Source organism: Oncorhynchus nerka, linkage group LG28, assembly GCF_034236695.1.
Source record: "Oncorhynchus nerka isolate Pitt River linkage group LG28, Oner_Uvic_2.0, whole genome shotgun sequence".
In the NCBI taxonomy this organism is placed as follows: Eukaryota; Metazoa; Chordata; class Actinopteri; order Salmoniformes; family Salmonidae; genus Oncorhynchus; species Oncorhynchus nerka.
Window position 1 is genome coordinate 44,111,332 of NC_088423.1, and position 288,358 is coordinate 44,399,689.

At 42.7% G+C, this 288,358-nt stretch overlaps 3 protein-coding genes across 8 annotated transcripts; 1 reads left to right on the forward strand and 2 right to left on the reverse strand.

Annotated features, from left to right (window-relative positions):
- Positions 1-3,645: 3,645 nt before the first annotated feature.
- On the reverse strand, positions 3,646-21,289 carry LOC115113262 (pituitary homeobox 3). The gene is made up of 4 exons (XM_029640733.2): positions 20,869-21,289; positions 11,766-11,892; positions 7,176-7,381; positions 3,646-5,326 (listed from the first exon to the last, which is right to left on the reverse strand). The coding sequence occupies exons 2-4, from the start codon at positions 11,872-11,874 to the stop codon at positions 4,760-4,762; spliced, it is 882 nt and encodes a 293-aa protein (XP_029496593.1). The 5' UTR covers positions 11,875-11,892; positions 20,869-21,289; the 3' UTR covers positions 3,646-4,759.
- Positions 21,290-31,577: 10,288 nt separating this feature from the next.
- Positions 31,578-160,095, forward strand: LOC115113263 (Golgi-specific brefeldin A-resistance guanine nucleotide exchange factor 1-like). Of its 5 annotated transcripts, none has more exons than XM_029640734.2 (41): positions 31,578-31,859; positions 55,631-55,733; positions 56,180-56,246; positions 107,220-107,351; positions 113,079-113,197; positions 113,647-113,755; positions 114,204-114,264; positions 120,458-120,512; positions 124,181-124,328; positions 129,915-129,953; positions 130,295-130,485; positions 130,594-130,774; positions 130,989-131,200; positions 131,298-131,396; positions 131,551-131,745; positions 131,998-132,193; positions 132,342-132,479; positions 132,594-132,682; positions 132,892-133,094; positions 133,376-133,499; positions 135,624-135,749; positions 137,161-137,243; positions 137,449-137,685; positions 141,567-141,660; positions 141,753-141,929; positions 142,263-142,327; positions 142,524-142,647; positions 142,796-142,867; positions 142,984-143,078; positions 143,235-143,388; positions 149,900-150,125; positions 150,327-150,484; positions 150,685-150,931; positions 151,703-151,905; positions 153,818-153,968; positions 154,362-154,492; positions 155,682-155,783; positions 156,066-156,179; positions 156,428-156,611; positions 157,148-157,321; positions 157,445-160,095. In XM_029640734.2, the coding sequence occupies exons 1-41, from the start codon at positions 31,780-31,782 to the stop codon at positions 157,777-157,779; spliced, it is 5,793 nt and encodes a 1,930-aa protein (XP_029496594.2). In that variant the 5' UTR covers positions 31,578-31,779; the 3' UTR covers positions 157,780-160,095. The 5 variants fall into 5 exon arrangements, with proteins under 5 accessions (XP_029496594.2, XP_029496596.2, XP_029496595.2 ...); XM_029640736.2 differs by having other exon boundaries at positions 151,703-151,893; XM_029640735.2 differs by having other exon boundaries at positions 130,594-130,765.
- A 63-nt stretch (positions 160,096-160,158) lies between these two features.
- LOC115113265 (core histone macro-H2A.2-like) lies at positions 160,159-167,608 on the reverse strand. 2 transcript variants are annotated; one of them, XM_029640742.2, is made up of 9 exons: positions 167,485-167,608; positions 165,872-166,063; positions 165,297-165,403; positions 164,303-164,497; positions 164,040-164,147; positions 162,758-162,857; positions 162,568-162,657; positions 162,141-162,315; positions 160,159-160,761 (listed from the first exon to the last, which is right to left on the reverse strand). In XM_029640742.2, exons 2-9 carry the CDS (start codon positions 166,041-166,043, stop codon positions 160,596-160,598), a joined length of 1,113 nt encoding a protein of 370 aa, XP_029496602.1. In that variant the 5' UTR covers positions 166,044-166,063; positions 167,485-167,608; the 3' UTR covers positions 160,159-160,595. The 2 variants fall into 2 exon arrangements, with proteins under 2 accessions (XP_029496602.1, XP_029496601.1); XM_029640741.2 differs by having other exon boundaries at positions 164,040-164,150; positions 167,485-167,607.
- Positions 167,609-288,358: the final 120,750 nt, after the last annotated feature.

Here is a 288,358-nt window from a genome sequence, read left to right on the forward strand (position 1 = left end):
GGCATGCTCTACGTCCTGTATACAGTGTCATCCTTCATGAGGTTGGAAGTTGCAGCAGACAAAACGTGCAGTCTCCTCATGTAGTTGTATAATCAATGTCTTGTGATGATTAGTAAAATGACAAACTATAGCAATTTAAACACTTAAGGGCACGAATTTGGGCAGAACACCATCCCTAGCCATATTATAAAAGATACACTGAACAAAAGTATAAACACAACAAAGTGTTGGTCCCATGTTTCATGAGCTGAAATAACAATCCCAGAAATGTTCCATACGCACAAGAAGCTTTTTTTTCTCTGAAATTGTGCGCACACATTTGTTTACATCCATGTTAGTGAGCATTTCTCCTTTGCCAAGATAATCCATCCACCTGATAAGTGTGGCATATCAAGAAGCTGAACAGCATGCTCATTACATAGGTGCACCTTGTATAATTAGGACAGTTAAAGGCCAATCTTAATATGCAGTTTTGTCACACACCACTACGCCACAGATGTCTCAAGTTTTGAGGGAGTGTGCAGTTGGCATGCTAACTTCAGGAATGTCCACCAGAGCTGTTGCCAGAGAATTGAATGTTAATTTCTCTACCATAAGCCTCCAATGTTGTTTTAGAGAATTTTGAAGTACCAACCGGCCTCACAACCGCAAATCATGTTTAACCATTTCAACCCAGGACCTCCACATCTGACTTCTTCACCTGCAGGATTGTCTGAGACTAGCCTCCCGGACACCTAATAAAATTGTGGGTTTCCACAACCGAAGAATTTCTGCACAAACTGTCAGAAATTGTGTCAGGGAAGCTCATCTGCGTGCTCTTCGTCCTCACCAGGGTCTTGACCTGACTGCAGTTCGGCGTCATTACCGACTTCAGTGGGCAAATGCTCACCTTCAATGGCCACTGGCACGTTGGAGCAGCGTGCTCTTCACAGTTGAATCCCGGGTTCAACTGTACTGGGCAGATGCCAGACAGTATTTTTGACATCATGTGGGCAAGCGGGTGGCTGATGTCAACATTGTGGCAGTGGAGTTGTGGTATGGTCAGGCATAAGCTACGGACAATGAAGACAATTGCATTTTAACTATGGGTAATTTGAATGCACAGAGATACCGTGACTAGATCCTGAGGCCTATTGTTGTACCACTCATCCGCCGCCATCACCTCATGTTTCAACATGATAATGCACAGCCCCATGTCACAAGGATCTGTACACAATTGCTGGAAGCTGAGAATTTCCCAGATCTTTCATGGCCTGCATACTCACCAGATACGTCATCCATTGAGAATGTTTGGGATGCTCTGGATCAACGTGGACGACAGCGTGTTGCAGTTCATGGCAATATCCAGAAACTTTGTACTGCCATTGAAGAGGAGCGGGACAACATTCCACAGGCCACAATCAACAGCCTGATCAATAATATGCCATTAATCAACTCTATGCGAAGGAGATGTGTCACGCTGCATGAGGCAAATGGTCAGACTGGTTATCTGATCCACGCACCTACCTTTTTTTTAAGGTATCTATGACCAACAGATGCATATCTGTATTCCCAGTCATGTGAAATCCATACTGATTTCCTTCTATGAACTGTAACTCAGTAAAATCTTTGAAATTGTTGCATGTTGCTTTTATATTTTTGTTCAGTGTACATATACATCTTAATTCAAAACCTATTTCCAAAATAAACTCTCCACAATTAACTAACCTAAAACTTATTCAGTGTTGTACAGGTTGAGCAAACAGCTCATAAAGGAGAATCATTAAAACACCACCGGGAGCTTTCCTCCCATCTTCATCAGTTTGTATTGTTAATAAGTTTGAAAAGCCAACTCAGCAGACTTTAATTTCCTTAATCCTCTTTGGGAACATACTGTAAAAAGAGCTGAGATTCCTACCTCCTTCTGTTTGTGTTTTTAACACTAATTACTAGGATGGCACTTTCTGCTCAAGTCCAAATTACATTTATGATATTCTCCTTCTTAATTTAGTCACTCTGCCCCATGCCGTTGATTCACCATATCAAAGACAAAAGTGGAATAATGATATGTAATTAAACCATAGTTCCCAATGATGTATGCAATTAACAAATTAGTTAACCCAGGGCAACCTGAATGGATCCTTATATTACATTCTACTAGTCAAAGTATATGAGATGTAATAGCTGGCTTTTTAATTATTTCTCATTATTGTACTCTAATTACAGAAATTATGTGTGAGTTATGTTAAAAAACAATGCCTCTCTATTTCATGAAGAAAAAAAACTAGTTTGAAATACTTTTGGATATGTTCCTTAGCGATTTTTGACACAGGCAGTCTGTCATAAGGACCTAGAGCCCCCATTAGAGCTGATCATCATCATAGAATGTGATGATTGATTCTTCATCAGGAGTAAATTAAAATATTATTTCATCATCTTTAATATTCTTGCCACTACCACAGTGTTCCGAAAGGCGGTTGGCTGGAGCAGAGAGACTGTAAGGGGGTAAAGGGAGATGTGGATGCTTGTCTTAATGCTAAGCTGTTGTTGACTGTAATTCTAGTGATATTGGTCCCAAGGAAGTTGAAGTGACAGATCAATTATAACCTACTGATGTTGCTTGACTTTTTGGCGCTGAAATGCATGCGTGAACTAAATGTTTTCATGATGTGCGGGACCTTCAAACATTTTTTTTATGAACCATAGAATACTGTCCGAAAACTAAAAAAGTGATTCTATTCCTTCCCTCTGTATTCTCAAAGGTAATCGTTAACACTTCTAGAAGTTGTTTGGATTTTTCCAGACAAAGGTTTTGGACCATTTTGAATGCATTCTCCTTGTGCTGGGCAGTGTGAACACAGTGGAATGGTGGGCCGTTTCCCCTCCAGTGGAATATTGATTCTATGTGTTATGTGGAGGGGGAAACCAAACACTGTGACTGCTCTACCTCGCTCCACAGACTACTGTGGTCCCATGGACAGGCTCTTTGGACTGCTGGGAGAAGAGACTCTTCTCTACAGAGTTGTGTTGTTGAAAAAAGTAGCGTTTAATAAGAACTACGCCATGTTCAAATAATTGTTTCTTTGTCTGCCTTGTTGTTCTAAAATGTGATAACTCAGTTGCTTTAGGCCTGCAATTTTGAGAGACTGATGTCTCACATTGTAGATGTTAACTAGTATGTAATACACAGAAAGGCAAAAAGTTGTAGTAAAAGGCTGTTCTGTTACAAGCTGGACGGCCCAGGCTCAGCTGTCAGTCCGTTTGGTTGTACATGTAAGTCCATAGGGACACCTACTGAAGGCTTATGTAATGTTGGCACCGGCCTCTGTGGCACAGCCCAAGAATTCCCCCTGTTATGGGATAGCCTGGAGAGTGCGCTGTGGCTGTCGATTCAAAGAGTGTAGGTCAAACGTATCAGTGACCAGGCAGCAGGAACATCTTTATCTCACCATCTTTCTCCAGTCCTCAGGTCCCCCGTTGCATTACGTTGCCAAGGATGTTAGACAACGTTTCCATGGCATTGATGCTTGTTCAAGGGGAACATTGTGTGTAGGACCTGTGTGTCAGTCACTCAGTCTAATGTCATAGAACATAGATGAATACATGCAGTACCTGTAAGGACAAAACTGTTGACTTTCTTTCAATGGTACTCACTTTTAGCCCATGTGTTGTTCATAAAAACAGATCATTTTTATTATGTTAATGAGACAAAGCAGGCTACACCAGAAAAAAGCTTGTTTTATAACTGCACTCTTACATACATTTTTACAGTCATGGACTCCCTTTTTATAACACCACACAAACTTTTATATTCAATGGCTTTTTTAGGCTTTTCTTTAAAACGTTTCTAATATTGGTTCTCTGACAGATGTGTAAATTGTTGTTTTGTCTCCGCTCCCGGTTATTTTTACTCTCTGAGGCTACATTCTGCTAGCTCCTCTCTCGTTTCTGATTTGACCTTTGACACCTGACCTTCTGAGGTGAGTGGAATTCATAACAAAGATTAAAATTCCTAAAGGAGGTACTCATAGTACATCAATCTAGGGTCTGCTCATGAAGAACATGCTTTTCTCATCTCCAAAGTTCTACGTTTCATAGATAGTTTTGTCACATACAAAACAAAACAAGTCCATTATATACATCCTCTATCCCATATTGCAACCACAGGTCCCTTTCCCGTGATGGTGGCAAGCGTCACAATGATTTCATGTTTGACCACCAGTGCAGTTGGAGCATCCAGGTTTTCTTCATTTCAAATCCACTCTAGTCATGCAGTCCCAAAAAATTATCTCAGATTCAATTTAGAAATCCTTTTTAACAGTTGGTCGGTTCAGCAACAAAGTCTCACCATATTTGAGAGAGTTCTTTGAAGCGTGGTGGTCCATCAGGGGATTTGTTCTAACTGTTGAAGATTATTCCTGTTGTGTACCATCAGTTAGACAAACATGGAACCTAAAAGGGTTCTTTGGTTGTCCCCATAGTAGAACCCTTTGAAGAACCCTTTTTATTTCCAAGTAGAACCCTATTGGGTCCCATGTAAAACCCTTTCCGCAGAGGGTTCTACATGGGACCCAATAGGGTTCTACCTGGAACAGAAAACGGTTCTCCTATGGGGACAGCCGAAGAACCATTTTGGAACCATAATGGTGTAGTGGTGATGTGTGCCGTTCACTCTGATTTACTGATGGAGCATGGCAGGGACCAGGAGGAAGATGGGGGTCAGTGGGTCTGAGAGGGGGGTTGGGGGCTACAGGGCAGGCTGGGTGGGTGTGGGTGTCATTCATACCGGCCGGTCCACTGCGTACTGGCAAGGGCTTAGGTTAGACACGGTGTTTTGCACGGTCGGGTAGGCAAAGTTGGCATGCTGCTTGGCCTTGAGCCGGAGGCTGGCCAGGCTGGAGTTGCAGGTGTCTCTGTACATGTAAGGGCTGGCGGTGGTGGCGTAGGGGCAGGTGCTGGCGGTGACTGCGACCGAGTTCAGCGTGGGGCTATTGAGATTGTTGAGGTTGCCCAGGTTGTTGAGGCCCGAGCCAGCCACCCCGGCCACCGCCGAGGGAACCATGGAGGAGGCCATGTTCATGGAGGGGATGGAGCTGGAGGGGGAGAACATGGGCTGGGATGACAGGGGGCTTACATTCATGGAGTTGAAGAAGGGGAAGCTCTTGGCTGACAGTGGACTGCTGGCCAGACTCTTGGTGGCCCAGTTGTTGTAAGTGTAGCCAGAGTACATGTCGTCATAGGGCTGCATTAGTCCATTGAACTGGGCACCAAAGCCGTTTTTACACAGCTCAGCCTGCTGGTTCCTCTCCCTCTTCCTCCACTTGGCACGGCGATTTTTAAACCATACCTGAGAGAGAAGAACAGAGAAGGAGAAAAAGGCAAGTAAATATGGGCTTTTCTTTTCAACATAATTTGAGGTGATAAAAATTGTTCTGAAACACAATAACATCTTGGTATGCAATGACTGAAAATGTATATCTTTCAAATAGTTTTGGCAAGATTCCGTATGTTGTTGCTCTGTAGACTCTTTGAAAGATAGAACAATCCAGAAAACTAAGTTTATCATCAAACAGTCATATTAGCCATGGTTTATTAAAACGAATGATTCACTTATTTGAATTATAAGCTCCCAGTGAAAGAAATGTCAAGCTAGAGCTGTCTTCACATTTTGTCATTTTAAGGTCCTATTTTTAGAGGGTATCAAATGGATTAACGTTTTAATGGCAAATCTAAAATGAAGGTACTTAATTCAGTTCCCAATTGGGGAAGTATTAATTTCTCTCCGTGCGTTCATTTTTGTGCTAGAACCTTCTCTTTATTCTCAAAAACACAAGACTTCAAAACTCCCCATTGTGTAGCAATATACCTATTATAGGAATTCAATACAGAAATGACATAAATGGACTGTCATGTACAGTTAAAATCTAATTGTACTAATCAAATGCATATTATTCCCATGTAAATTATTCTAATTTAAATGTAAAAAGGCCACCAACACTGCTGGGGCTAACTAATCTCCCTCCCTCCCTTCATCATCTAGAACCGCTGTGCCAGGCATACAGTATCTCATCCAAACCCCCAATCTGTGTGTCTGCCAGCCAGCAGCCCAGGCATCTGTTGTGATAGTAATAGAATGCTCTGGACTATTAAATGTGTGGGTACAGTGCACATAGCAGTGAGTTTTCCATGGTACCCATTGACAGAAGGGGAAACCCCACTATTGAGGAAGACATCTTGCCTTTTAACATGACTCTTGGGCTATGTTGTTTAGGTATCATGGAAACATCTGAATGTCAAATGGTTAGTGAATGAGGTGTTTGTGGCAAACCTTACCTCACTTTCCTAAAACTGTCAAATGACTGATACAAGACACTCGCTGTGACCTAAAGTACCCAAGTCCATTGCTCACGACTCCATTTCTCTCTGAGCGTTAATTTTGTGCTGGAACTTTCTCTTTCTTCTCATATAGACAAGATTTCAAACTCGTCATTAAATTGCATAAATCAAGATGACAGGAGTAGTATTTGGGATATGCAGGGGGCATCTGCGTCCATGTGGATTTAGCAGGGAACAAGTGAGGCTCAAAAGGTCACTGCTAGACATTAGGACCAGGCCGTGTGTGGTCTGTTGTTCTTTCAAAATAACAACCACGACTGTGTGCTATGTGACCTTTTATCTGGCCAACATGAATTTGATCCATTACTTGTCAGGCAGGCAGTGATTTTATTGTCATCCGTTGGAATGTGAGCCCACCTGCTCTACACTGGGGGGGTGACCAAACCACTGGGCGTGGGTCATTTTAGGGTCAGGAGCAGAGCACACTTCTGACCTTTGTGTGACATGTGAAGCCTAGTTTTAGGTTGTTATACCTAATCCCTGGTTAGGTACACTCTTTTACATTTGTACCTTCAATTGCCTTTTTACCTTCAGAATTATGTTGAAATAATATGCTTGACTCCCGCAAACGTTTTGGTGAATGACATAGCTAGAGTACAAAACATCCCATGTTTCAAAACAATGACTATTAGGTAACCCAAGAGGTAAAAGAAAAAACGTTAAATCCTAAAGAAAGTGGGTTTGGATTGCATTCAGACTGATTGGAACCTTTTCCAAATGTTTTATGTCATGGGGAAGTAACAACAAAACTCAACCACTGGTTCAGTATTGGCTCTGTAGTGGTTATGTGCGGGACTCACTCTAACCCGTGCCTCTGTGAGGTTGGTCCACACGGCGATCTCCTCCCGTGTGCTCATGTCGGGGTAGCGGTTCCTCTGAAAGGTGGCCTCCAGCTCCTGGAGCTGCTGGCTGGTGAAGTGGGTCCTCTGCCTGCGCTGCTTCTTCTTCAGAGAGCCGTCCTCTGCGTTCGACTCATCTGTTTGGTTCTGGTGGGACTTCTCTGTGTCTGGGAGGCAACAACAGGGATGGAGAGTTACAAGCCCAATCCATTACATTTTCTACTAAGCTATAATATGAAATTGTTTTAAGATAGCCATACCAAGGATCATTTAGCTATATGATTTTTAATTTTAGGATCCCTTTAGGTGTAAACAAATACATTAACAAAATATTTAATGAAACATTGAATTTGGCCATACTGCTATTATCCCATAGAAACCCATTGAATAACAGGTTGATACATGTAGAAAACAGATAGTCAAAAAATATCTCAAAAGAAAGTTTGTTTTAAAGTGTCTGTCCTATATCTGAGAGATAAAAAAAAAATATCCATGTTTAAAAAAAAATTGGGGCACTAAACTACTTCCATCTATACCGACAGTACAAGCAAGTCTTGTGAGGTTTGTGGTTGTCCTAGAGCAAAACATGTATGTGTTCGTGAGAGTCTCACCTTTCCATAGAGGGGTCATACAGTATTTGTGTGTAGCCCAAACTGTTCGGACACTACAGACAGAAGTTGGCACATTGGCGGTACCAACTTCAGACGAGTCCCGTGACGCTTGTGGGGGCAGTAGCAAAACGGAGAACACCATCGCGTTCGTGAGAGTTTCATCTTTTCATAGAGTGGTCATATTAGTTTTGTAGGCCAAACCGTTCTTACGCACAGACGTTTTCGCGAGAAGACCGATTATCGCAATGTCTCATGGTCTGACAAACACCGTGGTGGGGGATTGAGATGCAGCCCATGCAACAACAAAAAAACAGATACCTCTATCTTAAACAGACTCCGATTCTGATGGGGATTTCTTTATTACACTAATTGTATTTCAGCAGGGGGCACGAACATCGACTGTAGTGGGATAAATGATTAAAGCATGGGATAAATGTTGCGAAAGCACTTACAACTTTAACTCAATCTAAATGACAGGCATATTTCAATTCCCATTCAATTGTCAAGTATTTTGCACAAGAGCAGCAATCATCTCTACAGAGTGAAGTGTCTTTCCATTGAAAAGTGATCACACTTCTCACAGTTTTCTCCAAAGCATATTGGCAATAGTCTGTGACTAATGTAGACTGTCATGTTACCAGGTGTGCTCTTTTATTTTAAATTAATTAACTTAATGGACATACTTTCCCATGCTATTTGAAAAAAGTTTTTATTTATATTGTCTTCTAATAATATGCCAAATTGTTAACAGTTTCCACCTCAGACTTTTGCAGTTCTGTTTGCAATATTACAAGATTCATGGACTGCTTTATGTATCCTCTTTTCAGCGTTGTCAAAAATGAATCAATAATTGAAATTGTCCGTGAAACGCGCTTGGCACTAACACCAGAACCAATCAGACATGTTATGTCTGCCCAAGATCCTTTTTCTCTTCATCTGAGTTCCGCAATTGGAGGACCCCACAGAAAGAGTGAAATTAGTTGGCTACCTAATCCCAGGGATCAGGCTTTTGTTACCGGGCAGGTTTCGGACTGTTTGGCAAGGGCTTACCTCTCTGGGAGCAGTTAGAAATAGTCAGCAGGGTTTAAAAGACTCCACAGGGCCACTGGAAAAACCAATAGGACCAGGCCTTTGCTGTTATCTACTAGTAAACTGACACTGGTTTAGCCATCATTTGGCCAAAAAACATTTCCCCTCCAATGTCACAATACAGAGGGCAGACCTTGAAAACCTACTATAAATCAATCTAAGTGATGAAAGTAAATAAAGTCAATTTATTTAGCCTTTTCTGATTACGGATTACGTTGTTCTTGATCTCCAAATAGAATATACAGCTTCGTAGAAAAGTGTTTCTTTACTCACTGACATAATCCAAATACAATTAATATGAATAGCTGTTTTGTTTTTCATATGTAATACATTGTCACAGGTATATCAATCAATTGGCTACACTACACACACCTACAGTGCATGGGCTAATATATATTCATGGTGTACAAATGTATAGAAGAAGGCATATGTCTGGCAAATACTGTACACCCTTGCAGCTTTTGTAACAGCAACTTATTTGGTCAAACTGCCAGTCAATCAGCCAGCAAACAAACAAACCAACCAAATAATAGTCAGTCCCCACCACCACTTGCACAACTGATGAGATTTCTGAGAGTCAGTTGGAGAAGCAATGTCCTGTATCCACTAACCACTGGAACAACATGTCAGTCTAACACTGACTCAATGTTAAAGCGACCCTAAACATGATGATGAAAACGAATAGAGAGTATTAGAGCAACAAGATGATAAATGCATGGGTTAAGGGCTTTACAGTAAATTAGCATTATTGAGGAGCATATATAGAAGCCCCCTTTCCACTCATCACATTTCTATGAAAGTTGTTTCAGGCTGAGATATTCTCAGCACTAGAATGGCTGAAGCCCTGTTGGATGTGGATTTATGAGTGCCAACCACACAGCAGACTTAGTTGTTTGGCAATTCAATCTGAATGTATATGCTTGACCCCTTGGACAGGCAGAAAAGCACCAATGTAGCAGCATACTGTGTCTATATATCCAAATGCATGCACACATGCTTTGAAATACATGCATAGATATCCACAAATGCTCATGTATAATATAGCCTCTCTAGCCTGCTCATAATGCACCAAGGACCCTGCAATCTGACGCACGTTCTAATCACTAGGGGTGTCCTCGTTTTGTGAAAGAAATGATACATTCCCAGGTTGTATATTATCAAAAGGGGGCTGAATAAAAGAAGCCTACTGTAGCCACACCTCTGTATCTACACAGCATGTGTGTCATTTATTGACGTTTCGCTCATTTTGAAACTTCAGAGATGCCACTTGAGTGTGCTATTGCCCATGTGAGATTTGTCATTTAATAAGGCCTAATTCGAAGTATGTGTAACATTTCTGGGGTGGCAGGTAGCCTAGTGGTTAGAGCGTTGGGCCAGTAACAGAAAGGTTTCTAGATTGAATCCCTGAGCTGACAAGGTAAAAATCTGTCATTCTGCCCCTGAACAAGGCAGTTAACCCACTGTTCCCCTGTAGGCCATCATTGTAAATAAGACGTTGTAAGATAAGACTTGCCTAGTTAAATAAAGGTTAAAGAATGAAATGAAGTGGATATAATATTTCAGAGGTGATGCCCAGGTGTCTGCCATCATGGGGATACAGTTTATTTAATAAATAAATATACACTGAACAAATAACCATTTAAGTGGACATTGAAAAACAAACTAATTGGTTGACATTTCTAACAATATCCAATATCACACGAAAGAACAATGAATGAACTGCTTGTTTATTTTTCTATATATAATTTTCACTAGCTAAACCTTTTCTAGAATAAACATTCCGTAGTCAGTGAGCAGAACAAGTAGGCTACACTGGAAATATTGCCACTTGATATTTTGGCCTCTATGCCTCATTATGTTGATGCTAGGTTATAGTGCGTAATCCATGGTTCACATTTAGGCCTTCTCCTAAATCCCTGCACTCACTCAGGGCCGTCCATTTCGGAGTAAGTTTACATTAGTCACACTTTATGGGGTCTGTTGCAGACGCTGGATCCACAGAGATGTCATCTATTAGACCGCACCGGTATCACACATATTTGCTTTTTCTCTGGCATAGTTTGTTATAAAGTGACATGCAGACTGTTGAAATGCAGAGGCAGACATTTAGCTTTCAAGCCTGAGCAATAGTTGCTCAGGATATTCTTGTATGTCTATGACTTTAGGCTTATTTCCGTTCATTATGTGTTTTAGCTTTTAGGTTTTAATTGAGAGTGATTAAAATATCAGTGTGCAAAGACACGCACAATCCAAAATGCCAAAAAAAGCTGCTTCTCCGCCAACGCGCAAGGGGTTCGTGACAGATGTTTACAGTAGCTTCCATTAAAGTCTCGCAGTTAATAACCCTTGCTTTATAAAAGACAAGCGTGAAGAATGAACTTGCAATTTGAGTTCATGAAGGAAAATGACAAGTATCTAATGTGAATCATATAGGTTGCTATGCGCTGTACAAAATAACACATTTGGATTTGAATAATATTGGCATTCAAGTTAAGAAATGACAAATGTGGCAACAGTAGTCTAAGAAGCAAGCCAATTAATATGATTACATTGATATCCACATGTAATTACGCACGCTATTCGCCACAATAATAATATGGTATTGCATGCTATAAACAACTTTTGAAAAACATCGTTATGTTGTTTTTATGATTATGATTAATCTTATTTATCGTATTATTATTATTATATTAGACTATTATTATTATTAGGCCTATTATTATACAATTGTTTGATTGGTCGGCCTACATGCATGAACATATAGCCTAAACCTATTCATCCGTAATTTCAGTCTGAGGACATCGGTCAAACACTCCTTTAATGTATATTCATGGTATACGTGGAAACTGACCGCTGTTGTCTTGGCCTTTACATCCCTGATCATGTTGTGGGGTCCCGGAGTCCGAGAGCGATAGCGCCGGGCTACGGGCTTCACTGTCCGTCAGAAGGTTAAAATCCATAACCCCGGCCTCCCGGCTCTGCAACAGCAAGGCAATACAATTCAGCATAAATAAATATGGCAACATAATACAAGCATCCTCACCTCAGTTTTGGCCTCCAACCTAATTGGCAATACAAAATAAACAACTAGAAAAATAAACAACTAGAGAGAACAAGAAATGACAACAATAATTATGTTTATAATCATTTTTATAATACGCCTGAATTGTAATATAACACATGCTTGGACAGTTAAAATGTTCTAGGCCTGCGCATGTTTTACATTTCAATATCAACACAGATTAACTAGGGAATAACTATGAATATCACACTTCATAAACGTGGTAAAATCTTGACAAACTGCTAGTGCTAATCATATAGGCTACAGTATGAGCCGGATTTAGAATATTCTCACATTTTGATAACATTCACGTTGGTGATGGACTTTATTCATTATACAAAACGGTCCATCTCTGAAATAGCCTACCTATTCGAATAAGGGTGTGTTCGTAAATTCACTCTGGAGTGCCAGAGTGCCCTCATAGTGCGCTCTGGGCGTCCGTATATTCAGAGCGATGTCAGATTGTCCGTTCGTAAATTCAGATCATTTCACTATAGGAGCGTAGGGTTGATCCGAGCGTTCTGGCCTCACAACCGCAGTCAAGCACCCAAGCTAACTGGCTAAAATTGGCTAGCTTGCTAGCTACATCCAGACACAAATGAGAGAACACCTCACTGAACATTTTACTCGTCCTAGCAGAGCTGGTTAGGCTGTTTTAATGTTACCTAGAGCGCTGGTGACTGTAACTGTGCTGCTGGCAACTGTTTAAATGCGTTTTTTGTCGACGTTTACTGACATGGGTCAGATTCCACGGGTGTTGCCTGTTCGTAAATTGTCAGTTATTCTGCGCTCTGGCACAATCAGGTGCTCTGAAAACGGAGTAGATAGCCAGAGTGAATTTACGAACGCACGCTAAATGTAGGCCTATATTACGTTGTAATAACTACGAATGTGTTCTGTTACTGTTAGTTCTATTTTTGTTCATTTGGAGTTATAGTGGTAAAATATATGACCCGAAGAGCATCCTCGTGAGGGAGGCTGATACGCAATGAAGCCTAAAATAACAGGTCGTTTATTTATACAAGCGCAGTTAACACCTTGAAGATATGGGGGGACACAATCGCCCCCTCAAAGCTTCTTGATATTTATGATGTCGTGTTACGTTTAACGACGGGGGTAGGTTCCAATCCACTTAGCCGCCTCTCAACCCCTTTACAGGCGCTCTCAAAATGGGAGCTAATTGGTCTTTGCCTTGTACAAAAAATATTGTAGTAACACTGCCTCAACCATGTGCCATTAGTGACTACGTATGTGTGTTTGTGTGTGTGTGTGTGTGTGTGTGTATTAATACTGTGGTTCAGCAAAATGAAGGCAGTTATATACAGTACAATTAACAACATTAAATTACATTTCACAACAGATTTCACAACACATTAAGTGTGTACACTCAGGCCACTAATCTACTACCACACATCGACAACACAAAGTACATGTGTTGTATGTATAGTGCTTATGTTATCGTGTGTGTATGCGTGTGTATGTGACTGTGTGTGTGTCTCATCATAGTTCCCGCTGATACATAAGGTGTATTTTTATCAATTTAAAACATCTGATTCGACTGTTTATGTCTGTGTGTGTGTGTGTGTGTGTGTGTGTGTGTGTGTGTGTGTGTGTGTGTGTGTGTGTGTGTGTGTGTGTGTGCGTGTGTGCGTGTGTGTGTGTGCATGCGTGTATTTAAAATCAGCCTTCTTCATGCCGGTCTCTGTCACTCTATAAGCCCCTCTTTAGCGGTGCACCCTTTGACTCCTCTGGTGTGTCTCTGTGAACTATGATGTGAACGAATCACATGGTGGCCCATAGTGGCATAACATCAAACCGCACTCTCTTGAGCTGGATACTCACTGGAGAAACATGCAATTAAATTGAGCTTCAAGTTCCTTGGCGTCCACATCACTAAAGACCTATCATGGTCCAAACACACCAAGACAGTCGGGAAGAGGACACAACAATGCCTATTCCCCCTCAGGAGGCTGAAAAGATTTGTCACGGGACCTCAGAACTTCAAAAAGATCCCCAGCCACCCAAGTCATAGACTGTTCTCTCCAATACCGCACAGCAAGCGGTACCAGAGTGCCAAGTCTGGACCAAAATGCTCCTTAACAGCTTCTACCCCCAAGCTATAAGACTGCTGAACAATTATTCAAATGGACACCCAGAATATTTGCTTTGACCCCCTTATTTTATTCGGATGTATTATTATTTTTTGCACTGACTCTCTTGCACAGGCTCGATGTACACTCACTGGGCTATAACCACACACTCACACATACTACACTGACACTCCCAAACACACACACACAGACACACAGATAAAACACACACGCACATGCATATTGACGCCACACACACACACGCACGCGCGCACACACACACACACACACACACATTTGCATTTACATTCCTTCACACTCTTCACATACGCTGCTACTACTCTCTGTTTATTATCTAAGCCTACAGTAGTCATGTTACACCTACCTACATGTACATATTACCACAATTACCTTGACTAACCCCTGCACATTGACTCAATACTGTACCCCTTGTATATAGCCTTGTTATTGTTATTTTATTTTGTTACTATATTTCCTTTAATAAAAAATGTTTCCTACCTACTTTTTTAAAACTCTGCATTTTTGGTTAAGGGCTCGTAAGTAAGTATTTCACAGTGCATGTGACAAATAACATTTGATTTTATATGATTTGAACACACATTTCCCAGTCATTTTCATTCAAGTACGGTACTGAGTGAGGGCTCTGATCTGATCAACCAACTTGCTGACCATCAGAATTTGCAGACTAACTTAATGGACAGCTTGTTCTCATTTTGAATGGTAAACACAATACATCCTCAAACTGATTAATCATATCAAGCAAATGCTAGCTGTATTTCCGTTTCCCCGAATTCTTTCCATTTCTACAGAATATCCCTGACAGCAATCTGCTCATCTATGTGAGTGTCTCTGCCCTAGAGATCTTAGACGAAGCCCTACACTCAGATAAACGTGCTCTCTAGAACCTAAAAGGGTTATTCTGCTGTTCCCATAGGAGAACCCTTTTTGGTTCCACATAGGACCCTTTCCACAGAGGGTTCTACATGGAACCCAAAAGGGTTCTACGTGAAACCAAAAAGGGTTCTCCCAGGAACCAAAAAGGGTTCTCCTATGGGGAAAGCCGAAGAACCCCTTTGGAACCCTTTTTTCTAAGTGTACATGATGAAGCCTCGTGCTGTGTTCTTTATGCACATCTCCATACATGTACGCCTATCAAAATTTTTGTATTCCACTTCAAAGAGTTGAAGAACTGCATGAATAAAACAAGTGTTTATGATATGTCATGTTGGTCGACACTTTAAGATTAGCATTCACCATGACAGAAAAAGCAACAGAAGACAGAGTCCAACTAAAAATATACACTTATGTTCAAACATTTTTTTTTACATTTAATTGAATCAAGTTTTTAGCAGTTATAAATTAGTATCTCATTATGAAATATAAAATGTTATGCTGTTTGGTACAAGTAGAAAAATATCAATACATTCTTATGCCAATGTAGTTCTCTCCTCAATGTTTTAGAATCCTTACTATTTATTATAAATCACAGTACACCTATTGTTGCACCGTCACCCTTAGTTTATGACATTATATATATCATCCATGACTTATAAATGTAACAATCCATCAATGCTTTTGAAGAGTAAAGACCTTGTAAGCCCATAACCAATCACAACCGCATGGGAGACACAGGGGGCAGTGTTGTGATCATGTGCTTATCGCACGAATACATGTTTAATTTCACATGTGAAAAGAGCCATGCCAAAGCTAGCCTTCACAAAATATAAAGCATGTTTGAATTATTCTATGGTGTTAGTTTCTTTCCCAAAAGGCTTTGTTCTGGCCCATAGGTGAGAAGTGAGATTGAGGATAAGATCAAATCTCACAGAGAGATTGCTTTACAAAATATACTTATTTTGCGTTGAGGCGATAGTACTAAACAAGGTTCTGGTTTTGTGGGTTATAGTTGACTTGCAGGTCAAATGGTATTTCAGTTGATTGTTTCAACACTGACATAAAATATTTATCTGAAGTCAATACAAAAGTAACATTGCTTATCATTAAGTACATTTAAGTCATCAAATATAATTACTGCGTATGATTCTCTATTGTGCAAGCTTGTTTAAATTCAATGTAAGGTTGTTGAAATCAAAAATCTGGTATGTGCCATATAGGCTGAAAGATATATCCGTTTGGTCTACAACCAAGACCTAAACTGAAAAACAACGCATCCAATCTCATTGCAAAAGCAACCCACAGAAAAACTCAGAGGCTACTTGCCTGAAAGAGAGCAACAGCTGCTGTCCTTTGTGTATAGGCTATGCCACCAGAGAAGTCCAGTATTTTGGTCAGATATATGAATATGACACTGTCAGATACATATCCTTTGACAGTGATGTATGGGACCGTGTCATAGCAGTGCTGAGAGAGGCTGGGCAGTTTGGCAGAGAGTGCGGATGACGCACACCCGCATTTAGTCTAGAACAAGGTGTCAGTGCCTCCTTCCGAGGCACGATATGACATATTTTGTATTCCAAATGAAGTCCCTTCGCTAGAATTAGATAAGGCCAACAACCCATCATTGTGATGGGCCTAACAAAGACACATGGATATAACTGAAAATAAGCTTCTATGAATTTCAAGAGACACTGTATGGGATGTCCCCAGTTCACCAATAATGTTGTGTTATTTAGTTGCAAGTGCATACGTTTTTTAAAGGTGCCTTGGTTAATTATACCAATAATGTCCGTTCATATTTGACAATATCTGTCATAATGTCGATGAATTACTTCACCTAACGTCTATATAAATATGACAATTTCACCATGGTGGCTCCGTTAATTTATTATAGAAATGTGTATAAATATGTAGGCCTAGAGTTGAGGATGACTGGTTATTGTTTCTCGTAATTGAGACATACTGTACATAGCCTTGTTCACCCATTGAAATGAGTGAAGTCAATCCAGTGCGTAATATATTATCATTGGAATCCTTACAGCAAATTATGATACTATTCATAGTCAGGTTAGATCATTATTTTGTTATTGTTCAATGGTCTACAAATCAAGTACAGTTGTAAATGACATTTGACAATATTTGACATTTATAGGCCTACTATGTTGATAGAGCTGTAACAGATTCTTGATCATAACCTGATATGCTGAAATGTTACAAGCAAATTGCTCGTCTGACAAACATAACCCATAGCAATTCACTGAGTGAACTTGGTACTTTATTTGAATTACTCTGATATTTTCTAAAGGCTTGCGCTCGTGCTCGTGCACCATGCGATGTTCATTTTGGAATCACCACCACTTTTGCATCCAAATTCCATCTCTGCGTTCCTCTGTTTTCTGTCTCAGCGATGGCTTTAATTCAGCGTAAAACATTGATGTGACCACAGATGGAAGTGTATGTTTACTCATAGTCTTATGAACTGAATGAAGTATACTCGTGTTCAACTGAGCAAATCAACATTAGTAGGAGTCGATGCGAGATGGGGTGTGTAGTTTGCATAAGTAGAGTGCTTTAAGCAGTACAACATCGGGCTCATTAAAATATATATCTAATAATAAAAAATAATGGAAGCAGAAATCCTCTCATTTTTCAGAAGATTGGTGAGTCCATCTGTTGGGAAGGCAGAGGCTCACTGCTTACATTTCCACGACTTGTGCATGCCTTGGAATTATTCATAAAAACGCGTTGAGAATTAATTCCCTGGATTAAGACTTGATTAAGATGTATGTCACTTTGCTGTCTGAGAATTTATTAAAGGCCTCCTCGAGGAGGCGGCAGATGGAATTTCGGCCCAATGTTTGTAGATGTTAATTTCTCCCCTCCTAACAACATTTGCATATGACATGGGAGGGTCAAAGCGAAGTTTCTCTACATGCGCACAACAAACTCCGATTTCTCAATCTCCAAGTTAGCCAATGGATAGTAATGCATGTTAAATCGATGTTATAATGTCCATATAATAATAATAATGATGCGTTTTATTATAAACTATTATTATCATTAATATAAATGTTTTATTACAGATTATTTGGCAGTAATAAATGACAGCTGATTGGTCTGATAGACCTTTGTGAAAAACGTTATAGCTTAGCATTCATATTCACAATAAAACATTTTCAAATAAGAAACAGAAAGCAATCTGAAAGAGAAGCAATTCAAAATATCAGTTATAGCCTACAATATCTATCGCTCATAGAATCGAATCAAAATTATATATATTTTGAGTGAAATGTATAGGCCTAATGTAAAATCCGGCAATTTAAAAAAAAAAGTTTTATTCCATGTTTATTTCACCTTTATTTAACCAAGTAGGCCAGTTGAGAACAAGTTCTCATTTACAACTGCGACCTGGCCGAGATAAAGAAAAGCAGTGCGATCAAGTCAGTTAACAAGTAATCTACTACGTAGGGACAATTAAACAATTTCAACAATGAATATATAGAAACTACTTTTAGGATAACTAAACATGGCTGAGGCCCATAGCATGATCCCATTTTACAAGTGAAAATGATAATTACCGGGAATAATAGGTTATTTGGAAGGCATGATTGCACTTGCACCCTAAATTATAGGCCTATCCATTGTCGCAGTTTAATTCAACAGTATTCCATGTTTTGTCGCTGAATTAACAGAATAGTCTACGCCAAAATCTTTCGTTCAAACAGCTCAGTGGTTTTAATTTCAAAACCGGATGATTCCGTAATAGAAATGTATTATTTATAATACAGTCAAATGATCTCATCTGATATGCCCTTGATCTTTAACTTCAGTTGTGAGGTGGTACATGTCAGACTGAAAACCACATAACATGCAATTAAAAAATTGCACGGCCTAAATAATACAATCTTGGTGCCATATCACTTGTTAAATCAATTATAATGGTTGACCATATGACCTTGTGTAAAATCGAATTAATGGAATGACACTTGTTGCAGATGTGCAAATCGGTTCAATGTTGTAGGCTATTTTTTTCTTATTCCCACTCAATAAATATCTGTATATATATGTTTATATCTGTATATATCTGTATATATATATATACCATATATAGGCCAAGATGTTTAAGACACGTTGTTAGCAAAGGCTAAATTCATTTTAATTGTCAAGTCAATTTATTCAAATTTCTGTATGGCATCTCTCTAAATAATATATGAATTATTGTAAACATCTATATACTTAGAATGTAGACTAAATGTAGGCTAAATAAGTAGGCTAAATAAAGTTGAATTCGTCAGGTATATCCTCTTTAGACATAGGCCTATGTGTTTTCCATTTTGTTACGCAGATAGGCAAATTGGCCACACACGTGGATAGACCCAACAAAGGATTGTTAGCCTACATGAAACAATAGCAGTGCGTTCTTTATAGGCCTGTTTTCTTACTTTAATATAATGTTTAATTTGCTATAAGTTCGTCATAACAAAGGCAATAAACTGAATACGTTTATGTTCAGGGGAGAGTGAGAGCACGCATGTTTGTACGGAGAGAGTTCCGAGGCCTAGACCGGAGGGGGCAGAGGGTAGAAACTCTGTTTTTCTTTCTTGTGGATCGGGAGCACCTGCCACCTATCAATTTCGGATATACCCTCAAATATTTTTGACCTAAGAAATATTCTCACAGAGAGCGCTCTTCCATGAAAGTCAAAACTTAACTCTGTGTTTTTACATTGTGGTGATTTAGTGGTTAGACCGTTAGGCCAGTAACCGAAAAGTTGTTGGATCGAATCCCTGAGCTGTAAACATGTAAAACATGTCTTTCTGCCCCTGAACAAGGGGCAGGGGCCGATAGGCTGTCATTGTAAATAAGAATTTGTTCTTGACTGACATGTCTAGTTAAATTAAAAAACATTTTCAGCAGAAGCACGTATCAATAATTTACAGTAGCGAGCACATACATTTTCACACGTACTTGTACCGGTCCATCGTGGGTATCGAACCCCCAACCCTGGCGTGGCAAGCGCCAAGATCTACCGCCGGAGCCACACCGGAATAAATGCATAGCATTTCGAAAGCACTTATAATTTGGACAAACAATGAGCAAAATGTGTTAACCTATATATTCCGATCAATGCTGACATAGGCCTACTAACTCTACAGGGTATTTGTTCCAGAAAACTATTTTATCTAGATTTATAAGGATGGAAACTGTGACTTATGTTTTAACTTAATTAAAGCAAATGAACAATTCACAAGAGGAGCAGATGCAAGGTTTAGAAAGTGTATCCCCTAAAATCTGCTGAAGACATGAATCAATGCCAAAATTACACTCTACTGTTAGATAAATTGTGGTCTACATTTCCAGTTTTATTGTAAAAGTAAACAGGCTAGGCCTAATAGATGTTTGTTTCATTCAGCTAGGACCTGCACATTTGGCTATAGTAACATAGTAGCCAAAGTAGCCACTCTTATCACACAACTTTGAGTTTGTGAGTGCTGGACAGATGTGATGTGACAGGTCATCATCATCTGCATCTTCATCATCAGGAATAATGAGCTAAAGTAAACTGTAAACATTAATCTATTTATTTACCCTGCTCTGCTCAATACGTTTAACCACCTAAATCATGGTAAAGGTGTCCATCGTACCAGAGTAACTTGCTAGTAAAGTTTGAGTTCGTGAGGTAGCCTGGCTATGTTTAAGACTAGTAACCCACTATGTGATGTAGCTATAGGCTTCGTTATGGATTTACATGATGGTTCAAACAATGGTGATGTAGTCTAGTCTAATTTGCTTGCCTAATGCACATGCTGACATAACATTCAGTCAGACACAACCATGACGTTTGAAGTTTACTGGGAGAATGAAACTATCATACGCGCACTTACATGAAATCCTGGTCTGGTTTGGTTAAATTAATCCCCCGAAAAGACAAGCTTGATGTTTAGGTTAATGATTGTCCGAATGAGATGCTGCTGACATGAAGAAAGTTCCTCCGGCTGTAAAGTAAATAAGTGACAGTTTCCTTCTTTCAATGTTGTCAGACATGAAGGCAGTCGAAGAGTGAAAGCCTGAACCCCATACAGCGGGGGGACTGACTTTATGCTAAATATCTTGTGCGACAAGTCCACTACAGAAAGGACTGCCCACTTCACTTCACAGCTTTTACTTGTCACCCACAACCCACACAGTGCACGCTCGTGCGCAAGGAACCCACAAGCACAAAAGCACGCACGCACACACACGAACTCTCTCCCTCTCGCGCTCTACATCGCTTTATCTTGCAGCCATGCATGCACTCTCACACGAATGCGCCCTCTACCCAACACATTTCTCTGTAGCCTCGGTTTGCATTGCGTTTCGACTAGTCCAGCTGATACCCATCTGAGTCAAAGTAGCCAATTCACACTGGACACAAACGTCAATTCAACGATTCAACGTCTATTCCACGTTGGTTCAACGCAATTTCAGTGTGCTCAGGGTATTTTTTTTTGTGTTTTATTTTTATCGTTACAAAAAACGCATCATCACACTAGAATATTTACGTGTTTTGTTTGGATGTCTCTTCCTAGAGCTGGCCACCCCGGCAAACTCAGCAATCGGGGAGAAGGGCCTTGGTCAAGGAGGTGACCAAGAACTCAATGGTCACTCTGACAGAGCTCCAGAGTTCCTGTGGAGATGGGAGAACTTTCCAGAAGGACACCAATCTCTGCAGCACTTGAACCCGATTGAACATCTCTGGAGAGACCTGAAAATAGCTGTACCACGACTCTCCCCATCCAACCTGACAGGTCTTGAGAGGATCTGCAGAGAAGAATGGGAGAAATTCCCCAAATACAGGTGTGCCAAGCTTGTAGCATCATATTAAAGAAGCCTCGAGGCTGTAATCACTGCCAAAGTTGCTTAAACAAAGTACTGAGTAAAGGGTCTGAATACTTATGTAAATGTGATCTTTTATTTTTAATAAATGTGCAAACATTTCTAAAAACAGTTTTTTGCTTTGTCATTAAGGAGAATTGTCTGTATATTGTGTAGATTCACTTTTAAAATAAGGCTGTAACAAAAATGAAGGGGTCTTAATACTTAATGAATGCGTTGTATGTGTATAGCATGTAGCCTATAAAGTGACAGTTTTAGGTTTGGCTAATCAAGTATTGAGGGTTGTCAACAGGGCCAGCTGTAGCCTTTTGGGGGCCCTAAGCAAGATATGGTTGTGGCCCATCTCCCACCTAGCGGACAAAACATTTGAGTGGTCCTCACTCTTGACAGTGTAGAGAAATGTACTTTTGAATGCAAATTTCCTGCAATTCTACACATTTTGCCATGACTGACGCCTTGTAAAGGAAATCTGAGGGAGAGTGACTAACTAAATCAATGGGGGCCCCCTGGAGGTTAGGGCCCCTCAGCATGTGCCCTGCGTGACCGGTCAGTATTCGGCCATGATTAACACAAGTTTGGATAGCTGGCTAGACTAATTTACCAATCTGACATGGCTAATTCAGTGACTGTCAGTGACTGACATAACAGAACTTGTTGATGCACAACCCAATTTTGAACTTGCACATTGTGTATTCTATTATTCTAACTGTCAACAGTAACTTGAGACTCCGACTGAGTTCCAAAAAATAAAGAATTATATATAAACTCAGCAAAAAAAGAAACGTCCCTTTTTCAGGACCCTGTCTTTCAAAGATAATTCGTAAAAATCAAACTTATAACTTTGCAGATCTTCATTGTAAAGGGTTCAAACACTGTTTCCCATTCTTGTGAACCATAAACATGCAATTGGGGAATGGTCGTTAAGACACTAACAGTTTACAGATGGTAGGCAATTAAGGTCACAGTTATGAAAACTTAGGACACTAAAGAGGTGTGTCTACTGACTCTAAAAAACACTAAAAGAAAGATGCCCAGGGTCCCTGCTCATCTGCGTGAACGTGCCTTAGGCATGCTGCAAGGAGGCATGAGGACTGCAGATGTGGCCAGGGCAATAAATTGCAATGTCTGTACTGTGAGATGCCTAAGACAGCGCTACAGGGAGACAGGACGGACAGCTGATCGTCTTTGCAGTGGCAGACCACATGTAACAACACCTGCACAGGATCGGTACATCCGAACATCACCTGTTGAAAGGCAGGTCCTCACCAGACATCCACGGAAACAACGTCGCCTATAGGCACAAACCCACCGTCGCTGGACCAGACAGGACTGGCAAAAAGTGCTCTTCACTGACGAGTCACGGTTTTGTCTCACCAGGGTGATGGTCGGACTCGCGTTATCGTCGAAGGAATGAGCGTTACACTGAGTGAGGCCTGTACTCTGGAGCGTGCTTTGGTGGGAGAGTGGGGTAACATCTCACAGCAAGATCTGGAAAATCTGTATATATATATATATATATATATCAACTGAACAAAAATATAAACGCAACATGTAAAGTGTTGGTCCCATGTTTCATGAGCTGAAATAATTCTCTCAAGTTTTGTGCACACATTTGTTTACATCCCTGAGAGTGACCATTTCTCCTTTGCCAAGATATTTAATCCACCTGATGACGGCATGATCATTACACAGGTGCACCTTGTACAGGGGACAAAAGGCCACACTAAAATGTGCAGTTTTGTCACACAACACTATACCACAGATGTCTCAAGTTGAGGGAGCTTGCAATTGACATGCTGACTGCAGGAATTTCCACTAGAGCTATTGCCAGAGAATTTAATGTTAATTTCTCTACCATAAGTCTCCTCCAATGTTGTTTTAGAGAATTTGGTAGTACGCCCAACCGGCCTCACAACCGCAGACCAGGTGTAACCATGCCAGCTCAGGACCTCCACATCCGTCTTCTTCACCTGTGGGATCGTCTGAGACCAGCCACCCGGACAGCTGATGAAACAGGAGTATTTCTGTCTGTAAGAAAGCCCTTTTGTGGTGAAAAACCCATTCTGATTGGTTAGACCTGGCTCCCAAGTGGGTGGGCCTATGCCCTCCCAGGCCAACACATGGCTGCACCCCAGTACCATGATATTAAATCCAAAGAGTAAGGTTCTAATACATTTATTTAAATTGACTGATTTCCTTATATGAACTGGAACTCAATAAAATTGTTGAAATTGTTGCATGTTGTGTTTATATATTTTTTCAGTATATTATCATTTTTTGGAGGGTTGGGGTCCCTTAGCGGCCTGAGGCCCTAAACGACCAATCATGTCACTTATGCCTGGTGCTGGCCCTGGTTGTCAACCTTCACACAGTGGGAGTGTGTATAAGGACGCTGAGTGCCAGAGGGAGGGGTGATAAAAATGGACTAAGAGTATTTGGTACCCCTGTGCATTATAGGCCTATCAGCTACTCATATTTAATTACACAAAATCCAGATGGGCAGCTTTCCCTAATGTGTCTGTGATTAAGTCATTGATTGATGATGTAAATGTAAAGTTTTCCAATGCATTTTATACAAAATGCAGGATATTTGTTGCCGAATAAGATGATCAGCTTAACAACAACCATGCTCTCTCACTGTTGCTAAACAGAATAACAATAACGTAGGCTAACCCAAATGGGTTTATACATGATGGGGACTGGGGAACAGAAACATCACGTTGCAGACGACACCCACTTGCGAAACGGCCTCCAACAGGTAGATAGCGAGCTACAGTACCAGTAGCTTGCAGCCCACCTATGAGTAGCTAGGCAAGCAATTCTGAAAAAAAAATGCATTTATTTAATGTGTTCCATCACAAACTGTCATAAACATAAAGCTCCCGGCTAATATCCAATCAAAGCCACATTGCATTTATCCCACTCCTGGTTAGCCACTATTGGCAAAAAAGTCAAACGTAACACAATATCTGCCAATTATTTCCAGCAATATTGCCCGTCCGTCTGTTTGGTGCACACATTTGTCCATCACTCCGTATGTAGTCAGTTAGTGATGCTAATGATAACCGTCTTGTGGGTAAACAGAAAGACTTTCCCCAAAACCTTCTCAATTAAATGTTAACTGCAAAGTAGGCTTACCTGACAAAGTTTTCATGATTATTTGTACCAAATGTGTGACCATGGTTTTGCACACTCTGCCATGACATTTTTACTGGCCCTTCCAAAAAAACTCCTACTGGAATCCTGCACAAAAAATTCACACAGGATTTTCGGGGCCACTTTCCTCTAGGTCAATTCTTAAAGGAATTATGCAGATAGTCCACCAATAACATTTCATGTAGGACAATCCACATTCTTACTCAGAAAAAAGATTCTGCAAACACAACACAGAAAAAAATAACTATGCTACCCTATAACATGTTCATATTTGTTATAGTTTTAGTATGTTTCTCTGACTCATTACCTGTAAAAAAAAATAATAATAAGAATTAATATTAGCAGTACTTTAAAACTGTCTTCCAGCCATCCTGCAGGATTTTTATTTGATTTCTGCAGGAATGTACTTGGTCATGCAGGAATTGCCATATCCTGCAGGATTTTGATATTCATCGGGCCACAATTCTGCAGGTTTCCTGCAGGAATTGTCATGGTCGTACAGGAATTGCCATATCTTGCAGGAAAATCCTGGAGGAATACTCTGCAGAAATTGTCATATTTGTGGAGTATTTTCATAATTTCTGTCAAATTTCTGCAGGTGTCCTGTAGGAGCATCAGGGACTTTTCCTGCAGGAGTTTGTCAATCCTACAGGATTCGTGCAGGACAACTGCACAATTCCTTCACAAAGGTTTGAATTCCTGCAGGATTACTGTATAACTTTTTTGTAAGGAGCAGCAGTAAGCCTAACAGCAAAAACATCGCTAGACCAACACATTCCTCTCTCGCTTAATGCACAATTAAAGGGGAATTACACTTAAATATAAATTATTTCGTTTTTTTTAAGCATGACATGGACTCAGAACATCCATTTTCATTGTTCTCTATGAATCATTCTAATATTGAGACACTTAAAAAAACTGAAACCAGGAAAAATAAAACAGAGAAGAATTCTGGAAAATACAAAAGCTAATTTTATGTGGCCCCTTTAGAGTTGTTTATTAACCATTATTTTACTAGGTATATGTACAGACAACACATCTCTTGTACACCAAGGACCCAGGGAACAGTTGCAAGGTAGAGGACAAGAGAAGAATGTGCCTATGTAACAGTATAACTTTAGACCGTCCCCTCGCCCATACCCGGGCGCGAACCAGGGATGGACCCTCTGCACACATCAACAACTGACACCCACGAAGCATCGTTACCCATCACTCCACAAAAGCCGCAGCCCTTGCAGAGCAAGGGGAACCACTACTTCAAGGCCTCAGAGCAAGTGAATGCTATTTAGCACGCACCGCTAACTAAGCTAGCCGTTTCACATCCGTTACACTCACCCCCCTTTTGACCTCCTCCTTTTCCGCAGCAAACAGTGATCCGGGTCAACAGCATCAATGTAACAGTATAACTTTAGACCGTTCCCCTGCCCATACCCGGGCCCGAACCAGGGCCCCTCTGCACACATCAACAACAGTCACCCACGAAGCATCGTTACCCATCGCTCCACAAAAGCCGCGGCCCTTGCAGAGCAAGGGGAACCACTACTTCAAGGTCTCAGAGCAAGTGACGTCACCGATTGAAACGCTATTTAGCGCGCACCGCTAACTAAGCCAGCCGTTTCACATCCATTACACTTATTTGAAATCTAAATTGTAGCTTGCGATATGTTCTTTTTTTTTAACCCACACTGCTGAACAATTATTCCTTGTGTACTTTACCATTTTTCCAATGACATTCAAAGCTATATAGAAGGCCTATGTACCTTATACATATTCATCATTTTAGGTAAATTTGCCAACATTCATGAATCAATGCATCTCATCATATAGGATTTACCCGCTGCCGAAACCCACTGGGCATAGATGTAATTTCAACGTCTAGTTTTGATTTACATTTGGTTGAGTTGTCAACTAACGTGGAATCAACTTGAAATCAACAAAAAAATGTCACTATGTTATTGGATTTAGGTTAAACAAGACCAAATTCCCTTATGTTGATGACTTTTTGCAAATCCAATCAGTTTTCCACTTTGATTCAATGTCATCACATAGATTTTTTGTTGTTGAAATGACGTGGAAACATCGTTGTTTGATTTGAAGGTCTGTCATCATTTTACTTTCAATTAGTATTTTTTTCCAGATGATCAAAAATCCAAATGTCTCTAAAGCTTGTAGCCACAAATGCCTTGATAATAGCCTAAGCTATCTATCTTATTACAGCCCCAATCATAGCTGCGGGAAGTATGGGTGCTGAGGGTGCTGCAGCACCCTCTGAAAAATCTGAATTTAGAAAAATAATCTTCTCACAAAAGTAGTGCAGTGGGCCTTTACTAGTCTTGCATTAAGGACCGATTTAGCCTTCTGTAGCTCATTGCACCCCCCAAAAATCTGCAACTAACTGAAAACTAGCTGTATTTGGCAGAGGTTTGGAGCTCTCTTTCTTATTGGTCTATTAACCAATTTACCGCCTGTTGATGTCACCAGGCAGGCCAAAACTTTTATCCCACAAAACAGTCTGAAATTTCAGGCAGTCGTTTCAAAAAGCTCATACATTAAAAGGGAATTATCATCATTTTCACAATTTTACAGTATTATTCCAACCATCTAGTGTGGAAATATTTATAAAAGACAGGTATATCACGTTTTTGAATGCACTAGGCCTTTAAACCTGATTTGGTCTAATTTCTTACAACTGCCTGGCAAACTATGTTACTGTATGCTGAACTCCATCAAATGACGCCACAAGCACACCAGTGCCTTGAAATTAAGACTTATAAATGAATTAGATTCAATTGCCTGAGAAATAGGACATCAAAGGAATTCTTATATCAAATCAAATCAAATTTTATTTGTCACATACACATGGTTAGCAGATGTTAGTGCGAGTGTAGCGAAATGCTTGTGCTTCTAGTTCCGATAATGCAGTAATAACCAACAAGTAATCTAGCTAACAATTCCAAAACTACTACCTTATAGACACAAGTGTAAGGGGATAAAGAATATGTACATAAAGATATATGAATGAGTGATGGTACAGAGCGGCATAGGCAAGATACAGTAGATGGTATTGAGTGCAGTATACACATATGAGATGAGTATGTAAACAAAGTGGCACAGTTAAAGTGGCTAGTGATACATGTATTACATAAGGATGCAGTAGATGATATAGAGTACAGTATATACGTATACATATGAGATGAATAATGTAGGGTATGTAAACATTATATTAGGTAGCATTGTTTAAAGTGGCTAGTGATATATTTTACATCAAACTCCGCAATGGTTTCATCGCCAACTGATTCCAAAATCTGGCATCAGTTTTATCAGTCTCTAATTGGGTAACTATGAATAAAGATTATAATTACTTCACAGATATCTTGAGTAAATATTTTCAGTTTTGATGAAGTCAAATAAAACAAATAAAACATTTATTTGTCACATGCCCGAATACAACAGATGTAGATACTTACTTACAAGCCCTTAACCAACAATGCAGGTCAAGAAATAGTTAATAAAATATTTACTAAAGTAAAAAAGGAAATAAAAAGTAACACAATAAAATAAAAATAACGAGGCTATATACAAGGGGTACTGGTACCCACTGTACGTGGGTACAGGTTAGTCGAGGTAATTTGTACATGTAGGTAGGGTAAAGTGACTATACATAGATAATAAATAGCGAGTAGCAGCAGTGTAAAAACATGGAAGGGGTGGGGGGGCGGAGTGTCAATGTAACTAGTCCTGTTGGCCATTTTATTAATTGTTCAGCAGTATTATGGCTTGAGGGTAGAAGCGGTTAAGGAGCCTTTTGGACCTAGACTTGGTGCTCTGGTACCACTTGCTGTGCGGTAGCAGAGAGATCAGTCTATGACTTGGACAATATTTTGAGCCTTCCTCTGACACCGCCTAGTATATACAGTACCAGTCAAACGTTTAGAGACATACTCATTCCAGGGTTTTCTTTTTGCTATTTTCTCATTCCAGGGTTTTCTTTATTTTTACTATACTCTGTAAGTCCTGGATGGCAGGAACGTTGGCCCCAGTGATGTACTGGACCTTACGCACTACCCTCTGTAGCGCGTTACAGTTGGATGCCGAGCAGTTGCCATACCAGGCGGTGATGCAGCTGATCAGGATGCTCTCGATAGAGCAGCTGTAGAACTTTATGAGGATCTGGGGACCCATGACAAATCTTTTCAGTCTCCTGAGGTGGAAAAGGTGTTGTCGTGCCCTCTTCACGACTGTCTTGGAGTGTTTAGACCATGATAGTTTGTTGGTGATGTGTACACCAAGGAACTTACAACTATCAGCTGTAGTCAATGAAAAGCATTCTCACATAGGTGTTCCTTTTGTCCAGGTAGGAAAGGGCAGTGTGGAGTGCGATTGAGATTGCGTCAGCTGTGGATCTGTTGGGACGGTATGCAAATTGAGTGGGTCTAGGATTTCCGGGATGCTGGTGTTGATATGAGCCATGACTAGCCTTTCAAAGCACTTCATGTCTACTGACGTGAGTGCTACAGGGCGGTAGTCATTTAGGCAGGTTAGCTTTGCTTTCTTGAGCATAGGGACTATGTTGGTCTGCTTGAAACATGCAGGTATTACAGACTCGGTCAGGGAGAGATTGAAAATGTCAGTGATGACACTTGCCAGTTGGTCCGCGCATGCTCTGAGTACACGGCCTTGTGAATGTTAAAAGGTTTTGCTCACATCGGCTACGGAGAGCGTGATCACGCAGTTGTCCAGAACAGCTGGCACTCTCATGCATGCTTCAATGTTGCTTGCCTCGAAGCAAGCATAAAAGGCATTTATCTCGTCTGGTAGGCTTGCGTCACTGGGCAGCTCGCAGCTGGGTTTCCCTTTGTAGTCCGTAATAGTTTACAAGCTCTACCTCGACGAGCGTCAGAGATGGTGTAGTAGGATTCAATCTTAGTCTTGTATTGACGCTTTGCCTGTTTGATGGTTTGTCGGAGGGCATAGCGGGATTTCTTATAAGCGTCCGGATTAGTGTCCCACTCCTTGAAAGTGACAGCTCTAGCCTTTAGCTCAGTGCGGATGTTGCCTGTAATCCATGGCTTCTGATTGTACGTACGGTCACTGTGGGGACGACGTCGTCGATGCACTTATTGATGAAGCTGGTGACTAAGGTGGTATATTCCTCAATGCCATTGGATGAACCCCGTAACATATTCCAGTCTGTGTAATCAAAAGAAATCCAGATGTTTCATATAGTGGAGAAGAAGCCTACTTTTTTCACATCATCGTCTATAATTATGTAATAATGATTGTGCTGTTTGATGAATAAATTAACACATTGTTTCAATGTGCAAACTGTTGAACAATTTTAGTTTTGTAGATTAAATATTATCATCAAGGTTCCAGGTGTTTATTTGTACTATTTTGACAGATGTTCACAACAATTTGTACAAAATATAACCTGTTGGTTGAGCATACAACAAATGTCATGTATGTACAGGTGTATGACTGACATCCATAAAGATATCTGTCTTGTTATTGCCTCAGTAGGGTTGGTGTGTCTATGACGTTCCTTTATTTGCAGGTGAAATGTTGTAATTACAAACCCCACAGGTGATCAAACACTTTGCAAATGGGCAAATAAAGGGCTTTGATTGTAAGGAGGTACCGCTGCATGTTTTAAACACAAAGCAATACAAATTTCAGGTTATATGTTGAATAAATAGGCCACTGATATCACACAGAGCGATAAGGGCTTTGATATACTGTACATTCCATTTTGCTAAGTTATAGAAAACCCCACAAGATCTTTACATGACACGTAGAAACATAAATGCTTTTATTTTCTACAAAAATTAAAGTTTATGCTGGAATATAGGCTACATTTTAATTGAGATATTTCACATAAAGTTTTCCCTCCATATACCTTCAATAGGTCTATCTATTGATTCATCAGCCATTATGGAAATCACTATTCCAACAACAGTGCCTTAATGGTTATAATGCTAAAGAATAGCACACCCATAAATGCATAAGGAAACATTGGCTCCCGAAATAATTTTTACAATTTTTATGATGATTTCATCATACCAGCCCACAAACAGGGCCGGTATTTTGTATGAAACAAAATTCAACGAAAACCTTCATACATGTGTATTAACAGGTGAAGCAAACATGTACTGGAAACATAGACTACAATGAACAGCTTGTAATGTTGTTTACATCAGGTTGCAGAGATGTAGCCTAGTCTGCAGTCAAAGATTTAAAAAACTGACCAGTGCTGCAGTCTTTTGCAATGCCATGGATGCTGACCATCATGCTTTCGTTATCGCGAACACTCAATCAATCGTGCTGCTTACTGTTAGACCTGCCCATTTTGATTAATCGATTTCAGTTCTGTTGTGACTGGGATTCGTTGAAAAAATTAGCTTATGGATCAACATAAATTTATGTAACTAATTATGGTAAACGTAAAAAAAAATCTCCCATATCTTCAAGTGAATCAATATTGTTTTGCTAAAATAATTATATTTAATCGAGATGGATTGGTTTACCGAGCAGTCAAACCCGATTGGCCTAGAGAGCTGTCAAACCATTCCAGTGGCAGTGCAGCATGTTCGGTTGTGAAGACCCAGCTTTTCCACGTAGTGTGTTTACTAAGTACAGATTGTCGGCCGGTTTATGTGTTTAATTTGTGTATATTAGGAAGCTACCTTTTGAATTAATAGTTTTTGGTTTGAATGTGTCTCACGTACTGGAATGTCAAAATATAGTAGTTTTCCTATGTCTTGTAAATGATTATTGGTCATCACTGTTGGGCAGTTAGCTTATCAATTGAAATTGCACAAGGACTCCATCTTGGAACTCCTAACAGGTAGAGTATTTTCGCAATTCTGTTTGATCCAAAAAGTTGTGTGCAATGTTAGTTTGCTAGCTGATGCTTCAAAAACCCAGTAACGGCTAATTTCACACCGACGCTATGTGTTGTCAACGATGTAAACTAGGGCATAACTAGCTAGCCGACCTGTCAAATGTATGACTGAGCCTAACTACGTTAGCGTGATAAAGTAGCTAAGTTACTAACGTTATCTGTCTCACCAAGAAAAACGAGTTAATGCTAGCTAAATCGTTGGCCATGACAGTTAGCTAGCTATTGAATTATACAGCAAGCCACTTATGTAGCTAACGTTAGCTGTCTTATGTAGATGGCTAGCTACTTCAACTAGCTAGCTACATTGTAACGTCATTGGTGTCAATCCAATGAACGTTACTTTATCTACTTTGCCAACCTGTATGATTCATCACATGATTGGGGTTAATTTAATTCACCTGCAGTATTAGGAATATTCTTGGTTGACATTCTGCTGTCTGTTCATGTTGAAAACCAAGTGATAATCCCAACATGCAGGCCTTAACTAGCTGGCTAAGTAATTATCTGGACTATCCTTGCTAATCATCAGATGCCAGGCCTGTACCTGACTAGCTGAGTAGCTAATTTAGCTAGTTTGCAATATTGCTGCTCGGTTATCAATTGGGCCATAGATGTGTTAAAGAGTTAGTTCACCTAAATTATTAACTGACACATTGGTTTCCTTACCCTGTAATAGTCTTTGAACAAGGTATGACGGCAAATAAGTATGAATTGCCCTTGCATTGTTTCCACATGTTGACGTTTTAGCATTTGTGGCACAAATCCCATTCAATTCATGGGACCAGGGTGGAAAAAGTAACACTCACCAAATGCGGGTGGATTTTGGCATTGGCAGGTAAAGACTGTCTTTCTTATGGCTGACATTTTTTTTTTTACAAAGCACATATGTGCCTTAGTTGAAAAATGTAGGTGCACACAGAAATTTAGCAACATAATTAAAACTAGAATCCTTAATTTTGTAGGTGCACTGTTGCTCCTAAATAGAAATTCCATGTCGCACAGCAAAACATTTAGGTGTGTATGTGAGTAAAATAGTCGCACTGTAGAGCCCTGTTTCACCAGCCACTTTGGCAGGTGGTCAGTCACAAAGAGCATTTGGAAAGCCCAAATGTAGAAGTTGGTTGAATTATCCCGAAAGGCTACTAGAGTCGTTCCATGTCATTTCAGCAAGCCATGGCACCCACCGTCTCAGATTGTTCTGGAATCCTCTGTTCTGAAATGGTTAAGATTGGTATTCCTGAAACTTTTTATTTAGTTGAAATCTAGTTTTATCTCAGAGATGAAGCTAATTGATTGCACTCAAATTGGCCATTTTAAGTTATAGGATTTCAGATAATATTCAATAAATATTGTACCCAACATCCGATTTGGAGCAAACGTCTTCCTACTAATGAGTAAGACATGGGGTAATCCCCAAAAATGGGCAAAAGCAACCCACGGACCCCCACAACCCATGCCAATCCCACCCTAACGACCAGTATACAGAATCAGTTCTCTTTTAGAAAATGTGTATGAAGTAGAGGTCGACCGATTAGGATTTTTCAACGCCGATACCGATTGGACAACTTTTTAAAATGTATTTGTAATAATGACAATTACAACAATACTGAATGAACACTTATTTTAACTTAATACATCAATAAAATCAATTTAGCCTCAAATAAATATTGAAACATGTTCAATTTGGTTTAAATAATGCAAAAACAAAGTGTTTGAGAAGAAAGTAAAAGTGCAATATGTGCCATGTAAGAAAGCTAAAGTTTAAGTTCCTTGCTCAGAACATGAGAACATATGAAAGCTGGTCGTTCCTTTTAACATGAGTTTTCAATATTCCCAGGTAAGAAGTTTTAGTTTGTAGTTTATTATAGGAATTATAGGACTATTTCTCTCTATACGATTTGTATTTCATTTACCTTTGACTATTGGATGTTCTTATAGGTACTTTAGTATTGCCAGTGTAACAGTATAGCTTCCATCCCACTCCTCGCCGCTACCTGGCCTCGAACCAGGAACACATCGACAACAGCCACCCTCGAAGCAGTGTTACCCATGCAGAACAAGGGGAACAACTACTCCAAGTCTCAGGGCGAGTGACGTTTGAAACGCTATTAGCGCTCACCCCGCTAACTAGCTAGCCATTTCACATCGGTTACACCAGCCTAATCTCGGGAGTTGATAGGCTTGAAGTCATAAACAGCGCAATGCTTGAAGCATTGCGAAGAGCTGCTTGCAAAACGCACTAAAGTGCTGTTTGAACGAATGCTTATGAGCCTGCTGGTGCCTACCATCGCTCAGACTGCTCTATCAAATCATTTACATTTACATTTAAGTCATTTAGCAGACGCTCTTATCCAGAGCGACTTACAAATTGGACTTAATTGTAACATAATAATACACAGAAATACGAGCCTTATGTCATTAATATGGTCAAATCCGGAAACTATCATTTCAAAAACAAAACGTTTATTCTTTCAGTGAAATACGGAACCATTCCGTATTTTATCTAACTGATGGCATCCCTAAGTCTAAATTGCTGTTACATTGCACAACCTTCAATGTTATGTCATAATTACGTAAAATTCTGGCAAATTAGTTTGCAATGAGCCAGGCGGCCCAAACTGTTGCATATACCCTGACTCTGTGTGCAATGAACGCAAGAGAAGTGACACAATTTCACCTGGTTAATATTGCCTGCTAACCTTTCTTTTAGCTAAATATGCAGGTTTAAAAATATATACTTCTGTGTATTGATTTTAAGAAAGGCATTGATGTTTATGGTTAGGTCCACGTTGGAGCAATGACAGTCCTTTTTCGCGAATGCGCACCGCATCGATTATATGCAACGCAGGACAAGCTATATAAACTAGTAATATCATCAACCATGTGTAGTTATAACTAGTGATTATGATTGATTGATTGTTTTTTATAAGATTAGTTTAATGCTAGCTAGCAACTTACCTTGGCTTACTGCATTCGCATAACAGGCAGGCTCCTTGTGAGGCAGGTGGTTAGAGCGTTGGACTAGTTAACCGTAAGTTTGCAAAATTGAATCCCTGAGCTGACAAGGTAAAAATCTGTTGTTCTTCCCCTGAACAAGGCAGTTAACCCACCGTTCCTAGGCCGTCATTGAAAATAAGAATGTGTTCTTAACTGACTTGCCTCGTTAAATAAAGTTGTAAAAAAAAAAATAGGCTAAATCGGGGTCCAAAAATACAGATTTCCGATTGTTATGAAAACTTGAAATCGGCCCTAATTAATCGGCCATTCCGATTAATCGGTCGACCTCTAGTATGAAGTATTGTTAAAATGCTTAAAAGACTGATTGGAATTGGGTTTGGGGAAATAAAGATAGACAGTAACAAGGTTTCCATGCAACCTTTTTCTGTGAGTAAAGTACATGTTGGATAAAGAAATGTCACAACAGGCCTGATGGAAACAGCAAATTTGTTGGTAGACTTTCAACAGAACAAAATACGCTAGACAAATCAAATACATTTTTATTTATCACATGCGGAAAATAAAACAACCTTACAGTGAAATGCTTACTTACAAGCTCTTAACCAACAATGCAGTTTAACAAAAATAAAATAGAAATATAACACAAAATTAAGGAGCAACAATAAAATAACAGTATAGCTGTAAGCTATACAAAGCTTAAATTATTGTTAATCTAACTGCACTGTCCAATTTAGAGTAGCTATTACAGTGAAAGAATACCATGCTATTTTTTGAGGAAAGTGCACATTTATGAACTTAAAATGTATTAATAGATCAATTAGGCACATTTGGACAGTCTTGATACAACATTTTGAACAGAAATACAATGGTTCATTGGACCAGTCTAAAACTTTGCACATACACTGCTGCCACCTAGTCGCCAAAATCTAAATTGTGCCTAAACTGGAATAATAGGGTGACCATAATCTTGCATTTCGAAGATGATGAAAAAACAAACACAAGAAAACACACAGAAAAATCTTATCTTTTACCAGATCTAATGTTATATTCTCCTACATTAATTTCACATTTCCACAAGCTTCAGTGTGTTTCCTTTGAAATGGCATCAAGAATATGCATATCCTTGCTTCAGGTCCTGAGCTACAGGCAGTTAGATTTGGGTTTCATTTTAGACAAAAATGAAAAAAAGTGTCCGATCCTTATTAAGAAGCCCTTTTGATCTAAACTTAGCGCTCCGGTACCGCTTGCCATGTGGTAGCAGAGAGAACAGTCTATGACTAGGGTGGTTGGAGTCCTTGGCAATTGTTTGGGGGCATTGGTAAGTTTTGGGGCCTTCCTCCGACACCGCCTGGTATAGAGGTCCTGGATGGCAGGAAGTTTGGCCCCAGTGATGTACTGGGCCGTACGCACTACCCTCTGTAGTGCCTTGCGGTCAGAGGCTGAGCAGTTGCCATACCAGGCTGTGATGCCACCCGTCAGGATGCTCTCGAAGGTGCAGCTGTATAATTTTGAGGATCTGGGGATCCATACCAAATCTTTTCAGTCTCCCGAGAGGGAATAGGCATTGTTGTGCCCTCTTCATGACTGTCTTGGTGTGTTTGGACCATGATAGTTTGTTGGTGATGTGGACACCAAGGAACTTGAAGCTCTCAACCTGCTCCATTACAGCCTCATCGATGAGAATGGGGGCGTGCTCGGTCCTCCTTTTTCTGTAGTCCACAATCATCTCCTTTGTCTTGCTCACGCTGAGGGAGAGGTTGTTACCCTGGCACCACACTTCCAGCTCTCTGACCTCCCCATAGGCTGTCTCATCGTTGTCAGTGATCAGTTGTGTCATCGGAAAACTTGATGGTGTTGGAGTCGTACTTGGCTATGCAGTCGTGGGTGAACAGGGAGTACAGGAGGTTGACTGGGCACGCACCTGAGGGGCCCCTGTGTTGAGGATCAGAATGGCAGATGTTTTTACCTACCCTTACCAACTGGGGGCGGCCCGTCAGGAAGTCCAGGATCCAGTTGCAGAGGGAGGTGTTTAGCTCCAGGGTCCTTAGCTTAGTGATGATGTTTTGGTGTTGAACGCTGAGCTTTAGTCAATGAATAGCATTCTCATGAAGGTGTTCCTTTTGTCCAGGTGTGAAAGGGCAGTGTGGAGTGCAATAGAGCTTGGATCATCTGTGGCTCTGTTGGGGTGGTATGCAAATTGGAGTGGGTCTAGGGTTTCTGTGATAAGGGTGTTGTGAGCCATGACCAGACTTTCAAAGCACTAAATGGCTACGGATGTGATTGCTATGAGTCTAGTCATTTAGGCAGGTTACCTTGGTGTTCTTGGGCACAGGGTCTATGGTGGTCTGCTTGAAACATGTTGGTATTACAGACTCGGTCAGGGACAGGTTGAAAATGTCAGTGAAGACACTTGCCAGTTGGTCAGCGCATGCTCGGAGTACACGTCCTGGTAATCCGTCTGGCCTTGTGAATGTTAGCCTGTTTAAAGGTCTTACTCACATTGGCTATGGAGCGCGTGATCACACAGTTTTCTGGAACAGCTGATGCTCTCATGCATGCTTCGGTGTTGCTGGCATTGAAGCGAGTATAGAAGTTATTTAGCTCGTATGGTAGACTTGCATCACTGGGCAGCTCGCGGCAGTGCTTCCCTTTGTAGTCCTTAATAGTTTGCAAGCCCTGCCACATCTGAAGAGCGTCAGAGCCGGTGTAGTAGGATTCAATCTTAGTCTTGTATTGACGCTTTGCCTGTTTGATGGTTCGTCGGAGGGCATAGCGGGATTTCTTAAAAGCTTCCGGGTTAGCGTCCCACTCCTTGAAAGCGGCAGCTCTACCCTTTAGCTCAGTGTGGATGTTGCCTGTAATCCATGGCTTCTGGTTGGGGTATGTACGTATGGTCACTGTGGGGACGACGTCATCAATGCACTTATTGATGAAGGCAGGGACTGATGTATTGTACTCCTCAATGCCATAGGAAGTATCCTGGAACATATTCCAGTCGGTGCTAACAAAACAGTCCTGTAGCTTAGGGCGAGGGAGAGCTTTGTACGTGTCTCTGTGTGTGGAGTAAAGGTGGTCTAGACTTTTTCCCCCTCTGGTTGAACATTTAACATGCTGGTTGATATTAGGTACAACTGATTTAAATTTCCCTGCATTAAAGTGCCAAGACACTAGGAGCGCCGCCTCTAGATGATTGTTTTCCTGTTTGCTTATGCTTATACAGTCGTGGCCAAAAGTTGAGAATGACAAATATTAATTTCCACAAAGTTTGCTGCTTCAGGATCTTTAGATATTATTGTCAGATGTTACTATGGAATACTGAAGTATAATTACAAGAATTTCATAAGTGTCAAAGGCTTTTATTGACAATTACATGTTGATGAAAAGAGTCAATATTTGCAATGTTGACCCTTCTTTTTCAAGACTTCTGCAATCTGCCCTGGCATGCTGTCAATTAACTTCTGGGCCACATCCTGACTGATGGCAGCCCATTCTTGCATAATCAATTCTTGGAGTTTGTCAGAATTCTCTTGAGGATTGACCACAAGTTGTCAATGGGATTAAGGTCTGTGGAGTTTCCTTGCCATGGACCCAAAATAATGTTTTGTTCCCTAAGCCACTTAGTTATCACTTTTGTCTTATTGCAAGGTGCTCCATCATGCTGGAAAAGGCATTGTTCGTCACCAAACTGTTCCTGGATTGTTGGGAGAAGTTGTCTCGGAGGATGTGTTGGTACCATTCTTTATTCATGGCTTTGTTCTTAGGAGTGAGCCCACTCCCTTGTCTGAGAAGCAACCCCACACATGAATGGTCTCAGGATGCTTTACTGTTGGCATGACACAGGACTGATGGTAGCGCCCACCTTGTCTTCTCTGGACAAGCTTTTTCCCGGATGCTGCAAACAATCGGAAAGGGGATTCATCAGAGAAAATTACTTTACCCCAGTCCTCAGCAGTCCTCCAAAGGTCTACGCCTCACTGCGTGTAGCTGCACTCACAGCTGTATGCTGCTATTCCTGAGCAAGCTCTATACTGTGGTGCCCCGATCCCACAGCTGAATCAACGTTAGGAGACTGTCCTGGTGCTTGCTGGACATTCTTGGGCTCCCTGAAGCCTTTTTCACAACAATTGAACCGCTCTCCTTAAAGTTCTTGATGATCCAATAAATGGTTGATTTAGGTGCAATCTTACTGGCAGCAATATCCTTGCCTGTGAAGCCCTTTTTGTGCAAAGCAATGATGACGGCTCATAACCATGATTGACAGAGGAAGAACGATGATTCCAAGCACCACCCTCCTTTTGAAGCTTCCAGTCAGCATGACAGAGTGATCTCCAGCCTTGTCCTCGTCAACACTCGCACCTGTGTAACGAGAGAATCACTGACATGATGTCAGCTGGTCCTTTTGTGGCAGGGCTGAAATGCAGTGGACATTTTTTATTGGGATGCAGTTAATTTGCATGGCAAAGAGGGACTTTGCAATTAATTGCAATTCATCTGATCACTCTTCATAACATTCTGCAGTATATGCAAATTGCCATTATACAAACTGAGGCAGCAGACTTTATGAAAATGTATATTTGTGTCATTCTTAAAACTTTTGGCTGTTGATTGATTGTGGTCTTAGTGCCAGCATCGGTTTGTGATGGTATGTAGACCTCTATGAAGAATATAGATGAAAACTCTTGGTAAATAGTGTGGTCCACAGCTTATCATGAGAGACTCTACCTCAGGCGAGCAAAACCTTTAGACTTAATATTAGATGTCACCCCTCGTCTTACTGGAGGCAACTGTTCTATCTTGCAGATGGACCGAGTACCCCACCAGTGGTATGTTATCCATGTCGTTCAGCCACGACTCGATGAAACGTAAGGTATTACAGTTTTTAATGTCTCGTTTATAGGATATCCTTGATCGGCGCTCATCCATTTTGTTATCCAATGATTGCACGTTGGCTAATAGGACTTATGGTAGAGGAGGTTTACTCACTCGTCTATGAATTTTCAAAGGCAGCCTGACCTCCAGAACCCTGTTCTCCGTCTTTGCAAATGATGGGGATTTGGCCCCGTTCCCGAGAAAGCCGTATATCCTTCGTCGGGACTCGTTAAAGAAAAAAATCTTTGTCCATTTTGAGTTGAATAATTGCTGTCCAGATGTCCAGAAGTGATTTTCAGTCATAAGTAGGGTTGACCATTTTGGGGAATATTCAGAGGTGGAAACTTTCCGAAGGAATTACCGGGATTAAAAACAAATGAATATTAATACAATGTAGATGTTTTTTGCATTGGATATATTTACCTTATCATAAGTAGACATAATTGCAAATTATTAAATCCTTCCAAAAGAAAGAAAAAAATAATATTTAGTTACGAATTTAACTTTATTAAATGAGTTGACTCTTCACATGGGATGATTTCGCTGATCAACAAAATGGAATATTGATTGATCCCCAATGTTCCATCGCATCTCCCAAAAATGTTTTCAACATAAAATGACAGTCCAGAAACTAAATCTTTGGTTGTCTTCCTCTCAGGCTTCCATGTCTTCTCCCTGGACCTCCTCATTGTCCACTTCTTGAACATATTGAACATCAGACTCTGATGCCTCATCTACACTGTCACTTTCCAACCTTGTTGAGGATGGCTCGTTGTCATGCTCAAAAATCCTCATTTGCCCTATTGGCCAACTATTTTTCAACCCTTGTATTGGTCAGCCTGTTGTGCACTTTGGTGTGTGTGTTCCCAAACAAGGACCAGTTGCACTCTGAGGCGTCTGATGTTGGTGGGATTTGGAGGATGATGTAAGCAGCAGGGGGAAGAGCCTCAGATCCACCAAGTCCCTTCCACCAGGTGGCTGATGAGATGCTAAATGAGTTAAATGTAAATGTAAATGTTGGCGCGACTGCCATATTGCATCTCCATCCCAAAGCCCTTGCTTGGAAATGTACTTCGCCAGACTGCCAAGAACCATGCCCTTATCCAGGCCAAGGTGGTGAGACACGGTAGTGATGACACCATAGGCCTTGTTGATATCTGCACCAGACAGGATGCTCTTGCCAGCATACTTGGGGTCCAACATGTACGCTGCCGTGTGTATGGCCTTCAGGCAGAAGTCTTCATGCTTTTTGATGCATTTCAGAACTGCAATTTCCTCTGCTTGGAGCAACAGTGATGTGGGCAGGGCAGTACCTACTTCTTTTACGTCTGCAAGCAGAGTGAACATCAGACAGGATGGCATTGTCTCCCTCAATCCATGCAATGGCTACTGCTATAGGTTTCAGGCTGCTTACCACTCGCTCCCAAAATACTTGATCCAGGAGGATCCTCTTGATGGGGTTGTCCATATCGGCAGACTGTGATATGGCCATTTTTTGGACTCCTTCCCCTCCAGGAGAGTGTCAAACAGGATGTCAACCCTCCCCCAACGGGTGTTGCTGGGCAGCTTCAATGCGGTGCTCTTATTCTTCTTACTTTGCCTGGTGAGGTAGATTACTGCTATAACTTGATGACTCTTCACATACTTAACCATTTCCTTGGCTCTCTTGTAGAGTGTATCCATTGTTTTCAGTGCCATGATATCCTTGAGGAGCAGATTCAATGCATGAGCAGCACAGCCAATGGATGTGATGTGAGAGTAGGGCTCCTCCACTTTAGACCAAGCAGCCTTCATGTTCGCAGCATTGTCTGTCACCAGTGCAAATACCTTCTGTGGTCCAAGGTCATTGATGACTGCCTTCAGCTCATCTGCAGTGTGTAGACTAGTATGTACATTTACATTTAACATTTAAGTCATTTCGCAGACGCTCTTATCCAGAGCGACTTACAAATTGGTGCGTTCACCTTAAGACATCCAGTGGAACAGCCACTTTACAATAGTGCATCTAAATCTTTTAAGGGGGGGGGGGGGGTGAGAAGGATTACTTTATCCTATCCTAGGTATTCCTGAAAGAGGTGGGGTTTCAGGTGTCTCCGGAAGGTGGTGATTGACTCCGCTGTCCTGGCGTCGTGAGGGAGTTTGTTCCACCATTGGGGGGCCAGAGCAGCGAACAGTTTTGACTGGGCTGCGCGGGAACTGTACTTCCTCAGTGGTAGGGAGGCGAGCAGGCCAGAGGTGGATGAACGCAGTGCCCTTGTTTGGGTGTAGGGCCTGATCATGTCTGTCCCTTCTGTGCTCTTGTAGAATACTGGTTGAGGGGTGGAGATGATGTAGGTAATTATTCCTTGCCCACGAACATTCGACCACCCATCAGAGATGACTGCATTATTGTCTGCTTTCTCTATGATTTGCTTGACCTTCACTTGAACTATGTTGAACTCTGCATCCAGCAAATGAGTAGATAAAGCATGTTTGGTTGGAGGGGTGTATGCTGGGCGAAGAACATTCAGAAATCTCTTCCAAAACACATTGCCTGTGAGCATCAGAGGTGAACCAGTTGCATTCACAGTTCAAACAAGACATTCATCAGCATATCTGTCTATGTTCCTCCATTGTCCATTGAGTCAAAAAGACCTTTTGATTCCAGGAGGACCTTGAGCTTTTGCTATCGATAAGGTGTCTGATTCATTATTTTCACCTCAAATAGAAGTAGAGGAACTTTTGTCAGAGGTTGCTTGTTGTGAGCGCTGAGGGATCTTTATGCACTTGGCCAGATGATTCTGCATCTTTGTTGCCTAGCCAAACTCGGTTATGCGAACGGAATGAGTGTGCTTGCATACTTCGACCTTTGCTTGAAAAACGAGAAAAAAGTGATAGTACTGAGATGCGAAAGCCTTTATACACTTCCCCAAAATAGTCAGAATGAATATAAAATAACTCAAGAAATCTGTCATTAATTTGGACTATTTTGCCAAGGAAATCTTAGTCATTCAATTTTACATCTAACTAGAATGTTTGGTGCAGAATTTCTCAAGTGAACACAATTTGCATAAAAACAAGTAGTTTATCGTTGAATGACAACAAAACTTGATTGAAGAATCTCTGCAGTTGACTCTTTCACGGATGAAGGACTGTAGCTACCGTACATGGCTTTCCTCAACAACTAAAAAGTTGTGCCGAATAAACCCTTGCCCAAGGCCAAAACAAACAAAAAGTGTTAATGTCATAATATATGCACAAACTGTTTTGAACTGTTTAATGCGCATGTGCCAATACTAGAGTGGGCACATAAGCTATATAATGCATTTTTTTGTTACAACCATCAGTAGAGGGATGTAAAACCACTTAACTTGTATGTTTTATCTGGTACAAGAGAATTTAACTGCAGAAGTTTTATGTGCACTATGTCATCACACACAGACTTCTATCCGCAACAAGTCAATTGGATGGCAAAATGCATTAAAAAAAATATTCCAATGAAAATCTGTTGCCAATTGTATGGAAACCTAGCTAGTGTTTTAAAAAGGTAGAGGTACTATTTAGTTCAGTATAGACATCTGTAGGCGGCTTAACTTATCCTGTCCCGCCACTCAACTAAATTGTGCCAAGAGACCACTTTTTTCGGACAAACTATGTTTTCAAAATTAATGTTTTATATTCTGTTTATTTCCAGGGATACACTACATCGGTGGACACCAACCTTTTTTGAGTCAAAATGCAAGCGGAGATCTACCGCTCAGATCTTTTTTAAACATGACTTAAAAAAACGTAAGACTATGCAACATAAATCCTGCCAATGTTTTTCTTAGACCCATTTTGAAATAATATTTATACATTTTTTGTAATAATTTGTTAGGCAACGCTGAGTGAGCATATTTTTTTTTACTGCACTGATGGCCTGCATCTGATGGTCAGGCTGAGGGGAGGGAGCAGTGGTGAGGCTGCCTCTCATCCGACTCGCCTTCCCTCCATTCTTCCTCCCTCCGCTAAGAAAAGGGGACCCAGTCTTCCAGCTGATGGAGAAATTTAAGTCGCACGGCATTATTACTGCCTCATGCACCAAATCATGTTGTTACTCTTATGACCAGAGACAGTGAAATATTCCTCATTATCAACAACACAAGCTTATCGACACTTTGCTGTACTCATTCTTTGCTGCTGCTTGTAGCGTAAGTGGAAGTAAGGAGTGTGCATTTTATGGCTTCTAAAACTGTTGAACAAAAGTGTTGACAGTGCTGATTATCAACTTAAACATGAACTTAGTCATAAAAACAGCTGGTCTTTGCTGTATTCGTTGAGTCTCTCCCGTCATGATTTTGAACTCTCACATTATCAACTTTGTCTATGGCGCCAGGAAACTGCAGAGAGGGTGATCTGAGCTATCTGATTGGCCAGTGGTGGGCTTATAGGTGCGCTTGACTTGCTCTCTGGGCCTGCCGGTTAGGCGGGGTTCTAACTTCAGACACATGAAATGGTTCAAAATGGGAACACTGCCTTCCCAGCGCTAGAGATGCTGAATCAAGTGCACCTACCGCCAACAGCGCAAAAAAATAAAAATAATAGGAATGCAGGGCTTTACCATTTACAGAAATGTTTGGTGATCGACAAGTTAATCGCTTTCAACGGGTTGGTGCCCACTCCACTACATCCTGAAATATATGTAGATATCTTTGTTAGAAAAAATGCTATATTTCCCTTGAAGGAGTGATGCTGAATATAAAATAAAATGGCTCATCTTACCCCACTCTTCCCTATAGTGTTTTGCAATTGTAGTAATATTGGGTTTTTAATGGTAAATGGGTTGTTCTACCTCATTAAGCACAAGATTATTTTGACACCACCATCTCTGATTGTTCTGAAATCGATTGTTAGAAACAGATACAATTTGCATTCCTGCAACATTATTTAGTGCCAGGCCCACCCAAAAGGGCTTTATTCCAGACTTTTGTAATGATCATGCTGTTTAATCAGCTTCTTGATATGCCTCACCTGGCATGAGTTAGACATGAGGAATCCAAAGATATGGTCAAAGCCACCCACGGACCCCCCCCCCCCCCCAACAACGAGTTTATAGTATCAGATCTCTGTGTCTGACAAGTAGTATGGAGCTGCGGCTTGGGGTGTTGTTTTTTCATCCTATGTATTGCATTCTCAGTGAATTTGGTAAATGTTTTTTCTATTCATAGAAATTAGTAATTGAAGTTGTTACTTCCAAATATTACCTGGTTCAGACCACTAGATGATGCTGTTCCAGGTGTTTTTCTTTCTTTTTAAAATCACCTGGAACAATGTTTAAGGGATAGTTTACCAAAATTACAAAATTACATTGGTTTCTTTACCTTCTAAGCAGTCTATGGACAGGGTATGATGGCAATCCATGCTTTGGTTTGTCTACTGTTTCAAATGCTAACTTTTTAGCATTTGTGGCACAAATCCAATGCAAGTCATTGGTACCAAAAGTTGAAGTCGGAAGTTTACATTCACAGTAGCCAAATACATTTAAACTCAGTTTTTCACAATTCCTGAAATGTAATCCTAGTAAAAATTCCCTGTCTTAGGTCAGATAGGATCACCGCTTTATTTTAAGCATGTGAAATGTCAGAATAATAGTAGTAATTTATTTCAGCTTTTTTCTTTCACCACATTCCCAGTGGGTCAGAAGTTTACATACACTCAATTAGTATTTTGTAGCATTGCATTTAAAATGTTTAACTTGGGTCAAACGTTTTGGGTAGCCTTCCACAAGCTTCCCACAATAAGTTGGGTGAATTTTGGACCATTCCTCCTGACAGAGCTGGTGTAACTGAGTCAGGTTTGTAGACCTCTTTGCTCTCACATGCTTCTTCAGTTCTGCCCACAGCTTTTCTATGGGATTGAGGTCAGGGCTTTGTGATGGCCACTCCAATACCTTGACTTTGTTGTCCTTAAGCCAACTTTGGAAGTATGCTTGGGGTAATTGTCCTTTTGGAAGACTCATTTGCGACCTAGCTTTAACTTCCTGACTGATGTCTTGAGATGTTGCTTCAATATATCCACATAATTTTATTTCCTCATGCAGTCATCTATTTTGTGAAGTGCACCAGTCCCTCCTGCAGCAGAGCACCACCACAACATGATGCTTCCACCCCCGTGCTTCATGGTTGGGATGGTGTTCTTCGGCTTGCAAGCTTAATGGTCATTATGGCCAAATAGTTATTTTTTTGTTTCATCAGACCAGAGGATGTTTCTCCAAAAAGTACGATCTTTGTCTCCATGTGCAGTTGCAAACCGTAGTCTGGCTTTTTTATTGCGATTTTGGAGCAGTGGCTTCTTCCTTGTTGTGCGGCCTTTCAGGTTATGTTGATATAGGACTCGTTTTCCTCTGGATATAGATACTTTTGTACCTGCTTCCTCCAGCATCTTCACAAGGTCCTTTGCTGTTCTTGGATTGATTTGTACTTTTCGCACCAAAGTACGTTCATCTCTAGGAGACAGAACGCGTCTCCTTCCTGAGCTGTATGACTGCTGCGTGGTCCCATGGTGTTTATACTTGCATACTATTGTTTGTTCAGATGAACGTGTTACCTTCAGGCATTTTGATTTGCTCCCAAGGATGAACCAGACTTAAGAGGTCTACAATGTCTTTTCTGAGGTCTTGGCTCATTTTCTTTTGATTTGTCCATGATGTCCAGCAACGAGGCACAGAGTTTGAAGGTAGGCCTTGAAATACATCCACAGGTATGTCTCCAATAGGCTAATTGACATAATTTGAGTCTATCAGAAGCTTCTAAAGACATGACATCATTTTCTGAAAAATGACTTGTCATGCACAAAGAAGATGTCCTAATCGACTTGCTAAAACTATAGTTTGTTAACCTCTTCAGTCGACCCTCTACTTTTTTGAACATTTCAGCGCCCTGCTACTCATGCCAGGAATATAGTACGTTCATATGGTTAGAATGTGTGGATAGGAAACCCTCGGACGTTTTTAAAACTGGTTAAATCACGACTGTGGCTATTACATAACGTGCGTTACATCGGAAAGCGCAGCAAAACCTGATCACAGAAAATGGAAATAAATATCCTTGCGCCACTTCCAGCAATTGTTAACAGTGAGCCGAATTAGATAAGACCGAGCATTCAACTCCCACAGCATCCCCATGTTGTCTAGAGTCTTGTGAATTGAATCATCTTTGATTCTTGGTTGAACCGAAACAGGGGCACCACTTACCTCCGGTCTCCACCCAGATCATTCCGGAAGAGCTCTCTCCTGAAATTTTCCAAGACGACAGCTAATGATATTTACATCGCCTACGTATGATTTTTATCGCTTATTAACGTTTACTAATACCTAAAGTAGCATTACAAACGTATTTCGAAGTGTTTTGTGAAAGTTTATCGTCTACTTTTTGAATTTAAAAAAATGACGTTACGTTGTGAAATCGCTGTTTTTTTCGTTTATCACACAGTCTACATATAACGATATCTTGGCTTTATATGGCCCGATTTAATCGAAATAAAGACCCAATAGTGTTTATGGGACATCTAGGAGTGCCAACAAAGAAGATGGTGAAAGGTAATGACTGTTTTCTATTTTATTGTGCGGTTTGTGTAACGCCGAAATGCTAATTATTTTGTTTACGTCCCCTGCTGTGCTTTTCTGTTGTAGTGTATTGGTGCATGCTATCAGATAATAGCTTCTCATGCTGTCGCCGAAAAGCATTTTAAAAATCGGACTTGTTGCCTGGATTCACAACGAGTGTAGCTTTAATTTGATACCCTGCATGTGTATTTTAATGAACTTTTGAGTTTTAACTAATACTATTAGCATTTAGCGTAGCGCATTTGCATTTCCAGAGCTCTAGTTGGGACGCAAGCGTCCCAAGTAGAGGCAAGAGGTTAACAAGCATTTTGTGGAGTGGTTGAAAAACGAGTTTTAATGACACCAACCTAAGTGTATGTAAACTTCCGACTTCAACTGTATGTTAGCATTTTAAAGCTTCATGTCAAAATCATCCTAATGTATCTAAAAATGGATTGTGTACCTCAATGGTTACTTAGATGATTTTGGACATATTTCAACTAAATGTTGCAGGAATGCTAATCTGGTGTTTCTAACATCAAACTATTTCAGAACAACCGGAGATGGTGGGTGTGATGGCTTGCTGAAATGACATGGAACGGCCCAAATGTCACTTATCACACAACATATAAAGCTGTTTCATGATCATTTTATTGAAAAATTTGACTGCCATGCAATTAATTATTTTGTTAGGCTTGTCATATTTTAGTCCCTAGCCCATTTCTCCTAGATTTCGGGTTTGTAGGACAAGTCTTCATAGGAGAATTGCGTAGGGATAGCCCCCTGAGAGCAGCCACGTATTGTCAGGGTTCGCATTTAACGCAGGATTTTGCGTTTTTCACTCAGAAAATGAAAGAGAATGCAGAAAAATATCTTGCTGCGTTTTGTAACAGATATAAAATGCTTCTTATTGTAAATTCTGCTTGGTTTCAGTCAGGATTCTGTCTCTGACTGGGCTGTCTCTAACAAAAATTGCTCTGAGACTCGAAATTGAGCTCGGGTGCATCCTGTTTCCATTGTTTCTACAACTTAATTGCACCTGTGGGTAAATTCATTTGATTGGACATGATTTGGTAGGGCACACACCTGTATATAAGGTCCCACATTTGACAGTGCATCCCAGAGCAATAACCAAACCATGTGGTCGAAGAAATTGTCTGTAGAGCTCCGAGACAGGATCTGGGGAAGGTTTCCAAAAAATGTCTGCAGGATTGAAGATCCCCAAGTAAACAGTGGCCTCCATTCTTGACCATTTTTAAAAATGTAACCTTTATTTAACTTGGCCTGTTGGGGCTAGGGGGCACAATGAGTTCCCTAAGGGGAACACCCCCTCCCATTCAGCTGAAAAAAATATTCTTTAGAAATATTTAACTTTCACACATTAACAAGTCCAATACAGCAAATGAAAGATAAACATCTTGTTAATCTACCCATCGTATCCGATTTTTAAAATGTTTTACAGCGAAAACACATTTATTTTAGATGACCACCAAATTCAAAAACACACACAGCGATTTTTCACAGTCACAAAAGCATAAATATAGATAAAATGAATCACTAACCTCTTATCTCCATCAGATGACACTCATAGGACATCATGTTATACATGTATTGTTTGTTTTGTTCGATAATGTGTGTATATATATATATATATAATATATAACATCTCAGTTTATATTGGCGCGTTACGTGCAGTAATGATTTGATTCCAAAACATCCGGTGATTTTGCAGAAATACTCACAATAAACATTGATAAAAGATGCAAGTGTTATTCACAGAATTAAAGATAAACGTATCCTCTATGCAACCGCTGTCAGATTAAAAAATAAAATAAAAACTTTATGGAAAAAGAATAATCTGAGAACGGCGCTCAGAAGCCAAAGAAATAGCCGCCGTTTTGGCATCAAAAGAAGCTACAAAAAACACTAAATATTCACTTACCTTTGAATATCTTCATCAGAAGGCAGTTCCAGGAATCCCAGTTCGACAATAAATGACTGATTTGTTCCATAAAGTTTCAAAAAGCCCATCATTTAGCCACTTGTTGTTAGCATGTTCAGCCCAGCATTCAAGCCTCAAAAACCACGAGCAATTTCTCCAGACAAAAACTCAAAGTTCCGTTACAGGTCGTAGAAACAAGTCAAATGATGTATGCATTTAAACATGAACCTGTTACTCCTACCCCCTACTTTTTCGAACATTCTGTTAAAAATCGCGCAACATTTCAGCGCCCGGTATGTGTGGATAGAAAACACTCAGACGTTTATAAAACTGGTTAAATCACAGCTGTGACTATAACAGAACGTGCATTTCATCGAAAAGTGCAGGAAAATCTGATCACTGAAAATGGAAAATATATCCATGCGCCACTTCAACCCATTGATAAAGGTGAACCACATTTAATGGGGCCGAGGTTGCAATACCTACAGCTTCCACACGATGTCTAGAGTCTTGTCATTTGCCTACTATTTGTTTCTTGGTCAAACAGACGCAAGGCAGCGCAGTTCTTCCGGTCTCCGACCGGATATTTTGGTTGAGATTTACCCGGACATTATTTCCAGACGGACAGCTATAGAATATACATCGCCTCGTGATCAATTTGATCGCTTATTAACGTTTACTAATACCTAAAGTTGCATTACAAAAGTATTTCGAAGTGTTTTGTGAAAGTTTATCGTCGACTTTTTTAATTAAAAAAAATGACGTTACGTTATAAAACGCTATTTTTTTTCCTTGATCACAGTCTTCATAGATCGATATCTAGGCTATATATGGACCGATTTAATCGAAAAAAAGACCCAATAGTGATGTTTATGGGACATCTAGGAGTGCCAACAAAGAAGATGGTCAAAGGTAATGAATGTTTTATATTTTATTTGTGCGTTTTGTGTAGCGCCGACTATGCTAATTATTTTGTTTACGTCTCCTGCGGGTTTTTTGGGGTGTTACATGCTATCAGATAATAGCTTCTCATGCTTTCGCCGAAAAACATTTTAAAAATCTGTCTTGTTGCCTGGATTCACAACGAGTGTAGCTTTAATTCACTACCCTGCATGTGTATTTTAATGAACGTTTGAGTTTTAACTAGTACTATTAGCATTTAGCGTAGCGCATTTGCATTTCCAGATGTCTAGATGGGACGCCTGCGTGTCAGGTAGGAGCAAGAGGTTAATCAGCAATAAGGTTCCAACCGGAGAATTCCATTGTCTGAAGAAACGCATTGGAACGCAAGAACTCTCTCTCGTGACCGCGCGCAATGAGACGGGGGCTTTCTGCCAGACCACCCACTCAAAGAGCTATTATGAGCCCATCCTTTATAGCAGAATCATACAACCAGAATCTAAAGACGGTGACATCTTGTGGAAGCCCCAGGAAGTGCATGCTCATCCATATCTAAGATGGACATCAAATGGCACTGTTTTCAAAATTGAGTTCTCACTTCTTGTTTGGATTTCTTCTCAGGTTTTTGTCTGCCATATGAGTTCTGTTATACTCACAGACATAAATCAAACAGTTTTAGAAACTTCAGAGTTTTCTATCCACCAGTAATAATATGCATATATTCCCATCTGGGAAAGAGTAGGAGGCAGTTTACTCTGGGCACGCCTTTCATCCAAAAGTGAAAATGCTGCCCCCTAGCCCCAACAGGTTTTAAGAACAAATTCTTATTTCAGTGACAGCCTACCAGGGAACAGTGGGTTAACTGCTTTGTTCAGGCAGAACGACAGATTTTTACCTTGTCAGCTCGGGGATTCGATCCAGCAACCTTTCAGTTACTGGCCCAACGGTTACTGGCCTATCCACTAGGCTAGCTGCCGCCCCATTCTTAAATGGATGAAGTTTGAGCTTGCCGCCCGGCCAAACTGAGCAATCGGGGGCCTTGGTCAGGGAGGTGTTCAAGAACCCGATGGTCACAGAGCTCCAGAGTTCCTCTGTGGAGATGGGAGAACCTTCCGGAATACAACCTTCTCTGCAGCTTTTTTTCAGGCCTTCGTGGTAGAGTTGCCAGATGGAAGCCGCTCCTCAGTGAAAGGCACATGACAATCCGCTTTGAGTTTGCCAAAAGGCACCTAAATGACTTTGACCTTGAGAAACAAGATTCTCTGGTCTGATGAAACCAAGATTGAACTCTTTGGTCTGAATGCCAAGTGTCACATCTGGAGGAAACCTGGCACCGTCCCTGCGGTGAAGCATAGTGGTGGCAGCATGATGCTGCTGGCATTTTTGTCAGCGGCAGGTCCTGGGAGACTAGTCAGGATCAGGGAAAGATGAACAGAGCAAAGTACAGAGATCCTTGATGAAAACCTGCTCCAGAGTGCTCAGCTCCTCAGACTTGGGCGAAGGTTCACCTCCTCACAGGACAACAACCCTAAGCACACAGCCAAGACAACACAGGAGTGGCTTCGGGACACGTCTCAATGTCCTTGAGTAGCCCAGCCAGAGCCCGGACTTGAACCCAATCGAACATCTCTGGAGAGACCTGAAAATAGCTCCATCCAACCTGACAGAGCTTAAGAGGATCTGCAGAGAAGAATGGGAGAAACTCCCCAAATACAGGTGTGCCAAGCTTGTAGCGTCATACCCAAGAAGACTCGACTGTAATTGCTGCCATGAATAGTTCAACAAAGTACTGAGTAATGGGTCTGAATAGTTTTGTTAATGTGATATTTCAGTTTTCTATTTGCTAAAAATTCTAAAAACCTCTTTGCTTTGTCATTATGGGGTATTTTTTTTAAACAACTATTTGATCAATTTTAGAATAAGGCTGTAACGTAAATGTCAAGGAGTCTGAATACTTTCCAAATGCACTGTTATAGACACCCTATGTCTTAATAAAATCAACTATATATGCATTGAGCTTGTTTGATGCGTTAAGCTCACTGTTTGATGAAATAAGACACAAATGACTCTAGGGAGCCAGAGATAATAGATTACCAGAAGAAGAAAAAAAATGAAACTTTCCTGACCATCTTCCTACCACTCGCTCAGATTCTTCCATTACTCTCCTGAAGTGGCCCGTAATAGGCTACACGAGGAGTCGGCAAACTTTCTCATGTGGAATGCCAATTTACCGATCTGCATGCCAGTTATGGTTTTCAAAAGCACATTTTTGTGGAACAGTTTCACTTATTTTATATAGTCTTTATCGCAAAATCATTGTCATATGGTTAATCAAAATTCTATCTAAATGAAAATGATAGAAACGTAAAATAATATTGCCTACAAAGCCAACAAATGATAACATTGCAGCCTACAGGTAGAAAATAACCCGATTTAAAAAAAAAAAAAAAAAATATGTCCTTTGGCCATGTAGCCAAACTTTAAACATTGTATCAACTATTATCTTGGGTCCAGCCCGAAGCTCCTTGCTACATTGTACAACATATTATGGGCCCTCAGTTTCCCTTGCCAGTGAGCTCGGGACAGACACCGCTTTAGTCTATTTGCGCAAGGGATAAGAAGTAATCAGGTAGGCCTATTGTATTCCACTGGATTTTTCCTTTTCACACTAAGTGGTTATCGAAAAAGCAACAGTTGGAAAGATTGACAATAATTCCTCAACGTATTTGAACATTCTCAATGGATGTAAAAATAGACTTCGTGCTTCAGTTGCACTTCTCCACTCAGATGAAATATCTTTGCCTTCCTCATTAGATCATGAAGACAGCCTCTGACTGATGTGTGGGCTACTTTTCTCTTTTACTTTCCTCGGGTGTAGTTTTTCCAAAGTTTTTTCAAAAAATACCTTTCTCATTGTAAGCTAATTTACTTACGCCAAATAGCTTTGCTCTTCTGTTATCTGATGAAAACAATTTTTCTGACGAATGTGTTGCACTGATGCAGGACTCTCCAACCCTCTTCCTGGAGAGCTACTGTCCTGTAAATTTTCACTTCAACCCAAATCTATCACACCTGATTCTAATAATTAGCTGTTGATAAGCTGATTCAGGTTAGTTACAACTCGAGTTGGAGCAAAAACCTACAATACAGGATGGTATCTCTCCAGGAACAGGGCAGGAGAGCCCTGCACTAATGTATTTTGCGTGAAGAAAAATGATGGTTGCACACCCCATATCACTCTATTGAAGCAAAAACCGCTGACTTTCAATATAAAACGCAGGTGAAAGAAATGGTTTAAAACTAGGCTTGGGCAGTATACTGTTTATACTGTATACCGGGATATTTGGAAATTGCCACTAGATGGGTTTTCCATACCGTTGAAATTATTTATTTGAAGTTTTTCAACACATTTGAATATTTGTAGCTACCCTTTTAAGTAAATACCTGCAGTCAACTTGTGCAATACGTTAGGAGATTAAGCAGATTGTGTTCTTCAATTCACCTATCACATTATGAAGCTTACCGTAGTTCCCCAGAACAGTTGAGCTAATCACGTGCTTGTTTGTAAAAAGCACAACGGGAGAAAGCAGGAGCAGGTGAGTCCTGCTGTATATTGATGGGGGTTGCATTTTTATATTGAAAGGCAAGTGTTTTTTTGCTTCAATGGAGTGAACAGGGAAGTGTAACTATAGTTTTCCATAACAGAAAATACATAAGTACAACACATTGATTTAAGTCAACTACAACTAGTCCATCAGGAACATTCAATGTGTTCATTCAACAGTTTATATTTGGCCTTGTATTTTAGGTGATTTTGTCTCCCAGTGTCTGTTGGAAAGCAGACTAAACCAGGTTTTCTTCAAGGTTTTTGCCTGTGCTTAGCTTTATTCAGTTTATTTTTATCCTTTAAATGTTGATGACAAGCATACCAATAACATGACAAAGCCACCACCAAACTTGAAAATATAAAGTGGTACTCAGTGATGATGGATTTGCCCCAAACATAAAGTGAATTTCTATGCCACAAATTTTGCTGTTTTACTTTAGTGCCTTATTTGAAGCAGGATGCATGTTAAGGAAACTTTGTATTATGTACAGGCTTACTTCTTTTCACTCTGTCGTTTAGGTTAGTATTGTGGAGTAACTACAATGTTGTTGGATCAATCCTCTGTTATCTCACAGCAATATAACTCTAACTGTTTTAAAGTCACCAATTTCCTCATGGTGAAATTCCTGAGCATTTTCCTTCCTCTCTGTCAACTGAGTTGGAAGGGCGCTTGTATATTTCTAGTGACTAGGTGTATTGATACACCATCCAAAGTGTAATTAGTAACTTCACTACGCTCAGGGATATTCAATGTCTGCTTTTATATTTTTACCCAGGTGCCCTTTGTGAGGCATTGGAATACCTTGCTGGTCTTTGTGGTTGATTCTGTGTTTGAAATTCACTGCTCGACTGAGGGACCTTAAAGGTAGTTGTATGTGAAGGAAGAGGAAGTCATTCAATAATCATGTTAAATGCCATTATTGCACACACTGAGTCCATGCAACTTATTAGGCTTGCGATAACAATTACATAATACATTTCAGCATTTCATTTTTAAACATCTCTAAAAACATCATTCCACTTTGACATTATGGGATATTTTGTGTAGGTCAGTGACACAAAATATTAATTTACATTTTAAAGTCTGGCAGAAGCACATCACAATGTGGAAATGACCTAAGCCACAGGTGATGGCCTAAGCCACATATCAATAGCAACTGTACGCTGTATGGTCTATTTTACATTTAAATTAAATAATCTAGCTACCTACATACTTACAACTTCAGGCCCATATTTGGATTCAAGCAATGGCTCTATGTGTGAAGTCAGACCTTGGAGGACCAAAGCAAATCTTATGTTCTTCTACTGAGCCACACAATCTGCTATATCCTCACTAAATGTGTTGTGACAGAGAGTTAACACTTTTGAAACAAGTGATAATACATTTCTGTTTGCATTTAAGTCACCTGAGTCTAAGCCTATCAATGCTTGCATTTCAGCACTCCAACCACCCTGTACCATTCATCTCTTATTATTTTGAATCTGCTTATCATGAATTTGAACAGAATATGCTGCCTCCGTATGACCTCCTCTGTCTCAATAGTCAAATAACATTTCCCTACAGACACACAATATTATCTTTCTACAGTACCTTTCTCTGGCCTGCTTAACGGTTAATCCAACCATTTTAAGGTACATGGAGAAACTGCTATTCAAATATTACCAATGTTCGGCTTGCCCGATTTGTCTGAGGCGGTGTCCAGAGAACAGCTGCTTTATGATGATTTTAGCTGTAGGATAAAATATTTCAGTTAAGACAGTTCCATTGACTGGCTGGTCCTTGACTACCAAGCAATTTGACATGAATTAATTTACTTGCTTTAGTAAGAAGTAAGCCTACTGAAAATGTATATCCATTTTTTTTTTGTCTTTTCAAGTATCAGGATGGTGGACAAGAATATATACATTGTCCAAGGGGAGATCTGTACTGTTGTAGGTGCCATCAAGAGGAATTCAAGGTGGAATACCCATACTCCTTTGGTAAGTTGTTTTGTCTTGTTAAAGACCATTTTTGTAACACAATAGTATTTCTCAATCAAGGCTTAGGTTCATATAAGACAACAGTTTAGTTGAGCTTTTTTAATTGTCGAACTACCTGCTCAAGGAATGAGTGTTTCAGACTTGGTACAAGAGGAAGGAAGATTAAAAAGAAGAGATATGCAGAAATAGTTTTCCTAGTGCTGCCATTAATGTTTTTTTGTGTGTGTAGTGTTAAGGCCTAATCATCATAAATACTTTAATACCTTAAGTCTACATCGGCAGCTACTCTGAGTAGAAAAAAAAGTAATTGCGTTAAAATTGTAGGCAATGTGTTAATTTGGTAAAATCTACAGCATTTGAATGGAGTAGTTTCACTTTGAGCTTCAATGTTCTCGCATGCTTGAGTTTTTGTTGATGCCAGTACTGTTTGTTTTATTGTTGTACAGGATGAGGAACAAGATCCATTGCTTAACGGTTTCAGCCACCTGAAAGAGATTCTCAACCATATGAAAGGTAATAACCTAATAATGGCAAGCACAGTACATGGTGCAGTGTATATTTGGCCTTTTTTTCTATAGAACTACAGAATATTAGTGGATATCTAAGGTAAGTCCCTATCTCTAAATTGTCATCTCACACGCAAATAGATACTTGCAGCAGTCTCCTTTACTAATTCCTGACTAGCCCTCTTTGCAAATCTTCTCTCTCTTATTTCCTCCCCAACAGCATTTCATACTTACATTATTATGCAGATACAGAGGAGATGATAACACATGAAAGTATTTTAAGTTTATAGCAATTGTTTGTTATACTAGAACTACTATCATTGCTATTGTCCATGGAAGAAGACCAGCTTAAAATGAAAGCCATATTTTCAATTTTCCCTCCGCCAATACATTACATGAATAAACCTCAGTCAGTCGGGACCATGAGGCTAAACACATTCAGATTATCACAAAGTGCCTTCTCCTGCCTGAAGAGTAAGAACATATTTAATCAGGTGTGCAGCAGATTTCCACAGAGAAATGGGCTGGCCTTTCAAGTTTGTCAATATTATCTCTCCCAATGTCTTACTGCTCAGCTTAATCATTTTTAAAGTCCCATTTGAAACGATATCACTGTTTGTTCGTCTTTTATCCAAGTGCCTCATTATGAACAAGACGGCGAAGGTAAATGTTACGCTAAGTTGTGCAAGTGTTCTTCTCTGCTCAAGGAGGGGAAGATGCTCAACACTTCAAGACACTGGTACCTCCTGAGTTCTTCTCACAACACTCAATTCAGTAAAAAATTGAATATACTCTGTGTTGGATTTCCTTGAATTTAAGAAGAGCATTCATCCCTTCACATTAGTTATGTTTCTTTGATGGGTTTTGGCTGTGACCATACTTAATATGTACTATTACTATCAAATATATTTCCTCTACAGGGCAATTTTCTCCTTGTACTCAGACATAAAAATGTTTTATACTTTAATTCTTAGTCCTCTTTATTCCGGGTTGGACATAATGCCACAACAATCTTCAACTGGAGTCTTAGGCCGCAGTTGGTGCCCTGTCCCATGTGACTCCTCTCTTCCAGCTCAGCCACCACTGTCCATTGTCACGTTCTTTGGCCTGCATCGCTTGTGCTTTCCCGTAGGTGTTCATCTGAGAGCAACTTTCTTTAGGCATCCTCAGCACGCGTTCGCTCCGTCCGATCCTGCTCATCTTGATATACTATGCTGGTGGAATAAACCTTGTCCAGAGGTATAGGCCTATGGAGTTTGGCAAACTATCCTTCGTGTTGGCAACAAACATTTCATGATGCCATTTTGCTTTGTCGCCAACATGATGCATATGAAAATGTTTAATCTCATACACTTTGCTGAGTAAAGGAGGTTGTTTCACATTACTAGGTTGGTTAGTCTAGTCCACTGCCTATTCTACTACAGTGACATCTGAGGTTTCTTGGCAGAATTAGAGGACATGACCTTCATTTTTTTTTTTTTCTAAGTCTTTACATTTTACTTTTCTCTTGTCTACTAAGTTATCCTAATGTAAATTCAAGTCTTGGCATCCTGAATCTTAATGGAGCAATGTTTTTTTTTGTGTATTTTAATTTAAACCCCTGTTTTACCAGGTCAATTGAGTAAGAACATGTTTACACTTTCAACAATCTGTTTTTTTACAAATATGTTGAGCGATGGATAAGACACAAAATGTTGTATGACGTCCTCTGTTCAAGGTGCTCTAGAAGGCCTACCAAGTATTGTATCTTCACAGGTGTGTTTGTAATTGAGTCTCATGGATAAGGTCAGCAGGTGGCAGCCATGCAAGTCTGTTCATGCACTGTGAGTGGTGTATGTGTGGCTTTACTCATCTCTCTTCATTAATTCATAAACGCAGCAAAAAAAGAAACACCCTTTTTTCAGGACCCTGTCTTTCAAAGATAATTCATAAAATCCAAATAACTTCACCAAACTTTATTGTAAAGGGTTTAAACACTGTTTCCCATGCTTGTTCCATGAGCCATAAATAATTAATGAACATTCACATGTGGAACGGTCGTTAAGACACTAACAGCTTACAGACGGTAGGCAATTAAAGTCAGTTATGAACTTAGGACACTAAAGAGGCCTTTCTACTGACTCTGAAAAACACAAAAAGAAAGATGCCCAGGGTCCCTGCTCATCTGCATGAACGTGTCTTAGGCATGCTGTAAGGAGGCATGAGGACTGCAGATGTGGCCAGGGCAATACATTGCAATATCTGTACTGTGAGATGCCTAAGACAGCGCTACAGGGAGACAGGACGGACAGCTGATCGTCCTCGGAGTGGCAGACCACATGTAACAACACCTGCACAGGATCGGTACATCCGAACATCACACCTGCGGGACAGGCACAGGATGGCAACAACAACTGCCCGAGTTACACCAGGAATACACAATCCCTCAGTGCTCAGACTGTCCGCTGAGAGAGGCTGGACTGAGGGCTTGTAGGCCTGTTGTATGGCAGGTCCTCACCAGACATCACTGGCAACAACGTCGCTTACGGGCACAAACCCACCGTCGCTGGACCAGACAGGACTGACAAAAAGTGCTCTTCACTGACGAGTTGCGGTTTTGTCTCACATGAGGTGATGGTCGGATTCGCGTTTATCATCGAAGGAATGAGCATTAAACCAAGGCCTGTACTCTGGAGCGGGATCAATTTGGAGGTGGAGGGCCCGCCATGGTCTGGGGTGGTGTGTCACAGCATCATCGGACTGAGCTTGTTGTCATTGCAAGCAATCTCAACGCTGTGCGTTACAGGGAAGACGACATCCTCTCATGTGGTACTCTTCCTGCAAGCTCATCCTAACATGACCCTCCAGCATGACAATGCCACCAGCCATACTGCTCGTTCTGTGCATGATTTCCTGCAAGACAGGAATGTCAGTGTTCTGCCATGGCCAGCGAAGAACCCGGATTTCAATCTCATTGAGCATGTTTGGGACGTGTTGGATGGGAGGGTGAGGGCTAGGGCCATTCCCCCCCAGAAATGTCAGAGAACCTGCAGGTGCCTTGGTGGAAGAGTGGGGTAACTGCTAAATGACTTAAATGTAATGTAAATGTAACATCTCAAATCTGATGCAGTCCATGAGGAGGAGATGCACTGCAGTACTTAATGCAGCTGGGGACCACACCAGATACTGACTGTTACTTTTGAACCCCCCCTTTGTTCAGGAACACATTATTCAATTTCTGTTAGTCACATGTCTGTGGAACTTGTTCAGTTTGTCTCAGTTGTTGAATCTTATGTTCATACAAATATTTACACATGTTAAGTTTGCTGAAAATAAACGCAGTTGACAGTGAGAGGACATTTCTTTTTTTGCTGAGTTTAGTTAGGAAAGTCACATCTTTGGTTCATAGTTTGGAAATACTTGACATAGAAAATACTTGGAATCTGGTTATTCTGGCTGTCCTGAGATCACTTGTCTAGAAGTGATTTAGTTTTCCCTACTCTAATTGACTTTTTAAGGCATGGGATGGCAAGTTGCGTTTAAAGTTATAAAAAAATGAACGTCAGCCAATTTGTATCTCTAGTAAACGTTTATGGTATCTCTAATGCCATATAGGGTTCGCATGCAACAACCCCACTAGATCCCCTGACCTCCACCCCCCCTGGCCCTCTATCACCGTCTGTTGTGATTGATCATTTGGAGTGGCTCTGTTGTGCGTTTTAATGGAGGGGTGCTAGCTGATGGTCACCGGGTGAGCTAACTCTGCGGTCAAGCCTTTGTGCTGTCATGCTTGTGCAATGGGATTCCTGGCAGCCCCATCCCCAGCCACAGTAGCAGCTAGTGGAGAGATGGAACACATGGACCCTGCAGCCATGGTCTCAGCCCCCTCCAGGCCTAGCGCATCCTCCAGGGAATGCCACTGCCTCGAGATGGACAGGCACGGCTGCGCCAGGGGCCTGGGAGGAATCTGCCACGCTTTTTCATCCCCCCCCAACCTCTCTCAGAACACCAAAGGCCTTGTTAGTAGTCCACAGCTAGCATTGGGGGAACAAGTGTTATATTATGTTTATCTACTTTGATTCTGAAGAGGTAACTGATGTATTCTCTTGGTTGCCAGTTAGTTTACAGAAGTAGTTTAGCTCAAGTTGCCTTTCTGGAATATTCTAATGGACACTTTTTTTGGTTATCCCATGTTGTGACTTCCATTTGAGTTTGAGTTTGAGCAGACTGACTTGATTATAGTTCTTTTTTTTTGGTACTCATGAGGTTTGATATGAAATTTGCAATGGGCAAACATTAGGGGGGTTAAAAGCTGTTATTGCCTCCCTTAACCCCCAATCTTGTGCATATTTGGCTCTCTGACATGGTATGTCCATGTCCTGGTGAGCGATGAAAGCCTAAATAAAAGCAGATCACATAACCAGGCCAAAGCCCAACTCTGTATTTGACAGACTGATCAATGTGTTTTTGTTTTGCGGCAACACAAACACAAGCGAAGTCCCCTGCCACCACACCCGCCCAACCAATATTTCTGTATGAATTCTTCCGGGTGGGCTGTAGTGGCCCAGCTGTCTGCTTAATGAAAGCCCAGTAATTCCATTCACACTGTGTATCTTAGCTCCTCTAACAACAAAAGCAACCAGTGAACAAAATGTGGATTAGTACTGAAAGGTTTCTCAGCCACTTTCTCCCCGTTGTTAAAGGTTCTGTTCTCCTAGCGTGATTGACAGGGCCATGTGCCATGGCACAATGCAGCTGGAAGTATATCATCTGCAATTTTAAGTTTGGTAAATATAGCAGGGAGTCTTGTCAAGCAGAGCTATAAATTGTTCTGGGAAAGGAAGTGTTGTCTCTCTTTCTGAAATTTCCCCCCCTACAACTTCTGGAAAGAGGGTTTCTCTTTATTTCAAACAGAGGACACTGTTATGGAGCCTGGACCAGTGGTTAAGCATATGCCATGCAAATCCCCTCTGCCACCCCACCTTACCACGTCACACTCTTCTCTTTTCCCCAGAGGAAGTAGGCCTTGTATCTCCTTGAGAAGGGATGTTTTTGATGCTTAATCTTCTATCACTAAGCTCATTAGACCCATATAATTGAGTGCTTTCTACAGATTTGCAATCTGCATCTACGGCTTTTAGATTTTAACTGCTTGTTTGCAAACAATGAAAGGGTAGACTTTCCCCCTTTTTGTTTAATATATATCATACAAACACTAATAAATCACACCATGACTTTTATGAGATATGGCTTTTTCTTTGCAACTCTACCTAGAAGGCCAGCATCCCAGAGTCGCCGCTTCACTGTTGACGTTGAGATTGGTGTTTTGCGGGTACTCTTTAATGAAGCTGCCAGTTGAGGCCTTGTGAGGCATCTGTTTCTCAAACTAGACACTCTAATGTACTTGTCCTCTTGCTCAGTTGTGCACCGGGGCCTCCCACTCTTTCTATTCTGGTTAGTTCCATTTTGCTCTGTTCTGTGACTGGAGAAGACCACAGCGTTGCACAAGATCTTACGTTTCTTGCCAATTTCTCGCATGGAATAGCCTTCATTTCTCAGAACAACAATAGACTGACGAGTTTCAGAAGAAAGGTCTTTGTTTCTGGTCATTTTGAGCCTGTAATCAAACCCACAAATGCTGATGCTCCAGTTACTCAACTAGTCTAAAGAAGACCAGTTTTATTGCTTCTTTAATGAGCACAGCAGTTTTCAGCTATGCTAACATAATTGCAAAATGGTTTTCTAATGCTCAATTACCCTTTTAAAATTATAAACTTGGATTAGTTAACACAACGTGCCATTGGAACACAGGAGTGATGGTTGCTGATAATGGACCTCTGTATGTAGATATTCCTTTAAAAAATCAGCTGTTTCCAGCTACAATAGTAATTTACAACATTAACAATGTCTACGCTGTATTTCTGATCAATTTGTTATTTTAATGGACAAAAAAATGTGCTTTTCTTTCAAAACAAGGACTTTTCTAAGTGACCTCAAACTTTTTAACGGTAGTGTATAAAAACGCAAATATTGCAGTTAGTCTACCAAAGGTCATTAGTACTACTGTAACAAAAATACAATTTTGTTGCTATTGGCTGTTTTTGGGTATGACATTTTCTAAGTTTCTTCAGCTGTCATTGTAGATCATATTTGCATGTTAAATTTGAATGTTCTATATTCACTCCAAAGCCTGGTTCGAAACCTTGTCTGCCTTATTGCCTCATGGTTTTCGAGTTATGGTTTGCCAGTGCTGTCCACTAGTCATTGAACATCTGGGTCAGTAAGTAGACCAGTGATGACAGGGATAACCATGTGGATATGTGTTGGGTAATCCCCGCACTACACTGGAATTACAAACAAGTAACTAATAGTGACAAATTGGCCCTGTGACAAATTTGGTAATGCCTATTACGTTGAGCTGTCCATATCTGCTCATTGAAGCCATAGGCAGTGGATGTTTTACAACATCCAAAAATGCAAAGCATTGTTTTGATGTGTAAATTCAATCAGAGCTCTCCCCTGACATTGGATGAGAAGTGATGTATTCTATAAATGATCTATGTTTAACATCAAACAGAGATCTGTCTCAATCCCCTGTTGAATAATTCTGTGGATTTTTATTAACGGTGATACATTGGTCGACTATACCTCTGAGAAGTAGGAAAGAAAAGAGCAGGGTGAACACAATTCATTCAGATATGTATTTTTTTGGTCTATCTTTTCTACCTTTTGTAATGCACAAGTCAGTCTCAGACACAGCTTTTTAAATCTTTAAATCTTTTTTTTCTCTTCCTCCCCTTTCCTTTACTGCGAAGGTCAGATTTGACAGGTCTGCAGAGAAAGCAGTCAGTCTAAATCCCCTCATTTTTATTCCTACAAATACAGGTTCTGAGATTCCAACACCCACAAGATTTAAAGCCAGAGCGGCCTTTGACTGACAGCTCTTTCTCTTTTTTCCAAACACTAACGAAATTCACAAGCACACCTCTAATTGACTGGAATCACCAGAAAGGCACCAGTGGTTGATATTAGGGGGCATGGCAGTGAAAGCGTAGAGTGAATGCCGTAGCCATGATTTGATCACTTGCAGACTGACCTTTTCAATAATTACCTCCTTGTCCCCTGAGCAAAGGACAATGCAGAGACAATTTTGGCAGGAGTGGCAAAATTAGGCAAGGGAGCACGTTTGAATCATGTTATTTTTGTCTAAAACACTTCATGTTCATGATGATTTCATCCCTTTAATGGTAATTGGGAAGTGGATGCTGAAGAAATTACATTTTTTGCGACAAAATTATTTTATAAAGTGTCTTAACAAGCTAAAATCAGTGTCTGCTTGTTATTTAAATTTTTTAAATAAAAATGTTCTTCCTAGTTTCTTTATTAAAGGATTAACGTTATTTATGTGTTACTTTATCTATGAAATGCCTACCACCCCATACGTGTACATCATTGTACAGTCTCGTCCATCAATAAGTAGAAACACACACACACTCGTAGTTCAAGGTCAAGTGTGTGTGCCGTCTTAGCTGCACAGCTGTGTTCAGGCAGCTGTGGCCGGGCCTCTGAGGGCTGTAGTCTGTGCACGTGGGAACTGACTGTGCCCTTTAGGCCCCCTGCGCTCCTCTGCCACCTGATATTCGCACATATATCATACCCAATTGAACCGCCAGAATGCAGTCGGCAAATGCCAAGTAAGAGCCATAATTCATATCGCTCAGTCACGTATACAAATATGTTTACTCATGAAGACATTTTACCCTGTGGAATAGCCACTGTGAGAACTTCATTACATGTCCCTGGTGTTTCCCCAGTACGCTGTGGGCTTGCCACTGAGATTATGATAAGCGAGGGTTACTACTCTTCTTGAGTATTGAAGACAACCATAATGCAATGCGATAAGATTGTGTGCTATTGAAATTCATTCTGTGAAGTTGCCTATATATTTGCTTATCCCCATCCCTTTAAAGCATGTGGATTCTCATTCACCACTGTGCTATAACGGGGACTTGTAGGTAGGGGGGACTTTTTACTCTTTGACTGTGAATGTCACAGAGAAACATTGTGTGGGCCCAGACCTGAAGGACAGCAGGTGTTTGACCCTGTCAGGAATTTACAACTGCTGTCCCTTAAGGAACAAGACTTATTTTCCATTGCGCCAAAAACTTGAGACCTGGGGGTTTCCGTTAGAGAGATGGTGTCCTGTCTGCTACTTCTCCCAACCTTTTCATTTATTCCTGTCCATGGGAAAGGTGGAACGCTTAGCACCCTCGTAGGATTAATGCCCCAGTCCGAATGGGGAAAGGGTTCAAACTTTTTTCTAGGAACAGTACTCAAGCTTTCATTATTGGGCGCTTGGGGAAGTTTAACAAGTTAACTGTCAAGCCAAAGGAATGGCAAAATGTTGGACACCTTTCACAATATGAATCTTCAGTACAGTACAAAAGTCATATGGGACATTTTATGTTTGGACACTGTATGCAAGGTAACTTTTTGACCAGCAGAGCAGTGGGTTTCGGTATGTGGGCCATTGTTGGTGCAGTAGGCCTTTGGTTCGTCGTTGTAAAAGCACCTATCAAATGCGCATGATTAATCGGGGTCCTATACCAAGACAGGCTGTCACCTAGTGCTGGTTAGTAGCTGTAAATCTGTCCAGTTAACTGTGCTTTAACCGGGAACTGACAGGCAGGGCTTAGGCCCGGTGTGAAGAGGCGATGCAACTGTTGTCCTGTTTCAGAGCCTCTCAACAATGTGCTGAGTGGATGGAGAGTCCCGGCAGAGGGCCATTAATCATATTGGCCTGGGACTGTGGGGGCAGGTAGCTTGGAGGATCCGGATGTTCTGGCAGGAACAGAGGGCAAAACGGGCTCAAAACAGCCCCTGTGAGCCCCAAAAGAGAGGGGGACAGGGGTACACAGTTTGGTTGAGCAAAAGAAGAGGATAGGCGTAGAGCATTGCTTCCTGAAAGTTTGCCTCGGAGCACTTGTTGATGACTTGTCCTGCCAAGTTCTCCAATGGTTCTTCAAAATAAGTCTCTAGGGATGTGAATAACAAATATTATAGTCACCGAATAGTCGACATCAATCGATAACTACCAATTTACTGTCAAACCTGTTTGGTGCGACTATTCAGATCCTATGTAGGTCATTGAAGGGCAAAGACAAGGAAATGTACTTCGATGCTCAGCTTTTATTTTGAGAGGTGCTGTGCAGAGTATGATAAGCAAACATGGCCGGCTAATTCCTTTTTGCCGTCTGCATTAATGATGGCCTGACACACACGTGCTCCGGTTAGAAATACATTTTTAACAAGATATATGATATTCACCCTCTGCTGTTTCTAACCACTACAGGCATTATGTCTGAGAGACAAATAGAATGACATAACAGTCGATGATACTCCGGTAAAGATAACAACATTGATATGTTTCGGGGGGGGGTATAGGCTACAGACAAAGTCTAAGCAAACCTACAGGGTCCTCTATCCTCCAGGTTTACCGATGGCCCACAGAGTCTATAGGGGATCAGTTGAGTTCAGGTCTAGGCCCGCCTAATGTACGTTGTCAGTTGTGAACCAATGCTGAGGATTTAGTATTTTCCAGTCTGCTGCCTGGATTGTGCTTTAATGTTCTGTTAAGCATAATCTTATGAGGTGGTAATTGGCCCGTTGTGGGGCAGATCTCGAGCAGCACCTCCCCTCTGCCTCTGTTCAGCCTGGAGTTGATAGGCTTTATGTTCAATTATGCTTTAAGGACTCCACACTGGGAACTGAGAATATGAATAAAGCAGTGGGTATTAAGCTGGGGTTTGGGACATTTTCAACACCTGCTTCCTGCGCCCGTCCCCACTGGAGGTCTGGTCTAAAAACAACCTGGGTCCGCATGTGGTGCCACTTTGATGAGGCGAACAATATTTAGCAGATTGACTATGACCCGGTATTGAAAATGGAGGTGCCAAGTATTTGCTTTCAATGTTTATGTGAACGCGTCGCTATTTATAGCCTGACACGAGGCTGAAACCGTTTTAGAGGAGGCCCCGAATTGTGTTTGCGTGGCAGCGGTTTATGTTCTGTGTATTGTTGGCACCTCACAGACAGCATTTTTTTCACCTTTTAATTAGTCATTCTGTAGCAGATCACTTTCCAGCTTGATGTGATTTGCATTTCTGTTCTGTGTCTGGAATGTCCTTTTAGTTCATCACAGTCCCAATAGATCTCGGGTGCCTTGGTAAAACAGGGGATCTGGGCTCTAGTGTTGACTGTTTCTGATGTATAGATTCAAATGATATAGGGCTATATAGTACATCTATTCAATCTTCCAGGTGAATATTTACCCCCATGCAAATGCTTTGGATTATACCAGCTAGATCTTTAGGTCATTTGGTTTAGCCTCCAGCTTTCTCCAGCAAAAATAACATTGATAGAAGTTGAGTATCTCTTGTCTGCTTTCTTTTCCTCCAAAATGGCCTTCGATTGAACCACGTCTCTCTAAGTTGTGTACATTGTTAACACGTAGGGAGAACAACAGAAAAGTACCTTGTGGTTATCAGGTCATGCCAAAATGGTTAACCGTCTGAAAAAACATAAGGCTAAGCATGTTGATGCCAGGGGCTGTAGTTAGGGGCTGGCTGGTCTTTTATCAGGGATTCTGTTATGTGGACAGTACATATTTCATAGTCCCTATTAGTGTTTCCTTCTGATGGAGTTGGTCTGCTATAGGGCATGCCTGTTTTGTAAAACCTTTGTCACAGTCTCAGCATGGAAAAATATTGTAGGGGCTCAACCCCGAACACCTTCGACAGACTATCATTTCATGTAGGAAGATATGTTGAGTATAATATGTGAAATATTTCATTCAATTGATGACTGGTGGACACCAAAGTTGCTTACAGGAAGGGTAGGGTACGTTGGAAAGTCAGAAATAAAGCAGTGGACCACTGATTCACTGTCTGTAACATTAGTGGCCAGGATAATCTCCGCAGCAGGGGAGCAAAGCTGGAGAACTCAAACTGCACACCTGACTAGCTGTGGAAGTTGCCCTGCTATTGTGGGTTGGTGGAATGGGATTTTTTATATATTTTTTTGGAAAAATAAGGGCCGATATTAGTATTGTGAGGAGGCACTGTCTTGCTTGTGTGGCGCTCACTTCTTAAGCCATGGGCGTCCCAGTACGAGTACCATACTACCTTGATGGACTGTGTTAATAAACCTCCCTACAGACCCACACACACATTCACGCGCACACACACATGCAGTCTCACCACACACAGCTGCTTGTTATTTCATGCCCCATAAGGGCCCTGTGACCAAGAACATTCTAAAACGCATATCCAATTAGGTAAGCATTGCTGTGTGCATCAGCTTCCAACTGTGATTCTCACACACACATTGATACATAGAATTCCCCACAAAATGTCTACATTTCTTCCCAATCCCTGAATTCTATTGTAATAATTTAAAGTACAATTTTTATTGAAAAGAATGGGAACACTCGGTAAGTTCCTGTATTGATGCTTTTGGAACACCTAGTACAGTTCCCAGAAGAGACAACAATTTTATGATTATTTTTGTAATTTTCCCCCACCCATTTTCTCCCCAACTTCGTGATTACGAACTTGTCTCATCGCTACAACTCCCCAACGGGCTCGGGAGAGGCGTAGGTCAAGTCATGCGTCCTACGAAATATGACCCGCCAAACCGCGCTTCTTAACACCTGCCCGCTTAATCCGGAAGCCAGCCACACCAATGTGTCAGAGGAAACACTGTTCAACTAGCGACCTGAAGTCAGGCGCCCGTCCCGCCACTAGGAGTTGCTAGAGCGCGATGAGCAAAGTAAAGCCCCTTAGACTGCTGCACCACTCGAGAGACCCCTGATGACTATTTTTCTGTATCTTGCTGCTGAGTTTTTTTGGCTCAGAACAGGGCAGCACGTCTGCCCTTAAATGTATATGGAGAGCTATCATTAATAATATGCATGTTCATCTCTCATGGCTCAAAGTGGGAGTGAGATTGACTTCATCACTACTTCTTTTTGTAAGAAGTGTTGACATGCTGAATGCACCGATGTGTTTGTTTAAACTACTAGCATACAACTCAGACACCCATGTATACCCCACAAGACATGTCATCAGAGGTCTCTTCACAATCCCCAAGTCAAGAGCAGACTATGGGAGGCGCACAGTAGTACATAGTCAAGGCTACATGGGACTCTATTCCACATCCGGTAACTAATGCAAGCAGTAGAATCCGATAAATACACCTTATCGAACAGCGGGAACTGTGAAGAGACCACACACACAGGCTCAGATACACATAAGACAAGAACCTTACATACATGTAGACATGGATTTTGTATTGTAGATACAGTACCTTCGTAAGGATTCAGACCCCTTAACTCTTTCCACATTTTGTTACGTTACAGCCTTATTCTAAAATGGATTTTTTTAAATGTCCTCAATCCACACACAATACCCCATAATGACAAAGCAAAAACAGGTTTTTAGAAATGTTTGCTAATTTATTAAAATAAAAAACTGAAGGGGCCTCCCTGAGTGGCGGAGCGGTCTAAGGCACTGCAGCGCAGTGTTTTAGGTGTCACTACAGACCTGGGTTCGATCCAAGGCTGTGTCGCAACCGGCCATGACCGAGAGTCCCATAGGGGGGCGCACAATTGCCCCAGCATTGTTCAGGTTAAGGGAGGATTTGGCTGGGAGAGCAACGAATGCTCATTGCATTCTAGTGACTCCTTGTGGTGGGCCGGGCGCCTGCGGGTGTTTCCTCCGACAAGTTGGTGTAGCTGGCTTCCTGGTTAAGCGGGCGGGTGTTAAGAAGAGCGGTTAGGCAGGTCATGTTTCGGAAGACGCATGACTCGAACTTCACCTCTCCCGAGCCCCCGATTGCTCAGTTTGGCCGTGCGGCAAGCTCTAGGAAGAATATTGGTGGTTCCAAACTGCCTCCATTTAATAAAAATGGAGGCCTCTATGTTCTTGGGGACCTTCAATGCTGCAGAAATGTTTTGGTACCCTTCCCCAAATCTGTGCCTCAACATAATCTTGTCTCAGAGCTCTACAGACAATTACTTGGACCTCATGGCTTGGTTTTTTGCTCTGACGTGCACTGTCAACTGTGGGACCTTATACAGACAGATGTGTACCTTTCCAAATCATGTCCAGTCAATTGAAATTACCACAGGTGGACTCCAATCAAGTTGTAGAAACATCTCAAGGATGATCAATGGAAACAGGATGCACCTGAGCTCAATTTTGAGTACTGTAAGTACTGACTACTTACAGTACAAGTGAAACATTTGGACACACCTACTCATTTATTTATTTATTTATTTAACCTTTATTTAACTAGGCAAGTCAGTTAATATCAAATTCTTATTTACAATGACGGCCTACCCCGGATGATGCTGGGCCAATTGTGCGCCGCCTTCATTGTTTATTTCTTAACATTTTGTATGTTGTAGAATAATAGTGAAGAAATCAAAACTATGAAATAACACATGGAATCATATAGTAACTGAAAAAGTGTTAAACAAATCATAATATATTTGATATTTTTGAAAGTAGCCACCCTTTGCCTTGATGACAGCTTTGCACACTCTTGGCATTCTCTCAAACAACTTTACCTGGAATGCTTTTCCAACAGTCTTGAAGGAGTTCCCACATATGCTGAGCACTTGTTGGCTGCTTTTCCTTCACATTGCGGTTCAACTCATCCCAAACCATTTCAATTGGGTTGAGTTTGGGGGATTGTGGAGGCCAGGTCATCTGATGCAGCACTCCATCATTCTCCTTCTTGGAAAAAAATAGACACAGCCTGGAGGTGTATTTTGGGTCATTGTCCTGATGATAGTCCCACTAAGTGCAAACCAGATGGAATGGTGTATCGCTGCGGTAGCCATGCTGGTTAAGTGTGTCTTGAATTCCAAATAAATCACAATGTCACCAGCAAAGCACCATCACACCACCTCCCATGCTTCATGGTGGGAACCACACATGCAGAGATCATCTGTTCACCTACTCTGCAACTCAAAAGACACGGCGATTGGAACCAAAAATCTCAAATTTGAGAAAGGACAGATTTCCACCAGTCTAATGTCCATTGCTCGTGTTTCTTGGCCCAAGCAAGTCTTCTCCTTAGTGGTGTCCTTTTAGTGGTGGTTTCCTTGCAGCAATTCGACCATGAAGGCCTGATTCACGCAGTCTCCTCTGAACAGTGGATGTTGAGATGTCTTACTTGAACTCTGTGAAGCATTTATTTGGGCTGCAATCTGAGGTGCAGTTAACTCTAATGAACTTGTCCTCTGCAGCAGAGGTAACTCTGGGTCTTCCTTTCCTGTGGTGGTCCTCATTAGAGCCAGTTTCATCATAGTGCTTGATGGTTTTTGCTACTGCACCTGAAGAAACTTTTCCGGATTGACTGACCTTCATGTCTTAAAGTAATGGATTGTCGTTTCTCTTTGCTTATTTGCAGTTCTTGCCATAATATGGACTTGGTCTTTTACGAAATAGAGCTATTTTCTGTATACCACCCCTACGTTGTCACATCTTATTGGCTTAAATGTATTAAGAAGGAAATCAATTCCACAAATTAACTTTTTATAAGGCACACCTGTTAATTGAAATTAATTCCAGGTGACTACCTCATGAAGCTGGTTGAGAGAATGCGACTATTGTGCAAAGCTGTCAAGGCTAAGGGTGGCTATGTTGATGTCTTCTCTGTTATTCTACAGTGTAGAACATAGTCAAAATGAAGAATCCCTGGAATGATTAGTGTCAACTTTTGACTGGTACTCTATACTAAGGCATTTGTGAAAATTTGATTGCAATATAGAGTGGGAAAGCGGCTGTGCGTTTCGACAATTAATAGTCACTGCCGTAAATAAAACATCTGTTTTGTCCAGGTCTAGAGTCTACACAGACCATTGCACTATAGCCAATCAGCGCAACAGCAGACCTTTATACAAACAAGCCATTTGCCACACGGGCCTGGCATCTTTCACTTTGAACTGGACTGTGTGTTTACAGGCAGTAGCAACAGCGTGACTTAAGATCATTAGAACGCATTTGCCAAAAGCCACAAAATACACCTGAATGGATTTCTGCTAATATGTAAATACCACGTGAGTCCTCTTACATTCGGGAGCCGTACAGTCCTATTAACCAAACAACCATGAGAAGGTTGACTCTCTCTCTGTTATGCACATAAACAACAACAAGATCAACAACTAATGCTAGCCAGAGCAAGATGAGCTAAAATCTCATGAAGGAACATTAGATAAACACACTAACTTTTTCAGCTAGTTTGTTCAAATTGCACTGATAAATGATGGGGAATTGTAGCCGCCTCATCCTTCTTCTGCTTGCCTGCCAATTCATGCTTGTCCCAACCTAGCCAATGCATGCTTGTCCCAAACCTAGCACCCAAGCTAACTGTCTAAAGTTGGCTAGCTTGCTAGCTAACTACCTCCAGACACAAATGAGAACACTTCACTCTGAAAATGTTACTTGCTGTAGCAGAGCTTTTTAGTCTGTTAACATGTCTAACATATACATATATGTATGAATATATTTATTTGTATTTGGCCTGGTGAAGCGGTTTAATGCGCTGATTGAGTAGAAGCTGATCATTTATTTATTTTTTACTCTGCTGGTCTCGGGAAGAAATTACCAGTCCTCACTGTCCGAGACCTAGTCAAGACTGAGTACCAATGTATCAAAGACCGAGACACTCAATATGTGGTCTCGAGTACCACGACACTGATGAGTACAAATACAAACATTTTGACAACGTGTGTGTTTGTGATGGGGGAGGTTAAAATCATCACCTTGTTCATTGAACATGCTAAGCAGATTCTCGATTACAACTTTCTTTTGTTCATCCATAGTTGTCATCCCCCTTCCTGTTTTGTCACTGGCAAAATGCAATACTTTCCAATTGCACACCCGGAATTTTAAAAAGACAGCCTATTTTGGGGTCACAGCTGGGTTTTGAGGAGTGTGCGCAGTAAAGGTCACATGGGTCAAGATAGTCTTGTCGTGGGATGACTGGGGGAATGGCTGAGAGGTGGTGGGGAGGGGTGGAACAGGCGTGGGACGATTAAACAACTGCCAGTGTTTCAGGGATCATAAATATTGAATTGAAAAGAGGTGACGTGCGGTGAGCGTTTAAAAAAAAAAAACCTGTTGACGCATCCTTCTTAAATAGAATGGGGATCAGTGCCTCCGATTACAAAAGCCGTCCTGCAGACGGGAGGGAGCCGGCCGGGCCGAGCGGCCCACACAGCTGACAAGGAGACCTGCTAAGAACCTGGGATAACAAGGAGGTGTTGATTGGTCTGAAAGCAAAATAGACCTGCCGAAATACTGCCAGTCTACCCCTCCCTCTCTCTGGCTCCCTTTTTTATCGACATGGCTCTTCTCTGGCTGACGGATGTGACTGTGACATGGACATAAGGGACAAGGTGGTCCTGGTTCTTTCATGTCTTGGACAAAGCTTCACCTTGATGACAGAGCCCCCCCCTTCACTGCTCATCTCCTTCATAAATGGCTTTTGAACTGCGGTGAAGTTTGAGACATTTTAAAGTTACCGATGAGGCGAGTTTTGCTTAGGAAACTGGACTTCCCCGATTTTGTAAAATGTTTATCGTTTTGCCTCTTAAAACACTCACGAAGGTGTTGATGCTGTAGTGAAAAGAAGCGTGAGGTAAATATATCCAGATTTGTCAGTTGTAGTCTAATCCCTGTGTGAGAGGGGTGGGTGGCTCCAGCTCTCTGTAGCCCCTCTTCAGTCAGAGTAGGACCTCTATGTACAAGGCAGACTTCAGCCATCTCAGCTATGCACATAAGCCCATGTTGGTTTTAAATTTGAAAAATTCCTGATAAACTGGCAGTAGTGCAGTAGGTTATGAGTGGTGAAATGCCGTCCCTGAATTAACGACCTGGGAACACTTGCAGAGTAGTGTTGTCTTTTTTTGGAGAAGGGGTGTGGGTGAGAAGAGACGGGGGGGTTGGTGGTGCTCTGTATCTCAGACAACGAGGTCAGGGGGAACTGAACTTGTGAACCAGTGGGGAGCACTGTTAATGTTGAGTCAAGTATTGGTCAAACTTATCCAGGGCTCAATGCACAGATTCCTCTGAACCAATATTTTAGGAAGGTGTTCCTAATGTTTGGTATACCCAGTGTATATGGTACATATAAGGAGAGATCTTGAAATATAGGGTTTGTTTTCTCAAGGCTCTCGGATCACCCATAAGTTTGTCTGCCCCCCATGTCTGTATATTTCACATTTTCTCTTCATTGCATTATTTTATATGGTCATATGGTTAAGCGGCTTGGGCAATCATATAGTAGTTTTACAGATTTTGGGATAAATAGACATTTGTTTGTGACAATGTTATGTGGTCATTCAAACAGTCTTTACTCTGGTGGGGTACTTGAATTAATTTCAAGAACAGTGTTGATGTATTTTTATTGGCATTATCATCAGCCGTTTTTATGTCAAACATTTACGCCATTGTTCATCCTTGAGCACTAATGTACAGCTGCATAGTAGATGATTCAACCGGTTCAGTGGTCTCAATATGCTGGGCCGGCGAAGGGGGATCATCTCTAGGGACAATGACGTTGTGACCGGCACTTTCATAGTTCGTTTTGATAACTAAATTATTCTTAACCAGTCCTTTATCAAGAGAGTTGGGAGTGACTCATCGGGCGAATGTTGTATCAGGCGCTGTCAGGGCAGGAGAGTAGAAATGGATGTAGGGCACCTCTAGCCAATGACCCATTGCAGTTGTGTACACAGAGATGCCCCACCTCTTGTCAACCTGTCAGACCGTCTGACACACACGACACACGCATCCATTTTCTTTAAAGGTGACAAAAGGGATTGCCAATTGTTTTTCTGTTTATCAGAGGTGACATGGCCAATGGCGCAAGGGGGCGAGGAGGCCCTGTGTTGCCATAGCTAAATATACATCCCTGACAGCTCCATAATGGGTTCCAGGAAGTTCAGTCGAAAATAAAAACAAAGCAACATTTCTAGCTGATTGGTTTTGAAAGGCCGTTTTTCCTTGTTGAATGGGAAAAATGTGGACTTCAGCATTCCATAGCAGTGATGCCAGTCTGATCGGATAGGCGCAGCCTTGCGTGTGCAGAACGACCAGGGTGCGTTTCTGCACTGCAGAAAACGCACTTCATGGGAAAGACAATTTGGCCGTTGTGAAAATAGATGATATTGTTCAACACCAAGCTTTATTTTGTCCCAGACTATTTATTCGCCAAATATTGGTCGGGGTTTAAATGCTTTTAACCTGATATAGCCTACTTTGGAAAATGTTGATGTAAAAGAACTCGCAATTTCTCACTTATTTCTACAGTTGGACAAGTGGAAGAGTGTAAAAGATTGTGGGGAGCTGCATTTAGTGGTTTGGAGCTAATCCCTGTAAAGCTTGTAATGTAAGCAACATTGTCTGTGTTTGCACTGTGATCCAAATGATGAGTTAAACTATGTTTCCAACTCAATCTGCAAGAAGATACTCTTAAAAACCTGTTTTTTTCCCTTGCCTAGTAGAAAACAACCAACAATTATGTTTTTGACTAAAGCATGTTTTCCAGATCAAGGCATTTTGTGGTATAAAACATATGGAGAGAAAAAAATAAATACTTGAAACTATTTTCATAAACTTGAAGGCTTGGTCGATTCCATTTGACCATGTTGAATGTTTTGATACACTAGGCTCTGACTTGGTCAGTATTTAGAGTATTATGGATGAAAGCAAGTGCCTTGTAATGAATTCACTCAAGCGGTACTGAGGCTGACAAGGCAGAAGGTAAGCGAGGCAAGAAGAGACCACAAGTCGTATGGATGGAAGTAGTTCTCCGTTAGATCTACATAAAAATATTTGCTCCTCAACTTTCTCATGTGAGAGCAGCCTCAATTGTTTACAAACACCTAGCCCGCCGTCGCTTACAGAGCAGAATTTTGTCATGAATTCATAAAGATAATGCACTAGCTGGATCCTATCCCATTTGCTCAGCTGTTCGATATTACCCCACAGTATCTTGGAGGAGCCACTTAACACGGCATGGTTTAAAATTACTGCTCTCCTGGCAAACGGCCTCTGTATTAAACTCAAACACCACTTTTGTAAGTTGTTTGTATTCCTTTTTTTCCTTTGCCTCTCCGGTTTGGGTAAATGATGTGCTGAGAGATGTTTTATGACAAACAGCAAGCCCCAGGGAAGTGCACTTTATACATCACTAGAAGGGCCTGCCATGTGAACTGCGATAGTGGCTCAGTTTTTTTTGCTCTACAGCCCCACTGCACAAATGCTGAGGGAAACTTGAAGGATTGCATTTCCTGGTATCTGTAGAGAAGACTGGAGAGTTAAGTTTCTCTATCCTGCTGACACCCCACCTACAGAGGAAGGAGGAGCATAGATCCTAGAACCATGCCAATAGCCTCGCTGCAGGATGGTGTCCATAAAGCTTGCCCTCTCGGGCCTTGGCCCAGCCCCTGGCCTCTCCGTTTACCGAAAGCTGGTTACAGTATCGTAGACATTTGGACCCATGGGGGAGTCATTTATGACAGTTGTCGCCTTTAGTCCGCTAAGCCAGCCAGGGCATCTCCAGTCACTGAGCGGGGTATTTCAGAGCCCCAGTGGGGATAAACCCGATAGGCTTTGTTTCCCCCCGCTATGGAGCCCATGTGGCATCACTGGACAGAAATGTCCCTCCGCCCCCAAGCCTCTGTTGTATAAAGTCACCATGCGTTGCCATGGAGAGGACTGCCGCACGTGGAGGCTACGTTACACTTTGGACGGGACGCAACGTACATGCATTTTGTTATGAAATCGAATGTGAACATTCTTGGTTTGATGTACGTTATGGTGTAAGAAAAACTCCTTGTCATATTGTTGGATTATATTAATTAAGTCAACACTGTTTAAAACAAATCTGTTTTAGTACACACTTTTGGGAGTTTTTTCCAGCTGTACATTGTTAACTCCACCCTTGGAGTAATCTGCTCTACTTATTAATGTGCGCCGCAGACTGGTTAAACTGTATACTAGCCGAGTGAGAGTGTATTGGCTAGGCTGCTAACTGCAGATGGAAAGAGGCAGCATGTGGAAGCTCTCATTAATGTGCTTTTGCTGTGTTTTGGAGCTGACTGGCTGGGGCGCGGTGGTTCGTTGTCCCCTCGACCCACCCACCTCCAGCCCACGGTAAACTAAAAGTGCCAAGATTAGTATTAATCCCTCTTAATGCTGCGGCTCATAATATAGTTACTAGGTGACTTGAGACTAATCCGTTCCAACCTAACTGCTACGATTTATTGAACACATGGAGGATTTGCTGTCAATGCTGGGCGGGTATCAAGAACGCATCATGTCTAAATACAGTGGTATCAGATGGTTAATACTGATGAAGCCGGGGCTGATTGGTACATTCAAATGAGGGCCTTGCTCAGAGTAGGAGGCAGGGATGAGAGGATGACTGGCCTTTCCACTGAATGTTTTTCCTGGCGGTTGTCTATTACTCCTCGATCACACAGCGTTTTGGTACACCAGAACTACATTCATTTCCAATTGAACGCTGTGTTTGTCTTGCAGTATTGTTTTGCAGAGGCAGTTTCAGTGAGTCCTGTGTGGTGCATGCGTTGGATTTATCCAACATACAAAATCAAATTGTATGTGTAGAATGCTTAATGGGAATGGTAGCAGATGGTGAATGTTTTTCTGCCCACATATCCAGATGATGCTGCATAACATATTGCGCAACGGTGCAATCAAGGCATTATTCCGCACAGTCTTACCTGCCGCTCAAACTGGTCATTGATTTATAATAGAGGTGAAACCATTTGAATCTTTGGTCAGACTGGTAGATGTTTCATTGATAAATCAATGCCCACACTAGAGCCTTTTCAAAAGTTTTAATTTAAAAAAATGAACTATTTCTCTGTGCGCAACACCTTGCATATATTTTCCTGGAGAGAGGTGACATCTTTAAACGAACTGAAGTGAATGAGAATCAACAGCACTAGATCCTTTACCTTCTAAAATGATGACCATGTAGCCTAACAGTCATTACTTTAGGCATTGACACGCAACACCTCTTGTAGATTGTGTATTTAACTTTCTTCTTTGCAGTGATTTATCCAGCCATTCATTCATGGTTTACCCAACACTCCATTATGTGAGCACAGCAGCAGAAGCACAGCTGGTCCTTACAGTAATGTCAAGGTGGCTGAGGAAGCGTCCGTGCTCTGGAGGGAATTCAGCAGTAGCCCTTGGGGGAATTCTATCTGGAGAGCAGCCATAACTCTGACTGTGTAATGCACCTTGGCGGGCTCATGCTAGCAGACATGAGGTTTTGTTGTCATTTCGTGACTCCTCTACAGTGGACTTGTGTGTCCTAAACATCCGACGGGCCACTAGTTCGTTCACTTGGAGTGTTGGATAGATTTATTCCCATGCCCTAATATCTCTAGTTATGGACTGAGGAGGTGGAGGAGTGAGAAAAAGAGTATGAGACGTTTGTTAGCGGCTGCAATGCTTGTGTTGATCACTGGCCCATTTCCTCTAATCAGTTCATCTTGCTCAGATTTTCTTTGAACAGCTGGTAAATAATTAGTTTCCTCCAGGAGAGCTAACCGGATAAATGTAAGTAATGCATTCTAAAAAGCAATAAATATTTTGAGGACAGACCAAAAAGATTGACACAATGTCTTTCGGGTTTGTGTTGTCATTGATGGGTTTATAATTTTTTAAATATCTGTTTTTGACACAGTACAGGATATTTATTAAGATAATCAAACTCTGCCTGTGTGAAATGGAAAAGAAACATACAATACTGATTCTAGAATAGAAGCATGTTCAAATATCATTTGTAAGAAGCTGTTCAACAGCACTCCTCACATAAAAAGCATTGGTCTCTGTGAGTCCACACCGCTCGGCTTAAACCGGTGTAATCTGATTTTAGTATGCTCCTGTTTGCCAGAGGGTATTGTGTCTTGCTAACACAATAGCTGAGGCCTGTTGTATATCTACAGTGTGTGGTTGCAGGATTCCTTCAGACCCCAGGGAATGCCATTAGATGGAAGCTGAAGGAATGCAGCAGGTGAAACAAATAGGAGGGAGTCCCCCCCCCCCCGCTCTCTGTCTCGCCCACCCCTCATTCTTTCCATGCAGTTGTGGATGGTAGTACTCATGAGGAGGGGTGTGAAATCTAGTGCGATCCGGAGCATGTGTGCCGATTTATCCTGCCGAATCGACCGCCATCTACAGCTTAACCTCTTACTGTACCAAACGGAGAGCCCCGCTCCAACCCCCTCCTGACTCCCACCCCCATTCCTTCCCCCCACTTCTTTCCCAAGATGCACACCAGGATCGGCAAGGGTACATGGTCAAAGGATCAGATGGAAATTCTGTATCTTGCGCTCTGTTTAATTTCTGGAAATAGATGTGATAATACCAGGCCACCTCATCTGAAGGGCAGCGTATGACAGCGAACTTACTTTGAAATAAAATGATGGAATTGGATTAGATAATGGGGGGCCGTATTTACCGTGAGGTATGTAATTGGGAGAAAAAGGTTTATAGAGCAACTTGGTTGTGAAAAGCACATTTAAGATCATCCATTTGAAATGTCGTGAGAACTTATTGTCGAAAATAAGGAATAATTTAATGTGTTTTGGTGCACAATGCATTCCCCCCAAATATGGTAAAATGTTATCTTTAATTGTTCTAACCAGGGGGGGTGGCACAATCACAGTATTCCACGTGTGCGCTTCTGCATCTTTTGGGAGGCATCAAAACAATTAAAGGGATAGTGCGAGATTTTGTCAATTTAAAAATGGTTTTCTACTTTCTGGGAGTCATGGATACTATTTTTGTCTGTGTGCAGTTTGAAGGAAGTTGAAGGTAGTTTCGAGAGTGAATGCTAACTAGTGTTACTTGACATAGGAATGCAAACTAGTCACCTTTCGTCGAAATTTGCTGTTTTGAATCCAAAATAGGTGACCTACGTGATTTGTGTAGATCTGATGAGAAAAGTTTGGGGGGGGTTGTAAGCGAACGAGTGATGCGCATTTGGAGCAATACTGGCTGTATCCAAGGCCTCAGCCAATCGTTCACATACCAACAGAATGCAGTATGCGACTGAAGAAAGAGACAACCAATTTGCTAGTTACAGCATCAGCGGGCGCTCTGGAAAGACAGAGAGTGGAAAGGCAGTTTGCCAGTTACAGCAGCGCGTCTCCTGAACGATAACGAAGAGGTAGGTGAGAAGCCTGACCACAGAGACTGGGTTGAGGTGAAGAAAGCATACTTCATGAGCTGTAACCGAAAAACAACTGGCATGTGGAAAGTTTGAGGCGAGGGAGAAAGTGTGGTGGAACAAGTATTGTTTGCATTAAGTGTCTTGCTAGCTGGATCAAATTATCCGTTAGCTAGCCAGAGAAATGTTGAGCAACATTAGCCAACTTAACTAATCAAATAATTGAGTTTATGGTGTGAGAATTGGCTAGCTAATAAAGTCAGACAGCTAACGTTAGCTGGCTAACGTTACAACATTCGATGAGCTAACGTTAGTAACCTAACCAATTCGCCATAGTATTAACTTTTATACAACTCCTTGCTGTTCCTTAAGTTATAACACGTTAGTTGCTTACTGGACCATGTCAATCTGTGTGAAATGTTAACTAGCTAACAAACTGTTTTCCCTCTACAGTATGTGGTTCATTTTCAGAATGAGAGAATTAGGTGAAAATGGGGTGTAGCTTGTTAAACACGTGGATTCGGGGATCAAGTGTAGCTGGAGCTGGGCCTGGCTTAAGATGGATGCCACTATAGAGGTGAAAGGAACACCACACACGTTCCCTCTTTCTCCCTTTGCCAACAAAGGGTATCATGCTCTGCTGGCACATTGTAGAACTGATGTCCACAGGCAGAAAGTGTACAATGTAATATTGTGCAGTGTAGCCCAAAGATATTGCTTTTGTTGTGTTGAATTGGACAGTAACACGTGTGTGTGTTAGGGGGGATTACATATTTTTTTACTCAGTGAACGTTATTTTTGCACACATGTAGCCTTGTGCACTTGATCGATGTCTACTTTAGTGGCCACTATAATAGAGCAAAAATAGAATGCCAGTTTGTTTAATTCTATTCCTACTTTAAGATGTTTTTTCCCCCAAGTGAAATATTTAGATGTGTATGGTCACAAGCGGTCTATTATAAAGGCTGTTATGGCTATCTGCAATATTCGTGTATTGTTTATTCTCAAGACTTGAATATGCAGCAGTAAAGTCTAGGCAACAAATAACATTGGATTGCTTTCTTTAAATGCTTTCATTAACCACTTTTATTTTACACACAGAGACTGATCATGTAGATCATATTCTTTGTTTAATTAGTTCAAACCTGCATTTCCCTCTAGCAGGGATTTCTTTTGCATGTTTCAGTGCAACAAAAAAAAGTGTTACCTTTTTGGGCCCTCGCCAGTTTGCATCCCTGTTGACAACCTTGCACAATCCCTTTTAACACACAGACACACACACACACACAGAGAACGGAACTGAACTCCATGTGTTTCACCCCCCTTCCCCTCTCGTTCTCTCTCTCTCAAATGTTTTAATTCAGCATGATAAAACATCCGTTATTTATAAGTTGATTGAGCGTAAAGTGTGTCCATCCATCATAGTGGCGACTGCAGGCTGTGAAACACATTAACTGTACGCCAGGGCCTGGCCAACCCTCGGCTGGAATAATATGGCTTCTGTGCAAAGTATGCAGCATAGAAAATACATTTTATGTACAGGATAACAGGTGCAAGGCAGCATAGCGCAGCACCGGTTCCCCTGGACGGGAAGGTTTACTAAGGAAGTCATGCTTTTTGAATGCGCTGGTTATGCTTTTTATCAACTTGCTTCCATTTTTATGTTAGGACATAAGAAGAGCTGAGTTGATCTTTTTAAGAGTGTTTTAGCTACAGGTCGTCTGAGAACATGGACATTTTAGTTGTTTAGCCTAGATGAAAGGCAATACAACTATTGATTTGAGTAAAAATATGAGGTTAGGGCTTGATTGAGATTGACAATGGAAGAGTGTGGTTGAATTTGTCGCCCACATTCCTCAAGCCTTTGTCGACTGCCTGGCTATTACCATGGCTGTATGCCCCTCCAATATTAAACGTTTAGCATGCTCGCTCTCTCTTTCTCGGTCTGTCCGGCTGTCTCGCTTTTTCTTTTTCTCATAAACAGGGGAATTTCTCCCGAGTGAGGTCCTCTCCTGTTTGTAGTCAATATAAGTCCAAAGAGCAGTTTGAACAGAGCCCCCTGGGTCAGAGGTGCTGGCCAGGCTGTGTGTGTTTGTTTGGTCTTTAGCACTGCCTTTTTTAATATCTGGTCCAAGGTGTGGCAAACAAAGCCTTGGTGGCCAGGGGCCTCCGTTTGGTTGACCTGCTGAAAGACTGATGGAGCGATTATGAAGAGAAGGCATGAAAGACTGGATTAGGAGACCAAACAGGCCTCTTGTTTATCTGTGATTTAAAGTTTATGCTGTGCTGTCACTTTCACAGCTCCCTACGCATGCATGGATGTGCACAGTGCACATGAACACACTCACACTGCGTGCCTCCACCTCTGTCCCCAGCCAGCAGTGGGGGGGGACAAGTACCCCTACTTTTTTGAGAAAAAAACCCTCTAAGTAATTGTAATAGTATAAAATCTGATGTTTTCCCAATTTGTCTAAGCATACAATATAGCTCAGTATTTGAATTATTTTATACAGTAATATTTGCTCATCTTTATCAAGGGTGTCGATAGTTTTGGACAACTGTAAATACAAATGCAAACTATATTCCATTCCCCACTGGAAAACACTCCTGCGGTAGCCCTGCAAAAGCTACATAGTTACTTCTGAAGCACTTGGAAAAGTTTTAATTTCTCTGGGGCTTTTAAATTGCCTGTTTAGGTTGTGTCGAGGCATTGTTCAAAGCATCTATAAAATACCACTGTGGGTTGGACGAAACGACCATATGGAGTTCCATAACATTGTTACATCCTAATTGCCCCCTTCGACAAGTGCCAATTTCCTTCAAGAGAAGGCGGGAGAGAGGGGGAAAAAAGAGGAGGGGGGGGGGGGCTCGTCGAGTTGACATGCATCAAGCTTCTCCCAACAGATGGATAAGACTGTAGTCCAGGACTTGCCAGCGAGATGAAAATTCTCCCTGGATTTCATTTTAGGCTTGCTGGCCTTGTTAAAACGTCCCCTTTCCCCCAGCATTAGGAGCCGGCTGCTGGAAGGGCCCCAACTCTAATTCCAGGAGCGGGGCTCCAGATCAATAACCATCAGTATTTGGTTTTGGGCTGCTGCACTGGTCAACCCCCACACCCCCTTACCCCTGCTCCCCATTCATGCACCCAGGGTGAGGGTGTCATTTTGAGGTAATTTTCACTGTGAGCTCATGGACCGTCTCAATTGGAGTTTGTGTGTGTGGTGTAGTAGAGCCTCGTAGATAAAGGGATTTGACAGGTCTGCTGTTGCACATTTATTTTGGTTATTGTGATGGCACATTAGCATCAGGTTGTGTGCAGTGCATGTACTACAGTGAGTGTGCTCATACTAGAGCTGTCCCTGACACAAAAAAAGAGTAGTCTTTCGACCAAGCGATTTGTTTGACATTTTATAAACGTGCATTTTTCCATATTGACACGTCCTATGTGTTTTAATCGGGTGATTGTGGAGGCCAGGACATTTGATGCAGCACTCCATCACTCTCCTTTTTGGTCAAATATCCCTTACACAGCCTGGAGGTGTGTATTGGGTCATTGTCCTGTTGAAAAACAAATGATGGTCCCCTAAGTGCAAACCAGATGGGATGGCTTATCACTGCAGAATGCTGTGGTAGACATGCTGGTTAAGTGTGCCTTGAATTCTAAATAAATCAGACAATGTCATCAGCAAAGCACCATCACACCACCTCCGTCATGCTTCATGGTGGGACAGCGGAGTCAATCACCACCTTCCGGAGACACCTGAAACCCCACCTCTTTAAGGAATACCTAGGATAGGATAAAGTAATCCTTCTCACCCCCTCCCCCCCTTAAAAGATTTAGATGCACTATTGTAAAGTGGCAGTTCCACTGGATGTCATAAGGTGAACGCACCAATTTGTAAGTCGCTCTGGATAAGAGCGTCTGCTAAATGACTTAAATGTAATGTAAATGTAAATGGAACCACACATGCAGAGATCATCTGTTCACCTACTCTGCGTCTCAGAAAGACACAGTGGTTGGATCCAAACATTTCAAATTTGGACTTTCCACCAGTCTAATCTCCATTGCTCGTGTTTCTTGGCCAGAGCAAGTCTCTTCTTATTATTGGTGTCTTTTACTAGTGGTTTCTTCGCAAGAAATTCGACCATGAAGGCCTGATTTAATGCAGTCTCATCTGAACAGTTGATGTTGAGATGTCTGTTACTTGAACTCTGTGAAGAGTTGTGTAGGCCGTCATTGTAAATAAGAATTTAACTGTCTTGCCTAATTGAATAAAAATAGATATTTGGGCTGCAATTTATGAGGCTGGTAACTAATGAACTTATCCTATGCAGCTGAGGTCATTCTAGGTCTTCCTTTCCTGTGGCAGTCCTCATGCGAGCCAGTTTCATCATTGCGCTTGATGGTTTTTGCGACTGCACTTGAAGAAACTTTCAAAGTATTTGAAAATTTCCGGATTGACTGAACATGTCTTAAAGTAATGTTGGACTGTCGTTTCTCTTTGCTTATTTGAGCTGTTCTTGCCATAATTGGACTTGGTCTTTAACCAAATAGGGCTATCTTCTGTACACCCAACCCTACCTTGTCACAACACAACTGATTGGCTCAAACGCATTAAGAAGGAAAGAATTTCCACAAATTAACTTTTAACAAGGCACACCAATCTGGTTTCCGCTTGAGTTATGGATGTGTCACTGCAACCTTAAAGGTCCTCAATGATGTCACCATTGCCCTTGATTCTAAGCAATATTGTGCTGATATTTTTATTGACTTGTCCAAAGCTTTTGATACAGTAGACCATTCCATTCTTGTGGGCCGTCTAAGCAGTATTGGTCTTTGGGCTTGTTTCCTAACTACCTCAAAGAGTGCAGTGCATAAAGTCATAATCTGCTGTTTCAGCCACTACCTGTCACCAAGGGAGTACCCCAACGCTCAATCCTAGGCCCCACGCTCTTCTCAATTAACATCAACAACATAGCTCAGGCTGTAGGAAGCTCTCTCATCCATTTATATGCAGATGATAGTCTTATACTCAGCTGGCCCCTCCCCGGATTTTGTGTTAAATGCTCTACAACCTAGCTTTCTTAGTGTCCAACAAGCTTTCTTTACCCTGAACCTTGTTCTGAACACCTCCAAAACAAAGGTCATGTGGTTTTATAAGAAGAATGCCCCTCTTCCTACAAGGTGTTATTACTACCTCTGAGGGTTTAGAGCTTGAGGTAGTTACCTCATACAAGTACTTGGGAGTATGGCTAGATGGTGCACTGTCCTTCTCTCAGCACAAATCAAAGCTACAGGCTAAAGTTAAATCTAGAATTTGTTTCCTCTATCGTAAACCCTCTTTCACCCCAGCTGCCAAACTAACCCTGATTCAGATGACTATCCTACTCATGCTAGTTTACGGAGACATCATTTATAGATCGGCAGGTAAGGGTGCTCTCAAGCGGCCATATTTTCTTTACCATTCGGCCATCAGATTTGCCACCAATTCTTCTTATAGGACACATCATTGCACTCTATACTGCTCTGTAAACTGGTCATCTATGAGGCTTTTTGGTAGTCCGTCATTGTAAATAAGAATTTGTTCTTAACTGACTTGCCTAGTTAAATAAAGGTTAAATAAAAAAATTAAACATTTGAAATGCATTCTAGGTGACTACCTCATGAAGCTGGTTGAGATAATTCTAAGAGTTTGCAAAGCTGTCAATGCAAAGTGTGGCTACTTTGAATTATCTCAAATGTTAAATCAATTTTGTTACTACATTATTCGATATGTGTTATTTCATAGTTTTGGTGTCTTCACTATTATTCTTCAATGTAGAAAATAGTAAAAATAAAGAAAAACCCTTGAATGAGCATGTGTCTCCAAACTTTTGACTGGTACTGTATATACTCCATTTCTGACTGAAAAGTTCTGTTACCGAAATACCTCATTTGTTTAGGAAAAGCATTCCCTATTCTCTCCATCCTTGCTCTTTTTATGTGTCACATGTTTGTTTCGCATGCACGTGACCAAAGACCTATTCGCACGGGACTACTATTACCAGAGAACGTTGGTTACGTAATTATTACTCCAGAAAGTCCATTATTCCAGAGGACAATTCACAATTTCTTTCCAAACTGTCCTGTGTAATGCTTTCTTTTCCCCCAATAAATTGACAGTTATGACGCAAGCCTGGAGGCTTTTATTCTAGGTGTGAAGATACAGTATTTCATCATGTCCAGGTGATGGGGCCACACTGATAACTCAAGCTTGGTTCCCAAGTTTCTAAACCATACCAAACCATCTTTCCTATAGTGTCGCCATAATATTTTAATTGCGGAAGTGTGATCATAATCATTAGGATTTTGAAGGGATCCGCAGTACCTACTAAATTACCCCCGAGCCTTCCGATGTGTGTTAAATAGTGCAATTGCACTTGAGATCCATTTTAAGGCTATGGATGAGAAAGTAAATTTAGGTCAGTTGTATGCTGTTGCTTTGCTATCTGTTAACAGTAAGGGTTGCATTAAATAGGCAAAACATTTTTCTGAAGCATTAGGTAATATTCAGTTCATGCACACATTCACTGTGAAAGTTGATAGGCTACATGTAGGCCATTCAAATATAGCTTATGTGCAGCCCTCAGTTAAATTTATCAAATTAGTTACTTGCGCAAACCGCGAGCAACACTTGTCAAACTCAGACTTCAGAATTCTCTCAAAACACAGGAATGTCGATTCGCACTGGACTAGTATTATAAGAGGACTTTGGAGTTTGACAAACTTTAGGTTATTCTGGTTGGAATTGTTACACTCCGGCCATGAAAGGTACTGACATGGCAGATCCAGACGGGACAAAAATGACAGATGTAGTGTTTTGTGCTCGTGCACATAATTACATTACCCAACCTCCACAAGTAAAACTAATCCCATCCAAATAGGGCAAAATAGGGACCAAAAACTCTGTCCGTGGACGTTGAAATCAAGGCCAGTCTGGACCCCATCAAACCTGAACCAAACCTAGACGTCCATGATTGGTTAAGATTTTGTCCGGCCCGGACCAGAAACCAATGTCCGTGGATGGGAAAGTTATGGCCGGTCAGGAACTGCAGCAAAAAAAAAGACATCCAAAAGGTGTAGGCGTCGGTGCATGCTTACTGAGGTGTAACCTACAGTGTTGCCTGGAATTGAATTTTATGAATGCCCATCTATGTGAGAAGCCTGTTTGTAAAACAACAACGAACGATTTCCGGACAGGACCAAAAAAAGACTGCTCGTGCTTACTAGGGTGTAGCCTACCAGGGTGGGGTGCAATGGCATTTTTCACCGTTTGTAAAATAGGCCATTGCATTGGCTTTATTAGTCCTTATTCCCGTGGCTAATCAATTTAGCAATATAAGCACTGAATAGAAGCTAACTCCTGATGAAGTTCGATATTGCGAGCCTATTTGCAATGTGTTTACACAGCGGGAAATGCAGAAGTATTTTCTTTTTCGCTATGATCAGCCTGTCAAAAAAAATGTACGGACACAAACTTGAAACCAGTGATCATGACATTGAGATGGAACTCCTTCAGTTGTGATTGTTCATTCCATAATGTCCATTTTACTTTGACCTGTCCTGTTTTTAGAATATGTTGCTTTGTTAACATGACAACTCCTTATTTTTTTTGATTGAGCGCCATTTACTTTAGGCTATTTGATCGGAGAAACCTGTGATTTAAATAGTGTCCGTCTCATTACATTGTCATACATTTTATGTCCAGCCTGTAGGCTTCAGAAAAGGCTGCATACTCGTTCTACCATATCCTATATCTGCTTTATGATTTAGGTTGGATAATTTTTTGGACTGAACGTTGGTGGATGCGTCTCCAACAGCACCCTGGAGATGCACGCTGGGAATGGACATGAAAAATATTTTGCGTCTCTGCCTTTGACTAAGTGGGCACTACTTATCAAAGGGCGGCATCAGTGCTCTCCTAAAAAGCCCTTATGCCACTGGTTGAGGGAGATTGTCATTTTTTGGGGGAAGAATTATGTGATGTTTTCACGTGTCGTTGGTGTGTCTAGGTCAGTTTAGCTCAGAAAATGCTGCCCTCGTCAGTCTTTCGCCATAGGTGGCCCCTTAATCCTGCCTAATGAGCGGGCAGGCCGTGCCTATAGCATATCATAATCACGTCAATAAATTGGTTCTAACAAACTCTGAACACCGTAACACATGTGACCAGAAAAATGGATGCAGAGGACGTGAAACTCAAAATACTTTGCTCAGGAGGTATAGGGAAAGTCAGATGTGTGGAATAAATGTGACTAGTTGTGGAAAATACTGGTGAAAAACGTAAGGAGCAAGCTCTGTGTGCATATTATGATTACAATATAATTTTCCTGACCGTTTTGAACATTGCAAACACTAAATAAAGTATAAGCCTAAAGTTTTTTTGACCTTTTACAGCATTCCGTCGTGAATGCAATTTCCGAAATGTAACGGTTTATATAATGTTTAAGCTAAATATTCAAAGCTCGTTTTTATTTTAAAACCCAAAATGCTTGATTGCATTTCAAATCAGGAATGACTCATATGCTGTGTGATGACATGAACAAATTAATGATTGATTGATACAGTAGCCTCTAGAAATGTAGGCCTAAGTAAGTTACGGTATTTAGACTAAATAGGATGTGCTCTTAGGCCTACAGCTGGATGGTGGTTATACAAGGCTGCTACTTTTGTGATACAGCCTGGAATCAAACCATGGTCTATAGTGAAGCCTCTAGCACTGAGATGCAGTGCCTTAGACCGCTGGGCCACTTGGGAGCCTACTAATGATAAACACATTGTTATTACTATTATAATAGTAATAAGGAGATCAAGAAAAAATTGTTATTATAAATATAATTTCCCTGACAATTTGGAACAGTGTAAACACTAAATATATTACAAATAATACCAGAGGCTGTTCGAATGACAAAAATAAGGGTAAAGCCTTTATTACAGCAAAGCAAAGATTAAAAACGACGCATTTTGTAAAATTGTTTACTTTACATGTCCTTGCTTGAGGCTTGGTGCGCACGGAATCAGTAGGCTATTAAACAAACACTCAAACAGGCAACAGAAGCAGGATCTGTCATATTTCTGTAGATAAATTTATTTATAAAGCCAGGCACATTTAATACATATGCTATTGATTTTAGACCTAGGTGTGTTGTACACCATGATATACAGTTGAAGTCAGAAGTTTACATACACTTAGGTTGTAGTCATTAAAACTAATTTTTCAACCACTCCACAAATTTATTGTTAACAAACTATAGTTTGGGCAAGTCGGTTAAGACATCTACTTTGTGCATGACAAAAGTAATTTTTGTCTCCTAGAGATGAACGTACTTTGGTGTGAAAAGTGCAAATCAATCCCAGAACAACAACAAAGGACCCTGTGAAGACGCTGTAGAAAACAGGTACAAAAGTATCTATATCCACAGTAAAACAAGTCCTATATCGACAACCTGAAAGGCTGCTCAGCAAGGAAGAAGCCACTGCTCTAAAACCGCCATAAAAACAGACTGCAATTGCACATGGGGACGAAGATCGTACTTTTTGGAGAAATGTCCTCTGGTCTGATGAAACAAAAATAGAACTGTTTGGCCACAATGACCATCCTTATGTTTGGAGGAAAATGGGGTAAGCTTGCAAGTCGAAGAACACCATCCCAACCGTGAAGCACGGGGGTGGCAGCATCATGTTGTGGGGATGCTTTGCTGCAGGAGGGACTGGTGCGCTTCACAAAATAGATGGTGTCATGAGGAAGGAAAATTATGTGGATATATTGCAGGAACATCTCAAGACATCAGTCAGGAAGTTAAAGCTTGGTCACAAATGGGTCTTCCAAATGGACAATGACCCCAAGCATACTTCCAAAGTTGTGTCAAAATGGTTTAAGGACAACAAGGTCAAGGTATTGGAGTGGCCATATCAAAGCACCAACCTTAATCCCATAGTTTGTGGGCAGAACTGAAAATGCGGGTGCAAGCAAGGAGGCCTACAAACCTGACTCAGTTACACCAGCTCTGTCAGGAGGAATGGACCAAAATGCACCCGACTTATTGTGGGAAGCATGTGGAAGGCTACCCAAAACATTTGACCCAAGTTAATCAATTGAAAGGCAATGCTACCAAATACTAATTGAGCGTATGTAAACTTCTGACCCACTGGGATTGTGATGAAAATCACATTAAAATCTGAAAGATCATTCTCTCTACTATTATTCTGACATAAAATAAAGTGGTGATCCTAACTGACCTAGGACAGGGAATTTTTACTAGGATTAAATGTATTTGGCTAAGGTGCATCTAAACTTCCGACTTCAACGATATATATATATATATATATTTTTTTTTTTTTTCTCTACTGCTGGACTAAAGAAATCTCCATCGACCAACAGCCTATCAACCAAACAATTGGCCAGTCGGCTAAATGGGGTCAGCCCTAGCTCATACACATTCACAACGGTTCTGCTAGCTCATGAAAGGCGTTACGTTAAATTAAAATTTTTAGCAGTGGAGACCAGTCTTAAAATGTCAGAACATGGAGAACTGGCAAATCTAGTAGAACAGAACCAGCAGACTCCAGACCTCGTAGGGTAAGAATTGATTACCCCTGGTCTAGACTCTAGAGAGCCTACCCTTCTTACCCCTTCAAAGTAGGAGGATTCATATGCCCGACTGTTCATTGGTCAGAATAATCAGATCAGATTGATGTCATGCTGTTGTCCAAAAACTCATCACACCTGAACAAGCTGAGGTTCCAGGCGTCTTTTCCCCCCCAAAAGCTTTTCCGCTAAAAGGGCATTATCATAATTTTCACAATTTCAGTATTATTTCGACATCATAGTGTGGGAAGATTTTTTTTTTTTTTTTTTTTTTACAAATCTTGTTCTTGAAAGCACTGCACCTTTAAATAAATAAAAAATGCTTTTTAATTGTGGAGTTGTCAGTGACTGACTAACAGGGTCTTAATGGAGGAGGTGTAGAGGGACCTGTGTTAGACTGGGCAGAGGGCACCAGGACTGTATGACTGTGTAAAATGTGACACAGCAGTCTGACAAATTAAGTTATTCATCCTTTTGTGATTAAATTAAGCAAATACAAAGGGGCCGCCAGCCCGAGTGTCGAGAGTCAAGCAGTGTTTGTATTTCTGGTGTTGTAATCGTGCTGCTCTGAATAGCTGTCCCCCTGCCCACTCCATCTCCCTCACACACATGCATACACATACACCTTTTGGAAAATTGGCTTTGTGTTTGTACAGCGTAATGCATAGTTCTCATGGAATTCAGATTTCTCTCTGTTGGTTCAGTTGAATGCACAACAAGGGGGACATTTATCACAATTTAATGAAACGGGATATGATGGCCATTGGAGCTCTTAGTTGATGTTTTATACATGGAAGTTTGACGTTAAAATCACAAAGTTATTCCCAAAGTTTGCTGTGCTGTGTAGGCGTATACTGTGTAAAGCATATGTTTTATGTTATTTTCTTTTGAGTCTGTGGCTAAATCTAACTTTTAGTCTAAGTATGATATATTCGGGCTTGACGAGACAAAACCGAACTGCCCACTTCGTACAAATTCGTGCTGATGTCTTTTCCTATAAAATTACTTTCAAATAATTTTTTATTCTAGATTTAGTTTCAGGCCTGGGTATTATTTCTGGAGCGAAATACCTGCCAAAAGGTTGAACGTACATATCGTTAGGATCGTAAGACAATCCATACGTAAATTGTTAGGATTGTAAGGAAAGCCATGTGTGAAACATGAAATGTAAACATGAAATTTAATCTGTGAACATGTTACGATTTCAGACTAACATTTTTAGCTCGAACAAATCTTGCAATTCTGACGTACAATATTACCTTTCCGAGTTTTGGCAGTTTTGGTACTTACCCACGTACACTAAATGGCCTGTGAGGATTGCTACGAGAACAAGCATAACGCAGTATAAAAAACGGAAGTCAGGGAAACCGGAAAGAAGTATCCTGCATGTTTTCAAGTTAAGTCTCCATTCTCTATTACTCCTCAGTTTACTTCACGTTTAGGTAGCTAATGTCATGGATTTGTTTGCCAGCTCAAGTCTAGATACCACTAGCTATATTATGCCTACAACAGCATAGGCATCCCCATGCATGCATCTTATCAAAATATGACTCATTCAGTATTGCACCATCACATTCCCTGTGCTCTGTCTGCAATCATAACCCGTCGTATCTACCAGAAATAATTAAACAATAATAGATGTTTGCTAAATCTATGTATTATTTATGACCACCTGAGTGGCCATTTCAAATATTTTGATATTTATTTCATCACTGAAAATCTTGCCAAAGCATATTCTGTAGGAGGTTATAATATAAATGTAAAATAATTAGAAAATATTTATATGAATCTGGTCATGAACAAATGGACTTTGAAATGAACAAGGGAGAGATTAAACGTAGGCTGTCTGGCATAAATTTAATCCCACACTTTAGAATAACTGTTGCAGTGGCCTGAGGTTGTCTCTGGCTATTCTCTCCATTGCGACACTGCTGCCCAGTTGATCTCCATGCACCACCACAGCACCATGCACCTTCTGAAAAACTCTTCTGGAGGCATGCATGCTCTGCATAGTCATTATACCCTAATGTAGGCCTATTTTCATACTAGCCAAATAAAGTGCAGAGCGTACAACTCCAACATATTTGAACATTTAATTCATCCTTCATTCAGTTCAGTCAGTCAGTATGTCATCCATTCAGTATTTGCAATAAGAACTATCTCAAAGAGAATAGAACAGTTGTATCCATTAGTTTATTGAAATCCATGTATGTTCAATATGAGAAATTCTCAAGTTCTGTTAGCCTATCACTTTAATAATTCAATGTTTTAATTTAGGCCTATTAAAATAAAAAATAAGCCTTCAATTTGTAGGCATTGCAATGTAGGCTATCATTTTGGGTGCTGGTGTAATATTTGTTTTATAACAGTTTTTATTATAGGGTTCCCCTTAAAAAGGAGACCCTAGCTCACAGGCCTAAATATAGCCTCTAATTAAATGTTTAACAAAATAGTTGAAGAAACACGTGCAGTGGCTGATAGGGAAAACAGATCTGTCAATAAGAACATATAGTCTTGGCCATTTGGGACCCCTTGGCTATTTCACTCAGGACAGGTTATAGCCAAGACTTAATCAATATTTTGTTTTGTCTCGTGTATTGATATGGATATAGCCTCTGCGTGGTGGGGTTGTGCTTCACAAATGGTTATAACAAGGCTACCTACAGAGTGGAATTCACTAATAAAACAGTCAAAATGTCTAATATAAGGCCGACAGTCCGTGCTCCCAAATACTGGAAAAAGTGTGATTCATTATGTTACATGATCACCACAGTAGCCCCACACAGCTATAACAATATATTATATGGACTTTAAGTAACACACAACAGCATTTCATATTTAGATAGCGGAATAGGCTGCCTAGCCTATATCATATTTACTTTCTATTTTACAGCTTAGGCGTGTATTCTAGATAAGGCTCTTCTGTGTCATTAGCATTATTTCACAAGTAATTTACTGAAGGCCCAAGCCTATACTACGCCTTCTGTTGGTATAACGTCGTTATTGATTACAGTTCTAAAACAAGCTCTAGACTTATTTTGGAAATGAAACCGGAAGCTGGAAAGTAACTCTAAAGTCTGGGCTAGAGTCGCTTGATTGACTAGCTAGCTTCGACTAGCTACATTCGGTTCTTGTCCTTTGCTGATGCCACATTACTGACAAAAGTTTGTATGTATAAAAATATATTTAAGATCAGTCCTTAGCCATGGTATATTCGCCATATACCATACCCCCTTGTGCTTTATTCAATCAAATGAGTTAAATCGACATCCATTGATTGAAAATGATCTGGTGAGTTTAATAGGGGTGAATTATATTTTCTCTTGTGACATATTCAAATTCCTTCATTACGTAATGTCATAGCTTGCAATAATTCTTATTTTGAGAAAAAACATCATTAATGTCATTACAAGTTACTACGATATTGCTTAATTGGCTCAATAGCATTATGGAAAAAGGGTTTATTGTATAAATATGATAACTCCTCTCTTGCTGTGAAAAAAAATGTGGCCTAAATATAGTCAACAAAAATATAAACGCAACAAGTAAAGTGTTGGTCCCCAGTTTCATGAGCTGAAATCAAAGAACCCAGAAATTGTCCATAGGCTTATTTCTTTCACATTTTTGGAACTAAGTTTTGGGTACATCCCTGTTAGTGTGCATTTCTCCTTTGCCAAGATAATCCATCCACCTGACAGGTGTGACATATCAAGAAGCTGATTTAACAGCATGAACTTTATACAGGTTCACCTTGTGCTGGGCACAATAAAAGGCCACTCTAAAATGTGTAGTTTTATGTCTTGAAATTTTGTGGGAGCGTGCAATTGGCATGCTGATTGCAGGAATGGCAACCAGAGCTGTTGACAGATAATTTAATGTTCTCTGCCATAAGCCGCCTCCAACGTTGTTTTAGAGAATTTGACAGTACGTCCAACTGGTCTCACCACTGTGTAACCACGCCAGCCCAGGACCTACACACCTGGCTTCTTCACCTGCGGGATCTTCTGAGACCAGCCACCTGAACAGCCGATGAAACCTTAGAAATAAATCCCCTTTGACTGTTTAATATTCAATAAAAATACATACAAAAAAAGAAGTAAGATACACAAACTAATAGTGTAATTATAGAATGCTTGTGAAAAGCAGCATTCATCTGAACATGCAGAGTGAACGTCAAAGTACTTGTGACTCCATGGTCAAGCAACTGCTCTCTTCTTGAGTGACAGGGGGCAGGGCTTGGTGTGGTTAGCAGCAAAAAGAAACGGGAGAGAGACTCAAGTAGCAATTTAAGTAAACTATAAAAACTGACATAGGCACAGAAGTTGAGTATCACATTTAACAAACCAAACATTGAAATACCATTATAGAAGGTAAAGAAACTCAAACCGGTCCTTGTATCAATACCAATATATAGTAAAATACAGTATACCGCCCGGCCCTACAATCCACCCAGTGATGCCTAGGGCTGACACACAACTCACACAAGCCAAACTACCCCTCCAGCTGTGAGAGATTGGTGCCCAGGGATGTAAACAGCCCTGGGTAGCTGGTGCAGAGGGGCTATGAATATTCTGTTCCGGAAGCGGGGTGAAATGCTTGTCTCCCATCAGAGTCTTGTAGAGCAGTGTGAAGAGGTCCTCTTGAGCTTGATCCCCTTGCTTGCCTACTTTTAGCTTTTCTTCTTGGCATTACTTTAAATTAACCATCCTCTGCCTCTAGGGAACAATGTACCGAGACCGAACGACCTAGCTCATGGTCCTCCTGGCCAGCAGGTCGTGCTGGTACCTGCTTTCTTCACCATTTGTAGCAGAGCCTGGGGAGTGGCCACTGCCATGGACTAGAGCTAGGACGGGTCTCAGGGTACAGAGGGCCGAGTAAACAGTTCAAGCTTTTATTGTATAATTTTACAAACCGAAATGCTCAAGAATAAGGAACTTAAAGTATAACTTCAGTTGCTAAGGTTTCTCTTAAACAAAATCTTATCTCCCAACCTGTCTGCTGCAGCAACCTACTCAATTGTTTGGGCTAATTAAGGATTCTCAGCTAGCCTCTATTAGCCTCCTAACTGGGAAGGTGCTGGAAGGCACCCTAAGGCTTAATGCCAATGTGCTAAGAATGTACATGTTGAGTCTGAAAGTGTGTTGAGTACGGAAAAAAACCTAGATATTGTACTGTGTACCTGTGCGTGTTTTTTGCTGTTCACTTTTGAAGCAGCCTTCTCAGAAATAATGTTCTGCCTTGATCTCGTACTGATCTCTGCTGATAGTTTTTCTACTTGACTTCAGATTCACCATACATCTGCAACAAACAAGAACAATGCTACATTAAAGTAAAAAAAACTGATATGAATGTTGATATCAGGACATTTTGAGGGTCTTGTGAATCTCTTCCACTGGTGCCTAGTAGGAGCTCAACTCCTTGTCCCTCCTAGTATTCCATGTTTTAAGCCCTTTCTGCTCCACTGCCAATGTACATACATTAGATGGCACGGACTGAGGTGCTTTCCTGGGGGCAAAGGATCAGGCTCTCCCTGCCTCTGCTTTGGTCATTTGCAGAGGTAGGCCACACATGGCTGCTCACACCAAACAGAACAATGGGCTATGGTTCCAAGATGGCCAAATGTCCTCTTAACAGCCTCAGAAAATTATTCTAACACACACACAGACGGACAGTTGGGAGGCAATTTACATGGATGGTGAGTGACTTTCATCCTCTTTTTATATAGCACAATGTCAGCCAGAGGTCAACCTGGTTATGGTGTGATCGTCTCACCGTGGTGGTGCTGCGGCCATCTTTATTTATTTCACTCTACAAGCCCTGGAGATTGAGCTGAACTACAGAGCCATATTTAGCCTTTATTTAAGAAGATTGGGCAGGCCAGCCAGACTGTCCGATGGCCTAGCCCCTGCTTACCGAGGGCCAGTCGGATCAATACAACACAATTGAGTTCTCCAATCTGAGGGTCTTTGAGACACAGCCGTGGCACTTACGGGGTGATCGCTTTTGATGAAGTCTTTATCAGCCTCTATTGACAGATTCAGTTGAGCAACTTCCTCTCCCGTCCCTTGCTCCTCTCCCAACTGTAAAGTAATGGATACTAAGCCCCCTCCTTTAAAAGTTTCTAAGAGCTGATGGAATGATTGATAGGAACACAACCCCTTTTAAGTTTGTTTTTGTTATTTCTGCCTTGATATCTGATGGAGGAAATTACTTTTCAGCGGAGTTCAGGTGACCCCTATGGTTCTTTGAGACCGTTCTTCAGTCCGATACTGCAGCGTTGTGGCAAGACTTACACCAAATGGACCTACCCCATCAAAGGAGCATTGAGGGAGAATACAAAGAAAACATCAGCTCCCCCAAAAAATGAAGAAAAAGAAAAAGCAAGCGGGAGGAGATTTACTTTTAGAAGAAAGTCTAAGAGCAACCTGGCGTCCGATGAAGGATTGTGGATATTTCAAAATGATTACATATTTGATTTCCAAACAAGCCGCGGGGGTATTGGATATCACAAGCTAATGCGTGGCGGTCACATGTGCACTGTTGGAAATTTGGTTGAGGCTCTTCTCAGCCTTTGATGTCACAAGTTGTTTTTTCGCGTTTAGAGTAGCTGCTCCAGAGGAAGCCTAATCCATGTGATATTGCTATGGATACTGGCAAGCAGTATTTCTACACAACACTCCTAACAGTGTTCGTGACTCCACTAATTTGCCGTTGTTGTTTTACCTGCTTTGTATTTTGCAGCCCCTCTAGACCCCCATCTCTCTCTCTCTTAGTTACCCTCAGAGGGAGCTGTTACCCAAGCCTCTGTGGATTGGCCCGAGGTGGTTTCCCAATCGCGAGAGATGCAAGGCGAACTGGATTTCTGTGAATTGATTAAGAGGAAGATTTGGTTCATGTTCTGCAGCTGTGTTTGGTTGGCTCAATGATGTAACCTGACTTGAATCTTTAATTGACACACCACAATCTGCCTCTTGTGGGTGCTTTAGAATAAGCTTGTTCATTGTTTTTCACTCTGTCAATTGTACACATCTTTTGTCATTGTTTTGGAATATGTAAACATACAAGCACTCTTGTCAGGCATTATGGGATTTCTTCCAGTCACTGTGACCCTGCTGCACCACCAGCAACCCCCACCCCCACACCAAGCCCAGTCACTCTCCAGTCAATTTCATTAATGCTAAATCCCACATCCTACACAGCTGCCTTTAAAAAGAGCTTTTGGAAATTGAGTTGTAATAAGATACCTTGCTCTGCCAAGGTGAATAAGAGGCGGTTCTTGAATGCCTCTCTCTCTCTCTCTGTGTCTCACCCTCTGTCTTTCTCTCTGACACACACACATTTTGCTCCATGTTGTTCCCATCTCTTACCGTGCTGTAGCTGCGGGAAAAGGTTACAACCTCCACAGCAGCTAATTCCCCATTGATCTGCCCTGGGGCGCCATAGCTGTTTACACAGACCTTTTATAGAGAGCAAAGCATATTAAAGGCAGAGAAAAGTCCGCACACTGCTGTTGACCACTCTGTTCTGCATGTTTGTGCACAACAGCAGAACTGAGGGCTAAGGCCCTACTGAGACTTCCCACACTTGGTTGGGATTTGAAAATCCCACTGCCAGGAGGGGAGATCTGAGAGCATTAAGATATTGGAAAATAATATTGCTCCTTTTTCAGAGTAGAGGCCATGTGATTTCTAATCAAGTCATTTTCTTATTTGTATACAGTGCATTAGGAAAGTATTCAGACCTTCACTTTTTTCACGTTATGTTACATTAGCCTTATTCTAAAATGTATAATTATTTGTTCCCCTCAATCTATACACACGATACTCCATAATGACTAAGGGAAAACAGGTTTGTAGAAATTTTAGCAAATAAAAAAAATACATACCTTATTTACATAAGTATTCAGACCCTTTGCGATGAGACTCGAAATTGAGTTCAGATGCATCCTGTTTCCATTGATCATCCTTGAGATGTTTCTACAACTTCATTGGAGTCCACCTGTGGTAAAATAAATTGATTGGACATGATTAGGAAAGGCACAGACCTGTCACACAGTTGTCAGGACAAAAACCAAGCCATGAGGTTGAAAAAATTGTTGGAGGAGCTCCGAGACAGGATTGTCGAAGCACAGAACACACCAAAACATTTCCGCAGCATTGAAAGTCCCCAAGAACAGTGCCCTCCAATCTTTTTTTGTGTATTTGTTTTGTACTTTTTTAGCACTTTTTTCAGGACCCTGTCTTTCAAAGATAATTTGGAAAAAATTCAAATAACTTCACAGATCTTCATTGTAGAGGTCGACCAATTAATCGGAATAGCCGATTAATTAGGGCCGATTTCAAGTTTTCATAACAATTGGAAATCGGTATTTTTGGGCGCCGATTTCCCATTGTTATTTAGTTATTACTACAATTTTTTTTATACCTTTTTATTTAACTAGGCAAATCAGTTAAGAACACATTCTTATTTTCAATGACTGTCAGGGTCAGGGTATATGCAACAGTTTGGGCTGCCTGGCTCATTGTGAATTAATTTGCCAGAATTTTATGTAATTATGACATACATTGAAGGTTGTGCAATGTAACAAGAATATTTAGACTTAGGGATGCCACCCGTTAGATAAAATACCGAACGGTTCCGTATTTCACTGAGATAAAAAAACGTTTTGTTTTCGAAATGATAGCTTCCGGATTCGATCATATTAATGACCAAAGGCTCGTATTTCTGTGTGTTATTGTTATAATTAAGTCTGATTTGATAGAGCAGTCTGACTGAGCAGCAGCAGGCCCGTAATCATTAATTCAAACAGCAATTTAGTGCGTTTTGCCAGCAGCTCTTCGCAAGCACAGCGCTGTTTGACTTCAAGCCTATCAGCCTAATGGCTGGTGTAAACAATGTGAAATGGCTAGCTAGTTAGCTGGGTGTGCGCTAATACTCTTTTAGATTTGGAGGAGTTATTCCCCTTGCGCTGCAAGGGCCGCGGCATTTGTGGAGCGATGGGTAACGATGCTTCGAGTGTGGCTGTTGTCGATGTGTTCCTGGTTCGAGCCCAGGTAGGGGCGAGGAGGGGGACGGAAGCTATACTGTTACACTGGCAATACTATGGTGCCTATAAGATCGTCCAATAGTCAAAGGTATATGAAATACAAATGGTATAGAGAGAAATAGTCCTATAAATACTATATTAACTAGAACCTAAAACCTCTTACCTTGGAATATTGAAATCTCATGTTAAAAGGAACCACCAGATGTTCTCATGTTCTGAGCAATGAACTTAAACTTTAGCTTTCTTAAATGGCACATATTACTTTGTTTTTGCATTATTTAAACCAAATTGAACATGTTTCATTATTTATTTGAGGCTAAATTGATTTTATTGATGTTTTATATTAAGTTAAAATAAGTGTTCATTCAGTATTGTTGTAATTGTCATTATTACAAATAAAGAAATCGTCTGATTAATCGGTATCGGCTTTTTTGGTCCTCCAATAATCAGTATCGGTATCGGCATGGAAAAATCATAATCGGTCGACCTCTACTTCATTGTGAAGGCTTTAAACACTGTTTCCCATGCTTGTTCAATGAACCATAAACAATTAAAGAACATGCACCTGTGGAGCGGTCGTTAAGACACTAACAGCTTACAGACTGTAGGCAATTAAGGTCAAAGAGAACTATGGACACTAAAGAGGCCTTTCTACTGACTCTGAAAAACACCAAAAGAAAGATGCCTGGGTCCCTGCTCATCTGCGTGAACTTGTCTTAGGCATGCTGCAAGGAGGCGTGAGGACTGCAGATGTGGCCAGGGCAATACATTTCAATGTCTGTACTGTGAGACGCCTAAGATGGCGCTACAGGGAGACAGGACGGACAGCTGATCGTCCTCGCAGAGGCAGGCCATGTGTAACAACACCTGCACAGGATCGGTACATCCGAACATCACACCTGCGGGACAGGTACAGGATGGCAACAACAACTGCTCGAGTTACACCAGGAACGCACAATCCCTCCATCAGTGCTCAGACTGTCCGCAAGAGGCTGAGAGAGGCTGGACTGAGGGCTTGTAGGCCTGTTGTAAGGCAGGTCCTCACCAGAAGGCACCGGCAACAATGTCGCCTACAAACCCACCGTCGCTGGACCAGACATTTACATTTAAGTCATTTAGCAGACGCTCTTATCCAGAGCGACTTACAAATTGGTGCGTTCACCTTAAGACATCCAGTGGAACAGCCACTTTACAATAGTGCATCTAAATCTTTTAAGGGGGGAGGGGGTGAGAAGGATTACTTTATCCTATCCTAGGTATTCCTGAAAGAGGTGGGGTTTCAGGTGTCTCCGGAAGGTGGTGATTGACTCCGCTGTCCTGGCGTCGTGAGGGAGTTTGTTCCACCATTGGGGGGCCAGAGCAGCGAACAGTTTTGACTGGGCTGCGCGGGAACTGTACTTCCTCAGTGGTAGGGAGGCGAGCAGGCCAGAGATGGATGAACGCAGTGCCCTTGTTTGGGTGTAGGGCCTGATCAGAGCCTGGAGGTACTGAGGTGCCGTTCCACTCACAGCTCCGTAGGCAAGCACCATGGTCTTGTAGCGGATGCGAGCTTCAACTGGAAGCCAGTGGAGAGAGCGGAGGAGCGGGGTGACGTGACAGAACTTGGGAAGGTTGAACACCAGACGGGCTGCGGCGTTCTGGATGAGTTGTAGGGGTTTAATGGCACAGGCAGGGAGCCCAGCCAACAGCGAGTTGCAGTAATCCAGACGGGAGATGACAAGTGCCTGGATTAGGACCTGCGCTGCTTCCTGTGTGAGGCAGGGTCGTACTCTGCGGATGTTGTAGAGCATGAACCTACAAGAACGGGCCACCGCCTTGATGTTAGTTGAGAACGACAGGGTGTTGTCCAGGATCACGCCAAGGTTCTTAGCGCTCTGGGAGGAGGACACAATGGAGTTGTCAACCGTGATGGCGAGATCATGGAACGGGCAGTCCTTCCCCGGGAGGAAGAGCAGCTCCGTCTTGCCGAGGTTCAGCTTGAGGTGGTGATCCGTCATCCACACTGATATGTCTGCCAGACATGCAGAGATGCGATTCGCCACCTGGTCATCAGAAGGGGGAAAGGAGAAGATTAATTGTGTGTCGTCTGCATAGCAATGATAGGAGAGACCATGTGAGGTTATGACAGAGCCAAGTGACTTGGTGTATAGCGAGAATAGGAGAGGGCCTAGAACAGAGCCCTGGGGGACGCCAGTGGTGAGAGCGCGTGGTGAGGAGACAGATTCTCGCCACGCCACCTGGTAGGAGCGACCTGTCAGGTAGGACGCAATCCAAGCGTGGGCCGCGCCGGAGATGCCCAACTCGGAGAGGGTGGAGAGGAGGATCTGATGGTTCACAGTATCGAAGGCAGCCGATAGGTCTAGAAGGATGAGAGCAGAGGAGAGAGAGTTAGACAGACTGGCAAAAAGTGCTTTTCGCTGACGAGTCGCGGTTTTGTCTCACCAGGGGTGATGGTCGGATTTGCGTGTATCATTGAAGGAATGAGCTTTACACCGAGGCCTGTACTCTGGAGCGGGATCGATTTAGAGGTGGAGGGTCTGTCATGGTCTGGGGCGGTGTGTCACAGCATCATCGGACTGAGCTTGTTGTCATTGCAGGCAGTCTCAACGCTGTGCGTTACAGGGAAGACATCCTCCTCTCTCATGTGGTACTCTTCCTGCAGGCTCATCCTGACATGACCCTCCAGCATGACAATGCCACCAGCCACACTGCTCGTTCTGTGTGTAATTTCCTGCAAGACAGGAATGTCAGTGTTCTGCCATGGACAGCGAAGAGCCCGTATCTCAATCCCATTGAGCACCTCTGGTACCAGTTGGATCGGAGGCCAGGGCCATTCCCCTCAGAAATGTCTGGGAACTTGCAGGTGCCTTGGTGGAAGAGTGGGTAGCATCTCACAGCAAGAACTGGCAAATCTGGTGCAGTCCTTGAGGAGGAGATGCACTGCAGTACTTAATGCAGCTGGTGGCCACACCAGATACTGACTGTTACTTTTGATCGACAACAGCCACCCTCGAAGCATCGTTACCCATAGCTCCACAAAAGCCCTTACCGAGCAAGTGGAACAACTACTTCAAGGTCTCAGAGCGAGTGACGTCACCGATTTGAAACACTATTAGCGTGCACCCCGCTAACTAGCTAGCAATTTCACATCGGTTACACCAGCCCAATCTCGGGAGTTGATAGGCTTGAGGTCATTAACAGCTCAATGCTTGAAGCACAGCGAAGAGCTGCTGGCAAATTCACCAAAGTGCTGTTTGAATGAATGATTACGAGCCTGCTGCTGCCTACCACTAGTCAGTCAGACTGCTCTATCAAATATCAAATCATATACTTAATTAGAACATAATAACACACAGAAATACGAGCCTTAGGTCATTAATATGGTCAAATCCGTTAACTATCATAAATATTAAAAAATATATATATTTCAGTGAAATACGGAACCGTTCCGTATTTTAGCTAACGGGTGGCATCCCTATGTCTAAATATTGCTGTTACATTGCACAACCTTTAATGTTATAATTATGTACAATTCTGGCAAATTAATTATGGTCTTTGTTAGGAAGAAATGGTCTTCACACATTTCGCAACGAGCCAGGTGGCCCAAACTGCTGCATATACCCTGACTGCTTCCCTAGTTAAAATAAATTCATGTTAGCAGGCAATATTTACTAAATATGCAGGTTTAAAAATATATACTTGTGTAATGATTTTAAAGAAAGGCATTGATGGTTATGGTTAGTTACACATTGGTGCAACGACAGTGCTTTTTTTTGCGAATGCCCTCGCGTAACAGGTAGTCGGCCTGCCACGGAGTCTCCTCGTGGAGTGCAATGTAATCGGCCACAATGGGTGTCCAAATATGGCGATTACCGATTTTTATGGAAACTTAAAATCGGGCCTAATTAATCGGCCATTCCGATTAATCGGTCGACCTCTAGTTCATACAAATATTTACACATGTTAAGTTTGCTGAAAATAAACGCAGTTGGCAGTTAGAGGATTTTTTTTTTGCTGAGTTTACAATTGGGGAATTTCACTAGACATGTGGACTGATGATTTTTGAAAAATAGGCACGGTGTTCTCTCCCTCTAAAAACATAAATAAACAATACTAAATAACAAACTGTCTTTATTTACAAATTTGTAAGAGTGTCTCACGCCATGTTCAAGAATGGCTTTTCCCCCTTTATTCAGATTACAATCTCTCACTTTCGGGTATTTGAAACAAAGTCATCTCCAAAATATAGTTATTTTTTAAACAAGCCATAGAAAGTTGGTTGCAATTTCAGTTAGAAAAAGGGGGAGGAAAGAAAATTACTTGTCTGTTGGCCCTGCATTAAAGACCCAAATTGGTTCAAATAAATTGTGATAATTAAAAAAAATATTCAAGTTTTATTTAAGGACTAAGAAATGGACAGCTGTGCCATATAGATTGCAAAATAGTTGGGAAGAGATTTTTGACATGGTTTATGAATTGACACTCAATTTTCCGTTCATTTTATCCTACTGCAGACCTTAAACCTATGGGTTTAACCTTCTGAATGAGTGATTATATTTTAGATAGAAGCTGCCTCTTAATTAGTTCTGAGCGCCGATCTGTTATTCAGCGATTTTATTATTAATAATAATGAATGACATAGCATGGGGACTGGTCTTGATGAATCAAGCAATTTTTTTATTTGGGCATGTTAGGATTATTTTGCAGTTGCAGTCACTTAGTAGCTTAGGCCTACAGTACTCTCGGCTGGTCCAGTTGTACAGCGCCATATTTTCCTAACTGAAACCTTTTAGCCATGATTTTAAAATGAATCAGCTGATGCATTGGTCTAGAGCCAGGTGGTATTGGCGGAGAGTCACCTGTGAGCTCTGGAACTTTTTTCTGATTCATTTACAAAATTGTAATTTTAAATGTCCGGCTACTCTAAGTGTGATTAACCCCCCCACCCCCCCCAACTTGCATTGTATTAAATGTTTATTTCAACTACATTTTAGTTGCACCCCCCCCCAGCTCCACGACCACAGGTATAACCTTGCTGAGATGATCAATGTATTTGTTGCATTGTTGTATCGTCAATTTCTCAAGCCAAAACGTCTTGATGGCCTTCACCAGTTCATCTTTGCTTGTAGGCTTATCGAGTCCACCAAATGCATTGTTTTCTAACCACATCTGGATTGCTCCATAACAAATTACTATGGGAATAAATATAATTGAATGACAGATATATTGGAATAAAGTAGGCTAATGAAGGCAAAGATTGTTGCTTTCTGGAACACCCAAAGACATCCAATTGTTAATGTAGGATTTGAAGCAATAGCCTACCTGCGTGTGGTCAACTATTTCAGCACCGTTTCGCTCTGCTCTGAGACAAGCAAGACTTCTTAATAAACATATACATTCTAAAACAGCTTTTTAAAATTGAATTGAATAATAAATTTGTCCTATTGTAAAGTGTAACCTAAAGGCCAAAATGGGCAAACTTGCAATGTATTTGATGCTTAAGTACTCTAAAACCAGGTTTTTCCCAACAAAAAATTGCATGAACCCATACAAATATAGAAATGTATTAATAACCCTGCATTGTAATTGTATAAAAGCCCCTTAGATATTAATTTAGAATCCTCTAAATTGAATTAGATCTACTATTGTACAAGGACATTTTATTGATCTGCCAGTATGTTCATTTCAAGATTCCGGTAAACTCTTTAATGTTTCCTTTTGTGTCCTACCAATTATTGTTGGAATATTCACCATGGCAACCAATGTATTTCTTAGTTAGGTTGGCTTGTTTGCAGAATTCACATGCTGCTATGCTTATTTTTGGATTATTCACTCATTAATGGCGTTGGATCAAAATAAGTACCAACATTCTTTCTGATAGTCTTTAATAAATGTTTTGACTGTTTTGACCAAGTTAATCTGCTCATGTTTTGTGTATTCAATTATTTGTGACATCGTGGCGTTTTAAAGCATATTGAAGATATAGAAGCAGCCTCTTAATGAGTTCAGAGAGCCGATCTGTTATCCAAGTTTAATAGCCCGGCTACTGTAGGTGTGAATCCCCCCAACTTGCAGTGTATTTGATGCTTAACCTCTAGCGACGAGCAATCCCGTATCCGGGAGCGTAATCATAGCCTCAAGCGCATTACCATAACGCAACTTTTCCTATTCATGACAATCGCAAATTAAATGAAATAAATATATTCAAACACAAGCTTAGCCTTTTGTCAACAACACTGTCATCTCAGATTTTCAAAATATGCGTTACAGCCAACGCTAGACAAGCATTTGTGTAAGTTTATCATGGCATAATGCTATGCTAGCTCTGCTGGCAGCAGGCAACATTTTCACAAAAATAAGAAAAGCAGCCAAATTAAATCATTTACCTTTGAAGAACTTCAGATGCTTTCACTCAGGAGACTCCCAGTTAGATAGCAAATGTTCCTTTTTTCCAAAAATAATATTTTTGTAGGCGAAAAACGTCCCTTTTGTTCATCCTGCTTGGCTGAGAAATCGACCGAAAAATACTTAAACTATAACGCCGAACTTTTTTCAAAATTAACTCCATAATATCGTCAAACACGGCAAACGTTGTTTAGGATCCATCATCAAGGTGTTTTTAACATATGTATTCGATAATATATCCGTCGAGGCAGTTGGTTTCTCATAAGAAACGATTGGAAAAATGGCTACCTCAGTATTTTACGCAAGGTTTTCTCCGGGAGACACCATGCGACACACTCGCCCTATATGGTCTCTTACAGCCATTCTCCAATGGAAATACCTAAAAAGACGTCACAATGCTGTAGACACCTTGGGGAAAACGTAAGCTGACTCCTAGCTCCTTCACAGCCATATAAGGAGTCATTGGCATGAGGCGGTTTCAAAAAACATCAGTTCTGTGGCACTCACAGACTATATCTTTGCAGTTTTGGAAACGTCAGTGTTTTCTTTCCAAAGCTGTCAATTATATGCATAGTCGCATCTTTTCGTGACAAAATATCTTGTTTAAAACGAGAACGTTTTTCATCCAAAAATTAAAAGAGCGCCCCCTATATCCAACTAGTTAAGTACTTTTAAGTTTTACACAGTATCTGTTCATCAACGTCTTTATACTTTCGTTAATAAAATAACGCTAGACATTGAAAATGCAGATGTTTATTTCAACTACTGTACATCTCAGCTACGTTGTAGTTGCACTTTCCCCCCCAGCTCCATGATCATGGATAAAACCTTGCTGAGATGATCAATATATTTGTTGCATTGTTGCATGGTCAGTTTCTCAAGCCAAAACATCTTGATGGCCTTCACCAGTTCATTTTTGCTTGTAGGCTTAGCAGAGTTACAAATTCATTTTTCAGAATAAAGTAGGCTAAGGAAGGCAACAAATTGTTGCCTACTGGAACACCCAAAGTCATCCAATTGTTATAATAGGATTTGAAGCAATAGCCTACCCTCGTGTGGTCAACTATTTCAGCACCATTTCGCTCTGCTCTGAGATGAGCATGGGGACTGGTCTTGACAAATCAATGAGATTTTTCTCTCCGTTTTGGTGCTGTTTAGCCTATAATTAGAGTGTGGAAATGTTAGGATTATTTTGCTCTTAGTGGCCTACTCCTGACCGGTCACGTTGTACAGCGAAACCCTGAATTTTTTTGGAATAGAATCACTATAATATTAATCAAATTAATTAAGCTACATTTCTTAAAATCAATCCCATATACTGTGTTCTTACAAAAAAAGGTTTTAAATTCTCGAGTACAGCCTATTAAAAACTGTCAACTGCTTTTCAAAGATGCCCTCTGGTGGTCAAACTAGCATTAATGGCAACTATAGCTGACACTTAAATAACGTGCCATAGAATTTTGCGGCAGCCCACAAGGTGTGCTGCAGTATGACACAACTTTTAAAGGAAGAACCACTGTGTATATAGTTTTTTAAATGATCACTTAAATTGATCCACCAAAACACAAACCTATCAATACATTTAAAGCTGTTTGTATTCAGTGTTGCTGTGTTGACTGACCTCTCCTCTCTGTCTCCGCAGAGCTGTCAGATGTGGAGCCCAACATATTCCTGCGGCCCTTCCTGGAGGTGGTACGATCTGAAGACACCACCGGACCAATCACAGGCCTGGCCCTCACCTCTGTCAACAAGTTCCTTTCCTACGGCCTCATAGGTGAGCAACACAGCTGTCCTCATACACACACAGACAGACCGGTCAGGGCTGTTGTCTAAGCATTTATGTTATATACAGAGAACACTGTAAGGTGGTCTGTCAGTTATTTAGCCTTGATATTGTAAGTAATGTAGCATTGACAGAGATTTCTGTGTGGGACCACTACGTTGTTGTTAAAGACAGCTTTCCATTTGGAGGGGTGACTTGTTTATATTGTCAATCTGTGAGAACACAGTCATCATGGACTCCCTCTGGCTCCAGGCATGCCAAGAATGCCGAGTTCTGATTTATCGATGCTTAAATGGACGTTGTTTACTACAGAAATGGCACAGCCCGTCCTTGCTAGCATCATCATGGAAATATGGCAGGCGTCTGCCAGTTGTCAAAAGTGTGAAGAAAGCATGTATCTCCAGATGTTATTCTAAATGGCAGGGGTTGAATAAATGTTACATCTCCGACCGTCAAAACAGCTGCGACGCCTCGCTGAAATAAAATAAGCTCCATTGTAACATTGAATAACACCATTTATCACATCCCTGTCCTGAACATGTTTTTATTGGGCTGTAATTTTATCATTCAGCTGTTATATTGGCCAAATATTCAGTGAATACAACATATGTTGGAAGGGTAGGCTATTTGTAATTTGATTTCAGCTCTACGACCATCGCTTTTGGCATGTGTCCTGAGGTGTACCGTAGTTGTCTTTTTCGAGTCTGATCCCACAAGCCCTTGGAATACCTGGCAAACTGAGTCTAGATGCACGTCCTCACACACACACACACACACACACACACACACACACACACACACACACACACACACACACACACACACACACCACTCTCTCACAAACCACAAGCACACACCATCACAGATCAGCCTCTCACAAATCACTCCCAGAGCCCCTGTCTGTCACTCCAAACCCAACGCCTGCTTCCTAATCCTATAACCCCCCCCCCCCCCCCCCACACACACACACACACCTCATCAGTGGAGTTAAAATGGGTGGGAAACCATGGCAACATGACCCTGCAGCCCTCAAGACAATGGCCCTCCAGTGCAGAATGAAGAGAAGGATATGACACGCTCAGATATTACCCTCCGTTTGAATTCAACCCGTGTTCCTCAAATGCTGTGAGGTCTTTCCCAGCTTGTTAACACACTGAAGTCAGCGGCATCATTTTCCCCTACACCATCTGTCTGCTCACACAGCAAGCGGCTCGTCGGATCACAGTCGTTAGACGTATTGAGGAACTGAGGAAGCACTGGTTGTATTGGACTCTGATCGTACATAAATACATGCATTTTTCAACAGCATATTACTGGACAATAAATGTAGTGTAGTTAAATACTTAAACTTTCTAATAAAATGCTAAATAATGATTGAGAGTTTCAACGGAGATTCTGCATCTATGAAGTATTATGATTTCAATTGTAAAATAAATTCTAGAGCTTTGGTTTTAGAACTGATTCATTCTAGACCTTCCCGAAAAGTACTGAAATTGATTTCTAAATGTAATCTGTTTCGACATTAACATCGTTATTCACTAGATTCACGTATTCACTTGAATAACTTATTCACTTCACTACTAGAATATGTACTACTATAGAGTTGGCCCTGATGTCTTGTTGATTAGCCGGTAAGTAGTGCCAAATTTACAGGGCTTAGTTACCATTTAAATCCAAATAGTTCCTAAGTACTGCCTTAGTAGTATTCTGGTACTTATGACATGGTCATTTAGAGGAAATGCCAGTACCTAGTTATTTAGAATTGATTGCAGAGTCAGAGAGAAGCCTCTTATCTTAATAACCAGGTGAACTAGAGACGGTCTGTCTCATGTTCATAGAGTCATGTGAGATTGAATGAACCATCTTACAGTGTCAAAGGGCTTTTATACTAATCAGCCTGCTCCAGCAGTTCTGATTAGGCCCTTCTCCAGTGAAAAGTCAACTTTAGTATCCCTCTGTTCAGACATTTATGAGAGCTGGCTGTCTGTATTAGCTAACGATATGACATGTAGCCTACATTAGTACTGCACACGTAGTAGACCTACTCAATCTATGAAACCTTTGGAAAATGCAGTAATTGTTTTCAAAACCCAAGCCAAAGGAAATGTCTCAAATAAAGTCATTTTTGCTCAATTGTCCACATGCCACACCGTTGTACAAGTGGAGTAAGAGGTTTAAAATGACTTCTGTTGGTGGTGAAAGACTGATACTAAGAGACAGGCAAAGGGCCTGATCCTGTTGAACACTGCCATCTGCTGGTTGCAGTGTCAAAAATGTTCAGATTTAATGGTCATTCACTCGTTTTTGATAATTACTATTATTAATTATTATTTGTCCATTGTTAATAACTTCTCAAATGTTTCCCATTAGATGTATGGTAAGCCTAATGCTAATTAGAATCTCACAATAGATTTCTCAACGTCAGCTTACATTGATTAGGGATCGATTCACTTTGGCATAGTTTTTCCTCACTATAAAGTTGTCTGTTATGGAAAAGATGAACAGTTTTCACAACTGAAAAGGTCCAATTGCCAAAAGATAAAAGTCTTAACTGACTTGCCTGGTTAAATAAAGGTAAAATAAAAAATAAAAAAAATAAATAAAAAAATTGTTGTATAGACGTAGTGGAGGTTTTTCTTTGGCTTTTCTTTGTCTCCCGTGTCTGATGTGGTGGAGAGGGCTCTGCAAGTTTGCACACATTCTTAATATCCCTTCCCAAGGCTCCTCTCAGGAGAACCACAGCATGTAACTTAGCCCTGTTGCTTTTACCCTGCGTGTCACTCCGAACATGTTCCCCTTCGTGTCGTCCCTTTGTCCCCCCGTCACCCTTCCTCTGTTTGCAATGGGCCCTGCCTTACCCCCTCTGTCGCCCTGGGGGGTCCGGAAAAGACCAAGGGAAATCACACACAAACTCCCACTCGCGCACACATTTCATTGAGTGAGGGCTAATTCCCCTCAATCTGTGGCCTGAGGTCTGCTGGCACGGAGGGAGTGCTGGCCTAAGCCCCTCCACTGATGGACATCCTGATCCCCTCCTCTCCAACATCCCTCAGAGCCTAGAGGCACTTCCACTCAGCCTGCTGAAAGCAGCCATGGCCACACCAGCCTCATAAGGCTCATAGAACAGCGCAACTGAGCATTTGCCTTCATTACCCGCTCAAAAGAGAGGCGCAAAATATCACACTAGTTTTCTAATGAGTTGTTACATCATATAGGCATTTTATATATATATATATATAACATTTTTAAACATGAAGGCCAGTTAAGTCAACTTTTAATGCAGCGACGCTATTATTGCAACATTTGAAGATCGGGTATTTTTACAATAATGTTACCTGGGCCTGTCTGCTAATGGGTTGTAGTGCTATTCAATCACAATTATTTTATAAAGCCCTTTTTACTTCAGCAGTTGTCTCAGAAGGGGAACAGGTGAACAAACTTGACTTCACTTACACGAAGGAAAAGTACACACCCTTTTGTTTGGTTTGAGGAGATGTATTGGTCGTTGTACAGTATGTGCCTCTGGGGTTTTTGTGTGTGGCATTCTGAAACCCATTCTCCGCTCTCTCTTACTCGGCAGTCTGAATGTTCTTTTTTTAACGTCATACTACACAACAGCTGTTCCAGCCACACATGCCCAGCCAACTGTGTTATTTTAACAATGGTCCTCCCCTTAGGCTAGACTTTGCCATGGGGGATTAGTATTTTATATCACTTCTGACATTATGCTGGATAGCCCGTGGCTCCAGTTTCTGTGGTGGGATGAGCCGTTTTCAGCACAACTTCCACGGTTGTTGTGACCCTCGCCTCATTGAGGGACTTTGGCAGTACACCGTTTCACTCGGCTAACCACGTTGTGCCGTTTCTCGGCATTCACTCAAGTTTTTTAAAAACTTCACCCCACTTCATTTTTGCTAATGACAACAATTATCGATTGTCAGTGGGAAGGATGGCACCAGCCTAAACCTTTCCCCCCTCCCCTGCCTAAACCCTTCCTATTTATCTGTCAATAGATAGAATGTTGTGTGGCATCAGACCTCTACCTGGAAAGGCTTTCGCTTGTTATCCCTCTCCTCCCCCTAGTATGCTCTCTGTTTATTAGGCCAAGTTAATGAAATGCTCCTTTAAGAGCGATGGGAAAGAAAAACATGCTGGCTCCAGGCCGCTGCCTGGCCTTGTTGGGTTTCAAAACACTAGCTCCTGTTGCCTAGACAGCCAATTGGCCAGCACGACCCACAAAAGGCCACATTTGGTGATCAGATCTCCAGGCTTGGAAGGACCTTCTGGATGGACCATGCTAGATTGTGTGTGTGACCATCAGATGTAAGACTTATTGGCTCGACAGTCTAATCATCCAATCATGCAGTGCTATCACTTGTCAGAAAACCTGTCCTCTGCATTATCTGTTTGACAGCAGCTGTCTGTGCATTAAACATGCATTCATGTAATGATGCACTCCTAGATAGTTTTGTTTCCCCTCTTGCGTTAGCATGGGGTCGTTCCATGTAATTTCAACAAGCCATGACACCCCCCATCTCAGATTGTTCTGAAATCATTTCTGTGGCTAGAAACAGGTCAAATTAGCATTCCGCAAACATTCTTTTGAAATATATAACTTGATCTCTGAGAAATTAAGCTAATTGATTGCACGCAAATTGGCTATTTTAATTTATAGAATATTCAATAAATATTGTACCTAACATGTACTTAACATCCGATTTGGACCAAAACTTTTTCAAACATTGAGAACATGAGGAATTGTCAAAAGCCAACCACGGCTTTTGAAGTTGTTAGACATGAAGTGTGAAAATGCCAATATAGGTACCATTGATTTGCATTGAATTTGTGACACATGCTAAAAAGTTAGCATTTGAAACAATGGACAACAAAACCAACACATGGAGTGTTGTCTGTCATACCTTGTCAAAATCCTCTTCCTTGTGCTTTTTGAGGTGGAGCTACACTTTTTTATTTTTTATTTAACTAGGCAAGTCAGTTAAGAACAAATTCTTATTTTCAATGACGGCCTAGGAACAGTGGGTTAACTGCCTGTTCAGGGGCAGAACGACAGATTTGTACCTTGTCAGCTCGGGGATTTGAACTTGCAACCTTTCGGTTACTAGTCCAACACTCTAACCACTAGGCTACGCTGCCGCCCCACTAGGTCTTGTACTTGGAATTTTTCCTATTTTAATGATTCAATAGCTCAGATGACAAAAATGTGTCGTCATTGATCATATCGGACAGAATAGTGGTTTAGTTGGTCTGGAAAACAATGTCTGCCACACAGGTATGTTCGTTTCGAGGTTGAAGGCCATCATAAGGGTTTCCTTAACATCAAACGTTTCACAGATTGGCTTGTTGCACAGTATTGACATCTGGTAAGAAGATGGCAATATCAATGTGCATTCCTCTCAATAATAACCTCCTCAACCTGCCTGCTTTGAACTGGCCTCCATGCAGGGGATACTGCAACACTTGCTAGCGGCTAACAATTATTTAACTTCCTCTGTTCTATCTTGTTTTGAATGAAAATGCTATCCATATTTGAACATTGTCGTGTGCCTCACAACTTCCAAATGGAGTTGTCACTTAAATTCAGCTGAGTGAAACTTGGCAGACTTGAGGCTTGAATGAGCAGTGTTATGTTTAAAAAAAATGTCCGTTGATTTCTAAGGAGATGATCACATTGGCCATCTTGTTATCTGCCCTGTGCAGATGCTAACCATGAGGCGGCGACGGAGGCCATCGAGAACATGGCGGATGCCGTCACACACGCCAGATTCGTAGGGACGGACCCCGCCAGCGATGAAGTAGTGCTCATGAAAATCCTACAGGTAAACGTGCACCAGACAATCATCAATCAAACAAGCTCAAGGCCTCCATCTCAAATGTCACCCTTTTCCCAGTTTACAGTAGTGCACATATTAGACGCTGCACTATATGGGGAATGGGTTGTCATTTGCAACTTTCTACAAGTGTATTACATGCATGAATACCCTGGCTGGATTCCCTTTTGAGGTTAAACATTTACTGTATGATGGCATACCTCGTAAACAGAGGAGGCTGGTGGGAGGAGCTGTAGGAGGATGGGCTCGTTGTAATGGCTGGAATAGAATAAATTAACGGTGTCAAATGGGGTTTCCATGTGTTTGATTCCGAACATTCCATTCCAGCCATTACAATGAGCCCGTCCTCCTCTGCTCGTAAAAGCCCATGAGGTGGCAACCCTGAATGTTACGCATGCACACACTCGCATGTATACACACTGTCTCTGCCTTGACAGGTCCTGAGGACTTTGCTGCTCACGCCCGTAGGAGCCCACCTGACCAACGAGTCTGTGTGTGAGATCATGCAGTCGTGTTTCCGCATCTGCTTCGAGATGCGCCTCAGCGGTGAGTTCTCCATCTCAGTAATTCTCCCAGTGATTGAGGCACCTGGAAGGAACTGCAGCTAGTCCACATGCTTTGCTAGAAAAGCACACAGCTGTATTTTATGAAGCTTTTCCAGGGGAAAAATTCTGGAACTCATGGATATGAACCTGATTCTCACGTTTAGCTTCCATGGCCTCCGGAATCTTCATCACTCCAGCCTAACATTTTGATGAGCTCTACCACTCAACTACAACTCTCACCCCCTCCAGACCTTCAGGCGTTAGTAGTTCACTAACCCCCCCCCCCCCCTTACCCCCCAACCCTCCCTCAGTCCCTGAGCTGTGCTTTAATAAAATGCCCTCCTTATTCAGGCCAAACATAGACATACAAGAGGTCCCAGCCTGGCTTCTTTCCTCTTGTCCTCTGGGCTCTAATGGCACCTCCTCTGTTTGTTTTGCCCTCTCCACAGAGCTCCTGAGGAAATCAGCCGAACACACACTGGTGGACATGGTGCAGCTGCTGTTTTCCAGGTAACAGGAAGGGTGGGGAGATATATGTGTGTGTGAGACAAGCCCAAGCCTCCACACCGTACACTGGGACTGGAAAACTTCAGGAAATTAACTTCCAGTTTGTCTATAGAGAACCCTTTCAATTAGGATATTGGATTAGAGCGCCTACCATGAAAACCACTGGGAGGGAAAGTTGTAGGGTTAGGGCTTACCTCACTGTGCTGTGTGTAAATTACAAGTCTGTTTAATTTTACAAGTTCCTTCATAATCAATGTCTGACTTTTTAGTATGAAGGTAATTTGGTGAACTTAAACTCCAACTGAAAATCCCAGTCCTCGTCATCAGACGTGTGAGCCATTGGCTCTGTAAACGACCATGTTAAAGCGCCAATTATAATCATTCAAGCTTTTTTATGCAAAAGTCAGTTTACCATCTACTAATAATGGTATAATCTCTGTCAAGCCTCAATTGGAATTATCATTAAATACAATGCCTTCAGAACGTTTTCATACCCCTTGACTTTTTGAGATTGAGATTTTGTCACTGGCCTACACACAATACCCCACAATGTTAGTGGAATAATGTTTGTTTTCTTTACATTTTTATAAATTCATAAAAAATGAAAAGCTGAATTGTCTTGAGTCTATGTATTTAAACCCTTTTTTATTGCAAGCCTAAATACACTACATGACCAAAAGTATGTGGACACCTGCTCGTCGAACATCTCATTCCAAAATTATGGGCATTAAAATGGAGTTGGTCCCTCTTTTGCTGCTATAACCGCCTCCACTCTTCTGGGAAGGCTTTCCACTAGACGTTGGAACATTAGTGCAGGGACTTCACATTCAGCCACTAGCCTTAGTGAGGTCGGGCACTGATGTTGGGCGATTAGGTGTGGCTCACAGTCGCCGTTCCAATTCACCCCAAAGGTGTTTGATGGGGTTGAGGTCAGGGCTCTGTGCAGGCTAGTAAAGTTCTTCCAGACCGATCTCGACAAACCATTTTGGATTTTTACGCACTTCAGCACATGGCGGTCATATTCTGTGAGCTTGTGTGAGCTACCACTTCACAGCTGAGCTGTTGTTACTTCTAGAAGTTTCCACTTCAAAATAACAGCACTTAAAGTTGACCGGAGCAGCTCTAGCAGGGCAGAAATTTGATGAACTGATTTGTTGGAAAGGTGGCATCCTATTATGGTGCCATGTTGAAAGTCACGAAGCTCTTCAGTAAGGCCATTCTACTGTCAATGTTTGTCTTTGGAGATTGCATGTTTGTGTGCTCAATTTTATACACCCGTCAGCAACGGGGGTTGCTGAAATGGACGAATCCACTAATTTGAAGGGCTGTCCACATACTTTTGTATATATTGCATTCGGAAAGTATTCAGCCTCCTTGACTTTTTCCACAGCCTTATTCGAAAGTGGATTAAATAAACATTTTTCCTCATCAATCTACAAACAATACCCGATAATGATAAAGCAAAACAGGTTTTTAGAAATGTTTGCACATTTATAAAAAATATTAAAAACACCTTATTTACATAAGTATTCAGACCCTTTGCTATGAGACTTGAAATTGAGCTCAGGTGATTCCTGTTTCCATTGATCATCCATGAGATTGAAGGAATTGTCTGTAGAGCTCTGAGATGACAGGATTGGGTCAAATCACAGATTTGGGGAAGGGTACCAAAAAATGTCTGCAGCATTGAAGGTCCCCAAGAACACAGTGGCCTCCATTCTTAAATGGAAGAAGTTTGGAACCACCAAGACTCTTCTTAGAGCTTCCTGGTCACTCTGGCAGAGTTCCTCTGTGGAGATAGGAGAACCTTCCAGAAGGACAACCATCTCAGCAGCACTCCACCAATCAGGCCTTTATGGTAGTGGTCAGTCTTCAGTAAAAGGCAAATAACAGCTCGCTTGGAGTTTGCCAAAAGGACTCTGACCATGAGAAACAAGATTCTCTGGTCTGATGAAACCAAGATTGAACTCTTTGGCCTGAATGTCAAGCGGCACGTCTGGAGGAAACATAGCACCATCCCTGTGGTGAAGCATGGTGGTGGCAGGATCATGCTATGGGGATCATGCTATGTTTTTCAGTGGCAGTGACTGGGAGACTAGTCAGGATTGAGGGAAAGATGAAGGGAGCAAAGTACAGAGAGATCCTTGATGAAAACCTGCTCCAGAGCACACAAGACCTCAGACTGATTCTGGAAGGTGAACCTTCGCCCAACGAATCTAAGTACACAGCCAAGACGATGCAGGAGTGGTTTCGGGACAAGTCTCTGAATGTCCTTGAGTGACCCAGCCAGAGCCCGGATCTAACATCTCTGGAGAGACCTGAAAATAGCTGTTTCAGCAACGCTCCTCATCCAACCTGACAGAGCTTGAGAGGATCTGCAGAGAAAAATGGACAAAACTCCCCAAATATAGGTGTGCCAAGCTTGTAGCGTCATACCCAAGAAGCCTCAAGGCTGTTATCGCTGCCGAAGGTGCTTTAACAAAGTACTAAGTAAAGGGTCTGAATACTTATTTAATTTTAAAAAGATTTTAAAAACGTATTTTGAATTCTCATGTTGTATTGTGTGTAGATTAATTAGGGGGGGGGGGGGGCATTTTAGAGTAAGGCTGTAACGTAACAAAATGTGGAAAAAGTCAAGTGGTCGGGAATACTTTCCGAATGCACTGTATAGTGTAAGTTCAGGAGTAAACTTAACAAGTCACATAAGTTACATGGACACTCACTGTATGCTATAATAGTATTAAACATATATATTTTTTTAAATAACTACCTCGTCTCTGTAACCAACGCAAACAATTTTCTGTAAGGTCCCCCAGTTGAACAGTGAATTTCAAACACGGATTCAACCAGAAAGACCAGGGAGGTTTTCCAATGCCTCGCGAAGAAGGGAACCTATTTGTAGATTAAGAAAAAAAGCAGACATTGAATATCCCTTTGAGCGTGGTGAAGTTATTATATTTTGGATGGTGTGTCAATACTCCCAGTCACTACAAAGATACAGGCGTCCTTCCTAACGCAGTTGCCGGAGAGGAAGGAAACCGCTCAGGGATTTCACCATGAGGCCAATGGTGACTTTAAAACAGTTACAGTGTTTAATGGCTGTGATAAGAGAAAACTGGTTGGATCAACAGCATTGTAGTTACTCCACAATACTAACCTAATTGACAGAGTGAAAAGGAAGCCTGTACAGAATAAAAAATATTCCAAAACATGCGTCCTGTTTTTGTAACAAGGCACTAAAGTAATTCTGCAAAAAATGTGACAAAGAAATTCACTTTTTGTCCTGGAATACAATGTATTATGTTCGGTGCAAATCCAATACAACATATTACTGAGTACCACTCTCCATATTTTAAACTATGGCTGCATTATGTTATGGGATGCTTGTAATCGTTGACTGGGGAGTTTTTCAGAATAATAAAATGGAATGGAGCTAAGCATAGGCAAAATCCTAGAGGACAACCGGGTTGTCTGCTTTCCACCAGACACTGGAAGGTGAATACACCTTTTAGCAGGACAATAACCTAAAATGCAAGCCCAAATCTACATTGGAGTTGCTTACCAAGAAGACAGTGAATGTTCCTGAGTGGCCTAGTTACAGTTTTGACTTAAATCTGTTTGAAAATCTTTGGCAAGACCTGAAAATGGTTGTTTAGTAAAGATCAACAGCCAGTTTGACTTGAAGATTTTTGAAAATAATAATGGGCAAATGTTGCACAATCCAGTTGTGGAAAGCTCTTAGAGACTTACCCAGAAAGACTCACAGCAGTAATCACTGCGAAAGGTGATTCTGACATGTATTGACTCAAGGGGTTCTAATCAAGATATATTAGTGTTTTATTTTTCAGTATTTTTTAATTTTTTACAAATGTCATTTTTCTTCCACTTTGACATGGCAGAGTATTTTGTGTAGATCGTTAACAGAAAATGACAATTAAATCAATTTTAATCCTACTTTGTAACACAACAAAATGTGTGAATACTTTCTGAAGGCATTGTACATTAACGTATTCAGCGACACTTAGCGTCTTAATTTCCCTCTGCATTCAGAGGTCAACAGGGCGCCGGTCCACTAATGCAATAACATGATTCTCTACCGACTTCAGCATAGTGGGGAAGCATGCCACATCGCTTCCCCCACCCCCTGTCCCAGAGGCCCGTACATTAGACTTCCAGTCACATCGTCTCACAGACGAGTGGATGAGCCTGCAGTGCGCCAGACTGTATGATCTGCATATAGATGAAGAAGAGCATCTCCCCCATAAACACACACAGAATTAGCATGGCCAGTAATCCAGCCAGAAATGATCATAAAACCAGCCGGAATAGAGTCGTCTCATTCTCTAAATGTATTACCCCCCTCCCCTCGCCACCTCAAGAATAAACAGAGCTCAAAACAAAGTCACGGTGTAATTCTCTCTTGGAGGCGCATGGATCTCAGATGAGGCTATTTGATGCAGGATTTGTTAAGAAACGTGGTGTCTTTCACAGTAGAGCCCGTTGATATCGCTAAGTCACCATCAGGACATTCTTTGTGTATTTGTGTCGTCGTTGGGAGTTGTGTGTCATGCACTGCAGCAGCTTGTTATCATATCTCTTACAACACTGTTTACTAGTTGTCGGATATGCAAATAGAAATGAATGACAGCCATCGTAGCGGCAGGTAGCCTAGTGGTTAGGACTAGTAACCAAACGTTTGCAACATCGAGTTCCCGAGCAGACAAGGTAAAAATTCAGTCGTTCTGCCCCTGAACAAGTCAGTTAACCCACTGTTCCTAGGCCGTCATTGAAAATTAACTGACTTGCCTCGTTAAATAAAGGTCAAATAAAAGGTGCGTCCCAAGGTGAAGAAATGAAAGCCTGTTATTACAACTTTCCTTCCCACAACAATGTGCGAGTACGTTAAGGATGGCTATTACGTAGACTCACTCACTCACCCAGCCCCCCCCCCCCCCCCTCTTGTCAGCAGCTCATCCATAATAAAGACGTAAGAGCCTTGGGCAGCCTGGACATAATGAGCAGTGGATCTCATTGAGTGCTCAGGAGGAGGCTTAGATTGCCTACTGAAAGTATTATGAATGTTAATCTGTTGGACTCACAGATCATCCAATAATCGAGCTTGCAAGACAACACTCTATTAACGCAGAGTTAACGTTGGGGGGACCCCCGTCTCCGTGTGTGTGTGGTAGCCAGTGACATCTCATTCGCCGCAAAGCCCAAGAGTCCACAAAGCACAGGGCTCTCGGACAGTGTGTGCGGAGTAGAAACATTACGCTGCACAGCTCATCTCGTCAAGCCACTGAGAAGCTCATCTGGGTTCGGGATGGAAATGCAGGGCCCTCAGACAGATTGCTTCTGTCAGCCTTGTGCCTTATAAGCATTGGTCTCTCTGTGTTTATGGTTATTTTCATGGAGCTTTGGTTAGTTTAACAAGCTTTGTTTAGCAGTTGTCAACTTCTACACCAGCTGTTTTGATTTTACTGTCTGCAAGCCTTTGGGGGATTTAATTGAATTTCATCTAAGATGACAAACAATTTTCCGTTCTTTGTCCCTGCTTGGATATTGACATGCATGTGGTTACACAATACAGATTTTATTTTCAGTGTGGCGTTAATGACATTGAGTATCCATGTTAGTCTAAACTGTGATATTCAAGTACTGCCCTTTGGTATCATACAGTTTGCAAGGGCTTTACGCCTTCTGTGCTCTTAATGGCCATGTACTCTTATAATCGCCACCGCGCACAGCCAGAAGAGGACTTGGCCACCCCTTAGAGCCTGGTTTCTTCCTGGGTTCAAGTCTTTCTAGGGAGTTTTTCCTGGCCTCTGTGCTTCTGCATTGCTTACTCTGGGGTTTTAGGATCAGTTTCTTTATAAGCACTTTGTGACGACTGCTGATGTAAAAAGGGTTTTATAACTGCATTTCATTTGATTGATTGCTCTAGCTCTACATATAAAAGTGACTCAACTTCAAATATCCGCTGCAACCGGAAACTGCTTTGTTGGTGTGGATAACAGGTTTCCTGTTGACTCACGGTGGCTGATGAATGAATGACCTTGAATTGACGGTTGAGTTTGAGAAGGCACAGGAACTCAACGTAGAGGGAGGAGAGGACAGGGCAATGTATCACATAGCTACATTAATGAATGTATAAGTCTGATAATTGACACCCCCCCCCCCCCTTTTTTTTTTATAGACTACCCCAGTTTAAAGAGGAGGCCAAATGTTTTGTGGGCGCCAACATGAAGAAGGTAAAATCAAATTAGGCTTAATGTTGAATGTGCCAGTACTGTCTGGCTATGACTGATTTTCTTGCATCACCCCCTCCCCTTTTCTCCTCCTGGTTCCTGTCATCCCCATGGTGCTGTGAATAATCATTGTACTCTACAGGGATGTCCACCGCAACAACACCTCTTTTGCTAGGACTTTGCTCCCCCACGGCCGAAAAGAAAACTGTCAAAACAATCATAATAATATCTTGTCTTGACGTGTAGAATTGCAACTGCATACCCAATATGCCTTTCCCTCCCTCTGCTTCCACCCATCGTGTTGGCGTGCTTTTCCCAATATCACCGCCATCTCATTAAATGCTGCATTTTGTATTTTATTTGAGTTCCTCTTTACAAAATGCATATTTGCCTGTGTTCCCTCCCACAGATCCCATCCTGTATCCTGAACACACAGGATCTTATTTGTACAGAGCCGCCTAAAAACACCAATCAGAGGGGCTTAGAGAGGGTACTTGTTAAAAACACCTTTCGATTGGCTCTCGACGAGTGCATTGAAATAGGCCAGAGTAGCATGGCTATCTGGAGTGAATGCATTTTAGGGATATTTTAGCATTTTCTTGTAACCTGGGTTTAAAGGAATTTCATATTTCTACAACATAAATTTCACATAAATTATTAACAACTTAAGAAGACATTTCATTATTTTGTGGTTAGATTATTTATTTTTATCCCACTAAACTCAATTCGATTTAATTTAAATGAAAATAAATACAGGTTAATGGTTTCAGGCTGTACGACAAATTACGTTATTTCAGACTGTTCATGTATTCATACCCATTTCTATATACAGTGCATTTGGAAAGAATTCAGACCCCTTCTCTCTGTCCACATTTTGTTACGTTGCAGCCTTATTGTAAAATCTGTTAAATGCATTTTTCTTTTCCTCATCAATCTACACATAATATCCCATAATGACAAAGCGAAAACAGGTTTTTAGAAATGTTAGCAAATTTATTAAAAATAAGAAACAGATACCGTATAAGTATTCAAACCCTTTGCTATGAAACTCCAAATTGAGCTCAGGCGCATCCTGTTTCCATTGATCATCCCTGAGATGTTTCTACAACTTGATTGGAGTTCGCTGCAAATGGAAACTGCTTTGGTAAATTCAATTGATTGGACATAATTTGGAAAGACACATGTCTATATAAGATCCCACAGTTGACAGTGCATGTCAGAGCAAAAACCAAGCCATGATGTCGAAGGAAGTGTCCGTAGGGCTCCGAGACAGGAGATGGTGTCCAGAAGGACAACAGTCTCCACAGCACTCCAACAATCAGGCCTTTGTGGTGGTCAGACAGAAGCCACTTAGTAATAGGCACATGACAGCCCGCTTGGAGTTTGCCAAAGGACTCTGACCATGAGAAACAAAATTATCAGGTCTGATGAAACCAAGATCAAACTATTTGTCCTGAATGCCAGGCGTCACGTCTGGAGGAAACATGGCACCATCCCTGAGTTGAAGCATGGGGGTGGCAGCATCATGCTGTAGGGATGTTTTTCAGTGGCAGGGACTGGCAGACTAGTCAGGATGAAGGGAGCAAAGTACAGAGAGATCATTGATGAAAACCTGCTCCAGAGCGCTCAGCACCTCAGACTGGGGCGAAGGTTTACCTTCCAAATGGACAATGACCCGAAGCACATAGCCAAGGCAACGCAGGACTGACTTCGGGATGTCTTTGAAAATCCTTGAGTGGTCCAGCCAGCCCGGACTTGAACCTGATTTTTGAACATCTCTGTAGAGACCTGAAAATAGCTGTGCAGCGATGCTCCCCATCCAACCTGACAGAGCTTGAGAGGATCTGCAGAGAAGAATGGGAGAAACTCCCCAAATACAGATGTGGCAAGCTTGTAGCGTCATACCCGAGGAGACTCAAGGCTGTAATCGCTGCCAAAGGTGCTTCAACAAAGTACTGATTAAAGGGTCTGAATACTTATGTAAATGTGATATCTAAGTTTTTTAAATGTTTAATAACTTTTCCAAAAATTATTAAAACCAGATTTTGCTTTGTCGTTATGGGGTATTGTGTGTAGATTGATGGGGGGAAGAAAACAATTGAATCAATTTTAGAATTAGGCTGTTATGTAACAATGTGGGAAAAAGTTGAGGGGTCTGAATACTTTCCGAATGCACTGTATGCATCGTGTGGTTTGGATTGGACATTTCCCTGGCATTTCTGATTTAGCTTCATACCACAAACAGTAGAGAAGAACACAAGTGACACTTTTATTTCACAGTCATACCCCATCAAACCTAGACTCATGTGTACAAATACAAATGTTGATGGGCACCAGAAATGTCAGCTTGGGGTCTCCCGAGTGGCGCAGCGGTCTAAGGCACTGCATCACAGTGCTAGAGGCGTCACTACAGAGCCGGGTTCAATCCCGGGCTGTATCACCACCGGCCGTGATCGGGAGTCCAATAGGGCAGCGCAGAATTGGTTCAGCATCGTCAGGGTTAGGGGAGGGCTTGGCCAGGGGGCTTTACTTGGCTCATTGCGCTCTAGCAACTCCTTGTGGTGGGCTGGGCACCTGCAGGCTGACTCCGGTCGTCAGTTGAACAGTGTTTCCTCCGACACATTGGTGCAACCTGCTTCCGGTTAAGCGGCCGGTGTTAAGAAGCGCGGTTTGGCGAGTCGTGTTTTTCCAAGGATGCATGACTCGACCTTCGCCTCCCGTGCCTGTTGGGGAGTTGCAGCGATAAGACAAGATAGAAATTGGGGAGAAAAAGGGTGTCAAAAAAATGTCCGCTTGAGCAGTTACAATGTGAAGTTTGCCGTTCTGTCTGATTGCCTGCCCTTCACTGTGCTGTCTGGTTTGGCCTGCTCATTTGTGAATGTCTCCGTATGGATCCTGCCTGTGTCGACCCCCCCCCCGTAACCCGCTACCCTCTTCCCCAAACAAGCCCATCCCGGTGGGGTTTGCATGGTACTCTGTTTGAACCCCCCCTACACCCCATGCATCACTGAGTGAGTTCCTTGTCTGTGTGCTGCTGCTGACATGTCGTCCATCACTAATCATGGGCACCTGCCCCCTTCTCTCCTGAGGCTTACAATATGTTGTGGAAAAACAAACGAGTGCAGGTAAGGAGATGACTGGTGACTCAGTTGGAGAATGACCATCCCTCATCTTCCCACTTCTAAAGATTCATACACAATGCTAAGGGGCAATTTATTTTAAACCAAAATACAATTTGCATATGTATTGATGTAGTTAGATTCATTATAAAGTGTTGGAGTACACTAACAACCATGCCATGACCCTTTTCATTGTGGCTGCTTGAATTTGTTTCTTGTGTTTAATCCTGTGGGACTTTTTTTTTAAAATGTTCTTATTCCACCTTCGTACAGATATTGTATCTTGCCATTGGGGTGACTGCTATGCAATCTCATCTGTTAGTAAACAGTGTTGTTTTTTCAGACGTCTGTGTATGACTTTCTGTTTTAAGAATGTTATACTGGGGCACTGTCCAAATACTGTATGGAAAAGGATCATATTACCTTTAAAAGATTTAACCTGATACCATCATCTGTACAATATATGATGATATTACAACACCCTCTAGCCAAGAGCACAGCCAGTGGTTTTGTGTACTTGTGTACTGACTGTGTGTGTTCTACCGGTTTTAGCTGAAGATGCGTGCTGGTGGGATGAGTGAGTCGTCAAAGTGGAAGAAGCAGAAGCGCTCGCCCCACCCCCCCCGCCACATGGTGCGAAGTGCCTCGGGTGGATTGGAGCAGGCCCCTACCACCACCCTCAGCAACAACAACCTCTCTGGTGAGACTCAATCTTGTAAACTCAGCAAAAAAAGAAATGTCCTCTCACTGTCAACTGCGTTTGCGTTTTGTGTAAATGTTTTTATGAACATAACAAGATTCAACAACTGAGACATAAACTGAACAAGTTCCACAGACATGTGACTAACAGAAATTGAATAATGTGTCGCTGAACAAAGGGGGGGTCGAAATCAAAAGTAACAGTCAGTATCTGGTGTGGCCACCAGCTGCATTATGTACTGCAGTGAAACTTCCGGGTTGAAGCGAGCGGTCGCATCTGCACTCGGTCCGCAGGTAGTATTACATTTCATTATAGTACAACGGTTTGATTTGTCTAATCTTAGCAATTTTTCTTGTTAGCTAGCTATATAGCCGTCTTTGTATCATAGATAATTGCGTAATTATCGTATTTCGTCGTCCTAACGCAGTCTACACCGCCCTGCAGCTAGCTAGCTAGCTAACGTCTACCGTTAGCTAGTCCACCGTCTACCGATTAGCAGCTCAACTTACACTCAACTGAACGACTTGATTAGTGTAGTGTTAGCTAGCTACATAGTTGTCTTTGCTGTCTTCGTATCCAAGATAATTGTGTAGTTTAGAGTGTGTAGTTTTAGAGTGATTATCTTAATTTACCGAGGTTAGCTAGCCAGCTATTCGTCGTCCTTAACGTAACAGAACTTCCGCACTCAACAATCTGGGTAGTATTAACGTCATTTAGCAGACGCTCTTATCCAGCTCCACAGGTAGTATCATCATTTTTAAGGGGGAGGGGGTGAGAGGGATAGTATCACATTTTTCATTTCATTACAGTACAACGGCTTGATTTGTTTGATCGTAGCTAGCTACATAGCTAGCTACATAGCCGTCTTTGTATCAAAGATAATTGTGTAGTCTTGAGCGATTTCCTAGGTTAGCTAGCCAGCTATTGTCGTTCTTTAACGCAACGTAACGTAAATCAACACTGCTAGCTAGCCAGCTAGCCCCGAATAGCAGCACAGTAGCACAGTAGAAACCATTACACTCAACGGAACGACTTGATTAGTGTAGTGTCAACAACGCAGACACTGCCAGCTAGCCTACATAGTCAACAACGCAGCCTCTGCCAGCTAGCCTACTTCAGCAGTACTGTATCATTTTAATCATTTTAGTCAATAAGATTCTTGCTACGTAAGCTTAACTTTCTGAACACTCGAGACGTGTAGTCCACTTGTCATTCCAATCTCCTTTGCATTAGCGTAGCCTCTTGTGTAGCCTGTCAACTATGTGTCTGTCTATCCCTGTTCTCTCCTCTCTGAACAGACCATACAAACGCTCCACACCGCGTGGCCGCGGCCACCCTAATCTGGTGGTCCCAGCGCGCACGACCCACGTGGAGTTCCAGGTCTCCGGTAGCCTCTGGAACTGCCGATCTGCGGCCAACAAGGCAGAGTTCATCTCAGCCTATGCTTCCCTCCAGTCCCTCGACTTCTTGGCACTGACGGAAACATGGATCACCACAGACAACACTGCTACTCCTACTGCTCTCTCTCGTCTGCCCACGTGTTCTCGCACACCCCGAGAGCTTCTGGTCAGCGGGTGGTGGCACCGGGATCCTCATCTCTCCCAAGTGGTCATTCTCTCTTTCTCCCCTTACCCATCTGTCTATCGCCTCCTTTGAATTCCATGCTGTCACAGTTACCAGCCCTTTCAAGCTTAACATCCTTATCATTTATTGCCCTCCAGGTTCCTCGGAGAGTTCATCAATGAGCTTGATGCCTTGATAAGCTCCTTTCCTGAGGACGGCTCACCTCTCACAGTTCTGGGCGACTTTAACCTCCCCACGTCTACCTTTGACTCATTCCTCTCTGCCTCCTTCTTTCCACTCCTCTCCTCTTTTGACCTCACCCTCTCACCTTCCCCCTACTCACAAGGCAGGAAATACGCTCGACCTCATCTTTACTAGATGCTGTTCTTCCACTAACCTCATTGCAACTCCCCTCCAAGTCTCCGACCACTACCTTGTATCCTTCTCCCTCTCGCTCTCATCCAACACTTCCCACACTGCCCCTACTCGGATGGTATCGCGCCGTCCCAACCTTCGCTCTCTCTCCCCCGCTACTCTCTCCTCTTCCATCCTATCATCTCTTCCCTCTGCTCAAACCTTCTCCAACCTATCTCCTGATTCTGCCTCCTCAACCCTCCTCTCTCCCTTTCTGCATCCTTTGACTCTCTATGTCCCCTATCCTCCAGGCCGGCTCGGTCCTCCCTCCCGCTCCGTGGCTCAACGACTCATTGCGAGCTCACAGAACAGGGCTCCGGGCAGCCGAGCGGAAATGGAGGAAAACTCGCCTCCCTGCGGACCTGACATCCTTTCACTCCCTCCTCTCTACATTTTCCTCTTCTCTTTCTGCTGCTAAAGCCACTTTCTACCACTCTAAATTCCAAGCATCTGCCTCTAACCCTAGGAAGCTCTTTGCAACCTTCTCCTCCCTCCTGAATCCTCCTCCCCTCCCCCTCCTCCCTCTCTGCAGATGACTTCGTCAACCATTTTGAAAAGAAGGTCGACGACATCCGATCCTCGTTTGCTAAGTCAAACGACACCGCTGGTTCTGCTCACACTGCCCTACCCTGTGCTCTGACCTCTTTCTCCCCCTCTCTCCAGATGAAATCTCGCGTCTTGTGACGGCCGGCCGCCCAACAACCTGCCCGCTTGACCCTATCCCCTCCTCTCTTCTCCAGACCATTTCCGGAGACCTTCTCCCTTACCTCACCTCGCTCATCAACTCATCCCTGACCGCTGGCTACGTCCCTTCCGTCTTCAAGAGAGCGAGAGTTGCACCCCTTCTGAAAAAACCTACACTCGATCCCTCCGATGTCAACAACTACAGACCAGTATCCCTTCTTTCTTTTCTCTCCAAAACTCTTGAACGTGCCGTCCTTGGCCAGCTCTCCCGCTATCTCTCTCAGAATGACCTTCTTGATCCAAATCAGTCAGGTTTCAAGACTAGTCATTCAACTGAGACTGCTCTTCTCTGTATCACGGAGGCCCTCCGCACTGCTAAAGCTAACTCTCTCTCCTCTGCTCTCATCCTTCTAGACCTATCAGCTGCCTTCGATACTGTGAACCATCAGATCCTCCTCTCCACCCTCTCCGAGTTGGGCATCTCCGGCGCGGCCCACGCTTGGATTGCGTCCTACCTGACAGGTCGCTCCTACCAGGTGGCGTGGCGAGAATCCGTCTCCACACCACGTGCTCTAACCACTGGTGTCCCCCAGGGCTCTGTTCTAGGCCCTCTCCTATTCTCGCTATACACCAAGTCACTTGGCTCTGTCATAACCTCACATGGTCTCTCCTATCATTGCTATGCAGACGACACACAATTAATCTTCTCCTTTCCCCCTTCTGATGACCAGGTGGCGAATCGCATCTCTGCATGTCTGGCAGACATATCAGTGTGGATGACGGATCACCACCTCAAGCTGAACCTCGGCAAGACGGAGCTGCTCTTCCTCCCGGGAAGGACTGCCCGTTCCATGATCTCGCCATCACGGTTGACAACTCCATTGTGTCCTCCTCCCAGAGCGCTAAGAACCTTGGCGTGATCCTGGACAACACCCTGTCGTTCTCAACTAACATCAAGGCGGTGGCCCGTTCCTGTAGGTTCATGCTCTACAACATCCGCAGAGTACGACCCTGCCTCACACAGGAAGCGGCGCAGGTCCTAATCCAGGCACTCGTCATCTCCCGTCTGGATTACTGCAACTCGCTGTTGGCTGGGCTCCCTGCCTGTGCCATTAAACCCCTACAACTCATCCAGAACGCCGCAGCCCGTCTGGTGTTCAACCTTCCCAAGTTCTCTCACGTCACCCCGCTCCTCCGCTCTCTCCACTGGCTTCCAGTTGAAGCTCGCATCCGCTACAAGACCATGGTGCTTGCCTACGGAGCTGTGAGGGGAACGGCACCTCAGTACCTCCAGGCTCTGATCAGGCCCTACACCCAAACAAGGGCACTGCGTTCATCCACCTCTGGCCTGCTCGCCTCCCTACCACTGAGGAAGTACAGTTCCCGCTCAGCCCAGTCAAAACTGTTCGCTGCTCTGGCCCCCCAATGGTGGAACAAACTCCCTCACGACGCCAGGACAGCGGAGTCAATCACCACCTTCCGGAGACACCTGAAACCCCACCACTTTAAGGAATACCTAGGATAGGATAAAGTAATCCCTCTCACCCCCCTTAAAAGATTTAGATGCACTACTGTTCCACTGGATGTCATAAGGTGAATGCACCAATTTGTAAGTCGCTCTGGATAAGAGCGTCTGCTAAATGACTTAAATGTAATGTAATCTCCTCCTCATCGACTGCACCAGATTTGCCAGTTCTTGCTGTGAGATGTTACCCCACTCTTCCACCAAGGCACCTGCAAGTTCCTGGACATTTTTGGGGGGAATGGCCCTAGCCCTCACCCTCTGATCCAACAGGTCCCAGACTTGCTCAATGGGATTGAGATCTGGGCTCTTCGCTGGCCATGGCAGAACAGTGACATTCCTGTTTTGCAGGAAATCACGCACAGAACGAGCAGTATGGCTGGTGGCATTGTCATACTGAAGGGTCATGTCAGGATGAGACTGCAGGAAGGGTTCCACATGTGGGAGGAGGATGTCTTCCCTGTAACGCACAGCGTTGAGATTGCATGCGATGACAACAAGCTCAGGCCGTTGATGCTGTGACACACCGCCCCAGACCATGACGGACCCTCCACCTCCAAATCGATCCCACTCCAGAGTACAGGCCTCGGTGTAACGCTCATTCCTTCAATGATAAACGCGAATCTCACCATCACCCATGGTGAGACAAAACCACGACTCGTCAGTGAAGAGCACTTTTTGCCAGTCCTGTCTGGTCCAGCGACGGTGGGTTTGTGCCCATAGGCGCCGATGATATCTGGTGAGGACCTGCCTTACAACAGGCCTACAAGCCCTCAGTCCAGCCTCTCTCAGCCTCTTGCGGACAGTCTGAGTACTGATGGAGGGATTGTGCTTTCCTGGTGTAACTCGGCAGTTGTTGTTGCCATCCTGTACCTGTCCCGCAGGTGTGATGTACGGAGGTATTGATCCTTTGCAGGTGTTGTTACACGTGGTCTGCCACTGCGAGGACGATCAGCTGTCCGTCCTGTCTCCCTGTAGCGCTGTCTTAGGCGTCTCACAGTACGGACATTGCAATGTTTTGTCCACATCTGCAGTCCTCATGCCTCCTTGCAGCTTGCCTAAGACATGTTCACGCAGATGAGCAGGGACCCTTTCTTTTGGTGTTTTTCAGAGTCAGTAGAAAGGCCTCTTTAGTGTCCTAAGTTTTCATAATTGTGACCTTAATTGCCTACCTTCTGTAAGCTGTTAGTGTCTTAATGACCTTTCCACAGGTGCATGTTCATTACTTGTTTATGGTTAATTTAACAAGCATAGGGAAAAAGTGTTTAAACCCTTTACAATGAAGATCTGTGAAGTTATTTAGATTCTTACGAATTATCTGTGAAAGGCTGGGCCCTGAAAAGGGGACTTTTTTTGTTGAGTTTATGAACATTTTCTTTTCACACATTCTATTGTTTTTTCAGACCGTGTTAGAAACAAGATCGGTGGGATAGACATAGAAGGTAACTAAGGAAGGGCACAGACATTCGGCCGATACTCGAACCCCTAAGTCGACCGCGTTGTAATAACCGGAAGACAGACAATTGATCAAACATTATCAATGCATGCCCCGCCCGCCACACATCAATAACAAATGCCTCTTCGGTAAAGAACAGCTTAGAAAATCATATTTGGTCAAAGGGGGCTTCATTGTATGTCTCTATTAAACTTAAACCTCATAGATATATTAACATTTATACTGTCATGCATTTTAAAGCAGGGAGATGACTAGCATGGATAAGTCTAGACGATCTTCAACAAAAAATGCTTATGTAGCTAACACAGGTCTGTGTGTTTCTACCAGGTGGTGTCCCATTCATTGAGCAGGATAGTTTGTCTGTCTCAGACAGCGTGGCCTCCTCCATGTCCATCCCCACAGACAGTGGCCTGGACACCTGCTCCAAGGCCACCTCCAGAGAGGACCTGACAGACCTGGACCAGAGCAGCTCTGCCGCCACCACCCCTTCCACAGAGCCTGGACACCTGTACAGTCAGGTGGGGGGGACACTGGAATCAGCTATGTTATGTCACTTTTTGCATATTCCTAGTCTTCGTTCGTGCTCATTAATGTTCATACGCTGATGTTTCTGTTTCCCCTGCCAGTCTGAGGGTAGGCAGGTGGAGCATGCCCAGTCAGCCTCGGTGGAGTCCATCCCCGAGGTCCTGGAGGACGGAGAATCTGTGACGGAGCATTCGGACTCAGCCTCATTACATGACATGGACTATGTCAACCCCCGAGGAGTCCGCTTCACACCACAGCAAACACAGAGAGACGGTGAGGATGGTGAGCCATCCCACCACCGCCAGCATTGTTTGGATTTCACCCTGTGTCTCCTTATGTCTCTCCTCATGTCTCATCACGTCTCAACCCATGTCTCACAACTTGTCTCTGCATGTCTCCTTTTATATCCCGTGTCTCACCCCAACCTGGCGTCTCACCCAAGTGATGGCTTTGAATTCTCTCCAAACTGTCATGTTGTAATTTCCTAACCTCCCAGGTGCGGCTCTCATCCCCTACTCCCTGCCCTGTCTGCGGGAGCTCTTCCGCTTCCTCATCTCACTGACCAACCCCCATGACCGCCACAACACGGACGCCATGATGCACATGGGCCTGCAGTTGCTGACCGTGGCTCTGGAGGCGGCTCACATCGCCCCCTACCAGTCACTGCTGGGCCTGGTCAAAGACGAGCTCTGCAGACACCTCTTCCAGGTACTGTACACCACAGGTTTGTTCAGGAGGGGAACCTTCTATTGCGTCTGTTCAACACAATACAAGGTAACGACCATGTTGTTTACTTCTATTTCAGTTGCTAAGTGTGGACCGTATGAACCTGTATGCCGCCTCCATCCGAGCGTGCTTCTTGCTCTTTGAGAGCATGCGAGGACATTTGAAGTTTCAGCTCGAGGTACTTGGGAGTGTTCTTCTTCTTTGCATTTGATATTGTCACAAGTGTTCACACACTAATGACTAGTTTGACACAACCACACACAAGCTGAGTCATGTTAAAAACCAGCAGCTGAACAGAGTGACCAACTTAACCACCTTCTCACATTCTGCAGATGTATCTGAAGAAGCTGATGGACATCATCACGTCAGAGAACATGAAGATGCCCTATGAGATGAAGGAGATGGCCCTGGAGGCCCTGGTGCAGCTTTCGAGGATCCCCAGCTTCGTCACCGAGCTCTACATCAATCATGACTGTGACTTCTACTGCTCAAACCTGTTTGAAGACCTCACCAAGCTGCTCTCCAAGGTGGGAACTGATCATGCCTGTTCTCTGGCCACTCACACTCACTTGATGATCACTCCGGAGAGCTTAGGGTTTTGTTTACTTTCTAAAATCTGCATTAGGAGAGTGTCCACTGTCCCGTCCCGTTCAGTCAAGGCTTAATACTTCATTTGTTTCCTTTTGATGCGCACTGTCACGCTCCATGCTTTTCATTTTCAGGGGAACATTGTTCTCTTTTGTTGATCTATGGTGTGTTTGTGTCATGTTGTCTTGCAGAATGCCTTCCCTGTGTCCGGACAGCTCTACACAACCCACCTCCTCTCACTAGAGGCCCTACTCACTGTGATTGACAGCACTGAGGCCCACTGCCAGGCCAAGGTGCTCAACAGCACCACTCAGCAGGACCACTCAGCAGAAATGGTGTTGGCAGAAGGGGAGTGCTCAACCAACGACCATACAGACACAACCACGGGTACGCCGATTGCTCTCATACACTTGGTATACTTTCTGCTTTGATGGTCTTATACTATAATGGTCTTTGTCCATCATTTACATTGACAATGGTTGTATCAGATGTGTATAGAGGGTTATTCATGAATGTTTTTCTGATGTGGTTGTAGAAGCGAGCAGGCAGGTGAACAGTGTCAACGGTCAGAATGTTCCAGAGGCTGACAGTGTGCCCCTACCACCTACCAGCGGGCACCTGATGGCAGAGAAGATGAGACTGGGCAGACAAGACCAGGAGGAGACAGAACCAGGTAAGTTTGATTTTACTAACCAGTGGCCAGGTCTCCTCAAGCACTGGGTTAGCATTCAGGTTCATAGACATGAATGAAATTGATTTAAGAGTGAAAATTCTATTTTTATTTTAGCTGAGAAGAAAGAACCAAAAAAGCCACAACGCTTCTCGTCTTGTTTACCTGATTCTCAAGAGCTGTTGGACATCAGAAATAAAAAGAAGGTATGTTTTATGATTTTGTTGGGCATCTGTTTTAAATTACTTATGCGTGGCCGTTAATGATGTTTCCACACGTCTTGTAACTCAGACTTTGACATAAACCATGCATTGACAACAATGGCGTTTGAGTCTGCTTGTGGATGTCAAGTTGTGATCTGACCCGCTTTGTGTCGCTAAGATAAAGTGATCATATTTATATTGTACGATTCCAGCTGCTGAACAGTGGCACAGAGCAGTTCAACCAGAAGCCTAAGAAGGGCATCCAGTTCCTGCAGGAGAAGGGTCTCCTCAGCAGCCCCATGGACAACAACGAGGTGGCCCAGTGGCTCCGGGAGAACCCCCGCCTCGACAAGAAGCAGATTGGAGAGTTCATCAGTGACCGCAAATACATGGAGCTACTGGACAGCTTCGTCAAGTAGGAGCCCCAGTCTTCTTATTATTACCGGGCAGCATGATGTACAACCAGTTGGATCTGCTCCTTCATTGAATTGCACTGAAGCTTGGCTCGGGTTACTAGTGCAGCAATGAATAGTGAAGCAGTGACGTTTTATTTAGTTGAACCCTATAAATGGTCTTTAATCGCTAACAATTATAAAATGCAGTACACAAATGGATATGTATAGCTGAGTAAAAAGAAACTGAAGAATATACTTCAGAATATCCATATTAGTGAATTATACTCATTCTCACGTGCAGCACGTTCACCTTCCGAGGGCTGCGTATTGACGAGGCGCTGCGTCTGTATCTGGAGGCCTTCAGACTGCCAGGAGAGGCTCCGGTCATCCATAGACTTTTGGAAACCTTCACAGACACCTGGCATGTAAGTCAGCTGCCTTACCCCCCTTGGAAGACTCTCTCTTTTTCCTCACACACATGCACAGGGAGGGACACACTTCTTCCATTACCGCAAGGCAATCGTTGCCACCAACTGTCCCTATCATCATGTAATTACGTCCAGTGGAACTGTGATCCTGATCTGAATCAAGGACAGGGACATTAGTCACTCAGGTAATTGGGGGAACAGGATAAAGTTGCAACTGCAAGGCTGACATAACAGAGCCGGCCTGTCTATCAAGGGCAGGGGGACAAAACTGCTGGCTGCTCCTTAAATAACCGGAGAGGGTCGTCCTCGTGACCTGGAAAATATTTTATTGTAATGTCTTTTCATAGTCTCCCTGTCCATACACAATCGCCTTGAATGAGTTCACAGATATTCTTACTGCACACACACACACACACACACGTCTCTTTCCCACTATTGAGCAGTTGTGATTGCACTTTCAGCAGGACAAATATAAACTCAGCAAAAAAAGAAAAGTCCTCGCACCTTAACATGTGTAAATATTTGTATGAACATAAGATTCAACAACTGAGACATAAACTGAACAGGTTCCACAGACGGGTGACTAACCAAAATGGAATAATGTGTGCCTGAACAAAGGGGGCGTCAAAATCAAAAGTAACAGGTAGAGTACCACATGAAGGAGGAGGATGTCTTCCCTGTAACGCACAGCGTTGAGACTGCCTGCAATGACAACAAGCTCAGTCCGATGATGCTGTGACACACGGCCCCAGACCATGACGGACCCTCCACCTCAATCCTGCTCCAGAGTACAGGCCTCGGTGTAAATGCTCATTCCTTCGACGATAAATGTGAATCTGACCATCACCCCTGGTGAGACAAAACCGTGACTCGTCAGTGAAGCGCACTGTTTGCCAGTCCTGTCTGGTCCGGCGACTGTGGGTTTGTGCCCATAGGCGATGTTGTTGCCGGTGATATCTGGTGAGGACCTGCCTTACAACAGGCCTACAAGCCCTCAGTCCAGCCTCTTTCAGCATCTTGTGGACAGTCTGAGCACTGATGGAGGGATTGTGCTTTCCTGGTGTAAATCGGGCAGTTGTTGTTGCCATCCTGTACCTGTCCCGCAGGTGTGATGTACGGAGGTATTGATCCTTTGCAGGTGTTGTTACACGTGGTCTGCCACTGCGAGGACGATCCGCTGTCCGTCCTGTCTCCCTGTAGCGCTGTCTTAGGCATCTCACAGTACAGACATTGCAATGTATTGCCCTGGCCACATCTGCAGTCCTCATGCCTCCTTGCAGCATGCCTAAGACACGTTCATGCAGATGAGCAGGGACCCTGGGCATCTTTCTTTTGGTGTTTTTCAGAGTCAGTAGAAAGGCCTCTTTAGTGTCCTAAGTTTTCATAACTGTGACCTTAATTGCCTACCTTCTGTAAGCTGTTAGTGTCTTAACGACCGTTCCACAGGTGCATGTTCATTACTTGTTTATGGTTCATTGGACAAGCATGGGAAACAGTGTTTAGACCCTTCACAATGAAGATCTGTGAAGTTATTTGGATTTTTACGATTTATCTTTGAAAGACAGGGTCCTGAAAAAGGGACGTTTCTTTTTTTGCTGAGTTTAGATGTTTTGATATGCCCAAAGGTTGTTATATTGATGTGTGTATCTCGAACTCAGCTGTTAATGTGACAAATAAAATTTGATTTGATTTATACACATGCGCTGAATACAACAGGTACAAACTTACCGTAAAATGCTTACTTACAAGCCCTTAACCAACAATGCAGTTTTATCAAAAATGAGTTAAGAAAATATTTACTAAATAAACTTAAGTAAAATAAATTGTATTAAAAAAAAGTAACACAAAAATAACAATAATGAGGCTAAATACATGGTGTACCAGTACAGAGTCTGTGTGCGGGGTTACAGGTTAGTTGAGGTTATTGACGTAATATGTACTTGTAGGTAGGGGTAAAGACTAGACATGCATAATAAACAGAGCCGGCTGTCGAGGGCAGGGGGACACAACCAGCAGGGCCACTGACTGCTCCTTAAATAACCAGAGAGGTTGCCCTCGTGACCTGGAAAGTATTTCTATGGACAGAGGGTTATATTAGTGTGTCTTTCCCTGTGTGTGTAGAAAGTGAACGGCTCTCCCTTCATGACCAACGACGCAGGCTTCGCCCTGGCCTATGCTGTCATCATGCTCAACACGGACCAGCACAACAACAATGTGCGCAAGCAGAACATCCCCATGACTATTGAGGTAAACACACACACACTATTTATTTCCCATGAAAACTCGCTCACTATTTTTATATTTAAAATATATTTTATTGATATAAATAGACTAAGTTACTATTCCTACCAATTTAAGTTTTCTACTACTACAAAACAAAATCTTATCTGATCTTATTTTGTCTTAAATTGAAATGTTCAGAAATGCACCTATAACCCACATATGTTAGATATGATATGAATCACCTCTTATGAGCGCTTTGTGCCATGCAACGTTGGGTTTCACAAGAGGCCCCTTTTAGACACCCTACATTTAGTATGTTGTGCTGGTTCTTCCAGACCCTCTGATGGTCTGAAGAAAGCCGACCTCCAGTAACAGCTGTGCCCAGTGGTGGTCTATGGGATTAGGTCATCCTGCTTAGTCAGGGGTGGAAGAAGGGAGGAGGGAGAGAGGACGTGACTGGAGGGGTGGGAGAAGTGAGGGGGGTGGGCGAGGATAGGGGGAGGACGGGTGGAGGTGTCCTGGCTCCCTCTCTCTGTGTGAGTGACAGCACCTGAAGACTAAACACAAGTCCCATGGGCAGGGTTCTGAAGAGGCCTATGGTGGGCCATTCTCCCACACAAGACATACCCGATCCTCTGTTGCCATTTGGAATCGTGACCTTAGATAAGAAATTTTAGAGGGCAATGAAATTCCCACTGTTCAGTTTACTGACTCTCAGCACAGTATATAACAACACCGTTATTACGGATGAAAGTTCTTACGATGTGACCTCTCCAATTGTCATTGGCAATTGTCAAATGCCATGATACGATACTCTGTGAGGCTCATGGCATTAGTCAAAGATGCTATTGCTCTGAATTATACTCAGCTAGTGCATAGTGCAACATTGTAGCTCTTCAACAAATATGTCGGTGTGGAAACAGCTCTGCTGTCTCTGGCTGTCAGTCCCATGATTACTTGGCAGGCATCACGGCCAGCTGCTTTGTGTCTGTGGAGGCTATTGTTACCGTCGTCTGCTCCACGCCGACCCTGAGCCCTCACTTTGTTTATTTCTCTGTCTGTCCATCCCGCTGCAAAGCATCTCGAGTTTCCCCTCTGGTTTACCTGCCATTAGGCAAAGCACGCAGCCAACCAGGAGTCTTGATTCGATCAGTCAACACACGGTGGATGTGTTTATTTGCTGTGGCTCTTGGCCTCGATCCTGTTTGACTAACACCACACCTAACTGTATTAAGTGACACATACGTTGGTAAAGCTTGGACCCCTACCCCCTTAATTTTTGGATGCTCAATTAGCAAGAGCATTGCATGCCAAAGCATTGGATACCAGAGCCAGGCTAGCTGGCAGAGCTCCACAATGATTGGTGTGATGAGGGTGCCCTGATTCCCATATTATCAGTGTTAACTGTCTTTCTTTTTTCCCCCCTTTCATGTAGCAATTCAAGAAGAATCTGAAGGGTGTGAATGGAAATACAGACTTTGATCAGGATATGCTGGAGGACATCTACAATGCAATCAAGTAAGCCATAGTCTTATGTAGATCTTATATAGAAATGTTTGTGACATACACACACACACAAGATGAAGGAAATTAATCTTAATTTCAAGAGGATGTACTTATTTGTTTCAGCGTTGGCACTTTGTCTTTTTTTTCTTTCATGTCAAACGACCCACCCTAGATGATCGAAGTTGCCTTAGCAATCATGGTATTCTCTGTCGTGTAGGAATGAAGAGATAGTGATGCCAGACGAGCAGTCTGGCCTGGTGAAGGAGAACTATGTATGGAACGTGCTGCTCCACCGGGGGGCCACCTCCGAGGGGGTCTTCCTCCATGTGCCTGCCGGCAGCTACGACCACGACCTGTTCACCATGACCTGGGGGCCCACCATCGCAGCCCTCTCCTACGTCTTCGACAAGAGCCTGGACGACACAATCATCCAGAAGGCCATAGCTGGCTTTAGGTACACTAGGCCTGCTCAGATGTGACCGACCGGCTCGATTCGGTCTTATGTATCAACATTTTAAATTGTGTTTTTTTTTACAGTGAATAAAAGTAGAGACTCAGAGATAGAAAATGGTATGTCATACACTACAGTTGGGAAAGTAATTCTGCTTTGAAAGTTGATAAACTTGTAATCTCACTTTTGAGAAAATTACCCTTAAATGTTTTGTTACCTACTGGAAGAGCTCTTTGTCTACACCCATTCAGCTTCGTTCACCCCCTTTTAAGCTTTAGCCCCACCCATCTCTTTAAGGATTCACATGTGAGTCTATGTACTAAACAACCAAAGATTTATAGACTAAAGGCTGGTTTATACTACGTGTGTGTTCGTAAATTTAATCTGGAGTGCCAGAGTATGCTCTGGGCGTTCATAAACTCAGAGCGTTGCCAGATTGGCCATTTGTAAAAGAGCTTTCTGACCTGACAGCAGTCAAGCACTCAAGCTACAGTACCTGGTTTAATGTTGGCTATCTTGCTAGCTGCTTCCTGACACAAATGAGAGAAGAGCTCACTCTGACCATTTTACTTGCCCTAGCAGAGCTGGTTAGGCTGTTTTTATGTTATCCAGAGTAGAGGTCGACCGATTAATCAGAATGGCCGATTAATTAGGGATGATTTCAAGTTTTCATTACAATCGGAAATCTGTATTTTTGGATGCCGATTTTGCCTATTATTTATTTATTTATTTATTTATTTTTACAACTTTATTTAACGAGGCAAGTAAGTTAACACATTCTTATTTTCAATGACGGCCTAGGAACGGTGGGTTAACTGCCTTGTTCAGGGGCAGAACAACAGCTTTTTACCTTGTCAGTTTAGGAATTCAATCTTGCAACCTTACGGTTAACTAGTCCAACGCTCTAACCACCTGCCTCACGAGGAGCCTGCCTGTTACGCGAATGCAGGAAGAAGCCAAGGTAATTTGCAAGCTAGCATTAAACTTATAAAAAAACAATCAATCAATCATAATCACTAGTTATATAACTACACATGGTTGATGATATTACTAGTTTATCTAGCGTGCCCTGCGTTGCATATAATCGCGAAAAAGGACTCGTTGCTCCAACGTGTACCTAACCATAAACGTCAATGCCTTTCTTAAAATCAATACACAGAAGTATATATTTTTAAACCTGCATATTTAACTAAAAGAAAGGTTAGCAGGCAATATTAACCAGGTGAAATTATGTCACTTGCGTTCATTGCACACAGAGTCAGGGTATATGAAACAGTTTGGGCCGCCTGGCTCATTGCAAACTAATTTGCCAGAATTTTACGTAATTATGACATGACATTGAAGTTTGTGCAATGTAACAGCAATATTTAGACTTAGGGAAGCCATCCGTTAAATAAAATACAGAACGGTTCTGTATTTCAGTGAAAGAATAAACATTTTGTTTTCGAAATGATAGTTTCCGGATTCGACCATATTAATGACCGAAGGCTCGTATTTCTGTGTGTTATTATATTATAATTAAGTCTATGATTTGATAGAGCAGTCTGACTGAGCGATGGTAGGCACCAGCAGGCTCGTAAGCATTCATTCAAACAGCACTTTCGTGCATTTTGCCAGAAGCTCTACCATTGCGCTGTTTATGACTTCAAGCCTATCAACTCCCGCGATTAGGCTGGTGTAACCGATGTGAAATGGCTAGCTAGTTAGCGGGGTGCGCGTTAAAAGCGTTTCAAACGTCACTCGCTCTGAGACTTGGAGTAGTTGTTCCCCTTGCTCTGCATGGGTAACGCTGCTTTGAGGGTGGCTGTTGTCGATGTGTTCCTGGTTCGAGCCCAGGTAGCGGCGAGGAGAGGGATGGAAGCTATACTGTTACACTGACAAAACTAAAATGCCTATAAGAACATCCAATAGTCAAAGGTATATGAAATACAAATCGTATAGAGAGAAATAGTCCTATAATAACTACAACCTAAAACTTCTTACCTGGGAATATTGAAGACTCATGTTAAAAGGAACCACCAGCTTTCATATGTTCTCATGTTCTGAGCAAGGAACTTTTACTTTCTTCTCCAACACTTTGTTTTTGCATTATTTAAACCAAATTGAACATGTTTCATTATTTATTTCAGGCTAAATTGATTTTATTGATGTATTACATTAAGTTAAAATAAGTTTTCATTCACTATTGTTGTAATTGTCATTAATACAAATACATTTTAAAAATCGCCGATTAATTGGTATCGGCTTTTTTTGGTCCTCCAATAATCGATCGACCTCTAATCCAGAGTAGAGGTCGACCGAAAGTGATTTTTCAACGCCGATGCCGATTATTGGAGGACCAAGAAAAGCCGATACCGATTTAATCGGACGATTTTTATATATATGTGTGTGTGTGTCTGTATATATAATATATATGTGTGTGTGTGTCTATATTTGTAATAATGACAATTACAACAATACTGAATTAACACTTTTATTTTAACCTCTTGAATCTAGGGGGCACTATTTTCATATTTGGAAAAATAACGTCCCCAAAGTAAACGGCTATTTTGTCAGGACAAGATGCTAGAATATGCATATAATTGCATATAATTAGAACGCTCTGCGTTCCTATGCGTCCCTATTGAGCAGTGAATGAGATATCAACCAGATTCCTTTTTCTATGGCTTCCCTAATGTGTCTAGTGTCACAATACATAGTTTCAGGCTTTTATTTTGAAAAATGAGCCTGAACGTCAACATTGCGTCAGTGGTCAGCTGAAGTCTCTCAGAGTGTTCATTGTCAATTTCCGGTCAATTTCTCAGCCAAACGTGAAGGAGAAACGGAGCTATTTCACCTACAAAAATAATATTTTTGGAAAAAAGGAAAATTTGCTATCTAACTGGGAGTCTCGTGTGTGAAAACATCCGAAGCTCATCAAAGGTAAACGATTTAATTGGATTGCTTTTCTGATTTTCGTGACCAGGTTGCCTGCTGCTAGCTAGTCATAATGCTATGCTAGGCTATCGATAAACTTACACAAATGCTTGTCTTGCTTTGGCTGTAAAGCATATTTTCAAAATCTGAGACGACAGGGTGATTAACAAAAGGCTAAGCTGTGTTTCAATATATTTCACCTGTGATTTCATGAATAGGAATATTTTTCTAGTAATATTTATGTCCGTTGCGTTATGCTAATTTGTGTCCGTTGATGATTATGCTCCCGGACCCGGGATGGGTAGTATCAAGAGGTATTTTAACTTAATGTAATACGTAAATAAAATCAATTTAGTCTCAAATAAATAGCTAGCCTGTTCGCTAACTGTACACTTTAACTTGAAAGGAAAACAATTTTCTGACAAAATTAGAAACGTTTAATATCTGAAAATGTAGCTAGCTAGCTATCTTACCCGTATACATGGATGGACGCTTCTCCCTCTGTCACGGACGCAATGGCTGCCCTTAGTTTGAAGATGTAGCAGCCTTTTATGTGTTCCCTTTTCGACTCCGTCTGCATATTTGCAATCAAACGCCAACATTTTCTCCATCTCGTTAGCGATTTCCACTGATTTCAAAACTTTTCTGTGGCTAAACCAACTAGGCTCGTAATTTAACAATTTTATTCGTATTTACAGATGGCATACAAGTTTATTATTAACGCACATGAAAGTTCACATGTTCCAGATGGCATTTCTTCCAAAAAACGCATTTTGATGAAAAAAAAAGTTTATGTTCAAATGGCTCTCCTGTGAAGTAGTGACGCACAACATACAACTAGTTTCCTGAAACGAGTCACAGATGGTTCTGGGCCCAGCGATGTGGCTCTGAGGAGATGCTGAAGAAGGGTTCCTTTTGGAAAGCAACAAATGAGAGCGAGACTTGATGATCTGTTTCTCTCCTTTTAGGAAATGTGCCATGATATCAGCTCATTATGGATTCAGTGACGTTTTTGATAATTTGATCATCTCCCTCTGCAAGTTTACAACGCTCAGCAGTGAGGTAAGTGCTTAATTTCAAATGTGGGAACCCTTCGCATTTCAACTAGTGCACTAGAGTATTCTAACTTTTTCCACTGGATGGTTTCAATACAGTCGGTGGAGAACCTGCCCACAGTGTTTGGGAGTAACGGGAAGGCACAGATAGCGGCGAAAACGATGTTCCACCTGGCCCACCGGCACGGTGACATCCTGAGGGAGGGCTGGAAAAACATCATGGACTCCATGCTGCAGCTGTTCAGAGCCGAGCTGCTGCCCAAGGCCATGGTGGAGGTCAGAACTGCTTCTTTATTACTGACAATGGTCAGGGACAGGAGATTTACCTGACCTTGTTGTGATGTAACCAGAAAGGGTGAGCATTTTTTTTCCTGGTCAGGTTACATGGTCAGAAAAAACTAATGGCCTCAATCATGTTTATGAGTACCTTTTGGAACATTCAAACCTTCCATTCATTTTGCTGGATGAAATGGTTCTCTGTTTGAATTTGGAAGACTGCGGACTCTTCTGTAAGACATTATGAATGTTATACTGCCACCTACTGATATTAATCTAGACATGACTTCCTTCTTGAATGTCTGTGGCGTTTGTGTGCTTATGTCCATTCAGGTGGAGGATTTTGTGGAGCCAAATGGAACGATTTCCCTTCAAAGAGAAGAGACACCGTCAAATCGGTGAAAGTCACCTTAAAAATCATGTCACATCATATGTTTCCCTCAAATACCAGGCTGAGCTCTTTCACTTAAAAAAACCTAGAGCTTTTCTGACATTTAAATCCAGTTCCATGTTGTAAAATGGGTGGCTATCATTAAACATTACATGTGTTTTTAAAGTGTTTGACATCTCTATGTCTTTCTCCCTTTCTTCCAGGGGTGAGTCTGCAGTGCTGAGCTTTGTGAACTGGCTGACACTGAGTGGAGCGGAGCAGTCTGGTCAACGTGGGCCCTCTACTGAGAACCAGGAGGCCAAGCAGGCAGCCATGCTCTGTATCAAGGTACCAGAACTACAACACCCATCGCCCCTTAGCCCACTGCTTTCTCTCTATCACACTCATCCAAATTGCCTCTTTTGATAATTTCATATAGTGCATTTAATTGTTTTATTAACAAAAACATTTGGGGGGGTTGTCACTCCCCCTCCAGCAATGTGACCCAGAGAAGCTGATCACAGAGAGTAAATTCCTGCAGCTGGAGTCTCTACAGGAGCTGATGAAGGTAATCATAACATTACAGGCAAATATTGTCTATGCATTGTCTGAATATTAATTAATAAATGCAGGGAGTATAAAACGTACTAGTATTGTTTTCTAAGAGATGTTTCTTGTGGACAGGCCCTGATCTCAGTCACACCTGATGAGGAGACGTATGATGAGGAGGATGCTGCATTCTGCCTGGAGATGCTGCTACGCATAGTCATGGAGAACAGGTACAGCCAGAGGGAAGAAAGCGTAGAATGTTTGCTTTGAGTCAGGGCCAGTGTGTTTTGCCCCACGTCCATTAGGAATGACATCAGTCAAATCATCTGTTTCAACATCGGGCTTTGTTATGCTATCGACTCCTTATCGTGTGTGTGTGTGTTTAGGGACCGTGTGTCGTGTGTATGGCAGACGGTGCGAGATCACCTGTGCCACCTGTGTGTCCAGGCTACAGAGAGCTGCTTCCTGGTGGAGAGGGCCGTGGTGGGCCTCATCAGACTGGCCATCCGCCTGCTGCGCAGAGAGGACATCAGCTCCCAGGTACACGCACACGAAAGGGGAAACCAAACTATCTAGGAGTGCATCGTTGCATTAACGCAGAAATGATGCAGTGATAGCACTGAGTGATTGGATGATTGGACTGTTGATCCAATGAGTCTTACATCTGATGGGGACACACTTTAACCATTGCAATTGGTCTTATCTGGCCTAGTCTTAAAAGCTATTAAAAAGGAGGCTTCAATTTGTTGTATAACAAGTCACAAAGGATGCTTCCTGTGATAGTTGTTTGCTGGTGTCAGATGTTTCTCTCAATTGTTGTATTTGCTCGGGCATCAAGGCACACAATGAACTACCTTACAGTCTGTGTTGATCAGTGGGACAGTTTGATTATCCAGGTTTTAACTGGTCTAATCTTTTTTTCCAAGAGGGACCTGGTTTCTTGATGCCCTGGCCTGTAACCTCAATAGTGTTTATTATGTGACTGTCCTATTGACCTTGAACTGCTATATCATTACAGCTTCTCTTGATTGCTTGAACACTTTTATCAGTATTATTTTAAATTTAAAAAAAAAATGGAATGGGATCTACTTTATAACCTATGGAAAACCAAATAACTCACCGGAAAACACTTTCATGTCTAGTTATGGACTTATTATGCAAAGGTAGTTTACAGGTTGATGGTACAAATATAATATTATGCGAGTTATTGTTATTTAATGTGAAAAAAAGACAACACAATTCAAATACAAATTTTGTCACTTGCTTCGAAAACGACAGGTGTAGACTAACTGTGAAATTCTTACCTATGGGCCCTTCCCAACAATGCAGAAAACAATGAAATACCTAAATAATAATAGGGGGTGAGAAAAAAAATAGTAACACAAGGAGTAAATACACAATGAGCAATGATAGCATGGCTATATACAATACGAGTCAAATGTTTATAGACACCTACTCATTCAAGGGTTTTTGTTTATTTGTACTATTTTCTACGTTGTAGAATAATAGTGGAGATATCAAAACGATGAAATAATACATATGGAATCATGTTGTGTTACTCCACTTCAAAGTAGCCACCCTTTGCCTTGATGACAGCTTTGCACACTTGTCATTCTCTCAACCACCTTCCTGAGTTAGTCACCTGGAATGCTTTTCAATTAACAGGTGTGCCTTGTTAAAAGTTAATTTGTGCAATTTCTTTCCTTAATGCGTTTGAGCCAATCAGTTGTGTTGTGACAAGATGGGGTTGGTATACAGAAGATAGCCCTATTTAGTAAAATACCAAGTCCATATTATGGCAAGAACAGCTCAAATTAGCAAAGAGAAACGACAGTCCATCATTACTTTAAGTCATGAAGGTCAGTCAATCCGAAAATGGTCAAGGACTTTGAAAGTTTCTTCAAGTGCAGTCGCAAAAACCATCAATCGCTATGATGAAACTGGCACTTATGAGGACTAACACAGGAAAGGAAAACTCAGAGTTCATAAGAGTTAACTGCACCTCAGAAATTGCAACCCAAATAAATGCTTCACTGAGTTCAAGTAACAGACACATCTCAACATCAACTGTTCAGAGGAGACTGTGTGAATCAGGCCTTCATGGTCGAATTGCTGCAAAGAAACCACCAATAAAGGACACCAATAATAAGAGGAGACTTGTTTGGGCCAAGAAACACAAGCAATGGACATTAGACCGGTGGAAATCTGTCCAAATTTGCGATTTTTGGTTCCAACCGTCACATCTTTGTGAGGCGCAGAGTAGTTGAACGGATGATCTCCGCATGTGTGGTTCCCACAGTGAAGCATGGAGGAGGTGTGATGGTGCTTTGCTGGTGACACTGTCTGTGACTTACTTAATAATTACTTACTTAATTCAAGGCACACTTAACCAGCATGGCTACCACAGTATTCTGCAGCGATATGCCGTCCCATCTGGTTTGCGCTTAGTGGGACTATCATTTGTTTTTCAACATACAATAACCCCAACACCTCCAGGCTGTATAAGGACTATTTGACAAAGAAGGAAAGTGATGGAGTGCTGCATCAGATGACCTGGCCTCCACAATCACCCGACCTCAAACCAATTGAGATGGTTTGGGATGAGTTGGACCACAGATTGAATGAAAAGCAGCCAACAAGTGCTCAGCATATGTGAGAACTCCTTCAAGACTGTTGGAAAAGCATTGCAGGTGAAGCTGGTTGAGAGAATGCCAAGTGTATGCAAAGCTGTCATTAAGGCAAAGGGTGGCTTCTTTGAAGAATCAAACATTTTGATTTGACACTTTTTTTGGTTACTACATGATTCCATATGTGTTATTTCATCATTTTGATGTCTTCACTATTATTCTACAATGCAGAAAATAGTCAAACTTAAGAAAAACTTTTGACTGGTACTGTACATGGGGTACCAGTACTGAGTCGATGTGCAGGGGTATGAAGACATTGAGGTAGATACACTGAACAAAACTATAAACGCAACATGTAAGGTGTTGGTCCCATGTTTCATGAGCTGAAATAAAATATCCTAGAAATGTTCCAAAAAGCTTATTTCTATCAAATTGTGTGCACAAATTTGTTTACATCCCTGATAGTGAGCATTTATCCTTTGCCAAGATAATCCATCCGCCTGACAGGTGTGGCATATCAAGAAATTGATTAAACAGCATGATCATTACACATGTGGACCTTGTGCTTGGGACAATAAAAGGCCACTGTAAAATGTGCATTTTTGTCACACAACACAATGCAACAGATGTCTGAAGTTTTGAGGGAGTGTGCAATTGGCATGCTGTCTGCAGGAATGTCCAACAGAGCTGTTGCCAGAGAATTTAATGTTCATTTCTCAACCATAAGCCGTATCCAACGTCGTTTTAGAGAATTTGGCAGGACGTACAAACGGCCTCACAACCAAAGACCACGTGTAACCACGCTAGCCCAGGACCTTCACATACAGCTCCTTCACCTGCAGGATCAATCGCCTGAGACCAGCCACCCAGACAGCTGATGAAACTCAAGGTTTGCACAACCAAAGAATTTCTGCACAAACTGTCAGAAACCTTTTCCGGTTAGCTCATCTGCGTGCTTGTCATCCTCACCAAGGTTTTGACCTGACTGCAGTTCGGCTTCGTAACCGACATCAGTGGGAAAATGCTCACCTTTGATGGCCACTGGCACACTGGAAAAGTGTGCTCTTCATGGATGAATCCCGGTTTTAACATTACCGGGCAGATGACATATGCAAGGCATCGAGTGGGCAAGCGGTTTGCTGATGTCAATGTTGTGAACAGAGATCGAACACAATTGCATTTTATCAATGGCGATTTGAATGCACAAATATACCGTGATGAGATCCTGAGGCCCATTGTGGTGCCATTCATCTGCCTCCATCACCTCATGTTTCAGCATGATAATGCACAGTCCCATGTCGCAAGGATCTGTACACCATTCCTGGAATCTGAAAATGTCCCAGTTCTTTCATGACCTGCATACTCACCAGATGCTCTGGATCAACGTGTACAACAGTGTGTTCCAGTTCGCACAGCCATTGAAGTGGAGTGGGACTATTAACTTATTATGGCTAGCGGCACCCCTCGACAACATTCCGCTGAAAAGTTAGCGCGCGATATTCAAAAATATTTTGGGGAAATATGTAACTTTCACACATTAACAAGTGCAATACACGAAATGAAAGAAATGTCTTGTTAATCTACCCATCGTGTCCGATTTCAAAAAGGCTTTACAGCGAAAGCACAACATATGATTATGTTAGGTCAAAGCCAAGTCACAAAAACACACACAGCCATTTTTCTAGCCAAAGAGAGGAGTAAAATTAATCACTAACCTTTGATGAGCTTCATCAGATGACACTCATAGGACATCATGTTACACAATACATGTATGTTTTGTACACAATACATGTATGTTTTGTTCAATAAAGTGCATATTTATATCCAAAAATCTGTTTACATTGGCGCATTACGTTCAGAAATGTTTTGCTTCCAAAACATCCTGTGATTTTGCAGAGAGCCACATCAATTTACAGAAATACTCATAATAAACATTGATAAAAGATACAAGTGTTATTCACATAATTAATGATAGACTCCTTAATGCAACCGCTGTGCCAAATTTCAAAAAAGGTTTACGGAAAAAGCAAACCATGCAATAATCTGAGTACAGCGCTCAGACGACAAAACAAGCCAAAGAGAGATCCGCCATGTTTGAGTCAACAGAAGTCAGAAATAGCATTATAAATATTCACTTACCTTTGATGATCTTCATCAGAATGCACTCCCAGGAATCCCAGTTCCACAATAAATGTTTGATTTGGTCGATAAAGTCCATTTATGTCCAAATTCCTGCTTGTTGTTCGCACGTTCAGCCCAGTAATCCAACTTCATGACGCGCGATCACTAGGTGCAGATGAAAAGTCCAAAAGTTCCATTACAGTCCGTAGAAACATGTCAAACGATGTATAGAATCAATCTTTAACATAAATCTTCAATAATGTTCCAACCGGAGAATTCCTTTGTCTTCAGAAATGCAATGGAACGCGAGCTAACCCGCGTTCCATTGCAAGCACTCTGCCAGACCACTGCAAGCACTCTGCTAAACCACACTCTGCCAGACCACTGTGAGCACTCTGCCAGACCACTGACTCAAAGAGCCCTAATGAGCCCATTCTTTACAGTAGAAGCATCAAACACAGTTCTAAAGACTGTTGACATCTAGTGGAAGCCTTGGGAAGTGCAATTTGACCCCATAGACACTGTTTTCAATAGGCCAAGCGTTGAAAAACTACAAACCTCAGATTTCCTACTTCCTGGTTGGATTTTTCTCAGGTTTTCGCCTGCCATATGAGTTATGTTATACTCACAGACATCATTCAAACAGTTTTAGAAACATCAGTGTTTTCTATATATGCTAATAATATGCATATATTAGCAACTGGGACTGAGTAGCAGGCAGTTTACTCTGGGCACGCTTTTCATCCAAATGTGAAAATGCTGCCCCCCCATCCCAAACAGATTAACTTTTTGTCCTGAATACAGTGTTATGTTTGGGGCAAATTCAATACAACTCATTACTGAGTACCACTCTCCAAATGTTCAAGCATAGTGGTGGCAGCATCATGTTATGAGTAGGCTTGTAATCGTTAAGGACGGGGGAGTTTTTCAGGATAGAAAAATAAACTAGACAAGCAATATCCTAGAGGAAAACCTGGTCTCCCTGATACTTGGAGACGAATTCACCTTTCAGCAGGACAATAACCTAAAACACAAGGCCAAATGTACACTGGAGTTGCTAACCAAGAAGACAGTGAATGTCCCTGAAAATCTATGGCAAGACCTGAATGTTTTTCTAGCAGTGATTAACAACCCATTTTGAAAGAGCTTGAATAATTTTGTAAAGAGTAATGGCCAAATGTTGCACAATCCAGGTGTGGAAAGCGCTTAGAGACTTACCCAGAAAGACTCACAGCTGTAATCGCTGCTAAAGGTGCTTCTACAAAGTATTGACTCAGGGGTGTGAATACTTATGTAAATGAGATATTTCTGTATTTCATTTTAAATATATTTGCAAGAATGTCTACATGTTTTCACTATGGGGGTTATGGGGGTATTGTGTGTAGATGAGTGAATGCAATCCTTTTTGAATTCAGGATGTAACACAACCAAATGTGGAATAAGTCAAGGAGTATGAATACTTTTTGAAGGCACTGTACTGTATGTGTGGGTAGAGTTCAGTGTGTGGGTGTGCATAGTCAAAAAGTGTTTGTACAAAAATGGTCAATGCAGATAGTTTACCAAATAGTTATCCAGACTATTTAGTAGTCTTATGGCTTGTGGGTAGAAGTTGTTCAGGAGCCTTTTGGTCCCAGATTTAGTGCTCCGGTACTGTTTGCCGTGCGGTAGCAGAGAGAACAGTCTATGACTTGGGTGGCTGGAGTCTTGACCATTTTTAGGGCCTTCCTCTCACACCACCTGGTATAGAGGTCCAATTGATTTGTGTCTTATGTAGAGCGTTGTCTACGGTTTAGCAAAAAGTGTCTTGTGATTCAGAGTTGCATCTGTTTAGCAAAAGGAAGTGTTCCGCATTTGCATTTAGTGTGAAAAGGATGAGAAATTACTAACTGTTGTGCAAAAGAGGTTATTGTTTTGGCCATGTGGATCCCAGTTTCCTTCAGTGTTCAAGCAATTGAGAAACTGTAAATGGAGCACTATCTTTTGCTCCCCTTTCTCAATCTTATCTCTATCCCAGATGGACATTGTTACGGTAAACTAATAGTGTATTCTTCTTCCTTTTGCTTCCCCACAACGTATTTGTCACAAATCCTACATTTGTTCGTCTAATCTTCTTGTCCCTTCAAACGTGCAGTGAGACCTGGCAGAACTGTGAGACCTAAAACTGTCATTATTTAAATTGAACTTTGTGTGTAAGGAACATACTTCACTTCCCTAATAGGTAAGATGGAGGTCGCAGCCAGTTCAAGCAGTTGGTCTTTTAAAGTAACCGCGTCCCCTTAACCCCTCTACCACCCCATTTCTAGGTGCTGCTGTCCCTGCGTCTCCTGTTGATGATGAAACCACACGTCCTGGCCCGGGTTAGCCGGGAGGTGGCCTATGGCCTCCATGAGCTGCTTAAGACCAACGCTGCCAACATCCACTGCACAGACGACTGGTTCACCCTTTTCGCCCTAATCGAGTGCATCGGGGCCGGGATCAAACCCCCCGCCTCCTTCAAGGTCACCTCTACTACCCCAGACATCGACACAGGTCAGCCTTTAACTTACTTACACACACCATCACGTGGAATGGTAGGCTACATTGTTGCCCTTAGCTGCTGAGACTTTTGTATTGACTTTATACAAACAGCTCAGCTGTTATATTACGAGGCACACATCCACACTTTTAAGTGGTGCGTTTTTATGTCTGGTAAACTGTTGTTTTCATGTCCCGTTTCCACCTTTGTTCCAGGTGCCCAGTCGGACAGTGAGCTGTCGTTCCACCACCTCAGTGAGGTGAGTCTGGACCGGGGGTACACCTCAGACTCTGAGGTCTACACAGAGCATGGAAAGTCCAGGATGCCCCGCTCTGTCACTGACGTGGACGTGACTAGCAGCGGATGGCTAGTGGTATGAGCCCCCACCCACACACACTTCCATGTCACATGCACACGCTTTTCTTTTAAGTGCTCAGACGATCAATTCCAGAGATCTTCATAGCATTGAGAGTAATAGTGAAACTTGTGTGTTATTTTGTCATGTCAATGTCAGTCAATACTCTCAATGCCTCAACATACGGCACATCTCACACAGTGTGTTTATATTTGCAGGTTGGGAAAGACGACCTGGACATCAGCAAGGTAGCGGCTTCTGGGTCCAAGACCCTGCTAAACCCTCTAGTGAACCAGTACAGCCTGTCCCTGGGTCAAGACATGGGTTTCCACGACACTAAGTCTCTCATCAAGTGTGTGGAGTCCCTCTCCTTCATAGTACGAGATGCTGCACATGTCACCCCCGAGAATTTTGAGCTGTGTGTCAAGGCCATCCGGGTGTTTGTGGAGGCCAGCCTAAACGGAGGTATGGCTTTCTGATGACTGACATATGTACTTGTTTGAGGTTAATTTTGTATTCTGTCTTTTTCTAAAGTGATTTTAGTTTTTTCATAACAACTAGAAATCTTCCAACAATGAATTCAGCATTGTATTTGCCTTTCTTTCCATCAATGCTGTTTTCCAAGCTAACACATGTCATCAAACTATGCTTGAGTAATTTAAGCTTTGACAGTTTGCCATTTTTGGTGGTTAGTCTCAAAACCCTTTGGAAGGGGATCCAAAGGCATGCCTATAGAGTGACTAACCTGCTTCCTCCACACCAACCTTCTAATTGAGGACTGATCACTTGACTTCCCTTCTCCCCAGCAACAGCAGTCTGTTAGTGATCTAGATTGATTTGATTTGATCTAGAAAAGACTAAAGTCAAGCCGGGATTACAGTGGAAGATGGTGCTGGTGCACTCTGCAGGCATGGCACCACTGATAGCCTTTTCATTTCTCCCAGCGCTCCAGGCCCTTAGATACCTGCTGTCAACACGGCTTTACACAGTTAATAATAAAGTTTGGTCGATCAAGGACCTCAGTTAAGCGCAGCGCTTATCTATATGGGAAGCTAATGGAAACCGCACAGCCCTAAAACCTGCTATTACTCAAAGTTGATATAGCCTTTTGTTGCCTGGTTTAACATAAAAGGAATGCATTTTTTCCCAATCTATAGAAATATAAATTAAGATAATTATTCCGGATATATCTGTAACAATGGCTAAAACTGTCTCTCCGTCTCCACTGACCTACAGGCTACAGGACCTATGAGAAGAAGAAGAACCACAAGTACGACTCCCAGAAGTCCCGTGTGAGGAGGAAGCCCCGGGACAAGGAGGGTGCGTCCCGCCGCGCCAAGGCCTCCAGCCAGAGGCCTTCCCGTTCCCATAGCGATGACGAGGAAGACGAGGGGGTCCCTGCCAGCTACCACACGGTGTCATTACAGGTTAGTCTGGACGTAAGTACCACAGCCCTCTTTCCCTTCTACCTTGGTCTCTGTGCTGCTCAGGGGCTCTGTTCAGTTGGATGAAATGTTCAGAACTATATGACAGACAATCATGTCTGTTCTACACAATATAATTATCTCTGAACGTTCTGTAACGTTGTGCCCTCCTGAATAAGCCCCAGGTTTGCTCTCAGCTGTGGGGTGGAGGTGGGGTTGCGGGAAAAGGTGGGAATTTGGGGATATTTCAGCTGTTTTTTCTCTCTCTCTGCATACTCAATTGAGGCTGAGTGGCAGACTATAGTTGTCATGGCAATTAAGTGATGTTGTGGCGGTGTTTAATCCTATTCTGTGACGATACCACTATCGCAATATTTTCCCCTTGGCAAAAATTCAAACACAAAGCAGACCAAGCTCTTTGGTCTGAAAACCTGCTGTATGTAAAATATTGTAAATGTGACTCTGGATGACAACATAATGATGTTTGTTTTCCAAAATTAAATCCGCTTTGCATTTTGTTTCCTTGCCACGGCACTAACGAATATCGCGATACTGGTATCATCCCGGCCCTATATGAGTGAGTCAAAGTTACGTGATCTGTCAGCAATAATTGCCATCTCTTTTCAGAACTCATTTGGCACGAATCAGGTATTCATGCTCAGACGACTGACACTAATATTAATCTCTTGCCTTGCCTATTTTACAAATGCACTGTCTTGAAAGGGTTGAAATGTGAAATATCAATACTCGTTGATGAAGCTATTCAATTGCTTGAAAAGGTCCATTAGTAGTATTATTATTAGATATTTAGGTCTGTGTAAGGTTGCAAAGAGATGGAATATTACCACTAACTTTAGGGATTTTGGAAACGTTAAAGGCTTTTAGGGGATCTTCATAGCATGTAAAATATGTTGAATACTGTCGCTGTTTAACATGAGTGAAAAAAAGTCAATAGTTGAAAGAGTGGCAGAGTTAATTTCTTATTATGACATATATTTTTTTATCCCTCATTAATTATGGCGTTGTCTCCTGAACCATGAGGTGAAACTCAAGGGACCAATGGACACGGATATAAAGAAATATGAATACATTTAACAATAAATTGCTAAAGTTTCCATTCGATTTGTTTTGTCCCCTAAAAATGTATTTGGTAAATTACCAGAAGTTTTGCAACCCTAGGTTTGTGTAACATGGCTGAAATAATGTAGACATGGAAAACACTATTGCATGGAAATATTTACCTTCCAATGCTATGGTCTTGTCCTCTTCTCCATCAGTATATCAGAATTACATGCATATCAATACTCTTTTATCACACACCCAAATATATTGCCTGGATTACAATAAAGTAATGAAAGGGGCATACTTAGTCAGTTGTACAACTGAATGCATTTAACTGAAATGTGTCTCCCGTATTTGAATCAGAGAGGTGCGGGGGGCTGCCTTAATCGACATCCACGTCTTCGGCACCTGGGAAACAGTGGGTTAACTGCCTTGCTCAGGGGCAGAACAGATTTTTACTGTGTCAGCTCAGGGATTCGATCCAGCAACCTTTCGATTACTGGCCCAACGCACTAACCACTTAAGATGGTTAGCTTACCTACTTAAGCTGCATTTAGACAGGCAGCACAATTCTGATGTTTTTTTCCACTAATTGGTCTTTTGAACCAATCACATCAGATCTTTTCACATTATATCGTTTTCAGAGCTGATCTGATTGGTCAAAGACTAATTGGTGGGAAAAAATATCATAATTGGGCTGCCTGTCTAAACACAGCCATAGAAATGTAAATATACTGTAGTATGTGTCTTGGATCCAGCAAGACAAAACAGACATTAAGTCATACATTCATGTTTTAGAATCAAGCTGTGATTAGATTAGCAATGACCACATTGACATGGAGTTCTGTGTTTCCCCCTGGTTCAGCTGTTAGATCTGATGCACACGCTGCATACGAGGGCCTCCAGCATCTACAGCTCCTGGGCAGAGGAGCAGCGCCGCCTGGAGCCAGTAGGGAAGAAGATTGAGGCCGACTCTCAGACACTGTGGACCAGCTGCTGGTGCCCACTGCTCCAAGGTCAGAGACTTTATCCCCATTGCTATCATTATAACCTATTTAAATAAAGGCACCTCTAAACTGTGTTTAATAAACACAATGTATCATTGTTTCTTAGTCATTGGAGGAATGTTTTCAGTGTCAATGTGTGTTATTGTGTGAAGCCAAATGCACATTTCCTGTTTTCACGGACAAGTTTTTCACATGTTTATATTTTTTTGCTAATATTGGAACTGATAAGTAATATTTGGAGAGTCATCTAAATATAAGCTTGAAGGTAAAAATAACTCCCTAGGTCCCCTTAATTCACTGGTGATCCCTGAGAGAAGGGACTTAGTGAACTCAGTGATCTTGTTCTCGTTCCACTATAGCCAGTCTTAGCTCAAGTATCCATACATTGTGTGAACCCTAAAGGGATAGCCTGGCTGTGCTGCGACGCCAGGAGGCTGGTGCGAATGCAGGCCCTGACCTACCTCCAGAGGGCACTGTTGGTCCATGACCTGCAGACACTAGATGCTGTGGAGTGGGAGTCCTGCTTTAACAAGGTGAGAGGAGGATGCTGAACATCTTTTTCCACATTCCAGGAGGACCACTGGAAATTGGTGTGCCGTATGGGGAATAGAGGGTCACAAGAATGGCTGCTGAATGGTTCCTCTGAAAATAGACGATTCATTAGAAGAGTAGGCACTTGGGGCCAAATCCTAGCTTCTATGGCAAATAAGTATTATGGGAAATACAGTGCCTTTAGAAAGTATTCAAACTCCTTGACCTTTACCCCCCAAAAATTGTTACAACCTTATTCTAGAATTTATTAAATATTTTTTCCCCTCAGCAATATACACACAATGCCTCATTAAAGACAAAGCGAAAACCGGTTGTTAGACCTTTTTGCAAAAAAATAAAAGATTCTCTGGTCTGATGAAATCAAGATTGAGCTCTTTGGCCCGAATTCCAAGCGTCACGTCTGGAGGAAATCTGGCACCATCCCTACGGTGAAGCATGGTGATGGCAGCATCGTGCTTTAGGGATGTTATTCAGCGGCAGGTACTTAGAGACTAGTCAGGATCGAGGGAAAGATGAACGGAGCAAAGTACAGATCCTTGATGAAAACCTGCTCAGGACCTTAGACTGGGGAGAAGGTTCAAATTCCAACAGGACAACAACCCTAAGCACGCAGCCAAGACAACGCAGGAGTGGCTTCGGGACAAGTTTCTGAATGTCCTTGAGTGGCCCAGCCAGAACCCGGACTTGAACCCAATCAAACATCTCTGGAGAGACCTGAAAATAGCTGTGCAGCAACACTCCCCATCCAACCTGACAGAGCTTGAGAGGATCTGCAGAGAAGAATGGGAGAAACTCCCCAAATAAATGTGTGCCAAGCTAGTAGCATCATACCCACGAAGACTTGAGGCTGTAATCGCTGCCAAAGGTGCTTCAACAAAGTACTGAGTAAAGGGTCTGAATACTTAAGTCAATGTCATATTTCAGTTTTTATCTTCAATACATTTGCAAAAATTTCTACAACCTGTTTTTGCTTTGTCATTATGGGGTATTGTGTGTAGATTGATGAGGGGGGAGAAAACAATATTTTAGAATATGGCTGTAACGTAACAAAATGTGGAAAAGTAAAGTGGTCTGAATACATTCTGAATGCACTGTAAGTGGTCTGTCTGTCTAATCTGAGCGTTGTCAGTGTTAACTGTGTTTTAAGTACTGTGTACTGTGTGGTCCCAGGTGCTGTTCCCCCTGCTGACCAAGCTTCTGGACAATATTAGCCCTGCAGACGTGTGTGGCATGGAGGAGACCAGGATGAGGGCTTGCACCCTGCTGTCAAAGGTCAGTTCAGTCAACACACAACAGGCATCCATTTCAAAGTGTGAAATCTGATATTTTGTCAGACTGTGTTCAGACCACAGGTTTAGACTCTCCTACAACTGTCTGTTGCCTTTGGGGGCTTATTTTTAGTTGTTGAGAAATTGCCATAATTTGCTAAATCCTTCCACTGTCTAGCACTTCTCATCTGCCTGAACAGCGATAGTATAATATGCTGTGTGCCTGTCTACCCATGCCATCTCTGCATATCTCACTGTTGCTCTCCATTGCTCTGCTCTCCCCTAGGTGTTCCTGCAGCACCTCTCTCCCTTGTTGTCTCTGTCCACCTTCACTGCCCTGTGGCTCACCATCCTGGACTTCATGGACAAGTACATGCACGCTGGCTCCAGTGACCTGCTGGTAAGTATGCCTGCTGTCACAGAGCAGCACATGTCAATTTCAACTCCTATTAGCGCAGGTGCTTCTAATCTGAGTGGTCAAACTCGGAGGGCACACAAAAAGGAAGAAAAACAAAAACTGGTCTTTTAAGTAATAGCTCATGTTTATTCCTGTACAGCTCATTTCAAGCATTTTTTCCCCTCCCATCTATGTGTGTGATTGCATGGCTAATTGGCTGGTTGTTATCACCACCCCCCCCCCCCCCCCAGCTGGAGGCCATCCCAGAGTCTCTGAAGAACATGCTGCTGGTGATGGACACAGCAGGAATCTTCCACAGCGCTGACTCTCGTACGGGATACTCTGACCTGTGGGAGATCACTTGGGAACGCATTGACTGCTTCCTGCCTAACCTCCGGGAGGAGCTCTTCAAACAGACAGTCATACCACAACCAGGTACTGGAACGCACACCTACTTCTATTAAGGCTCTGTTTTCTCAGATATGTACTCTGCTTTTAGTGTTAACAAGGTAGGTTATCTGGATCTGTATTGGCAGTACAGCATTTACTGCGATGCGGCCTCTGCAGTAGTCAGGGCCTTCATACTTCTTGCGCTTCGCGGAGCATAGCTGTTGTGAAGGAAGTCGTCAAGGAAGTGAGTTGTTTATACAGGACATACCGCCCCCACCTACCGTCAACCAATCATGTCAATGGGGAGCTATATGGAAACCTTACAAAATGTGGGATGCACATGGCGATGCGGTACGGAGCTTGATTTGGCCTCCCCAGGCCTACGGAGGCTCCGCGTTTGCATCACACCCTCCGTACGGAGCCTCTGGACAGCATTTTCCCGGATCAAGCATAAATCGGATTTTCGAATACACAGCCTACATGTTTTTCATGATTTATACTTAGTCTTGTTTCAGTGTTCTGCTATATACATCAAGCTAGATCTCTGAAATGTAATGGCTGTATGTGCTCTGTGTCCATAGATCCTGCTCCTAGTCCCCCAGTGGAGCTTGTCCAGCAGGCTACCCCCTGCCCCCCAGCCTCGCCACCCCCAGCTCAGGCCCTATCTCCTGTGCCAGTGCCAGCTTCCCCCACAGAGCCAAAGACCTCCAGCAGACCAGTGTCGCCCCAAGATCCCCCACCACCTAGTACCAACGGTAACCATGTTAGCGTGGCCAGTCAAAGATGAAATCTGGCTAACGCCAACGATCAATTTTTGTCAATGCCAGTTTCACAGCCAACAATCAGTGAATTAATCAATGTCCTCTCTTCTCTTCCAGGAACAGACAGATCATCTCCAGTGCCTCCATCGACTCCCCCCATGCCCACCCCAGTGAAGATGTCCCCCCAGATCTCTAGCCCACTGATCCAGTCCCCCACGAGTCAGTCCCCCCTCATCCTGCAGCCCCTGGCCTCCCATCTGCAGGTGGGGGGCGTGCCCCCTATGTCCCTCCCCATTATCCTCAACCCCGCCCTCATTGAGGCCAGTTGCCCTGTCCCGCTGCTCCCCGCCCCCACCCCACTGAACATAGTGACACCCCGCAGGTCAAATAGAGCCACCATAGCCCTATGCCTACTCTCACAGGGGGCACTCCATCCCCCACCTGTCCCCTAAACATCATAGTTTTCTCCTTAGGCTCTGCCCCCTTTCACACAGGGGGACAAACCGTCTGTGACACAGAGACCCTTTACATCCATGGTCACCTCTCAGACGACACTAAACAACAGACACACCTAGCTTTGAAGTCTTATCCAACATCCTGGGGCCTGCTGTCCCTCAATATTCACTTATTCGTCAGACATTTTTTGGAACTCCGTCGGGGTCTCAACTTTACTTTTGTGAGTTAGATTAGTAGAATACACAAGGTGCAAGTTTGAAAATTGGTTGTGCATTAGCAGTTTTTCTCTTGTTTTGTCAGTCGCTAACAGTCACTCCAATTAGCCATGTCGTCTAATAATTTTTTGATTGGTAAATTAGTTTAGCCAGTTATCTAAACTTGTAATCATGGCCAAATACTGACAGGGCACTTGCCCGGGGCCCTGACTTCTAGGGGGCCCCCCATTTTTTTTATTTTGTTAGTCACTCTCACTCAGATATCAACATGGGAAAATGTGTAGAATTGCATGAAATGTGTTATAAAATTGCAAAATGTATAGAACTGCAGTAAACTTGCTTTAAAACTGCTAACATTTTTCTCTACGCCCCATGGCAAAATGTGTTCCAGGAAATTACTTTAAAATATATTTCTCTCCACCTTCAAGAGGGGGGGACACAAAAAAAATGGCCAGCTTGGTGGGGGGCCTCCCCAACTAAATCTCGCTTAAGGCCCCCAAAAGGCTAAAGTTTTTCCTGAGTATACCTGTGCTTAACATTGATCTAGAGGTTCTGCCAGGAACAAAATCATAGTGAATAACTTATTTGGGTTTTAGTTACTGCATGTTGTTTACTGAATAGGATGTGAACAGATTCATTTACTCCAGTCAAAGTGTTCAGGGCACTGTCTTAAAACAAAAACAGACCTGTATCATAACTATTTTATTGGAGGGTCGAAATGTAAGTGTACAGTAATATAAAGCATACATAGTTTCTATATTTCCAGTATAAAATTGTGTCAGAGGTTAGAAATGAGCCTACAAGTTTTCACAATCTTGTTTGCAAATTTTTATTACAATGGCCCTAAAACTACACTTTACGTACTTTAAATGCTGTTATACCCAAGAGGGACAAAAGGTGTGCATGGTTTGGCTTGGAAAGATGGATTTGAGATGCTGCCATTGCTAACAAGGGCAGCACCTAGAACATTCCGAATGTGACAACTGGTCTGGCCTGGGTGTGTGTGTGTGGTTGGTTCGCTGTGTTCTGTGATGGTGGAACTCTGTGCGTGTCAGCTTTTGTCAAACAGGTTAGGAGAGTTTAATAGTAAGGTCTTAATGAGATTATTTAATGGAGTATATATTGCCTTTTGTCATGTGTATCTGGGTGTGTTTGTCACGTTTGTGTAATAAATGTTTTGTCACATACACCGGATAGGTGAAGTGAAATGTGTTATTTTACAGAGTCCACCATAGTAGTACGGTGCCCCTGGAGCAAATTAGGGTTAAGTGCCTTGCTCGAGGGCATATTGACAGATTTCTCCCCTTGTCAGCTCGGGTATTCGAACCAGCCACCCTTCGGTTAATGGTCCAACACGATGCATACAGCAATTGTGGCCACTTAAGGCTTGAGCAGATTGAGCATAGACCGCAATCAGTAATTCTGGGACAAGCAGATCTTAAATTCAGTTTTCATTTTCAAGAGATGAGATGATTGGCCCAGATCATCTGCGCAAGTTTCATGCGGGACTATGATTACCCCACTTGACTCAGTGAAAGTATATTTGCATTTCACCGTCTGTACAGTAAGCTATGGATTGCAGAGGAGTTGGAACATTGGCATGTTGACGTTAGAGCCTTGATCATCTTATCAAACGATACTCGTACCAGACGTCTCACTGTATGTGACAGAAGAACAAACAATGGTTTTCAAAAGCTTCAACCACGTCAGGTGTCTATTTTGAAAACCCAATGATCGGAGTAAACTTCAGTGCAGCTTATTTCTTGGCCGTTACCCCTCTGTCTATAGTATTTATTCAGCTATGAATGAGGTGTTGGGGAATTAATACTCTCGTCGAAGCACAGTTGGGAGCAACTACTTCCATGTCAGGTTACATTATTCTCTGAATCCTCTGCCTTATGTCAGAAATCGCATTAGTCTGTGCACAATGAAGTGGAGCCCCTCTGTCAGGGGTGTCGTTATGTTCATTTGTTGTACTGCATTGTTAGGTATACCAGGAGCTCATTCTTGAGTGAACAAGAAATTACATGAATATAATGTATATATGAAGAAAAGGTCATGTACTTTTTACAATGTAATAAATATAATGTAACGAAACTGGATTGTTGTCTTATTCATGGGTATTAGTAAATGATGCATTAATCAAATCACAGCTGGATCTGTGGTGTAAAACATCTGGATTTTTATTTCAAAGCAGAATGTGAAACACTTTTTTTTTTCTTAGTAAACTAACTGTATCAGAAACTACAGAGTGATTCTGGCAGAAAAACAACTGTTAAAATTGTCTTTGTACATGGAATGTAAAAACAATATCAGTAAATAAGGGATACGAATGACAAGCCATGGGGATTATTAATTTAATCTAGTCTAAAAATAATGCAATCCCGTAAAAGGAAGACGGTAACATAAATGCATACAGTACTTCACTCACAAAAAAAAATGTTTTAACACCTTCCGAGGGCTACCCGATGTCGTCAAAAACACCTACTTACAGCATCTTCCATCACACTATACCAGCTGCAAAAACAAAGATCCATCTGAAATACAACTGCAAACGTTAAAAAACACCCCAAATCGAGCATCTCTTTAGCTCATCTTCACTTGGCATCCAGCTTGGCCATTTCCTGAAGGTATATTCCGATGCTCTCGCTGTCAAACAGTACAAAGTAAATGTTTTTCAGGGAAGAGGTCGTTGCGGAGACAAAATGGTTGGAGATTGCCTTGAGGATCAGCTGGGCGGCTGTTTGCTTTGGGAATCCATTCCTAGAACCAGGAGAGATGCACAGATGTGAGCTCAATTTCAATGAGTCTTTCTGCGATTCCTTGCTGCTTCCTGAACCTTATTTGAGTATAAGGTTCAAGGTCCCTCCCTGGACCTTTTTCTCAAATGTGTTTTAAGAAGGAATCGAGGAAAGAAATTGAGAGCCCTAGTTCAGACCGCCGAGGCCCCTTTTTCTATTACTGGAAACCAAATTTATGAATTGTACCTTTAAAATAACATTGTTATTGTTACTCAGCAGGTTACCATCCAACCATTTGTGTGAGTCAAGTGCCTGTCTGATAAACTCACTACAGGCCTGATGGAAACGGTCAAATTGTCGACAAAACAAAATACGCTACACAAAGGTGGGGCTGTGATACGATTATGCAACAATTTATTGTGCAATTGTTGTTAGAATAACCACGTCGAGGTACATTTTCAGTCACGTGATATGTTGTATAATCCTCCCACTACAATTTGAAAAAGCATGCAGATTAGGCTACAGATTAAATAAATTATGATAAACTTCACAGGTTGGTGAAAGTGCATGATAAGTTTTCAATAGATATCAAGGGTTCTTATTTTATGCTGGTGACATGATTGGTGCTTGCCTGCCAATCGACAAATAAATACAATCTCTCTTATCCATAATTTCATCATGTAGGCCTACCCTCTGCACTGTATCGGCGAGCTGTTGGCTAGAGCGCACGCCGAGACCAGAGTGGGCACATTTGCTGTTTAAAGCAGACTTTGTGCCCAAACCATCGACCTATTTAAAAACAAATAGAATTTCAGTTTTTTTATTCAGTAAATAAAAAAGTTAAGTGCGTTTTGTGTTCGCCAGTTTGATAGAAAAACACCGCTGCTGGTAATACAGATGTTAGATCTTAATTTTGATAGGCTATATGTAGCGTACAGCTGCATTTCAGATACACTTGTGTGTCATAGTGGAGACCAACATCTAGCTTGTTACTAAGCTATATAAAACGACAGTTGTTGATGTGTATGGCTGCATTTTTTAACATTTTGAAAGTTTGAGTACTGGGAAATGTATTCTGTCTGGTGCTTTAGCGTTTGAGCAAGCAAGAGATCTGCGGGTTTTCAGTGAATGTATGTAAATCACGAGGCTCATTTGAATTTTGACAGTGATCAAATCAAGATATGGCAATCTGTATGGGCATATTATTTTGTGTGAATGAGAATATTCGCTTGAATATCGTTCGACAAATTGATGGAAACCTAGCTACTGGTATAGATTTAAACATCATACTGGCTGTATTTCTGTATTTTGAATGTCATATCTAACAACAATGGACTAACGAAACAAATACCAAAAGGTAGTTTTTGGGTGGAATTGTCCTATAAAAGCTGTAAGTCTCACCGGCCAGCAGGAAGTGAGGGGAAGGCCACGGACTTGAGTTTCTTCTCCTCTGCAGCAGAGAGACAGGCCTTGACAGTCTTCTCCAGCTGGTCCTCACACTTCTCCGAGCCCCACTGAGGGATGTTACAGTGGATGACAAAACGAGCTGGCATCCCACTGGCCTGGCTCACCGCAACTACAGGACGAAGACGCACACACACACACTGACGCTTCACTCTTCTCTTCACGTGTAGGTTTAAATGTAGCATTGACAGTGTACTTATAAGGATGGTTTTGAAGTGAGGTGAGACAATACGTTTCAATCAAGTGGATTATGCTGTATTTCGATAAGCACATTCAGTAATTGCATCCTTTTATAACCAAACAAAAGCAAAAACCCTTTCATCCAGCAGATTTGATAATAGTTTGGGTGTCCGTGTCTCCATACCTGATGCTACCTCCAGAGGTCCCTGTGCTTTCCTCAGTTCTTTCACTGCCTCCAAGAAGTCCCGCCCACCTGCCTTCTCCAGGGCATTGCCTGCAGACCACAGCACACAACAGGTAAGAATGAGTCAAAAGTATAATGGGCTGTGAAGCTTTCGCGATTCTAAGATGAAAAGCAGGTCTGGCATCCTTACCCACTCCCTCTTTGAGGTCCATCTCAGCATTTGTGGGGTTGATGATTCCCTCCACCTTAATCGTTCCAATCTTGCCAATTTCACTCTCTGTTAGTGAAAGCTGTTTAAGGGGATATAGAGTTGAAGTTATGACAAAGTTACTAAGAAACTTAATGGATACATGTCATGACCAAGGTGTATTTGGACACCTGCTGGTCAAACATCGCATTCCAAAATCATGGGCATTAATATGGAGTTGGTCCCCCCTTTGCTGCTATAACAGCCTCAACTCTTCTGGGAAGGCTTTCCACTAGATATTGGAACATTGCTGCTAGATATTGGAACAGGGACTTGCTTCCATTGAGCCAAGAGTGTTAATGAAGTCGGGCAGTGACGTTGGGAGATTAGGCCTGGCTCGCATTCGGCGTTCCAATTCATACCAAAGGTGTTCGATGGGGTTGAGGTCAAGGCTCTGTGCAGGCCACTCAAATTCTTCCACACCAATCTCGACAAACCATTTCTGTATGGACCTTGCTATTCTGTATCGTTAAGATTTCCCTTCACTGGAACTAAAGGGGCCTAGCCCAAACTGTAAAAAGCAGCCCCAGGACATTATTCCACCTGCACCAAACTTTACAGTTAGCACTATGCATTCAGGCAGGTAGCGTTCTCCCGGCATCCGCCAAACCCAAATTCGTCCGCCGGACTGCCAGATGGTGAAGTGTGATTGATTAATCACTCCAAAGAACACATTTCCACTGCTCCGGAGTCCAATGGCGGCAAGCTTGACATTGTGCATGGTGATTTTAGGCTTGTGTGAAGCTGTTCAGCCATGGAAACCCATTTTATGAAGCTCCCGACTAAAATTTATTGTGCTGACGTTGCTTCCAGAGGCAGTTTGGAACTCTGTAGTGAGCGTTGCAACCGAGGACAGGCGATTTGGCCTAACACTTCGTGGCTGAGCCATTGTTGCTCCTAGACGTTTCCACTTCACAATAACAGCACTTACAGTTGACCAGGGCAGACATTTGATGAACTGACTTGTTGGAAAGGTAGTATCCTATGACAGTGCCACGTTGAAAGTCACTGAGCTCTTCAGTACGGGCCATTCTACTGCCAATGTTTGTCTATGGAGATTGCATGGCTGTGTGCTCGATTTTATACACCTGTCAGCAATGGATGTGGCTGAAATATCAGAATCCACTCATTTAAAGGGGTGTTCACATACATTATATACACATACGTATCTTTACAATAGGTGTCACAGAATGACAGTTTTTTCATAACTGACATGACATGATACCTTTTGTCCAAGGAACAGGCTTTTCGCTGAGAGGATAGTGAATCCATCACCTGGTCCATCTTCCACTGTTGAGTTGGCTACGACAGCTTCTTTGTCGTTTTCTGTGCTCTTCTTATCACGGAATCAATGAAAAACAGAACACATTCATGCTTTTTATAACACTATAACAAACACATTCATGCTTCTTATAACACTATAACAAACACATTGACAAATATTGAGCTGTTTGCCATCATTCACGAAGCCCATTCATGTGTACTGACCCTTGGCTTGCGGCCTGGTTTGCCTTTGCCTTTTTTGGTGGTGGGTTTCTTGATGCTCTTGACGCGTTCCGCCCTCTTCTCTGGCACGGTCACCTGAGTGTCCACTTTCACTCGGCTGCCCCTCTTCTTGGACAATAGTTCCGGGTGGATACGAGGCAGGACCCCTCCGTTTGATATGGTCACCCCTCGGAGAAGCTTAGAGGCCCAAGAACAGGTGAATTAGTTTACTATTCAATAGGTATTCAGTCTATCATTGGTCAATTTCTTTGCTCTGAGAAATACTTTACTAGTCAAGTGGTAAAATAATCCTGCCGAAATGATAAAGAACATTGTCTATTAAGTGGAATTAGTTTAAGTCCAAACCTAAACCCCAATTGAGATTTTGTGGCAGGACTTGAAACGAGCAGTTCATGCTTGAAAACCCACAAATGTCACTGAGTTAAAGCAGCTCTGCATGGCTGAGTGACCCAAAACTCCTCCACAGTGACGTGAGACTGGATCAACAACGACAGGAAGCATTTGGTTGCAGTCATTGCAGCTAAAGGTGCCACAACCAGTTACTGATTGTTGGATGTTTATTAAATAAATTAAAGTATACATTTTTCTGGTTATTTGTAAACTAAGGTTCCCTTGATCTAATAATATTAGGTTTTTGTTGAAGACCTGATAACAGTATCAAAAATAGAGAAAATCAAAAAGGGGGCTAATACTTTTTCACAGCACTGTATGTCTTGTCAGGATATCGGGCCTCAATTTTTAAAAAATCCACTTGGGGTTAACCACGAAGCGGTGGCAGTTAATGCCCGATGCCATATGGCGTCATCTGTACCTTCCTGAACCCTTAAGACAAAGAGACAACCTTCATCATAGTTTCATGGATCCCTATTGGGAAATATACTGCAATATAATAGTGTAATGATGATGCAATGAAGTGGAGCGACAAACACTGACATTTTCTAAATGTTGGCCTATTTTAATGGGAATAATACTGTACCTGGTTGAGCTCCTCGTCGTTGGCTACAGCCAGTTTAATGTGCCGAGGAGTTATTCTGCCTTTTTTGTTGTCCCTTGCTGCATTTCCTGCCAACTCCAAAATCTCAGCTAAACAAATAAATGAATGTCATTAGAAAATCTTCAGACACAAATGATAAAGTATCAGTTATATACTGAACAAAAATACAGTGCATTCAGAAAGTATTCAGACCCCTTGACTTTTTCCACATTTTGTTACGTTACAGCCTTATTCTAACGTATTCAATTGTTGTTTTCTCATCAAGTGTGTAATGGTCATGCTGTTTAATCAGCTTCTTGATATGCCACACCTGTCAGGTGGTTGAATGATCTTGGCTACAGGAGAAATGCTCACTAACAGAGATGTAAACAAATTTGTGCACAAAATTTGAGAGAAATAAGCTTTTTGTGCATATGGGATATTTCTGGGATCTTTTATTTCAGCTCATGAAATCAACACTTTACATGTTGCATTTATATTTTTATTCAGTATATATTTTAGATACACAACTGAATTGAAGATGTGTGTGTGTGTTTTCACTCAGGTGAGACAACAACCTGCCAGGTACTCTATGACGGCTGCCATGTAGACGGGTGCCCCCATGCCGATGCGGTACTTGTGGGTCCCTGTGCGTAGATACCTCATCATCCTCCCCACAGGAAAGATGACCCCTGCTCTGGCAGAGCGGGACAGTTTGGTGCTCTTCTTCTTCCCTCCTCGGGCTGACATCTTGCCTCAGCTACGTCTACCTGGGAGAACAACAGTCCATTTACCATGGTTAGTTTTTATTAAGGATGGAGATTGAAACTATGTTAAATGGGTCACTTGTACTGTACAGGCAACGATCAATCAATTGAAATACACTACAGCAATGTGCAAAACAGTTTTTATAATTACCACCTGTTTTGTTTGCCCAAAGGAATTTTATAAAACTCAATTTACGCCTCCAAAAGCTTGCAATGTGCCACGTTGAAGCTTCCATACATTGACTAGATGCTGGCGTGTACATGTAGCATAACCAAGTCTGAGCGTGAAAAGTTGGAACTTGTCAGCAGGCTATTTGACCACTCATTATTTAAACTGATAACACATGCATTAACAAATCTGTGCAGAGCTGTAAACTTGAGATTCCAGGTTGAGAAGGTGCCTTTCAGGAGCATCATATCGTCCTCATGTAGGCCTACAGTTTGCAAAGCTGATAAGATCAGAGACTGACTAAAACTAGCAAAGCACACTAACAGATATAATTGGAAGACAATTCCAAAATACGATGGAATAAGAGGCCTACAATATTTAAGAATTAAATTGCGCGCCATATAGGATTATTTGATTAACGCATTAGTATTTTTATTTATTATTTGTAAATACTTAATATTTGTATAGTATTTAGTCTGCTTTTCAAGGTAAAGATAGTAAGGGTAGCCAACGTATTTTCCCAAAGGTAACTATGTAAACAAACTCAATAATACCGTACAGAAAACGGCCGCGGTGGCCTACAGACTCGTTTTGGAAATGGCATTTGCAATCTGAGACCCGACATATATTCTTTCGAATGCATTGATTTGTGCATCTTGAATGCGTTTTGGATTCTGGATTGCTCACATGCACATGAAAAATAAAAGAACAAAAGATCATGCCACCTAATATAATAGCTTACAATAGGCTACTCGACGAACAGTAATTTAATTAATGTTTTTTTTTTTGTCAAATATGACATCTTAAACGTAACTACAGATCCTAAACGACATAGCAATATTAAATGTACAAAAATGAATGAATATGACAAATGTTTATACATTTGCGCGCCATTATGCAGGAATAAAAAATAACCCCTCGATACGTTTTTCTTCTGACCGTCTCCTCCTATCGCAACGGGATTATGCACACCTAACTAACTATCTATCTAATCAATGGCCTTGCTTTAAATTGGTTGCCTATCCACTAGACATCCGTGGCTGTTGTTCTCAAATAGAAATGTCTGGGACACCATAACCTTTCTTGTAATTATGTTCCTCCCATGCTACAGCGCAACCCCCATTTTGTTTTCAATCCATTGGATGTGTAATCTCATCAGACATGGTCGGAAAGGAACGTTCTTTCGGAGACGCAGCTCGCCACAAAACGCAATAAACCGGATATGCGCGAGAGTGAATTTATCCAAGTTTGATACCTGTTTGTCCTCCTTTACACGAATCGATGCAGGCCTGATCTTCTCTTTCACAAATCTCAGAAGAATGGCGGTATTCGCTGTCCTTATCCGGATCCTGTTAATAAAACTACAACCACCGTACGTACATAGGCTACATAGGGGGCTGGCTTACTACTACTGATGCTGCAAAGGGGAAAAATTCAGTCCGGGGAAAATAGAATGAAAACGCCCCCTTAACATGGCTTGAAGGGGACATGAATGTTGGTTGAAAGTAACGCAATTTGCTTGAATATATACGACTGAATTTGGCCTTGTATGCCTATAGAGCAGTTTGGAAAACGTGTAAATTATAAATTCTGGATACATATACACAGTTTATTAGGTACACCAATCTAGTACCTGGCCTCCAGAACAGCCTGAATTCTTCAGACATGTATTCTGCAAGATGTGGTGTTCAAACGTTGTTCAATTGGTATCAAGGGACCTAATGAGCGCCAGGGAAACATTCCCCATATCATTACACCACCAGCAGCTTGTACCGTTGACACCAGCAGGATGGGGCCATGGACTAATGCTGTTTACGCCAAATCCTGATTCTGCTATTGGCATGAAGCAACAGGAACCGGGATTTCTTCCAACCAGGTGATGTTTTTACACTCCTCAATTGTCCAGTGTTGGTGATCACGTGCCCACTGGAGCTGCTTCTTCTTATTTTTAGATGATAGGAGTGGAACCCGGTGTGGTCGTCTGCTGCAATAGCCCATCTGTGACAAGGACCGACATGCTGTGCGTTCCCATGATGCCGTTCTGCACATCACTATTGTACTGCGCCATTATTTGCCTGTTTGTGTCCTGAATATTATTTTTCACGATTCTTGCAATTCTTTTTTTTTTTTTTCTCCATTCTCTGTAAACCATAGACCCTGGCGTGGGTGTAATAAAAATAAACAGAAATGCCTTATTTGCATAAGTATTCAGACCCTTTGCTATGAGACTCGAAATTGAGCTCAGGTGTATCATGTTTCCATTGATCATCCTTGATGTTTCTACAACTTGATTTGAGTCCACCTGTGGTAAATTCAATTGATTGGACATTATTTGGAAAGTCACACACCTGTCTATATAAGGTCCCACAATTGACAGTGTTTGTCAGAGCAAAAACCACGCCATGAGGTTGAAAGAATTGTCCATAGAGCTCCGAGACAGGATTGTGTCGAGGGTACCAAAAGAATTCTGCAGCATTGAAGGTCCTGAAGAACACGGTGGCCTCCATCATTCTTAAATGGAAGAAGTTTGGAACCACCAAGACTTTTCCAAGAGCTGGCCGCCGACCAAACTGAGCAATCGGGGGAGAAGGGTCTTTGTCAGGGAGGTGACCAAGAACCCGATGGTCACTCTGACAGAGCTCTGTGGAGATGGGAGAAAGTTCCAGAAGGTAAACCATCTCTGCAGCACTCTACCAATCGGGCCTTTATGGTAGAGTGACCAGACGGAAGTCACTCCTCAGTAAAGGTACATGACAGCCCGCTTGGAGTTTGCCAAAAGGCACCTAAAGACTTTTAGACCATGAGAAACAAGATTCTCTGGTCTTTGGCCTGCATACCAAGCCTCACGTCTAAAGGAAACCTGGCACCATCCCTACGGTGAAGCATAGTGGTGGCAGCATCATGCTGTGGGGATGTTTTTCAGCGTCAAGGACTGGGAGACGAGTCAGGATCGAGGGAGAGATGAAGGGAGCAAAGTACAGAGATCCTTGATGAAAACCTGATCCAGAGCACTCAGACCTCAGACTGGGGTGAAGGTTCACCTTACAACAGGACAGCCATGACAACGCAGAAGTGGCCTTGGGACCAAGTCTCTGAAAAAGATTGCGCTGAAGACCATGGCTGTTATTTTACATTCTCCCAACCAGTTGTGCAATTTTTTGCATTTTGTGTAACTTATTTTTGTACATAATGTTGCTGCTACCGTCTCTTATGACCGAAAATAACTTCTGGACATCAGAAAAGCGATTACTCACCACGGACTGGAAGAAACTTTTTCCTTTAACGAGTCCGACTCCTCTTTTAATCTGCGTATTCCTTCAATTCTCAGTTGTCCTGAGTCTGCACAACTCTGCCAGGACCTAGGATCAAGAGAGACACTCAAGTGTTTTAGTACTATATCTCTTGACACAATGATGAAAATAATCATGGCCTCTAAACCTTCAAGCTGCATACTGGATCCTATTCCAACTAAACTACTGAAAGAGCTGCTTCCTGTGCTTGGCCCTCCTATGTTGAACATAATAAACAGCTCTCTATCCACCGGATGTGTACCAAACTCACTAAAAGTGGCATTAATAAAGCCTCTCTTGAAAAAGCCAAACCTTGACCCAGAAAATATAAAAAACTATCGGCCTATATCGAATCTTCCATTCCTCTCAAAAATTGTAGAAAAGGCTGTTGTGCAGCAACTCACTGCCTTCCTGAAAGACAAACAATGTATACGAAATGTTTCAGTCTGGTTTTAGACCCCATCATAGCACTGAGACTGCACTTGTGAAGGTGGTAAATGACCTTTTAATGGCATCAGACCGAGGCTCTGCATCTGTCCTCGTGGTCCTAGACCTTAGTGCTGCTTTTGATACCATCGATCACCACACTCTTTTGGAGAGATTGGAAAACCAAATTGGTCTACACGGACAAGTTCTGGCCTGGTTTAGATCTTATATGTCGGAAAGATATAAGTTTGTCTCTGTAAATGGTACATTTCGGTGTTCCTCAAGGTTCCGTTTTAGGACCACTATTGTTTTCACAATATATTTACCTCTTGGGGATGTTATTCGAAAACATAATGTTAACTTTAACTGCAATGCGGCGGATGACACACAGCTGTACATTTCAATGAAACATGGTGAAGCCCCAAAATTGCCCTCGCTAGATGCATGTGTTTCAGATATAAGGAAGTGGATGGCTGCAAACGTTTTACTTTTAAACTCGGACAAAACAGAGAAGCTTTTTCTAGGTCCCAAGAAACAAAGAGATCTTCTGTTGAATCTGACAATTAATTTTAATGGTTGTACAGTCGTCTCAAATAAAACTGTGAAGGACCTCGGCGTTACTCTGGACCCCGATCTCTCTTTTGAAGAACATATCAAGACTGTTTCAAGGACAGCTTTTTTCCATCTACGTAACATTGCAAAAATCAGAGACTTACTGTCCAAAAATGATGCAGAAAAATGTATCCATGCTTTTGTCACTTCTAGGTTAGACTACTGCAATGCTCTACTTTCCGGCTACCCGGATAAAGCACAAAATAAACTTCAGTTAGTGCTAAATACGGCTGCTAGAATCCTGACTAGAACCAAAAAAAATGATCATATTACTCCAGTGCTAGCCTCCCTACACTGGCTTCCTGTCAAGGCAAGGGCTGATTTCAAGGTTTTACTGCTAACCTACAAAGCATTACATGGGCTTGCTCCTACCTATCTCTCTGATTTGGTCCTGCCGTACATACCTACACGTACGCTACGGTCACAAGACGCAGGCCTCCTAATTGTCCCTAGAATTTCTAAGCAAAAAGCTGGGCTTTCTCCTATAGAGCTCCATTTTTATGGAATGGTCTGCCTACCCATCCACGTGAGAGACGCAAACTCGGGTTCAACCTTTAAGTCTTTACTGAAGACTCATCTCTTCAGTGGGTCATATGATTGAGTGTAGTCTGGCCCAGGAGTGTGAAGGTGAATGGAAAGGCTCTGGAGCAACGAACCGCCCTTTGGCAAATGGGTGGGGTTATATCCTTCCTGTTTGGCCCTGTCCGGGGGAGTCATCGGATGGGGCCACAGTGTCTCCTGACCCCTCCTGTCTCAGCCTCCAGTATTTATGCTGCAGTAGTTTATGTGTTGGGGGCTAGGGTCAGTTTGTTATATCTGGAGTACTTCTCCTGTCCAATCCGGTGTCTTGTGTGAATTTAAGGATGCTCTCTCTAATTCTCTCTTTCTCTCTCTCGGAACACTTGAGCCCTAGGACCATGCCACAGGACCACCTGACATGATAACTCCTTGCTGTCCCCAGTCCACCTGGCCGTGCTGCTGCTCCAGTTTCAACTGTTCTGCCTGTGATTATTATTATTTGACCATGCTGGTCATTTATGAACATTTGAACCACTTGGCCATGTTCTGTTATAATCTCCACCCGGCACAGCCAGAAGAGGACTGGCCACCCCACATAGCCTGGTTCCTCTCTAGGTTTCTTCCTAGGTTTTGGCCTTTCCATGGAGTTTTTCCTAGCCACCGTGCTTCTACACCTGCATTGCTTGCTGTTTGGGGTTTTAGCCTGGGTTTCTGTACAGCACTTTGAGATATCAGCTGATGTACGAAGGGCTATATAAATACATTTGATTTGATTTGATTTAAACTCCTAATGTCTTCACGTCTTCTTGATAAGGTGCAATCGTTAGAAAATAAAATTGATGCCCTAATACTAAGATTATCCTACCAACGGGACATTAAAAACTGCAATATCTTATATTTCACCGAGACGTGGCTGAACGACGAAACCGACAATATAGAGCTGGCGGGATTTTCCATGCACCGGCAGAACAGAGACGCTACCTCTGGTAAGACGAGGGGTGGGGGTATGTGTCTTTTTGTCAATAACAGCTGGTGCGCGATGTCTAATATTAAAGAAGTCTTGAGGTATTGCTCGCCTGAGGTAGAGTACCTTATGATAAGCTGTAGACCACACTATCTACCAAGAGAGTTCTCATCTGTATTATTCATAGCCGTCTATTTACCACCACAGAGTAAAGCTGGCACTAAGACCGCTCTCAACCAACTCTATAAGGCCATAAGCAAAGAAGAAAATGCTCACCCAGAATCGGCTCTCCTAGTGCCCGGGGACTTCCATGCAGGCAAACTTAAATCAGTTTTACCAAATTTTTACCAGCATGTCACATGTGCAACCAGGGGAAAAAAATCCTAGACCACCTTTACTCCACACACAGAGATGTATACAAAGGTCTCCCCTGCCGTCCATTTGGCAAATCTGACCATATTTCTATCCTCCTGATTCCTGCTTACAAGCAGGAAGTACCAGTGACTCGCACAATATGGAAGTGGTGCTACACTACAGGACTGTTTTGCTAGCACAGTCTGGAATATGTTCCAGAATTCATGCAATGGCATTGAGGAATACACCACCTCAGTCATTGGCTTCATCAATAAGTGCAACGATGATGTCGTCCCCACAGTGACTGTTTGTTCATATCCCAACCAGAAGCCATGGATTACAGGCAACATCCGCATAGAGCTAAAGGCTAGAGCTGCCGCTTTCAAGGAGCGGGAGACTAATCCGTAAGCTAATAAGAAATCCCGCTATGCCCTCAGATGAACCATCAAACAAGCAAAGCGTCAATACAGGATTAAGATTGAATCCTACTACACCGGCTCTGATGCTCGTCGAATGTGGCAGGGCTTGAAAACTATTACAGACTACAAAGGGAAACCCAGATGCGAGCCTACCAGACGAGCTAAATGCCTTTTATGCTTGCTTCGAGGCAAGCAACACTGAAGCATGCACGAGAGCACCAGCTGTTCTGGATTACTGTGTGATAACGCTCTCGGTAGTCGACGTGAGCAAAACCTTTAAACAGGTCAACATTCACAAATCCGCTGGGCCAGACGAATTACCAGGATGTGTACTCAAAGCATGCGCGGACCAACTGTCAAGTGTCTTCACTGAGAATTTCAACCTTTCCCTGACCGAGTATGTAATACCTACATGTTTCAAGCAGACCACCATAGTCCCTGTGTCCAAGGAAGTAAAGGTAAACTGCCTAAATGATTACCGCCCTGTGGCATTCACGTCGGTAGCCATGAAGTGCTTTGAAAGGCTGGTCATGGCTCACATCAACAGCATCCTCCCGGACACCCTAGACCCACTCCAATTCTCATACCGCACCAACAGATTCACAATGTTGTAAATGACTATTGTAGCTGGAAACTTTCAGACTGCCTGGAAGGCCAGCATCCCAGAGTCGCCTCTTCACTGTTGATGTTGAGACTGGTGTTTTGCGGGTACTATTTAAAGAAGCTGCCAGTTGAGAACTTGTGAGGCGTCTGTTTCACAAACTAGACACTCTAATGTAGTTGCCCTCTGGACAAAAAAAATAACTTTTCTTTCAAAACAAGGACATTTCTTAGTGACCCCAAACTTTTGAATGGTAGTGTACGTTCAAAGTAACTTGAAATGACAGCCACTGGTGATTTTAATGGCTCCATTATGTGCACATTTGCTTGTTTCTGATCCCAAACAGTGCCACTTTATTCTAATGGTAACTTGTCGTCTCCTTTGATCCAAACGTCAAGATTTGGCCTGTCTGTCCAAAGACCAATGCCCTGCAGCCACGTTGTCAACTCGCCATCAATGGAAAAGATGGATGGATGAAACTCATTAGCAATGTTCCCTCTATTTTTTTCTGGCACTGAGCAAATTTCAGGTCTACTGAGCGCAAACTTGAACAATGTAAAAATCCTGTGCAACTTCCACCTCACGTTTACTGTGAACACTGAGGCTTTAAGTTAGTTTTAACAGTGGCCATGTAGGCTACTGTGGCTATTTGATCATACTGTAGCCTTACCAGAGTGGCTTACCATCAAAAACAATGGAGAAAATGCATCCCATTACATTTTTACATGGAAGTAGCTGTTCTATCATTCGGCCTACAGTTGCTGCCAATGTGTGGTGTTCAATATAAACCAACATTTTACACAGAAAAACCAAATGGATAACCAGCCTACAGTTGCTGCCAATGTGTGGTGTTCAATATAAACCAACATTTTACACAGAAAAATCTAATGGATAACCAGCCTACAGTTGCTGACAATGTGTGGTGTTCAATATAAACCAACATTTTACACAGAAAAATCAAATGGATAACCAGCCTACAGTTGCTGCCAATGTGTGGTGTTCAATGTAGACCAACATTTTGAGACTTTTGTAAAAAAACATGCAGGGCTTGACATCAACCTGCTTATCCACATGTCCTTTAGATAAGGTGACTGAAAATATTGCTGCTTGTGTTTGATGGAAAAACCACGTTACAAAATACAATGCATTATTATTTTCATACCATTTTTACAGAGAATCAGACAAATTATGCTACCCTCTGCCTATTGGCTACTTATCTTATTCAAGCCTGTCTCAAAATACAACACCGCCCCTTTAGGACTAAATAAAAGCTCTTTACCTGATTTTGCTTTTCAAATGTGTCTAGAAATGTACCGGTTTTGTGCTTTTATAGGAAACAATCACTCCCCTATTGCTGACTACAAATGATCTATAACTGGGATAATAACTCACTAACTAGCAAAGGATATGAACAAAATGTGCACATGTGGCTACATGTAGCTCTCGCTTTGATCTTAACAATCGCATCTACTCATGCTGTAAACACAGTCCATTTCGAAGTAAATGGCACAGATCCATACATGGCAATTGTCTATTTGCATATAGACCTACTGCAGCTCTGATTGTTTATGCCCCACCAGTCTGTGCTGAGTAGTGCAGAGTACGGGCTGAGTAGTGAGTGTCAATAGAATCCTACTCCGATGCGTTCTGCCCACAACAAAATCTCTTGTTTTCTCTCTTGTTTTGTTTCGGCATATTGCATTGATTCGTTCACAGTTGCCACAGTAAAAGGAGATGTTGATAGTCCTAACAGGGAAAACACTAGAACAGTGGTCTCCAACCTTTTCTGAGTCAAAATGCAAGAGAAGATCTACCGCTCAGATTTTTCTTTAACATGACTTAAAAAAACATAAGCCTATGCAACATTAACCAATTTAAAAACAGTACTGTAGCAATGAGGTTTGTGCAGTAAGCTATAAGCCCAATCGGGCAATTTTTAAAATTTGAGGTAGGCTATATGATCAGTTGTTGTAGTACTTGTGTGTCGAGTCAGCATACATTTCTATCTATCTATCTATCTATCTATCTATCTATCTATCTATCTATCTATCTCTATCTATCTATCTACAGTCGTATGAAAAAGTTTGGGCACCCCTCTGAGGCTGCATAATAATTGACTCTGTCGTCACAGAACATGATCACAGTGGCATGCCATTCATTTTCTAATAAAAGCTGAGTACTGGGGTATTGTCCAGACAAATATTTTTAGTGTAGCAATATTAAGTTGTATGAAATTAAATCAGATGTGAAAAATAGGCTATGCAAAAATGTGGGCACCCTTGTCATTCTGTTGATTTGAATACCTGTAACGACTTAGCACTGATTAATTGGAACACACATTTGGTTTGGTGAGCTCATTAAGCCTTGAACTTCATAGACGAGTGCATCCAAGAAAAGGTATTTAAGGTGGCCAATTGCAAGTTGTTGTTCTCTTTGACTCTCCTCTGAAGTGTGGCAAAATGGGGGCCTCAAAACAACTCTGAAATGACCTGGAAACAAAGATTGTTCAACATTATGGTTTAGAGGAAGGCTACAAAAAGCTATCGCAGAGATTTAAGCTGTCAGTATCCACTGTGAGGAACATAGTGAGGAAATGGAAGACCACAGGCACAGTTCTTGTTAAGGCCAGAAGTGGCAGGCCAAGTAAAATATCAGAGAGGCGAAGGATGGTGAGAACAGTCAAAAACAGCCCACAGACCACCTCCAAAGACATACAACATCATCTTGCTGCAGATGGTGTCACTGTGCATTGTTCAACAATTCAGTGCACTTTGCACAAGGAGAAGCGGTATGGGAGATTGATGCGGAAGAAGCCTTTTCTGCACACACGCCACAAACAGAGTCGCTTGGGGTATGCAAACGCACATTTGGACAAGCCAGCTTCATTTTGGAATAAGGTGCTGTGGACTGATGAAACAAAGATTGAGTTATTTGGTCATAACAAGGGACGTTATGCATGGCGGCAAAAGAACAAAGCGTCCCAAGAAAAACACTTGCTACCCACAAACTGTGTGGCCAGTGCCAGTACTGGGAATCTTGTTAAAGTTGAGGGTCGCATGGATTCCACTCAATATCAGCAGATTCTTGGGAATAATGTTGAAGAATCAGTCAGAAAGTTTAAGTTACACTGGGGCTGGATATTTCAACAAGACAACGACCCAAAACACTGCTCAAAATCTACCCGGGCATTTATGCAGAGGAACAAGTACAATGTTCTGGAATGGCCATCCCAGTCCCCAGACCTGAATATCATTGAGAATCTGTGGGATGATTTGAAGCGGGCTGTCCATGCTCGGCAACCATCAAACCTAACTGAACTGGAGATGTTTTGTAAGGAGGAATGGTCCAAAATACCTTAATCCAGAATCCAGACACTCATTAGAGGCTATGGGAAGTGTCTAGAGGCTGTTATTTTAGAAAAAGGAGGCTCTACTAAATATTGATGTGATTTTTCTATTGGGGTGCCCAGATTTATGCACCTATCTAAATTTGTTTTGATGCATATTGCACATTTTCTGTTAATCCAATAAACCTCATTTCACTACTGAAATATTCCTGTGTCCATCAGTTATTTTATAGATCTAAATGAAATTGCTGATCCAAACACCCAATTATTTATAAATGGAAATCATGGAAACTGTCAGGGGTGCCAAAACTTTTTCATACGACTGTATCTATCTATTTATCTATCTAAATAATAATAAAAATATATATATTTTTACTGGGCTGATGGTGCCTGCATCTGATGGTCAGTCTCAGCGGAGGGAGAGAGCAGTAGACTGAGGGTCCACCTCTCAACATCCCTCCTCCCTTTCCTCCACTGACACTGACCAACAAGGGACGTCTTCCAGCTTATGGTGAAACTCGAGTCGCACCACATTATTTCTGCCTCATGCACAAATTCATGTTACTCCTATGAACGGAGAAAATGAAATATTCCTTAAGACCCAAGCCGCCAGTGGCAACCCGTCCTTCAGGGCAGGTGGTGCGGAGCCCTACGTGTTTAGCCCCACCTGTTTAGTATGTTATTTTGGCATTAATACGTGTCACATATAAGTTTGCAAACAAAATAATAATAATTGAGTTAATAAAGCTGCATACAAACATGGTCTCTTTTTTGCTTTCTTGAGTAAGGCAGCTCCAAAATGCAGATGTTTCAGCCTAGCTCAGTGCTTTTCATGGTGTTGGGGCAGCCAGTGGAAAATATGGAGCGTAGGGTTGGCAATGGACTCTAGTTGCGCCTTGATTGGCTCAGTGTTCTGTCGCTCATGGGGACACTATGTCACCCCAAAATCTACAGGTAGTGCTCTAAAATTCAAGCTTGGGTGCTGCCATAGTGTTACATTAGAAGTGCCCATCCAAGAAGGCTCAAGGTCATTGGCCACAGATAAAATGTAAAATCATTGTCAGGTATTTCTGTTGGGTAAGGTCCTGTCAATCTATGTTAAAACGTCCCCCATGGTTTCCTCACACACACATTTTACTCCAAATAGTTCCCCATAAAAATCCTCGACGACTTATTTTATTCCCTCTGTTTTTAAAAACCCATCTTTGTTTTTTAATCCTGTCATTGTCCTACCCTTACTATTTTCTTAATAAAGTACCTCGTATACTTCTCCCCTTCTTCTAATTCCCCTTCCTTACTTCTTAAAATAACCCCCTTACTTTTCTGTTCTGCTAAAAAGGGCATTTCCTTCTTTACTTTTTTAATTTCATGGTTAAAATCAAAGCCCTGTTGACCTAGATTAAAATATTTTTCCAGTCGCCTCTGCAGTCCCGTCATGCATCTATCTTTTTCTTTACTTTTCTTCTTTCCTATCTCTCTAAAGAAGGTCCTCGTCCTACCCTTCACCATTTCCCACCACTGTGCATGTGTGTTAAAGAAGTCATGTGGCGTCTGCCACTGGCTGAACTGCTCCCTGTACTGACTGACTACTCTACCATCTTCTAAAAGGGAGCGGTTCCGTTTCCAGGGCCCTCTTCCCACAGTCACTCCCGAAGTCAGTGAAAGGGTGCAAGTCAGCATTACGTGATCTGAGAAGAAAGCCGGGGTTATTCTATCATTAGTTGGGGGACAGTCCCGGGTAAACAGATAGTCAATGCGAGAGGCTCTGGTGCCGCCACCACTGGTCCAGGTGAAGCCCTCCGCTCTTGGATGCAGGGTTTTAAAACAGTCAGTCAGTTTAAAATCCCTGCACAACCCTTGCAATAAAACACTTGACCTATCTACCTTAAAATCCTCTCGCGCCCCTCTCCTGTCTGCTCTACTTAAAAGACAGTTGAAATCCCTCCCTAGCATGTGGGACTGCAGGTCTTCTAAGAGTGGGCACCGGTCATGTTTATCGTTAAAACCATACACATTTAACACATTCAAATCCTTCCCCATAAAAGTGCAATTGGCTAAAAGAGCACGCCCACCAACCACCACCTTCCTCCCCGTAACCACCACCTTTGGGGTCTTGATTAAAATGGCAACACCATCATTTCTGTTAAAATTGGAACCACTCCAAATGGAGGGCCCGTGCTGCCACTTAATCCTCACATTTACTGTAAGAGGATAAATAGGGTAGACCACACTCCTGTAATAAAAACACATCTGAATTGAACCTTTAGAAAAAAGATAAAACCGACTATGCCCGTGTCTCTGTTACACTCCTTACGTTAACAGTGGTGATGCTAATAACCATAAAAGGGTGAGTAAAAACAGTGCTAAAAGAAAAGGCATTTGAACAGTTAAAGGGGGTTACTTTTCAGGGAGAGGAGGTTGAAACGGGACTTAAAAAGGAGATTTGGTTGGGGGAGTTGGGGGGGGGGGGGGTTCTCTTCCTCCCCCTGGGAGCTCTCCCATTCCAACTTGCCCTTTTTTTCCCTCACCCTGTTCGGGGTCGGAGAGCTCCTCAGTATTTATTTTTCCTCCAGAATCTCCCCCCCGTATCTCCTGACACCTTCTCCATGGTGCTTTCTGACTCCGTCCCCATGCTGTTTGACCCACTTGGGGAGCTCTCACTCAAAGTCTCTCTGGAGCCGTCTTTCTCGGGCCTTTCTCCTTCAGGGGTCAGTCTGGGACAGGGGGATTGGGGAGGGGAGGGTTTTTCCTCTCCTCCCACTACAGCCACCACCTTCACTGCCACCGGCTCCACAACTGACTCCTCCACCACCTCGGCAACTGCTGTTCTTTCCACCTGGCGTTCGGAAGCCCGATCCGCGACCTCCATCTCCCTCCTGCCAGCCCTGACCTTATTGGCCCAGGAAGAGGGGCAGCCGCGGATGCGGTGGGACCGCTCGCCACAGAGGTTGCACGACCTTCCGTTTGTGCATTCCTCGTAGCGGTGGCCCACCACCTTGTCGTAGGCATCTGCTAGGTGTACATGTTCACCACACTTCCGGCACAGCTTAGGCTGATCCTGGTAGTGAACATGGTCCCTGTTCTCTCCGAGGGCTATGGTGGATGGGATGGCTTTCAACCCACCATAGCCCCCGGGGTCCTCCCTCTGCTGGACAGTGACCCTCCAGGTCCCTGTCCAGATCCCATCGGGATACTTCACCTGAACCAGGGGCCCCCTCACATTGCAGTACCTGCCCAGTCCTACTGCAACGTCCTCAGGTAGTACGGTTTCGTTGTACATGCGAATAATAATGGTTTTAGTGCTATTATCCGTCAGCTTGGTCACCTCAAACATTGCTGTCAGGGACCCCTGGATGTTCAGGGCGTTCTGTAGTTTCCCCCAGAACTCCCTCTGGAAGCTGGCACAGGCAAAACTGACATTGAAGCCTTTCCCAAAGGGGAGGGTTAAGATGCAGTTTACCTGCGCGGGTTGGAAACCGAGCTCTTTCTGGAGGAATTTTCTGGAGAAATCCAATCGGGATAACTCCATTCATTTTCCTCCCTTCTCCTTTAAGAGGAGGCGCACAGCATGGTGCCGCCTAATACAAGCTTGTGCTGCTGACATGATGGAGGCCCACTCCCTTTAAAACCCAACACCAGTGAAAAGGGGGAAGGGAGAGGGGTAGTTGGGAGGAAGGGGGAGGAGTATAAGGTAACCAAGTAAGCTAGCAGGCTCAGCTAGGCTATGCTAACAGGGCCTAACAGCACCACGGGACACACAACAAGCTATCTAGCACAGCACCTAACTAATCTTATCGACAATGGGAAGGGAAACTAGGAGGGGAATTTAAACTATCCACAAAGGGGAAAGACAAAAGTATACTACACAAACCAATAAAGGCTAGCAGGCCACACTAGCAGGTCAGGCTAAGCTAACCAGCTAGCAGGCCTGCCAGCCAAGAGGCCTCACAACAAAAATAAACAAAAAAACACCAAACCAAAAGGAGAGACAAACTAGGGGGTGAAACTAACAAAACAAGATGATTGGGGTAAAGGGGAATGAGGGGACAACCAAAAACAATGACCAACAACACCTGCCAAACTTGAGGGACGAGAAAGCTAGCAAGCCTCACCAGCAGGCCAGGCTAGGCTAACCAGCTAGCAGGCCGGCCGGCCGGCCAGCAAAAGGTCCCTCAGTTGACAACACAAAACAACAAAAAAACTGAAACAATAAGGCAGTAAATGAGGCTGAGTTAACTGTTTCGCTGCCAGACAAAGCTACAATGATAGCCAGGTGTACTGTAGCAGTGGTAAGGATTCACTCCATGGTGGTGAAAAGAAAGCTCTGCTGTTGGGACAGCTTTATGTAGGCCCTAACAGTGTGTGGTCACCGTTTGTCACCATTATAGTGCAACTTAATGTGTTATTTAGTATTGTGTTGTGGCTTTGCTGGTGGGGGGTTGCCCCATCAAGATTTACATGCTAAAATCGCCACTGCAAGCTGCTAATAATAACAATGCAAGCCTATTGATGCACCGTCCTACTCATTCATTCGCTACACTGCTTGTTCAGTGCTGAGTGGAAATAGGAAGAACATGCATTTTATGGCTCATAGAAGTGTTGAATACAGAGTGTTGACAGTGCTAAGTAAGTACTTAAACATGATTTCACTCATAAAAACAGCAGCTCTTTGCAGTCTCTCTCTAGTCATGATTTTAAACCTTTTGAAATCTCACAGTATCAATTTTACTGTAGCTTTCTTTTATGCCTGTTACGTTACTGCAGACTTGGTCATCTGAGCCATCTGATTGGCCAGCGGTAAGCTTATAGTACACTTGATTTGCTCTCTGGGCCCACTGGGATGCAGAATTTGTACCTTATGACATATGGAATGGGCATGGCGGCTGAATCGGGTGTACCTACCTGCACAGCCGGAGTTGAATTAAACCAAAAAGGAACACACGACTTAATCGTTGTTGGTTTTTTAAAATTATTTTTTTTACAAAAGTTACATCTCGTGCTTCTCTCGTGGGCTGATATTTCTCATCAGCCCTGCTATCCTCATAGGGCCTATTATATTATAGGGTAAGTAGTATGGTGATAATGGTGATACTATACCAATTACCTATATTACATGAATACCTTCTTCCTTATTATAAATATGAATGGGTCCTTGTGTTGCCACTATTGCATTATTTGTACCTACATATGTTAACATCTGGCCTTGTTACTTATGGTTGATGCATCTCAATGTAAAAGTAATGAGCTGATTATATGGCAGTCGATACAGGAGTAACAGAGTATGAATGATGGTATTACCCTACCCGCACACTTTGGAGAAACGACTTCATTTGCAGTGCCAATTACTAGGTAAATTATGCTTCCAACAGAGGGCAGTAAAATACAACTTTAGCTGTGTCAAACTTTTATTTGGCGGGAGAGGCTATTCACGCTTTTGCACCTGACGTCATAAACAGGTGTGCTCGCAGTCCGGTGCAATAGTGAAGCACAACTCGTTAAAAACGCTCCATTGAAAACAGAATCGTTACTAGTTTCTTCAAAACTTATATATATATTACTGAATTGGCAAACATGCCTGTAATTATTGTGTGACAGTCGCACCGGAATGGAACGGGTTAACTTCCATCGCATCCCACGGATTGTGAACCGTTGGCAAAGGTGGCTAGCTGTAGGACAACTAAGTACGGATTGTTGATTGGACGCCCATGAAGAAGCACTCTCGATTGTGCTGTGGGCATTTCTAGTCTTGTAAATCTTGTCACAGTTTGCTACCTAGCAATGCAGTCTTTTATAAATCATTCACTTGAGTAAATTTAACTTGCTCAGCATTTACACTTTAATCAGTTAGCCACAATTGCTTCTGATCAACTAGCTAACGGTAGAGGGAATGAAGACTGGGAAAGATGACAATGTTGTCACACTGGCTACAGCCAAAATAAGGGGCACCCATACCTGTTTATCAACTAGCTATTGCCATTTTAATAAAATAACCTACTAATCTATCTCTATTGCAAGAGTGGATATTGGAGTTGATGATTTTTTGATATCACTATTACTAGTTAGTTTGCTATATCAGTCTTGCAACTGTTATTCAAGTTAATCTAAACCGGCGGTCTCCAACAGGTCAATCGCAGCCCGCTTATGAGCAGTGGTGGAAAAAGCACTCAATTGTCATGTTTGAGTAAAAGTAAAGATATCTTAATAGAAAATAACTCAAGTAAAAGTGCCACCCTGTAAAATACTTGAGTTAAAGTCTAAGTATTGGTTTTAAATATACTAAAGTAAAAATGTAAGGAGTACGTTTGGGTGTCAGGGAAAAAAGTACATTATTTTCTTTAGGAATGTAGTGAAGTAAAAGTAGTCAAATATAAATAGTAAGTTACAGATACCCCCAAAAACGATTTTAAAAAAATAAAGTATTTTTACTTAAGTACTTTACACCAATGCTTATGAGTAGCTCGCCAAACAATTCTGAAAGTACATGCAATTTTCATGTGTTCCACCGCAAACTGTTAAGAAATCAAATTTGATTTGTCACATGTGCCGAATACAACAGGTGAAGGAAGACCTTTACCATGAAATGCTTACTTAAAAGGCCTTAACTCTATTTTCTTAAAACTGCATTGTTAGTTAAGAAAATATTGACTAAATAAACAAAAGTAAAACATTTAAAAATAAGAAAGTAACACTAAAATAACAACAATGAGACATTAGCTAGCTGAGAAGGACTCATCAGAACGACTGACTGAACCGAATCCATTCGTCTAAACACTCGACTCTCAGTTGCGTGACATACGTAATCTATTTGGGCACCAGGCGTGCCTGTATCAGGCCTCCAGTGTCCGGTCTGGAGCTTGAAGTCACGAGCTATGCTGGGCTGCTACTGCATGGCAACCTAGCGGTGCCAAAAACCCTAGTCTGACATGGAAATCCTATGTAAATTACGAGCGCCAGAACGGCCAAACCCCCCAAAAGTGTTTATTATGATCCTGTTCAATCCCCACAGTGAATTATTTTAAAGTTCGCTACAAATGTAGATATTTAATTTAATACCGACCCATTCTGACTACTACATTGTCGTCACACACAACCACGTGCTGACGCAGACCAATCGAAGGCCGGCAGGCTACGTGGAGGCTCCATAGACTTTAAGGTGGTCTCCAATGATGTGTAGAAACCCTGGAAGCCACAACGCATTCATCTTGGTCCTCCATTGTAAATATATATATATATATTTTGGGAAGCTATAGGAATGCGTTAATTCATGTCTACATTATGTGTATAAACCCTGGATGACTGACTAACTGCGCTGTATTAAAGCCACCGCGCATTCATCTTGGTACTCTGTTGTAAAAAAAATATTTGGAAGCTATGGGAACGTGTTAATGTCTACATTTGTTTTTGACACTTGTATTATATTACAGACACCATCATTGCATACTTTTCCATTATATTGTGTGAGATAAACATAAACATATATACAAACATTTTCCTTAAACTATTTTATTTTAGAGAGGACTAATATTTGTCCCCACTACAACAAAAACATACTTAAATACATGTAATTTCGTCCTTGAAACATGTAATTGAAATACTGTAGAATTCCATTCATTCCTACAGCATACTGCTCCAACTGGGGAGTGCCAGTATGGACTCTCAATGGCCAGTACATAGCGTCAGTAATCCATGGTTTATATACGTAATTGGTTTACTCTCTCGGGCAGGATGAAAATGACTACATCGACCATGATCCTTTGCTAATTATGCCACTTTCACCATGATCCTTAGCGATTTTTGTTGTTGTCGATATTCAGCAATAGATAGCATTAATAGTAATGCCGTTTTTTTGTGGGCAATGACTCCGCCATGGTTCGTTGGACAAAGACTATGGGGAAAATTAACAACGTTTTTGTAGGGTTTTTGGATAAACACAGAAAACAAGGTCTGTGGTAAACCCAGGCTTAGAAGATCTTATACATTTTGTTTTATGAAATAACCTTCATCAGCTAACAATTTTTTTGTGTGTATTTAAAGCATTTAAAAAAGCACATAAAAACTACAGAATTCTTAAAGGTCATGTTAACTGACTGATATCATCTCATAGAACATAACATATAAGATCTCTTAAGCCTGTGTTAACATCAGACCTTATTTTTGGCATTTATCCCAAAACCCTATTCTTTACCCCTTCATTTTTTCCATAGGAATGGCTGAAAGAACCAGAGGTAACTCATTTCCGTTTTTAGGACCCCATGCTGGCAAGCTCTGTAGCCTCTCTCTTATTTTGCCTATCATTCCTAGTTCTATGCTATAAAACAGTTGAGGAAGAGAAGGTCTTGTGTACAGCTTTATGTAAAAATGATCTCTCAGGTAGTGTAAAGTGATGATATTGTGAATAAGAGCTTGCTAGTTATTCACATTCAGGTGGACAGAGTGGTTTGGGCTCTCATCTTGCCCTGCCCTGTTGTATCTCGCTTGCGACCCAGTAGAGGTCAGCATCTGCATGTCTACTGTGGTTCCTTCAATGTAATTGTCTCAGGCATTAAGTTGCAGCAGACGAGTTAAACACTCAAATTAATCTATTGATTACCTGAGATTGTGTTGTAGGTATTGATCTGGTAGGCACATTGCACAGGCTTTATTCATATATTTAAATGTTACATGTCTTACACACAGATAAATGCATGGGTTTATAACACGTACAATATTTTGCCATTGTACCCCGCTAGTTGTGTTACTTTGAAAACACACATGAGAGTCAATATAATAGAATACTTAAGTGATATGATTTGTTTATTTCAACAACAAAACATTCACTATTATTTTTCAGGGGTGACCAAGAGCATTTTCACTCCCAAAACAACCAAGCCCACACAGTTGCAGGCTTATTTTGAAAACATTCTGAATAAGCATGAAATATAGTCCAGATTGGCCTTGATTGACGCAAGCACACCACGCCCCATCAAACTGAGAAATATTGTGTCATGCCATAAAATGTGTGAATTACTCCGTGTATCTGCTGACAACCCAAGATCAGTTAATGATAAAGAAGATGATCCTTTCTATCCAGAGTTGTGAAATAAAGCAGAACCAGATGGCAGTTGTATAGATAGAAGCAGAGAGGATGCAGACCCTTCTAACATTGGCCTTATTTGTTTAATGACCTATCCTATACTGTAGCCTACTCACAGGAAGGTCCTGTCTGTAATGGCCATAGGGTGCCAGATGCCGGCTTCATCCTCAGGAGGAACAGAAGAGATGGTTTCCCCAGGCCTGTCTGTGTGGGCTCTGTTAGAGGAAGCTTCAGGGGGGGTCCAGAGTATCTGCACAAGAGAGGCATGTACAATCTTAGTCCCTGTTCACTAACAGTGAAAACTGTGGTGAAAACACCTTTATGCAACCGTCCAAGCAGACTCTGAGCCCGCTGATGAGACGACTGGACCTGCTCCCATAGGGGCTAGACTACGCAAATGAATACCTCTGATTGATGGGGGCAATTGATGAATATAATTTTAAGTCCAGCATTTAATTTCAATGACTGGAATTGACCCTAAAACAACACCCTTTCCCTGACTAAAATGACAGTAGGCCTCCGTACCGGAAATGGCTAATTTTGTACAGTATTACAGAGTGAACAGTGATGCGTCAGTTCTTTAAAGATATTAACCTGGGATGTATCAGAGATCTTCGGGTGCCTACCTACTCACCATCTCAGATTGCACAAATGGATGTATTGCTTACCTTCATATTAACGAATGGCTGGTCCAGTGGTCTTGAATTTGTGCTTTCCAAGTTGGATCACGATGAGGTCATCAACCCACATTGACACAGAACATGAACCTGAACACACCTATACAGACGTGATAAATGAGTGCCTACTGAGTAGAAAAGAAAAAGTATCAATTAGCATGAAGATGACCTTTTCACCTGTTCGATTTTCGGCTCAATTCCAAGCAATGCACAACGTCTCAGAGGCTTGTGTGGGGTGTAAATCTCTCAGGTGTGGAGGAGGTTATTTTATTAAAGCAAACCTGTCGGTGGTCTTGTGTCTGTGACATCCATTGGAGGACCTGAGCTGATAACAGGAGCTTTAACAAATATTTACCCAAGAGACAGTGGAGATTATGCAGTGAGACCCCAGTGACTTTCTGTAATTTCTATTTTACTGTCAGGGTATGGTGGAGTTTGAACACAAAACCTGAAACATTTTTTGTTTGAATGAATAACTTGAATTACGGGTTTTGAACACCCAGGAAAAAGACCATGGTCAAGTTAAGACCATGGGCAGTTTTTCTTTTACCTGTCAGAGTCTCCTGGACGACAGACTGTATGGGTTTCCAGCTTTAAATACACCATAAAGGTGAACAGGAAGCTCTGAGTTTGTGTATCACGATTCAAGACCCTCACCCTGGGAATGTGACCCTCTGTACCAAGGTGTGGTTTCCCCATCCCTTCCCCTCGCTGTAAGGGAAACCCTTCGTTAACTCAGTACACTCCTTATCTGTCAGTTAAGGGTTGCCTTTTTTTTCATATGACCTGCTCTAAGGTGCAGGAAGAGTGGGATGGAGAGTTTATCAGTTCCTACTTCTGCTGATGTCAGACTGCTTCAGAGACTATTTGTAAATGGATAACTCGGATGGTTTTATCAACAACAGAAAGCTCATGGCTTGATTAGAGTGAGTTATGAATTATGATAGCTTGACATTTGTAGCTTCCTATTGTGGTTGCTGCTGCTCCTTTCCTCCTCTAGGTGCTTGGTTCCCCTTCTGCTGACCTCCTCAAGGCTCTGCTTAGTTTGACCCCTCAGTGGTGGAAAGAGAGGCGTACATATCGTTGTCAGATACTCAGTGTTCCTTATTACCTAACTGGCCTATAACTTCTTATTCACTGAATCTGACCACAGCTGACTCCCCGTAAATCAAAGGAGCCCAAACACTGTCTGCTCTCTGCTGTCAGACAAAACCATGGAATACTATCCTGGATCAGTTAACGGGTAGGGGGGCACGACTTATAATTACGAAGAGAGAAAAGTACATCGCCTATTGTTGTTCCTGCATTACGTGACAGGTTCTGTTATCCCTTGGATAGGTAGCCAGCAGATACATATGGTAATACAATGGTTTTGTGTTTAGTCTTTCTAACATTGTGGGGTTTTGATATGTTTAGCTATTATGAAAATCATATGGAGCCCATTTTTATTATCTAGTATCAGGTGATTCAGACCTGTCACAAACGCATCAACAGCACATGGATGGATGGGGGTCTAGTCATTTCCCAGCAACCCACCTAAAAGAGACTCCAAATCCCAAACCGCACTCAGGTGGCACCGTAAAGAGCCAGCTGGGAAAGTAGTCTACATGTGTTTAATCTATGGCTGTTTTGGCTGCTTTCCCCATGCATTTATGGCTCATGTTGTAATTTATGTAATAATGACCCTTGAAATAGGATTCATTTGAGATGATATTTAGTTGTTACTTTTATGCCTGTTCGGTCATGACCATCTGTGGGAAGTTGTCAAATCGGCTTTTGGCTCTGAAATAGATATACAGTAGTTAGTGATGTCTTTCTACAGTGGTAAAGTGAATGTGTGGCCAATGCTTTACTAATACTGTGTGATGTCTCACCTAGTAAAATAAACAGTCTTCTTCTCTGTCAGTTTAGGCCATGTAAAAAGATGACTGAAGCACTGCCCTTCTAAAGCAGTCCAAATGCGATAACGTTCACCTTTCTTGTGGTCGGAAATGACATACAAATTGGACCTACTGTGAATGCCATTGGTGGGCTCAGTCATGAGGAGACCCGAATAGCAGACCCTTCCTCTGCTGAGACTGTTAAAGGTGTCAGTGACTTGTTCGATCGGGTTTAAGTCCGGATTCTGGCTGGGTCACTCAAGGACATTCAGGGGCTTGTTCCGAAGAACTCCTGCGTTGTCTTGGCTGTGTGCTGATGGTTGTGTTCCTGTTAGACTGAGGCGAAGGTTCACCTTCCGAGGTCCTGAGCAATCTGGTGCAGGTTTTCATCAATGATCTCTCTCTACTTTGCTCTGTTCATCTTTCCCTCGATCCTAACTAGTCTTTCAGTCCCTGCTGCTGAAGAACATCCCCACAACACGATGCTGCCACCACCATGCTTCATCGTAGTGGTGGTGCCAGGTTTCCTCCAGACATGACACTTGGCATTCAGGCCAAAGAGTGCAATCTTGGTTTCATCAAACGAGATAATGTTGTTTCTCATGTTCAGAGTCCTTTATGTGCCTTTTGGGAAACTCCAAGCAGGCTGTCATGTGCCTTTTACTGAGGAATGGCTTCCGTCTGGCCACTCTACCATAAAGGCCTGATTGGTGGAGTGCTGCAGAGATGGTTGTCCTTCTGGAAGGTTCTCCCATCTCCACAGAGGAACTCTGGAGCTCTGTCAGAGTGACCATCGGGTTCTTGTGTCAGGCACCTGAGCTCAATTTCGGGTCTCATAGCAAAGGATCTGAACATGTATGTAAATAAGGTATTTCTGTTTAAAAATATATATATATTTGCTAACATTTCTAAAAACCTGTTTTCACTTTGTTATTATGGGGTATTGTGTGTAGATTGATGAAGGGAAAATAAGAATTGAATCCATTTTAGAATAAGGCTGTAACGTAGCAAAATCTGGAAAAGGGGAAGGGCTCTGAATACTTTCCGAGTGCACTGTATATTCAATATCCCTCTAATGCCACGCTATGATTCCTATAAGATTCCTATAAAACTCCATCTTCAGTAATTTGGACTTAATAGCTCTAGCTAAGCTCATTCTAGACCAGATAGTTTCTCCAGAAATGCATGCACAGGTCTTCCATTAGAGAATGAGCAACATCCTAAATGAGGCTAAAGTAAAATGGTACCTGAGGGGTGAAGGCCTGAGGAGAATTGCCTAGTAGAGAATGGGATAGAGATTGACTGTGGATGGAAACCCACCAGTGTGCTGAGGGTCTGTGAAATACACCGCTAAATTGGAGAGGCGCAGTGCAGTATCGCGGATCCGACTTTATTTCAGTTGGAATCAGTCGACAACTGATTTGTTTTATTTGCCATTCATCATGTCTTGACACTGTTACAACTTCTCCTCTGTAAAGGGGAGGGGAACTGCTAAAGGACATAACATTTTTGAAAGGTGCTCCGATATTTAGATTAATTTAGCCCTTTGATATAAAGCTATGAATTAAAACGGAGGGGGGGGGGGGGGAACATTGCAATATAAGAACACATTTTAAAATCCACTCTGTAAAATTATTAATACAAATAGAGTCAATAAGAAATGCTGTAGTCCACTATCTCAAAATGGCTTTCGAAAAAGTGTAAAATCATGTTAGACGCCATTGCACGTTTGGGACGCTGGGTCTCCAGAGCTGGAGGAAGCAGGGCGGGGTGAGGAAGTTCTAACCTAGAACAGGCTGTCCCACCAGAAAGGGGTCACATAATAGACCTATCATGCCGTATCAGCGTGGGAACCTATGGCAGGGATTTATAGGATCCAGACAAGTGGGCGATAGTTCCTCTCCAGAAAATCTGGGGCCCTCAAGACAGGCAAATAGTACGGGCCCTGGGGAATAGCACCCAAAAAATCCTCCCTCATCTGCTCTTGGAACCCAGCAAGTCGTCCCAAAAAGAGTCTCAGAGCAGAAATAACGCTTTAAAGTGAAGGAACTGAACAGAGGAGCAGGTTTCGGGTTTCGCTCAGACGGCGCTGTCGTGTCAAAATAGGCCCTCGGAGTGGCGACAAGGCCCGGGCCACTCAGTTGACTCCACTGCCAAGCCCTGCATTCCACACGGGTATTTTTAGAGGTGGCATTTAAACTTGGCAGAGTGTCATTTCCCAGGAAATCTGCAGTATTTCCTGTTCCTGTGAAAGATGGAGGTCTGAGGACACACACAACCACCCAGGCAGCCCACGTCTAAAAAATATAAGCTTGTCATCTGCCGTACTTCAAATGAATGTATTCTTTAATGCTTTTCAACCCCCAAAAATGTTTTCCATACTGGTGGTTTGACACTCGTACGAGGCCCGTTATTTACGTGCTACACATACACGGACACCCAAACGAACAGACATCACGATATGTCAGCCATTTCATAAATGTAATCTGACTCTGAGTTCCAAACGAAGAGTAGACAAAATAGTGCCTTGTCCAGTAGCCCCACCCTTCAGGAAGGTACACGGATCTTGAAGGGAGACATGTGGGAAAACCTGTGGGTATCAATCTCTATTTGATACCTAGGCATGGTGGCAAGCCTTTGTTTCTGTGATTCTTTCACTTTATTGCCTGTGTAGTCCAAAACAAGATGAAGATGAGTGGCGGGAGGACAGGGACAGACAGCTGAGTGGATGTAATCCAGCGTGCTCTGTCTTAAAAGCAATTCATAAATCACAACATAACTGTGGAGCTACTGAATTATAGCATGAGAAGACTGCGTCTGTCATCAGCGTTTTGTCCTCGACACATCTGTCGCGAACGTCTTTATTTGCTAAGGACTGACAAATGGTTTATGAACTGTTTCTGTGCTGTAGGCTCTGTGTGCTCATTTTACTCTGGTGCTCGAATATGAGGACAAACATGCAGTTCTCCTTCTAGGATTATCAAAGGAGCCCAAACATATTTGTTGAAGTTGGTCTAACGCTTTTTGAATAGCATCAGACACCAAATGGCCCACACGGGCTAATGGTCACATTATTTATAAGATCTCCAGGACAGAAAAAAAAGATCTGTGTCGAAATGTTGTACAGTAGCTTTTAATGGCCGCCTGGTTTCGGCCCTTTTCTTTCAACAGTATGTGAACCACAGAGTCCCAGCTGGGGACGGTTGGAGTTTCTGTTTCCATTCCAGGCCTCTACTCACCAGAGAGCACGGAGCAGTGGATAAATTCTGTCTACACTATCTGGTTGCTTGTCACTTATCACTCACATTAATGTTGGTGCCTCTGTATTAAAAGCTTGACTCTGAAAGATCAGTGGTGGCGGACAGCATGGACGGCTTGAAATGTGTAAAACGCATAAGAATGCTTCCACGCTAACAAGGGAGAGTGTTACTGAGACCGTCTCCAAAATGTCACAGATTCTTGAATAGGTGCCTGATTTTCAGGCTGTGGAGTGTGCGGAGGTGTTGATAGGTTTTCCTAAAGACAGCGTTTTCCAATGAAAGCCTGAATAGGGGTTGCCACAAGCAGATCTCATTTTATGGCCCCCTGGCTCGATCCAGGGAGCTTTCTATATTTCCGCCATAAAAATAGTAGTATGATCCTCGTTTAAACCCCCATTATGAAGCCAGGATGTAAAATGGAGGTTTGAGTTGAAAGTAAAGGTGGATTTTCCATTGCTTAATACCTGAAAACAAGTGGAAATGCAAATGTGAACTTTGCCTCTTGTACAGCAAAGAAAGTTCTCAATCCACAAGGAAACGTCACCATGCTGCTTTGTATAGCAGCACTTGGGGTGAATTACTGTTGACTATTTACTACTGTCCCATTGGTGGGAGACATGGTTTATGGTCATCTTTTAATCCTCTCTATTACTGTATTTATGCTTGCTGAAACATCTGCTTCTTATGAGAGATTGCATAAAACACCTACCTACTGTCTAAACCCTGTACACTAGCAAGGAGGTAAACCTGCAGGCAATTTTCCTCTGCGGGATACACTCTTGACCAACACTTGATACCTGAGTGACTCAGTAAGTGTGTGTGTGTGTGTGTGGAAGTGTGTGTATTCAGCATCTCATACAGCTAAGGCTGGGCTGGACCTACAGTAATTGTGCGTCCATCTGGAAAAGGAGTCAAGCTCGTAAATCACAAAATCCAGCGCCGCGGGTTGGCAAAGGACTCTCTACCATAAATGTGTCTATTGTAAAAAAATAAAAAAATGCTAATTTACTGTTCAACGACATATAGAATTGCCCTCTTACAAATACAGATGTTTCTCAAAGTACAGGAGCTCCTTTCCCAGCAGTGTTAGTGCCACCTGTAGAAACGCTTACCTTGCCTACTATATCCAGGTCAATGGCATTAACCAGTTTGTAGGAGGGCCTGCAAATGAAACATGGATTATAGGACTTAACAAGATGTTCCTAAATGAATTATGTGTTGTAAAATTTGATAGCCACAATCCTAGTATGGAGTCAAATGTAATAATCAGTCCATCCTGACTATGGTTTCCCCAACACTGTGCACACACACACACACACACACACAATATTCATCACAACCTGCTTAACAGAATTCACAGAAGTAACTCCAACCACACAGCAGCCAGTATAATATTCCGTAATAATATATTATTTTCAATAGCAGGTGCCTCATGAGTTAGCACACATTGCTTAAAACATGTAATTGATATATACCAATCTCATTTATGGCATATGTTTATATGGGTGGGAGTGCGAACACATTTAAAAAAGGTTCACTAACTATCCCTTCACATCTCCGCATTGCCCTATTTGGGGCTCCTGTTTATAGGCCCTTCACTTTGACGGAGAGTCACCCCAACAACATCACATAACAGTGTTGGATTTCAAAGGCCCGTTGGCACGCAAACCTCTCGTGTGCATCCCTTTGAAGCTCATGTCTGGGGTCGGATACAAAACAATACCAGGTAAATATAGAGGCCACAAGATCAGGTATTAGGCTGCAACCGGAGCAGGAATTACCACAGCTTTTCTTCACACACAGAGAGTTTCAAACCTATACATAAGTTATTACTATATGCTTTAAAGAGGCAATCTTCAGTTGCTTCATCAATGTTTGTACTTCTGAATTAATCAAATGTACCCATTGATTCTTGGAGAATATCATTTATAAATGCCTCATCAACTTGTATTTGTCACATGCTTCGTAAAACAACAGGTGTAGACTAACAGTGAAATGCTTACTTACGGGTCCTTTTCCAACAACGCAGAGTTAAAGATATGATCTAAAAAAAAAAAAAATAGAAATAGTGACGCAAGGAATAAATACACAGTGAATAACAATATTGAGTCAAAATAACATGTCTATATACAGGGAGTACCAGTACCGAGTCGATGTGCAGGGGTATGAGGTCATTGAGGTAGTCATTTACATACAGGTAGGGGTAAAGTGACTAGGCAACAGGGTAGATAATACAGTAGCAGCAGTGTATGTGAAAGTGTGTGAGTGTGTTTGTGGCGTCAGTATATATGTGTGCGCATGTTGTGTGTGTGTGTGGGGGGGGGCTTATGTAGTGTGTGGGTAGAGTCCAGTGTGTGTGAATAGTCAGTGCAAGAGAGTTAGTGAAAAAATAGTCAATGCAGGTAGTCCTGGTTGCCATTTGATGAGCTATTTAGCAGTCTTGTTTAGCAGTTTATGGCTTGGGGGTAAAAGCAGTTCAGGGTCCTGTTGGTTCCAGACTTGGTGCTTGCTAGACTTGGTACACTTGGTATATGTATGATGTACAGGCTACCGCTTGTCATGCGGTAGCCGAGAGAACAGTCTATGGCTAGGGTGGCTGGAGTCTGTGACAATTTTTGGGCCTTCCTCTGACACCGCCTGGTATAGAGATCCTGGATGGCAGGGTGCTTGGCCCCTCCGACGTACTGGGCCTTATTCACCACCCTATGTAGCACCATGCCAAATCTTTTCAGTCTCCTGAGGGGGAGGAGGCTCTGTCGTCCTGTCTTCACAACTGTGTGGGTGTGTGGACCATGTTAATTCTTTAGTGATGTGGACACAGAGGAGCTTGAAGCTCTTGGCCCACTCCACTACAGCCCCGTCGATGTGGATGGGCGTGTGCTCGCCCCTCGGTTTCCTATAGTCCACAATCTGCTCCTTTGTGTTGCTGATGTTGAGGGAGAGGTTGTTGTCCTGGCACAACACTGCGAGCTACACAGTCGTGGGTGAACAAGGGAGTACAGGGGGACTAAGCACACATCCCTGAGGGGTGACCGTGTTGATGGTCAGCGTGGTGCATGTGTGGTTGCCTACCCTCACCGCCTGGGGGCGGACCATCAGGAAGTCCAGGATCCAGTTGCAGAGGTCAATTGTCGTACCCAATCAGAACCCAAAATATAAGCTTGTTATACTCCAATTTTTGTAAACAAAGTAAATGTAAACAAACACTATGTAGCCTCAAAACATGGTTAAAACTAGACTTTCTGATCTCATGAATGGTCAGTCCTTCCACTCATAGCTCTACCTATGAATTTGAGAGTGGTTACATTTCTCCAGCCCTATCCCTCAGCTTTTTACCTAAACAGGTCTGGGGAGTATGTTTTATTGTTTCAACTGCTGATGGAAGCTTTAATTAGAAGTTACCAAGTAAAACCTATGCAGTCCAATAGCATGCGTGAATATATTTACAGTTTGATATATTCACTGAATTTAGAAATAAAATAAGCTATGAATAATGGATTGCATTTATTTAGTACTTTTTACTGGTCTCAAATTATTTGACATTTAATAGGTGTTAAGTCACCCAATCCACCAATTTAATGAATTGTTGGAAAATATGAATTATGTACAACATTAGCATATGGGTTGATACACATTTTCCAAAGATCACAATGTTTCCAAGATAAATAAGTATGAATGTACGTGTCAGCCATTGTCTCTGGGCCAGTAGGTGGCATTCTTCCATCTGCATAGAGCCACTGTGACTGTATCCTGGTCCATGTGGCACAGACCACAAATGGATCTCTCTCTGTCTCTCACTCACTCTCTGCCTTTCACTTTCACGCTATAACCCTCTCTTTTCCCCATATGAAGATACTCTCTCATTCCCTTATGTCTCTCTCATGCTCTATCTCTCTCTCCCCCCAATCTCTTTCTCTCTCTGCTCTTTCTCTCTTTCTCCCTCCCTTCCTGTCATTCCCTTTCTCTGTTTCTGAGTTCATCCCCGGTCTCTTTAGGCCTCTTTTGAGGCCTACTAGGTGCCTATGTAGTCACCATGGTACAGAGGCAGTGTAATATGATCATAGTCCTTGACCAGGGGGGTTAGAGGGTAGAGTTGATATACGCGTCAGGGTCGTCACTTCAACAGCCACTCCAAACACCAGTTTAGGCATCAGGTGTGTGTCACCTCTCAAGTTTAAAGGCCTGCCTGGAGGCAATGAAAGGACTTCTGCTGGGTCCTTCTCATTCAGCTCACAAAACTCTATCCATATCCATTGAAAACAGAATATTTTCAGATCACTATAACGTCAATCAATCAAATGTATTTAGAAATCCCTTCTTACATCAGCTGATGTCACAAAGTGCTGTACAGAAACCCAGCCTTAAACCCCAAACAGCAAGCAATGCAGGTGTAGAAGTACAACATACTGCTGTTTCAGCTCAAATGTTATCAGCTTTGTCTTTGAAAATCCCTGATATCATCACTACTTTTGGTAAGGAAGGAGTACCGTATAGACTGAAACAGAAAAGGGTTGATCTAATCTAGGCTGCTGCCTGCCCAAAATATACTGTAGGTCTAATGTCCTCATCATGTTTACCTGTGCTCCACTGTCATGATCGAGAGGCTGGTTTTGTATATCATGGTGCAACACGTCATAAGCTCCCATGACCTCTAAGCCCTGGCCCTAAAACATTCCCCCTGTAGTGTTGCGGCCTCTGACTGCTGGGCCTTAGCGCCACTGATTTATGGATACAACTGTGGATTAGAGATAAAGACACCTGTCCTGCCCTCCATCACCAGCTATTCCCACGCTAAGGAGCTCTGTGCTAACCTCAGCTGGAATGTCACCTCGCCAACCCCCGGTGGGTCAAAGGGACCATGTCCTATTGACAGTCCTCCTCACTATGGCCTTGTTCCCCCAAGCCTGCTCCCCTGAACAATGTGCCAATGTTAACAAACCTACAGCAACAACTTTTACTGAGGAATGGCAACCGGGAGGAACATTGTCGCTGGTTATTTGTGATTGGATTCGGACTTGTTGTATAACTGTATGGAGGAGATTCAGAGATGGGTACTGAGTCAACGATGTCAAATTGTCCATTGTTTTTTCTATACTGAACCAAAATGTAAACGCAACATGCAACAATTTCAAAGATTTTACTGAGTTACAGTTCATATGAGGAAATCTGTCAATTGAAATAAATTCATTAGGCTCTAATCTATTGATTTCACATGACTGGGAATATAGACACAGATATGCATCTGTTGGTCACAGATAGCTTTAAAAAAGTAGGGGCGTGGATCAGATAACCAGTCAGAATCTGGTGTGACTACCATTTGCCTTATGCAACATGACATATCTCATTGTCAGTTGATCAGGCTGTTGATTGTTGTCCCACTCCTCTTCAATGGCTGTGCGAATATGCTGGATATTGGCGGGACCTCGAACACGCTGCCGTACACATTAATCCAGAGCATCCCAAACGTGCTCAATGGGTGACATGTCTGGTGAGTATGCAGACCATGGAAGAACTGGGACATTTTCAGCTTCCAGGAATTGTGTACAGATCCTTGCGACATGGGGCTGTGCATTGTCATGCTGAAACATGAGGCGATGGCAGCGGATGAATGGCACGACAATGGGCCTCAGGATCTCGTCACGGTATCTCTATGCATTGAAATTGCCATTGATAAAATGCATTGTGTTCATTTTCCGTAGCTTATGTCTGCCCTTACCATAACCCTAAGCATTAAGCAAACCGCTCGCCCACACAATGCCATACGTGGTCTGTGGTTGTGAGGCTGGTTGGACATACTGACAAATTCTCTAAAATGATGTTGGAGGCAGTTTACGGTAGAGAAATTAAACATTGCATTTTCTGGCATCAGCTCTGGTGGACATTCCTGCAATCAGCATGCCAATTGCATGCTCCCTTAAAACCCGGTGGCATTGTGTTGTCACAAAACTGCCCATTTTAGAGTGATGTTTTATTGTCTCCTGCACAAAGTGCACCTGTGTAATGGTCATACTGTTTAATCAGCTTCCGGATATGCCACATCTGTCAGGTGGATGGATTATCTTGGCAAAGGAGAAATTCTCACTAACATGGATTTGAAAACAATTGTTTGCAAAATTTGAGAGAAATAAGCTTTTAATACATATGGAACATTTCTGGGATATTTGATTTCCGTTCATGAAACATGGGACCAACACTTTACATGTTGCGTTTATTTTTTTGTTCAGAATATATTAAACCATTTCGGATTAGGGTAAGAACCAACATCCCCACAGAAGTTGAACTCCATCCCCTGTGGAACACATGTTGCTGACGTGACTGATTTGTGGTTCTTCCAGGAAGGTAGGGTTATGGTCCTCTGCCACCGTGGAAGAGCAGCTTGTGGCACTGGCCTTCTCCAAATGCCTTGGCGGTCTAAAAGAGTGAGATGCACTGGTATACATTCTGACCATGACATGGCATGACACCACACCACCCTGGTCAGTACCACAGCTATTTCCCTGAAGATCTTTGTCACTGCAAGGCCATCTTTGTTTTTAAACACTTACTGGAAGGATCATCAGTCTAAAATAAACCAGCAAGATGTGCTGCTGACCTCACAAAAAGCACAAAGTGACCTTTGACTGGGAAATGCAAGGGTATCAAAGAATGGCATTGTGAAAACAGTAGGGTTTGGTGCACATAGGCTACAATTTTTATGGTAGAAGCATAATACAGTGATATAAGAGTGCATTACAGTAAAAAGGTAAATTAATCAATTATTGATTATTACAAATGGATCAATGTAGGATTTTTTAAAGCCTAGGCTGAGTAAAACAGAATTACCTTTTTCTTGCTATTGCTCAATAGTTGCAAACCACCGAATGACCTTTGTAATAAATTACAAGAGCGCACGTGAACTAAGCTGCTTCCCATTTGGGATGGGGGAAAGATCGAACAAAGTAAGAGGGCCATCCTTGTCATTCTTGGACCTGCCTGTCTCTCTGAAGTCTTTGTGTTGCTAACCCCCCCCCATAGAGGAGCATCAATGAGAGATAGACAGTGGTCTGACAGCCTTGGGTAGCACACTGTGTATCATCGCCCTGTTGGACTTCACTGTGGTAAATCTATCGAGCTTGTGCAGCCTGTTCACATAGTGCGTACCTCTTTGCTTCTGTAGGCATTGGGACCACAGCCCAACATGATCTAATGGAACAGGATTCATTAGACCGATTGAACAGATCACCATTTAACAGAAGGAGCAGTTTGTGGGGAACCTGCTATGATATACGGATCTGGTTTCCATCTACTGTAGTTATACTCCGCTTGGGATGATCGTCTGCAAGCCATCTGTCTTACATGGATAGAATGTATCTACATTCTTTACAACTGAATGAATAAATGATAATAAATAAATGATAATGATAATACGTGTGAGGCACAACAAGGGTATGACTACTTGCACCTGGTTCACTGACCTGGTTTCCATGACTACCATCTTCTACTGCACACTGGTATTGTCGACAGAGTGAATTTGTCAAAAATAATGCTGAAGATAGCAGATTTTCTGTGAAATTAATTATTTTTTGGAAGAAAGAGCGCTGTGGGATTCAACTGTTTTTCACATATGGCTGTACTGACTGATCAATCTGGTTTACATGAAGTTTATTTGTTTCAATTTGTGTGTCCCTCCCCATTCTGAGATGACTCCTCCAGACACCGGGGCTTTGAAATCCATGCATCGTATGAAAAAACAGTATGCTGGTCACAGATGTTTAAAAGGTTTCTGATTCGAGCCTGCGGATGACTAATTTGAGCCACTGTTTTGAAATAAGTTTGGACTGACAGTATTGAAACGGCCTGCAGCCGTGCTTATTGCTTTTTGTCATATCGCACAACTATAATAAATCTATAACCTTTACAGAAGCTTCTGCCATGGACAGATGATATCCTATGCTAAACCTACACTTAAATAAATGGTCATTAGATCATTCTACTTAGATTTTCATATATTTCCCCTCAAACTCCCCTGTATGGAAAAGTATGCTTGAGACTAGACCTGCCATGAAGAATGTACCCACCATATCCCCCTTTCCCAGCTGTTGTGCATTTTCCAAATCTCTGCTGATCCTCCCCAGAGCTCTGAACATCCCAACCACCACAGCGACCCACTACACAACTCAAAGCAGCCCATCTTCCCCACACTGTAATTATGGCTGGGTAACGTATCAAGGAACGTACTCGCTTAAAAGCTTTGGCTCTTCTTTTTGAAATGGTATACGGCCTGTCTTGTGGGTGGGAGATGAAAGGTGGATGCCAAGAATGGGCTTCTTGTCAGGGGGAGACCTGGCTGGAGAGGCTACGTGTCGCTGTGACGTTATTCCGGGCTTTTGACCAACACGGATAGGAGATACATCTACCTGGCTGAAACCATTGGCAGTGAGGATGTTTGAAACGGGTCTAGAAAATGACATTTTGTTTTGCCACACTGTCAAATGTTATCGGTCTACCTGACCGGTGTTTACCCCAAATGTTTGTTCGTAAACGTGTGTGTAGGTTACTGATGTTTCAAAGGACACACATCTGGAGGTGTGTGCTTGTGGTCTCGTTAGTCCTTTTTATCAACAGATGAAATCCATAATACCCCCATTAGTGTATATCGAAAAGGACATAATAATGTGCTCAGAGAACAGGTGGCGTGCCCTGCTGCTTTTATGGGTGCAGATGTGTAAGCTAACCCCGAAGGGTAGGAGCCAGTGGCTCGCAGTGCCCCTGCAAGACGATGGTCCACAGAGGTAGGGCCGGACGTTTGGCTCCACCTAGCCACTTTGAAGACCGTGCATGTCTCGCATGCCTCACATTGAAGACCTTGGCGTCCTTGAAGGCATGAGAAAAGGAGCCTGGTCTGTCCAGCTCTGACTCCTTTTCACTACGTGCTGTAGTGTTGGTTCTGATGGTGAGAACCAGCTTCTATGCAGGGCTGCTGCAGGCCCATTTTTTATTGATATACACTGTAGTCCCCTGTGACATTCGTGAAAGTGATTCGGTTAGGTGACTTCTTGGCACTGTCTCTGCAGAAGATAAATGGGTGGCAATCAGCACAGGCCGAACATTTATGATGAAGTATGTTCTTGTAAATGTTGGTCAGGTTTGATCTTCTTGGCAATTTGTACCTGAAGAGGCCTGAAGACTCTGTTTTGAAAGAAAGTGACCTTACGTGAACACAAACTTACTATAAGTGTGTTCTGTCATTGCTTTGTAAAGGTAACTTATGGCAAAGCAAAGGGTTGGTCTTGGTTTATAAGAATAACCCAAAATGCGGTCAACTTTTATTCTCCACGATATAACATCAATGTATCGTTATTGAGTCTTTTTAGTACCCTCCAGTAAAGGTAATACAATTATGTTTTCCCTTCCCCAGCTGACCAGTGACCACGAAGATGCTTCTCCATGTTTAGGTTGAATCTCATGGGCTGCCATTTGTTTTTAGGAGTTACCCCTACAAACCTTACAATGGAATGAGTAATGTTATCTTGCCAACAGGTTCCCCTTTACTCACTCTGAAGGAAACATGCAGTTCAGCCATACTTTGAATGATGAAAATGATTAACTTCTACCAGTATCAGATATACTCTTTGAGGAGTTCTGCGGTTTTGAAAAATGTATTAAAATAATTTTGATGTATTTTAATCCCTAGTAATGGAAGTTCATTAGTTGAACTTGGCCCGTCATTGGAAGGTGAGCAAGCTTCTGGGAACTGAGGTAAAAAAAAATCCATGATAAGTAACGTGGCAGATGTCCTTTAAACACTTCTTTGACAGGAGGAGGTACTGTTAGGGCAGTCGGTGTCTTAGCCAGTTTCCATGAATACTGTACATGCTAATTATATCAAAAGATAACCTACACATTTTGTAACATAATAGTGTTACATGCATACATAGAACAGTGTTTTAATTTTACTTTGTCTCTGAGTACACTTCGAATATAGTTCATTTTTTAAATGATTTTTGATAAGTAATCCCTCTGTGTAGCATGGGATTTCTCTTTTTGCTATATACAGGAAAACAAGACAGGTTTCCTTGGCAAAGGCATATATCTCAACATTGTTTTCCAAATGCATCTGTCTTGTCTCTGCAATATGTACAGTAAACTGAAGATAATGTACTCCAATAAAAATGTGTCTGACTCCAGAAGCCATTTTACATTATACCTGTGCTGTTCAATTGAGAAAACATATTCCATGAGACACTGGCCCAAATATGATACCCAAAACATAAATAAATCATGCTCTAAAATTGTATGCATGTAAATGCTGAAATTCCATGATATGTTTTGTAAAGCAAAAAAATATAAAACGGTTAAAAATCACAGACATCTTGCATTTGAAAGAGAAAAGAACCGTGAAGGAATGTCCGTTGGGCTGAGGAGGCTTTGCGGTATCAGGACTGTGCTCTGGCCGTTTTGTTCTCTCTGGGTGGCACGGATGTCTATCTTGAGAGAGCCATGAGAATGGATTTCCCATTGGATGTCCTTGAGCAGAATTATTCCTTGGCAATGCAATTGTGCTTGAACTAAAGGAAATTGAAGTTGATGGTAGGACTTGGCTCCAGGGACAATGCATTACCCTAAACGCAACAGCCTGATTAATTCTGTACAGCAACCTGTCACTGACAACTAGAATTGCGTAGTTGGGTCGAGTAAACACCACTACATTTATTGACTCTGAAGTTCCCCAACTATAATGTTTTTCCCTCACTGTAAAGCTATAACATTGACTGATCATTATGCATGGAGGTATTGTACCTTTGGATAATCAACAACTGTTTGAACACTTAAATGCTTGCTCTAAAGTAATTATGGTTCTTGTATTTCGTGAAAGAGCAATAGCGATAAATGTTAAGTCTTTCTTCAGACGAGGATGGTTCATCTTAAAACATCATGCTGCCTGTCTGGGGGGGGGCACACCATTTTGTCATCATTTTCAAATAAACTATTTATGTTAATACCTGCACCTACACAACTGCGGGCAGTGATCCATACACACTTTAAAACACGTATTTCTCTTTAAACTTTGATGTCGCCTATACTCCATGAACAAGCTTGTATAATGGTAACTAGTAAGAGAGTGCATCATCAATTGCACAGACATTGATTTTGCATCTGGCATCAAATTGCATCTTGGCTAATCTATATATGGACCCCTTAACTCACATCCAGTACATCAGCCTCCCTCCAACACCAACCTCCATGCTCCACCATCTTTCTTACACACAGACAGTGTGTGTCCTCTCCGAGGGCCACCTCAGGCTGGCCTAGTGCTGCAGGATGGCTGCTAAAGCCATCAACCTGCCCTGGCCAGGGCCAGATAAATCACCTAGTAATAACAGACATCAGCAGATAAGGGGGGCCAAGCTACCTGCCATAAATCTCTTCTCCTGCTGTCCTCTCAACGTCCACTTTGGTGTGGGGAGCAGCGTGTAATCTCTGGAGTTGCCCCCCACCCTGGCCCCACACCACCACCCCAACCCCCTGATTTAGGGCTGTGAGAAATGTTGAGGGGTCTCTTCCCATTGCACCTCCTCTTTCCTTTTTTAAGGAGGCTGTTTGTTTAGGGTGTTCTGGTTTGTCACTATTGTTTATTGTCACTAGTGCTATTGTACCTGAGACACTGTTCTCACAAAACCCCCATATGCCTACTATTTCTGTGAACTATTTCTGTGAACTATTTAGTTGGCTTCTTGCGAAAAACATTAGAGCTATAAAAAATATAGATATTTCTAACCCACTGGGGGAAAACTTCAGATGACTTCAACAAAAGTACAGCGAATACATGTAATCATTTGCTATGCCTATTTATATAATTAGAAATCAAATGTGCCTCGTCAGGGAGGAAATGGAAGACAACCAGTGGTTTACAGAAACTGTGATGTCATCCCCAAGATGGCCTCTTGATTTTTCTTCTAGTAGCATGACTAATCGGAAGTCAAACTAGCCCCTAATATGCAGCCCTCGGTAGCGGAGGGATGACAGATGATGCAGACAGTGCTGGATCCTCCGGCTGCATCCTCAGGCAGCTTTCCAGGGCCAGATTGCCTGGATTACATTCCCCTTCTGGCCAACCTGCTATGGGTCTGCGCTTGTCTTTAAGGCCATGGAGGGAAGGAGGGATACTGTGAGGTCTTTTCATGCATCCCTGTGTTCTTGTATTTGGGAGTGTAGTTACTGGCCAAGGCCAAAGTGCCAATGGCCTTTGACCTGCCACTTGTCCTTACCATGTACTACACACATTGGTATAGAGCTAAGCTATACAATATATCAACGTTATGAAATAGGTCATAGATCGTAGGCATTTATCACAAATAAAACAGTTAATTCTTCAGACAATAGATAGGCCTGTCTTGAAATGCATTTCCTGCCTCAGAAAACGTAACGTCATGACTAACTACTGTTCCCTGAAGGAGGGAAATGAGGTACAACATACTATGGGGAGTCGCACTCTCCTTGAAGGATCTAAAATCATGCCTGACAAGCTCCGCCTTCCACAGGTGATGAGCGTCAGGCTCGGGTTCAAGAGTGGTATTCAATTGAATACCACTCTTCACCGATACCAGGAATGGGCAGCACGGGGCCAAACAGGTGTTGTACCTAGTTTCCCTCCTTCATGGAACAGTAGTGAAAGTCATAACGTTACATTCCCTTTCAGTCAGTCAACTTCGGTACAACGTACTATGGGGAAATAGAATCACGCCCCAAGCCGACCCCAACGAATGATAAATTAAACGGCCCCGCCAGGTGTAGCAGTCTGGGTAATGTGCACATGGCACGCTGCCTGGTGACTTTACTTTGTCCCAGCCATGAGCACACTGTGTGCTAGACTGAGACTGGGAGTAGTGACATCCAAGCGATAAAACCAAAAGTGTTTGGTGTTGCTCAACTCGCCGCAGCACCAATACTTCCTATCTCCCTTTAAACAATTCCCAAGACACTGCCAGGCCCCTGAGGGAGTGGACACGTACACCGCTAGGTAACCCTTGCCCCTTGCTGTTATATGGCAGGTAGCCTCTGCAATACAGTGGGAGAGACTGCCCTACCGCAAACTGGATTAGCAAAACAGACAAAAAGCTGGTCACATAACTGGTTATCCCATGTCTGTTCAATGCATGTGCGTAAAGATCGCTCCGGACACAGGGAATGTAACCTCTGTTGCTCTTCAAAAGTTGGAGGGGAAAGGGGAAATAGCTCAAAGCTGTAGGACATAGCCATGACTTTCGGGTCAAAGGCTACGTTTGGACGAAACGTCACCTCAGAGATGCTCGGGGCGAACTTAGTACAGGAAGGATGTACAGATAACGCGAGGAGGTGCCCAACAGGTTTAGCCAAAGCCATGAGCAGAGAGGTTTTTGTAGGACAGGATCCACCGATTCCAGATGTTCAAAAGGGGCCGAACACAGTGCCTCCAAAACCATCACTAAGTCCCATGTGGGCGCAATAGGTTTAGAGACCATCTGAGACACAACGTACCACTTTCAGGAACCACACAACCAGGGGGTGGGCCTCCAGTGAGGCTCCGTCAATTCCCACATGACACGCTGAGATAACGGCCACATAAACTTTTAAAGTGGAGAATGTTTGAAAATCTCCTGTAGGAAGACAAGGATGTCCCTCAGAGCACTGAAACCAGCCCTTTATCTTGACACCAGAGCTCAAACGCTTGCCACTTATACGAACACAGCCCTCTCGTGGAGGGCGCCCTTGCGGACTGAATGGTAGCAATAACTTTGGAGGTAAACCTCTAGCCATCAGATTGCCAGGCCCATTGGAAGCATATCTCCGGCTTTACATACCAAACATGTCTGTGCGCCTGGGACAACAGGTCCCTGCCCAACGGGAGTTGCCATGGGTCCCTGCTTAAAAGTAGAATGATCTCCGCAAACCAAGGCTGCCTGGGCCAACGGGGAGTCAAAATATCAATGATAAGCCCTCCTGGCGCACACTCTCCAACGTAGGCTGAATCAGAACCACTGGCTGAAACTCATAAAGGAGCATCCGAAGCCACTTTTTTATTGTGATGGGTCAAGATGTACGTCGGCCCTGCCGAACCTCTCCCATATCTGGGCAACCATCCAGGGGTGTAGTCTCCACTCCTCTGGAAAAGCCCCCCCCCCCCCCCGGATAGCAGATCCTACCCCAGTTTAGGAAACTGGGACCATGCATCACCTCAAGAGTGAGAAAATTCCACTGCACCACAGCAACAGGGAGTGAGTCAAAGCGAGGAGGGCAAGGGACCATATGTCCCCCTGCCTGTTTGTTGATATGCCACTGTCGTCATGTTCTCGGATCTAACAAGCACAAGCACCTGACAAACGTGTGAGGGGGTACCTGAGCGCCAAGTACATCGTCAGAATTTCCAGGTAATTGATATGCTGGGCACTCTGTGACACTGTCCTTACTCCCTGAATTGAGTTGGGGGCTGCGTCTGTCGTGACCACATTGCAGAACATCACCTGGCCATGAGAACCCCTTGCGACAGTAGCCGGGGATCGGGGACACTTGAATCGACTGGTTTAGATGGCGAGATGCAACCAAGCTAGTGGCTAGCACCCAGCGCTGGAACAGCTGCATCAATAATCGTCCCAGGGGAAAGACTACTATCATAGAAACCATCATCACAGTAGGCGCAGGAACTAGTGAAAATGTTGGGCCAAGCAGAGCTGGAACCCGGATACCCTCTCCAGGGATAGAAAAGTGTGATTTTACGCATGAGTCTAACTTGAGACCCAGGAATGGGGTTAGACTGTTATTTTTCTGGTTTACAATGCAACCTACAGTATTGACTGAAAATGGATGTGTGTAACACTGCTTGTTCCCTTGAACAAGTAGTCTTATCAACCAACCGTCCAGATAGGTCAACACCATCAATCCCTGGACCCTGAAATGATGTGAGGTGAGTGTAAGCTTCATTTGCTGGAAGTTATTCATGCTAGCTGACTTTAGCCATGATGGGTCTTCTAATCTAAGCTAGGCTAGCTAGCCTTTTTATAAACAGCGGCCACCAACCTTTTCTGAGCCAAGATCCCTTTCTTAGTCAAAATGCAGGCCAAGATCTACCATTCAGAATTTTTGGAAAACAGGACCTAAAATACGCAAGCCTATGGAACATTAAACTATTAACGACCCAGTGCAGTCAAAAGTGATATTCCTGTGTTTTATATATGTATTCCACCCTATGAGGTTGGAATAATACTGTGAAAATGATAAGCGCTCTAACAGCTCTTATAAAAGACCATTTAAAATTTCAGCCTGTTTTAATTTCTGCCAATAACAGCTAGTTTTCAATTTTCTCGTCCCCACTCAGACCAGTCCCAGACAGTCCAAGCAAAATTCTTTCTTGAGAAATTGCGCTTTTCTAAGAAGCTATTTTTGATTGTTTTAAATTAAAATGGTCAAAAGTAATCAGAGTAAAGTTTGTTAATTGTTACCCAGAAATGATTTGATATTGAGATAAAAAAAAACAGCTGCATTGGACCTATAAAACCGTTCTGTAGCAATGAGGTTTGTGCAGTATTCATTATCTTTTATTTAGCTAGGCAAGTCAGTTAAGAACAAATTCCTATTTACAATGACGGCCTACTGGGGAACAGTGGGTTAACTGCCTTGTTCAGGGGCAGAATGACAGATTTTTACCTTGTCAGCTCGTGATTTGATCCAGCCACCTTTCGGGCTACTGGCCCAACGCTCTAACCACAAGGCTACCTACTGCCTAGTGGTTATACTGCATATTTGATATATTGGCTATTCTTGAATTGCCCTGCCAAAGTTTGTTCTTCTCAGACTATTTTAAAATTGTATTTCAAAACGTTAGGTATATGATCACTTGTATATGATCACTTGTGAGGCATCAATAAAAATAATTAGCTTTTCTTTACATTTTTTTGACTGGACTTCTCAGCAGATGGAGGGACAGAGAGAGAGAGCAGCAGTGAAGCTCCGTCTATCATCCCATCTGCTCCTCCTCCCTCCGTTGACTGACAAAGGGGTCACCGTCTTCCAACTGATGGAAAAACGTTTTGCAAAGCAGTTTTTTCATGGATCAGACGGGCTTCATAAATGGACATTTTGGGTATACATGGACGGATTTAATTGGAAAAAAGACCCAATTGTGATGTTTATGGGACATATAGGAGTGCCAACAAAGAAGCTCGTCAAAGGTAATGAATGTTTTATATTTTATTTCTGCGTTTTGTGTAGCACCGGCTATGCTAATTTTTTTGTTTACGTCCCCTTCAGGTATTTCGGGGTGTTGCATGCTATCAGATAATAGCTTCTCATGCTTTCGCCAGAAAAGCATTTTAAAAAATCTGACTTGTTGGCTAGATTCACAACGAGTGTAGCTTTAATTCAGTACCCTGCATGTGTGTTTTAATGAAAGTTTGAGTTTTAGCGAGTACTATTAGCATTTGGCGTTGCGCATTTCCATTTCCTGTTGGCTAGGGGGGACGCAGACATCTCACTTATCCCTAAGAGGTTAATTAAACACGTTTCCCATGCTTGTTCAATGAACCATAAACAATTAATGAACATGCCACTGTGGAACGGTCGTTAAGACACTGAAAGCTTACAGAAGGTAGGCAATTAAGGTCACAGTTATGAACATTTTGGACACTAAAGAGGCCTTTCTACTGACTCTGAAAAACACCAAAAGAAAGATGCCCAGGGTCCCTGCTCATCTGCGTGAACGTGCTTTAGGCAAGCGGACTGCAGATGCAAGGAGGCATGAGGACTGCAGATGTGGCCAGGGCAATAAATTACAATGTCTGTACTGTGAGACGCCTAAGACAGCGCTAGAGGAAAGACAGCTGATCGTCCTTGCGGTGGCAGACCACGTGTAACAACACCTGCACAGGATCGGTACATCCAGACATCACACCTGTGGGACAGGTACCAGATGGCAACAACAACTGCCGAAGTTACACCAGGAACACACAATCCCTCCATCAGTGCTCAGACTGTCCGCAATAGGCTGAGAGAGGCTGGACTGAGGGCTTGTAGGCCTGTTGTAAGGCAGGTCCTCACCAAACATCCCAAACCCACCTTCGCTGGACTAGACAGGACTGGCAAAAAGTGTTCTTCACTGACGAGTCCCGGGTTTTGTCTCACCAGGGGTGATGGTCGGATTTGTGTTTATTGTCGAAGGAATGAGCGTTACACCGAGGCCTGTACTCTGGAGTGGGATCGATTTGGAGCGTCCGTCATGGTCTGGGGTGGTGTGCCACAGCATCATCGGACTGAGCTTGTGTCATCGCAGGCAATCTCAACACTGTGCGTTACAGGGAAGACATCCTCCCTCATGTGGTACCCTTCCTGCAGTCTCATCTTGACATGACCCTCCAGCATGACAATGCCACCAGCCGAACTGCTCGTTCTGTGCGTGGTTTCCTGCAAGACAAGAATGTCAGTTTTCTGCCATGGCCAGCAAAGATCTCAATCCCATTGAGCACGTCTGGGACCTGTTGGATCGGAGGGTGAGGGCTAGGGCCATTTCCCCCAGAAATGTCCGGGGACTTGCAGGTGCCTTGGTGGAAGAGTAGGGTAACATCTCACAGCAAGAACTGGCAAATCTGTTGCAGTCCATGAGGAGGAGATGCACTGCAGTGCTTAATGCAGCTGGTGGCCACACTTGATACTGACTGTTACTTTTGATTTTGACCCCCCCTTTGTTCAGGGACACATTATTCCATATCTGTTAGTCACATGTCTGTGGAACTTGTTCAGTTTATGTCTCAGTTGTTGAATCTTGTTATGTTCATAAAAATATTTACACATGTTAAGTTTCCTGAAAATAAACGCAGTTGACAGTGAGAGGACGTTTCTTTTTTGCCGAGTTTGTATGTACAAATGTATGTGGACACCCCTTCAAATTAGTGGATTCAGCTATTTCAGTCACAGCCATTGGTGATAGGTGTATAAAACCAAGCAGACAGCCATACAATCTCCATAGACAAACATTGGCAGTAGAATGGCTTTACTGAAGAGCTCAGTGACTTTCAACCTAGCACCGTCATGGGATGCCACCTTTCCAACAAATCAGTTCCTAAGATTGCTGCCCTGCTAGAGCTGCCCCAATCAACTGTAAGTGCTGTTATTGTGAAGTGGAAACGTCTAGGAGCAACAACAGCTCAGCCGCCAAACTGTAGGTTCTACAGCCTACAGTTTCGCAAGCTCACAGAATGGGACTGCTGAGTGCTGAAGAATCGTATGTCCTCGATTGCAACAAACTGCCTCTGGAAGCAATGTCAGCACAATAACTGTTCGTTGGGAGCTTCATAAAATGGGTTTCCATGGCCAAGCAACCACACACAAGCCTAAGATCACCATGCGCAATACCAAGCGTCGCCTGGAGTTGTGTAAAGCTCGCCGCCATTGGATTCTGGAGCAGTGGAAATGCGTTCTCTGGAGTGATTAATCACACTTCACCACGCTTGACCATCGGACAAATCTGGATTTGGCTGATGCCAGGGGAATGCTACCTGCCCGACTGCATAGTGCCAACTGTAAAGTTTTGTGGAGGAGGAATAATGGTCTGGGGCTGTTTTTCATGGTTCGGTTTAATTCCAGTGACGGGTAATCAAAACAGCATACGACATTCTAGAAGAATCTGTGCTTCCAATTTTGTGGCAATAGTTTGGGAAGGCCCTTTCCTTTTTTCAGCATGACATTGGCCCTGTGCAGAAAGCGAGGTCCATATAGAAATGGTTTGTCGAGATCGGTGTGGAATAACTTTACTGACCTGCACAGAGCCCTAACCTCAAACCCATCGAACACCTTTGGAATTAATTGGAACGCTGACTGAGAGCCAGAGGTAATCGCCCAACATTAGTGCCCAACCTCACTAATGCTTTTGTGGGTGAATGGAAGCAAGTCCCCGCAGCAATGTTCCAACATCTAGTTGAAAGCCTTCCCAGAAGAGTGGAGGCTGTTATAGCAGCAAAGGGGATACCAACTCCATATTAATGCCCATGATTTAGGAATAAGATGTTCGAAATAAATAAAACATTTAAAAGGAATGCAAGGATTTATTGTTGGGCTTTTTACAGGAATGTTTGGTTATCGACTAGGAAAGCCTTGACAATCGACCAGACCGTTTCATGACCACTGGTTTAGAATAACCAAGCGACTTAACGCTAGCTACGTACAGTGCATTCAGATAGTATTATTTTCCACATTTTGTTACTTTACAGCCTTATTCTAAAATCGATTACAAAAAACTCATCAATCTCCACACAATACCCCATAATGACAAAGTGAAAACAGGTTTTTAGGAATGTTAGCAATTGTATTAAAAAAAACAGACCTTATTTACATAAACATTCAGATCCTTTGCTATGAGACTCGAAATTGAGCTCAGGTGCATCCTGTTTCTATTGATCATCCTTGAGATGTTTCTACAACTGTATTGGAGTCCACCTGTGGTAAATTCAATTGATTGGACACGATTTGGAAAGCCACACACCTGTCTATATAAGGTCCCACAGTTGATAGTGTACAGTTGTGGCCAACAGTTTTGAGAATGACACAAATATACATTTTCATAAAGTCTGCTGCCTCAGTTTGTATGATGGCAATTTGCATATACTCCAGAATGTTATGAAGACTGATCAGATGGATTGCAATTCATTGCAAAGTCCCTCTTTGCCATGCAAATGAACTGAATCCCAAAACATTTCCACTGCATTTCAGCCCTGCCACAAAAGGACCAGCTGACATCATGTCAGTGATTCTCTCGTTAACACAGGTGTGAGTGTTGACGAGGACAAGGATGGAGATCACTCTGTCATGCTGATTGAGTTTGAATAACAGACTGGAAGCTTCAAAAGGAGGGTGGTGCTTGGAATCATTGTTCTTCCTCTGTCAATCATGGTTACCTGCAAGGAAACACGTGCCATCATCATTGCTTTGCAACAAAGGGCTTCACAGGCAAGGATATTGCTGCCAGTAAGATTGCACCTAAATCAACCATTGATTGGATCATCAAGAACTTCAAGGAGAGCGGTTCAATTGTTGTGAAGAAGGCTTCAGGGCACCCAAGAAAGTCCAGCAAGCGCCAGGACCGTCTCCTAAAGTTGATTCAGCTGCGGGATCAGGGCACCACCAGTACAGAGCTTGCTCAGGAATGGCAGCAGGCAGGTGTGAGTGCATCTGCATGCACAGTGAGGTGAAGACTTTTGGAGGATGGCCTGGTGTCAAGAAGGGCAGCAAAGAAGCAACTTCTCTCCAAGAAAAACATCAGGGACAGACTGATATTCTGCAAAATGTACATGGATTGGACTGCTGAAAAGTCATTTTCTCTGTTTTTTATTTAATTATATTTGACCTTTATTTAATTAGGCAAGTCAGTTAAGAACAAATTCTTAATTTCAATGACAGCCTAGGAACAGTGGGTTAACTGCTTGTTCAGGGGCAGAATGACAGATTTGTACCTTGTCAGCTCGGGGGTATGAACTTGCAACTTTTCGGTTACTAGTCCAACACTCTAACCACTAGGCTACCCTGCCGCTCCTGATGGATCCCCTTTCCGATTGTTTGGGGCATCCGGAAAAAAGCTTGTCCGGAGAAGACAAGGTGTGCGCTACCATCAGTCCTGTGTCATGCCAACAGTAAAGCATCCTGAGACCATTCATGTGTGGGGTTGCTTCTCAGCCAAGGGTGTGGGCTCACTCACAATTTTGCCTAAGAACACAGCCATGAATAAAGAATGGTACCAACACATCCTCCGAGAGCATCTTCTCCCAACCATCCAGAAACAGTTTCGTGACGAACAATGCCTTTTCCATTATGATGGAGCACCTTGCCATAAGGCAAAGGTGATAACTAAGTGACTCGGGGAACAAAACATCAATATTTTACGTCCATAGCCAGGAAACTCCCCAGACCTTAATCCCATTGAGGACTTGTGGTCAAACCTCAAGAGGTGGGTGGACAAACAAAAACCCACAAATTCTGACAAACTCCAAGCATTGATTATGCAACAATGGGCTGCCATCAGTCAGGCAGGATGTGGCCCAGAAGTTAATTGACAGCATGCCAGGGTAGATAGCAGAGGTCTTGAAAAAGAAGGGTCAACACTGCAAATATTGACTCTTTTCATCAACTTCATGTAATTGTCAATAAAAACCTTTGACACTTATGAAATGCTTGTAATTATACTTCAGTTTTCCATAGTAACATCTGACAATAATATCTAAAGACCCTGAAGCAGCAAACTTTGTGGAAATTAATATTTGTGTCATTCTCAAAACTTTTGGCCACGACTGTATATGGCCATAAGCAAACAGGAAAACAATCATCTAGAGGCGGCGCTCCTAGTGGCCGGGGACATTAATGCAGGGAAACTTAAATCAGTTTTACCTAATTTCAACCAGCACGTATGAACTACTGTCTCACATTTTCTGGTCTGTAGAGTTTAAACCATTTGTCACGTTCAGCTCGCGCTGTATCAAAATGCATACAAAATGAATCCCAAACGTTACTAATAAACTTTTCCAAACAAGTCAAACAACGTTTATAATCAAACCTTAGGTACACTAATACGTCAATTAAAAATTTAAAAATTACGACGGAGAATCGTTATTGTCTTTACCGGAGAAAAATACCAAAGAACACGCTCTCTTCCACGCGCTTGGAAACATTACAGCCAATATGGGAGCCACCTAGAAAAACTACCATTGCCTTATAATAAAAGTGACAGCCATTGAAAACAGTGGTAGGCTGAAATATATATTTTTTGGGATGGTTTGTCCTCAAGGTTTCTGGCAGGTCATATCAGTTCTGTTATACTCACAGACATAATTTTAACAGTTTTAGAAACTTTAGATTGTTTTCTATCCAACTCGACCAATTATATGCATATCTCATAACCTGAGTAACAGGCAGTTTACTTTGGGCACGCTTTTCATCCGGACGTGAAAATACTGCCCCCTTCCCAAGAGAGGTTAAAGCCTTTGACACGTATGAAATGCTTGTAATTATACTTCAGTATTCCACAGTAACATCTGACAAAAATATCTAAAGACACTGAGGCAGCAGACTTTGTGAAAATTAATATTTGTGTCTTTCTCAAAACTTTTGGTCAGAGCAAAAACCAAGCCATGAGGTCGAAGGAATTGTCCGGAGAGCTCCGAGACAGGACTGTGTCGAGGCACAGATCTGGGGAAGGGTACCAAAACATGTATGCAGCTTTGAAGGCCCCCAAGAACACAGTGGCATCCATCATTCTTAAATGGAAGAAGTTTGTGACCACCAAGACTCTTCCTAGAGCTGGCTGCCCAGCCAAACTGAGCAATCAAGGGAGAAGGGCCTTGGTCAGGGAGCTGACCAAGAACCCGATGTTCACTCTGACCGAGCTCCAGAGTTCCTCTGTGGAGATGGTAGAAACTTCCAGAAGGACAACCATCTCTGCAGCACTCCTCCAATCAGGCCTTTATGGTAGAGTGGCCAGACGGAAGCCACTGCTCAGTAAAAGGCACATGACAGATCATAATCTTGATGTGATTGGCCTGACTTAAACATGGCTTAAGCCTGATCAATTTACTGTGTTAAATGAGGCCTCACCTCCTGGCTACACTAGTGACCATATCCCCTGTGCATCCCGCAAAGGCGGAGGTGTTGCTAACATTTATGATAGCAAAATTTAATTTAAAAAATTTAAAAAGTTGTTGTCTTTTGAGCTTCTAGTCATGAAATCTATGCAGCCTACTCAATCACTTTTTATAGCTACTGTTTACAGGCCTCCTGGGCCATATACAGCGTTCCTCACTGATTCCCTGAATTCCTATCGGACCTTGTAGTCATAGCAGATAATATTCTGTGGACTTTTCACAATGAAAAGTCCACAGACCCACTCCAAAAGGCTTTCGGAGCCATCATCGACTCAGTGGGTTTTGTCCAACATGTCTCTGGACCTAGTCACTGTCACAGTCATCTTAATGTTTTTCCTCATAATCCTGGACTATTGGACCACCATTTTATTACGTTTGCAATCGCAACAAATAATTTACTCAGACCCCAAACAAGGAGCATCAAAAGTTGTGCTATAAAGTCTCAGACAACCCAAAGATTCCTTGATGCCCTTCCAGACGTCAGCAGACAAAAATCAGTTAACCACCTAAACTGATGAACTCAATTTAACCTTGCGCAATACCCTAGATGCAGTTGCACCCCTAAAAACTAAAAACATTTGTCATAAGAAACTAGCCCCCTGGTATACAGAAAATACCTGAGCTCTGAAGCAAGCTTCCAGAAAATTGGAACGGAAATGGCGCCACACCAAACTGGAAGTCTTCCGACTAGCTTGGAAAGACAGTACCGTCCAGTATCGAAGAGCCCTCACTGCTGCTCGATCATCCTACTTTTCCAACTTAATTGAGGAAAATAAGAACAATCCAAAATGTATTTTTGATACTGTCGCAAAGCTATCTAAAAAGCAACATTCCCCAAGAGAGGATGGCTTTCACTTCAACAGTAATAAATTCATGAACTTCTTTGAGGAAAAGATCACGATCATTAGAAAGCAAATTACGGACTCCTCTTTAAATCTGCGTATTCCTCCAAAGCTCAGTTGTCCTGAATCTGCACATCTCTGCCAGGACCTAGGATCAAGAAAGACACTCAAGTGTTTTAGTACTATATCTCTTGACACAATGATGAAAATAAACATGGCCTCTAAACCTTCAAGCTGCATACTGGACCTTATTCCAACTAAACTACTGAAAGAGATGCTTCCTGTGCTTGGCCCTCCTATGTTGAACATAATAAACGGCTCTCTATCCACCAGATGTGTACCAAACTCACTAAAAGTGGCAGTAATAAAGCCTCTCTTGAAAAAGCCAAACCTTGACCCAGAAAATATAAAAAACTATCGGCCTATATCGAATCTTCCATTCCTCTAAAAAGTTTAGAAAAAGCTGTCTTCCTGAAGACAAACAATGTATATGAAATGCTTCAGTCTGGTTTTAGACCCAATCATAGCACTGAGACTGCACTTGTGAAGGTGGTAAATTACCTTTTAATGGCCTCAGACCGAGGCTCTGCATCTGTCCTCGTGCTCCTAGACATTAGGTGTGCTTTTGATACCATCGATCACCACATTCTTTTGGAGAGATTGGAAACCCAAATTGGTCTACACGGATAAGTTCTGGCCTGGTTTAGATCTTATCTGTCGGAAAGATATCAGTTTGTCTCTGTGAATGGTACATTTCGGTGTTCCTCAAGGTTCCGTTTTAGGAACACTATTGTTTTCACAATATATTTTACCTCTTGGGGATGTCATTCGAAAACATAATGTTAACTTTCACTGCTATGCGGATGACACACAGCTGTACATTTCAATGAAACATGGTGAAGCCCCAAAATTGGCCTAGCTAGAAGGCCTCGCTGTGTTTCAGACATAAGGAAGTGGATGGCTGCAAACTTTCTACTTTTGAACTCGGACAAAACAGAGATGCTTGGTCTAGGTCCCAAGAAACAAAGAGCTCTTCTGTTGAATCTGACAATAAATCTTGATGGTTGTACAGTCGTCTCAAATAAAACTGTGAAGGACCTCGGCGTTACTCTAGACCCTGATCTCATTGCGCGCACTGCACCCGGCCCGCCACAGGAGTTGCTGGTTCGCGATGAGACAAGGATATCCCTACCGGCCTAACCCGGGCGACGCTAGGCCAATTGTGCGTCGCCCCACAGACCTCCCAATTGCGGCCGGTTACGACAGAGCCTGGGCACGAACCCAGAGTCTCTGGTGGCACAGCTGGCACTGCAGTACAGCACCCTTAACCACTGCACCACATGTAACATTGCAAAAATCAGAAACTTTCTGTCCAAAAATGATGCAGAAAAATTCAATACGGCTGCTAGAATCCTGACTAGAACCACATAATTTGATCATATTACTCCAGTGCTAGCCTCCCTACATTGGCTTCCTGTTAAGGCAAGGGCTGATTTCAAGGTTTTACTGCTAACCTACAAAGCATTACATGGGCTTGCTCCTACCTATCTTTCTGATTTGGTCTTGCCGTACATACCTACACGTACGCTACGGTCACAAGACGCAGGCCTCCTAATTGTCCCTAGAATTTCTAAGCAAACAGCTGGAGGCAGGGCTTTCTCCTATAGAGCTCCATTTTTATGGAATGGTCTGCCTACCCATGTGAGAGATGCAGACTCGGTATCAACTTTTAAGTCTTTACTGGGTCATATGATTGAGTGTAGTCTGGCCCAGGAGTGTGAAGGTGAAGGTGAACGGAAAGGCTCTGGAGCAACGAACCGCCCTTGCTGTCTCTGCCTGGCCAGTTCCCCTCTCTCCACTGGGATTCCCTGCCTCTAACCCTATTACAGGGGCTGAGTCACTGGCTTACTGGTGCTCTTCCATGCCGTCCCTAGGAGGGGTGCAATCACTTGAGTGGTTTGAGTCACTGACGTGATCTTCCTGTTTAGGTTGGCGCCCCCCCCTTGGGTTGTGCCATGGCGGAGATCTTTGTGGGCTATACTCGGCCTTGTCTCAGGATGGTAAGTTGGTGGTTGAAGATATCCCTCTAGTGGTGTGGGCATTGTGCTTTGGGAAAGTGGGTGGGGTTATATCCTGCCTGTTTGGCCCTGTCCAGGGGTATCATCAGATGGGGCCACAGTGTCTCCTGACCCCTCCTGTCTCAGCCTCCAGTATTTATGCTGCAGTAGTTATGTGTTGGGGGCTAGGGTCAGTCTGTTATATCTGGAGTACTTCTCCTGTGTTATCTGGCGTCCTGTGTGAATTTAAGTATGCTCTCTCTAATTCTCTCTTTCTCTCTTTCTTTCTCTCTCTCTGAGGACCTGAGCCCTAGGACCATGCATCAGGACTACTTGGCATGATGACTCCTTGCTGTCCCCAGTCTACCTGGCCGTGCTGCTGCTCCAGTTTCAACTGTTCTGCCTGTGGACATGGAACCCTGACCTGTTCACCGGACGCGCTACCTGTCCCAGACCTGCTGTTTTCATCTCTCTAGAGACAGCAGGAGCGGTAGAGATACTCTTAATGATCGGCTATGAAATGCCAACTCACATTTTCTCCTGAGGTGCTGACTTGTTGCACCCTCGACAACCACTGTGATTATTATTATTTGACCATGCTGGTCATTTATGAACATTTGAACATCTTGGCCATGTTCTGTTATAATCTCCACCCGGCACAGCCAGAAGAGGACTGGCCACCCCTCATAGCCTGGTTCCTCTCTAGGTTTCTTCCTAGGTTCTGGCCTTTCTAGGGAGTTTTTCCTAGCCACCGTGCTTCTACACCTGCATTGCTTGCTGTTTTGGGTTTTAGGCTGGTTTACTGTACAGCACTTTGAGATATCAGCTGATGTAAGAATGGCTATATAAATAAATTGGATTTGATATGACAACCTGCTTGGCACATAAAGGACTCTCAGACCATGAGAAACAAGATTCTCTGGTCTGTTGAAACCAAGCTTGAACTCTTTGGCCTAAATGCCAAGCGTCACGTCTGGAGGAAACCTGGCACCACCCCTACAATGAATCATGGTGGTGGCAGCATCATGCTGTGGCGATGTTTTTCGGGGACTAGGTGACTCGTCAGGATCGAGGGAAAGATGAATGGAGCAAAGTACAGCGAGGATAACCTGCTCCAGAGCTCTTAGGCCCTCAGACAGGGGCGAAGGTTCACCTTCCAACAGGACAACAACCCTAAGCACACAGCCAAGACAACTCAGGCTTGGCTATGGGAAAAGTCACTGAATGTCCTTGAGTGGCCCAGCCAGAGCCCGGACTTGGACCCGATTTGAACATCTCTGGAGAGACCTGAATATAGCTGTGCAGCTAAACTCCCCATCCAACTTGACAGAGCTTGAAAGAATCTGCAGAGAAGAATGTGAGAAACTCCCCAAATACAGGTGTGCAAAGCTTGTAGCGTCATATCCAAGAGGACTAGAGGCTGTAATCGCTGCCAGGTGCTTCAACAAAGTACTGAGTAAAGTGTCTGAATACTTATGTAAATGTGATATTTCAGTTTTTATTTTTATCTTATTCATTTGCTAAATGTTTTTTCTTTCTCATTATGGGGTATTGTGTGTAGATTCAATTTAATCAATTTTAAAAGAAGGTTGTAACGTTACAAAATTTGGAAAAGGTCAAGGTGTCAGAATTGATTCCAAATGCGATATATACTAAACAGGAGAGCTACCCAAGCAGTTCCAGTGTTAGGAAGCCGGAATAGCTAACAGTAGCTAGCTCGCCTCAGCAAGTTAACTAATATGGCAAGCCCGTTATGCAGTGCTCGTTAGCTAGCCTGGTCTCGAAAGTCTACGTAGGTTCGAATCCCTGAGGTGGGACCCAGACCCTTCTGGGAAGAGTGGTGTGGTGGTGGCAAGTGGTGCTTAACGAAGTCAGACACAGGCGGTGGGGGGATACCCACATAACCTGGTCGCCCTATCTCTTTGTGTAGCCTCCCGTAACCGGCAACAGAGCACACAGAAGCCGGGAGACAACTCAGACTCAAGGTACGGGTACCCGGGAGAGGAAGTCCCTATCGGAGACACCAAGCCCCCTAAAGAATGCTACATGATTGTCAAGAGAACCTGCGCTGCGGACTAGTAGGGGAACACTGCTAGCCATCTCCTAGTCTCGTACACAAACTAATTCGAGCGAGGGCAGCCTGAGCATGCACCGAGCAGAGACATCATACATACTTCAGCACACAATGTCCAGGGGGTGAGCAATATAAGACAGTGTTGTGTTCCAGTTGTTTGTTTTAGGAGAGTGAGTATCGTTCCTATTCACACCGAGGTGAAGAGCAGAATAATTTAAGGCACATATACAAGGCTAACGCTTATCCCCTGTAGAAGGCGGGTCTTCAAGCAAGGCGCAGATTTCAATGGCCTTGTCGGGCGTGATTTTATATCCTTCAACCGAAGTCACAAGAGTTTGACTCCCCATAGTGTTTTTTATACCGGAGTTGACTGACTGAAAGGGAACTATAGTTCATATTATATCCACATTCTTAGTGATCAATCACAATGCAAGGAAACTTGAAATGTATCAACTTCCATCCAAACATTGATGGGAGATTTTTCAGTACTGTCCTCTGGTGCTCTCTCTGAAGCAGCTACCACGACCACCGTTGACACAACCAGCCGATTCCATGCAGGAGTGTTTGAAGTCCCAGCTGCTCCCATTTCCTCTGTCCACAGGTGCTGGCAACACCAAAGTACTGGTTGGCCAAAGAAGGTTAGGAGCTTACGGCATTGTCTCATAAAACACAGCTTTAGTACAAAGATTCTATATCTCCTATAAAAAAAGAACATGTTGAATTCCAACATCTGTCTAACAGCTGGAAGATGTGTTAACCCATAAACAAAGTAACATTAGAGTCTAATGCAGGTGTAAAATGCGGGGTCTCATCAATGGCAAAGGTTGGAAGACTGCGTGTGCGTAATGTCCTCCTTGATTGATACACCATATTTCTTTGGGGGTGTTGAATCACGCATGAGTTTGATAATGTGGGCTTGAGTGCTTCTTGTCGTGAGAGAGCCACATGCAGCACTGTTAATATTACATTGAGCTTTAACGTGCTGTCCATGCTTTGAATGAGGCTATATCATAAAAGATGATTATTACATTGTGAAAAGGAAAAGTGTTTATTGGGGGATAGTCGCAGATAGTAAACTGCAAGTTATTATTTTTGTATTTTTTTGTTACATTTCACTTGGTTCAGTCACCGCTACTTTATTGAATTTAGGTCAAAGTTGACGTCAGTGGGTTGTTCATGCCTAGGGTTGCAAAGGGTGGGTATATTACTGGAAACTTAAGTTTACCAGCAAACTACCAGAATTTTGGTAACTTTCAAGGAATATATGGAATTTTATCAGATGACATCTAATGGCCTTTTTGCATACTTCAGATTATTACAGGTGTCTGTAGTTATCTCTGGCCCTCTGTGTGGCCTTATCACATGTACAAAATATCTAAGATGATTTTAAAATAAAAAATACAATGCCAAAGCTGTAAAACATTATCTTATATGTAAACCATCAATTTAGTGTCTTTTTTTGTAAATGTTTTGGGGCCAAACTGGTGGCAGTTTGACCATTCTCCTCAGTGAATTTCATAAAAATGTAAATTGTAAAACATTTAAAGTTATCCTTTTTGGATAAAACTATACTAAATTTAATCACGTCACCAAATAACTGATTAATACACACAATTGTGCAACGGTCTACAGTTGCCTCAACAGCACTCTGTAGGGTAGCACTATTGTGTAGCCGGAGGACAGCTAACTTCCGAGCTACAAAACCTAGGAGGCTCATTGTTCTCGCCCCCTTCCATAGACTTACACAGTAATTGTGGCAACTTCCAGAGGACATCCTCTAACCTATCATAGCTCTTGCAGCATGAACTGACATGTTGTCCACCCAATTAAAGGATCTGAGAACTAATCTAGTACTGAAAACATAAGCTACAGCTAGCTAGCACTGCAGTGTATAAAATCTGGTGAGTAGTTGACTCAAAGAGAGAAAGACAATTAGTTGAACAGTTTTGAAAAAAATAATTTATTCCAAAATTAAGGAGAAGCAAGAGAGCAATAGAGAGAGAGATTTTGTTTTATTTATTTTTTTACTTTAAGTTTCACTTACTTAGCTAGCAAATGCAGCTAGCTAGTTTAGCCTACTGAAACACTCTGCTCAAACATAGGGATGCTATGTTAGCTAGCTGGCTATGACTTTCCAACACAACACTGGAACTCTTCCAATTGCCACCGGGGCCGTCGGTGTAACTGCTTACTGTAACGTTACTGCATGATTGTAGAGGGTTTACTAACGCGTTAATTCTATTAGCTATGCTGACTATGACGTTACTTTTGCTAATATTTCGGCTGTTTTTAGAGGTTTGGCTTGGAAATGTTTTTTCGCCTGGTCACATACAGCTGATGTGTTGTGCATTGAAGTTCACAAGCGAAGGGAAGATAAGGAATAAAGCGTGGCTGTTATGAGAGTGAACTCTTTTTACGTGTGGTCAGGGGTGTATTCATTCCGCCGATTCTGTTGAAAAGTGTTTCTTAAATGGAAGCAAACGGAACAAAACAGGGATAAACATACCTGAATTTGTCGAATGGAAACTCTCGTTTGCAACTGTTCGATTAATAATTTCACCCTACTGTATCAGCTAGATGCAGGCAAGAGTGTACGGTATTGAATGTCACTGTCTGTCACCTTAATTTTGTCTCTTGACCTGTGTGCACCTTAATTGTAAACTTTCATTCAGAGGTTAGGTTGTAGCAACCTCATTATTGGTATACGGAAAATTTGAGTATCATGTTGTAGCCTAAACCTATCGGTGTTACATTGAACTAAGTGAATGCAATATGAATGAGAGTCATCCAATATGCTATACTAAAAATAAGGCCATGCTCATTATTTTCTTTGTGTGTCTTCCCTCATCTTAAACAGCACTGACCTGGCTGGGAATTATATAGAAGAAACCGACATACAGTATCAATAGTCTGGAGTGTACTAACACACTGTCTTGGGCTAGGATTTAGGATAAGTGTTTTGGGAGATACAGAGGGGTCTGGAATTATTGGATCCCTTGATAAAGATGAGCAAAGAAGACCATAGAATCAATAATACAAATACTGAGCTATATTGTATGCAAAACAAAATGAAATTATTTTATACTAATACAATTGCTCAGAGAAAGAGATTTTGTAATAAAATCCAAAACAAAATCTTAAAAAGATAGGTGTCAAAATGATTGGATCCCGTGTTTTCAACACTCCAGCACCCTCCGTTTGCGAGGATCATTATGTACAGTAGTAGGGTGTAGCCGTTTGAATCATTATCTTAATCTGTTACTCCAGTAAGTAAAGATTCCTAATTTGTAAGGTCAAAGTGTTGCCTGGAAAAAGGACTGACCTGTTTGTACAACAGAGTGAGAATAAATGTATTCGCTGAGCTTTTGAGCGGCAGCGCCTCAGGCATCTCTTTTCATCTACTATAACTCTGTTGACATCCACCACGCTTGCAAGCTGTTTTCACTTTCCCTTAAAAGGACTTTCCAAAGTCCCCCAACAGGCCTCGTTGTGAGTTACAATAGTATTTGGGCATGAAGGGCCTCAGCAGTGCACCAATGTGTTGCACAGCTGATACCAATCATAGCAACACAGCTCCAGCAGCAGTCTAATGTTTACCTCAGGATAGGTGATGGTGCCTTAGCCCCTTCAAACAGACTGTTCTCCATCAAGCACAATGTTTCCCATGAATTAGCATTCAGGGCAACCCTGAAAATTAGCCACCATGCACCCAGCAATATTTCCCACAAAGGAATATATTGGCTTGGATTGCATTTAGAAACAGAGATCAGACTAGCACCACTGCATATGTAAGCATGAAATGCTTGTACGGAAGGTAAGGATATGAATGCTTGGATGTCCAGAGAAGTGTCTGTCGCAGACATGAGTTTATGTTGGTGAAATGTAATGTTAAACAAAGACTCCTGGGCCTCCCGAGTGGCACGGTGGTCTAAGGCACTGCATCCCAGTGCTAGCTGTGCTACTAGAGTATCTGGGTTCGAGTCCAGGCTCTGCCGTGGCCGGCCACCACCGGGAGACCCATGGGGCTGTGCACAATTGGCCCAGCGTCGTACCGGTTAGGGGAGGGTAGGCAGGGATGTCCTTGTCCCATCACACACTAGCGACTCCTGTGGCGGGCCGGGCGCAGTGCGCGCTGACACGGTCGCTAGGTGCACAGCGTTTCCTCCGACACATTGGTGCGGCTGGCTTCTGGGTTAAGTGGACATTGTTTCAAAAAGCAGTGCGGCTTGTTTGGGTTGTGTTTCGGAGGACGCACGACTCTCGACCTTTGCCTCTCCCGAGTCCGTACGGGAGTTGCAGCGATGAGACAAGACTGTAACTACCAATTAGATTCCACAAAATTGGGGAGAAAAAGGGGTAAGAAGGAAAAAAATAATTCTGATTAGGGCTAGAGTGTTTACAATGACTCTGGTCAGGAAGTACATATGATTTTGATCGTACCTGCATCTTTTCAGACCAGATCTGAGAACGTTGGACATTTGTTTCTCACCACCTGGATGCGGTCTTATGTAAAATTTGAAATTGTGGTTTTTACATGGGATAAAAGTAGAGACTCAGAGCTAGAAAATGGTATATCATACACTACAGTTGATGAACAATTGGGAAGTATTTCTGCTTTGAAAGTTGATCAACTCCTATCCTGACTTTTGAGAAAATGGCCTATGAATGTTTTGGTATCTAGTGAAGAGCTCTTCTTTGTCTACACCCATTCAGCATCGTTCACACCCTCTTAAGCTTTAGTCCCACCCATCTCGTTTCGCTCTCTGAGTGCACACTTGACACTGGCCGATGATTAGATAACATGATAACAGCCTAACCAGCTCTGCTGGCAACAATTTCTTTACTTCGCTTTTTTGCAGACGTATACTGACACCGGCCATATTCAACGGGTGTTGTACACACATCACGTAACTTTAGCTAACGAGCCAGCCAGCTAACATGAGCTAGTTAAACAACAATGAACAGTGGGAGCTAACCAACCAGGTTCAATGTTAGCTAGCTTTGAAATCAGTGGAATTAGATCACACACGTCATGTAATGTTAGCTAACGAGCCTGCCAGCTAACATTAGCTAGTTAAACAACAATGAACACAGTGCCATGTCGTTACTACCCTGCATGAATACGGCTAGCCAGCTAGATAGCTAACAGTACACTTTAGCTTGAAATGAAACCACTTTCTGTTAAAATTTGAAACGTGTAATATCTGAAAATGTAGATAGTCTAGTGTTAGCTATCTTACCTGTATACATCATCATGCATGATGGACGCGTCTCCCTGTTAGGAATGCCATACCACGGTTGCCCTTAGTTTGAAGATGTAATCCGGAGACAGGTGTTTTCACCATCTCTTTAGCTATCATACTAAAATTCCACTGATTTCCAAACTTGATCCTCCAGAAAGTGGAGAGCAACACTTAAGCAGCTCCACCTCACAATACATAAAAACATCTGCGTTCGACAGGATTACCAACACAGACTGACGAGCTAAAACAGACAGAAGCCTTCTATATGGCAGGCCAATCGTAACTCATCTCTCTGCATGTCCAGCCCACTCATTATCTCAGCCAATCATGGCTAGTGGTAAGGTTGTTGACTTTTTCTGTGGCTTAACCAACAAGGCTCATAATTTAACAATTAAGGCACATGAAAGTTCACATGCTCGAGAAGGCATTTCTGCCCCCAAACAAATTTTTATTTAAAAAAGTTTTTACGTTCAAATGGCTCTCTGGTGAAGTCGTGACTTGCGACATATGCCTAGTTTCCTGTATTGGGTCACATATTGTGTCAGTGTATCTCAACATTATTTCAGTCTGTGATTCCAATTTGCTCATTCCATCCCTCTCCTCTCCCCTGCCACTCTTTTGAAGGTCATTGCTGTGAAAGTGTTTTCAGTCAACTTATTCTGTGAAGTAAGGGTTAAATAAATACATACATTTTGGAGACAGAGCCATCTAGAAGCAGACAGCTGTGAAACGCGTCAGTTTCTCTGTGTGGGTCATTCTTACTGAGAGGCCCTTAACCCAATCAGTGTGCAGGGGTCAACTTTGCCTTGCAAAACACTGAGTAGGGTTGTGACAGACAAGCTTAGCAGTAACATTTAACAGCAATTTCTGCTCTTGAAAGTTCTGTTCTCATTTCACACCTGCAGTAAGACTTTAAACCTGTGACTGACAACGTAGGCCTTCACTCATTTATTGTGAACGGACTTGTTGGTTGAGGTCAAAGGGGAACTGGGAGACGTAGTCTTCATATTAGGGGGGCCTCATTTAAAAAAATACATATAGTCAGAAGGATAGGGTATTACTTCCCATTAATTGGCAGGTGGGTGGAGAGGGACACTCATTCAACGTTAGCTTGTAATGTAGGCAGGAAGTCCATTCTTAAGAAACCACAGCACAGGGAGACAATATACCTTACCAGGTCTTTTTAAAGACAGCAGCTTGTGTCTAAAGATTATGTTCTCCCTCTCCTGTGCAGCTGTCTCTCCTTTGTTTAGGTGGATTATTTTCAGCAGCGGCAGCATCAGGCTGAAGAATGCGGGATGTTCTCTCCCCTCTGGTCCTGATGGACTATGCAGGTTTGGGAATCAGGAGAGAAATTGGTGGCTGAAAGAGAGGGACACTGCGACTGGGAAAGTTATCAGGACACTCGATAGGAAATGTAATGGAACTGTCTTCCTTTTCAGGTAGTGCATCACTCCCTCCAGGGCTGGCTCTAGCCTTATGGGGGCCCTGAAGCGAGATTCGGTTGGGGGGGCCCCCACATCGCAGCAAAATACTTTAGTGGTCCCCCTCTTGATGGTGGGGCCGTTTTTTTTTAAAGCTAATTTGTTTAAATTCTACACATTTCGCAATGACTTAAGCCATGTTAATGATATCTGAGTGAGAATGACTAGCAAAATCAATGGGATGGCTGTTTGGATGGCTGTTAGACTAACTACCAATCTAAACATTTTAGTTGACATGGCTAATTAAGTGACTGCCAGCGACCTGACATAACACGTGAAAAACTGCTGATGCACAAACAAATTTTGAAATTGCACCTGGTGTATTCTACTATTCTTACTCTCATTACTGCCCGGGGGTCCTAAGCGACCACGTATGTCTCTCATACCTGGAACCGACCCTGTCTCCCTCTCTCTTTATCTCTCTCTCTCTCTCATCTTAATACTTTCCTGCTCTGTCCCTCTGCCCCTGTGTTACCCAGTCTCAGTACAAAGGCCCTGGTATGAGAAGGGATAGGAGATAGGAGGTGGGCGGCCAGTGTGGATTGCCGTCTCCCTTTACCGGAGGAAGTGGATCTGCGTGTCCGATCCCAACGTGCATAAAGCTGTCAAACACCAATTGATGGTGATGAACAACCTCTGGTGATCAGGGAGAGTGATGACTGGTTTAAGGATATATGGGATGAATGATGATTGAGCAGTCCAGGTGTAATATCCTTCATTCAAAGACAGTGATATAGACTCAAACTGCCAATACGCACAATTAAATGTTCACTCTTTCCACTGCCATTTGCTATTTGCCTTTGAAATAAAAATGTAAGGCACAGTAAAGACATACGTTCTGGCATAAAAATATTATACATCTATAGATACATAATTTACATGGTTTATTCATTGGATGTTGACATGTTTGTGGCAGCTAGTTCTCACAAACATAATCAGAATGAGTCATAGGGGAGTTAAAAATGATTAAACCCTGCCTAAATGTCAAATCCCTCCAGCTCTGAATGTAACGTACTGTTGTAATAATGTTTATTTATGAAGCCTGGCCATGATCAAGGCTCAGTTCGGGTTGTTTATTTCACTTTCAGAATCTTTTTGTCTCTGTAATGGCTCATGGCTCATTACGGCCATATGTTGTTCCTAAACCCGAAGTTCTAGAGCATTCTTCCTTATTTTGTTTTGCGCACATTGCACCCATTATCTGTTTCCACTAATTCCTGTCGAGCGCAATGCCTCTTTGCCTTGCTCATGCTCTCAAGACAAAGGTGAGTGAGTGTGGGTGGAGGGGGTTGTTGAATGAAGGCCTTTACTCGTCCCCCTCCTGAGGGTGAAGGCGGACCCCTGGGGGCAGGAGTCCCACTACCCCTTTTAAGTGCTACTCGTGCTTCCTGCTCCGGCCGGCCTTTGTTCTGCTGTTGTGAGAACAGGGGCTGCACACAGAGCCTGGGCGCTCAAAGCATGTGTTCTTCTAATTTGCCTTGATAACTGCCAGATGATGAGGCCAGGGCCAAGCAGCACACAGGGGGCCCCTACCGGCTCTTCTACAGCTGCTGTGCTGGTGGTTGTGGTGGAGGGGACAGGAAGGGGTCCGTCTGCTAGAGTGGGACAGGGAGAAGCCGGGGCTTCTAGAGAGCAGTTCCTGGCGAGACAACTCCACTTCCTGTGTCATGGGAGCTATCTGAGTCACCTACTCCTCTACATCTCAGTCCTCCATCGGCCTTAATCATGGGGTGCCCGCAATAGGCTGCTTTGTCAAGCAGCAACCATGCACAAGCCATATTCCTCACACAGCCCACCCGCCCTTCTCCCGACCGGCGACATTACAGCTACCAGTCGATGGCAAGGCGGTTTTTCCAGCGTCAAGCCAGTGGCATGCCTACTCCCTGTCGCCACTTATTTTTATATATTTATATATTTTTATTATTTAAGAAAAAGTTTTGTGGAAGTTGTGTGTGTGCAAAAACTTTTGTGTGTGCAAAATATATCAGCTAACGAGAGGAAGTGCTGCATTTTTTTTGTCCTCATGCTAGTTAGCAGTAGCCACCACAGCCATTTTGGAATGGCAGTGTCAGCCAATCAGCTCCTTTCTTGTTCGACGCGACATGCCATTCCATAATGGCTGCTGTGACTACTGCTAGCTAGCATGAGGACAAAAATGGCAATCTTCCAGGAAAACTAGCAGTATTTCAATCTTCTCGATGTATCAGTGTGGATAAAGGCAACACTTGGAGTACAGTGGCATATCCCATGCCCGCATTGAAGTACGTTTCTGACCCATATCTCATGCTGGCTCCACGGTGTGTTAATGTAACCATGATTGTGTTCAGACCCCAATGCAGCTCAGTGTAAACAAGCATAATGATAGGGTTGTAATCTTCTGGCAAGTTTCTAGCTAGCTAGCTAATATTAGCAAGACATCAAACATCAGCAAGCTAGCCAAGTAACGTTAACTATCTAGGCTAGCTAGCTAGCTTGCATTATTGTCCTCGTTGACAATAACGTTACACAAGTAAAACTACACAAAAATGAAGGAAAGCAGTACTGTTACTTACAAACTTGCAAACAAACTTTGCATTCTAATCTGGTGCATAAACAGATGAGGGAACTAAAAACGATTAAAATAAATAAAAAAAAGGTCTATTGTCAACGGCAAATGATTTCACTCTAGTCTCTCTATGTAAGATTCAAATCTAGGCTACCGAATTGGTGCTTGTGAATGGGTGCCTGTCACGTTCTGACCTTTATTTCCTTTGTTTTGTCATTATTTAGTATGTTCAGGGCGTGAGTTGGGGTGGGCAGTCTATGTTTGTTTTTCTATGTTTCGGCCTAGTATGGTTCTCAATCAGAGGCAGGTGTCATTAGTTGTCTCTGATTGAGAATCATACCTAGGTAGCCTGGGCTTCACTGTGTGTTTGTGGGTGATTGTTCCTGTCTCTGTGTTTTGCACCAGATAGGGCTGTTTTTGGTTTTCCACGTTTATTGTTTTGTAGTGTTCGTGTTTATCTTTCTTTATTAAACATGAATCAATATAACCACGCTGCGTTTTGGTCCGCCTCTCCTTCACCACAAGAAAACCGTTACAGTGCCCCATCTATCTATATCGACTGAATGGGTGCCGCTAGTGTATTATTGTTCGGTATTTCAAGGAGGTGATAAATACAAACAATTAAACTGTTCTTTAGTTCCAAAAGCCTGTTGATTTTTTTTTCTCCAAAAACTACTGGCTACTATCAAGTATGAAAGAATGGTTTGAAAGCTCGATGGAGGATGGTAACAAAGATAACTTCCTGTTGAAGGCTTTTCGGCTTCTTCTGTGGGATTTGAGGTGCCGCCACCTACTGTACGTTGTGTTGCCCCGAAAAAAAGTATTAAATCAATCTACTTCATCTGTAAATTATTAGCTGTGTCACTTTTTGTGTCATGCTGAATGATTTTAAATGCATTATGTCCACGTGTGGTTGTATGGTGTTTTTAAATTGGCAATTTAAATCAAATCAAATTAAAATTGCAACAAATGTAAGGTATTTCTACAAACAACAAAAACAGCTTGCAGCTTCTGGTTGGCTGTGGTTAGCTGGAAGGTGACAGGACGAATTTGAGATTAGAGAAATTCCTTGCTATTGTCTTTAAAATTAACTCATGGCTAGATGGCTTGCCTAGGGCTTATAGCTGTCCTCTAAGTGGAGGCTCAAAGCCAGAGATGGGAAACTGGCCTGCCAAGGTCTGATGATTGCGGGCTACTCGCCAGAGATGCAAATCACGTCTTGAGCGACAAACTCCGCTTGCCTGCTGGCGGTAGAAATGTACACCCTTGGAGGTAGGGAAAGTGGAAAACAACAAGCGGGCGGACCTTTTTTGTCTATTTGATGAAAGTAACCTAATTAAATACAATTTCAGGCAAATTACCTCAGCTGTAGTTAAGCAGCACCCTTGCCCATGAGCCCAAAATTTGCCCACAGATATTGAAGTATAGTGAAAACAGCTTCCTTTAATTTGGCTACTAAAATGTACTAGTCATTTTGATAGTGTATGTGCCTTCTATGTCAAAGCCTTTGTCGTTTTTATTTCCTCTTGGTTAAGTAGACACTCAGGTTCTGTCTGTAATGATCCATTCAGAGAGAATCACCTTATTGAAAACCAGGATGCCCGGCTGTCTGTCAAGGCCCATCTGCTGTCTAATGAGCTTTCAAGTAGCCTATGCTACTGGTATTGAGCACGCTGTAATGTCAACATGCGCTTGATAATTTGGCCTATCCTTTACGCTCTATGGCTATTAAATCTGTTATGTTAGATCAGCCCACAGTCTGATGCAGTCTTAATTTATATTCCTGCTCGTTAGGCGTCATAGCAGAGCTCTGTGTGTGATGGAGGGGCTGTGAGTGTACATTAGTCATGAAGGTGCCGGGTCTTACCATGTATGTCCTCCAGCTGGACAGACAATTAGACGCCTCTCCTCTCTGTCTGAGATGCATGGAGCAGGAGATGCAGCGCGGCCATTTTGTAATCAGCGATGGGCCTTTGTTGTGTTATTTAGCGCTAATGTCGATTTCAGGGCTTTGTGACTGACGTGCACTCCCTGAGCATCAAATGACCAGACATGGACATAGATTCAGTTAGCAGTCAATATGTGTGAGTTGTTGTAATCAAACAAATGTATTCCTTTATTTATAGTACCTTTTATTTCACCTGAATGAGAACACATTCTCACGTACAGCAATTACCTCTAGAATTGTTCAGTTGAAACACAGTCCAGATACAGACAATGTACAGACAATGGACCAGCCGGTATGTCCAATAAACTCTATTTGTGGCATATACCAGATTTGAGCATCTGACTCTAAAAACCTTGAACATCATTACCCCAAAGTGATTGAGTTTTGGTCATATAAACGCATATGATTTTCCACATGAATGACCCACATGCAACTTCCACCCACTGTCTGTATGATTATGTGAAAGCATGACCAGGAAGCAATTTGTTAGGGCTGGGAAGTCTGAAGAAGACGAGAGGTCTGTAGGTCAACACAGCAGATATTACCACTTACCCCTCTGTCAGGGGTGAAGGCCAGTGTGTTTCGTGCAATGAAGTTTCCTTTGTCTTCTTGAAACAGGAGAGAGAGGGAGACACTATATTTAACCGCCCCATTGAAATGCACAGGCTGTATAGACAGGTATGGGGAGTTAAATGTTTCCAAGCCGTGAAAGTCAAAGGCTCTGGTATTTCCCCATGAAAATTCACCATCCAGGAATTCATTGTGGCTAAAAGTATCACAGATGCACTCATGGATTAAGGTAACATATGTTATTACACATTTATACAATCATAATAACAGTGTTATCTTAATTTGCTCATAAACTCATAACCCCACCAAACTTTCTCAGCGACACATGGAGGAAGACGCTGCTCTTGTCTACCGAGTGAATTTAGCTGTCAACACTCGTGACGAAAATGTTTGATGTTTCCGTTCTGCTTCACCTCCACAGGGAGATTTTTGTCCACTGACCCAGTTGTCCGCCGCGAGGATGAAAACGCTGCATAGAGCAAGGCCATGTTACACTGGGGGCGGACACTGAAAGCCCGGAACATTAAATGCTTCATCAAAAACATTTTACTGCACCTTGTAGGGGAAACATTGCAAGATGAACAGCCATAATAATGACAGAGCTCTCTATTGCAGAGGATATGGAATCATATTTGAGGAGCCTGTTACAGGTGGTTAAAAGTACGGCTTTGGGATCTTCAGTCGGGAAATGCTCAAGATACCCAAGAAGATGGACAAAGGAAAAGTTGATTTCAACAGAATCGTCCTGCTTTAATATTTTTAATTACTGTATTTTGATATTTAAGTCATAGTTTTATTGTTATTATAAACTGAAATGCATTTGAAAAATGTTGTTTATCATACAACAGAAAATATGGCCTGTGGTTGGATTTCACTGGTCTCAGTCCAGTGAAATCTCAGTCTGGAAGGTTCTCAGTCTGGAAATCTCAGTCTGAAATCTCCAAGGTTCAGGGAAGCCGTTGCGCCCCCCCCCCCCAAAAAAAAAACATTAGAGTCCTCGTATTTGTACATCTTGTCTGTCTTAGTCCAATCTATTTTGTCTTTCAGACGTGGACTGTCTTTGGAAACTGCATGCATATCCCAGTCCTCACAGCTCTTAACAGTATTGTAGAACCTGAGATGTTTGCCCTTCTCCTTAGAGGCCAGATGTCATCGAATGATAATTGACCATTTCGTGACAGGTGATCGTAGTGTTGAGTGACATTTCCTTCCATTATTGGAGCGAAAGTATGGGCTGTCTGTGAATATAGTACATGTAAGCCAACCATTCACAACCAGCAGCTCTCCAGAGTCAACCACGCCCGTGGTTAGGGGCAACAGCTCCAAACACACAGGTGAATGCAGCACTACAGTATTAGAGTTAAGGACCTAGATGTATGACCCCTGGGTTACACTGTAGGCCCAAATGCCCAGTAGGGACACCATTACATTTCTCTTGCTCTAACCACTACGGCCTCATTATTCACTCTCTTTGACATTGTCTTGTCAAGTGGAGTCTGCTGATATAAATGTAGTCCTCAGGGTCAATACTCAAGAATCACGTTGAGTCTGTAAGGGAGGGCTAAAATACCCATTGTCCATTTGTGTTTATAATCATGACTTGAAGCCAGACGAGAAATCATATGCCTGACCACTGGGTGCCTGACCACTGGGCACACTTTGGTTTAATCAAACGTGGAATAGGCATTGAATTGACGTCTGTGCCCTGTGGGCATTTACACCGTTGATGGATTATGGCTCAGACACTTTTTGATTAACTGTGCGCATCTTGGATGGGAGACCTGTTCTCAAGCAGATCGATGCCGAGGTCAAAGGTCACAATAGAAGAGCCAGACAATGTGGACTCATTAGAGAATACCTGTACCTTCAGTTTGATGTCCCACCCTAAAACTGAAACCACCAATGATTAAACAGGAAGCTAGGAAGACTTGGACCTAAAACACAGGAGACTTACAAGAGCAGGAACACAGGCCTATGTAGTCATTAAAGAGTGCATTAGGAGTAATGTTTTCCCCATGTGCTTGGGCTAACTGTAAGATACATGGAAAACAATTAAGAATCATGCAGTCATACAGGCAGGATGGCGGGTTTAATCCAATCATTAAATTATAAGATTAAGAACATATGCCTACAGTATGCAAGCTGCTGTTAAAATGAAATGACAAAAAAATTTTTTTTTTTTTCAAAAATAATATTTCTGAAAAACAAAAAGCCCAGACAAAAAAGTAGATCTGAGAGTGACCCAATTCTGTGAAAATGAAACAAAGAGTGGGCAGCTTCAATTGAATTTACAATTCTGCACATTTTTCAAAAGCGGTAAAAGGATTATCCATCGGTTGCTGCTGTAATTTACCTCAACTGGTCACATGGCCCCTTGGAAGACGCAGTGCAACTTTGCCAGAAGTCAAGCGAGCGTATTTTGGAAATGAGGCTACAACTTCAAAAGAGACAATTAGCCATCCTACGGTGGGCCACTCCTTAGCAGACAGTGAAACCAGCTGCTACACATTTGAGAATGACTGTGCTACTCCCACACTGTTTCCCCTTTAAAATCCACTCATGGTTTTTGTGGCATATCGATCAGAAATCAAAGTGGTATTTTATGGATACTATATACTGTGGCTATAAGTGCATAAATAATAACTATACCCCTAAATATATTGCTGCCTTCAAGTGCTGTTGGAAAGGTGAACATATGAGTTTCCGACTTAAATGATGCTCAAAATCAGAATTACTAATAGTTAAAGAGGGACCGAACTGGCTGATTTCGCCTAGGTTTTCCTCTACTTCATTAAGAGTGCTTTGATGGGGGTTTCCATTGTGTGGAGTCACATGTGGGTTTCAATCTGGCAACACAGTAACACAGTTACAGTCACTCATCCAACACAGTCTAACCAGCTCTGCTAAGGTGAGTAAAATGATAATCGTGAGCCAACTTTATTAGCTTCAGTGCTTGACTGAGACGTCACACATACCCCTAATCCCAGACTTTCCTGTTTTAGAAAATACTTTAGGTCCAAAATTATAATTTTTACATATGTTATTACATTTTGGGACTATAATCAAATCAAATTTTGTAACACACACGGAATACAACAGGTGTAGTAGACCTTACTGTGAAATGCTTACTTACAAGCCCTTAACCAACAATGCAGTTTTAAGAAAATAGAGTTAAGAAAATATTTACTATTTTAAAAAAGTAACACAGTAAAATAGCAATAATGAGGCTATATATAGGGGGTAACGAGTCAACTGCAGGGGTACAGGTTATTCAAGGTAATTTCTACATGTAGGTCAGGGTAAAGTGACTATGCATAGATAATAAACAGTGTAGGCAGCAGCAGTGTAAAAACAAAAGGGGGGGGGGGGGGTCAATGCAAATAGTCCGGATGGTCATTTGATTAATTGTTCAGCAGTCTTATGGCTTGGGGGTAGAAGCTGTTAAGGAGCCTTTTGGACCTAGACTTGGTGCTCTGGTACCACTTGCCGTGCGGTAGCAGAGAGAACAGTCTATGACTTGGGTGACTGGAGTCTTTTACAATTTTTGGGCCTTCTAGTATATAGGTCCTGGATGGCAGGAAGCTTGACCACAGTGATGTACGTAGCCGTACACATTACTCTCTGTAGCGCCTTACGGTCTACATGCTAAGCCTTATGGTCGGATGCCAAGCAGTTATGTATATGACTACTACCAATGCCACAAAAAGTATACCGTTTTTTCCCACAGTTCATCTTTTTTTTTAAAGATTAAAAAACAAAGGCGTTTTTTTAAAGTCGTCAAACTTTGACAATGTGAATAATGTTGCTAGTTTGACAATGTTTGCAAGCTGCCTAACTTTAATATTAGCAATGTTAGCTAGCTCATCTGGCTAGCTAAACTCTCAATGGCTGAATTGTTATCTGAGTTGAAAAGCACTTGAATGCGATAATGTCTATTTTACTTCACCAACTGCGAAATCTGAATTCCAAGGAGTATTTGAAGGTAGCATTTAACTTTATCATTAGGAAATGGTAAAAAATAGAAAAGGTCAAGGGTGTATGAAATGGGTGGATGTACAGTACCAGTCAAAATTTTGGACACACCTACTCATTCAAGGGTTTTTCTTAATTTTTAATATTTTCTACATTGTAGAAAAATGACAGTCCATTACTTTAAGACATGAAGGTCAGTCAATCCGGTCTTTTAAAAGTTTCTTCAAGTGCAGTCGCTAAAATCATCAAGCTCTATGATGAAACTAGCTCTCATGAGGACCGCCATAGGAAAGGAAGACCCATAGTTACCTTTGCTGCAGAGGATACGTTCATTAGAGTTACCAGCCTCAGAAATTGCACCTCAAATAAATGCTTCACAGAGTTCAAGTAACAGACACATCTCAACAACTATTCAGAGGAGACTGCGTGAATCAGGCCTTCAAGATCAAATTGCTGCAAAGAAACCACTACTAAAGGACACCAATAAGAAGAAGAGACTTGCTTGTGCCAAGAAACACGAGCAATGGACATTAGACCGGTGGAAATCTGTCCTTTGGTCTGATCAGTCCAAATTTGATTTTTTTTATTCCAACCTCTGTCTTTATGAGATGCAGAGTAGGTGAACGGATGATCTCTACATGTGTGGTTCCCACCATGAAGCATGGAGGAGGAGGTGGGATGGTGCGGGGGTTCTTTGCTGGTGACACTGTCAGTGAATTATTTAGAATTCAAGGCACACTTAACCAGCATGGCTACCACAGCATTCTGCAGCGATACGCCATCCCAACTGGTTTGCACTATCATTGGTTTTTCAACAGGACAATGACCCAAAACACCTCCAGGCTGTGCAATGACTATTTGACCAAGAAGGTGAGTGATGGAGTGCTGCATCAGATTACCTGGCCTCCACAATCACCTGACCTCAACCCAATTGAGATTGTTTGGGATGAGTTGGACCGCAGAGTGGAGGAAAAGCAGCCAACAAGTGCTCAGCATATGTGGGAACTCCTTCAAGACTGTTGGAAAAACATTCCAGGTGAAGCTGCTTGAGAGAATGCCAAGCGTGTGCAAAACTGTCATCAAGGCAAAGGGTGTCTACTTTGAAGAATCTCAAATATAAAATATATTTTGTTTTGTTTAACACTTTATTTTGGTTATTACATGATTCCACATGTTATTTCATAGTTTTGATGTCTTCACTATTATTCTACAATGTAGAAAATAGTCTAAATAAAGAAAAACCTTTGAATGAGTAGGTGTGTCTAAACTTTTGACTGGTATTGTACGAGATGTTGACTGCGGTTTGATCTGGGTGCTTAATAGAGCTTTAATAACACGTTGCTAGATACAGACCACACAAAAACTGTGGACATAAATACAAGGTGATACGGTTCTTCTTTCAAGCAGTTTGAAGCAACTATATCTTCAGGATATCCTCGTTATCAACACAAGTGCTACAGAAATCAATATTGTTGCAATTAACCAACCTCAAGCACTTTTGTCAAGCACAAAATGCAGTAACCACTTTTATATTTTAGGACAATAAGTCTGCGTTTAGACAGGCAGCCCAATTCTGATCTTTTTTTCACTAATTTGTCTTTTAAACAATCAGATCTGCTCTAAAAAAAAGATCTGATGTGAACATATCTGAATTGGGCTGCCTGTCTAAACACAGTTTAAGATTATTACTTGCATGGTCATTCTAAGGACCCAATTGGAGGCTACTTCCTAATGGATAAAAATACACCCCCCTCCCCAACCTGTGTGTGCGTGCATGTGTGTGTATGTGTGTGTGTATGTCTGTGCCTGTGTGTTGCGAGTGTCTACCTTGTAGCCTATACAGTAAACTAGGGCAAATAAATCTACCCTAAATCTCCTTACATTTATCTACTTTCCTCTGAGGCTACAACTCTTTGAAGAGGAACAAAACATACTTTGAACGTAACCTGATGAACTTGATAGATGTTCATTAGGACTACCCTTTCATCTCTTTAATGAAAACATGGTATGAAACTTGTAGCTGTCAGAAATTTAGCAATTACGGACATTGCTGTTTACCTGACCTCAATTCTACACACGTACCCCTCTGATATTACCAGTGCCTCAATGCCTCAATTTAGAAAAGCATCACGGCGACTTTCTTTAACTGTGAACTGTCATTTGTTGTTAGTCTCTGTTGAAAATGTAAACATCATCCTAACTTTGACAAAAGTTGCTTAGGATCCCTTGAAGTTGTGGTGAATGGCCCTATGGTTCCCAATGAAAAGGGAGACTTGGAAGTATAGAGAAAAAATACAAAAATACTATACCTCAAATAAAATTACCTAGAAGTAAAATATACACTTTATTCATAAACTAAGCTGTTACAGTGACTTCGGGAAGTATTCAGACCCCTGAACTTTTTCCACATTTTGTTACCTTACAGAAACAAAGAGATCTTCTGTTGAATCTGACAATTAATCTTGATGGTTGTACAGTCGTCTCAAATACAACTGTGAAGGACCTCAGCGGTACTCTGGAGCCTGATATCTCTTTTGATTAACAAATCGAGACTGGTTCAAGGACAGCTTTTTTCCCATCTACTTAACATTGCAAAAATCAGAAACTTTCTGTCCAAAAATGATGCAGAAAAATTAATCCATGCTTTTGTCAATTCTAGGTTAGACTACTGCAATGCTCTACTTTCCGGCTACCCGGATAAAGCATTAAATAAACTTCAGTTAGTGCTAAACACGGCTGCTAGAATCTTGACTAGAACCCCCCAAAAATGGATCATATTACTCCAGTGCTAGCCTCTTTTCGTTCATGGGCTTTTCTCTGGACTGTTTGAGTCTCTGTGTTTGGGGCATTTGTTTTGTTGTGCGTCCTGTGTTTCGTGGGGTGGCTTATGTTCGCCGTGTGTGCAATTAAAAGCACTACCCTGTACTCTCTGCTTCCTGCACCTGACTTCGCACCCACTACGCCCAGAGCGTTATACGCGTATGCTAAGGTCACAAGACGCAGGCCTCCTAACTGCCTCTAGAATTTCTCAGCAAACAGCTGGAGGCAGGGCTTTCTCATATAGAGCTCTATTTTTATGGAATGGTCTGCCTATCCATGTGAGAGACGCAGACTCTGTCTCAACTTTTAAGTCGTTTTTGAAGACTCATCTCTTCAGTAGGTCCTGTGATTGAGTGTAGTCTGGCCCAGGAGTGTGAAGGTGAACGGAAAGGCACTGGAGCAAGTCTCTGGCCGGTTCCCCTCTCTCAAATCAAATGTTATTTATCACATACACGTGGTTAGCAGATGTTAATGCGAGTGTAGCGAAATGCTTGTGCTTCTAGATCAGACAATGCAGTAATAACCAACGAGTAATCTATCCTAACAATTCCACAACTACTACCTTATACACACAATTGTAAAGGGATAAAGAATATGTACATAAATATATATGAATGAGTGATGGTACAGAACGGCATAGGCCAGATGCAGTAGATGGTACCGAGTACAGTATATACATATGAGATGACTAATCTATGGTAGGTAAACATAAAAGTGGCATAGTTTAAAGTGGCTAGTGATACATGTATTACATAAAGATGGCAAGATGCAGTAGATGGTATAGAGTACAGTATATACATATGAGATGAGTAATTTAGGGTATGTAAACATTATATTAAGTGGCATTGTTTAAAGTGGCTAGTGATACATTTTTTATATCAATTTCCATTATTATAGTGGCTGGAGTTGAGTCAGTATGTTGGCAGCAGCCACTCAATGTTAGTGGTGGCTGTTTAACATTCTAATGGCCTTGAGATAGAAGCTGTTTTTCAGTCTCTCGGTCCCTGCTTTGATGCACCTGTACTGACCTCGCCTTCTGGATGATAACGGGGTGAACAGGCAGTGGCTCGGGTGGTTGTTGTCCTTGATGATCTTTATGACCTTCCTGTGACATCGGGTGGTGTATGTGTCCTGGAGGGCAGGTAGTTTGCCCCCGGTAATGTGTTGTGCAGACCTCACTACCCTCTGGAGAGCCTTATGGTTGTGGGCGGATCAGTTGCCGTACCAGGCGGTGATACAGCCCGACAGGATGCTCTCGATTGTGCATCTGTAAAAGTTTGTGAGTGCTTTTGGTGACAAGCCAAATTTCTTCAGCCTCCTGAGGCCTTTACCTCTTCCCTGTAGGCTGTCTCGTTGTTGTTGGTAATCAAGCCCGCTACTGTTGTGTCATCTGCAAACTTGATGAATTGGAGGCGTGCATGGCCACGCAGTCATGGGTGAACAGGGAGTACAGGAGGGGGCTGAGCACGCACCCTTGTGGGGCCCCAGTGTTGAGGATCAGCGAAGTGGAGATGTTGTTTCCTACTTTCAGATGGGAGAACCTTCCAGAAGGACAACCAACTCCAACAATCAGTCCTTTATGGTAGAGTGGCCAGACAGAAGCCACTGCTCAGTAAAAGGCACATGACAGCCCACTTGGAGTTTGCCAAAAGGCATCTAAAGACTCTCAGACCATGAGAAACAAGATTCTCTTATCCAAAGACACCAAGATTGAACTATTTGGCCGGAATGCCAAGCGTCACCTCTGGAGGAAACCTGGCACCATCCCTACGGTGAAGCATGTTGGTGGCAGCATCATGCTGTGGGGTATGTTTTTCAGTGTCAGGGACTGGGAGACTAGTCAGGATCAGTGGTGGAAAAAGTACTAAATTGTCATACTTGAGTAAAAGTAAAGATACCTTAATAGAAAATTACTCAAGTAAAAGTGAAAGTCACCCAGTAAAATACTACTTAGGTAAAAGTCTAAAAGTGTTACATTTACTTAAGTATCAAAAGTAAATGGAATTGCTAAAATGTACTTAAGTGTGAAAAGTAAAAGTACAAGTATTAACCATTTCAAATTCCTTATATTAAGCAAACCAGACAGCACGATTAAATTGTATTTATTTATATATATAATATGTATTTATAAAAAAAGGATTAAAAAAAAATTGTATTTATTTATTTGCGGATAGTCAGGGGCACACTCCAACACTAAGACATAATTTACTAACTTATGCGTGTCAAGGAAAATGTATGGACTAAAAGTACATTCTTTTCTTTAGGAATGTAGTGAAGTAAAAGTAAAGTTGGCAAAAATATAAATGGTAAAGTACAGATACCCCAAAAAGCCAAGACAAAGCAGGAGTAGCTTCGGGACAAGTCTCTGAATGTCCTTGAGTGGCCCAGCCAGAGCCCGGACTTGAACCTGATCGAACATCTCTGGAGACACCTGAAAATATCTGTGTAGCAACACTCCCCATCCAACCTGACAGAGCTGACAGAGCTTAAGAGGATCTGCAGAGAAGAATGGGAGAAACTCCCCAAATACAGGTGTGCCAAGCTTGTAGCGTCATATACCCAAGAAGACTTGAGGCTGTAATCACTGCCAAATGTGCTTGAACAAGGGTCTGAATACTTATTTAAATGTGATATATCAAAAACCTGCTTTTGCTTTGTCGTTATGGGATATTGTGTGTAGATTATAATGAGACATTGTTTTTTTTAACAAAAAATAGAATAAGGCTGTAACCTAACAAAATGTGGAAAAAGTCTGGGGTCTGAATACTTTCCGAAGGCACTGTACATGTATCTGTAATTTTTAAAGAAATGCAGTGTCCCTCTGCTACTTTTACTGTAATGTACCCCAGATTTGTTGACATGATATTATGTTGCACATTTCTTTCAAGCTTCTTGGCTCTTATGCACAACTTTCCTGTGGTATTTTCTGGTAGACAGACGGACAGCCGTTGCTGGAAATATCATTTGTTGGGTCGTCAACAAGACACCATCAGATTTTAAGAGTTGCTTGCATTTAAAATAAAAACACAGTGGAACTGATTGCGTTGAACTCACTTAAATGACCCATAGGTGCTTTGGCCTGAAGGGTATGCATGAAAGGAATTGCTCCCTATGCACCCCTCCTCTAGAAGGTATGTCCAATTTCTCAGGGCTTCTGAACTAACTCTGGTTGGGAAGAGGGGGGACCAATAATAAGGACCAATCTAAACCTATCAAATTAACATGATTATACCATGCAATTTATAGAAGTATTCAAAATCAGTGAACTGTAACTGATGAAACCCGGGATTGATTCAATTGACTTGGCTCTTACCTTAAAAATGGACAAAATCAATGTACGAAGCATTTAGACTGTCATTCTTCAAGTGCTCCGGACAAAATTACCACCCACTAACTTCTGCGATGGTCATTAATGGGACGTCCTACACATGAGTCAACAGAGCAAGCCACTGGCATAATGAGAGGGGTTTAGTCCATTCAGTTTCTAGTCAACTGTGACATGGCTGCAATTACTCCTCATTGACCTTCATCTAACTCCCTCGAACTCAACTCTGGACATCTAAGCCAGTTTTTTCATTGTTCCCCACCAATCAGGGACTGATTTAGACCAGGGACACCAGGTGGGTGCAATTTATTATCAGGTAGAACAGAAAACCAGCAGACTCCGGACCTCGTAGGGTAAGAGTTGAATACCCCTGATCTAACGGAACAGTTGGGAACGTCTGTCTCTCCAGCCACAATAACTGCAAACTTCAGCTTATGTTATCCATTAGTACAGAAGGATTGCTCAGGCCAAGACCAGTGCTTATGTTATTCAGAGCTTCTGTTGGCAGGTCCTGAAGGGGTACTAATGGCCAGTGTTTTACAGGTGGCTAATGTCATACTGTACAGTTCCAAGGCTTGCACAATGGTGTCAAGCTAAGAGGCTCATTATTTGAAGTGCTTTGTGTGTATTACGTGTCGTATAACATGTCAACCTGAAATCTATATAGATCTTTTGGAGACAGGCGATACTGTATTTACAGTATATCTGTAACTCAAGATATTTCAATGATGGCTTCATATTTAGGCTGCAGTATATTATTCACACTGCAATACAATCTTGATGCCAGGACTATACGATGTTGTTTAGGATATCCCCTGTATCAGTAGAGCGTCTCTATAAGCTATCCATTTCCAACCAGAGCTGCTCTCAGCCTTACAACAGTTTGACACACATTGTTTTGAAATAGCCAAAAAGCTATGAAGCGTGGTCAACTAGCAATGCTGGCCAACACTGACTCATAATCTGCCATTGTATAGGGGATCACCAGTCTTTAACCCCTGACATCGCTCCTCCCCTCCCCCTCCCCCTGCCCCCATACCCACCCATCCCCTCCACTATGCACTCAGTGGAGTGATTGAGGTCCATGCCAGAGGCGATAACAACAGAGCCCCATCCTGGATGAAAGGGTACATTATCAGTTTATTGCCTTGAAAACACTTAACCATCGTGCTGACCCAGAGAGGATGAAGCCCCTGTGCCGTCCCGTCCCGTCCACACAGACGTGATCCCCTGCACCCCCCGTCCATACAGTAGAGCTGGGCTGTGGTTCAGTGACCTGACAGGTTCTTAAGGAGGGTACCCGAGAGCCTCCATCATCTTCGGGGATGTGTCAGTAATCCCAGACCATCTCTACCTGAATGTACTGTAGAAAGATGTAACTCAAAAGCCGAGACATCTTGTTCCCAGCCATGTGTTTTTCTGAAGTCTCCATCTGAATGCTTTTGGTTCACTCTCAGTTTTTTTGAATTGTTCTGTTGTTTTTATCTTCATTCTGTTATCTCACTGGAAACATGTTATTCAGGTTCTAGGAAACCACAGGGTTGAGAGAGAGAGAGGTACAGTATGTTGATGTCAAGGCTGTAATACTAGTGTTGTTAGCTGTTAATTACATACAATTGTTTATAATGTTTATGATGGGCTTATTACATTAAAGCATTCTTTCCATTTGGAATTGCAGTGCTGAACTATTAACCCAACGTGTTACAATAGGCATCAATCCAGCAGTGAGAACAATTTGACATGTATGCCATGTGTCAAAGAGACGCGGACCAGTCATCTCAAAGTATTTTATTACGTAATGTTCTGATTGGTTTACTCATATGTACATGTGGACAAGGGGTACAGTGGGGGAGGGGAATAGGGTTTGAGTGTGACTGACAGTAACCAGTGGTAGGAACCTGGAACATCTGCAGTCACCGTGGCAATGAGATGACAGACAGGGCTTGGGAATTATCACGCAGATTACTGGTGCAGACTTTACTGCTATTCAGCCACACTGCGTTTCATGTCCGAGTGTCTCCAAATGCACCGTCGTGGGGACTGTTGAGGGCATAAGAGCTGCTAGAACCATAAAACACACAAGCCAGTTGGGATTCGCTGGAAATGTACAGCACCACTCTCTTTTTCCCCCCCAACACTAAATATAAACATGGACAGCTGAGGTGGGCATGATCAAATGCTTCCTGGGGTTAGAGTTCTGATTTATGCCAAAGAAACACCAAGAACGCCTTTAATTGGGGCCAGTTCTGCCAGCACAAATTTATAGAACAGTTGCTTGGAGACTGACAATGTCCCAGCTGTGCAACACATAAAATGTTATTTCTGCAACCTGCATCCTTCATTTACGTAGTTATTGTGATCTTGCGTAGGAAATAAAAAGTGGCACTTGGCACACTCCCTTTGGTTAGAAAAATACAGAACTTGTTAAACTACCAGGCCTTGTGTTTTTTGGAATGCACATGTGCTTACAGATCAATATTCCTGCTGTTGGAAGGACAGAGGAGTAATGGAGTGTGTTTGGGATGGAAAGTGTGTATGAAGTGGTGGAGCGGATGGCTCCACTAAGACCAAGGGGAGCTTGGGGCTGGTATGTCAGTGATCCCTGCCAGTCTAATTGGTTTGTGCGGGCGTCTGATTAGCTCTTGAATTGCAGCAATTACCAGAGGTGCTCTCATGTTTTCTCAGCTGACAGCCGAGCCAATCTAGCTGCAGGCCAGCAATTAGGCCTGTTTGCTTCTAATAGACAAAGTATAGACTGGCATCACACAGACAGAGTTACATACATTACTGGGTTCCAGGAAAGAGTATGATTACCCACTGTCCTGAGATGATATCTGGAAATCGAGGCAACAAATACTAGTGTGTCTAGGACATTGGTCAACTTTGACTGACTGAAATAGTTGTCGGTCGTCACTGGAACCTTCCTTTTTATGCTCTCGTGTTATTCCCAATTTGCTTCTCCCCATTTCATCAGGTTGAAGGTTTTAGTCAACCCCCAACAAGCAGCTGATAGTAGTCATAACAGGCTTTCACTGGGAACAAAGGCAGAGAGGGAGCAGGGATTTTAAAGCCTACTGAGAACAAATGTCACTGCTTTGCGCTGGACATGAAAGTTGTATTTTCACAGCAGAAGGAGAAATCCCATTTCATCTAAAACATCCCAAAACAGTCCTATAGTCTCTCAGAGTTATTAAAGGCTCAGACCTGTACGGTATGTATGTTCCACTTGTCTTTCAGGAACCTTCTCCTACTGTATATTTGTCTAAGGATACACCAAGGAGAGGACAAAAATCTAAAGTATGAAATTTCATTGGAACCAAAATGTATAATCCACTCTGTTTGTTTTGTTAAGCTGACTATAGTTGGATGACCATTATTTGCATGTTCATCTGTACCATCCCAACCATTTCACATAACATAACTTGTTGTCTTGCAATGCACATTGCTACTGGGCTTAGTATCGTCTTATTTTTTTATTTAACCTTTATTTAACCAGGCAAATCAGTTAAAACTTCTTAGGGCTGAGGGCGCCAAATTCAAAACAACAGAAATCCCATAATTAAAATTCCTCAAACATAGAAGAATTTCACACCATTTGAAAGATACACTTCTTGTTAATCCCACCACAGTATCCGATTTCAAATAGGCTTTACGGCGAAAGCATCACAAACGATTATGTTAGGTCAGACCCAAGTCACAGAAAAACACAGCCATTTTTCCAGCCAAAGAGTGTAACAAAAAGCAGAAATTGAGATAAAATGAATCACTAACCTTTGATGATCTTCATCAGATCACACTCATATGACGTCATGTTACACAATACATGTATGTTTTGTTCGATAAAGTTCATATTTATATAAAAAAATCTCAGTATACATTGGCGCGTTATGTTCAATAGTTCCAATAACATCCGGGGATTTTGCAGAGAGCCACATCAATTTACAGAAATTCTCGTAATAAATGTTGATGAAAATACAAGTGTTATGCATGGAACTTTAGATACACTTCTCCTTAATGCAACCGCTGTGTCAGATTTCAAAAAAGCTTTACGGAAAAAGAAAACCATGCAATAATGTGAGTACGGCGCTCAGAGACCAAACAAGCTAAAAAAAAATCTGCCATATTGTGCAGTCAACAGAAGTCCGAAATAACATTATAAATATGCACTTCCAGGAATCCCAGTTCCACAATACATTTTTCTTTTGTTTGTTTTGTCCATTAGTTATGTCCAAATAGCTACTCTTGCTAGCGCGTTTTGTAAGCAAATCCAAACTCACGAAGCGCGTTCACTAGGAGCAGACGAAATGTCAAAAAGTTCCGTTACAGTCCGTAGAAACATGTTAAACAATGTATAGAATCAATCTTTAGGATGTTTTTAACATAAATCTTCAATAATGTTCCAACCGGAGAATTCCTTTGTCTGTAGAAAAGCAATGGAACGCGAGCTACCTCTCACGTGAACGAGCGTCACGAGCTTGTGGTACTCTGCCAGACCACTGACTCAAAGAGCCCTTATGAGCCCCTCCTTTACAGTAGAAGCCTCAAACAAGTTTATAAAGACTGTTGACATCTAGTGGAAGCCTTAGAAAGTGCAACATGACCAATATCCCACTGTATCTTCAATAGGGAATGAGTTGAAAAATTACCAACCTCAGATTTCCCACTTCCTGGTTGGATTATTTCTCAGGTTTCTGCCTGCCATATGAGTTCTGTTATACTCACAGACATCATTCAAACAGTTTTAGAAACTTCAGAGTGTGTTCTATTCAAATATACTAATACTATGCATATATTAGCAGCTGGGACTGAGTAGCAGGCAGTTTACTCTGCGCACCTTATTCAATACTGCCCCCAGCCATAAGAAGATATTACTAAGAACAAATTCTTATTTTACAATGACGGCATACCCCGGCCAAACCCTCCCCTAGCCCGCAGAACGCTGGGCCAAAAAAAATAAAAAATAAAATTGTGCACCGGCCTATGGGAGATATTTTATCAATTCAATCATACCTGTAAAAAATCTTGCAAAGTCCTATCAAGTCAATCACTCTGGAAACAATGCCATGTTCACCTAACTACCACGACCTTGGAATCATTCTCCTCCTGCTCCATATTGCAACTCTATTGTACCTTCAGCTGCCCTAAGGGTCACGTTAGAGTCGACAGGCCTTTCATAAGACCCGTGTCAGGAGTAATGCCACATTCAAAACAACTGGGAGCTTGGAACTCGGAAATCTTCGATTTCAGTGCATTTAAAACAACTGGGAATTCAGAAGAAAAAAACTAGCTCCGACTGGGAAAAAAATCTATTTGAACTGTCATCCAACTCGGAATCCCAACTCAGGAACTCGGGCCTCTTTCAAGAGCTCTGACTTTCCGACCTGAAGATCACTGACGTGTTGATTTGACAGAACTCAGTTCCCAGTGGTTTTGAATGCAGCATTAGATAGAGAGAGGTTGAGAGAGAGTGATGGGTTGGAAACCACCCAGAGGGGCATCAAAGCACTTCCTTTTTTCCCCTTGAGGTCGTTGCACTTGTGGACCTGAGGGAGGTAGCCATCACGCCACGGAACCCTGACAAGGCCATTCCTGCTCAATCCTTCCAGCTCCTGAGTGATGACTTGGGTGGAACATCGATTGCCATGCTCCACAACTTAGCCTAGTCCCTCCATCTGGCAGACATGGCTTCAACTGCTCTAGGGAATGATCTTATAACTTTGTCAGAGACAGGATCTTCCTGAATAGTACTGATGCCACAATTCAAGTTTGGGGTAACAGGGTTACTCTGCACCCTGTAAGTATGCTTATGGATCCAATATGAATAAGACTGGCTTTCTCTCACAGCACACAAAGGCTACATGAAGGTGGACATCAACAACATGAACAGCATCAACAACATGAACAGACTGAGGAGCATTTGATTAATAGCTTGAGGGAAAGCCATATATACTTTCAGGAAACCTGGGTTAAGATACCTACCATATATTTCCAAGTAGAATTCTGTCCACAACCTACTGTGTACAGTACACGTATCACTAATGTAATCTCGTAAACATTGTTTTCCAGTTTTCGTTAACAAAAAACATGGCTGTGTTGGGGAGGCATTTGTTCCACTATTTGGTCTCATCCTCTCTCACAGGATGCTAAACTCTACTGGATGTCTGGTCCTAACTTGGATGTTCAGGGGCTTTAATGTAAATAAATTCCACCAAAAGGCCTCTTTGTAATTGTCATACTGTCCTGCCAAATAGCTGCTATTACTACGCTGCTAAGTTGTCTGTCCGGTACTCTTCCCCTAATGACACAATACTTAGGAGTGTTCTTCCCAGCCTTATCAGTCACTTATGGTGTTTTAATGTTGCTTTAATGGCGCTAAGGAACCAAAGTCTCATTGACTTGGCAAAAGTTAACATAGTTGTCCCTTCCTTTCTGCAAATTTGCCAACTTGGAATTGTGAACATGCAATTCGATTCCAATTCCTTTGGCAAGCTGCTTCTTCGTAGGAACTCAATGGCCCGCACTTAAATTATTAGAGATCCATAAAAAATATACCTGGATTCGGTGATAGATCTTCAACGTGTTTGGAACCAGAAATTAAACAAAAACTTGGGGAAATTATGCATTGCATCATACCCAAAATGACTTTCACAGCTTGCACTAGGGCTAAGCCTACATCCAGACTGAGAGAAAAACACCAGAAAGAGCAGATTCCATTTGGGAGTATCTATATCCTTTCTGTGAACTACCGAGCTGCATGCTTGGCAAGACACAGGAGATAAGGAGTTTCAGCCTGCTTGGATTTTCTCCTGTGGTGAGACAGTGGTACCTCTTAGAAATCAGACTGTTAAGACTACTGGCTGGTTTAGGGGCAGATGCTACAGGACCAATGCCCTGGGCCTCTCTGGTTTATGTATTTTGGCTGCACCTCAAGGGGGCATAGTGTTCCTCTCCTCTCGTATTCCCAGACAGTCTGAACTGCCTTAAGCTCACTGTTGTGACGTGCCGGCTAACCTGCAAGTATTTCTGGCTGCCTGGACCCACTGAGGGAGACCGTAGATTGTCTCACAGTCACACCTATTGTAGCAGGTATGTGTGACCGTGCTAGCCAATTGAGCCAAAGGCCAGGTCAATAAAGGAGATACTTAGTCAGTTGCACAACTGAATGCATTCAACCAAAATGTGTCTTCTATGAGTAAGAGATGTGCGGGGGCTGCCTTAATCGACATCCACGGCAGAGTTGTTGTTTGGGGGTTAACTTTCTTGCTCAAGTGCAACAGCAGATTTTTTCCACCTTGGACGGCTCGGAGATTCGAACCAGCGACTTTTCGGTTACTGACCCAATGCTCTGAATGGCTAGACTACCTGCTCCAAAGTTCAGCTTCCTCTGTTTAATTGGTATTGCCTGGCCAAAGAAACATAGCATGGGGTGGGAGGGGAAGAGATGGGGAGGGGGCTGCTGGTGTCATGGATGTTTAGTGTCATAAGTGCCGGATGCTTCCATTCCTCCCACCTGTTTTGCCTGCCTTGAACCTCAGAATCAATTAGAGCTCCGTCAGGCTGATTGGAAACAGCGCACACACACACAAACACAAACACACTGCTGTGCACAGTGAGAGATAGTAGCCAACAGGCTGATTTACTAGAGGCAGAGATTCTCAGATGGCTCTGTTTATCGTCTCTTTTACTCTATAATGTTTCAGCTCCTTTAGTCTGATATCTTTTTCACCTGGCCTTTACCATCTGTTAACGGAGAGATGACCTGTTCATAGACAACTATTCATTGTCTGATGAGACTCAGTCACAGACTAAATTAAATGATGAAGCAGACAGCAGAAAAAAAGCCATTTATACTTATCATACAACATTATGGTGTAATTACAAAACTAAACGGTAAATATGTGAGTAAGTCATTTGAACAGAACATGGCAACTTTCCTTTCATTTCCAGTTACCATGTACAACTGTGTAATTACGATTCTGGTTGTCTGCTAACTATAAGGCATAAGGGTACAATGTTTAAGTGCAACCAAAAACTTCTACCGGTAAACAGCAACTCTTGCAGATGGCTTTAATTTAGAAAGGCACATCTTAACCATACACAGTGTGGTGAGGCCTGGTCCATCTCATGCTCTTGGTTACGACTCAGGATCCAAGCGGCCAAACCAAAATCTAAATGAGTTAACTGGGGTCTGGGCACACAGTGCAGTCTGTAGCCAAAGGGCATGACCAAACAAAAGTGGGTCCAAACCATGAGACCAGGACTTGATGCTGAAGCAGCACTTCTCATCTGAATGCGGTTCTCAAAATAAGCCTCTTCCAATGACTTCACTCACCGTGGGGTTAGTGTAATTAAACCATGTAGCTCTGTTCTTTAGATATCATTTCTTATTTTTGTGGGAGTCCAGAAATATCATCTGACTTCTCATTAATGATGGTAATAATAAATTATAAGTTGGTGGGTATGGTTTCCTTTCATTTTCCCTCATGGCTCGTTTCATAAATCTTGATTGGCTGGGTTAGATTATTAAAGCCTGGTTTGCCTCTGGGAATGCTAGAAGTGACTGAAATAGCTACAGTATCTTTAGACAATTGTTCAAACTGATTACAATGTACAGTGGGGTCTGGAATTCTTGACACCCTTGATAAAGATTAGCAATACTGACTGTATAAAATAAATCATTCAAATACTGAAATATATTGTTAGCTAATTTTTTCAAATTATTTTATACTAATGCAAATGTTCAGAAAAATATATATGGAGTGTAATCTTTGACCCTCTGTACCTTTCTCACTCGTCATTATTCACAATTCATTCAGGATTATCCATAATCATGGTATCATCCACTTTAATGTAGAAGTGTATAGAATTACACAAATTATTTACCACAAAATAATCTAAAACACAACCAAAATGAACTGCAAATGCATCCAACAAGTTTGTATAGTCACAAGCTTGATGTAGTAATTCTGTGGTAGGAATATGGGACCAAATATTACACTTTTGACTACTTTATTTATGAGAATTTTGACCCCTACTGTTTTGAAAAAATCTTTCTCTGAGCAATTGTATAAAATAATATATACACTGAACAAAAACATAAACACAACATGTAAAAGTGTTGGTCTCATGTTTTATGAGCTGAAATAAAAGATCCCAGAAATGTTCCATATGCACACAAATATTATTTATCCCAAATGTTGCACCCAAATTTGTTTACATATCCCTGTTAGTGAGCATTTCTCCTTTGCCAAGATAATCCACCCACCTGACAGGTGTTACATATCAAGAATGATCATTACACAGGTGCACCTTGTGCTGGAGACAATAAAAGGACACTCTAAAATGTGCAGTTTTGTCACACATCATAATGCTACAGATGTCTCTAGTTTTGAGGGAGCGTGCAATTGGAATGCTGACTACAGTAATGTCCACCAGAGCTGTTGCCATAGAATTGAATGATCATTTCTCTACCATAAGCCAATGTCATTTTAGAATCAGAAGGGGGAAAGGAGAAGATTAATTGTGTGTCGTCTGCATAGCAATGATAGGAGAGACCATGTGAGGTTATGACAGAGCCAAGTGACTTGGTGTATAGCGAGAATAGGAGAGGGCCTAGAACAGAGCCCTGGGGGACGCCAGTGGTGAGAGCGCGTGGTGAGGAGACAGATTCTCGCCATGCCACCTGGTAGGAGCGACCTGTCAGGTAGGACGCAATCCAAGCGTGGGCCGCGCCGGAGATGCCCAACTCGGAGAGGGTGGAGAGGAGGATCTGATGGTTCACAGTATCGAAGGCAGCTGATAGGTCTTGAGCAGTCTCAGTTGAATGACTAGTCTTGAAACCTGACTGATTTGGATCAAGAAGGTCATTCTGAGAGAGATAGCGGGAGAGCTGGCCAAGGACGGCACGTTCAAGAGTTTTGGAGAGAAAAGAAAGAAGGGATACTGGTCTGTAGTTGTTGACATCGGAGGGATCGAGTGTAGGTTTTTTCAGAAGGGGTGCAACTCTCGCTCTCTTGAAGACAGAAGGGACGTAGCCAGCGGTCAGGGATGAGTTGATGAGCGAGGTGAGGTAAGGGAGAAGGTCTCCGGAAATGGTCTGGAGAAGAGAGGAGGGAATAGGATCAAGCGGGCAGGTTGTTGGGCGGCCGGCCGTCACAAGACGCGAGATTTCATCTGGAGAGAGAGGGGAGAAAGAGGTCAGAGCACAGGGTAGGGCAGTGTGAGCAGAACCAGCGGTGTCGTTTGACTTAGCAAACGAGGATCGGATGTCGTCGACCTTCTTTTCAAAATGGTTGACGAAGTCATCTGCAGAGAGGGAGGAGGGGGGAGGGGGGGGGGGAGGAGGATTCAGGAGGGAGGAGAAGGTGGCAAAGAGCTTCCTAGGGTTAGAGGCAGATGCTTGGACTTTAGAGTGGTAGAAAGTGGCTTTAGCAGCAGAGACAGAAGAGGAAAATGTAGAGAGGAGGGAGTGAAAGGATGCCAGGTCCGCAGGGAGGCGAGTTTTCCTCCATTTCCGCTCGGCTGCCCGGAGCCCTGTTCTGTGAGCTCGCAATGAGTCGTCGAGCCACGGAGCAGGAGGGGAGGACCGAGCCGGCCTGGAGGATAGGGGACATAGAGAATCAAGGGATGCAGAAAGGGAGGAGAGGAGGGTTGAGGAGGCAGAATCAGGAGATAGGTTGGAGAAGGTTTGAGCAGAGGGAAGAGATGATAGGATGGAAGAGGAGAGAGTAGCTGGGGAGAGAGAGCGAAGATTGGGACGGCGCGATACCATCCGAGTAGGGGCAGTGTGGGAAGTGTTGGATGAGAGCAAGAGGGAAAAGGATACAAGGTAGTGGTCGGAGACTTGGAGGGGAGTTGCAGTGAGGTTAGTGGAAGAACAGCATCTAGTAAAGATGAGGTTGAGCGTATTGCCTGCCTTGTGAGTAGAGGGGAAGGTGAGAGGGTGAGGTCAAAAGAGGAGAGGAGTGGAAAGAAGGAGGCAGAGAGAAATGAGTCAAAGGTAGACGTGGGGAGGTTAAAGTCGCCCAGAACTGTGAGAGGTGAGCCATCCTCAGGAAAGGAGCTTATCAAGGCATCAAGCTCATTGATGAACTCTCCGAGGAACCTGGAGGGCGATAAATGATAAGGATGTTAAGCTTGAAAGGGCTGGTAACTGTGACAGCATGGAATTCAAAGGAGGCGATAGACAGATGGGTAAGGGGAGAAAGAGAGAATGACCACTTGGGAGAGATGAGGATCCCGGTGCCACCACCCCGCTGACCAGAAGCTCTCGGGGTGTGCGAGAACACGTGGGCGGACGAAGAGAGAGCAGTAGGAGTAGCAGTGTTATCTGTGGTGATCCATGTTTCCGTCAGTGCCAAGAAGTCGAGGGACTGGAGGGAGGCATAGGCTGAGATGAACTCTGCCTTGTTGGCCGCAGATCGGCAGTTCCAGAGGCTACCGGAGACCTGGAACTCCACGTGGGTCGTGCGCGCTGGGACCACCAGATTAGAGTGGCCGCGGCCACGCGGTGTGGAGCGTTTGTATGGTCTGTGCAGAGAGGAGAGAACAGGGATAGACAGACACATAGTTGACAGGCTACAGAAGAGGCTACGCTAATGCAAAGGAGATTGGAATGACAAATGGACTACACGTCTCGAATGTTCAGAAAGTTAAGCTTACGTAGCAGGAATCTTATTGACTAAAATAATTCAAATGATACAGTACTGCTGAAGTAGGCTAGCTGGCAGTGGCTGCGTTGTTGTTGTTCTATCTCTCTATAGTGCTGTTTCTTGTATTATGGTCTCTTGTTTCTTTAGAGGTTTCACTTTGTTGTCCTTTTTCTTTTCCTTTTTCTTCTGTCCTTATTTTGTCTTCCTTTCTTCTGTTAACTAGATATTTTTTGTTGTTATTCTTTGTAAGCTAGCTAGCTTCTTCCAGGAGAGTCCCTAGCAACTGCTTAGCAACAAGTAAACAATTCAGCTAGCAATTCAGCTAGCTAAGATAACTGTACAATTTTATGAAAAATAGTTACTTCTTCAAAAGCCTGTCTTTTTGGTTTGTTCCTTGTTTTGTCTTCTATTGAGTCTTGCAGTTTTCTCTTCATTTTTTCGATGTACTTCACTCTAAAAAAACATTTAAATCTCAATATATACAGGAGCTCATTTTTCAGCAGCTGCTCAATTTGGAACTCTATATCAGCCCTCTGATTACAATGAAGAGCAAAACGTGCCGCTCTGTTCTGGGCCAGCTGCAGCTTAGCTAGTTCTTTCCTTGCAGCACTGGACCACACAACAATAATCAAGTTTAGACTAAACTTAGAGCCTGCAGAACTTTCTTTTTGGAGTGTGGTGTCAAAAAAGCAGAGCATCTCTTTATTACAGCTAGACCTCTCCCCATCTTTACAACCATTGAATCTATATGTTTTGACCATGACAGTTTAAAGTCTAAGGTAACGCCAAGTAATTTAGTCTCCTCAACTTGTTCAACAGCCACACCATTTATTACCAGATTCAGCCGAGATCTAGAACTTAACCTCTTGATTCTAGTCATCCCGGATCCGGGATCGTGAACACAGCCTCAAGCTCATTACCATAACGCAACGTTAACTATTCATGAAAATCGCAAATGAAATTAAATAAATATATTTGCTCTCAAGCTTAGCCTTTTGTTAACAACACTGTCATATCAGATTTTCAAAATATGCTTTTGAACCATAGCTAAACAAGCATTTGTGTAAGAGTATTGATAGCCTAGCATAGCATTTATCCTAGCATTCAGCATGCAACATTTTCACAAAAACAAGAAAAGCATTCAAATAAAATAATTTACCTTTGAAGAACCTCAGATGTTTTCAATGAGGAGACTCTCAGTTAGATAGCAAATGTTCAGTTTTTACAAAAAGATTATTTGTGTAGGACAAATCGCTCCGTTTTGTTTTGCTACGAAAAAAACCTGTATCCAGGAGTGTAAATTCTCTAGGCAAGCTCATTAGCATAACGCAACGTTAACTATTCATGAAAATCGCAAATGAAATGAAATAAATATATTAGCTCTCAAGCTTAGCCTTTTGTTAACAACAATGTCCTCTCAGATTTTCAAAATATGCTTTTGAACCATAGCTAAACAAGCATTTGTGTAACAGTATTGATAGCCTAGCATAGGATTAAGCCTGGCATTCAGCATGCAACATTTTCACAAAAACAAGAAAAGCATTCAAATAAAATCATTTACCTTTGAAGAACTTCAGATGTTTTCAATGAGGAGACTCTCAGTTAGATAGCAAATGTTCAGTTTTTACAAAAAGATTATTTGTGTAGACAAATCGCTCCATTTTCTTCATCACGTTTGGGTAAGAAAAAAAAAGAAAATTAAGTCATTAAAACGCGAACTTTTTTCCAAATTAACTCCTTAATATCGACAGAAACATGGCAAACGTTGTTTAGAATCAATCCTCAAGGTGTTTTTCACATATCTATTCGATGATAAGTCATTCGTGGCAGTTTAGTTTCTCCTCTGAAGAAATGGAACGCGCATGGACCTGGAGATTACGCAATAATTTTGACGCAGGACACCGGGCGGACACCTGGTAAATGTAGTCTCTTATGGTCAATCTTCCAATGATATGCCTACAAATACGTCACAATGCTGCAGACACCTTGGGGAAACGACAGAAAGGGCAGGCTCATTCCTGGCGCATTCACAGCCATATAAGGAGACATTGGAACACAGCGCCTTCAGAATCTGGGGCATTTCCTGTATGAAACTTCATCTTGGTTTTGCCTGTAGCATTAGTTCTGGGCACTCACAGATAATATTTTTTTGGAAACGTCTAAATAATAGTTTTGGAAACGTCAGAGTTTTTTCTTTCCAAAGCTGTCAATTACATGCATAGTCGAGCATCTTTTCGTGACAAAATATCTTGTTTAAAACGGGAACGTTTTTTATCCAAAAATTAAAAGAGCGCCCCCTATCTCGAAGAAGTTAAGGAATGATTTGAACGAAATACAATGCTCTTAGTTTTAGAGATGTTCAGCACCAGTTTATTACTGGTCACCCATTCCAAAACAGACTGCAACTCTTTGTTAAGGGTTTCAGTGACTTCATTAGCTGTGGTTGCTGATGCGTATATGGTTGAGTCATCAGCATACATGGACACACATGCTTTGTTTAATGCCAGTGGCAGGTCATTGGTAAAAATAGAAAAGAGTAGAGGGCCTAAAGAACTGCCCTGCGGTACACCATACTTTACATGTTTGACATTAGAGACGCTTCAGAGAAAACCCTTTGAGTTATTTTAGATCGATTTGCTCTGAATCCACGATATGGCAGAGGTAGAACAGTCATAACACTTACGTTTTTTCAACAGGTTATGGCCAATAATATCAAAGGCTGCACTGAAATCTAACAGTACAGCTCCCACAATCTTCTTATTATCAATTTCTTTTAACCAATCAATGGTCATTTGTGTCAGTGCAGTACATGTTGAGTGCCCTTCTCTATAAGCATGCTTAACGTCAAAAGAGAGACTGGGAAGAGAAAAAGAGAAAAAGAGACTGGGAAAATCAGGATCTGAGACACAAAAACGCTGGTTGACTTGACAAACAAGACGAACTGGCAACAGAGAACACAGGTATAAATACCCAGGGGATAATGGGGAAGATGGGCGACACCTGGAGGGGGTGGAGACAATCACAAGGACAGGTGAAACAGATCAGGGTGTGACAGATACAGCTTTAGAACAAAGTTCTACAATATTAGTAAAAATGTGATCGATACATGTGGATGATCTTCTTCCTGTAGTGTTTGTAAACACCCTGGTAGGTTTACAGGCACTGGTTACAGTAAGAAGCTTCCTCTTGAGTGGACAGCATGATGAAAACCAGTCAATATTCAGGTCCCCAAGAAAGTAGACCTCTCTGTTTACATCACATACACTATCAAGCATTTCACACATTATTTAGGTACTGACTGTTAGCACTTGGTGGCCTATAGCAACATCCCAAATAAAAGGCTTTAAATGTGCCAGGTGAACCTGCAACCACAACACTTCAAATACACTTGACATAAGATTTTCTCTAAGCATTACAGGGATATGGCTCTGAATGTATACAGTTTAGTGTTCTAGGTGGGGGGCACTACCAGTCATTAGTTTAGTGTTCTAGGTGGTGGGCTCTCCCAGTCGTTAGTTTAGTGTTCTATTTGGTGGGCTCTACCAGTCATTAGTTTAGTGTTCTAGGTGGTGGGCACTACCAGTCGTTAGTTTAGTGTTCTAGGTGGTGGGCCCTACCAGTCATTAGTTTAGTGTTCTAGGTGGTGGGCTCTACCAGTCATTAGTTTAGTGTTCTAGGTGGGCTGGTCGTTTGTTTAGTGTTCTAGTTGGGGGCTACCAGTCGTTAGTTTAGTGTTCTAGGTGGTGGGCAGTGTTCTATTAAGTGTTCTAGTCACTTAGTTTAGTGTTCTAGGTGGTGGGCACTACCAGTCGTTAGTTTAGTGTTCTAGGTGGGGGCACTACCAGTCATTAGTTTAGTGTTCTAGGTGGTGGGCACTACCAGTCGTTAGTTTAGTGTTCTAGGTGATGGGCACTACCAGTCATTAGTTTAGTGTTCTAGGTGGTGGGCACTACCAGTCATTAGTTTAGTGTTCTAGGTGTTGGGCACTACCAGTCGTTAGTTTAGTGTTCTAGGTGGTGGGCTCAACCAGTCATTAGTTTAGTGTTCTAGGTGGTGGGCACTACCAGTCATTAGTTTAGTGTTCTAGGTGGTGGGCACTACCAGTCATTAGTTTAGTGTTCTAGTTGGGGGGCGCTACCAGTCGTTAGTTTAGTGTTCCAGGTGGTGGGCAGTACCAGTCATTAGTTTAGTGTTCTAGTTGGGGGGCGTTACCAGTCGTTAGTTTAGTGTTCTAGGTGGTGGGCAGTACCAGTCGTTAGTTTAGTGTTCTAGTTGGGGGGCGCTACCAGTCATTAGTTTAGTGTTCTAGGTGGTGGGCAGTACCAGTCGTTAGTTTAGTGTTCTAGTTGGGGGGCGCTACCAGTCGTTAGTTTAGTGTTCTAGGTGGTGGGCACTACCAGTCATTAGTTTAGTGTTCTAGTTGGGGGGCGCTACCAGTCGTTAGTTTAGTGTTCCAGGTGGTGGGCAGTACCAGTCATTAGTTTAGTGTTCTAGTTGGGGGGCGCTCCCAGTCGTTAGTTTAGTGTTCTAGGTGATGGGCAGTACCAGTCGTTAGTTTAGTGTTCTAGTTGGGGGGCGCTACCAGTCGTTAGTTTAGTGTTCCAGATGGTGGGCAGTACCAGTCATTAGTTTTGTGTTCTAGTTGGGGGGCGTTACCAGTCGTTAGTTTAGTGTTCTAGGTGGTGGGCAGTACCAGTCGTTAGTTTAGTGTTCTAGTTGGGGGGCGCTACCAGTCGTTAGTTTAGTGTTCTTGGTGGTGGGCAGTACCAGTCATTAGTTTAGTGTTCTTGGTGGTGGAAGACCGGAATTGGCTCGACCGCCCTATTAATTTGGAGGAATTGACCGAAACTATAAGACAAGCACCCAGTGTTAAAACTCCAGGGTTGGATGGGATACACAGTGATTTCTATAAAACGTTTGTGTCACCAACGTCGTAAGAAGCGGACCAAGGTGCAGCGTGGTGAGCGTACATATTCCTCTTTATTAGAATGTCGCCAACAAAACCAATGAACAATACAAACCGCCCGTTAACAGGGGCCATGATGCCTCTAACAAAGTTAACTACCCACACTGAAAGGAGGGAGAAAGGGCTACCTAAGTATGATTCCCAATCAGAGACAACAATAGACAGCTGTCCCTGATTGAGAACCATACCCGGCCAAAACATAGAAATAAAGAAACATAGAAAACATAACATAGAATGCCCACCCCACATCACACCCTGACCTAACCAAATAAATAAATAAAACGGCTCTCTAAGGTCAGGGCGTGACAGTTAGCAGAGCAATATTGAAAACATTTAACACATCGATTGACACAGGTGAGCTCCAGCCTTCTATTAGGGTACTGTGATGCAGTACCCTAATCCTCAAAAAGGGAGCTACTGTCTGATTTCTTTGATAAATTGTGATGGAAAATTGTTTACAAAACTTCTGGCTACGAGGGGGAAACATATCATGAAGAAAATCCTCAATCCAGACCAAGTGGGATTTGTGAAAGGCAGAACTTAATCTGATAATCTTAGACGCCTATTGCATGTCATCTGGAAGGCAAAATATTTGGATTCTTTAGTGGCAGCCTTATCCCTAGATGCAGAGAAAGCCTTTGATAGGGTGGGCTGGGACTACCTGCGTTATATAATACATTAATTTGGGTTTGGACAGGGCTTTCAGAATACTATTAAACTTATGTACAACAACACCAAGTCCATAGTATTCACTAACAGACTACGATCATCTCCATTTTCAGTGGGACAAGGCACGAAACAAGGGGACTGTCTCTCGCCTCTCCTATTTATCATAGCATTAGAATCATTAGCTGAAGCCATTAGGCTGCATCAGTCAATCAAAGGGGTTAATATGAGAGGTACGTGGGGATCGCTTTAAATCCTGGTTTAGAGAACATGATTTCTGAAAACCTTGACCCACTATTGAACAAAATTGAACTCCATTTTAAGAGCTGGGATAAACTACACATCTCATTATGGGGTAGGATACAAGTTATAAAGATGGTCATAGCTCCTAAACTGAATTACTTCGTCAACATGTTACCACTATCCGTACCTGTCTATACTTTTAAATCCAAAGACAAAATGATTACTGTGTTTATTTGGGCCGGTAAAAGGGATGAATCTAGAGAGATTACAGGCAAAAGCCTGAGAAGGGAGGATTAAAGCCCTCTAACATGCAATTATATCAAGAAGCCTCTGTAGCTGCCCAAAAAGGCTCTCTCTTTATTGAGAACTAGACTAGGCCAATTTGGGTGGACATGGAGGGGAACTTAATGCCCCATTTGGAGCATCAGGTTATATGAGTCAACAAAAGGTGGGACTGCAGAATCCAATAATGTCCCATACAACAAAATATATGGAGTCAGATTCATAAGAGAGAGAGAGAGATCTGCACCTTTCTTGACAAGCTCTGCTTCAATATGGAACAAGCCTAAATTGAAAATAAGGGGACACTGGAAAATAGGGACATTAGGGTTTTCTGGAAAGATTGGTATAGTAAGGGGATAAAGAACATTGGTTGTCTATATCAAGAAAACACTTTTACCTCTTTTGAAGATCTAAGGTCCAAGTATAATTTACAGAAATAATACTTTTGGAGATATCTCCAGCTTAGAGATTGTATGTTTAATTAAGGTAGGACAGAAAAACAACACATTCCCAGTACAGTCTGATATAAGTGTTAAGATAGAAATCCTTTGCAAATGACCACATACTGCAGGACTTATATATAGCCACCTTATAGGTGGATTTAATGGAACTTGTAAGGGCCTAAAGTCCGTATGGGAAAAAGACTTGGAGGTAACATTTGGTGAGGAGGAATGGAATATAATAGTACAACAGATGCTCCTCCCTATGAGAGATGCCCGGTCCAAGTGTTCAATAGGATTTATTGGACTCCTCTGAGGATGAACAGAATAGGTTTGAATGAATCCAACCTATGCTGGAGATGTCAGTCAAGTACAAGTGACATAATCCATATGTTCTGTAAAGGTCCAAGCTTGTATACCTTTTGGCAGAAGGTAATGGAAAAGATTGGGGATATTCTGAGTACCACAATACTTGCAAGTCCTGCCTTATTATTACTGAATATCACTAAGGAGGAAATGGAGGAAAACTCGCCTCCCTGCGGACCTGGCATCCTTTCACTCCCTCCTCTCTACATTTTCCTCTTCTGTCTCTGCTGCTAAAGCCACTTTCTACCACTCTAAAGTCCAAGCATCTGCCTCTAGCCACCTTCTCCTCCCTCCTGAATCCTCCTCCCCCTCCCCCCTCCTCCCTCTCTGCAGATGACTTCGTCAACCATTTTGAAAAGAAGGTCGACGACATCCGATCCTCGTTTGCTAAGTCAAACGACACCGCTGGTTCTGCTCACACTGCCCTACCCTGTGCTCTGACCTCTTTCTCCCTCTCTCTCCAGATGAAATCTCGCGTCTTGTGACGGCCGGCCGCCCAACAACCTGCCCGCTTGACCCTATTCCCTCCTCTCTTCTCCAGACCATTTCCGGAGACCTTCTCCCTTACCTCACCTCGCTCATCAACTCATCCCTGACCGCTGGCTACGTCCCTTCTGTCTTCAAGAGAGCGAGAGTTGCACCCCTTCTGAAAAACCTACACTCGATCCCTCCGATGTCAACAACTACAGACCAGTATCCCTTCTTTCTTTTCTCTCCAAAACTCTTGAACGTGCCGTCCTTGGCCAGCTCTCCCGCTATCTCTCTCAGAATGACCTTCTTGATCCAAATCAGTCAGGTTTCAAGACTAGTCATTCAACTGAGACTGCTCTTCTCTGTATCACGGAGGCCCTCCGCACTGCTAAAGCTAACTCTCTCTCCTCTGCTCTCATCCTTCTAGACCTATCGGCTGCCTTCGATACTGTGAACCATCAGATCCTCCTCTCCACCCTCTCCGAGTTGGGCATCTCCGGCGCGGCCCACGCTTGGATTGCGTCCTACCTGACAGGTCGCTCCTACCAGGTGGCGTGGCGAGAATCTGTCTCCTCACCACGCGCTCTCACCACTGGCGTCCCCCAGGGCTCTGTTCTAGGCCCTCTCCTATTCTCGCTATACACCAAGTCACTTGGCTCTGTCATAACCTCACATGGTCTCTCCTATCATTGCTATGCAGACGACACACAATTAATCTTCTCCTTTCCCCCTTCCGATGACCAGGTGGCGAATCGCATCTCTGCATGTCTGGCAGACATATCAGTGTGGATGACGGATCACCACCTCAAGCTGAACCTCGGCAAGACGGAGTTGCTCTTCCTCCCGGGGAAGGACTGCCCGTTCCATGATCTCGCCATCACGGTTGACAACTCCATTGTGTCCTCCTCCCAGAGCGCTAAGAACCTTGGCGTGATCCTGGACAACACCCTGTCGTTCAACTAACATCAAGGCGGTGGCCCGTTCTTGTAGGTTCATGCTCTACAACATCCGCAGAGTACGACCCTGCCTCACACAGGAAGCAGCGCAGGTCCTAATCCAGGCACTTGTCATCTCCCGTCTGGATTACTGCAACTCGCTGTTGGCTGGGCTCCCTGCCTGTGCCATTAAACCCCTACAACTCATCCAGAACGCCGCAGCCCGTCTGGTGTTCAACCTTCCCAAGTTCTCTCACGTCACCCCGCTCCTCCGCTCTCTCCACTGGCTTCCAGTTGAAGCTCGCATCCGCTACAAGACCATGGTGCTTGCCTACGGAGCTGTGAGGGGAACGGCACCTCAGTACCTCCAGGCTCTGATCAGGCCCTACACCCAAACAAGGGCACTGCGTTCATCCACCTCTGGCCTGCTCGCCTCCCTACCACTGAGGATATACAGTTCCCGCGCAGCCCAGTCAAAACTGTTCGCTGCTCTGGCCCCCCAATGGTGGAACAAACTCCCTCACGACGCCAGGACAGCGGAGTCAATCACCACCTTCCGGAGACACCTGAAACCCCACCTCTTTCAGGAATACCTAGGATAGGATAAAGTAATCCTTCTCACCCTCCCCCCCCTTAAAAGATTTAGATGCACTATTGTAAAGTGGCTGTTCCACTGGATGTCTTAAGGTGAACGCACCAATTTGTAAGTCGCTCTGGATAAGATCGTCTGCTAAATGACTTAAATGTAAATGTTAAATGTAAATGTAAGGATATTGATAGACTGAGAGGCTCATGTTTAAACTGGCTAAATGTTGCTCTAACCACAGCCAAGAGAGTCATATTGAGACAAAGGAGGGAGAAGGACCCTCCCTCATATAAGGAATGGTATATAGCCTTGGGAGAAATAGCTTCATATGAAAGATTGATTTATAAAATGAATGGTAAACTTGATAACTTTTCTGACATCTGGGGACATTTTCTCTCAGAGATAAAAAGAGAAAACAATATGTAAACTTTTTCCGCATTTTGTTGCGCGTTGCAGCCTTGTTCTAGAATATATATATTTTTTCTCATCAGTCTGCACACACCTGAGTTGCTGTCATTGTTGGGTGTTGTGTGTGGATTGATGAAGAAGGTTTTTTATTTGGTCCGTTTTGGAGTGGGGCTGTGGGGGGGTCGCGGGTCTGGGTGCTTTCCGAATGTACTGTATACATTTATGTCTGTCAAGTTATTGTTTAATGCCAAATGTAATTAATTTGCATTGTTGTTATATATTTATGTAACCGTTACTGAGAATGTTATTGTAGTTGAAGTGGTCTGTTGGTTTATTCTGTAGGTTGGACTACTTTGAACATAATCCCTGCCTGATTTAAAGCTTTTGAAAAAGCTAACATAAGTGAAGGTGACAGATGGGAGCAATAATCAATATTCTATGTTGCAAAAAAATGAAATACTTTATTTACATATTCAGAACCTTTGCTATGAGACTGGAAATTGAGCTCGGGTGCATCCTGTTTCCATTGATCATCCTTGAGATGACTCTACGACTTGATTAGAGTCCACCTGTTGTAAATTAAATTGATTGGACATGATTTGGAAAGCCACACACCTCTCTATATAAGGTCCCACAGTTGACAGTGCATGTCAGAGCAAAAACCAAGCCATGAGGTCGAAGGAATTGGCCGTAGAGCTCTGAGACAGTATTGGGTCAAGGCACAGATTTGGGGAAGGGTACCAAAAATGTCTGCAGCACTGAAGGTCCCCAAGAACACAGTGGCCCCCACCATTCTTAAATGGAAGAAGTTTGGAACCACCAAGACTCTTCCTAGAGTTGGGCGCCCAGCCAAACTGAGCAATCAGGGAAGAAGGGCCCTGTTCAGGAAGGTGACCAAGAACCCGATGGCCATTCTGAATGAGCTCCAGAGTTCCTCTGTGAGAACCTTCCAGAGGGACGACCATCTCTGCAGCATTCTACTAATCAGGCCTTTATGGTAGAATGGCCAGACGAAAGCTACTCCTCAGTAAAAGGCACATCACAGCCCACCAAAAGGCACTTAAAGGATTCTCTGGTCTAATGTAACCAATATTGAACTCTTTGGCCTGAATGCCAAGTGTCATGTCTGGAGGAAACCAGGCACCATCACTACGGTGAAGCATGGTGGTGGCAGCAGCATCATACTGTGGGGATGTTTTTTAGTGGAAGGGACTGGGAGACTAGTCAGTATCGACGGAAGATTAATGGAGCAAAGTACAGAGAGATCCTTGATGAAAACCTGCTCCAGTGCGCTTAGCTCCAGTCTGAGGTCCTAAGGTTCACCTTCCAACAGGACAACAACACTAAGCACACAGCCAAGACAACGCAGGAGTACCCGATCGAACATCTCTGGAGAGACCTGAAAATACCTGTGCAGCCACGCTCCCCATCCAACCTGACAGAGCTTGAGAGGATATGCAGAGAAGAATGAGAGAAATTCCCGTAATACAGGTGTGCCAAGCTTATAGTGTCATACCCAAGAAGACTCGAGACTGTAATCACTGCCAAATGTGCTTCAACAATGTACTGAGTAAAGGGTCTGAATACTTATGTAAATGTGATATTTCCGGGGCGTTTTTTAATTAGAAATTTGCAAAAATAAATAAAAACCTGTTATTGCTTTGTCATTATAGGGTATTGTGTGTAGATTGATGAGGGGAAAAAACAATTTAATACATTTTAGAATAAGGCTGTAACGTAACAAAATGTGGAAAAAGTTGAGGGGTCAGAATACTTTCGAATGCACTGTATACCGTAAAATCAGTTTTTTACCTTTAACTTTGCAAATTTGTGTCAAAGTTTTTTTCAGTGAAAACTGTGAGAATCCCCTAAACCCAGAAAGATAAATTATACCAAACCACTTCCCCTAATCTTCTAAATATCTGTCTTTTTTACAACAGCTTTTTAAAATGTTTTTGTGGTGAACTATTTGGCAAATGGATTTTTAATGCTCAGCAATGGGACCCAGGTGAAGCTAAGGTGAGAGCCATGGGTTCAATTATGTGGTGGGACACCGAGACACGTTTAGACGGAAAAAAAATAGAATGAAAAGAATAGCTGTGGAAATCGATAATGTACTGTATCAAATGCAACTAAGCAAATAAGCTGGGTAATTCAATGACACTGTCACGACTTCCGCCGAGGTTGGCTCTCCTGCCCGTTCGGGCGGTGCTCGGCGGTCGTCGTCACCGTCCTACTAGCCACTACCGATCCCTTTTCGTTTATCTGTTGGTTTTGTCTGATTGGTTGCACCTGTGTGTTGTTTAGTTAATTAGTGTCTGTATATAATGTAGGTTGTCCCACCCTTGTTTTGTGCGGGATTGTTTATGTTGTCATTATATTCGTCTATCTGTGTTTTTGTGTTTCTTATTCTCCGGTTACTCTGTTATCCTGTGTTGGATAATTTCACCCTGTGTGTGTTTGGGTTCACCGTGTTTGTTTTGTTCAACGGAGAATAAACTTTATATCGCTATCTGCTCTCTGCGCCTGATTCCACCCACCTTGATTAGACGTGACAGAATCCCGCACCACCATGGAATCAGCAGGAGCAGCAGCGTCTCCTCTCCCATCGATGGAAGAGAGGGTCCTCCATCATACCAGCGTTCTTCACCGGATTGGTTCTGCTATGGACCAAATGATGGAGAGAATGGATCGATGGGAGAGGAGTGGCCTCCCCACCTCATCTCTAGCAACCCCTTCTCCAGCACCTCCTGTTTCTACGACCACATCTGGCTCTGGGGCTCTTCGGCTGACACTCCCACGGGAGTTTGACGGATCGGCGGCTGGGTGCCAGGGTTTCCTCCTTCAGCTGGAACTATACCTGGCTACCGTGCGTCCTGCTCCCTCTGGAGAGGAGAGCGTGTGCGCCCTCCTCGTCTCCTGCTTGACTGGGCGAGCCTCGAGTGGGCCAACGCAGTGTGGAATGGTCCGGACTCGGCTAAGGATAATTACCCAGAGTTCACCCGCCGATTCCGAGCTGTTTTTGATCATCCACCCGAGGGTCGGGCGGCGGGTGAACGGCTGTTTCACCTGCGTCAGGAGACGAGGAGCGTACAGGATTTTGCCCTAGAGTTTAGGACTTTGGCAGCAGGAGCAGGATGGAACGACAGGGCCTTGATTGATCATTTTAGATGTAGTCTCAGTGAGGACGTCCGCAGGGAGCTGGCATGTCGGGACACCACATTCACACTGGATGGACTTATCGATCTGGCTATCCGTCTCGACAACCTGCTGGCTGCTCGCGGGTGTTCGGATCAGGTCCTGTCGTTTCCTATCCCCAGCCCCCCTGTTCCTATCCCTATGGAATTAGGAGGTACGGTTTCAAGGGGGACCGGAGGAGGAGTGTCCTCCTGCACCAGTTGTGGTCGACGAGGGCACACGTCCGACCGGTGCTGGAGGAACTCGTCTAGGAGTCGGGAGGACAGGCGGAACACTGCTCGATCACCCCAGGTGAGTAAGCACCAAACTCATTCAGAGCTTCCTGTCGGTCATGTGTTTCTATTGATTTCTTTCCCTGGGTTTTCCCCATCTCTACAGCATAAGGCGCTAGTCGATTCAGGCGCAGCTGGGAGTTTTATGGATCGTGGGCTTGCGTTAAGGCTAGGGATTCCCCTGGTGTCGTTAGATCGACCTTTCCCCGTGCACTCCTTAGATAGCCGGCCATTAGGGTCAGGAGTGATTAGGGAGGCTACGGTGCCACTGGACATGGTAACGCAGGGTGATCATAAGGAGCAGATTAGCCTGTTCCTTATAGATTCACCTGCGTTTCCAGTGGTGTTGGGGGTTCCCTGGTTAGCTCAACACAATCCAGTGATTTTCTGGCGACAGGGGGCTCTTAAGGGGTGGTCAGAGGAGTGTTCAGGTAGGTGTATAGGAGTTGCCGTTGGTGCAACTACGGTGGAGAGTCCAGACCAAGTTTCTACCGTGCGCATTCCCTCTGAATATGCCGATTTGGCTATCGCCTTCAGTAAAGGGAAGGCGACCCAATTACCACCTCATCATCGAGAGGACTGCGTGATAAACCTTCTGGAAAACGCTGCACTTCCTAGGAGTCACGTGTATCCATTGTCCCAGGAGGAGACAGTTGCGATGGAAACATATGTTTCCGAATCACTGGGACAGGGGTACATTCAGCCCTCCATATCACCCGTCTCCTCAAGCTTCTTTTTTGTGAAGAAGAAGGATGGAGGTCTGTGTCCGTGTATTGATTATAGAGGTCTAAATTCCATCACAGTGGGGTTTAGTTACCCACTACCTCTCATCGCTACGGCAATGGAATCATTTCACGGGGCGCGATTCTTCACAAAACTGGACCTGAGGAGCGCGTATAATCTGGTACGTATCCGGGGAGGAGATGAGTGGAAAACCGCATTTAGTACTACTTCTGGTCATTATGAGTACTGCGTCATGCCATACGGGTTGAAGAATGCTCCAGCCGTTTTCCAATCCTTCGTAGATGAGATTCTCCGAGACCTGCTCGGGCAGGGAGTGGTAGTGTACATTGATGACATCTTGATCTATTCTGCCACACGCGCGGAGCATGTGTCTCTGGTGCGTAAGGTACTTGGGCGACTACTGGAGCATGACCTGTATTGCAAGGCGGAGAAATGTGAGTTTTTCAAACAGTCCGTTTCCTTCCTGGGGTATCGTATTTCCACCTCCGGGGTGGTGATGGAGGAGGATCGCGTTAGAGCCGTGCGTAATTGGCCGACTCCGACCACGGTGAAAGAAGTGCAGCGGTTTTTAGGGTTTGCCAATTACTACCGGAGGTTTATCCGGGGTTTTGGTCAGGTGGCTGCTCCCATCACCTCACTGCTGAAGGGAGGACCGGTGCGCTTGCGCTGGTCAGCAGAGGCGGGCAGAGCTTTCAGTCGTCTGAAGGAGCTGTTCACCAATGCGCCCGTGTTGGCGCATCCGGACCCCTCTTTAGCGTAGTCAAGGCTCTGAAGGTGTGGAGACATTGGCTTGAGGGGGCTAAATACCCTTTTCTCATCTGGACTGACCATCGTAATCTCGAGTACATCCGGGCAGCTAAGAGACTAAATCCACGTCAGGCTAGATGGGCCATGTTTTTTACTAGGTTCCAGTTTACCCTCACATATCGGCCAGGCTCCCAAAACACTAAAGCTGACGCACTGTCTCGCCTCTATGATACCGAGGAACGGTCAGTAGAGCCAACTCCCATCATTCCACCGTCATGTCTCGTGGCACCGGTGGTATGGGAGGTGGACGCTGAGATAGAGAGGGCCTCACGGTCAGAACCGGCTCCTCCTAACTGTCCTGTAGGGACCAAGTACGTGCCGAGGGTGGTCCGGGACAAGCTGATTAGGTGGGCTCATACTCTTCCCTCCTCGGGTCATCCTGGTATTAAGAGGACAGTGCAGAGTCTGAGAGGGAGATACTGGTGGCCCACACTGGCTAAAGACGTGAGATTTTATGTCTCCTCCTGCTCAGTGTGTGCTCAGAGCAAGGCTCCTCGGTACCTACCTAGAGGGAAATTACAACCCCTCCCCGTTCCACAACGGCCGTGGACAAATTTATCGGTGGATTTTCTTACCGACCTTCCCCCGTCCCAGGGAAGTACTACGATCCTGGTCGTTGTGGATCGGTTTTCTAAGTCCTGTCATCTCATTCCGTTGCCCGGTCTTCCTACGGCCCTGCAGACTGCTGAGGCTTTGTTTACCCATGTCTTCCGGCACTATGGGGTGCCTGAGGACATCGTCTCTGATCGGGGTCCCCAATTCACGTCCAGAGTGTGGAGGGCGTTTATGGAGAGACTGGGGGTCTCGGTTAGCTTAACCTCAGGTTTTCACCCCGAGAGTAATGGGCAGGTGGAGCGCGTTAACCAGGATGTGGGCAGGTTTCTGCGGTCTTATTGCCGGGACCGGCCTGGTGAGTGGGCTAGGTATGTTCCATGGGCCGAACTAGCCCAGAACTCCTTACGCCACTCCTCTACTAACTTGTCTCCTTTTGAGTGTGTGTTAGGTTACCAGCCGGTCCTGGCTCCATGGCATCAGAGTCAGACCGAGGCTCCTGCGGTGGAGGAATGGGTACAGCACTCCAAGGACACCTGGAAAGCCGTTCAGGACTCATTACGGTTAGCGGGAGAACGGCAGAAGAGGAGCGCTGACCAACACCGCAGTGAGACCCCCGTGTTTGCACCGGGGGACAGAGTCTGGCTCTCGACCCGAAACCTGTCTCTCCGCCTGCCCTGTCGGAAGCTGGGGCCGCAGTGTGTGGGGCCGTTCAAAGTCCTGAGGAGAATAAACGATGTGTGTTATAGGTTACAACTTCCTAGGTATTACCGTATTAACCCCTCGTTTCATGTGTCTCTCCTCAGGCCGGTGGTGGCTGGTCCCCTGCAAGAAGGTGAGGTGTCTGAGGTCCCTCCGCCCCCTCTGGACATCGAGGGGCCCCCGGCGTATACAGTTCGAGGCATTCTGGATTCGAGACGCCGGGTGGGGGGCCTACAGTACCTCGGGACTGGGAGGGGTACGGCCCGGAGGAGAGATGCTGGGTTCCGGTGAGGGACATTTTGGACCCTTCTCTCCTGATAGATTTCCACCGCCTCCACCCGGATCACCCAGCACCTCGTCCTCCGGGTCGTCCTCGAGGACGGTGGCGGCGCGCTGCGGGAGCCGCGCGTCAGGGGGGGGGTACTGTCACGACTTCCGCCGAGGTTGGCTCTCCTGCCCGTTCGGGCGGTGCTCGGCGGTCGTCGTCACCGTCCTACTAGCCACTACCGATCCCTTTTCGTTTATCTGTTGGTTTTGTCTGATTGGTTGCACCTGTGTGTTGTTTAGTTAATTAGTGTCTGTATATAATGTAGGTTGTCCCACCCTTGTTTTGTGCGGGATTGTTTATGTTGTCATTATATTCGTCTATCTGTGTTTTTGTGTTTCTTATTCTCCGGTTACTCTGTTATCCTGTGTTGGATAATTTCACCCTGTGTGTGTTTGGGTTCACCGTGTTTGTTTTGTTCAACGGAGAATAAACTTTATATCGCTATCTGCTCTCTGCGCCTGATTCCACCCACCTTGATTAGACGTGACAGACACACTTTGAAAGAAAATAAATGATAAGCAGAGAGTTCAATTGAAGTACTCTGCACAATCCAAACGATTTTCCTCCACCGACTCTCTTGTTTTTCTTTCTTCATTAAAGAGACTGTCACTCCACATCTGTGCTGGAACGACTCACTGCCTTCGAAAACCTCAGCGTAGCCGTTTCTAATTTGCCATTCCTTACATGTTTTTTAAACTTCACCAGCAGGCTCAAAGATAATAGGGGGTAAGGAGGGTGGATTGGGCGTGGGATGGAGGATGACCCAAGGCAGTAATAAGCATCCAGTGCATGTCTTCATACTTGTTGCACTCCTCAGTAAGAAGGTTGCAGAGAGACATGTCCAGATGTTTATTGGTTTATCCCTCTGCTCACTGCTATGCCTTTTCAGACACAAACAAGTGGTCTTATTGCGTATGTTAGTGTTTGAATTCATCTATATTAGTCAAACAATGGGGCACGTGGCAATTGAATAACATGTTTGTTAAATGTTTTAGTTGACGCTAATCACTTGCTGTTCACCCACATTTGAAGTCCTAACACACACATGTGAAGGCTACAAACAGTTATCTAAAATCCTACAAGTCCCATTCCATTACCAGTGCAATTCAAGCCCTTGCCCATTGGCAATGTAAATAAAGTACATATACTGTAGGTGATGAAAAGCCATACCCAGACTTGGTGGTGAGCTGTGTAGAGTCAGTGAAGACATGTGCCTGAGTTTAAAGTTCCTGACCTGGCTGAGATACCCAGGGTCTGGCAGGTGCCTTTCCTCATCCCTCAGAGGATGTCTAGGGGCAAGCGCTCGCTCTCCCAAAACTAAACGTCCTGACCATAAGTATACCAAGGGCCTATAATTTATTTGACATGGATGTCAGCAATACTATAATATCCAAAAAGAAAATTACATTGAGGGTGGAGTGCTGGACTAATTCTAGAAGTGTGAGAAAACCGCATGCACCGCCAGAAGGCTTGACGTGCGGGCTACATTCACCAGGCACAGAAATCTACCTCACCTCCTGTTTTGTTAAATGTAATGTCAAAATGTAGATTGACGCCTAAACAGACATACCCAAAAGTCATTATTTATCATGAGCTGGCCATAGACATTATATAATACCTATTAATGCTTATATTTCCACCTTTCTGGTACAAATAGTTATAGATTGCTGAGGTGTTGTCACTTTTGAGGACACAAGCTCAAGTACACAGTACAAATATGTGACCGACCAGCTTGATTCGGTCTTATGTAGCAACATTTTAAATGGTGTTTTTTTTACATTGGATAAAAGTAGAGACTCAGATCTAGAAAATTGTATATCATACACTACAGTTGAAAAGCAATGGGAAAGTATTTCTTCTTTGAAAGTTGATAAACTCATATCCTCACTTTTTAGAAAATGGCCTTGTTTTGGTACCTACTGGAGAGCTCTTCTTTGTCTACACTCATTCAGCATTGTTCACACTCTCTTAAGCTTTATCCCCACCCATCTTTTTAAGGGTTGATCTGAGCGTTCTGTCCTAACAACACCAGCTTGCTAGCTATTTCCAGACACAAATGAGAGAGCAGCTCACTGACCATTTTACTCGCCCTAGCAGAGCTGGTTAGGCTGTTTTCATGTTATCCAGAGCGTTGGTGACTGTAACTGTGCTGCTGGCAACAATTTAAGCTTTTTTTGCCAACATTTACTGACCCCGGCCATATTCAACGGGTGTTCGTAAATTCGTCAGTTATTTTGCGCTCTGGCACACTGACGAGAGAGCTCTAAAATCAGAGTAGACAGCCAGAGCGAATTTACCAACTTTTACTAACGTTAGCTAGCTAGCTTACAGTACAGTACACTAGCTAGCTTACAGTACACTTTAACTTGAAATGAAAAAGACTTTCTGTCAAAATTTGAAATGTGTAATATCTGAAAATGTAGTTAGCTAGACTATCTTACCCGTATACATCGAATGGACACTTCTCCCTCTCTGTCACGGGTGCCATGGTTGCCCTTACTTAGTTTGAAGATGTAATCCGGAGACAGGTGCTCATTAGGTATCATACTGTAATTCCATTGATTTCAAAACTCGGTCCTCCAGAAAGTGGAGAGCAACACTTATGCAGTTCTACTAATCGCGTTAGACAGGATTACCTACACATGCTGACCAGCTCAAATAGACAGAAGTGAGCTACATGGCAGACCAATCCGAACTCATCTCTCAGCATGTCCGGCCCACTCATTATCTCAACCAATCAAAACCTCTCCTGTGATGTTGTGACACACAACATACGCTTAGTTTCCTGAAACGAGTCACATATGATATAAGTATGAAAATATGAAATATTATATATGTATTTCCTATTCAACAAAACTGTATGAATAAGGCTTGACATGACATATGCTTTCTAAATATAGTACAATTACATTTTAAAATGACTAACTATAAGATTTCACCTTCCTTATAACTTAAAAAAACATATTTGTATCTTTAGTGTTAGAGAAAATGCGCATATCTTCTAACGGTCTCTCTTTTTATTAAAACTTCTGCCCCCACCCTTCTGAACATCGGACAGGGCTCTAGCTTGGCTTCAGTGGTGTCATGCTCTTAGGGGCACAAAGGCACGTGCTACCTCAAATTTGTTCTGTTTTTATTCCGTAGATGTTAAATGAATTACAAAATAAATGTAAGCCCCCTTTTTATCATAACTATTTATAAAAAGATCTGTCAACGGTATTTTGAGGAGGTGGCACACTGACTGAACCAGGGAAAGAGTACCCCCCCCCCTATTCTCCCCAGTAAGTGGTTCCTTCCAAGGTGCACAGAGCAAAGATATGCCTAGGCAGGACCCTACATCTCTAGTGAGTGAGGCAACGTCCGTGGAGGAGGGGAGTGAGTGTAGAGTGACACACACAGCGTTTGATTTTAATTTGAGCTGTCGGTGATGGGCAGGAGGTATGTTTGTAAATTAATTTGATCAAGCTATGTAGCCTATTGATTCCTTCTTGATTAATAAAGAAAACTAATTGTTTTGTTGTTTCTCTGTAATACTAGCCACCTACAGTAGCAATTTTATGAAGTTGGAAATTCAAAGACCGTAACCAGGTTTCCATCCAACCTTTTTATGCAAGTAAAGTACGTTGGATAAAAAATGTCACGACAGGCCTGATGTAAATTTGTCGTTAAACTTTCCAAATGTCGCCAGAACAAAATATACTAGACAATGTGGGATCGTTTTGTGTCTGGAAAATAAATGATGCGAGAAATGGTGGTGGAAAAAAATTATGTGCAAATATTTCTATAATTAGCCATCAATATCAAAGTAAACTTGGAGTCACGCGATGCTCTGTTGTGTTAGCACATTCTGTTAGCCTGACGACTCACACTAAATTCTTCTGCTGCTATGACGTTTGCTATAGTAACGTCCGTGGGCGTGGCGTGGCAATCGGCCGGAGCAAGGAGTGTGGGTAGCCAGGAAAATGTTGTGTGGTCCTCCCACTGCAAAACGGGAAAGCATGCAGTTCATTAGACTATAGATGAAATAAGTTATGATAACCTTCACAGGGTGGTGAGCTTGACGATCCTTTCCCGTATGTTTCGAAGGTCTGGTGACTTGCTCTTTTGTCCATAATAATTATCACGACTCAGGATATGACCTAGATGCAGACACAGGTGGCGGACAGTACAGTTCTCAATCATTTATTATAACACGGGGCAAAGAGCAGGTCGAGGACAGGCAGAGGTTCGAGCCAGTCAGAGTCAGGCAGGTACAGGACGGCAAGCAGGCTGAGGGTCAGGGCAGGCAGAGTTTCATAATCAGGTCAGTGTCAGGCAGGTACAGAACGGCAGGCAGGCTCGGGGTCAGGGCAGGCAGAATGGTCAGAACCGGAAAAAATGGGAAACAAACACTTGAGAAACAGGAAAACGGGAAAGCACTCTGGTAAGACCTGACAAGACGAACTGGCAACAGACAAACAGAAAACACAGGTATAAATGATCAGGGGATAATGGGGAAGATCGGCGACACCTGGAGAGGGTGGAGACAAGCACAAAGACAGGTGAAACCGATCAGGGTGTGATGTCGGTAGCCTGACCGCACTGTATCTGCGAGCGCAGGTGCCAATCCCAGAGTGGGCACATTCGCTATATAACAAAAAACCTTTTAGGACAAAACCATCAGTAAAAATGTGATGGAAACATATTTAACTTGTATTTTTTTGTCAGTACATGGGAATTTAACCGCAAAAGTTATTTTTATATGCACTACGTTATCACGCACTGCCTTTTATCCCCAACAAGTACATTTTATGGAAACACATATCTGATGGGGGGGGGGTTTGTACAGATTTTTTAAATATTTGCATGAAAATCTGTCGCCAGTTGGATGGAAACCTAGCTTGTGAAGTCAAATTCACTGTCTATGAATTCATAGTCATATTCCACTGTGAAATTCATAGATAGAGCTATGCATGCACAGATTGGCAGACATTTAGATTGTTATTTACAAACTAAAAAGAAAATAAATAGGTACACAACTGACATAAATTGCTTTTAACTCTTAGTTTAAGATAGCATATACCAGTGTAGCAGTTGTACTAAACCACAAAGGCATAAAAGTTCTTAAAGAAACCATGTGCATAATTTATTAAAATGACAATTAAACAGGTAAAGAGGTATGCTTAGATAACATATGCAGAAAAATATACATGTTCTTTTTAGGAATTGGCCGTCCATCTCAAATTTATCTTGTCCGTCAATGACAAACAAACCGTTTTTTTTGTTTCAAATGTATTAATTATTTTAGATTACTTTGATAAAGTTGGCTATAAATCGATACAACCACTCTCTCCTGCTGCGCTAGAAACCAAGGATTGCAGGCATTGTCACGCCCTGACCTTAGAGAGATTTTTATGTCTCGATTTTGGTTTGGTCGGGGTGTGATTTGGGCGGGCATTCTATGTTCAGTTTCTATGTTTTGCATTTCTTTGTTTTGGCCGGGTATGGTTCTCAATCAGGGACAGCTGTCTATCGTTGTCTCTGATTGGGAACATACTTGGGTAGCCTTTTCCCACCTGTGTTTTGTGGGTAGTTGTTTTCTGTTTAGTGTTCTGCACCTGACAGGACTGTTTCGGTTTTGTTTTCTCACGTTGATATTTTGTTCTAGTGTTCAGTGTCAATAAAAATCATGAACACTTACCACGCTGCGCTTTGGTCCGATCCTTCTTCATCAGACTGCCGTGACAGGCATGTACTTTATCAATGGCTGTGATGTAGCATTCGGACAGGATTTGATGGACAGTCGGAAGACATCATAGCTTAAAGTGGGTGTCAGATTTCACAGCCTGAATCACACAGGCTGAAAAGATATACTACAGAGTCCGTGAAAACTAGGGCTATCGCTGAATGCAAGCCATTTCGTAAAGAGAGAGAGAGAGAGCGAGGCCAGCTCTATCTCATTGGAGTCCATGTAGGGTCGAGCAGGTCATTGAATGAGTGCAGCCCCGTGACTGTCCCACCATGTAACAACGCAGAGGTTGTAATTCTGATATAAAAAAAGCCACAGCTGTTTGATAATGTGGTAAAACCACAAGGAAATAAACTACTTTTAAGCTCTCTGGGAGGTGTACTGAGTTCAGGCAAGCTTTGAATTTGTTTTATATGATTGTCCTCAGAATCCTTGCATTAAGAGTATGCACACATTTTGTTCTCTTTTGTATTTAAGCATGCACGGTTGTCCAATCACAGATGTGGAGAAGTGATGTGTTCTCTCTCTGGTTCTTAATGGAGTTGCATGCTGCTATGGACAGGTTCTCACTAGCTAACAGGACAAGGTCCTTCTCCGGACACACCGGAAGATGATTTTTAATAATTAGCCTTACATGGAACCAAACCGGCTGCGCGGTTATTTGGTCCCCCTACACCAAACGCGATCATGACATGCAGGTTAAAATATCAAAACAAACTCTAAAACCAATGACATTAATATGGGGACAGGTCGAAAAGCATTAAACATTTATGGCAATTTAGCTAGTTAGCTTGCACTTGCTAGCTAATTTGTCCTATTTAGCTAGCTTTCTGTTGCTAGCTAATTTGTCCTGGGATATAAACATTAGGTTGTTATTTGACCTGAAATGCACAATGTCCTCTACTCTGACAATTAATCCACACATAAAAACGGTCAACCGAATCATTTCTAGTCATCTCTCCTCCTTCCAGCATCACACGAGAGGGGCAACAGCGATGGTTCAAGATGGATCACAGCAATTGTCCCCGCATCACAGGAAAGGCCTTGCCTAATTCTCAACGAGAGAACAGCGCAAGAGTGATGTCCCTTCTTTTAACCTGGCTTGGTTCTATGTTGTTAGACATCTGAACTTTCCCGCTATGAATATGTCAACATGGTAGACTGCTAGATAGGCCATTAGGTTTTTCAGGTTGTGGATCATGAACAGACCCATGGTTTCTCCTTATAGAGTAATATACACCATGGGACATAATTCCTTAACAGTGACTTATAAAGTCCAGAGATTTTCCTCAATGTACTCACATGCCAAACAAATGTGGGTCTGTAGTCAATCTAACCTAATTAGTCTTGTCATAGGTAACGCAACATCCGTTTTTAACAGACAAACGAACACAAGCATTATATAACTACATACTAACAATACCCCCTGATGTGGAAGGAAAAGAAGTTGGTCAGCTAAACAAAGCACTGCCTCAGTGCCTCCACAGCAGGACGACAGTCCCAAAATAGTGTTTTTCACTGTAAAGGCTGTCATGGGTTGAAGAAGGTGAAGAGGAACAAAGTGCAGCGTGGTACGTATTCATAATAATTTTAATAAAGATGAATACTGAACAAAAACAACAAACCGACAAACGAGCAGTTCTGTAAGGTGCAACAAAAACACTAAACAGAAAATAACTACCCACAACCCATAGTGGGAAAACAGGCTGCCTAAGTATGGTTCTCAATCAGAGACAACGATTGCCAGCTGCCTCTGATTGGGAACCATACCAGGCCAAACACATAGAAATAGAAAACATAGAACATAAAACATAGAATGCCCACCCCAACTCGTGCCCTGACCAAACTAAAATAGAGACATAAAAAAGGAACTAAGGTCAGGACGTGACATTCACAAATGTCTACAGTTGGGCACAACGTGACTGTAATCAATGGTCTGATTTCTCTCTTTTTTAGCAAGGCTTTGACCATTTATAGTACAATATTTACACATGTATCTGCTCTGGAGATACACAGTAGAGTAGTGTGGGGGTAGATAACTGAGAACAGACAACACATGGAAAACACTTCCACCTCCACTCATGTCAAACCTGCAGAGCCCCTGCATAGTAATGAAGTATTAACTATAGTTAAACCTGCTTGCACTGTATCCTGCTACTGGTATGACCTCAATAACGCTTTGTGTGATCTGAAGGAGCTGCATCCTGTTACTGGTGTTAAACGGATTCCCTCCAATGTGGGTACAACGTGTGTGTGTGTGTGTGTGTGTGTGTGTTTGTGTGTGTGTGTGTGTGTGTGTGTGTGTGTGTGTGTGTGTTTTGTGACAGAGAGAGCGAGAGGAAGAGAGGAATAATGTAGTTGCACATTTGCTCAAGCATGTATTTACAATGCATCAAACATGAGTGATACGTTGAAATAAATATATATTACGTGGGTGCAGCAGCTCACTTCACAAATACTTGTTCATCCCACAAGAGAGGTCACCCATGCCTCTCTCAAATATACATTAGCTCATTTCTGAAGGGAGCTGGTGACTCCTCATGCTCCTAGGGCATTCAAGATAACATCCCTTCAGAAACGTTTCAGAGTGCTGTTGTAAACATCAGATAAGTATAGACAAGTATTTATCTGATGGCAAGCATGGCTAATTCCAGATGCCACTGTGTTCAGAAGATGCACCAGATTAAATGATTTTCAGTTATCCCTCAAGGAGATGTCAGCTCCAGTCAGGTAACGTTCGTAACAATGGACTGACTCATGTTAAAACTACAACATTCATATAGTGATGCATCATAACGCTGCATTTGGGATTGATCAGGTGTGAAAACATGCGATACTACTGTCCATACTTCATGGTGCACTGTGTACGCCTGAAGCAGTATCACCATTCTAGGTTAACTGAATATTTCTCTGAGGATGAGAGGCAGAGAGCAATAAATATCAAATCAAACGCTTTACTCTAATTTAGTACTGTATGAATCATACATCACTCCGTTTGATTTATTTTACAACCCAGTGTTTAAATTCACTCTGTCATCATTCTTAAACACTAATTGATACACTTTGTGTCACAGCTGGGATGCTGGTAGGATGTTCTGGTACCAATGTACTCATTTAATTGGATCTAATCTTATGATTGCAATAAACGTGTATTTAGGTTTTTAGATTCCTGAATCACAAAGCCATCTGGCCATTTCAATGTTGTAATTACAAGGGTTTACAGCAGCATGGGTTCATTACATGCTCTGGATGGACCTAAGTCACTTAGTAATAAACCCTGGTATAGGGTTGTAGCACCGTAAAATGTGGTTGACAGTGGAGGGGACATCTCTTGATCCGGCTTCAAGTCAGGAAACTCTCTATTAGCTTTTATAAACTTTCTGTGGTGCCGTGGAAATCTGACCATTATCAAAACCACCCGTGTGGGTTTGTAAAAGCAATTAGACAGTCACTGGTTGGAGTCATCCATCTTGATTCAGGTGGCCGACGAGATTCATCTGCGCTCAAAGTCACAGTGGTAGTTGAGTGGTAGTTGCTACAGACAGTTGCTACAACGCAACAGCAAACAAATGCTCCCGTCATTAAAACTGAGTGCCCTGCAATTGGAAGGATTAATCAATATCCAGTAGATATAATTAGAGAACGCAATATTTAGGATGATATCTTCCTAAATTTAAACCTGTCTCACAAAAGAGTGGAAACATATGGTTTTACTTTTGAAAGACTGCTTACCTAGTAAACAGGCACTCTGGTGAGGCCTTCAATGTGTTGTGGCATTAATCAAGATACTCTTGCTACAGTATGTTCGCTAAGGGCTGGATTCAATCTGTATCGCAGAAGTATCGTGGAAGATCCGCATTATAGCTTGATTGAAATTTAAAGGCTATGTTCCTGCGTTCGCGGAGACTGCATTCACGTTAAACGCTGGATATGTTGGCTCAATTGGAAATTACCTTTACATTTTTACGCAAATACGGTCCAAGTGACAATGGCTATGTACAACTGACTACAATTCCTGGCAGGCATTGGAAAGTGCTAACACACCCCACAAATGCCCTCACCAAACTTAGGCACACACACACACACACACACTTCTATGCTCTTGCTCTCTCTCCCTCCAATAATTTCAGCGTCTGATTCAGATGCAGTTCTGCTCCTCTCCTGCTCCTTGGCTGTGCCAAATACTGTCCTAGGTGCCATCTTTCACATGCACTCTGCATCCAGGGGACAAGTGTCCTTTTGTCCTCAGGCTAACAGGGAGCACTGCTACTCACTGTGCCCTGTTAGAGATACTGCAAATACGGGTCCCAATTTGGATTTAACTTAAAGGCATCTCCGATGGACATTGAAAATGTTTGCATAAGGTCAGGTCCCCCATAGTACATGCACTACCTGATCAAACAAAGTGGCACAAACAGAACCCAGCTCAGCAACATTATTTTGCCTCTGGCTGGATAGTCGTTTTAATGCGGTGGGAGCCATCAAAGAGCCCCCAGACTGAACTAAACACTATTATTTGGCTGTTGGTGAAACAATGACCGCAAACTAGTCAAATGGGGAGGGATGTTTGTCTTTCTCTGACAGGGCAACCAGATGCATGAGGTATTCATACCTACTCTCAACTTGCTCAATTTTCACATTATTTATTAAAAGATTTAGTTGAGGTTTAGGGTTTAGTGAATGATTTGTCCCAAATACAATGCTTTTAGATTTTGAAATATGTAGGACTAACTTATTCCTTGCCACCCACTCTGAAACGAACTGCAGCTCTTAGTTAAATGTTACCGTCATTTCAGTCACTGTAGTAGCTGACGTGTATAGTGTTGAGTCATCCACATTACTCAAAGCCAGTGGAATGTCGTTAGTAAAGATTGAAAAAAAAGTAAGGGACCTAGACAGCTGCCCTGGGGAATTGCTGATTCTTCATGGATTATGTTGCAGAGGCTTCCATTAAATAACACCCTCTGTGTTCTGTTAGACAGGTAAGTCTTTACCACATTATAGCAGGGGGTGTAAAGCCATAACACATACATTTGTCCAGCAGCAGACTATGATCGATAATGTCAAAAGCCGCACTGAAGTCTAACAAAACCGCCCCCACAATATTTGTATAATTTGTGTATGTGCTGTGCTTGTTGAATATCCTTCCCAGTAAGCGTGCTGAAAGTCTGTTGTCAATTTGTTTACTGTAAAATAGCATTGTATCTGGTCAAACACAATTTTTTCAAAAAGATTACCAAGGGTTGGTAACAGGCTGATTTGTCGGGTATTTGAGCCAGTAAAGGGGGCTTTACTATTCTGAGTTTCTTCTTCTTTTTATTCAGTTTAATCACATGATTTCACAATTTGCAATACATTTGCCAATCAGTTGTGCAACCAGACTTATTTGCTGGGAAGGAGAGGCAGACCAAAATGCAGCGTGGTTATAACTCATGGTTCTTTAATAATGAAACTATACATGAATAAACTACAAAACAAGAAACGTGAAAACCCGAAACAACACTGACACTGACACAGGAGACAACCACCCACAAATCCCAACACAAAACAGGCTACCTAAATATGGTTCCCAATCAGAGACAATGACTAACACCTACCTCTGATTGAGAACCATATCAGGCCCAAACACAGAAACAGACAAACAAGATATCCAACATAGAATGCCCACTCAGATCACACTCTGACCAAACAAAACATACAAACATACAAAGCAAACTATGGTCAGGGTGTGGCCCCCACTTCACCATAGTCTTAGTCCGCCTCATTGTCCGCTTCCGTGGCCTCCTAACCACGGCGACCCTTCTAAATGACCCCACTGGACTGAGGGGCAGCTCGGGACAGAGGGGCAGCTCGGGACAGAGGGGCAGCTCCGTACTGGCTGGCGACTCTGGCAGATCCTGGCAGACTGGCGGCTCTGGCAGATCCTGGCTGACTGGCGGCTCTGGCAGATCCTGGCTGACTGGCGGCTCTGGCAGATCCTGGCTGACTGGCGGCTCTGGCAGATCCTGGCTGACTGGCGGCTCTGGCAGATCCTGGCTGACTGGCGGCTCTGGCAGATCCTGGCTGACTGGCGGCTCTGGCAGATCCTGGCTGAATGGCGGCTCTGGCAGATCCTGGCTGAATGGCGGCTCTGGCAGATCCTGGCTGAATGGCGGCTCTGGCAGATCCTGGCTGACTGGCGGCTCTGGCGGATCCTGGCGGACTGGCGGCACTGGCGGATCCTGGCTGACTGGCGGCACTGGCGGCTCCTGGCTGACTGGCGGCACTGGCGGCTCCTGGCAGACTGGCGGCACTGGCGGCTCCTTGCAGACTGGCGGCTCCTTGCAGACTGGCGGCTCTGATGGTGCTGGGCAGACGGGTAGCTCAGGCGGCGCTGGGCAGACTGGAGACTCCGGCAGCGCTGGAGAGGAGGAAGGCTCCGGCAGCGCTGGAGAGACGAGGCGCACTGTAGGCCTGGTGCGTGGTGCCGGCACTGGTGGTACTGGGCCGAGGACACGCACCTCAGAGCGAGTGCGGGGAGCTGCCACCGGAGGGCTGATGCGTGGAGGTGGTACCGGATAGACCGGACCGTGCAGGCGCACTGGAGCTCTTGAGCACAGAGCCTGCCCAACCTTACCTGGTTGAATGCTCCCGGTCGCCCTGCCAGTGCGGCGAGGTGGAATAGCCCGCACTGGGCTATGCAGGCGAACCGGGGACACCATGCGCAAGGCTGGTGCCATGTAAGCCGGTCCAAGGAGACGCACTGGAGACCAGATGCGTAGAGCCGGCTTCATGGCACTTGGCTCGATGCCCACTCTAGCCCGGCCGATACGCGGAGCTGGTATGTACCGCACCGGGCTATGCACCTGCACTGGGGACACCGTGCGATCCACAGCATAACACAGTGCCTGCCCGTTCTCTCTCGCCCTCCGGTAAGCACAGGAAGTTGGAGCAGGTCTCCTACCTGGCTTCGCCATACTTCCTGTGTCCCTCCCCCCAATAAATTTTTGGGGCTGACCCTCGGGCTTCCATCCACGCCGTGTGCTGCCTCCTCAAACCAGCGCCTCTCCGCCTTCGCCGCCTCCAGCTCTTCTTTGGGGCGCCGATATTCTCCTGGCTGTGCCCAGGGTCCTTTTCCGTCCAACTCTTCCTCCCATGTCCAGCCCTCCTTGCGCTGCTCCTGCTGCCGCTGCCTGTCACCACGCCGCTTTGTCCTGTTTTGGTGGGTTGTTCTGTCACGGGATTCCTCCTGGGAAGGAGAGGCAGACCAAAATGCAGCGTGGTTATAACTCATGGTTCTTTAATAATGAAACTATACATGAATAAACTACAAAACAAGAAACGTGAAAACCCGAAACAGTCCCGTGTGGTACAAACACTGACACAGGAGACAACCACCCACAAATCCCAACACAAAACAGGCTACCTAAATATGGTTCCCAATCAGAGACAATGACTAACACCTGCCTTTGATTGAGAACCATATCAGGCCCAAACACAGAAACAGACAAACAAGACATCCAACATAGAATGCCCACTCAGATCACACCCTGACCAAACAAAACATAGAAACATACAAAGCAAACTATGGTCAGGGTGTGACAGGTCCAGCCTTTGGAACTTGAGTTTTCCTAGATATGGCTACTATATTGTGATCACTACTTCCGATGGATCTGGATGCTGCTTTCAAGCAAATTTCTGCAGCGTTAGTAAAGATGTGATCAATAAATATTGATGATTTCCTTCCTGTGCTGTTTGTAACTACCCTGGTAGGTTGACTGATAACCTGAACCAGGTTGCAGGAACTGGTTAGTTTGAAGCTTTTTCTTGAGTGGACAGCTTTATTGAAAGCCATATGGGCTATTTTGAGCACTTTTCTTCTGGGATGATTACTTGTTTTCATTGCTTTACTGGGAAGCTTAGCAGAAGTAGATATGCTCATGTTATTTATGTTAGTGCAGGGTGAGCTGCACACAGTGCACTTCCAACTAGGGCACACCACCTCAGTGCTAACAGCATAAATCTGGTTCAAAGGCACATGATTACTGCAATACAATCCCTGTAGGATAAGCAGAAGCATTCGGGGCAGTTAGAGGGACATACATTAGGTTACTTACATTGTGTCTACCAAAACCCCTGGTATAATGTACATTTGCTGAAGCATTATGACAACACAGCATGACAATGGTAGTGATTAACTGAGCTGGGTTTGGGTCATTAAGTCATTGTCTCAACGCAGCCTTAAGATGCTGTGAAAAGTGATTTGGGTGGATCCCATCCTCCTTATACGACATGTTTCGTTTCCAAAAGGTATCAAAATTGTCCACAAAAGTTACACCCATTGAGCTGCAATAATCACGTAGCCAGTTGTGAAGAGAAAGAATCCTGCTAAATCGTTCAATGCCACAATTCAGAGAGGGCACAGGGCCAGATATGATGGGTCTTTTATTAGGGTCTAGCAGAGAGTCAATTAGCTCTTTGAAATCCAGTTTCAACTGTTCAGAGCTACCTTTCATAATGTCATTAAAACCCACATGGTCTACGATAGACTTGATATTCATGTCCTGACGTAGTGCATTCGGGAGCAGCTTAGTAATGCCATTTACTCAAGCTCCGGGATAGGACATTATTGTTGCACCAGGAATGGTCACATTCCTTACCATGGAGCCCCCAAAATCATGGCTGGTGAGAAGGACAAGGAAATCCACCCACTCCCACGCTTCACAGGATTCATAGAACCTTTTATGGATGGGCGAGAGGCAGGATAACTTGAGCTCGTTGCACCTGGCGCCTTGTGAAGGCCTCCGACAGATGGAGAAGCCGGGACGGAAGGTTGCCGACATCGACTTTGAAATCGTAGGAGTAGGCACTGCTGCCACAGACACAGGTACCCTCACCGACGAAGATGCCGGAAGATCAGGCTCCAGGACAGAGAAACGATGTGTTGTTTGTATTCGCTCCGGGCCTCTCGTTATGTGTGTAGATTGCTTTGCGGGAGGCCAGTGTCTTCGCCTTCCACGGCTCGTGACATGCGACCATCGTTGATTACCTTGCTCCTCTTGCTGTGCTCCTTTGACTCTGCTATCAGATGGGGAAGCTCCAGGCAACAACGGCCAGTCGGATAACGACAAACAACAATGCCGGAGATGCATCCAACATTTAGGAACCCATGTTATTCAATTATTGCACCCACACTGCTCGCGCGCCAACGAGCGTCTGCGACACCAAGGGCTAAAATAGAACTCATTCCTATTTCTGACGCAGATCGCGCTGAAAGTCCTGCCTCTCCCATCTCCTCATTGGTATATAGAAGCAGGTACCCACGTGCCATCTCCTCATTGGTTATACCCACGTGGGTGACTGAAAGACTAACTGTTTTGCCGGTAGTCGTGGTAATACAATGAAAGTTTAGATGCGATCACCATATAAGTTAAACGATGAAAAAGCCTGGAAGGAGGAGAGATGACTAGAAACGATTCGGTTGGCCGTTTCATGTGTGGATTAATTGTCGGAATAGAGGTCCTTGTGCATTTCAGGTCAAATAACAACTCAATGTTTATATCCCAGGACAAATTAGCTAGCAACAGAAAGCTAGCTAAATAAGACAAACTAACGTTAGCTAGCAAGGGCAAGCTAACTAGCCATACTTGTTTAATGATTTTCGACCTGTCCCCAAATTAACGTCATTGGTTCAGAGTTTGTTTTGATATTTTAACCTGGGGAGGGGGGGGCGGGGGGGTGTTCCGTGTTACGTAGGCTGGTGACCTGCGTGATCAAGGGAGCCACCCCAAGCCTATAATCCTCTGCAAGCAAACAGTTTGGGAACTTTAAGTGATCCGGTTTGTCCCGAAACAAAGCGTGGTAGAAACAGCTCCTACATCGCTGGAACCGTTCATTTATTTCTCCAGAAAAAGAGAACTCCATTGCAAAACTCATCTGGGACTAACTTCATTAGCTTGATGGCTAGCAGCTTAGCGGCTCTGTCAAGCAGGCTTCAACCTGTCTGTTATACGGGATTCCTGGACAAGAAATAGCGGTCCTAGCTGTTAAAAGATAACATGTCAAGGAATCCACGCAAAAAAAGTTTGATATTTATATTTAATGTTTTAGCCAAAAATAACAAGCCAAGTGTTTCCAGCATACAGTGTTCAGCTGCTGATGACGTCACAAGGGAGAGCCAACTGCCAAAGCACTCTTCATGAGAGTTGGACTTAAGGTTTTAGCCCTTAGGATGAGTCTGAGTTGTATTTCACAGTTAGTTTTACACAAAATAAGTGTACATTTTCAGTTAATAAAAGGACAATTATTTATTTCAGATGATGGGTGTACTTTTGCTTGTATGCGTTCTATGCGTTCTATGCTTACTGTGACTGTCACCCTGATATTGGCTACACTAGCCCAGCTACTTCCCACACCTTTGCGGGACCACAGTGCTTGATGAGCTGGAGCGAAGATACTGTGTTCCGGTGTTGTTGCCATTCAGATGGTTATCAATATTAGTCAATTATTGTGTAGGATGCTATCCTACTTGAAATAAAATCAAGGGAGTGAAAAATGGACCTTGTTAGCTAGTGGCGATACCCTGAATACAGTGAAAGAGCCAAGTCGCTGTCTGGCTTCATAACGTCCAAACTCTTGTTGTATTTCAATGGTAAATCTTGTCGCTAGCTGTATTCCAAAATAGTTTTGTATAGGCTATACTATATATGGTATAGTGTGGCCATACTATACTTTGAATAGTGTGGGTATAGCCACACCTGTAACTACAAGTATAATTGTCTAAAATGTTTTGGTTAAATCACATCAGCTAGTGTTTCAATCTGTAGCTTGTGTTGATGGTGTTGGAATGCCTCTTCATTTTAATCAAACATAGGGCTAGGCATAAGCTATGCATTGGTCAACAGAATCACTATTCAGTTAACCATATAGGCATATTCCCTACTCTCCGATGTTATAAGAAACTGACTAGTCATCAGTGGTGTAAAGTACTTAAGTAACAATACTTTAATGTACTACTTAAGTCGTTTTTGGGGTATATTTACTTTACTTTTTCATTCCTAAAGAAAATAATGTACTTTTTACTCCATAGATTTTCCCTGACACTCAAAAGTATTCGTTACATTTTGACAGGAATATGGTTCAATTCAGTAGGGACGAACATCCCTGGTCGTCCCTACTGCCACTGATCTGGCAGACTCACTAAACACAAATGCTTTGTTTGTAAATGATATCTGAGTGTTGGAGCGTGCCCCTGGCTATCTGTCAATAAAATAACAAGAAAATTGTGATGTCTGGTTTGCTTAATATAAGGAATTTGAAACAATTTATACTTTTACTTTTGATACTTGAGTATATTTGAGCAATTCCAGTTACTTTTGATACTTAAGCGTATTTAAAACCAACTACTTTTAGACTTTTACTCAAGCAGTATTTTACTGGGTGACTTTTACTTGAGTCATTTTCACTTCGGTTAGCAAGGGGTTACCATGTTCCCTTTCTCATCTCAACTGTGCTCACCTAAAAATATCCTCCGCTGGTCCTGGATCAAAGGGGGCAGCAACACCGACGTGAATCCCGCCCCGCGATTTAGCCTAATAGGAGGAGCATGTAGGCAACTCTACAGTGGAGCAGAAGGCCCATGGTAACCACGTCTGCACAGAGGCGAGTGAGTGGGTAGGGTTTCAGCTGTTCAGCGAGTGCTCTCTGGTGATCTCGCAGAGATAGTAGTCTAGAGCCTGTCGTCTAGGACACTGCAGGACCGCTTTGAAGAGCTCATCAAATGGCAAAGCTGAACCACACGGCAACTGAATAGAGCTCCCTTTCAAATAGGAAATGACTTGTTGATTTATCAAAATCTACAGAATGCCTCACATGACTTTGATATAGACACTCACCTGAAGATAGTAAGGTGGTTGGAGAAGAAGACAGTTAGTTGCAACCCCCCTGTCAAAAGTTAGGTCGTAAGGATTTCTATACCTTACGATTCGCTTATCATCTTTCTCCCGATGAATATTGGAATTTCGTAGTGGATAAAAATTGAATAGACACTTACAACAGAAATGGAAGAAGATCAAAAGTGGGGAGTTGTTGATAAAAGTGTGCGGATGACTTGCAGTGACCACCGTTGCAAAAAGCGCTTTTGGACGAATTGGAAAGATTTGTCCGGTATAACTGTCTGCATCGCATTATCTTTATTGTCTCTTGGATTTTGCGTTCTCGTTTACCTGAGTACGTCGGAGCTGAAGTCCAGGATACTAAACCTGGAAAAACAGAGAGATACGCAGCCCTCCTCGTGGATCACACTCGAGCAGGTGGAACCCGTTGTCTTTGGACGAATAGATCAGATTCTGGAAGAGGTAAGGGTTATGGACAAATGATTCCATATGAAACACGGATTTATCCATATTATTACTTTTTGTTCAAGTGATACATTGCAAATAGGCTTACTGTGTTGTTCAAATTATAATAGGTTATGGGAATTTCTTTAAAAAAAATACACATCTGTGGGGAAACATAAGCTATTTAAAATGTATAGCCTATTTATTCATTCCGTTGGCTACGTTAATGAAAATATTGAGTAGGCTACTTAAAAAATGTATAATATATATTTGGTTTACATTTGGTCTTATTTTAAAGGGCATGGATAGGATGTGTAGCCTACCCCGCATATCGATGTCTCTCACTCATTCCACAAGTGGTTGAAGCAGCGACAGTTCCGATTGGTATTAGACCAGCTGCTCGTGTTAACATGCACGAGAATATAATATCCAAAGTTCAAATACGTTTGTTTATAATAGCCTACGTTTCAATTAAGCATGTAGTGCAATATATATATTTCATATTTTATTTCATCACATGCACACATGCACTCTCACCTTAATATATTTATTTGAACTTGTTCGATTGTATGTATTGTTTGGTGTTGCTTATTCACTGTTTGAGCTAGAAACACAAGCATTTCGCTGCACCTGCGATAACATCTGCAAATCTGTGTACGCGACCAAAAAACTTAGATTTTATTTTATTTGTAGATTCCATGGATAAAAACATGTATGGGCTGTGCGCGTCACGTCCATAGCACGCTGGCTTTAGTTCAAAGTCTATTTGTATCCCTAAATGTAAATCGAATGGCAGGATCATTTTCGTCCGTCTTTGTGGCATCGTCATGGTTTAGATAACAGGACTGTGAATGACCCTGGGATCAAATCTGTTGTTTTAAAATATGCTTTTCAACGCGCCCTTGTGCTGGCCACTTCCACAGTTATACCAACAACCTCTTCTCTGTGATTGAAGTCCCGCAGGGCCCCTATTCCCCCCCTGTTTACTTTAGGCTGTCTTTGCTGCATAACCCCGCCAGCCCTCCACTTTTACTCGGGACATCATTGTAAATGCACTTATTGTAGGGACAGCAGTGCATCTCAAAGTGGTACGTCAGAAGACTCCCTTTTCACTGCAATCATGTTCGCCACACTATTTTTTTTAGGATGCACATGAATGTGTTCTTACACAAAATGTACATAGGCTTGTCTTTTATTCATCTCAGAATTCAAGAATGCAATCTGTGTTGTTTCTTGACCTGTTATTATCAGGATATTAGCAGACTTGACATTATACATGTCTCAAATAGCTAGGAATCTTATATGTTTGATACCTTCCTTGTCCTTATTGCAGTTGTTGAATATCTGCTATTGAGCATGGAGCTAGTGGGGTCCTATAAACAAGCTTACTCCAGTCTTGCTGGAGGTATTGTGATTCACCCCTTTGTTTAGATTTGTTTTTTAAATATATGTGGCCATTATTAATATGACGCAACAGCAGATGTGGCCGCTTCTAGCCGACTGCCTTCGCGTGTTTCTGTCCAGAACCTCCAACA

What these genes read in the sequence shown, in the direction of transcription:
- LOC115113265 (XM_029640741.2), bottom strand. Translation starts at nt 166,043, where the DNA reads ATGTCAGCCCGAGGAGGGAAGAAGAAGAGCACCAAACTGTCCCGCTCT. An exon ending in GGACCTCAAAGAGGGAGTGG is followed by an intron (nt 162,658 to 162,757) that starts GTAAGGATGCCA and finishes TGTGGTCTGCAG; the next exon opens with GCAATGCCCTGGAGAAGGCA. An exon ending in CCCTCACTTCCTGCTGGCCG is followed by an intron (nt 160,762 to 162,140) that starts GTGAGACTTACA and finishes TCCTGGTTCTAG; the next exon opens with GAATGGATTCCCAAAGCAAA.
- LOC115113263 (XM_029640734.2), top strand. Translation starts at nt 31,780, where the DNA reads ATGATTATTGGTCATCACTGTTGGGCAGTTAGCTTATCAATTGAAATT. An exon ending in CCAGGAGGAGACAGAACCAG is followed by an intron (nt 132,480 to 132,593) that starts GTAAGTTTGATT and finishes TTTTTATTTTAG; the next exon opens with CTGAGAAGAAAGAACCAAAA. An exon ending in GACATCTACAATGCAATCAA is followed by an intron (nt 137,244 to 137,448) that starts GTAAGCCATAGT and finishes TCTGTCGTGTAG; the next exon opens with GAATGAAGAGATAGTGATGC.
- LOC115113262 (XM_029640733.2), bottom strand. Translation starts at nt 11,874, where the DNA reads ATGGATTTTAACCTTCTGACGGACAGTGAAGCCCGTAGCCCGGCGCTA. An exon ending in TAAAGGCCAAGACAACAGCG is followed by an intron (nt 7,382 to 11,765) that starts GTCAGTTTCCAC and finishes GTTGCCTCCCAG; the next exon opens with ACACAGAGAAGTCCCACCAG. An exon ending in TCACAGAGGCACGGGTTAGA is followed by an intron (nt 5,327 to 7,175) that starts GTGAGTCCCGCA and finishes CTTCTCTCTCAG; the next exon opens with GTATGGTTTAAAAATCGCCG.